The 221081-nt window shown below is 44.5% G+C and overlaps 1 protein-coding gene and 2 non-coding genes across 3 annotated transcripts; 1 reads left to right on the top strand and 2 right to left on the bottom strand.

The window, feature by feature from the left end:
- Window positions 1–43506: 43506 nt before the first annotated feature.
- Atxn10 (ataxin 10) lies at window positions 43507–180516 on the bottom strand. Its single transcript, XM_051160140.1, has 12 exons — window positions 180186–180516; window positions 160172–160363; window positions 153819–153901; window positions 143933–144029; window positions 141432–141590; window positions 134608–134688; window positions 130804–130969; window positions 126347–126455; window positions 124559–124728; window positions 78789–78852; window positions 44221–44408; window positions 43507–43737 (listed from the first exon to the last, which is right to left on the bottom strand). Exons 1-12 carry the CDS (start codon window positions 180299–180301, stop codon window positions 43735–43737), a joined length of 1428 nt encoding a protein of 475 aa, XP_051016097.1. The 5' UTR covers window positions 180302–180516; the 3' UTR covers window positions 43507–43734.
- On the bottom strand, window positions 146605–146723 carry LOC127201870 (5S ribosomal RNA). The gene has a single exon (XR_007832216.1). It is a non-coding gene; the product is annotated as a 5S ribosomal RNA (ribosomal RNA).
- On the top strand, window positions 169007–169195 carry LOC127201907 (U2 spliceosomal RNA). The gene has a single exon (XR_007832243.1). It is a non-coding gene; the product is annotated as a U2 spliceosomal RNA (small nuclear RNA).
- Window positions 180517–221081: the final 40565 nt, after the last annotated feature.

Raw genomic sequence — 221081 nt, 5'->3', positions numbered from 1 at the left:
GCCCGGGCGGCTGTGAACGACCAGGGCTTTGTCCGCCCTGAGAACAGTGGCGGCGGACAGGGCAGACAAAGCGGACGCTGACGAGGCCTTTTCCATGGTCGGCAGAGAAAGAAAGGCCTGGCACACAAAGCCGCGTCGGTGGGGCGGGCTCGGGGGGGGGGGGGGGCTCTGATTTAGTCATGGCCCACGAGAAGGCTGAGGGGCCCCACCAGAGCATCCGGTCAGGAGAGGGACAAACTGTGGAGGAACAAATAGCCAGAACATGGAAACAGCCTAAGTGTCCCTCAGTAGAAGAATGGATAAAGAAACTGTGGTACATATACACTATGGAATACTACTCAGCTATTAAAAACAAGGAATTCCCAAAATTTGTGGATAAATGGATTGAGCTAGAAATGATCATAATGAGTGAGTTAACCCAGAAGCAGAAAGAATCAAATGGTATATGCTCACTTATATCTGCATACTAGCCCAAGGAGCATGTCCCATGAAAGCCTTCACTTACCAGGAAACTGGGACAGAGGGGAGGACATCCTATTGGGACTCTAAATGAGAGAAGCATGGGAGAATAGCAAAGTAGAAGGATCCAGTGGGTCCTAGAAACGTACAAGTAGAACATTATGATAGGCAGATTTGGGCCCAGGGGTCCCGCTCAAACTAAGGCACCAGCCAAGGACAATACAGGCGGTAAAATTTAAGCCCCTACCTAGATCTAGCCAACGGTCAAAACATTCTCCACAGTTGAGTGGAGAGTGGGATATGACTTTCTCACGTACTCTGGTGCCTCACATTTGACCATGTTCCCTGGAGGGGGGGACCTGGTGGCACTCAGAGGAAGAACAGCAGGTTGCCAAGAAGAGACTTGATACCCTATGAGCATATACAGGGGGAGGTAATCCCCCTCAGGAACAGTCATAGGGGAGGGGAATAATGGGAAAATGGGGGGGGGAGGGAAGAATGGGAGGATACAAGGGATGGGATAAACATTGAGATGTAACAAGAATAAAGTAATTAAAAAAAAAACTGCAGAGGAACAGACGTGCCCATGGGCCCTCTGCCCTGGGGACACACACCTGTGAGTCCCACTTGTCCTAAAGATAACCATCCCCCAGAAGAGGCCTCAAAGGGATGGTCACCATCAGCATCAACTGGGCCTGCACATGGCTGCCACACAGCCTCCTATCTCTAGCTGGCATCACCATGCTGCGAGGCAAGACCTCCTTAGCCTGATGACCTGCCACACCCGTAAAGGACTCCAGATAGCAAGGGCTAACACTGAGTGTGTGTGTGTGCTCTCTCTCTCTCTCTCTCTCTCTCTCTCTCTCTCTCTCTCTCTCTCTCTCTCTCTCTCTCTCTCTCTCAGCCTCCTTCAGATTGCCCTTGCTCTAGCCAACCTGGGAGTCAGCCTGAGATGAGAAACAGGGAGGAATAGGGCTGATGGAGGGATAGGGGAACCCAAGGGTAGAAAAGGGCTTCTGAGCACAACCAGCTTGCCATCTGAGCTAGACCAGGCAGGAGGTCCAGTTGGCTCCTGGCTATTTCAAGCAATTCCATACCCTTTACCTCAGTAGATATGGCTGGGGAAAGGTCACCAGATTCGGGAAACCATAAAGGGCGTGGCTAAAACAGAAATAGTGGGAAGCTGTCAGGCTCAGTCTGTGTTCAGGCCTTATGAGAGTGAGATGGGTGTGGTGGTGGTGGGGTAGGTGGATTCTGTGGATATCCTAAAGTGGGTGTGATGGTAGCCACAGGTAGCCAGGGGTCCCAAGATGAACACGAAGGACGAGTGATACTGAGACTGGGGAAGGCGAAGGCCGTGCTGGAACCCATACCACACATCAGAAGAGCTGCTCATGGGGACAAGGGCTTGACCAACCAGGCTTGTGACAACTTGTTCACATACATAATTAACCTCTTGTATTCATAAAGTGACTTCTAGTGGATGCTGTGACAGTTACAGCCAGGGAAAATGAGGCATGGAGAGACTTCCCCTACCCAGAGAACCATACCAGGATGTGCCCTGCCCACAGTGCTAGTGAGCCATCCTGACAACTTGCTTACAACTGAGCCTTGCCTCTCCCCCTTTGCTCCAGCCAGGATACTCAACCTGGCCCTCAACACAGAGTTGCGTGGGGGACCTATGGCTCATACTGGAACTGGCACTTGACCACTGGGAGGTCCCTGGACAACAGCCAGGGTAGGCGTCATCTACCCTTGGTCAGAGCAGGACCCCCAAACCAGAAGGTGGAGCCCCCAGCCTCCCCAGGCCCTGCCCGCCCTCTCAGGCTGCCCCAGCTTCCATCTGGGTCCCATCAGCTTCGCCTTTGGCCAAGAGTATGCGGTGTCCGTGGGAGCAGGAAAAACAGCCGCAGGGGCCGGCAGCTGCCGACAGGCCTGGCTTCACCCCAGCAGGGAGGGCAATTCTGATGAGGAGGCAGCATGGCCGTCCAGCTCCCATCAGATGGTGCCAAGAAGGCTTGCCTGGGTCCCCACCGCCCTGCTCTGTCTAATATCAGGATATGACTAAAGGCCAGGCAAGGTCTGTGGGTTGCCTGGGGGTGGGGGGTGGCTGCCAGCCTGGGGGGTGCAAGGGCACCCAGAAGCTCAGGCGTTTGAGTGCGTGTATGTGTGTGTACAGGGGCTGGAGAGAAAAGGGTGACTCCTTGGCCAGAGGTCAGGTATCTGTTCTTTCTGAACTGCCCTCTCCCTGACTGCAGGGAGGTGATGATGCCTGTACTGCACAGAAGATCCTGCCGAGCCCTTAGGCCGTAACAGTTGCTCAACACACAGTAACTCACCCCACTCCCAGCAGCCAGGAACCTCCAGGGACCTGGCTGTGGAAGCCACAGACCACTGCCAGCCGCTACTGTGCCATCTACACCCAGAGAAATGGGCACAGAGCCCCAGGGTACGGGATCATGGGAAGTCACTCGAGCTGACCTCACCCACAGCTGACCCTGAGACCTCATTGCTCTCCTGGGATGCTCAGATGCTGTCTCTTGATGTAAAATTACATGTAGGTCTGAGGGCGTTTGTGCGTATGGTGCAAGTATGAGCCCATACCTGTGGAGGCCACAGTACAACTTTTTTTTTTTTTTTTTTTTTGAGACAGGCTCTTTCTCTGGCCTATAACTCTGTAGTTAGGCTGTCTGGCCCGTGAGCCCCAGAGATCTTCCTCCAGCTCCCCAGTACTGGAATTAAAAGGGCACATCATTACACCTAACTGCTGCCTTCTCTGTCTTCAAGAGAGGGTCTCACTAGGTAGCCCTAGCTAGTCTGGAACTTTCTATGCAGACTAGTCTTGCCAGGAACTCACAAAGATCTCCCTGCCTTTGCCTCCTGAGTACTTTTAAATTGTAATGTAATGTCTGTGGGTATTTTGCCTGCCTGCATGCCTATGCATGCAGCGTCCTTAGAGGTCAGAAAAGGGCATCAGATCCCCCTGGGACTAGAATTACAGATAGTTGCGAGTCACCATGTGGGTACTGCTGAGCCATGTCATAAGCCCTGTGAATGCTTATTTTTGTTTTCTTTTTAAAGATTGGATTTTAGTTCTGTCTGTGTGCACGTGCGTTGTGTTTGGGTGGGTGCCACTGGGGACCAGAAGAGGCCTTCATATCCCCTGAAGCTTGAGCCGCAGGCAGAGTCACAGGCAGTTACGAACTCTCCATGCCAGGTGTTGGGAGCAGAGTCCAGCAGGGACTCTGAGCCATCTGTCCAGCCTGGGTTCTGAGAACTGAACTCATGGCTTCTTGGTTGCAAGGCAAACGCTTTACCAATCAAGCCATCTCCTCAGCCCCAGGTTTCCATATTTTTCTTGTTGTTATCGTTCATTTTGTTTTAAAAAAAATATTTAGCAAGCATCTCCCATGGTCCCAATCCAAGCCTAGGTTCCCAAAATGACAAGAGAAATGTGCCTGTCCTTTGAGAGCACAAAATGTTCTCCTGTATGGCAGCTGGCCCTACCTTGAAGTCTGATGTGTCCCCAGGCTTGTTGAACTGGGGTTCAGTCGGGAAAGTCTTCTTGGAGGAGGAGATTCTTGAACTGAACATATGAACAAAACCTGTATTACTTAGCAGACAGAGGTAAGAGTGGCCTGGTGCAGGGCTGCCACATGCAAAGGCCTGAGGGGAACTGTTCACAGAGTCTGCGCCCAGTGGTATGGCCTGAACTAGGTGTGGCAAGGGGGTGGACACACACATCTGAATGGGCATCTGAGTCCTCTGTTTCCTCCCTTCTCAGGACCCAACACAGAAGTCCTACGCAGCTCTTGTCCCCATCAGCATCCCATGGTAGGTGGCATGGGCAGATACATTGGTCTCTTCCTGCTGGGGAGACTTTGGAAGCTGAGCTGTTAGGCTCAAAGAGGGGCCACTGGGCTGTTTCACTCACGTGTTGGGCGCTTTATGTCCTCCCAGACACATAGGGCAGCCCCCAAGGGCTGAGGGCCAGGCATGCCCAGGTGGTTGATATTCAAATAGAGCCTGGTGCCACCTGGGAATGTACTTATGTCATGCGTAATGAAGCCAGAGGGAGCCTCGGTCTCCAAAGCCCTCTAATGTGTTTGGAAAGAGCAGTTGAGCGGCCCACAATGCTCAGTCACTGATGGTTACCACTGCTCACAGCCTTTGTTCTTTCCTGGGCCTCTGGGCACTGGAGTCTGAGTGTCACGTGATGTCATCACAGTCAGCAGAATTAGATTCTGCTGCCATGGCAGGCCCCATTCAGGCTGGAGGGCATTATGCCCCGCCTCCCACCCCCCCCCCACCCCCCAGCACAGGAAGAGGTTGATCACTCACAGTCCCAGCTTGTTGTCTGGCTCATAGCAGACAGAGGGAGCCTCGTGGTAGTGGGGAGGGCAAGTGTCATGATGACTGTGGTCGCAAGGCAGGCTATGGGAACAGCCAGGGACTCGTGAATGGTGGAACATGTGAAACCCAGGAATGGGGTACAAGGAGGAAATGTTAACAGGGTGGAAGGCTGTAACAGCAGGATGGCTCTGTCCTGTCATGGTCTCCGTCTCTTGGACTATAAGTCCTCTTTTGGGAAGAGGTGCTGCCCTTGTGAGAAGGGAGTGCCATCCAGCAGCTAGCTTGGAGTTGCTCACCCCAAGCTGGGTGCCACATTTCACAGGAGCCTCCCATCATTGGCCTCTGGAGGCTCTTGTGTAGTCCCTTGGGTGATCCCAAGGACACAGGATCCTGGGTAAGGGAAGAGAATGGCCTAGAAAGAAGACAAGAGATGAGGTGGGGGTAGGCCAGGACACTGCATGGAGCATGGGTTGGGACAGAAGGAAAATGGAGGCAAAGAGAACTTCCTGGAAAGGGCAGCCTCATGCAAGATGGTGAGGAGGCATTGGGGCTTCTGTAGGCTCTCCCACTGCCTATATCTAGGGATGGTATGTGTTGGGTCCTTTTCAGGGGGCATGACTTTAAACAATCTTTCCAGAAATCACTGATATCTCTGTGGTTCAAGCACGTACCCATTACTCAGCCAGCCAGTTATCAGGGCGGCAGCTGCGCTTACATTCTAGGAGTCAGGACACTCCATCACCTCCCACTACCACCCCCACGGCATTCCAGTCCACCTCCCCCATGCACTGGGGAACGCAAGTGTCTTCTGTTCCATGGCCTCCTGCATAGGACACTCATTGTCCCTCTTTTGGTTCCCATAATTCCCATGGATGCCCTTTCCCAACTGACCTGTCATCAGCAGGTACCCCTGTTGTCACACTATACAGCAAACATAACTGAGACCCTCGAGGTTCCATGCCTGACCCTTATTCTGTGCCTGCAGCTGGATGGGCTGGGGGCACCTTGAAAGCACCAAATAATTTGTTTAGATATTATATATAACTGTCTATCTGTCTATATGTGTGTGTACACATGCGCACATGCGTGTGCATGTGTGCAGTCCAGAGGTTAACATCATACGTCTTTGTCTATCAATTTCAAACTTATCTTTTGAGGGAAAAGTTAAAATTTATGTCTGCGCATGTGTTCATGCATGAGAGTATGCATGTGTCTGTGGGTGCATGTGTGCCAGAGCATGCATGTGGAAGCCATAGGGCAGCCATTGGGAGTCTCTCCATGTAGGACTCAGGGATTGAACTCAGCTGATCAGGCTTGACAGCAAATGCCCCTACTTGCTAAGCCATTTTGCCAGCCCAATTTTAAATTTGAGGCAGGGTCTCACTTTGTAGCCCTAGATGGCTTAGAACTAGCTATGTAGACCAGAATGGTCTTGAACTCACAGAAATCAGCCTTCCTTTGCTTCTCCTACGTGCTGGGATTAAAGGCACGCAACACTGCACTTGGCTCCAGTTTTAAATCTTGGTGATATACTATACTTATTTATTTTATTTTGTACCATTTAGGAACTCTTTGCCAAATCTAACGCCACAAGTGGTTCTTCTAATTAAAACTTTCAACTCTTTTCTTTTGGCCAGAGATCCATTTTGAGTTAATTTTCGTCAATGTCTTCACACCATATGCATATGAATCTGGTTCAGTTGTTTTAAGATTCCTGGTGCTCCAGGTCAGTTTTCTGCTTTCTCTTCACCAACCCTCTAGCTCCACCTGTTTGTGAAGCTACGGCCTGTTTTAATCTCACATGGCTCCTAAGTCCACCAGCCTCTGACCTCTTTCTGCACATGTTGTGGAGACAAAGACTCACCTCCACGCTACTCCTCACACCCTTGGCGTTGAGCATGGGAAAAAAAAAAAACCAAAAAGCATTTCTCTGAGATCATCCCATTTTCTCTTTCTTTTCCTCCCCATCTTTCTCTTTTCCTACCACTCTCTCTGTACACACACACACACACACACACACACACACACACACACACACACACACACACGTGGGGGCCAGAGGTTAACACCATTATGACTTTGTCTATCAATTTCAACCTTACTCTCTTTAGGGCAGTCTCTCACTAAACTTGTAGCTTGCTGATTGGCTAGATTGGGTATCTGCGGAGCCACTGGGATCCTACTGTCTCTGCCATCCTAGCACTGGGATTACAGGCTGTGTAGCTACACTTGGTTTCTTACAGGGGCATTGGAAATCTCTCCCTCTCTATGTATGACCCAGGGATTGAAAACTGAGAGAACTTAGCTCCTCATATTTGCATAGCAAGCACTTTACCCATCAAGCCAACTGCCCCAGGCCATCTTTAAACATGTTCTGCTCCCCTCCCTCAAGGGTCTCCCATAGCTCCCCATTGGCTCCAGAATACAGTTCATTGGAGTCACTTCCCATACTGTCCCTGTACTTAATGTAGCTGCACTTTGCCTTTCTTGCAGGCTCACCAAGGATGACGACTGCGCCTCCCTTGAGTTCAACGTCTGGTGTCTAGCTCTATGACCACAGCTGTGGCCCTGTCTTGGGGTGGACACCAGGCACCTTAGGAATCTTTCCGTCCCCAGCTGTCAAGTGGCATGGGCAGGACGAGTGCCACAAACCCTAGTGTTGGTCCCAGGCGTTCACCTCCCAGCTGCATACTGTAAACCCCAAGCCAAGGAGGGACTGGTTCGCGGTCATGACGCCACACTCCCCATCCGCCTGAGGGAGGCCTCCAAGCTTGGAATTACAGTTCCCAAATACGTACTTACTTGGGTTTGCCTTAGAAAAGGTTACCATTTAAGTATCACCCGATAACACACACACATGCCCAGCTACATCGGAAATTACAGAGCACTGTCTCCAGCCTGGCCAGTGTCCACAGCTGGGCGAGGAAGTGTTGCGAGAGTCTGAGCCACTCAGCCCAGGAGGGGCTGATGTGCTATGATGCATGAGGAGGGGCTCATGTGCTTCCTTCTAAAGAAAGGTGTTTAGGGCCATCTGAGGGCCGGAGGTCTTTGTACCTTTTAGCATTTGTAAGATCAGGGTATGGCAGCGGCAACCAATAGCAAGGAAGTGTGAAACACACACCCGTCACTTGCACATGTGTGTGCAAGTGGGACCTGTGAGATGGAGAGTGTCTCTGAAGTAGAGGGTAGGTAGCAAGCCAAGGCCCTATGTCTTGTAGCCCAGAGGCAGGCCTGGGGATGACACCCCAAAAGGGTGTCAGTGACTATTGCGATGCCACTCTCGTGACTACAATAAGGGTGGTAGTGCTGCAGCGGTGTTTGGGATCTCAGTCACAGTGAGGACTGAGCCTTGGGGAGGAGCCCACTCACTAAGCACTGTGCTTGGCACATACAGAGAACATCTGGGTGCCCAAGTCAGGCTCACAAGGGCCACCCACATCTGTACTGGGAACCCAGAAGCAGCCCTCGGAAACCATCCCCATCCCTACACCATGCTCCTAGATCAGCAGACTCTCCGGGTACCTTACACCCCGTTCCTGAATGGCACCAGAGATATACAAACTGGGTGTTCGCTGCTAACTCACCAGTTATGAGGCTCCCTTCACATCCACTGCTTCCCCAATCCCACAGTCACTGAGTGTAGGTGGCTCATCTGAAGGGCAAGAGCACTGCAGAGCCCTGTGTCCATTCCACGCCCATCAGTTGGAAATTGGAGATAAGAGGAAGCCTCCATTTCCAGGAGCCAAGGACCAGTCCATGCCCAGTGATGCTCTGTAGGATGCTCTTCCCACACCTCACAAGGCTCCACCCCCTCCTTCGCATCTGGACTCTTGTAGCTAGCACTGGGTGTGTTGGCTCATGCCTTTAATCCCAGCACTCAGGAGGCAGAGGCAGGTAAATCTAGTTGAATGTGAATGGTCTAGAAAGTGAGGTCCAGCCCACCTAGGGCCATCAGCATCTAATTCTCATAGCTCTGGATAGTAGCCAGTTTTCCAAGGAGCAGACAAAATAGGTAGAGTGGAGGTGCCCTGGGGTGTGGGGAGAAGCAGGGCTAACCGATGCCCACTAACCCTGCCCATTCAAGGCTAGCAAAGGGAGCCTGGGCTTGGCCTCATGTGGGAGCTGCCTGGCTTCTGAGGCTGTCTTGCCCTCTGAGGGGCAGGAGTAGGTGAGTAGCAGAGTGAACTATTTGCAGTCATAGGTTCTCTCCACTGCCCACTCTCCTTGGGTCCACCTTGTGTGATTGGGAGGAAAGAAGGGGAAAGTAAGAAAGGTAGAGGAGGAAAGAAGGAAAGAAGGGAACCCCATGCAGGGACCATCCCATGGATTGTTTCTGGATGCAGAAAGATGCTGCTTTCTTACAGGGGTTTTTTCCATGCACTGTTCGACTGGGCTTGGTTTCTTCTTTCCTAATTGAATTCTATTTGTTGAGGAGAGAACAGAAAAAATACTGTTTGACTGGGCCAGCCCCTCCTCTGTGCAATCCAGAGGAGCGGGGAGAGGCCAGGGGCAGCCTTCCCCAAGGGCCTCCTTTCAGGCCTGTGTGAATAAGCTGCAGTAGTCATGACCCTGTATGCCTACAGGTGGCTAGCACAAGACAGGTGTCCCCAGGACAATTCCCAAGGCCTCTGGGGCAGTGGCAGGCACTGGAGATGGAGGGCTTGGGGACTATCCCATGGGGAAAGAATGCTGGAGGTAAGTAGGGGTCCTGGGGGTGGCGCCCAAAAGAAGCTGGCTGCGGGACCCCGATGAATGTGGGCGGCTGAGCATGAATACCTATTCAGAACATGGCTCTTGTTCTCGCTGCGTCCTCAGCCTGGGAGGCCACAGATGTCCCAGAGTGAGTCAGAAGATTCTACTGACAGAGGCCCTTGGTGGGAGGGGCTTCTTTTGGGGGCTTTTGTCACTGAAGCCAGTGAAGCAAGGAGGGGGGCCCTTTGCTTAAACTTGACCGCTGGTGGCTCCCAGCAGCCTGCCAGCAGGCAGCTTAGAGGTGGCTTTCAGTAAGCCACGGAGTGTCCAGGCCTTCGTGCTCTGGTGGCACCAGCCCTTCTGGTGAGCGGAGATTGCGGCGAGGACAGCAGCTCATGGGTGTCTTTCAATGTCTGTGGCATGGAGGTGGATACTGAGGTGAGAGGAGGTCTAGCCACCAGCTTCTATGCCTGCACAGCCTTACAGAGCCTTTCTGGAGCCTTAGACACCAGCCTTTGTGAAAGCACCCTTGGGTGAAGAGAGTGAGAACCCTAATGCTGAGCTTCGAGCCCATCTGATTTTCCAGGGCCCTCAGGCTGGTGGGGGGCCCTCTTCTGGAGTCACAAGCCCCTAGTGTCTGGTGTCCCTTATTGAGAATATGTCCTTTGAAGATTACACTGGCCAAGGCCACTCGGGACATGAGTGCGGTCCCATGTGGACAGTCCTTTGCTCACAAACTACCACATGGACTAGGGTGGTGACAGTGAGAAAACACATGCCTTGTGACTGGCTTCTTCTAAGCCTGTATGTAGCATCATGCCTTTCCTGGCCCTGGTAGCTCACGCTGTCCCCTGAAGCTGAACCAGCATGAGGAAGGATCATACACACCCTCCAGTCCTTGGGGCCTGTCCATCAGGGGCCATAGGAGAAAGGACCCTACGTTTGGGTGGCTTGCTATCTATTCACCTACAACCCTGTATCTAGCCTGGGTAATGAATCAGAAAACCCACCTCAAGGGGCTGCCTAGCACCAGTTCAACTAGTCTGGTCAACGCTGAGATAACTACCCGTGGAGTTACTTATTGCCACTGCCTTGGGAAGATGGCGTTGCTGTCACTGATGAATAGGCTGACCAGCTCCTACGGAGTCTCACAAAGCTAGCTGTAAGGGAAAGAATGAACTGGGCCCTGTGCTGTATAGTTTTATGTCAACTTGATTCAAGCTAAAGTCATCTGAGAAGAGGAAACCTCAATTAAAATAGTGCCTCCATAAGATCGAGTTGTAGGCAGACATGTAGGGTGTTTTCTTAATTAGTGATTGATGTGGGAGGGCCCAGGCCACTGTGGGTGGTGCCAAGGGGTCCTGGGTTCTATAAGAAAGCAGGCCAAGCAAACCATGGGGAGCAAGCCAGTAAGCAGCACCCCTCCGTGGCCTCTGCAGCAGCTCCTGCTTCCAGGTTCCTGCCCGGCTTGAGTTCCTGTCCTGACTTGGATGGTGAACGGTGCCGCAGAAGCATCAGCCAAATAAACCATTTCCTCCGCAAGTTGCCTTTCATCACAGCAACAGTAACTGTCAGTGGAAGCAACCTCATTCTGCTGGGCTCCTTGCTATAGAGCAATGATGGCTGACAGAAGCCCAAGGACAGCAGGCAGGGCTGAGGGACCAGAAGAGAAGGTTGTGAGCTGGACAGGGTGGCTGGCACTCCTGTGGGTAGACGCTGAGCACATGGACTTGAGAGCCATTTTTAGCTATGGCTTTTTTTTAAGACTGGGAGTCACCACAGGCGGTGGGTTCAAGGCAGGCAGCCCTTTTCCATTTGTTCCAAAGCCCCAAGAGCTGAGCTGTCACTCCTAAACAGGTACCACCAGCGCAGGCTGCAACTGGTGGCTGATGTAAAGGTGGCTGCCTTGCCCACCTTTGAAGGCAGCCCCTGTCCTGTTTCAGAGCAGCAATTGCCACCAATGGAAGCTTGGAGAGCCCTTCTTCCCTCCTCTTCCCCCTCCTCCCCCCACCCACCTCCTCCTCCTCCTCCTCCTCAGAGTCTCTTTTTGTAACTGTCCTGTCACATCTCTAAATGGCCCACAGTGTATAAAACCAGTAGAGCTTTCCAGACCCAGAGTGTCAGCAGAAGCCAGAAGAGACCAGAACAGCCCTCTGAACTTGGTCCTAGCCAGAAGCCACATGCCAGGATCACAAATTTGGGAGTTTGGGGCCACTCGGTGACATTCACGTAACTGTTTCCCATCTGGGAATTGGGCTGGTTGGGCCTAAGACCCTCAGCATCGGAGATTCAAACACCGTTGCACCTAAAGTGACTCCAATTGTCACCCTCCAAATGACACAAAGGAGGAGGGAATCAGTTGTTGGGAGACAATACCTCTCTATGTGCTGGTGGCAGTGAGGGACGGGTGGTCTGTTCAGGGCCTTGGCATGAGCTGTTTTCTCCTTGGGTGGGGCCACTGGCCAGTCTCCCCAGCCATCTTCCCAGCCCTCAGCCATCACAATCCTTTCCCTAGAAGTGCTGGGGGTTCTACCTGCAAGGGACCACTTTGTTTCTCCCATAGGCTCCAAGCTCCCAGGAGATGGCTCTCCCTCTGCGGGAAATCTCGCACAGGCTCCTGGCCCTTGTTCAAAACTGGCCAAGACAGGTGCTTACAGTAGCCTTATTGTCTTGCCTGATGGCAGGCATCTCACGGCAGAGACCAAACCTTTGCTCATGTGCTGGGGTTGCTTGTGTGCCCACGGAGAGACAATGTGCCCCTGAGCCAGCCTCTGGGTAAGGCAGGAAGGAGCACCACTTCATCCTCTCCGCCTCCTGTCGTTGTTCTACAAACAGAACTTTCCAGAGCACAGGCAGGAAGGGTGGAGGATGCACACAAAGGGCACTGCCTGGATTGCTTTCTGCAGAGGCTCATCTCTTCTCCCTTTGATGTTGTGATCCCACGGGAATCATTGACAGGAATCATTTCAGCTCCCAAGAAGGGGACTTGGCGACAGGTGACTTGTCTCACAGATCGCTGAGGCGCTAATGAGTGCTAATTATAATCCAGTCGCCTTGCCAAGGCAATCTGTCCTGCTGGGGCAGGCGGGGACCAGTCATGGAGTGAGTGGGTAGCTTTGGGGGATGAATGTCTCCGTGTCTTGGTGCTGGCTTGGAAGATGTCCCTGTTCAAACGTGTTCTTGTATTCTAAGGGGAGAAGAGATTTTTTTTTCACACCTTGGAAAGCCAGGTGAGGTGAGGAGGTGAGGTGACAAGGCCAAAAGCAGCTTCTTCCCTTGCTGCAGACACCTAAGAAGGAGCCATGCAGGCGGGAGAGGCCCAGCAGGGTTGCCATGGGAACACCTCCTGATTGGAAAGGGATTCTATTGGGGTGCGAAGGACAGAAGGAGCCACCCTGAATCCTTTATATCTCACCCATTCCCTCCCTCAGCCTGGGACCCACTCCAGGGCAGGCAGCCACAGGCCTGCCCAGGCTTCTGGAGAGCTGGAGAAGGAACTGGAATAACAGCGGTACATTGGAGCCTCATCTCTGTCCCATGGCAAACAGTAGTAGGTGAGGGCTTAGCTCAAATATGACTCCCCTAAAGGCCTGGCCCAAGTTTTCTGATCTCATAGCCCAAGCCACCAAGGTGGGAAATGAATCTACATGGGCTGGGCGATCCACCCGTACAGTCTGGCCCAAATGTAGCTGTGAGGTCTGGGAATCTGTGACCATATCTTGCCTGGTCAGATAGGGACACAGAAGCTTGGGGAGCTTAAGATCTGTGCTTGAGGCTACAAAGGGACCAAGAAGAGGCAGAGTTTGTGACAAGGTGAGGCAGGGATGGCAGTCGTGGCTGAAGACTACAAGCGACCTCCCACTGCAGTGAATGAGCAAGGGTGGGAAGCTGAGTCACACTGCACGAGGCAGATGAGGGTCTTTGGTGGCTTGGAGACCAACTCCAGAGAAGGGAACTGAGGGTCAACAAAGGAAAAGGACTCACCTTGGTCGAAAGGCAGAAGAAATGACCTGTTTCCAATAGGCAAGATGTGGCATCAGGTTCTCATCAACAGATATGTGGAAAGCCAGGTGTGGTGGCACAAGACCATATTCCTAGCACTGGGGAGGCAGAAGCAGGAGGATCCAGGAGATCAAAGCCATTCTTAGCTATGTAGTGATTTCAAATCTAGCTTGGATTACAAGAGACCCCTGTCTCAACATACCCACCGAACAGCTCAATGGAGAAAGAAAATGTGGTGCCTATACATAATGCATGAGGTTTTATTCATCCATGAAGAATAATTTAATGGTGTCACTTACAGGTAAATAGGTGGAAGTGGGGACCACATCAGTGACATAAGCCAGACTCAGAGAGATAAACACTACACTTCCTCCACCTCTTAATGCAGTGTGCTGGTTTGTTTTTGTCAGCCTTACACAAACTACAGTCACCCGGGAAGGAGGAACCTCAGTTGAGAAGTCGTGTCCTCATCAGCTGTGTCTGCCTATGGGGCATTTCTTTCTTTGAGAGGGGGGGAGAACATGATGTTTGGGGGCCATATTTTCTTGATTAATGGTTGAGGTGGATGAGCCCAGTCCACTCTAGATGGTGTCGCCCCTGGGCACGTGTCCTGGTGCTGTGTAAGAAAGGCCGCAGGCCAGGCTCCTACTTTTGAGTTCTGTGTCTAGGTTCCTGCCCTGATTTCCTGCTCTGGCTTCCCTCCGTGACAAACTGGAAAGTATGAGACAGAGATAAGTCTTTTCCTCTCCCAAGTTGGTTTTGGTCAGTATTTTATCACAGAATAAAAAGCAAAATAGGACACGCAAGATTTAGGTTCTCTCTCTCTCTCTCTCTCTCTCTCTCTCTCTCTCTCTCTCTCTCTCTCTCTCTCTCTCTCTCTCTCTCTCTCTCTCCCTGTCTCTCTCTCTGTCTCTCTGTCTCTCTTCCTCTCTCTCTCTCTCTCTGTGTGTGTGTGTGTGTGTGTGTGAGTGAGAGAGAGAGAGAGAGAGAGAGAGAGAGAAAACATTTGCAAGTGTGTGAGCACGTGTGTGCAAGTATGTACATAACATGAAAACAGAAAGGGGACTATCTGGAAGTGGAAATGGGGCCAGATGGAGCAGGAGAAGGCTGTAGGGGATGAATATGAGCAGACTATAATGACTTATTGATTACGAATATAGAAGTATATATGAAAATCATGATGAGACCCATAAATTTATTAAAATAATTATTTTAGACAAAAGCGGGGAACCATTCTCTTCCATGCTTGGCCAACTCTAGTCCTTTGCAACCAACCTTATGGCACGATCCTCAGGGAGAAAAGTACCCATATCTCTAAGGGCCTGAGACCTAGAGCAGCTAACTGCAAGAAGCCCTCACTACGCATGCTGCCATCTGCTACCTCTTGCCAGCCTGAAACCACAGGGTCAGCAGGTACAGGGACAGGTCAGAGCAGCTGGCCCTTTGGACTGTCCCATTTTTCTCCACTTTCTTTACTATTCTTTTTCAACCCATAAGCCATATAGGATCTCATCTGCCCCCACCCCCACCTCCACTCTGCGGGACCAGTTGGGTCCCTGAAGTGAACAGGAGCAAGGAAGGTCTGATGGGCCCAGTGAGACAATCACTCTGACCGCCTCTGTCCTGAGTGGACAGGACCCGGTCAGGCTTTGCGCGGAGCCAAACATCTTCTACGTGTCACTTAGAGCTTTGTCCTGCAGCTGCACTGTGACCCCTGCTCCAGCCTTGCTGCCAAAGGACACAGCCTGCTACCCACGCTCTGTCCCTCCCTTCAAATGCCTCTTTCTGGTTCAGATGAGGACCAGGGTAGCTAGCAGCCATGGCTTCTCTTCTTAACCTCAGCTCCTACTCTGTGTAGACCGTGCAGGTGTGAGAGGTGAGGCGCATCTGCTGTCTCCCATCATCCTATGTCACCTCTGTGAGGAGGTCCAAGCCAGTAGTCCTGGCCCATGCCTCACTGGCTTGTAGGTGCCTTTTTTTTCTAGGGAGGAACCAGAGCTGAGCATTGTTAGACTTGGGGAGCCTTGCAGGGGAGCCAGCTTCCTGGGGCCTTGCCGGGCTGAGACAGAGCCTCACATTTCAGGAATGCTCACAGAAAGGCCTTGTCTCCTGTCCATAGAGGAGCCCTTTAAGCATTAGAAACATACCACGGGACTAAGTAGCCACCAAGAAGCCACCTTGGCTGCCCAGCCTGCTGGATGGGACTCTGGTGTCCTTTCCCACCTGGAAGGTGTATGCCTGTTCTTCTCCACATAGCCATCACTTTCAGGGAATTGGTGGTGGTCCAGGGAATTGGTGACAATCCAGGGGCAGGCCTGGCTTCTCTGGTTTAATTTCTGGTGGGCTTAAAAATGTTTTTTTTTCTTTAAAACTGTACTGTAGGGTATCTGCTGGTGAAATGGTAAAGCCATGAAGAGTCTGGGGGGTGAAGAGGAGTTGGTTGTCAGCACAGTGGCTAAAGTGGACTGTCCATAGGAGCCACAGCCTCTGCTAATGGAGCCATAATGACACATCCCTCTCCCATCTGAGGGGGGTTGTGGTCATGTGTCCATCACCAACAGAAAAAGCACCTAGCACGTCCACACTGCAAGGGAGCGACCTGGCTATCTTGGGCTCCCTAGTCACCGAATAGTCAGCGTATCATCACATCCTCTCTCCTTGGGATCTGACCCTCTCTGAAGTCGTCCCACTTCTGGACCCCTGATACACTGGCCTTGTGTTTCCACCAGTGACATCAGTGTCTCCTCTCTCCCTCCCTTCCTGCAGCTGTTTCTAGGGGCTCAGCCCACGGTGTGCACTGTGCGTGTGTCACTAGAGACCTCAACGACCCTAATAGTAGGTGAAAGGGAGCCATCGCCCACTCAGGAAAGCCGGGGAGCTTGAGGGCAGCTATCCTAGTCCAGGCCATACCTCGCTCGTTACCACTGCCTTTCTTGCCTCATCTGTGAGGTCTTGGATATTAGTGGCCCATCATCAGGTGCCCAAGTGCCTGGGCCTGATCTATGGAGCTGCCCAGGACGGTGTCTATTCATCCAGACACAGTGGAGGGGTATGCTCTTCGGGTATCTGCCAGGCACCATGCCTGTGACCAGCTCAGGGTCCCCTTCCCATGAAATAGCCAGGTGTCTGCAGCACAGCTCCTAAGCACATCCCCAGGGCTCTACATGGCTTCTCCCCAGGCTCCACATGCTCCCACTGGGGCATCATCACTGGCTTAGGAGGACACCCTTAGCCCTCAGCCTGGGGCTCCTGGATTCCACTGACTCTGTAGACAGGGAAAATGGACCTGGAACAGCAATCATTTCTCCAGGATCATCCCTGTGTCCAGGCTGTGCAAAGCCTGTGCAGGAAAGTGGGGGTGGGGGTGGTCCTTACTTCGGGAACATTCCTCTTGCCTGCCTTTTAAAGCAGCTTAATTTAAGTACAATCACCAAGCAATTAGCCGTGCATACTTAAGGTGTACCGTTTGATAAGTTTTGACACGTATGCATCCGTGAAGCCACCACCACTAACTCAGGATAATGAGCAGCTCGTCTTCCCACAGGGGCCCTTTGTGACAAGCCCCGCTCCTGGACTCCTTCCTGCCCCTCGCTGTCACTAAGCAGCCATCTACCTACCTGCTTTGGGCCACACAAGAGTTTGTATGTGCCAGATTTTAGATAAATCCCAGTTTTCCCACCTAGTGCAATTATTTCTAGAGTACATCAGCAGTCTTTTTTTTTTTTTTTTTTTTTTTACCCTCTCCCCTCCTTCTTCTCCTAAGCTCCCACCCTCTTAGTGTGATGTATATAGACATATATGTGAGGGGCAGAGGAGGATGCTGGGTACTCTGCTTTATCACCCTCCACCCTTATTCCTTTGAGACAGGGTCTCTCACTGAACCTGGAGCCGGCCTGGTGCCCATCAAGCCCCAGGGATCCTCCTGTCCTTGGTTCCCCACAGCACTGGAGTTACAGGTCCGCGTGCAGCCAGGTCCAGCTTTTTTCTGCGGCGTCTTGGATCTGAACTCAGGTCCTCATGCTTGTGCAAACACTCCAGTGGAGCCTTCGTACCGGCCAGGGGACATGGCTGCAGCATGGTGTGCTTACTTCGTGATGACATCACACACAGCGTGTGTCTCGGGTTTGGACCACAGTGTCTGGTGTGGGCTACACTGTGGTGTGTCCCTTGCGTAGCTTTAGGACCATGTGCAATCCTAAAGCTGTGCCATGGCGTGTGTATCGGTGACTACACTGCACTTTACTTTCTCCCTTACATGGAATAGATAGACATTCAGGCTCTTGAACATTAAGGCTGTTTCGGTATTTGGTTACCCATAAAGCTGGTATGAATATTCATGTCCCAGTCTCTGTAGGGACAGCTGGTGCTGTTCCTCTTGGGTAAATATAAGGCTAGAATGCCTGCATCCTATGGCCAGTGTATGTTTAACTTTTAAAAACACCTTCCGAGCTGATTTCCACATGTCCTTACTACTTCGCATTTGTTCTCACCACCATCAGTGAGTTCCAGTCTGTCCACAGCACAGCAGCCCTTGGCATTGGTCAGCTTTCCTAAGCGGAGCTGTTAGGAAACAGGCAGGCACCACTGTGTTTTATTACTGTCACGACTAACGCTATTGAGTGTCTCTCCATGTGCTCATTGGCTCTTTGTGTATTTTCTCTTGTGAAATGTTACCCTATTCATTTTAAACATCGGATTTGGGGGAAATCCTTTATATGTTCTGCACACAGGTCCTTTATCTGACATCACTAGATGCACGCTTTCAAAACTAGTTTCTGCCACGGTGGTTCTATCTAGCTTTTCCTGCTCCGGACAATGTCTTTCAAGCAGCCGAAAGGTTTAGTTTTGATGAGGTCAAATTTGTTAGTTTACTCCTTCCTAAATCTTGCTTTTGGTGTCAAAACTAAGAAATCAGAAGCTGGAAAGGTGACTCAGTGGTTAAGTGGGCTTGCTGCTCTTGCAGAGGACCAGAGTTCAGTTTCCAACATCCAGTGTCTCCAGCTCCAGGGCATCCAACACCTTCTTCTGGCCTTTTTGGGCACACACACACACACACACACACACACACACACACACACACACACACACACACACCTTAAAACAAAGCAAGGCATAAACACCTAAGAAAACATTTAAACCACGGTTCGGTCATAAACCTCAACAATTTTAGGTTCTACATTGAGGCTGAGGCTCCACTGTGAGTTAATTTTTGGCCGTGGGGCCAGGTATAATTTGAAGTTTGCTCTTTAGTATTTTGCATGAAAATATTTGAATGCTCTAATACCATTTGTTAAGAAAGTCGCTACACTGTAGTTTAAATTGTCTTTGTAAAAACAAAAACAAACAAACAAACAAACAAAAAAAACAAGTTGACCACATTTGTGTGACTCTGTTTTGGGCCTGACTTTTTCAGCCATCTATCTTCAAACCAATACCGCAGCCTCTTGACCTTGTTGAAATTTGTTCAAGTCTGCTTGATTAGGCAAGCAAGACTATTTCACCACTTTTCTATCTGGATTCCTTTTACTTTTTATGCCTGCCTGGCTGGAAGCTCCGTGGTAAGTGTGGGTGTCCTTGTCTAGTTCTTGATCTTTGGGGAAATACATATCCAGCCTTTTCCATTAATTGTCATGTTAGCTATAGGGAATGGGCTTCTCAGGTTGGGGAAGCCCCCTGCCTCGCACTACCTCACAAGTCCTAGCATTTTTGTATTTTCTTTCATTTTCAACCAGTTTAAAAGTCTGGCTTTCTTTTGGTTTCTTATTTGACTGATGAAAACTCTGCATAGTTTTCAAACATTTGAGGATTATCCTGAGATTTGGGTTTCTTTATGGCAGAGAACACTTTTTAAACAACTCGGTTTATCTTGGTAAATTTTCAGAGTTTGCTCAAAAACGTTTTTTTTTTTTTTTTTTTTTTTTTTTTTTTTTTTTTTTTTTGAGTGGGGTGTTAAATGAATGATAGCTAAGTCAAATTGGCTGTTAATGTCCTTCAAATATTCTATATTCTGGCTGATTTTCTATTTGTTCTGTCAGTTACTGAGAAGGGGGCACTGATGTTTCTGTCATGGCTGGGGCATATTTCTCCCCTCGGTTCTGAGTTTTTATTTGGTGAACTTTGATGCTGTTACTACAGATATTTAAGATTTCATGGCTCCCTGATTGACAATTTCTCCTCTTCTTTCTTCTCAAGACAGGGGCTCTATGTAGCCCTGGTTGACCTGGAATTTTCTATGTAGACCAGGCTGGCCTTGAACTCACAGAGATCTGCCAGCCTCTGACTCCAGAGTGCTGCAGTTAGATTATTAGATTACTTCTTATTTTTTCCGATAATAAACCTTCCTTCATGGTCTCTTCTGCTGTATGTGACATGCATTTTATATTTTATAAACCGCTTACTTAGAAGGTTTTCTCTCTTTATCATTACAGAAATGTGACTGTGACGCTCCTGTGTGCTTTCTTCATGCTTGTCTTTGGAGTTCTCAGATCTGTGGGTTTTGTTTTCAGAAACATTTGGTCATCATTTTTTTCAAACTTTTTTTTTTTTTTTGTATCTGTGTGTTTGTGTATATGTGGAGGTCAGAGGTCAATTTCAGGTGTTTCTCCTCAGGCGCTGTCTACTTCATCTTGTTTGTGAGATGGGATCTCACTATGTAGCCCTGGCTGGCTTGGAACTCATTAAGTAGACCAGGCTGGCTGGCCTTGAACCCGTAGCAATCCATCTGTCTCTGAATGCTGGGAATAACAGTGTGGGCTACCATGCCTAGTGATGCTTTCTTCTTCTTCTTCTTCTTCTTCTTCTTCTTCTTCTTCTTCTTCTTCTTCTTCTTCTTCTTCTTCTTCTTCTTCTTGTTCTTGTTCTTCTTGTTCTTCTTCTCCTCCTCCTCCTCCTCCTTCTTCTTCTTGTTCTTCTTGTTCTTGTTCTTGTTCTTCTTCTTCTTCTTCTTCTTCTTGTTTTTTTGAGACAGGGTTTCTCTGTGTAGCCTTGATTATCAGGCTGGCCTCAAACTTACAGCGATCTGCTTGCCTCTGCCTCCCAAGTGCTGGGATTAAAGGCATGCACCACAACTGCCCAGCCTTCTTCTTCTTCTTCTTCTTCTTTTTCTTCTTCTTCTCTTCCTCCTCCTCCTCTTCCTCCCCTTCTCTCTCTCTCTTTCTCTCTCCCCTCCCTCTCTTTTATTTCCTTTTTGATTTTTTTTTTTGGTTTTCCGTGACAGGGTTTCTCTGTGTAGCCTTGCCTGTCCTGGACTCACTTTGCAAACCAGGCTGGCCTCAAACTCACAGAGATCCACCTGCCTCTGCCTCCCAAGTGCTGGGATTATGTGTGCCACCATGTCTGGCTCTCATTTCTTTTCTTTTCTTTCTTTTTTTTTTTTTTTTTTTTTTTTTTTTTTTTTTTTTTGAGATAGGGTCTCTCATTGGTTTAAGGCTAATCAAGTAAGCTTAGATTGGCCATGGAGCTTGGGTTACAGTGTAGCTGCTTTTATGTGTGTTCTGGGATTCTAGCTTGAGTTCTCATGCTTGTATGGCAAGCACTTTATAGACCAAGCTGCCTCCACAGCCCTCCTCTGTTGTTTAAGTTGTAGTGTTCCACCTTGTGGATTTTCTCCAGTTGGGTCTTTGTCACTTTTCTCCTCCAAGTCTAGTTTTCTGCTGACTCCACATAGTGCATGTAATGGCTCATGTGTCACAGTCTCCCTAGAGTTTGATAAACTTTAGTTCTCTACACTTCTATTATCGGAACTAGTGGGAATCAGTCGCCACAAACATTTTGAATATACTCATCGGTCAATTCTAACTTCAGTGTCAACTCAGTTTTGAAGATCACTTTCTCATTGTGGGGCAACCCTTTTTCTCCGCATGCCCCGTCATCTTTGGATATTTGACATCTGTGAGGTTTTTACCTCATTGCACACCGGGTATTTGTGTTTCCCAGTGTATGCTGAGCCTTGCTCTGTGACACCACTGTTACTTGGAATTGGTTTAATCCTTGTGGGTTTCGCTGTCATGATCTATTAGGCAGGTCTGCATACGGGTTCAATCTAGGGCCAACTGTTTGCATTACTGAGGCAATGTTTTTCTGTCTCAACCTGCCATCTCTCAAGGTCATCAAATGTCCTCACCAGAATTATGAAGCTTCCAGTCTGCCTAATGGGGACAGAAATTATTCTAGGGTGGCACTGATGAGTCCCTCTATACATCTCTCAGGTCATCTTTTCCTAGGCTTGTGGCTCCAGACACCCACTCAAGACAGACCTCTGGGACTGGGACTGTCGCTAATCTCACTGCCTACAGTGGTCTGGAACCTCCTACGGCAGGAGGAGGGCTCTTTTTTGTTGTCTCTCAATGGTCAGTGCACCTGCCTGATGCTTGATGTCTTGAAAACTACCATTCACCATCTATTGTCTGGTTCATGGGGCTGTGTCAGACAGAAGAACCAACAGCCTGATTCCATCTTGCCGGGGAGTAGAAGCACCTCCCCCCACACACACCTTTTTAAGTTGTCTTGTCTACCTTCTGCTTTCATGATGTGACTTCATGTAGAACCCCCTCCTGATGGCAGCTCTCCCACCAGGCTCACAAGAGCTTAAAAGTTGTTTGTGGTTGTGGCAGGGACAACTGGTCAGCAGTCTCCACAGAGAGACGTGATGTGACACAGGTTACTGGGTACCTTGGCTCCAGATAGAGCCAAGCCAACAAGCCATACATAGTCTGCAATATGAATTATGAGAAAAGACACCTGGTGCTCAGGGCTTAGTGATGGGGAGAAGAGCCTGGGGCCCCTGGCTATTGCTGACATCTCTACCCAGGGAAGTGTCGCTAAACTGGAGAAAAAGATGGAGGGACCACAAACACGATGGCATGACAGGTCATGAAGAACACTGAAGATGGCCTCACTTGGGTGAGTGAGCTATAGCAATGGGTCAAGGCCTTGACTGTCACATGAGCTTTGTCAAGTGGGACCTGGAATTACTTTCACAACAGCCACATCACCACCACCCACCCACCCAGGTCCCAGAGCCACTCACTTTGGCATTTCCTAGCTCTTACCTTATCTTGCTACACAATGGTCAGTAGGGGCACATTTGCCTTTCCTACCTAGGAGATGCAGTTTCTGAGGCTGAGGGATGTCCAGATGTCTGGCGCTCTCCCTCACCATGATCACACAGTCTGTATTGAAACCATGTCACTCAAGAAATTAGGAATAAGGCACCACAAACTAAGAGGCTTCTCTGGGTAGAGTCCACCTGTCTGTAAAATAGACTCAAAACAGTGATTTTATCAGGAAGGCCTTGCAGAGGTTCAGACTGATGTCAGCTATGGTCTGTCCTTAGAAACATGGAGGAACCTGGCTCCCTGACTGGCACAGCACCAATGGGTGTGTGGGAGTGTGTGAACATTAGATGTACAAGGTGCGAGAGGTTGCCACGAGTGTATCTGAGTCCAAGGCTGAGACTGCCAATCTTTCCAGTTTTACAACTGTCACAAGAATGTGGCAGCTGGGGTTAAGCAGGGGTGCTAATCTAGCTTTGATGCTGACCTTCTGTCAGCCCAGGGCGTGGGGTCAGGACCACCCGCTCTGGCCCTGGATTAAACACCATGAGTTAAAACTATATGATGGCTAAAGGGGACTCAGCCTGCCTGCGGACCTCCCTGGTAGTGTTTCTGGAAGGGGTACAGGGCTAGCACTGTGCCATCCCCACAGTAGTCATCTGTGGACACTTACCAGCACTAGGGCTATGTTATGCACCCATATATGTGCCTCTGTCTTAGGCTCTGAGGCAGCAGTTCTTGTCCTCCTCAGCCAGGTGGTACATGACCTAGATGCTGGAATGTTAGTGACAGTATCGACCACAAGTGGGACAGGAAGGGGCCAATTCCAGGGAGCGAGTTGCAGCTGCAATTTCCCTGAGGTGACACTTGGGTGAAATCAGGAAGCTGGTGAGGGAGTGAGCCAGAGTGCATAAGAGATGAGTGTTTAGGCAAAGGGGACACACAAGGTCCCAAGGCCCAGCAGAACCTAGATGTGGGGGGAGTAGCGGGGCACCTGTGACTGGGTTGCTACCATGAGGAAGTGAGAGCTGCTCAGGGCCTTCAGCAGCCCAGGCGTTTAGCAGGTGACCTGGGCTTTAAAAAGTAGAGATGTAGTGGCCATACTGGAGGCAGGGAGCCAGGACAGGCCCAGATCTGGCACAGTGTCCGAGAGCAAAGGCAGTGAGGTAGCCTCAGGGAGGTAAGGAGAAACAGAAACAGATCTAGAAGGTGGTGCCCCAAGACTTGCTGACAGATTCAGTAATGGGGAAGTGGGGCTGGGGCGGGGAGAGAAGAGGAAGAGGAGGGTAGGAGAGGTAGGAATAGCTGTGGGAATTCTGGGCCAATATCTGGCAGAGTGAGGGGGGCCCAGGTACTGAGTTTGGGAAGGCTGGTCCAGGTATAAGCCTGAGCCAGGAACTGTGTGGTACTTTTCCATGGGAGACACCATACCATAAGGGAGCTAGAGGTAGGAATCTGAGGCCAGGGCAGTGGTCAGCCAGTGACATTAGCATGCAGAGCCTGGTGACTGAAGAGATTTCTGAAGAGCCCCCAGAGACAAGAACAATCCAAGCTGCCTAGCCCGGGAGAAGGCCAGCTCTACTAAGAGTGGGGGAAGGCCAGGTGGTAGAGGAACCCCACAGGTCAGCCACTGGGGGCCAGCAGCAGTTGAGGTGGGAGTGGCTGAAGGACTCCAGTGCAGGGAGCAACCAGGCAGACATGTGGAGTAGTCAAAGGCTTAAGATGGGGGAAGGAATGGAGATGCAAACAGATACCACATGAAGGGCTGTCTTTCAAGGGAGCCAAGGACCAAGACACGGTGGCTGTAGGAGAGGTGTAGTCTAGAAAGGAGCTTCTAAGAAGGAAGGACTCCTTGTTTTTAATAGCTGAGTAGTATTCCATAGTGTAAATATACCACAGTTTCTTTATCCATTCTTCTACTGAGGGACACGTAGGCTGTTTCCATGTTCTGGCTATTATGAATAAGGCAGCTATGAACATGGGTGAGCATATGCCCCTGTTGTGTGATAGTGCATCTTCTGGGTATATTTCAAGGAGTGGAATAGCTGGGTCTTGAGGAAGCCCTATTCCCATTTTTCTGAGAAAGCGCCAGATAGATTTCCAAAGTGGTTGTACTAGTTTGCATTCCCACCAGCAATGAAGGAGTGTTCCTCTTTCTCCACATCCTCTCCAGCATATGGTGTCAGTTGAGTTATTGAACTTAGCCATTCTGATGGGTGTAAGATGGAATCTCAGTGTCGTTTTGATTTGCATTTCTCTGATGACTAAGGAGGTCGAGCATTTCTTTAAGTGTTTCTCAACCATTTGATATTCCTCTGTTGAGAATTCTCTGTTTAGTTCTGAGCCCCATTTCTCTATTTGGTTATTTGGTTTAGTGGTGTTTAATCTCTTGAGTTCTTTATATATTTTGGATATTAGACTTTTGTCAGATGAAGGGTTGGTGAAGATCTTTTCCCAGTCTGTAGGCTGTCGCTTTGTTCTCTTGACAGTGTCACCTGCCTTACAGAAGCTTCTCAGCCTCATGAGGTCCCATTTATTAATTGTCGACATTAAGGCCTGGGCTGTTGGTGTTCTGTTCAGGAAGTTGTCCCCTGTGCCTATGTGTTCCAGACTCTTCCCCACTTTTTCCTCTAACTGGATTAATGTCTCTGGTTTTAGGTTGAGGTCTTTAATCCACTTGGACTTGAGTTTTGTGCACGGTGACAAATAGGGGTCTAATTGCATTTTTCTACATGTAGACATCCAGTTAGACCAGCACTATTTGTTGAAGATGCTGTCGTTTTTCCATTGAATGGATTTGGCCTCTTTGTCAAAAATCAAGTGACCAAATGTGTGTGGATTCATCTCCGGGTCTTCAGTTCGATTCCATTGATCCACTAGCCTATTGCTGTGCCAGTACCATGCTGTTTTAACTACTGTTGCTCTATAGTACAGCTTGAGATCAGGTATGGAGATTCCTCCAGAGGATCTTTTATTGTATAGGATTGTTTTTGCTATTCTGGGCTTTTTGTTTCTCCATATGAAGTTGAGAATTTTTCTTTCAATATCTTCAAAATATTTTGTAGGTATTCTGATAGGGATTGCATTGAATCTGTAAATTGCTTTTGGTAAGATGGCCATTTTTACTATGTTAATTTTCCCGATTCATGAACAAGGTAGATCCCACCATCTTCTGATGTCATTTTTAATCTCTTTCTTCAGAGATTTAAAGTTTTTTTCAAATAGGTCCTTCACTTGCTTGGTTAGGGTTATTCCTAGATATTTTATATTGCTTGTGGCTATCGTGAAGGGAGTAATTTTCCTACTCAGCTATTAAAAACAAGGAATTTCCGAAATTTGTGGACAAATGGATTGAACTAGAAATTATCATAATGAGTGAGTTCACCCAGAAGCAAAAAGAGTTAAATGGTATATACTCACTTATATCGAGACACTAGTCCAAGGGGTATGTCCCCATGAAAAACTTTACCTACCAGGAAAGTGGGTCAGAGGGGAGGACATCCTATTGAGACTTTAGGTGTGAGAAGCCTGGGAGATTGAGGAAATAGAAGGATCCAGAGGGTCCTGGAAAACTACAGGCGGGTCTGGGCCCTGGGGTCCTCCTCAAACTATGGCACCAGCCACGGAAAATATAGGCGGTAAACTTCGAACCCCTACCCAGACTAGCCAATGGACAGGACATTCTCCACCATTAAGTGGAGAAGGAGATCTGACTTTCACACAAACTCTGGTGCCCCATATTTGACCATGTCCCTTGGATGGGGACGCCTGGTAGCACTCAGAGGAAGGATAATATGTCACCAAGAAGAAACTCAATACCCTATGAGCATATACAGGGGGAGAAGGTCCCCCTCAGTCACAGACATAGGGGAGGGGAATGGAGAGGAAGCGGGAGGGAGGGAGGAATGGGAGGATACAAGGGATGGGCTAACAACTGAGATGTAATTTGAATAAATTAATAATAATTTTAAAAAAGGAAAAAAAGAAGGAAGGACTCACAGGGACTGGGTGGTGAGTATTGGCCAGGGGTCTCCACTGTGCTAGAAACTGAGAGGGCCTGAGAGGGATGCTGGGGACTGAGTGGGCAGGGTGGGGGTTGGGGGAGGGAGTAAGTTTCTCTAGGTTGGTGTTTCTAGAAGCACAAAAGCCCTGAGCTGGCAGATAACAAGTGGTGAAGAGAATGGGCCGCACAGCTGCAGAGAGACGGAGGTGCTGGGATGTTTGAGGCTACAGTCACACCTGTGTCACCACACTGCACCACGGAATGGACAGGAGTTTGTATTAAACTGGTGTTGGGATTGTGCCAGATAAGAATTCCACATGGAGATGGGGTGTGGGTGCTAAGGGTGTGTGCATGGGGGTTGATGGAAAGTCATGTGTGATGGTGATGACACCCAGCCCTGAGGGGTGGGGCGGGGGCAGCAGAGGGAAAGCAGCAGAAGGCAGGTGGGTACCAGCAATGACATGTTCACAATGCGTCTCTGGCTGGGGTGTCCTAGCAAGGGTCTCTCTGTTGCCTTAGCTATCCCCATTGTGTGAGTGGCCCCGCCTCTCAGCCCTAGGTTGCTGAGGTTAAAAGTGCAGACAGACAAAGCCCTGGCACAAGCTGGGGGAGCTCAGCTGGGGTGGTGGATGTGCCAGGAGCTGAGGTGGCCAGGGGCTGTGAGCGTACCACCTCTAGGGTGAGAAGGCCTCCGAGAGAGATGGCAGTCGTCAGAAAGCAGGCAGAATGCGAGGGAAGCAAGTGATTGCTGCCTCCTCCTCCCTCCAGGCCATCCCGCAGAGGGCAGTGCAGCATTACCCCTGACCACACCGTTGCCCTGGCTGGGAGACCATAGGCTGCCAACCTGCCTAATCTGGGCCTTGCTCTGATGGCTTCCGGTTCTTGTCTTCCTAGTTCAGAGTACTGTGCAGGCCGGGATGTTCTGTGCTTGCCACCAGGGACCCTTCACAGCTCTGTAGCAGCATTGTCATTGGAGAGCCAGCACTTGTCCAGGCCACACAGCTAGGGGTGTGAATGTGTCCACTTCACTTTTCACTGCAGGGCACAGCACAGGGCCTGGCTCTTCCACTCTGATAGCACCCTCTTCCTTCACATCCCACTGTAGCCAGTGTTCTTACGTTTGTCCCTCCAGGAAAGCTGGGACCTTGCTTGTCAAGTCAGGGCCTGGCTCACACTGGGCTGGCAGTGACCACCTCTGGCCAGGCTGAGATTCAGGCCCAGGATCACCCGGCACACGAGAAGGAGGCAGAGGCCTGGTGTGGAGGGACCCTCCTGTGGGCAAGCACAGCTGCTCCCATCCTGTACCTGTCTCCTGTCTTGCCCTACCGATACCGTGTGCCTATCTACCTCAGTCAGAGGAAAGGGCAGTTCCTGACCCATGCAGCTACAAAACTCCCTGGAGCTCAAACCTTGAAAGACTTATAACTGCACCCTGTCTTAGGCAGTGGGTTGGGGAAGGCTCCTCTAGGACCCACCCATGTCCCTACCTCATTCCAATGCTGAGCTGGTCTGGTCTGTGGAGAGCAGGAGGTGGGTGTGCCTGGAGCACAAGCCAGGGAGAAAAAAAAAAAAAAAAGAGGACACGAAGGCAGAGGCCTCGGGAGAGGGGCACAGAGGGACAGGGGAGGGGTGGCGGGAGGAGGGGAAGAGTAGGGGACAGGAAGTTCAGAAGAGCAAAGAAGGACCCCGAGGGGAAGCAGAGCAAGGTGAGAGGCTAGAGGTCCAAGCCGGCCACTGAATAGGTTTATCATTTGCAGGCGATTAGTGGCTAGGAAGAAACTATAGCTGGAAACCCTCCCAGCGCCAGCTAAATGCCTCACAGAAAACCCCATCTGTGCAGGACTCTGGGAACAAAAGCTCCACGTAAACAACTGAGGTGTGGAGTCTCTGGGTAACTCAAGGACCTCACATTCAGACACCAGAGTTGTGAAACCTGAATACCTGACTAGGTTATTTAACCGTCTTCTGCGCTTGATGGCAGTGGAATGTGGACTTACCAAGCATGAGTCATCAGCAGCAGTACCTAGGAAAATACCCAAGTCACCCCAATTACACCATTATCAATGGCTGCATCGCCCTGCAACCCAATGCAATGAAACTGGAGAGAATGCCAGCTGGGGCGGGCCTGGAGGAATCCGGCTCTTGGCGAAGATTGCCTGCCTGGCAGCGGCCTCTGCAGTCATGCCAAGCCACAAGCCCTGTGTGGTCGCTGTGCAGAGGTGTCAGGCCCATTTTACAGTCATGGAAACTAAGGCTCACCAGAGCTCAGTCCACTTCTTTAGCTCTAACCATACAGGAGGGCCCAAGGGGAGAAAGGCTGTTTGAAGCTATGGCTGCAATCACTAAGGTGGGGAGAGTATTACTGGGGACTGCCATCTTGGCTGCTGAAATTTCTATCCAGGGAACATGTAGTTTGTGTTAGCACATGCCATGAGCTGTGCAGACAACACTTCATTAATAGGTGCAATTGCCTCGGCTTCATAGATGACAAGATGAAAAGAGTCCATCACCGGCCACAGTCATACAGTTGGTAGATGGCTAAGTCCAGGCCTATTTGACCAGGGGCTGTTGCTTCCCTTGACGATGGTTGTCTCTGTGTCTGTGACTAAAGATGAACGAATAAGTGGGCTGCAGGAACGTGTCTGCCATCACGCCCCTTGTGTGCACACAGCCGTGCCCACCTGCACAGACCACACGAGCCTCCAGCCTCTGACATTCTGCGGCAGTGAGCCTGGCCCGGTGGAACAAGGCGCCAGCTACAGCTGGCCCACCCACGAGCCAGTAGCACTCCTTGCTCTTAATCAGTAAGATATGTTTCTGGAATAAAAACCACATCAGCATTTTCATTTTCAAGTTCAGACAAGGTGTTTTTTTTTTCCCCCTTCCTAATTTTCCCTTCAGATGGGTGAGGCTAATCCTCCCTCTTGACAACTTCTCCTTCTCCTCCTCTTTCTTTTTAAGAAATGGGGGGAGGGGAGACAAATTCGGTGTAATAAATTCATTGGACATTTGTTCTGGAAGGTTCACAAGTGACGTCCCAAAGTGGAGTCAGAATTAGCAAGGTGAAAGACGGTTCAACGTAAAGCTAATGGCATGTCTAATTTTAGAGTTGAAACTAAGAAGAGTTCACTTGGGCAAAGTCTCCATGGCTTTATTGGCATTCTCGGCAGGGATGATTCCTCATCTCTTCCCAAGCATTGCTGGATGTTTGACACCTGGGCACTGACTACTAAATGCCAGGGACATTCCTTGATTTCAAGTGACAACTCAAACTCCTGTACATCTCCAAGTGCCCCCTGGTGGCGATTACCAAGTACTTCCACCTGGGAACCACTTGGGTACTTGGTGTGGCACAAGGTGGGGCAAGGCGATGGTTAGCAGTAACAGTAGCAAGTTGCAGGCACCAGCTGGATCATAAATGGCCCTAATTCTCTACTGTGGAGTAAGGCATTGCTCTTGGGTAAGAGGATGACAATTACAGATCTGCACTTGAGGGAGAGTAGATTGGAGGCAGAGAACTGGAAATTTCTTTGTGGCAAGATTAATCTCAAATTCAATTTCTTTAATACATAGAGTAATTTGGGCCTTCTATTCATTCACCCATTTTAATAATTACATATTTCATAGAAATCATTCGTTCTATGTTGTAACTTCTGGAGGGGCAAAAAGATGATAAAACTACTGTCTCGCTCTCTCTCTCTCTTTTTTTTTTTTTTTTGTGACTGTAGGATTTGTAGTGATGCCCCATCTTCCGCTGCTATCACATATTTGAAGTTTTCCTTGAGTATGCTAACTAGAGATTTATCAACCTCATGAATCTTTACAAGGACTTAGCTTTTGATTTAGTTTTTGCCATTGTCTGCATTTTCTTCCATTGGTTTCTGCCTTCGTTGGAAGTACTTTTTCCTTTTGTTTCATTTGCTCACATTTGTCTAGTTCCTTGTGGTGGAGACCATTGATTTTATATCTCTCTTCTAATGCAGAGTTTCAGAGTTCCAAATTTCTTCAACTGCTGTTTTGCTTGTATTTTCCTTATTCACATCAATCTGTTCCAACTATGCTTTTAACATCATTTTTTTTTTGTTTGCACAAGTATCTTTAATATTTTTTAACACATTCACTTTTTCAGGCATCATTATGTGATAGATTGTTTGTCAAATTTTATTCTGTATAATTAAGCATAAATATTATGAGTAAAGTGAAATGAGTATACAGACTATAGAAGAAAAATATTATTTCTGAATGTCAAGAGTATATTTATTTTCAAAATGGATTTGGGCAGAAACTACATGGTCTCTGCTCCACTTTTATTGAAATCACTTAAGGAGTGACATAATAGTTCCATTTTAAAGTATCTTCACAACGTGTTAAAAACTTATTTACTTGCAAGTGCAAAACACAAGATGCAAAAATTTAAGCACAATTTTAAAAGTGTTGATATAGATTTTTTCAATGTCCTTTTGGAGACATATGAGCAAAAAATATGATGACAAATAGGCTAACTAAGGAATCAAGTATCTGATAAAGGTACTTGGAATTGTTTTTAAGCATCAATGGATAATTTTATTAGCAGTATGCCATTGAAAGAAATGAGAACCCAACAGGCCACTAATAAGCAAGTTGAAAATTATTAATAAACAAAAAAAGCTAACTTTATGGCAAGATGGAGCATAGAACCATCCCAAAGGAGAGGGGAAAACTCAAAAAGACAAAAACCTCAACTACAAATAATTAAAGACACAAAATAAAATGTGCATTATGAAAAGAAAAAAAAAAAAAAAAAGAAAGAAACTCACATTGGAAAACCAACAACAACCAACAATCTCAACACTAGTTGGGCAGTCCGGCACCTGGGACTTGGAAGAGCCTTCAAATCCTAGGCCACAACTCAGTGTGGCTAGGGACATCTTTTTAAGACGGGTGAGGCTTTTTCCTGTTGGGAAGGAAGTAGGAGAGAGGCAGAGCTGCCTTGAACAAGGTACTGTAGAAGCAGAGCCACATGCAGAGGTACCAGTCCTGGAGAGCTCCTGCTCTCATAGGCCCTAAAGTAGATAGAAGTGGGCAGGGTTGGATATTCTGGGGATGACAGCCACTGTCTTGTTTTCCACTCCCAGAACCACCCATCTCTCCCTGGCACTTACCGTAGTCTAGTTGCACCTTTTATAGATTGGGTTGGAGAAGCACTCACTATCTATCTATCTTCCAGTGTTGGCCCACAGTCTGGCAGTTGGTATTTGCAAAAGGGATGAACAGCCCTGAGAATTCCTGGGAAAACCTAGGGAAGCCAAAGCACAGTGGTGGGGAAGGCACGCTGGACCGTCTTGACCATTTCTGAGACTGGAGTGACCTGTGGCTCACAAAGAGGTCAGCTCTGTCTCCAGTTCTGAATCCATCATCCTCACAAAGCAATTGGTAGCAGCCAGGGCACGTCACTAGGATGAGCAGAAGGCATTAGCCATCAGCTGGCACAAGTCCTTGATGGTTTCTTGAAAAGGAACATTGGGGAGGAGGCAGAGGCATGAACAGGCCCCTGAGAAGCAACAGTTTGAATAAAAACTGAGAGGAAGGCCTGACATGGATTCTGCTCATGGAAGGAGAGTGTGGCTAGAGCTGGTTCTGCCCTCAGCCAAGGCCAGGCTTTCTTTCTGGGTCCTACTCCCCCAGGCCCACAGCAAAAGCCACAGCAGAACCATCATTTGCTGGGCATCCCTAAGGGCACTCTACTGTAAAACAGTGGCGTTGATTTTACCTAGCAGCATGTATCTTTTTCTTGTGAGGTCCCTGTAGCCAGAGGCCTTTCTTAAATGTCTTCCGTGGGCCCCATGCATGTGGCTCACACTCCATGGTGGGTAGGAAGTGCCTCTTGATTTCTGCTTCAAGGCCCCTTTCTCATAGATGGCCCTTGGCACTAGCAAACCATGAAGCAGCTGCTGAAGGTGTGGCTCCTGGCCTGAGCCCATGTATCCTGGCTCCCTGCCTGGAATACCCTTCCTGCCCATACCATCATAAGGCTCTAAGTCTCCTCCATGAAGCCTTTCCTGGGCAGCCCCCTGCTTCCATTGTCACTCTGGGACCCACCAACTGCTTTCCTAGTGTACAGTCCTTGTGTTACACTGTGAGGTCGTCTAGAGCAAGGGACTAAACACCATGTACATGCCAGCTAGGGCGGACGTACCAAAATGCTGGTAGCTTACACAACACACACTGGCCTATACAGTTCTGGAGGCTGAAGTCCAAGATCAAGGAATCATCAAGATTGGTTTCCTTGGAGGCCTCTCCTTGGCTTGTACAAGGCTGCCCCTCCCCCTAGCTCCAGAATATCTAACTGGAATATACACAGACCACTAGCGCCTTGCAGATGCTCAAGTCTCCAATTAAAAATGAGTGGTATTTGCAAAGAATATGTGCATATCCATCCCATTCCTTTAAACAATCTCTAGATTACTTTAGATTAGTTAATGTACAAGCCATGGAAACAAAACAAAGTTATTTAGGAGCTTTTGACAAGGAAAAAAAATATCAGTGTACATTTATTAGACTTTTTTTTTTTTTTTTGAGACAGTGTCTCACTATGTAGCCCCAGCTTGCCTATTACTTGCAATATAGACCAGGCTGGCCTTGAACTCATAAAGATCCATTAGCCTCTGCCTTTTGAGTGCTGAGATTAAAGACATGCACCACTATATTCAGATGGCCACACCTCCCTCCCACCAACTAGGGATGTGAAACGCATAGATACACAGCCTGATTGCACCTTTACAGCCCTACCTAGGAGGTGAAACACAAACTAAAATAATGTTTAGTTACATCTGAATATCCTATGGTGTAGTGAGAATTTTGGTGTCTTTAAAACCCCAGTTATGGCCAGGTGTGGTGGCGCATGCAGAGGCAGGCAGATCACTGTGAGTTCAAGGCCAGCCTGCCTGGTCTACAGAGTCTAAGACAGCCAGGACTACACAAAGAAACCCTATCTTGGGGGGCAGGGAGAAAGAAAAAGAAAATAAAAAGCCAAACCAAAACAAAACCCACAGGCCAGTTATGTTATGCAAACATGGTTTTGTTTTAATCCCAGGTGTGAGATATGGGGCTGCTTCAGATTGGGGCAGCAGCAGACTATTTGCCTCATGCATACTCTAGCAGGGGTGTGATTCTGCCAGCTGAAGATAGTTTAATTCTGGGGACTCTAGAGAGGGTATAAAAAGACCAGAACTTAAAGAGAGGCCAGCTGTTCCTCCTGCTGGTTCCTGCTTTGTCAAGTGGTTGAGAGAAAAGAGACAAGAAGTTGAAGAGATCCTTCCAAGACGAAGACTGGACTTGTCCCAAGGAACTCAATGACCTTAATCAGCAGGAAGTAGTGAAAAAAATCTCAACACCCTCTGTCCCCACTAACCTCCTGTCTCTCCTACCTGGTCTTAGGGTATTAGAAGGGATTGGGGTGAAGAAGGGTGGTAGATATAAGAACCCAAATAAAATAGATAAAAAAGTACACCTACACAGTGACCTGTCACACACACACACACACACACACACACACACACACACTCTCTCTCTCTCTCTCTCTCTCTCTCTCTCTCTCTCTCTCTCTCTCTCTCTCTCTCTCTCCATGACAAGCTCACTCTTTGTCAGCCTGGCCCCCATACTTACCCTTCTAAGCCCCACTACTCTCCTAGCAAGACAGTAACATGGTCATCATTTTGCCTAGCATAATTCAACATGCTGAAAATGTACCCCTCACTGGAAGTGAAGTCCTTCAGTGATGTTCAGCAATTTGATCTCCTCTAACAAAGTACTAAGATGTGAAACTGACAGTGCCTAAGTAAGTATATTATCATGAGGCAGACACATTTTATGCTACATAGGGTGAATAAACAAGGAAAGAAAATGAGGATATTTACTATGCTACATATATATTATCTTCATAACGAAACAAGGAGACATTCATGAGTCATATTCTTTTCAGCACTTGGTCCTGTGGTTATAGACACTTGCAAATATCCTTTTTCATACTGCATGCAGACAAGGCAACTCTACACCCAGATTGCCTATTTTAGTGAAGAGACACGTGGGTCCTTCATGACCGAAGCAGTTCCGTGGTAACAAACTGGGATTAGAGCCATGTTGGCTTCTGTTTCTGGCTGACTGGGCGCTCAATGATGCTCCAGCTAAGAAGATGACCTTTGGGAGAAGTTCATGTTGCTGAGCTACTGTGTAACTTCAATTTCTGCCACATGGCCATAACCTTCTCTGGACCAGACCTGCTGAACTGCTTTCCGTTGTGGGTCCCACTCATAATTAGAAGCTTTGGGGGCTACTTGGAAAATGAGCCAAGTACACAACCAGATGATGTGTCCGATGCTAATTTTGATTTCAAAAGGAGCAGGATGTAGCAACGTACCCTTTGCTTTCACCATGATATCCTGATTCACCATACACTGGGGGACCTTGTTTGTTGAGGCAGGGGGCCCCTGAGTCTCATACAACGTAGAACAGTTCTGCACACAAGGTCCAGTCTGTATGATGTCATAACTATAATCATAGCATAGACTCTTGTAGGACCTGACACTTAAGATCTCTGCTGAGCATGTCCAGGACATAGGGCTGGAGGGTCTCTGCCTAGAGGCTTCCCTGAGACCTACACCAACTCTCTTACTTATCAGTCTTTGGGATTCAATGATTTTATATATATATATATATAATTTGGGATTCAATGATTATATATATATATTCTTGGGTTTCCTGGTATTCCCAAGCTTGGAAAACTCCATCTTAATTCTTGAGGGTGACAACGTGGGATAAAGTCTGTTTGGCTTTTATTGTCCAGTTAGGAAATCTAGAGCTAACTAGGTGTGGTGCTGCCCATCTTTAATCTGAGCACTCAGGAGGCAGAATCAGGAGGATCTCTGTGAGTTCCAGGCCAGACTGGTCCACATAGTTCCAAGGTAGCCAGAGCTTCATAATGAGATTCTGCCGCTAAACAAACAAGTAAAAGAGAGAAATCTAGAGCTAGGCTTGGTGGTTCGCAGGTGGATCCCAGCAGTAGGATCAACATGAGTTCAAGGCTAGCTTGGGCTTGGTGAGACCTTGTTCTAAGAGGGAGAGGTACGAATCTTAGGCTATATAAAGCTAGTGTTTTATCTTTGATAGTTCTACAGTTCGCCTAGCAAAGGTCAAAGTCCTAATACTCACATGATCTGTTAAGAAAAACTTCCTCCCATGTTCTGCAATATACATTAACAATACCAAATGTCCACATAGAAGGGACTTTTAAAGACTTTTCTGTGGCTTATTTACCCCCATTTGTGTGGGTTCTGGGGACTAGTCCGTCAGACCTGGTCAAGCCATCTTGCCAGCTGCAACTGACTTGAGAACAATGCTATACAACAGTCTTGTGTCCCTGGATACACAGGTTTAGTATTGTGCTGTTTTTTAATTTAGTTGATTCGTGAAATGGACCCTTTCCTTTCTTCTTTTATATTTTCATTTATTATTATCTTGACTATTGTCACTTCCTAAAATGTGAATTGTGAGATATTCTATTTCTGGGACAGTTTGTATGTAATCAAGATTTCTCAGAAATTTAGTAGCATCTGTTCCTATCCTGGTATTTCCTCTGTAGAAATTTTAGAAGATGAAATGTTTACTGTAATAAGCTAATTCTACATTTTAGTGTGTGTGTGTGTGTGTGTGTGTGTGTGTGTGTGTGTGCGCGCGCGCGTGCGTACCACAGTATGCATACTTACAGGAGTTACTTTTCTCCTTCCACCATATGGGTTACAGGGACTGAGCTCAGCTCATTAGTCTTGGTGGCAAGTGTCCCTGCCCTCTGAGCTATCTTGCCAGGCTATAAAACCAACCAAGTAAACAAACCAAAAACCAAAAACCTATTCTAATTCATTTTACCTGTTTGTTTTGAAAAGACTAGGTCTCAGTGCGGCGTAGGATGGCCTCAAAGTCACAGTGGTCCTCTTGCCTCAGCAGCTTGGGTACCGGGATTATAAGTGAGAATCATCTTTCATTGGTCGTGTGCTAATACAGAAGTTTCTTGCTTTTGTTTTGTAGGGGGGAAAAGCTGTCTATACCATCTAAAAGGTTATCACCACAAAATACAGCATTTTCTTATGGACTCTTGCTTTCCACAAGATATACAGACACAGTGCTTTCTCTGAGTGCACCTGTTCCTAGCAGCTTTACTGGCTTAACACATTCCCCAAAGAACCACTTCTTGGGCCTCATCAGTTTTGCCCTGTTTCATGTTTAACTATGTTGTGTTCTCAGCTTTATCCTTCAACTTTCCGGCTTCACTCTCATCCTTTCTACTCAACATGGATGCTCGTATGTGCATTTAAGATACTCATCTGTCCATTAACTCTTGCTATAGCTCACAAACTTGAGAGTAGAGCATTTTCTATCATCTTCCACCTCTTGCTATTTCTCTATTTAATGCCTACACGTAAGAGTACTTTTTAGGCACCTTCTTGGCTTTGATACGTAGCTTAGTTAAACTATGATGAGAGAATGTATTATTTGTGACTACAAGCCTCTGACTTTGCCAAGCTGTTTGGGGACACAGTGAGACATCAGGCATGGTAAACACCTCTGTGTATACTTCAACAGGATGTCTGCTGCAGTTCTAGATGCAGACTGTTGTTCCACCCGCCCAGCAGGGCCAGCCTCAGTCCCTGCACTCTTCACACTCTGATCGTATGCATTCCTTTAGTCCTACTTATCTCACCATTTCCTAAGGAAGGCCTTTGGTCAAAGTCTCAAAGTGAAAATTTCCCTAGAATTTGTTTTTCGTCTTTGCCAAGATACTTTACTCTCTTCTCGTTGTGGAAGAATTCTTCTTGTGGGGAGCATATAGGAATCTAGGTTGGTGGTGGTTTACTTTCAGCTCTTCAAAGAGAAGATTCTATTTTCTTCTGTCTTTCACCTTTCTGTTGGTAAGTTGGCCATTATTCTAACACCCGTTCTTGAGAGCAACCAGTGCTGTCTTTTGCCCTGGAATATTTATCACGTAGAATAAACCACCCTATGACATACTTGAAACACACACAGAAGCCGGTTTGTGTGGGTTAGCATGCAGCAGATGCAGCTCTGCTGCCTCTTTAGCTCTGGGTCTGTGAAAGTCACTGAAAGCTGAAACAGGAAGGGCCCGACCCCACACTTACCCAGAGAGCAGGGGCGTCTTTGCCAGGCCAAGTGCCGAGCAAGTGAAGTTCTCAGTCTCTGGGAACCCAGCCACACAAGTAACACTCGTTACTTTTGCTATATTGTTAGAAGAAGCAAGCAGCAGGTGAGATTCCAAGGTGCCAGCATCATGGTTTCTAGGAGGCAGAGTCCTGGGAGCCATATAAAGAGCTCAAGAGGTATCTACCCTCTGGTCAGGATGCTTTATAGTTGGTGTCTTTGTTGCATTCCAATAGTTTTATGATGCATTTTCCTTTGATTCATATTGTCCCAAGTACACTGACATCTTCCAACTCTGTGGCTTCGTGTCTATCTACCAACCTTGGAAAACTCTCAACTGGCACCCCTTCCAAACAACTTCCACTTCGCTGTAGTCTAGGAAGCAAACCTTTGAGGGATGCCTCTCTTCTAATAATCCGTGTGCTGCATATATGGCTGAATGGCACAACAATTGCCTGGCATGGGAGAGGCTCCATGCTCTCCCTCTCCCTCTCGTGTTTTGAAGAAATGAATGTGGGTGGGGAGGACATTCACCACTGACAGCAGGGATGGTTTCTCCCAGGCCTCTCTCTTTGCCTTATAAATGCCTGTCTTCTCTCTTAGTCTTAGTGAAGTATTTTCTCTGAAGCTATGCCCAAATTTCCTTTTTGTAAGGGTTTTACGACATTAGAGCCCACCAAAATATCAAGGGGCCCCTTTATATAACCTCAATTATCTCTTTAAAGATCTCTAAGTGAGTTCACACTCCAAAGCACTGGAGGTTAAGATTCTGCTGCATATATTTGATGGGAGGCATGGACACAACTCAGTCTATAATACCTGCCAAACTGTCCTCTTACTCACAAACATGCTTGTCTTGAGTTGCTCAAAATAATGTCTCCAAAAAAGGTAAAAACCATGCTTTTCCCCCCAAAGCCTGCCAAAGCTGTAAACACGCTGACCCTGTTGGGGTCAATGTGTTAAGTCCTGAAGGCTCTGTTTATACTTGGTGAGATAAAATACTGTCTCACGTGCTCTCCCTTCAGATTGTAAAGAATTCCCATGATGTAATGGGGAGAAAGCCATGGTGTAACTACACACAACCACACAGTGAGAGGGCACAGTGAGCCTGCTCAGCAGGGCAGTAACCCATCTGTAGGACCAAGCACTCACCACCCAGCTCTGTAGGGAATCGGGTAGGTTGTGTGCACAATGCATGCTGGCCCTATGGGACTCCAACCCTTACATGATGGGCAAGGATCTGCAAGCAAGAGTCACTAAACACCTGCCAGGAAGCTTGGTCAGAATTATCCAGGTGAATACTGCCTTACTTTCTTCAAGAGGCAAAGCAGCCACTGGAAGCCAACTCCAGTGCCTACTCTGTCTATATTTTGCTTTTCCTTTGTTTCTAATAGAAATACTTTTCTGAGAAAAACTTTAACCAGGTATTGGCCCTGGGCTCACATACAGCTAAAGTAAAATGCACAAAATGTCACGTATGATGATGAGGTCATTAAAATTCTCTTGATGAGGAACCTGTAACAGCAAATGATCTTACACATGGTATTCGGTGTCGGCTGATCTGAGATGTGGGCTATGTGTCAGGTCTCTCCCTAAGTTGTCTGCACAATCCTTAGAAGACTATTTACATCATCACTCGTATGGGAAGCTAGTGACTCCTATCATGTATTTCCAGTCCCATCCAGCCTTTGAATTCAAGTCTTGTACGTCCAGTAGGATGTCTCAAAAAATCTGATCAAAAGAGTACGTATTACTCCTTACACTGAGGGCTTCCGTTTGAGTGGATGCAAAGCTGTACATTGAGCCGTTCAAAAAAGAAAAAAAAGCCCGCAAGTTATTCTTGGCTACTCCATCTACTCTCACAAGCCCACAAGCAGACCTTATGGCTCTACTTCCAAAGTATGCCAACTCAGCTCTTCCCACCGACATCATGTTGGTCTAAGTCACCAGCACTGATCTAGATTACTGCTCAGCACCACCCGGCTTCACTCCTCTCCAACGTATTTCTCACACAGCAGCAAGGGAAGTCATTTATAACTGTAGACTCAGTCTTCTCATTTGCAAAAACAGACTCCACATTTTTACAATGCACATCAAGTAAAGTCAAATTCCTCCCAGGGCCTTTCAGACCAGGCATATCTAACTCTGTTCACTCCACCACCAGTCTCACTGCAGTCTTCTTTTGGAGCTGGGTCCAAGGACCACTCTTGGTGTTTGATCAAAGGCAGAGCCACCCAGTTCCTAGGCTTCAGCACTTGTTGCCCCATCATCCTACAGGGTCTCCTTGAGTTCTTTTGAGGTCGGCTCCTTTGCAGGCCCCTGGCCTCCGTGTGTAGATGACTAAACCCAGAAAGCATGCCCTATTGCCATCACCTTCACTTTCTTCCTGCAATTAGTATTGTTCTTGTTTCATGGTGTATTTACTTGCAAGAAGAATTCCAGTCAGCCTCGTGAGAATGTTGCTTCATGAGGAAAGGGACCATGACTGTCCTGTTCACTGCGCTATCTCTAGGACCTGGTATTCTGAGGGGAAACGCAGGCTCAGGTGGCTAAGCACTTTACTCAAGGATACCGAGCTAGCCAACAGGTGCAGCTGAGGACTGGACTTAGGTTTTGTAGTTGTGAAATCAACAGCCCTCATGGAGTTGCTTTTGTGCTGTGTCTTGGGCAATGTTGCAGCCCGTCCTGCCACAGCTAATTTCCATGCTTCCAGGAAAAGCAGCCACATGGTTTTCTCACTCATTCCTGTCCAATTAACTATACTGATTAGTTGCTAAACATCTGCTGCTGAGTGACCCTGGGGCTTTTTACTAGCTGTTCCGACTACTTATCACTGTAAGCAAGCACCTTATATAACCACCCACGCTTTCCAGTGAGGTGGGTGGCACTATGAACCAGGTACGTGGTGATGAGGAGGAAGCACAGAATCTGTTTTAGTGTCTGTTGACAACAAAGTGGGACCCTAGCGCCCAGTTCATGTGCTGCACCCATGTCCTGATAGGGGGCCCACACATGAGCAAACCAAGAATGCAAGTCATGTTTTAGTTAGAGTAAAAAATGCAACAATCTGGTTGGATGTGGCGGCACATGCCTTCAATGCCAGCACTCAAAAATGGATCTGTTGAGTTCAAGGCCAGTCTAGTCTACATAGTGAGCTCCAGGACAGCCAGAGTACACAGTGAGACCCTGTCTCAAAAAAAAAAAAAAATAAAAAAATAAAAAAAATCAGAAACTTAAAACAGTTTAGCCACGCTTGTGGATTTTCTCTGGTTATGAGAAAAGTGTGACAGCGAATACTGGAATCACTACTTGTACAGGAAAGGCTTGGCTTAAACATTCATACATGCTGCAGACAATAGATCAAATTTATGTTGTAAAACAGGATGTCGTAGTTGATCTAAGTGTGTAAAATGTGTCAGGGAGAGGAGAACAAGCACCGTGGCATAGGGAAAAGACCCTGTGACTTTGACAACAAGGATCTAGGCTGATGGAGCCAAAGTTATCAGAACCCTGGACAGCACCGAGAGGGCTCTGACTCCCTCAAAGGGCTCTAAGAGATGCTAAACGTAAAGATGGCTCCTCAGCTTTTAAACACCCGCCTTATGTTTAATGCTGTGCATAGAAAAGCTTATTATGTGCAAAACCCACTATGATGGGACAATTGCTAAGCAGGGTTTCCTCCTGCAAAAATGCCTGGATGACATCTTTCAGTTCTAGGGTACAGAGATTAAAAGACAGTTAAAAAAAAATAATAATAAATAACATTTATATAGAATTTAAATGCCAGGTGGTGTTACAAATCACTTCAAAGGAGAACCGAGTTAAGACACACAAGGCAGAAATCTGATCTGAAGCCTGCTAACCAGCAGTCCTTCTCACAGCCCAATCATTTTCTGTGTCTCCTTTTGCAAGAGTATGTTCTAGTGGTTCCTGAAGTGCTATGGCTGGATTCTGAGTTACTGAGCAAGATTTGTACCCTGACATTTGCTTTTAAACAATTCCCAAGCCACCATGAGACACATGGATGACTTCTGGCAGGATAGCCCTAAGATAGCGAAAAGTTTTGCCGCCTTCCCTGTTGTTAGGCAGGACAAAAGAACCACTCTGCAAACCCTTGGCCTTACCACCAAGCCAGGAAGCTTTTCTCTTCTATCCGTGAAATGAAGGAAGCCAAAAAGCTCTGTCAGTTTGCTCTTGAAATAAATATGGTTACAAAAAGCTCATGGTGACTATTCGGTATCTTTACAAATTTTGTGGGGCTGCCCTGCTTCTCACCCCCACAAAGGGCTGATTGAGGTGGCAAATTAATCCTCTACAGCGTGTAAAACAAGGTTCTGGGAAGCCCCAAGCCCACTGGTAGAGCACAGGGAAGCTGTTGTGCTCAATCCTTCATCTCCAGGGAATCAAAAGGAACCACAATGCAGTCATCAGCATGTTTTCACTCTGCAAGACCCACACTTCCTATTTAGAGCACACGGCCACATCCCATTCTGCATTCTCACAAGGCGCCTTTTATTTACTTGTGTTTGTTATTATACGGTGCATGCCGACATGTTTGTGTGACTCCACTGGTGTGTACACATCCATTGAGAGGAAAAAAGAATGTCCATTGTGAACTTGTTAAAAGGAGAAAGGGACCCCACTGTTTTCCCTTTGGCCAGACTTCTATGGAGAAGGGATTTTTAACTCTTGATGCCCCAGAAGGGAATGGCTTCTTTGTGTATTTTACATTTTGCAATGGCTGAACATGACAGATGCATGTGAACTACCAAAGGCCCAGAATCTGCTGTTTCTTCAGGTACACAGTTCCCATCAGTGAGTTATGTATGGGGAAACTGCTAGCTCATTAGTAGTGCAAGCTGCTCTTATGAAGCAAGGTAACTCTGGCCGTGCAGAAACTTACAAGGACTCAATTTTGGAATACTATTTTTATGAAGCTTTTGGTTGGGTCTTTACTAGTATTTTGGAAGTATAATATGAACTATGTGATGTCTCTGGATATTTTAGTTTTGAACATACTTGTTCAGGAAAATAATGCTAACTAAGCACCCCACCACATGACATGGTAATTTTATTTGTGATTCAGGTTGCTATACAGAGTCTAGTGTCTCCATAGTCCAGTTTTACCTGGTATAAAAATTTAACAAAAGCTAGCTAGATTTATTCTCCCAAATTAATTCTGTACTTATGACAACAAAGCTAAAACTGAGTCGTCTTTTGTGACAGCCACAGAGAAGATGATATGGACATTTCTTTCACATGAGGTACTGCACATCAAGCAGAAAATAAAATATTCCTTTCTGTGTCAGAGGCATGAATATTGGCAAGATGTGCGCATCTGCCTTTATATGGAGTTCTTAACTCCGAGTCAACCCGGGATGTAAAGAGTTAAGTGGCTACCCGGTCTTCCACCCATTCTCACTCCTTTCCAACTTCCAAAGGACCAGGCTCAGTGACAACACAGTGCATGAAATGAAGAGACAGGGTTCTCAAATTAATTAACTGGAAATGAGTCATGTCAATGTTTTGGAAAGGCAGAAGGAGAGAAAAGAGATTGGTAGAATTAATCACAGTGAGAAACTTACTTCAAGTGCCCGCCAGAGTTCAGAAATCCAATGAGAAGCAGAGAATCAAAGGAACGAAGCATACTTGCCATCTGAAAGGATGTAGAGAATCCAATCAAGGGTCCCAGTCTTTGCCAAGTAGGGGCTGTGCCCTCAAAAACGTTTATTATCCACTACAACGTTAAGCACAACGTACATGATGGGAAGCGCGTTCTACCCAGAGGGACAGAGGGGAGGCAGACATTACACTTACTGCAAAGACATAAAGAAAACCCCGACTTGGAGCTTATACACAGTGAACTGTAAGGACTGAGAGGCTCCTGCATCTGTGTGATACGCTTCCAGTATTTGTGATTTCATATACTGCAGAGGTGAGAGATCCATGATACGGAACATGAACGTGCTCACATGGAGAGGTCATTCACTAAGAAAAACAAAACAGAAACAGGGTCATAGATACAGCACATCTATTTACAAAAACCATCACACAGACAGTGCAGAGCTTTGCTTACGTCACGGTCATGGGGAACTGGGAAGATCCTTAAAGGACACATGTAAAATAGCACACACGTGTGTGCACACCTCCCCCCCCAAAAAACAAAACAACAAAGCAAAAATGCAGTGAACTCTGTCATTTAAAAGAAGAAAGCCTAGTTCTTGTTTATACCATGCCAATATGTTTTTGTATGTCATGCCCTGCACAAGTGGTTGGTTTAAGCAAATGGCATCATAAAGCCTGACCAAAAAGTTCTTTGTGGCACTGTTTAGTGCTGTTTGGTAACTGTGTCAGAGGGCAATGTCTCTTATCTTCCATGTTCCCCATAAAGACTTCTGGTTTCCAAGATAACAGAGATGCAGGAACAGCTTTCAAAGAGAGATTGAGGACAGGCCACATGAGGGTACTTACAGGTGGAGGGATGTCACTATTAGACTTCAGAATCAGTTTCTCTCCACTCTTTTCAACTTCAAAACCCATTTTCTTCAGCAGGGATGCATCTGCCAATCCCTGCTCCTCCATTTTTGCAATGAAATCTTGGTTTTGGCTGTTGTCTTCAGTGAGATTTCGCACAGCATACACCACCCACTGCATCATAACTGGTGCAGAGTAAAGGAATTTAACAGCATACTCCCCCATTTCTCTAACCCACATGACTTAGAGGTAAACAGTGCAGGAGCACAAGAATACCAATGGAGTTCTTCTAGAGAGTTAGAGAGAATATAAATACACATTCCAAGAGGAAACCATTTAAAAAGCTGTTAAGGTACATATGAGCTTGTGGGTCCAGCAGGTGATTCAGCGACCAGCCCCAGGCTGAGTGTCTGATCTCTCCCTCTCCCTTCTTCCCTCTCCCTCCCTCTCCCCCCCCCTCATACACACACACACACACACACACACACACACACACACACACACACACACACACACGAAGGGGGGGTGCAAAAGCCCAGAGCAGCTACTCTGAGGATTGTGGACATAGCAGTACACATATGCACACCCCTGGGCATTATGTCAGGCCACTAGAGAAGGACAAGAGGAGCTCTGCAGACAAGTCAGAGGCGCTGGGAAAAACATCAGACAGGAAACTAGTTCTGTTTAAAGTGCAGTTATCAGTAAGAATGGTTTCCTAGGAGTCACCATGGAATGTCTCTCATTCAGTATTTCAGGGACAAAGCCTCAGCTGTGAAGGATTTGCTAGGTCCAGTGTGAAACACTCATGCCCTGAAAGCACACGACCCTCACTGCCTCCCCATGCCCATGCCTGCAAATGAAATTCCCCACTTGGTGTCCCATCAGAATGAAGATGATAGAAGGTTGGGGTCACATCACTGAATTATTCATGATAGGCTTAGGTGCCAGGAGCTGTGCAACACTCAGGAAAACTGAAAGTTGCTACTATACAGCATCCTGTAAGACAGAGAGCACCAAGGACAGGCCTTTTGTTTGTGTTTTCACTCTAGTCCAAAGGGAACCACAGGAGCCTACGCTAATATAAATATATTTTCAGAGATGCAGGCCTATCTGCTCATGATCAGTAGAGGACCAGAATAATCAGATCTAGAGTGCTGGGGCTGTAGCACAGTAGTTCAGTGTGCTCACACAACATAGCATTCATTTGGGTCATAGTTCTGACCTCCACCACACACACAAAAGGAAGGAGCCTTTTCCTGATAGCCATTAGCTACACCCACCCAGGCAGTTCCAACAGCAGGGCCGAGTGCATGTGGCTCTAAAAGGCCCTAGGCTTCTCTGGTAAAAAGCCTGGTTCTGAGACATTTCTAGATTTCCAATCAGACGGGAAACCCAAGAGACACTGTCAGCAGCAATAAAGGTGGGTGCTCTCCTCATAGTACTTTAAAAAAATGAATTAAACTGTTTCTCTCTAGTTCAATAACCTTACAGGAAAGTAAAACTCAATCTGATGAACTACAAAGGATGCAAGCATTAAAGCAGGGCACTATATGATCAAAAGGTATTTGTGGAGGTTTTAAAAGGTTGTGCCACCCTCAGCTCTACCGCCCAACCCTGGTTCATAATCCCATCAAGCCCTTCCTTCTACACCACCTCAGAGCAGCCCCCTTCCTAACCATGACCCTTTTTCTGCATGGCCTCTCTCAGATCTTTATCACAGGGCTGGGCTCGTGTTTGTGGGACTATGGGACTATGAGGCCTGGACAGAACCTGGCACAGAGCGGACATTAGCAGTCTTGATGAATGAGTGGACAGTCTGTTTACCTTTAAAGGTTTATCACTGAAACCACTTGAGGGTATCAATGGCTATGTATTTCTGAAGGCACAGGACAGAAGCGGGCTTGCTGGCGGACGTTGAATCTGCACTTCTCTCTGCTTTGGTACAGACTATTTTCACCTGGCAATCTGTCTGCCATCCGTCATGACTAGGCTGAGCTCCTTTATAAGGTTCTACTTCTTTTCTGAAAACTGAATCTGCACAAATACTAAAATAAAGCCTGAATTTGTAATTCCTCTTTCCATGGTTGGTGAGTCTCCGGTCTGTGCCATCACAGAAAATAAAAATAACATTTGCAGGTGCCAGACACTTCCAACACAGAAGTAATTTCTGGACAAATTATTTGCTGTGACTCTTTCGACACCTAAGTTAACACTATCATTATACAAACTTATTCTTTCACTTTTTATAGAAAAGAGAAAGCAGCAATTATGATGAGAAGTGACTAAAGAAACAAACATTTGAGATGTAAACTCAAAAAGAAAATGTGTAAGACTGGAGGTGGGGCTGGTTCACAGGTATGACTACCTAGTTGTAAACAACAGAAGCCAAACACTTTCTCCTTTCTGGAATTTTCTGGCTATTAACTTAAAGATAAGTGAACTCAAACAGATTTGAGGTTGCTAAGACTTTGCTAAGAGCTACTGCAATCAAAGGGCTGGGTGGCTCAGTGATGACACTTACACTGTCACTACCAGTTACAAACACAGATTCTTTGGAGGAAAATATCAATGACCCAAACTTCAAGTTATCAAGTCCCTTGGGAAAAGCCAATGGTCCTGCACTTTTCTTGTCAAGCACTCCTTGCCTCTTAGACCTCAGCCACATCATACTTCCTGTGTTCTTATGCCCATGTGTTTGCTTGGCTGCACTTCCACCCTACCCCCACCCTCTGTCCCGCTTTTCTTTTTCAGCAGGCATTCTCAGCCTTCCAGGGACCCCACTACTCAGTTTATACTAAGGCTGTACAGGCACCCACTCTTACTAACACTTCTCATCCCACTGCACTGTATTTAGCCATGAGCACCCCAAGGGCAGGTACTATACCTAATTCATGCCTATGTCTCTAGTATCCAGCCTGGAGACATGGCTCGATGCTTATTTGTTGAAATTACACAAGCTCTCATTACTTGTGTGTATTTCTGTCTAACTGTGAGCTTTTCAAACATTGATTGGTATCTTATTCATCTGTCTTTGTTCTTTGTCCTAGCACAGTGCAAGGGAATACTAGTTGAATGTGTAAAGGCAAGTGCACCCTCTTGAGTACCACAGAGGCAGAGCCACGATGGCATTGAAGTGACCACCACACCAGAAGTGTTCTGCCCTCACATCCCAGTGGTTTCCTGAGTCATGGCTTTGTAGGTCTAAGATTCTGGGATAGCAACCCCAACACCAATACAAACCAGGCAAGGAAGCTGAACTGTGTAAACAAAAGAGCCAAGACAACCAATCACCAGCAGAATTCTATGGAAAGATGACTTCAAACACATTCATCTCAAGACAGGGTAGGAATACTGTGAGCATGATAATTTATCATGTCTGGAAGCTAATATGTGTAGAAAGCAAAACCAGCAACAACCTGGTGTGATGGCTACTGCTTGTAAGAGGACAAAGCAACTTTGCATTACAAGAGCCCTCCAGAAGATGAAGGGCTGCGGCTGGGCCTTCAGGCATTCTTTTCCAGAACAAAACATAATGGAACCAACAACCTAAGAACAGAAGCCATGAAGGCCATGCAGCAAAGGCATTCTGCTCTTTTCTAAATTTGATGGTGGGGGTGCCAAGATGTGGAAGTGAAGGCTGTGGGGGGCTGGAGAGAACTACAGTCCCAAGAAGATACCGGAACCAACACCTCTGCACCTGGGAGATCAGAAATAAATGATGAATTACTAACACCAGCACTTGTCCCTTAACTGTGCAGTTAATATTTTTTTCGTATTATCAGTGGCATCAATCAGCCTTCCTAGGATTCCATGAGGCTGACAGTCCTGCATATGTTCTCAGTGACAAAGAGAAAGGCCCCTCCTCGTGAGCACCAGCAGCTGACAGGTGCTGTCTATCTATCAACAGAACAGACACTGCCTGAAGGCCCCTGCACTGCTTCTGTTCAAATGAGAATACCAGGCACTGCTGCCCAGTGTTTCAGGTTACACTCAAACTTCTCATATACTGCATTGTTCAGATCAGGGCAAAAACGCCTATCTCATGCAATAATTTCTATTTTATTATCAGTTTACCTATTATCAGAGTGTATGCTTGTGCATGGTGCATGGCGCGTGCATGTCCTGCCATACGTGTAGAGGTCAGGGGTTAACTCTGGAGTCAGTTCTCTCCATACATCTTTACGTTGGCTCGGGAGCTTGAACTCAGGTTGACAGGCATGCAGAGCAAGTGCCTTTCCCCTGCATAAGCCACCCTGCTGGGTGTCTTTCCCCCTTCTATTCATGTGTGCACATGGGTACATAGGCATGATATGTATGTGGGTGGAACATGTGTGCCATAGTGCATGCACTATGGGGCTTTTTGACAGAACACTCTGGTGTTGTGACCTAGGCCACAGAGGCCACAGTGGCAGTTAGCACCAAAGCTGCTGCTGCCCCTGGAAGGGAGGAGGAGCTGAGAACCTGCGTAGCTGGATACCCTATGGGTCCATGCTCTCTGGAGCTGGTTTTCTCTTTAACTTCTATGTGGGTTCTGGGATCAAACTTAGGTTGTCATATTGCAAGCACCTTTACTCACTAAGTTATGTTGTTAGCACCAACATTACTTTTTTTGTTTTTTTTCGAGACAGGGTTTCTCTGTGTATCCTTGGCTGTCCTGGACCCGCTTTGTAGACCAGGCTGGCCTCGAACTCACAGCGATCCACCTGCCTCTGCCTCCCGAGTGCTGGGATTATAGGCGTGCGCCACCACGCCTGGGTAACGTTACTATTTCTTTATGGTGAAAAGGGTCAACATGTTTTTCCCAACTTCTTGAAATTTAACTAGTCACTTACTGTGCAACAGCACCCAAACTTTTTACTCTGACCTGACCATAACTTAGTACTCACAGATGACAAAAAAGAAAGCACTCTTTCAGAAGACTGGAAGAGCAAAAGAAACACTGGAAAACTCAATCTTGAGAGCCTGGGTCATGAATATGCACAGTCTCCTTGTTACTGTGCAGTGAATGGCTAGAGCCCAAGTAGTCAGTGCAGACTGAAACACTCTTAAGTGTCACAAGGGAGATTAAAACAAGTCCCAGTTAATATTCACATTGCCCTCTTGTTCCTGCTGTAAAGGGACAGGGAACAAGAAAGAATGGGGAGAAAATTCAACATCTTCTAAAGTCTCTAATCCTCCCCACACTTGAGGTCCTTTATTGTATGCTTAGCTCCAGAGAGAGCGCTTCTACCGTTTCCATAGCTACTACAAATAGAAGGCATGAGCCTGTTTGTCCCAAAACTGCCATGAAAGGGCCCGCAATCAGCAGTGGAGCTTTTCTGGAGAACTCTCTGGTGATGTGACCTGGGCCACAGGGACCACAGTGGTAGTTATCACCAGTGCACCAGGGAGGAGAGGAGCCATGGGTCCACACTGAGCCTGAAGCCGTGAAAAGGTCCGTTAGGAGGCTCAGCATTAGCAGGGCATTAAACTGTAGGGAAAACCTCACAAACAGCTTAATACCAACCAGCAGATTTATGTATACATCAACTTTAAAGTGCAATCAATGGAGTTAAAATGCTACCTGCTAAGATAGACTTCATCTAGTTATAGGCATCCTGTTTCTAGGAATCAAACCCGACACACTTCAGGTCTACGGACTGTTGTCAGGGCCTGAACTATGTTTAGAGCCTGCTGAGAATGAGGGCTGGCAAATAACTGGCAGGAACAATCAAGTCTTATGTCTATCATATATGTTAAGGAATCAATTTCAGGGTCTACAAATTCAGTTCTAACTTCCATATGGCCAGAACCAATCACATGTGAGTGACCTGTGGCTTCTCTGAGCTAAGCAGCTGTGAAGACAGTAGGCCAAGGAAGCACAGGCATTTATCATACTGCCCCTCAGAAGTTGACCTGTGGCCTCGGATTTGCAATGAATCAATAAACAAGGAACTATTAAAAGTATAGATTTGGAAAACTTGCACTTCATTGATAACGCTTTCAATATTAAAGGCTTTTTACTTGAATTTTAGGATGTATGCATACTTCATGTAATATCTGTATATGTAGATCATATAAGAGTTCATCTCTACCTATATAGTATGTTGAAAGTTATCTTAGACAGTGAGCCAGGGAAGAAATGGCATTTATGTGCATACAGCTTTGCAGGGACTACTGCTATAGGGCAGCCAGCATGCATGGAGTGCCTCCAATAAACAGTGCTGTGAGAATAGAGTCAATGACATGCAAGTCTCCTTCAAGGGCCTTTACAGACCACACCAAGAAAGGGTTTTCTGAGGATTAAGTGAATGATAAACAGCTGCATCACAACTGACAATCTTTGCAAAAACGGAAGCACTGGAGCGCAGCACACAGCCCTGTTATAAAACTGTTCTGGAAATGCTTTACATTATGAAAACCAAGTGTGCCTATTTTCATCATACAAAGCAGGCAAAACAAGGGGGTAGGAACCAGGAACAGTGTGCTCAGCACCCTCTGACCCTCTGGTAGGAGCTGGGCAGCCTCCCCCCAGAAGCAGGATTAACTCGTGGAAAGGAAGGTAAAACAACACTACTTGGGAAGCCCAGCTTCAGGCTCATGCTGCCAAAGGGTAGAATCGACGTCAGAGCAGAGGCTGGAAGGAGGGATCATGGAGACGACAGGCAGCAAGGGCAGGTAAGGGCCTCTATTCTTCCACAAAGCCATAGGTTTCTCTGCACAGGCCAACCATTCCTAGACACCCAGAGATATTTCTGTTGCTTTCACCATAAAGTTCCTTTACGTCACTGTTAACTTTTACCGCTGTCTTTGGTTATCAATACTCATTCACCACACACACTCTCATTCAGAAACTAAAGAGGACGGCTTAATGGGGGCGGATCCTCCGGAGTTCCTTCATGGTGCTGGAACCAGTGAAGGCCGTAACCACCGCGAACCACCCACACTGGCTCTTCCTACTGCTCTAAATTGTTGGACTATCTGGTATCTAATTTTATTCTGCTTTTATATTTTAATACAAGGGAACAACTGTGTTCCAAGTGTCTCAGTGAGTGCTGCATGTGCTATTTCATGCTTTTCAGCCTGTTGTCTTAACAGGGTCTAACAAATCACAGCTCCAGTCATGTGTGCATACCTGCCCACTTACTAATGAATGGCTAGCTGCCAACACTGAACAAGGTAAAAAAAAAAAAAAAAAAAAAAAAAGGAAAACAAATACAAGAGGGTGGGAAAGAAAAAAACTGCCACAGTTGTGAATTATAGGTCACAATGTGGAATACACGTTCTTAATACTTGCTTGGTAGCTGCTGCCTATACAAAGGGAGGGCACCTCAGAACCTATCCTCTTTAGAGGATAGGTGCTTTTCTTGTCCTCTCCAGCCACAAGGGAAACAGAAATTTCAGAGATGGTGTGACACTGCAGAGTTTTGAAGTGGCTCAACAGCACAGTCGCTGGAGACTTGCTCCTACGTGCACAGCCCACACTGGTACTTAAGAAAGGAAGGCCACATTCGCTCTCTTTACAACATACAACTTACTTTTCCTAGAGTGACCTTTAAATTTGAGGTGAGATACTGTTTCAAGGGCTCCTCCTTGAAGCCCACACATCTCTCCACTTTATGAAAGCTCCCACTTCCCGATAGCATCTGTGGTCAGGGTGGGGAACCATGCCACATACCGCCCTCTGTCTGGACCCTGGCTGGGTTCCGTGCTCTGTCCTTCAATCCCAGATGCACACCATCCAGCATCCAAGAAAGAAAACATACTGTGGGCCCATCCAGCTGGCAGTGAAGTCATGGGAAGACGGCATTCTCCCTGCCAGGCGGTCATCACACGCACTGCCCACTCCAAATGCTTCTGTGGCCAGCAAGGGCTGTGCTCGCAGGTATCTTGTCTTCACGGGGTTTTGGTGGTGAAGGATCTTAGAGCACTGAAACTAATTTTGTACATTGCATATTCTGGAATCCTTTTTACTGCCCACTTCAAAGCAGAGCGTGGTACAAAGCAGGCACAGTCTGGCATCCCTATCACACTACAGGTTTCAGGATCAGAAACAACCAATACCACTTCTAACCCAGACCACACCAAAGGGCTTTGGGGCCACAAGTGGTTCCATTTGTATTTGGGCAGCACTCTGACGTCACTTCTGAGCTGCTGCATGCACGCTGAGAAGTGTACAGCACATGCAGTCAACACAGAGTGCACAACAGTACTCTGCAGCCCACTGGGGTGCTTTCCTCCCTGTGCCCCAATTCTTCCAAAGGGTGTGTTGCTCACCAGCCAGACACCTACCTTAGCTAAGCCTTTGGTGTGCAGAGCTTAAGTGAGCTAACAAACCAGGGCCCGTCAGATCTGAGCTGTGAGATATTAAGGAACACATGCAGATGTACAGCAGAAGCACGGACACCATCACTCTTGTTGTTGGGGGAAGAGCGGGTAAGACTATTAGGCTTCTAAAGAAAACAATGCCCAGGCATCCAGTCATACCCAGGTCCCCACCAACAGTGCCATGGCTGAGCTTTACCACCTGAAAGAGGAACTCAGGACACGCAGAAACACAGCAAGGGCCCTCTTGCTGGGTGAAGAGACATTTATAAAATGCACAGAACTCTGGAATACAAAGACATCAGAAAAGTCGCTTCATCTGAATCCATTCAGAGAATGCTATCACTCTCGGTGCAGGCAGAGCTCTGTAAGAGGAGTTCTCCTCCTGCTTGCCAAGGCTGTGAGGAGAATGGCCAGTGTACCTGCACAGAACAGGAAAGGGAATAACAGAAAGAGCAGGAGCAGACTCACCTCCAAGGGTGTAGTGTGACAGTAGCTGTTTTAAGCACTTACTAATCTTATGGGTGGCCACATCCTACTGAAGAGGTTGAGTAATCTGTCCCACGTCCTGCAGTGAAGAGTGGTGAAGCCAGGGCACAGACACAGACAATATGGCTCTAGCCCCCACCTCCCATCTCAAGGCCAGATAACTTCCAAACATGCCCATGGGGACTGAAGCCCCAGAAGCAGAGCTCTTTCCCTGACACTCTCTCTAAAGTTTTATGCTCTGCCTAGACAATAAGGAAGGGTTTGAGGCTTGAAACAGGTTTCTTTCACTAAAAACAAAACAAAAAACAACAACCAAAAAAAAAAAAAAAAAAAAAAAAAAAACAACCCCACAGGACAACACCAACCTGCAGACAGCTTTCAGACCAACTCTGAAGCATCTCTGTAAAATATTTTAGAACTAGCTAATAAACTAATGTTCAAGGCAAAATGAAAAAGTGAAGTAGAAAAAGTAATCCCATCTAAATTATAGGAGATTAGTGTTGGTCTAGCATTAATGACATTTCAGAACTAATAAAGTATAGCCAAGGGTCAAAAACAGTTCTGAGCTAGGAAGGATTAAATGAAGACCACAAATAGCAGAGAGCTTCTGGTGGATTTGAGAGGAGACAAGACACAGCAGGCAGCGATGAGCCAGGAAAGTCCCATCCTGTAAATGCTGGGGGCCTGGGCATTTGGCACCCACCAAAATGATATTAGAGTCCCCCGGGGGAAGGGGGATTGGTCATGGTTCACATGGCCATGCTGATATGCTGCTCCTAGCTTTTCCCCTCTCAAGAGCCTCCGGGAAGTCAGCAGGCAGAAGTGGAGTGGGCCTAAAGACTTAAGTAGGATCAGACAGAAGGAGGTGTATGAATACATAATTAGGAGGAGGTGGCTGGAGGACTGCACTGATTCCTTCTCTGTGCATGCGAACCTATAAGCCCGCCTTCCTATCAGAGAGGCTCACTCTGCACCTCTTTACCCACCTAAGGGCAGCCTATGACAAATTTATGATATGAAAACAAGAGTCAATGAGCACCTTAGACTACTTTAAAGTTAAGTAAGTTGTTATGGTGACAATAAATTTCTAAAGTTTTTGATATGACTGTCTCTTAGTCCTAGATATTTGGGTGGGGGGAATTAATTACAGAAGTGTAATGGTTTTGTTGCTATTGCTGGGTTTGCCTGTCTGTAGTACTAGGGCCTTGGTGCATGTTAGGCAAACTCTACCACCTGCTGTACTCCCTTCTAGAAATGTAACACTTGAATGTTTTCCCATCATATACAGACAATATGACTTGCTATCTATACTAAAATTACAGGAATGAACTGAGATCCCAACAAAAACTCAAACTGTTAATCACACACTGGCCTATCTCTCCAGAACTTAACCATGACTGAAGCATTCATTTAATGCCCAACTCCAGCTCCAGCTCCAGCTTTGTAGTAGCAGTCGTTTCAAATGGGCATATTTCCACACCTCTTTGCCTCAGTTCCCTCATTCATAAAATAAGGATTACAGGTTTTCTTGTATTACATGAGTTGATAATGTCAGCTTCAAGGGCATAAAGACATTCAGTGGACTGCCATTCATGCTGCATATTAACCATCTAATAGCCCTGGCCACTCACAAAACCATTTCCCACAACTTTCTCTTTCTCTCTTTTTCTTTAAAGATATTTTATGGATGGTAATGAAAACTAAATAAAATCACAATGTATTATAAGAATTGTTTTGGATCTAAAGGATCAGGAACTAATTCTGTATGAGCCCTAATAAAGGTAGGGGTGCTGTATTCTGTTCTTCCAAGTCCTCACTATAGGGAAACACAACTCCCCATCTCTACAACCACTTCTCAGGGCAGCTCTGTGGTATTAAATACGACTGTTATACCCATCTCTACAGCACTCTCTCAGTGTGTGTGGTGTATCTGTGTGCACATGTGGAGGTCAAGAGACAGTGCTGGATGCTTATTGGCTTCTAATCTTTTTTTTTTTTTTTTTTTGAGACAGGACCTCTCTTTGAATATGAAGCGTATCATTTCTGCTAAGTTGGCTGGCCAAACCTTGCTTGTGCAGCAGGCACTTTGCCCATCTTTCCCACCCTTCTCATAACTTATGATGCTGTAAGACTGACAGTCTAAGCTCATTCAACAGCAATGCTCTTTTTTCTCAAGTTGCCAGCAAACACCTTCCACTTCTTTATTTTTATTTTATGTGCTCTAGTGTTTTACCTGCAGGTATGCCTATATGGGGGTCTTGGGTCCCTTGGAACTGGAATTACAGACAGTTGTGAGCTGCCACGTGGGAGCCGGGAATTGAACCCAGGGCCTCTGGAGGAGCAGCCAGTGCTCTCAACCACTAAGTCACCTCCAGCCTCCCCACTTCTACTTTCTATTTCTACGGTTAAGACTATTCTAAGTAACTCTCACAAGGAGGCAGAGACAGTGCATGTCTTTTTGTGACTGACTTATTTTGTGGCCTCAAGGTTCTTTGTCATAGGATATGACAACAGCTACTTTCTTTTTCCAGGCCAAGTAATATTCACAGAAACCATATTTTTCTTTCCTATTTATGCTCTGGATGGACACCTAGGCTCCAGCCAGACTTTAGCTACTGTAAATGATGCTAAGAATAGGGGTGTGAAAATATCTCTGAGGCCCTGCTCTCAGTTCTGAAGGAAGTACAGCCAAAAGTGGAATAGCTGATTGTTTAATAACCTTGTTCTTAGCTTTCTGAGGGATAGCAGCATTTCTAACAAATGATTTTGATAGTATATGTTTATTCCCAACAACAGTACACAAAGCTTTAACTCTTCCCAACTTTACCAAATTGGTTAACTTTCTGTATATTTGACAGATGTCCACTGTAGAGCGTGAAAAGGTATTTCATTATAGTTTTGCTGTGTATTTACCTAATGGCCCTTGGAACATATTTTTCTGTACTTATTGGTGCTTATACAGTCTAGGAAAGATCTCTTCAAATCCTTTGTTCATATCTAAATTGGCTTAGTCTGGTTGTCAATCTGTTACCAAACAGATGATCTCCAGGTATTTTCTCCCATTCCATAGTTACCCTTTTATGGTTGGTGGTGTCCTCTAATGCACAATTTTTAAAAATTTCATGCAGCCCAATTTGCATGCTAACTTTGCCTTTGGTATCAAAATCAAGAAACCATCCTAGGTCTAAAGACATTACACTTTCTCCCTTGTGTTTTACAGTTTTCATAAGACCTTTAAACCTTTGATATTTTGTTGTATATAGCATTGGAAAGGGTCCCTCCATATATTCAACTCCTGGGTCTCATGATGCTGTCCAGGATGAACTCCAAGTCCTGGGTCCAGGTGACCCTCCTGCCCCAGTTGCTCAACCCCCCACGTGTCAATTTTATTTACACTATCTGCTGAATATACGGCATATTCCCAATGGTACAGTCTTGGCATTCTTGTCAAAAATTATGTGACCACATATGCAAGGGTTTACCTCTGGGCCCAGATTCTATGAATTAGTTCCTATGTTAATAACTTAGGTTAAGCTAGACTTAACAAGCATGAGGACTGCAATACAGTTCACTCGATGTTTCCTGAGATCTATGAATTCCAGAACAGGTCTCTCCACCGAGCTGTACTAAATCTAAAGGTGTGGGACTCACTGACAGAAACAGTAAAACCTTCAGTTCATGAACGGGTGTATTTCCATTTCTTTACATGTTACTTTCAAGAACATCTTTATTGTATTGCCTTCTACTTGTTTAAACTAATTTCTCAGTACTTTATGCTGCTACTATAGGCTGAATAATGTTTTTCCCCACAAGGTTCACTAGTATACAGAAATGCATGGGTTCTATATTTTACTATTTTGTAGAATTCATTATTATAATATTGACTAGAACTCTTAGAGTTGTCTATATGTGCAGCTACTCACCTGAAGAGGCAGTTTCATTTCTTCCTTTCCACCTTCAGTGCCCTTCATTTTTTTCCTGCCTAATAGCTTTGGCTAGGACAACTACGTCAAATGAGTGGGAAGCCAGCCATACTTGCTTTGCTCTGCATCTTAGAGGAAAGATGCCCAGTCTTCTGCCACTGAATGGAATGCCTGCTGTGGACTTTTAATACAGCTTTTATATTGGAATAACTAGTCTATTTCTACTTTGCTTACTTTTTTAACATGAAAGGTGCTCAATTTTGTCAAATGCCTTCTCTGCATCAGTAGAACTGGTCACACAGTCTTTTCGCTTGTTCTGTTAAAGTGGTTTACTAGTATGACCAATTTAGGTTGAACTATCCCTGTATTCCAAGAACAAATCCTGCTGGACTGCTATGCATAATCCTTTTCTAATATGCAGTTGAATTTAGTTTGCCAGTATTTTCTATGTCAATATTCACAAGAAATATTGTACTTTTCTTGTAGGGTCTCTCTGGACTACTTTATAAGGCAATGCTTCTCTCTGTTTTGGAAAAGTCTGAGAATGGCCAGTCAGAGTTAGTTCTGTGAATGGGGAACTTGCAGGAAGGTGTTAAGTCTAGGGTTTCCAAGCTCCTTAGCAGACACAGGTATACTCAGACACCCCCCCCCCCCCCCCCGCTTCTTAGCACTTTAGATACAGTTCCAAATCTCCACATGATACCACAGCAGCTTTATATTCTTATTTCTAGAGAATCGATAGTATTGTCCTTATTTCATTTCTGGTTTTAGTAATTTGAATTTTTTCTCCCTTTTCATAGTCCATGTAGATGCAGATGGCCCAACTTAAAGAACCAATTTTACGTTTTTGTCACCTAACTTCATCTAGTTATGAAAGTTGTGTATGTTTAATTGTCTTTTAAAATCTACTGAAAGGTAATTTGTTACGACATAGGGTCTATCCTGGAAAATGTGTCAGGAAGCATTTGGGGAAAATAAAGTGTGTGTGGCGTACTGCACACGCTGCAAGTGCAGCTGGCGGAGCACGCCATTTACACTCTCTGTGCTTCCTCCTTTTCTTATAGGCTCTTCTACCTATCATTCAGAGTTGGGTGCTGAAACAGACAGCCACTAAAAAAAAACTTTGTCCCTTAGACTTGCCAGTTTTTGATTCAGAAACGCTAATGTGCATTTGGCATATAAATTTTACATTTCTTTGTAATATTTTTAATTTAAAAACCTTTTATATTTATTTTAGCACGTGTGTGGGGGTGGATGCATGCCGCCGTATGTATGTGTGGAGGTCAGAGGACAATTTGCTAGGTTGGGTCTCTCCATTTACCAAATGAGTTTCAGGGCATGAACTCAGGGCTTCAGGTTTGGTGGCAAGTGGCTTCACCTGTGGCGCCATCTCTCCTACCCACGAATATTTGTATTTCGTGTCCTTTTTTTTTTTTTTTTTTTTTTTTTTTTAACTGTGCATTATGCCCTTCTTGTCTTTTGTAATTCCTTGGCTTTTAATACATTTTGTCTGATGTAAGCCACCACGACAGTTCTCATTAGCTATCTGTTTACTCAATTTTTTTCTGCTTTTAACCTTTTCTGTCTCTGAATCTTTGTTTGTTTTTGTTTTTCAAGACAGGATTTCTCTGTGTAGATCCAGCTGGCCTTGAATTCAGAGATCCATTCACCTGCCTCTGCCTCCCACGTACTGGGATTAAAGGCATGCACCAGCACTGCTAAGTCTGTCTCTGAATCTAAACAGTTTTATAGATAACATGATTGAATCATATTTTACCTATGTTAAATACTCTTGACAAAAGAATCTATTCATATTTAAGTAATTATGAATAAAGATTCACATGTGACATTTTGCTATGTTTTCTGTAAGTTTATGACTTTCTTCGACATTATTCCTTTTGTGTGTAGTTCACTTTTTATGGTGAAAATGTTTTAATTCCTTTTTATTTCCTTTGTGTATATTTTATAGTTTTAGATTTGTGTCTATGATTTTTAACATTCTAAGGTTAAAAACACTGATTTATAATTTATAACAGTTTAACTTAAGTCACTTTTAAAAAGCTGCTCTTTACAACCGCAGATAACTCATTTTTATTATTATTTGGTGAATGCTAAAAAAAAAAATCCTTCCACACTGTAAGACGCCAATGCACTTGTAATTCTCTTAAGGGTATTAGTGTCTTAAATTACATAGAAAACACATGGAACTATAAACCACTCTCATGATGCTGGTTTTGATTTACCTTCATCAATTAATTTCTATGTAGGCACACTGGTTATTTATTTACCTATCTATTTATTTATTGTTGTCAACTCAACATAAACCAGGTTCATGTGGGCAGACAGCATTTCAACAGAGAAAATGCCCCCAATAAGACTGGCCTGTGGGCAAGCCTATGTGACATTTTCTTAACCGATGTGGGAGGGTCCAGACCACTGGCGGCAAGGCCATTCCTGGGCAGGTAGTCCAAGTTGGACAAGCAATGGGGAGCAAACCAGTACCTCTATGGCTTCTGCTTCAGTTCCTGCCATGGGCTTCCTTTAAAAAAGGACCATGACTAGAAGCTTAAACAAAATAAATTTTTTTCCTCCCAATGGTGCTTTTGGTCATATATTTTATCAAGCAATAGAAAACAAACCAGAACATTAGATTTCCAGGTTCTTGTTATTAAGCCTGGAAGTTCTCAACATTTAGAAACTGGGCAAACGATATTCCTACCTTGTTTAACCATTTCCCTAATTTTATTTGGGCCCCTACAAAGCTATTATTTGTCCCAAATGAGCTGGAAGAAACCCTAAGAGAATGACACCCATTTCCCTTAAGGGGAAGGTGGGCAGGTTTTTGGTTGCTTTCTTGGGCTTTGGATCTTTATTTTCATTGGGAGTTGGTTGTAAGTTACTATTGGTCTTATCCAGAGAGAAAACAAGATTGGACTCAAGAAGTCTCTCTTTTCCTTTATCTTTCTTTCTTAGGTTTGGAGATAGGAGCTGAAAAGAAAGAAGGGCATATAGAAATGTATAGGGATGACAGGACAAAAAGTAGATTATTGAGTTGACTCAACTAAGGCCTTAACTGTGCTCACAAGGTTATTTTTAATTCATTGGTATAGAAATTTGTATATTGATGCAAAATAAGCTTAATTTTGATACACTGACATAGAATTCAAATGTAAGATTATTCTTCACACACATTATATATATTTCTGCTCTAATATGAGGTACTGTTCCCATACCACTCAAGTAGAATACAAGGTTTTCCTCCAATTCTTTGAAAATCCTACTGCAGGCTGCTAAGGATAAATAAGTTAGATAAGTTAACTGTCAACTGATCAAATCGGGGTCATGTCAATTCCTAGTCTATTTATATCACAGGAATATGCATCCTAGATGTAACAGATAGATATGATTCTACCAACAGATAAGGTAAAGTAGTTAGAGAAGGTCTTCAAAACCCTCCAAGTCCTACAGAATACAGCATTTAAAGATGTTTATATAGCTTTAATGATTCTTTGATAGCAAGACAGGTTAACTCCTGGCAGCACCCGGCCTACTTCAAAGATGATGATGAGCATCAATGAACCTCCTTATGGAGATAGCTTCAAATATGGCAAACCCAGCCACTGGGCAAAATGGCCTCGGTTAGACCACTGATAGAATTCTGCTTAAAACTTGGTAAGCTTGGATGCAGACAGAGTTCATGGCCAAACTCTGCCAAGACAGGGAAATCATGTCTTCAATAGTTCCTGCCTCACAAATGTGTCGGTCAGATATACTGGGCCAGAAGGCCTAAGACAATGCTCCAATGTTTTTGAGAGTTATGGGTGACTCTCCAGACAGCAAACTGTCTCTGTCCTTTTTTTTTTTTTTTTTTTTTAATTTGGAAGCTGCTAACCTGCACTTCCTGTTTACTCAAGTAATTCATTTTACTCCTTCTCAAGTCTCTGATGGGATTGAAGACCAAATAGTTTAGTTTCACAATTAAGCTTGGTTGTTTATGGGTTAAGATATTTTTAGGTCTAGATAGATGTTTTAAGTCGATAGAGATCAGATATGATAGATACTGACTTACATTCAAAGTTTTAGACTCTCTCTCTCTTTTTTCTTTTGGAGACAGGGTTTCTCTGTATATCCTTGGCTGTCTTAAACTAACTTTGTAGACCAGGCTGGCCTTGAACTCACAGCAATCTGCCTGCCTCTGCCTCCCAAGTGATGGATTAAAGGTGTGCACCACCACTGCCCAGCCTACTCACCGAGATAAGAAAATGTTTTCCTCAAGGTTGCCAAGTACAAACAGCGAAACACTATGAATGTAACATGATTATAATTCCTGATTGTTCTGTGGTTCTTCTTGTTGTATGTAGTTTATTTTATATATGTGTAATAATATAAATGTATATGTGAAAAAAAGAAGTAAAATAGAAAAGATTTCCAGGTCTGTCCATACTATATATAGGTGTCCCTAGAACATTTTCTACAAGGCCAGGCAATGAGAAAAACAACTCCTTTAGCCCATTTCTCTGGGAATATTTTAATTTTTCCCATTTCTCATGCTTTGAAGATAGACATGGCACTTTTGGGTGGTAGGGCTTTAACTCCCCTCTGACACACACACACACACACACACACACACACACACACACTGGATATATCATCTTACAATCTATTTTGGAGGTTCTTGATGACACATTTCAAATAATCCTTGTTGACTACTCTTTAGGGGACAAGGCACTCTTCTTCGGCTACTTCTAAAACTCTCCTTTGCCTTTCAAAAATGTGATCATATTGTATGTAAGCATGAATCTATTGGAAATTGTTTTTGTATGCTTGGGTGAGGTCTGTGTTTGTACACATACATGCACACATGGAAGCCAGAGTTGACATTGGGCGCCTACCTCCAGTGCACTCCACCGTACTGAACCTGGAGTTGGCATATTCAACTAGAATGGCTGGCTAGCAAGCCCCAGGAATGCTCAGTCTGTCTTCCAGTAAAGTAATTATAGCTACTGGCTTTTGACATGGGTGCTAGGGCTCCGAGCTCAGGCCCTCAGACTTAAGCTGCAAGCACTTTATACTGAGAAGGTCACTGAACTTCTTAGAGGTTCACATCTTTTCATCAAACATGGAGGCTTTTCAGCCATTACTTCATTATTCTGTCAGTTTCCTCTCCTGTCCACACTCCACCATCTGTTGGTCAGCTTGTTCTATCTTCTACACCCTTTATGCCTTCTGGCTACCTTTCTTCCGCAATTCAGTAGTCTAAGGGCTTGGGTTCTGTAATTTGGCCACAAGGAATTATTGAATGCCTGCTCATTAAATCTAGGAGAATGAAAAACTCTTTACAGGACCTAACAATAGATTTTTCTCTTTTAATGCATTGGCCCTAGAAAAACAACTGTAAAGAGAATGCAACACTTCCTGTTAGGAATGATGGCCTTAAAAATAAAATAGCAGTGAGTTACTATTTAACAGTTTTGAATGGCTGTGTTTCCTCAATGTTTTCTCCAGAGCCCTCTGTTTCTCCTAAAGTCTATTTAGACAAAAAAAAAAAAAAAAAAAAAAAAATCCTAGCAATTACTCAGTGTTACCTAGAACACATTTCTCTATGGCAATCAGCTACCCAATCTCTGAAGTGTCTTACTAAATATATATTACTCATGGCAATGGTATTTGAGAATAGCAATTTTAATGTTATTAACTTTCTAAACATATCCAGTCACCTTTGTTTGAAATACAGGAAGCTAGTGCAAAAAGTGAACACAAATAGTAACTCTGCAGGAAAACCGATACCCAAGAGTTACTCCTGCTGATGAGGCAGAGCCTGTGCCAGGGACTTACTTCTCTGCACTATCTCCATCAGCAGCCCTACTCCTCTCCCTCTAGATGCTGCAGCTTGTCTGAAGGCAAATCTTCACTCTCTGGGATGACTATGAACCGGGAGTCTGGCCATGTTGCTTACATGGGATGACACTACCTTTGTGACACCATATGGAGAAAGGTGTAGCATACCATATCACACAGGGCTTCCTTGTGACTGGTGTTGTGATTTTGAAAAGGAGTACAATTCACTGTACAGACAGCTTCTGGAAGCCGGACAGCAGCTCTTCAGAGGCAGTGACTGAAGGCAGCCATTGCACAGGGCATTTAAGTCTTGTTACTTTTGATAAGTTGGATATATACAATCTAAAATACAAAGTTGAGACTTAAAAACTTGCTTTTCTATACATTGCTCTTTGTACTGTAGAGAAACTGGGAGATACACAAATTATTTGTGTCAGCATACTGACTATATAATTTAGAAAGTTTCTAAAAATAAAACAAAACATCTGTTAGTCAGGTGTGGTGACAGGAGCCTTTAGTCCCAGAACTTGAGAAGCAGAGGTACGCACATCCGTGTGTGAGTCTGAGGCCACTGTGCCCTATATTAAAGGTCCTGATCCCCAGGATGATGTAGTGAGAACCTGTCTCAAAAACAAAACAAACATTTATGTGTCTGTGTGTGTGTGCATGTGTGCACACAGAGGTCAGAGGACAACCTGTAGGTAGTTTTCTTCTACCATGTTGGTCCCAGGGATAAAATTCACATCACTGTACTTAGTGGCAAGCATCCTTATCCATCAGCCACCCTGAAGGCCTGAAAAAGCTTCTTCTTGTTGGTTATAAATATGAAATGCCCCAGCAGATAACTAAGGTGAAGTTACTTAGGCACGGGCTTCCAATTTTGTTGTTTAAAACAGACTTAGGTAATATGTCAGGGTAAAAGTAGGTGTCATATAGTGTCAATGCCAGACAGCTATGCACTTAGTGTATACAGGACACCCAGACAAGCCGCTTCTAGAGCACTCTCACCAACACTTCCTGCACAAACTGAACTGTGTCCTCAGATCATTACCATGCTTGGGCAGGTGAAAGGTGAGAAACATTCATCTACAGACAGAGCATGTTCCCTAACAACTAACACACTAGCACTTGACAGAAGTGGCCATCAGCCTGGGGACCCTTCAGTAAGGAGAAGCCAGAAAGAGCAAAGCTTGGTTCCCTCCTGCTTCCCAAAGAAAGGGTTAGCAGGCAAAGCAGGAATGCAACCACTGTGCCTTCTCTGCATAGCACTTACAGTCACTTCAAAGACAGGCCAGGATACACACAGTCTGTATATACGCAAAGCTTTGACTTGAGCAGTGTATGAAAATAAGGGCTCCACACAGAAAGATGAAGTCAGGGGTCAGGATGAACACAAGGTTGGAACACTACACTGACTGTATGGACTCATTTTAAATGGGGTTTGTCATTTGCTAAAACAACCGAGTAAGGAAAGGTGATCCACTTTTCTGAAAGAACACACACACATCAGCATGTCCATGTCCTCTGGATTCTAGGTTCCTGTTCTGAGTGCCATTGCGTGACCAACAGGAATACTACATAAGCAGATCTTCACATTCCATCTACATGACAGTAAACTGCAACCTTGTCAAGGGGGCTTGAAGGGAGAGGACACACACTGAGGGTCACCAGTGCTCATCACGTTCTGTGTGGGCACTCATTAGCTTTGACAGACAGAAGAATTTGGTTTACATATTATCTCTTCACAGTAGGCAAGAGAAAGAGAATTTGCACATTTGTTTGTTTGTTTTGTATTGTTTTTGAGACAGGGCTTCACTATGTGGCACTGGCTGGTCTGGAACTCACAGTATAGACCAAGTCAGCCTCAAACTCACAGATAACCCCTGCCTTTGTCACCATGCCCAGTGAGACTTTACACCTTTAGTAAAAACTGACTTGTGGAAAAAACATTTAGAGGTTTAAAGGAAAGCAGTAGTATTAAGATTCTGGTTTTTAATGTCACTCAGCATTAAGTGGAACAAGGACTGAGTGCCGGCTAGCTGCTTAATACTGACTGCAAACAAATACCCTTAAGAGCGCCTCTCCAGAGCAGGAAGCATGCACTCTAGCAACAAGATCCCTCGAGATGTCCTGAGGCTGGGTTCAGTGAAGTGTGGAAGTAGGAAGGCATGTGAGTTGATTCACTCACTGGTGAGCCTCAGTCCACAGCTCCTGCTGGAGGGGTCTGTGGATAGCACTTACAATCCCACTCTGTGGAACCTCCTTCAACAGCTTCTCTCTGATGCTGTTTGGTCACTGTCACTAGCTGGGTTCCTCAAAAAGAACCACAACAGAAGAAAAGCATTCCAATGCTGATTTGAATTCCAAATTCACCAAGAGATGCCTGCAGTGGTTGGGCTAACTATCATCTCAACAAAATTAGAATCACCTGGACACTGGCCCCGGGGCACGTCAGAAAGAGACTACCCTGATTATGTTAACTGGAGACGATGGCTTCAGTGCCTAGAGAGGATTCGAACTATGTTCAGAAGGAACCGAGCAGGGGCACACATACATGGCTTTCTGCTTTCTGATTGTGGATGCAATGTGACAGCTGTTTCAAGCTCCTGCTGCCTTAACAGTCCCTTGAACTGTGAGCTAAAAGACATACCGTCTCTCTTCAGGTGCTTTCGTCAGGGCATTTTATCAGAGCCCCAGGAAAGAAACTAAATAAATGGTACTACGGCTCCAGTTTCCCAAAGCAGGGTTCCAAAATGCACAAAAGACTAGTTAAAACACTGTGAAGTTCGGCAGAAGACCTGTTCACAGAGGACTTCTCACTCTTTAAGAGGCTTCTCTCACATATCAGTTAAGATAGTACAAAGAGAAAGGTGCCATGAAACACATTTTGGTCATAGTCCCTGGGGTCCATGGATCCCCAGATAAGGGATATATTTCAGGGTACAAGACTACAAAGACACCTGGGATGGGTTTTCTATCAGAAAAAGTCAACCAATGAAAGTGTTTTATGTGACCTGTGTAGGGACCATGGCAGAGCAAACTGAAGCACTTGACTTAACGAAGGGTGATCATGGAGCAATACTCTGAAAAGACATATACAACTCTAGTCTTAAAGGGTAAAGGAGCTGGAAATACATCCTAAGATGGCTCAGCTGCTGACCTCATTACTTTGGATCAGACAGGAGAACAAGTTTTATGAGGTGATTCCTATGGACTACACGCTTGTCACCAGGATTAACACATCACAGCTACATCCATCTCTTCCTCAAGAAAACACTGTTGAAAGAAGCACAGTCTTCAAGCAGAGAGAGGACTTGGGTGGGAATCTAGACTTTTTAATGAGGACCAAAGGTTTAGCCATGGAGTTAGACAGACCTGGGGTTGCCCTGGCCCCAACACATGTGAGCTGGGGGAAGAGCTGGCTGTAACTTCAACTCTGGAGCTTCAGTTCCCTGACCTGTAAAACTGAAACAACCATTCCCAACTCTTAAGAAAAGAGAGCAAGAATGCGGTTAGGAGGAGTAGCATACAGGAAGCACTCAGTGCATGATGAAAATGTTTTTGTGTGAGGTGTGGAATGTACACATCTACAATGTGTATACTGACCGCCTTTTCATATGTATGTATCTATACAATAAAATTCAGAACATGGCTAGTACCTCAGAAGAATGTTTCTAAGAACATTCATGGCCCCAGCTCCTGTGACCACTCTTCTGCCACAGAGGAGTCATGTAGCACAGGTGCTTCTTATGCCCAGTTTCAATTGCTTAGCATTATGCTAATGAAACTATCAATCTCTTGCACACAGCAGATCACTGTGTTCCACGACAGGCACAAGTACATTGTTTTTTGGTTTTTATTTAACTGTTGATAAACACAATATATTTCAACTTGAGAGTACTTAGGAATGCCACTGCTGTGATGATTCTGTACATTATCTGTTACCAGACACATGCACATATGGGAGATCCTCCACTCAGATGTGCACTGCAGGTTCACAGAGGTGGTGTATGTTCATCAGTGTTGGCCAACACTGAATTTACACCCCACAGCAATGCAGTACAGTTCAGGCTGCTGCATGCATGCCCCTGCTATCACGTGCTTTCCCAGCACTGGGATGGGGTGGCAGATAGAGGCTTCTTACTGTAGAGCTAGCTCTCTTTAACTACCACTGGTGCTGTCCTCCCCTCTCCTGTGTGTGTGTGTGTGTGTGTGTGTGTGTGTGTATGTGTAGTACATCCAAAGTCTTTTGCCTATTTTTGAAGACTGAATTACCTTTTCTTAACTGTTTTATAGAATGCTTGCCTATTATACAAATCCAAAGTTACATCTGTTGAAGGCAAGTAACATCTGTCTTTCTTTTATAGCTAGTGCTCCTAATTGGGAGTTTGGTGTCTTGTTAACAAAACTCTGTCTGCCTCAGGATAACAATTATGATTCCTTCTAGAAGCTCTATTGCTTTCCTACTCACAGGAATGGCTATAATTCCCCTGAATTAACACTGCTGAATGGTGCAAGCTAGAGTTCTAGGGAATTCTGCAGCCCCCACCCCTCACTCCCAAGAGATAGGTCTGGTGTAGCCCCATTAGCAGGAGACCCTTCTCTTTGAATGAGGGGCCTGTGGCAGTATTTCTGCACTCTCTACTTTGTTCTAGGTGTCCTTACTGGAGCATCAGCACTGACTCCCAGCAATCACAGATGACAATCTGCCTTTCTCATAAGGACTAAGAGCCACAATAAGATATGTGCACAAGAACACTTACTTGTTAAGGGACTATGTGGGATCATGCAGGGTGCTTTATAAACATGCTGATATTTCAGTCACTACAGCCCGGGAGCGGGGGGGCAGCAATAGACTCATAGAGTTAATGAGGTACCTGGGAGTGAAGAAGCAATAGAAAGCAAGCCCAGGTCTGCTTAGCCCTAGAGCAGACGCACCTGCCACTATGCCATGCTTAGTCCTAGAGCAGACACACCTGCCACTATGCCATGCTTAGTCCTAGAGCAGACACACCTGCCACTATGCCATGCTTAGCCCTAGAGCAGACGCACCTGCCACTATGCCATGCTTAGCCCTAGAGCAGACGCACCTGCCACTATGCCATGCTTAGCCCTAGAGCAGACGCACTTGCCACTATGCCATGCTTAGCCCTAGAGCAGACGCACCTGCCACTATGCCATGCTTAGCCCTAGAGCAGACGCACCTGCCACTATGCCATGCTTAGCCCTAGAGCAGACACACATGCCACTATGCCATGCTTAGTCCTAGAGCAGACACACCTGCCACTATGCCATGCTTAGCCCTAGAGCAGACACACCTGCCACTATGCCATGCTTAGCCCTAGAGCAGACGCACCTGCCACTATGCCATGCTTAGCCCTAGAGCAGACGCACCTGCCACTATGCCATGCTTAGCCCTAGAGCAGACGCACCTGCCACTATGCCATGCTTAGCCCTAGAGCAGACGCACCTGCCACTATGCCATGCTTAGCCCTAGAGCAGACGCACCTGCCACTATGCCATGCTTAGCCCTAGAGCAGACGCACCTGCCACTATGCCATGCTTAGCCCTAGAGCAGACGCACCTGCCACTATGCCATGCTTAGCCCTAGAGCAGACGCACCTGCCACTATGCCATGCTTAGCCCTAGAGCAGACACACATGCCACTATGCCATGCTTAGTCCTAGAGCAGACACACCTGCCACTATGCCATGCTTAGCCCTAGAGCAGACGCACCTGCCACTATGCCATGCTTAGCCCTAGAGCAGACGCACCTGCCACTATGCCATGCTTAGCCCTAGAGCAGACACACCTGCCACTATGCCATGCTTAGTCCTAGAGCAGACACACCTGCCACTATGCCATGCTTAGCCCTAGAGCAGACGCACCTGCCACTATGCCATGCTTAGCCCTAGAGCAGACGCACCTGCCACTATGCCATGCTTAGTCCTAGAGCAGACACACCTGCCACTATGCCATGCTTAGCCCTAGAGCAGACGCACCTGCCACTATGCCATGCTTAGTCCTAGAGCAGACACACATGCCACTATGCCATGCTTAGCCCTAGAGCAGACGCACCTGCCACTATGCCATGCTTAGCCCTAGAGCAGACGCACCTGCCACTATGCCATGCTTAGTCCTAGAGCAGACACACCTGCCACTATGCCATGCTTAGCCCTAGAGCAGACGCACCTGCCACTATGCCATGCTTAGTCCTAGAGCAGACACACATGCCACTATGCCATGCTTAGCCCTAGAGCAGACGCACCTGCCACTATGCCATGCTTAGCCCTAGAGCAGACGCACCTGCCACTATGCCATGCTTAGCCCTAGAGCAGACGCACCTGCCACTATGCCATGCTTAGCCCTAGAGCAGACGCACATGCCACTATGCCATGCTTAGTCCTAGAGCAGACGCACCTGCCACTATGCCATGCTTAGCCCTAGAGCAGACGCACCTGCCACTATGCCATGCTTAGCCCTAGAGCAGACGCACCTGCCACTATGCCATGCTTAGTCCTAGAGCAGACGCACCTGCCACTATGCCATGCTTAGCCCTAGAGCAGACGCACCTGCCACTATGCCATGCTTAGCCCTAGAGCAGACGCACCTGCCACTATGCCATGCTTAGTCCTAGAGCAGACACACATGCCACTATGCCATGCTTAGCCCTAGAGCAGACGCACCTGCCACTATGCCATGCTTAGCCCTAGAGCAGACACACCTGCCACTATGCCATGCTTAGCCCTAGAGCAGACGCACCTGCCACTATGCCATGCTTAGCCCTAGAGCAGACACACCTGCCACTATGCCATGCTTAGCCCTAGAGCAGACACACCTGCCACTATGCCATGCTTAGCCCTAGAGCAGACACACCTGCCACTATGCCATGCTTAGCCCTAGAGCAGACACACCTGCCACTATGCCATGCTTAGTCCTAGAGCAGACACACCTGCCACTATGCCATGCTTAGCCCTAGAGCAGACGCACTTGCCACTATGCCATGCTTAGTCCTAGAGCAGACACACCTGCCACCATGCCATGCTTAGCCCTAGAGCAGACGCACATGCCACTATGCCATGCTTAGCCCTAGAGCAGACGCACCTGCCACTATGCCATGCTTAGCCCTAGAGCAGACGCACCTGCCACTATGCCATGCTTAGTCCTAGAGCAGACACACCTGCCACTATGCCATGCTTAGCCCTAGAGCAGACGCACCTGCCACTATGCCATGCTTAGCCCTAGAGCAGACACACCTGCCACTATGCCATGCTTAGCCCTAGAGCAGACGCACCTGCCACTATGCCATGCTTAGTCCTAGAGCAGACGCACTTGCCACTATGCCATGCTTAGCCCTAGAGCAGACACACCTGCCACTATGCCATGCTTAGTCCTAGAGCAGACGCACCTGCCACTATGCCATGCTTAGCCCTAGAGCAGACGCACCTGCCACTATGCCATGCTTAGCCCTAGAGCAGACGCACCTGCCACTATGCCATGCTTAGCCCTAGAGCAGACACACCTGCCACTATGCCATGCTTAGCCCTAGAGCAGACACACCTGCCACTATGCCATGTTTCTTCAGCACAAGATTACACATTATTATTTCTACAAAGGCTTACATTTCTCCATGTAAGTGAATTCTATTTTTTAAAAATAAATACAGCCTTTTAACACAAGGGGGGCTGGATTTAGATATGGAGATAGATTAAAGAGGAAGGGGCGGTAAAATCATAAAAAACACGTAACAACCCAGCTTGGGCTCTCATTCTATCCCTGTCCCCACCCAATCCCCCCAATAAAAACAATATATGAAAAAAACCCACATCAAGGACTACCGATCAAAACATAGATCAAAAAAGAATGAAAAGAAAAACATTTCAAATAAAGTTCAGCTGTTTCTATTTGGGAACAACAACAACAAAAAAAATCCCACTTGCCACAATAAACTGACAAATAAGAAATTGACTCTGCGGTAGTGGAGCTGGAATTTTCCGATGGCACCAGCTACTCTGTCATTACTGTGGGTGACCCAAGAGTGAGTGGGGGCGACGAACAGCTGGGAGCTGGCTGGGCTCACATCCCTGACCCAGGAGTACCCCAGTGCAGGCCTGAAGGGTTAGGGCTCCCCTCTGAGCCATGGCTTTCCCCTGGCAGTGGAAATCCCTGTTGGTTGCATAAGCTGCTTCCAAATAGAACAGAAAAATCTTTCTGCCTCAGTCCTAACCCCAACCCAGCTCTGTTAGGCCAGCCTGATCTTCCCATCTGCAGGTGGCCAAGGAAGCAGAGGCCTTTTACAGTGATGTCTACAGATTTCTTGTGGGATAGAATGGACATCTACAAGAATCTCAGGCCTCACCCCAATACCTGAAAAATGTAGGCGCGCGGGCGCGCACACACACACACACCAGGGTTGGGGGTGGCATGTACAGAGGGAGAAGAAGGCAGAAGGAGAGAGGAGGAGGTGTTTAAAGCTTAACTAAAGGCTTGGTTAGGTTACATGATTAGAAGAATGGGTTAAACTAAACATTCAAAATATTGCCAAACCTAGGATAAAGATTCACTAAATAATTGAAGAACCCATGGGAAAGTATTTCTTGATCGATCTGTCTCCTGACTATTGGAAATGAATAAATCCAAGAATCAAGACATGGTAAGACTTTACATAGGGAGAATTAGAAAGGACACTCAGCCAGGTGGTGAAGGTACCTTTGATCCCGCACTCACAAGGTGGAGCTCTCTCTACAGAGTGAGTTTCAGAACAGCCAAGGCTACACAGAGAAATCCTGTTTCAAAAAACCAAAATAAATAAGTGAATAAATAAAGAAAAAGAAAAAGAAAGCTTATGAGTGACAGTGTCTTTTCACTGACTGGGGCAGAAAATATCAGTTTCAAATTTAATTTGGACCGCTAATTTAGAAATGTGGAAGGGGGAGTTAGTTGATGCCTAGCATAAAGTCTGCCCTGAAGTGTTCACAGCCTGAAACGGGAGCTAGGACAACACTCAGGACAACACTGATACCAGCCTGAGCCGTGCCACCTACCAGCTTTTGCCTAGATGGCACCAACAGCCTCCCTGGAGGTATCAGTCTTTGCTGAGGCCTGGACCAGTGTCAGATATGTAAAAGATATTCAGTAAACACTGCTACTGGCAAAAGAGAAGTGTTCTAGGCACCAGGAAGCCTAGGTGCTCCTCAACATCTAAAACATAGAAAAGGCAGCAACAAAGGAGACAAGGAAGAGCCAATCAAAGAAGGGAGTGGGTTGAGGGGGGAGGAGAAAAACAGATGCCAAGAAAGGCACTATGTTAAGGGCATGATTAATTCTGGTAAAATTTTAAATCATAGAGCTAAAAGGATGGCTTGGCAGGTAAGAAATCTCACTGTTCTTCCAGAGCACAAAAATTTGATTCCCAGAACTAATGTGCAGCTGACAACCACCTGTAATTCCAGCTCCAGAGGAATTCAAACATTGACTTCTGGCCTCTGTGGGCACCTGTACATACATGTATATGCCTCCCCAATCAATATGAATCGTAAAAATTATGAAATCACCAAAAAGCAAAATATCCATTGATTTTGGCAATATGTAAGAAATGTGGCCATTAACAAACCCTGAAATTTAGAAATATACTCCTCTATCTCTGACCCCTTTTGAAGTCCTACTAAAAAAGCTTTTTTAAAGCACAAATCCACACATGTAAAAAAAATTTCAGAAGCTAATGCTGAAGAGAGATATCGGCAACAGAGGACCTGAATTTGGCTCCAAGTACCCACACTGTGCAGCTCAGATCACCTGTGTCTTCAGTTCCAGGGGCTCCAACACCCTCTTCTGGCCTCTATGGACATATGTACACATGTAGTAACATGCTCCCTCCCATACATACCAGGGAGGGCAGCAGAGAGAAGAACAAAGAAGTAATTCAAATGCAAGGAAGGTCATATGCACACATTTAGTTCTCCATGCCTAGAAATGAAAAAACAAATCCCTAAAAACTAAAATAATAGCATTGCTTGCAAATTTAAGAAGTAGGTAAGCCTAGGGGTTAGGGAGATAGATAGCACAGTCCATAAAGTGCTTGCTATGCAAGGACAAGGAACCACGTTTAGATCCTCAAAATCCACAAAAAATGTCAGCACACAGTTGTAATCCCAGCACAGGGAGCTAGAGTCAGGATAATACTGGGGCTCACTGGCCAATTAGCCTAGCCTAACTGGCAAGCTCCAGGATCCAGTGAGACTTTGACTCAAACACAAGGCAGATGGCAACAGAGATACCTGTTGTTGATGCAGGAGCAAGCGCGCGCGCACACGCACACACACACATGCACACACACGCACGCACACATACACACACACAGTGGTGGAGGAGGTAGAACCTAGTGACCTCCTTCAACTCAAGAGAAGACTGGAATACCTGTTAACTCAACCAGAAGGGTAAAGAACATGGAGTATACACCAGAAACGGCCAGGAGTACGATAACCTTCATATTTTAACACAGCAATGGAAAAATTGGAGGCCGATGATAAAGAGTTTCTGGGGAAAAGAAAACATTTTAGAATTCCCAGCATTCAGGGAGGCAGAGGCAGGTGGATCTGAGTTCAAGGCCAACCTGGCCTCCAGAATGAATTCCAGGACAGCCACAGCTATACAGAGAAACCCTATCTCAACCCCCTCTCCCCCAAAAGAAAACTGTATGTGCATGCATGTGTAAGTGCGTGCATGCAGAGGTCAGAGGACAACTCTGTGAGTCAGTTCTCACCTTCCAGCTATATATGGGCTCTGGGGATCAAGCCCAGGAGGCTAGCCTTGCACAGAAGAGCCGCTATACTTCACAAGCCACCTCACCAGCACAAAACAAAAACAAAAACAAAAAACCCACACACATAAAAAAAACTCAGATTGTCCTCCAACAATGAAGACACATTAAAGAAAATTCTAACAGGAGTAGGAGAATGATTCCAGGTAGATGGGCAGAGATGTAAGTAATTAAGGACAGGGAATGCGACAAATGTGCACAGAGCTAAACAAATACTGACATTATACAAAAAGAAACAATTCTTTATTTACTTATTTATTGTGTGCACTTGTATATGTGCCAAGGTATGTGGGGAGGTCAGAGGACTAGTTGTGGGCATTGGTTCTCTCCCATAAAGTAGATTCCAGGGATCAAACTCAGATACCTGCTGATCCACTCTGTTGGCCCAGGAAACATATTTTAGGAGGTCCCAAATACAGAACTGAACACACCACAGCTAGAAAATGGGGCGGGGGCTGAGTGACCCTGTACTACCTAAGAGGAGGAGTAAGAGGCCAGAGACTGGAAGAGGCTGTCGTGTACCCAATTGTTTAGGAAATAATGCCAATAGTTAATAATCAAGAGCTCAGGAAAGTAAAAGCTTATGCTCAGCAATGCAAAGAATTCATCAAGTATAGAAAGGCCTATAAAATTTGAGAGGAATCTTTGCTAAGGAGATATATATATCATGACAGGTTTAATATCTAAACTATACAAAGAACTCTGAAAACTAAACACCAACTAACCCAGTTAAATGAGCTAATGAAGTGAGCAGACAATCCTCTATGATGAAGTATGAAAAGCCAATAAACATAGGAAAAATGTCTAACACTTGTGCCCATCAGAGAAACCAAGCCAACCAGCCAACCAACTGAGAGCCCATCTCACCCCAGTGAGAGCAGCACTAAGAGAACTACAGACATTGGTGAGTATGTAAGCAAAGGGAACACTCTTAATTGTGCTGGGGATTTAACCATCTAGCCGCTATGGAAATCAGAATGGGGTTCCTCAGAAAATGAAAAGCAAAGCGACCAGTTGACCAGCTCTGCCACTCCTGGATATTTACCTGAAGGACTTCAAGTCAATACATAACAGAGACAATTGCACATTAATGCTTAATGCAACACTGCTTACAATAGTTATATTATGAGGCCAACCTACACGTCCACTAAGAGAAAGCATAAAGAAATTGTGGTGAGCCGGGGTGGTGGTGCACACTTTTAATCCCAGCACTAGGGAGGCCAAGGCAGGCTGATCTCTGTGTTTGAGGCCAGCCTGGTCCACAAAATGAGTGGACAGCAGGGCTGCTATACAGAGACACCCTGTCTTGAAAAACCAACCCCCTAAAATATTAATTAATTAATTAAAAATTTAAAAAATTAAAGAATGAAATTTTGATATATAAGTGAAAATTTTCAGCCATAAGGAAATCAGGCTTTCTGCAAGAAAATAGATGTAAATGGAGACAGTCATATTAAACAAATTAAGTTCGTTTCAGAAAGACAAATATGGTATGTTTTCTCGCATGTGAGTCCTAGAATTTACAGAAACATATATGCATACAACACGCATGCATATAAAGAAGTGAAACTGTCTAGCAGACATGTCCAACCTGTTGTCCACATACTATGCATGTAATGAGGGAGATGAACACAGCTCAATACAAAACACCTGTAACCTCAGTATTAGGGAAGCAGGGGAGCAGTGACAGGCAGGTCCCTGAAGCTCAATGATCAGAAGGCCTAGCCAAATCTAGGCATCCCAGGTGGAGAGTAACTGAGAAAAACAGCAATGCAAAAGCTCTGGGCTCCACATACTTGTGCACATATGTACACTCATGTACATATACATACCCATGTACACATGCACTCCCTACAGGAACATATATATATCTCACACAGTAATAAGGTAGCCGAATGTAAAAATGTGCAGGTGGCTTCATTGAGCATATCATGTGTGTAAGTACAAATATAACAATTCAAACGGCAAGTGAGCACACTGTTTTATAAGGGTTTGGGCTTTGCTTGTCTCATGAAGCAGGATCTTGCAAGGTAGCTAGCTAGCTCTGTTTTCTGAGTGCTGGGTGTTCATGATCACTTCCTGGCCGAATAAACACTTTAAGAGATGCTCAGTCCCTTTAGTAATGTATAATAGGGAATGGGTCTGTAGCACTAAGTGCAGAGCTGGACCTCTAAGGGAAGTGAGATGGCAGGGTACAAGAGCTAATCGCTCAAATCATAAACAGGCTGTACCAAAAGTTACCTATTAATTACAGTAAGTGGGGCTGGACCAGAGAGATGGCTCAACAGTTAAGAGAGCTAGCTGCTCTTACAGGGGACCCAAGTTCAGCTCCCAGCACCCACAGAGCAGCTCATAACTGTCTGTAACCCAGTTCTGGGGGATCCAGTGCCACTTTCTGGCCTCTGTAAACACTGCATGCATGTGATGTGCATACATACATGTAGGCAAACACTTAAAACCATAAAATAAAAGAAATCTTAGTTGGGCGTGGTGGCGCACACCTTTAATCCCAGCATTCGTGAGGCAGAGGCAGCTGGATTGCTGATTGAGGCCAGCCTGGTCTACAAAGTGAGTCCAGGACAGCTAAGGCTACATAGAAAGACCCTGTCTCAAAAAAACAAAAACAAAAAATAAAAATAAATCTTTAAAAAAAAAAACCCACAGTATAACATTTCCATAGGGAAAATAAGCAACTACAAAGGCAAACAGTTAAAAGGGTGGAATAAAAAGAACGGAGAGCCTAGGCACAATGACAATGGCCCATTCCTCAGAACTGAAGGAGGATCATCAAATCTTTGAGACCAGACTACATAGCAAGGCCTTTTTCTCAAAATTAAAAATCCAAAGTGTAGGGAGTGGAGCCAGAGCTACAGTTCCCCCACATTAAATGCCTCTAACACTTTGAGAAAAAAAAAAAAGTCATTAAAAATGTATTTCTTCCTTCTTTTCGGGTCTTTAAGACAGGGTCTATGTTGCTTTGACTATTCTAGAACTCACTATGTAGACCAGGCTGGCCTTGAACTCATGGAAATCTACCTGCCTCTGCTTCCCTGGTGCCAGGATTAAAGGTATGTGCCACTATGCCTAGCATAAATACATTATTTTCAAAACATTTTTAACTGGCCTGTTTGTTTTTTTGAGACAGGGTTTTCCTGTGTAGCCCTGGATGTCCTGGAACTTGCTCTGTAGACCAGGCTGGCTTTGAACTCAAGAGATGTGCCTGCCTCTGTCTCTGCTGGGATTAAAGGTGTATGCCACCATGCCTGGCTTCAATGAACCATTTAAGAAAGAAAAGAAGCACTGAGAAAGAAGAAGAACAACTGGGAGGTGAGGAGGAACGGCAATGAGATAATTCTCAAGACCCATGCTGTGAACAAGGGCGGAGAAACGCAAGCGAAGCAGCTGTGCAGTTGCTCTTGTGGAAGAAGGAAGGCTCCATGGTGCATACGATCTCTCTATTTGCTTTGGTAAGCAGATTTTAATTTACCTCTTACAACTAAAATATGAATTACTGGAGTATAATGCCTTCTCATTTCTCACAATTCAACACCGCTTGCCTTTTGCGCTGATATTTTAGGACACATCTCATCTTATTGCAAACATATTTTATGACTTCACAATCTAATATGACTTATGAATAAAACTACAAAAAAATCAAACACACATTAAACACACTTATATTATCTTTCTTTAATGATTTAGAGAATAGTCGTGGATCTCACTATGCTGAATTATCACCACAAAGCCAGCTGTCTACACAGATATCCACGATAGGCTTCACAGGAAGTTTTCTATTGCACAAGCCTGTTCATATGACTTGGCTGCATATGCTCACCTCACTTCAGCAACTGGTATGGAGGCAATGCAAGAGAGCCAGCTACGTATGAGCCTAAGCTCTGGCTGACACTGAGGACAAGTGAGTAGGCCTCTTCGTTTATTTCCTCATCTATAAAATCATACTAGCACCTGCTTCATGTGTTGTCAGAATCATGCGTAGAAACACACAATAAGGATTAAACAAAGGTGAGCATCACGGCTCTCCATAGCACACTTGGGCACTCTGCTTTGGTCTTTGGTAAAAAGAAGCACCAATGCTAAAAACCCTTCTTTACTCTCAGTCAGCATGGAAGTAAACTGTGGGTAGACTCCTTGTCAGGATTAACTGGCTCTCTTACTGGGGAAGACAGCTTTAACTTCTACTGGCCCCACCAATGTGGACACACTTCTTTTATCTTTCCCTTTCTTTGAGCTAAAAAGCATCCACACTCTACACTGAACACTATGCAGTGACCGATGGCATTGCACACACTATGTCAAATCTGTCTGAAGAAGGGACTTCTGAGGCTCTTGATTTGCTTTTTCCTGATCTCATGAGATACTATGCTCTTTAAATATACTGTTATATTGTAAATTGGGCAAACGGCAGTATCTTTAGCACAAACATTAAGTATCTCTGCTTACATACTCTGAAGCCTCCTGGGCAGACTAGCTCTAGTCATCCTAGGCTGGGCTCCTCACTGTCTAACCAGGCCTTATTCTCTCCATTCTCAGCTTCATACAGATTCCTCTTCCAAACGCAAAGCACAAGTCATGCAGGGCCCAGAGCAAAGGGCAAGACAGAATTTGATTCACCATGCGAGTCCTTATAATTAACTAAGTTTCACTTCAAACCTAGAGAGGTTGTGTCTGCTCCCTGACTAATCATTGTACTAAACTGTTTTATTTGACATCATCACATTGGAGAAATTATCAAGGTCTAGCCAGGGAGGATGGAGAATCCCACCTAAGCAGCAGGGGCTGCAGGACAGGGCCTTTAACAAAAAAGAAACGGGCACAGAACGTTTCTTTTTTCTTTTTTCTTTTTTTTTACAGAACGTTTCTTATTGCTAGGGTGCAGGCTGTTCCCCGCGCTTCTGTGCAGTCAGACCTTTGGTGAAGCAGTGCTAACTGACAAGGAGTCTAAGATCTCAACCTTGAAAGCAAGTCAAACATTGGGTGCTTATTCCAAGGACTACACACTTACTTTGAAGATGATATACAGCACAGGGGTCTCTGCCATAAATTTTAGCTACATGCTGTTTTCAGATGTCCATGCTATCTTGAAAATAAGCTCATTATACTGTGAGCTAGCCATCTTATACACTGAACAAGCTAGGCTATAGCACCTGGTTGTGGGTCACATGCAAGGATACAGGGGTTGTTGTCATCAAGGTTGCTGCTGTCCAGGATCAGAGGAATGCCGTCCAGCTCATTCACCTAAAGAGAAAAAAGACGGACAACCAGGTCAGCATCATTGAATGCACGTATCTCCTCCCGAATTTTCTGATTATTATAATGTTGTCTCATCTATTACCAACTCAGAGACACATAAAAGCATATATATATATATATGGGTTGGATAGATGGCTCAGTTAGTAAAGTGCATGCTTTGCAACATGAAGACCTGAGTTTGAGCCCCAGAACTCATGTTTTTAAAAGACAAAACAAGAAAACTATGCACAGTGGTGCACACTTGTAATCCCAGCACAAGGGTGGTGAGGACACAAGAATGCAAGAGACTCACTGTCTTGTCAGTCTAGCCTAATTGGTGAGCTTCACATCAATGAGACTCTATCTCAAAAACAAGGTAGATGGGTACACCAAGGAAGAACAGTGGAAGTTGCCCTCTGGTCTCCACCTGCAGATGCACACTTACACATTACACACAAAGAAGAAAGCAGACATATGAGCAGAGATAACTTTATTCTTTCACCCTTCCTTATGACAGTTAGGGCATTTGGGGAAATTAGGAAGGCCATATCTTAAAAGGAGAGAAGTAGATTATACTTTAATGTTGCCTTTTAAGGATAAACATCGTATCTGAGCTTTAATTTAAGAACAAAGAAATTCTTCTAAAAGAGAGACCAGAACCCTTTTTTAGGATGAAAACAGGAAAAGGTTTTCTAACCATAATTCATGTCCAGAAACACGAGAGAAAAGGTTTTATCATTTGACATTAAAAAATGGAAACCGAGAAAAATATTTATAGCCTACTACAGATTTGTATTATAGTTGCAAGGGACTAGCATTCTAATACAAAAAGAATGTACAAACCCGAAACAGTCTCAGCTTCTTGCTCAGTGAGTAGCAAGCAAGGGCTGCAGGGTGTAAGCAGGGGAACAGGGGTGACACAAGCTAGAGCTAAGGGGCCTGAGCAGCAATCTCAGGGGTCAGGATGCAGGTGTGGCAGGGCTAGGAGCTGAAGTCTGGCCAGGACCTCATCCTTGAGCATGTTAAAGAGCCTTGAAGACTCAGTTTTCACATCAATAAAATGAGATGCGAAAGTCTGGTTCAAGAAAAATAGGGACCAAGGACTGGATTGTGGCTGAGGATTATGGTGCTAGCTGACTGCAGCAAGGAATGGGACGCCCAAGGAAGCAAGGATACTTTCAACAGAGCAAATGAGAGCTTTTACTCTGCATGAGGCTAAATTGCCACCTTCTTGTAACTTAGAGAAGAATAAAAACAATTCAAGATTTATTCAGTGCAAGGAAAACATTAAGGGGCTGGAAAGATGGCTCAGAGGTTAGGAGCACTGTCTGCTCTTCTGGAGGTCCGGTGAGCCATGTGATGGTTCACAATCATCTATAATAAGATCAAGTAACCGCTTCTGGCGGGCAGGCACACATGTAGGCAGAACATTGTATACATAATAAATAAATCTTTAAAAAAAGAAAGAAAACAAAGCAAGCTATACAGGTAAACTAAAGACATGGCTCCACTGAAGCTTGGGCCTCTAGTAAACACCTCACTCACAGGGCAGCATTACAAAAGGCTACAGGAATCTTTTTATAGAAACCCATTGACTGTTTTCAACGCACATGGACTATTCTAGACAGAGATGACAAATACATAATTACAGAGTTAAGAATGAACACAGAGTAAGGTCACTGGGAACAGAAGACATAACTGTAACACCTTCCCAAGGGGCCTGACAACAACATTTGTTATTACAGCGCTCAGGTTTATTGCTGCAGTTACACGTGTAAAGTGACTATCTGGGGCGAGGGAGAACAATTAGGAAATTAACGAGTTTTCTTCTGTTAGCACTCCATAAAATAAGGAAGTTGTTTGTTTCTTTACCTAACATGTTAGGAACTGACTGTAAACCCGTAATAAATGAGTCACAGGCTGTAGTTCTCTGGAGGAGCCAAGCTCAGTCAACACTTTCTTTTTACACGGTAGTGCTGCTCTATAAGACAGTAAGCCTGGCTTAAACAAACACTTGGGTCCTGGAAACTGCAGGCAGAGGATAGCTAACTGACTATCTGTTTCCTTTCTGTCCCACAGAGCAAGTGATGCTGGAGGAACACTGCAAAGTATATAAGCAAGCTCCTTTGCAAACACATTGAGCTGGCAAAAAACTGCCTCAATTATTGCTTTGACACTGAATGGTGAGTACAAAAGCCTGAAAAACTCAAGAGCATGCCCCATGACAAATGAAATCTCCAACACAGAGACTGATGCATAAAGAACTGAGCAAGCTTGAGCCACAGGGACAACACCAGCATGCCAGCATGCGCACAGCCAGAGGCTGAGAAGACTCAGAAACCAGGCAGAACACATTTTGAATTTATACTTCTTTATTTTTCACACACACGAACAAATGGTTTAACCTCTGGATTTTTGTGACTCCCTGGAAATTTCATAATGAGTTAGAATTAATATTCAAATATGGAGTGTCTCTTGTGGACATTTAATGATAATGAGCTTAGGCCTCTCACAGGAGTATCTCAGAATGGAATACATTATCTGCCTTGAGGCCAGTGTAATTTTGGAGCTAATGAGATACCTGTGCTGTTCTGACCCACTTAAGAGTCTCCTGGGGGCCACCCCTCACTAGTGGCTGCTGAGAAACAAAAGGAATAGCTCAGTGCTGGCAGAGCAGCCAGAGAAGTGAAGGCAGAGCACCCAGACACACTGACTTTCTTCCCAGAGGAAGATACTCCATGGCCAAAGGTACACACACCACACCAACAGACCACCACAGAAAATGCCAGCTGGCTTGAAAGGTTCTTGCTTTGCACTGATACAACTTCTCTAGGTTATAGCTACTGACTGCTAGAGGCTAACAAATTTCAAGTAAAGCAGAAAGCACAGAAATCACAAACATTTGCTACTTGCAGCTTTCAAAGATGATTATAAAGATGATTTTCATCTCCTCTTGTATCCTTCAGATGATGGTAGCTACTTGCTTTTTTTACAATGTGGGCAGAACAAATTTTGGGCTGGAGGTTTTATAGGTGGTTTAACCCTTCACTGGAAGTACTGCCTGGTTACAGGAGGTAGCCACTTCAGGTTCTATATCTCCTGCTACTGGAGTCTCGGCTAGGGTAACCCCCATAGACTTCCAGGGCCTCCCCTATGCCAGGTCTCTGGCAAATTCCAGAGATGCCCCCCTACCTCCAATTTCCCATCATCTTACCCGCCCTCTCTTCCCTGCTCTCCCTAACCCTAATCCCCACCCCAGCTCTTCTCCCCATCCCCTCTCCTACCCAGTTACTTGACAAGATATGGAGGGACAAAAATTGAGCAAAGATTGAGGGAATGGCTAATCAAAGACTAGCTCTTCTTGAGACCCATCCCATGAGAGAGAACCAACCCCTGACACTAGTAATGTTACTTTGCTATGCTTACAGACAGGAGCCAAGCATAACTCCTCTGAGAGGCTTCACCCAGCAACTGATGGAAACAGATGCAGAGACCCACAGCTAAACATTAGACAGATCTTGAGGGGTCTTATAAGAGCTGGGGAATGATTGAGGGAGCCAGATGGGTCAAGGACTCCACAAGAAGACCTACCGAGTCAACTAACCTGGGCCCATGGGGGAGAGACTGAAGCACCAATCAAGAGCATGAATGGCCTGGTCCTAAGTCCCCTGCACAGATATAATAGATGTGTAGCTTGGCCTTCATGTGAATCCCTCAACTGGACTGGGGGCACTCTCTGACTCTGATGCCTCCCTTGGGATCCCATTGCCCTAACTGGGCTGCCTTGTCTGGTTTCAGTGGAAGAGGATGAGCCTACTGTGCAACAACTTAATGTACCAGGGCAGGTTGGGACCCATGGGGGACTTCTGCCTTCTCTGAGGAAGAGAGGGGAGAATGTAGGAGGAATGTGTGGGTGGAGGACTGGGAGGAGAGGAGGTGGGCTGCATCAGGATGTAAAGTGAATGAATGGATGAATTAATGAATAAATAAAAATTTAAAATGTATGCAAACTAGTTTGTATTCCCACCAGCAATGAAGGAGTGCTCCCCTCTCTCCACATCCTCGCCAGCATGTGGTGTCGTTTGAATTTTTGATCTTAGCCATTCTGATGGGTGTAAGATGAAATCTCAAAGTTGTTTTGATTTGCATTTCCCTGATGACTAAGGAGGTTGAGCATTTCTTTAAGTGTTTCTCAGCCATTTGATATTCCTCTGTTGAGAATTCTCTGTTTAGTTCTGAGCCCCATTTCTCAATTGAGTTATTTGGTTTGGTGGTGTTTAATTTCTTGAGTTCTTTATATATTTTGGATACTAGACCTTTGTCAGATGTAGGGTTGGTGAAGATCTTTTCCCAGTCTGTAGGCTGTCGCTTTGTTCTGCCTTATAGAAGCTTCTCAGCCTCATGAGGTCCCATTTATTAATTGTTGACCTTAAGGCCTGGGCTGTTAGAGTTCTGTTCAGGAAGTTGTCTCCTGTACCAATGTGTTCCAGGCTCTTCCCCACTTTTTCTTCTAACTGATTTAGTGTCTCTAGTTTTATGTTGAGGTCTTTTATCCACTTGGACTCGAGTTTTGTGCATGGTGACAAATACAGATCCAATTGCATTTTTATCTGGCGCTATCTCAGAAAACTGGGAATAAGGCTTCCTTAAGACCCAGCTATTCCACTCCTTGGAATATACCCAGAAGATGCTCCAGCACACAACAAGATCATTTGCTCAACCATGTTCATAGAAGCCTTATTCATAATAGCCAGAACACGGAAACAGCCTAAGTGTCCCTCAATAAAAGAATGGATAAAGAAACTGTGGTACATTTACTCTATGGAATACTACTCAGCTATTAAAAACAAGGAATTCCCAAAATTTGTGGACAAATGGATTGAACTAGAAATGATCATAATGAGTGAGTTCACCCAGAAGCAGAAAGAGTCAAATGGTATATACTCACTTATATCTGGACATGTCCCATAAAAGTCTTCACTTACCAGGAAAGTGGGACAGAGGGGAAGACTTCCTATTGGGACTCTAGATGAGAGAAGCAAGGGAGAATGAGGAAATAGAAGGATCCAGAGGGTTCTAGAAACCTACAAGAAGAACATTATGATGGGCAGATCTGGGCCCAGGGGTCCTCCTCAAACTATGGCACCAGCCAAGGACAATACGTGCAGTAAACTTCGAACCCCTTCCTAGATCTAGCCAATGGATAGGACATTCTTCACAGTTGAGTGGAGAGAGGGGACTGACTTTCACACAAACTCTGGTGCCCCATATTTGCCATGTCCCCTAGATGGGGAGGCCTGGTGGCACTCAGAGGAAGGATAGCAGGCTACCAAGAAGAGACTTGATACCCTATGAGCATATAAAGGGGGAAGAGGTCCCCCTCATTCACTGTCATAGGGGAGGGGAGTAAGGGGAAAATGGGAGGGAGGGAAGAATGGGAGGATACAAGGGATGGGATAACAATTGAAATGTAATATGAATAAATTAATAAAATATATTTTTAAAAAATAAAGTGTATGTGAAGACAAAACATCTTTTGTAACTGATTCCAACTGTACCTATCGCACCTTTACACTTACACCAATTTCCAACTAAGTCCTCATCAAAAGCATACAGAGAATGAGAAAGGGGAGGAATAAAATTACAGTATATGGTAATGCCTATGAAAGAAATAAACAGATGATCTACTAGAGTGATTGCCAAGGTATTATTTTAGATGGTTTCTAGAGAGACCTTCTTATAAAATGATGATGACTATGCTGAGACCTCATCTATGGGAGTGATCGTAGCCATGAAGTTGGGCCAGCTACCAACCCATCTACACCAGTAAAGAGCTTTTAGAGAGTGCAACCAGAAGCAGAGAGAGAGGCATAGAGAAAGGGCTGAGCAAACCTGAACTGACAACCCACATCAGTGGGGTCATGCAGAAAGCTACTAGCAATAGGGAAGGACTTGGAGAACAAAGAAGCCAAACCCTATGATGGTGTGTTCTATGGACCAGCAGCACAATCTTCAACCCAACTTGTTCCGATGGCCAACACCTGGACCCACCCTATTCAGAAGCTCTAGGCTTAGGACCTAGCCATGTCTAAAATGCATGCAATTCCGTATCATGTGGGAAGTTTTCAAAAGTACTGAGATCTCCACTCATATCCTAGCAACTAAATCTGAATCTGGAGGAGGTATGTAAGAAACTAGTAAGTCACTGAAGATTTTATGGAGATGAATGGAATAACCTAATTTAAGGTAGTTTTTATTTACTGAAGCAGGATCTCCTTTATGTAGCCCAGTCTAGCCTCAAACCCACGTCCCAGTTTCCCCAGTGTTGGACTGGATTTGTGAGCCACTATACTCAGTCTCAATTTAGATTTAACTACATAAAGAACCGAATAGAAAGCAGAAAGCACAGCACCCAGAATATCTGTCAGAAAGCTCCTGCAGGGGCAAAATAGTACAAAGAGGTTTGGGCTTGGATCACAGCTGGAAAGGAAAAGGAAGAAGAATCTTAGGCTGGCACTCAGGAATTGCTTTCAATGGTAGTGGGGGGTAAGAGCAAGGAGAAAACACAAGAGTGGCTAAATGGCACTGGCATCTCACTTCCTGAGACTGGGAAGAAAGTACAGGGCTGAGCTGGAGTACTACGAATCATCTTTATAGTGGGAGAGACAGGGAAAGGAGGGATATGGGGAGAGACAACTAACACAGAAAGGTATCTGGAAAAAAAAAAATCACATATTATGAAAGTAAGGTGCTGGAAAACCCTACCTCTAAGCCCACTTTCAGTAACCTAACAACAGCAGGCCACATCATCAGGCACCAAAATGTGTCACATTTCCACTGTCACCCCAAGTGACTTGTACTATAAAAAACAAAAAACAGTACCTTTCCTCCTGCTCTCTTTCTCTTTCTACTCTCCCTCAGAGGCAGCTTCTGCATACCCCTTGCCCCAATTAACCACTTCGTGCCATTTGCTGCATAGTGTGACTTTGTGGCATCTGCTGCTTATATCCTAACAAAAGGAAGGTAAATGGAGTCATCCAATAAGAGTGGAGACAGTGCCTCAAGTGCACATCTTGTGCCACTAAGTACAACATCCATCAGCAGGATGAGTTAGATCTTACTGAGTAGTTGGCCAAAGTCTCATGGGAGCAGATGGCATAGGCTACTACCAAGGCCCTGCACAACCTGATGATAATGCTGAAAACATTCACTTTGTCATGGAACATGGAGAAATGAAGGTGACGCCTAAATAGAGGCTTCACCCCCTAACAACTAGAACTCATGGTACTGGATAGTACTCTGCATACTACTGAAGAGAAAGATAATTATCAGTATCACCCAGCTACAACCCTGTGACCCATCCACAAGATATGTTGGTGTAATAGTAGCTTAAGTGTTACGGGAGTAACCAAGTGATTTTTGCTTGGAACTGAGGCACACTCCATGACCGGGAACCCATACCTGATACTGCTAAAGTGGACAAGACCCTGAGACTAGCTAAGTCATGGGCCTATGGGGAAACAATACTTTATTCCTGCTAAAGGAATACAGCAATAAAATGATTCCTAAAGACATACTGCTAAACCCATAATTAATTTATAGTGAAAACTTCACCGAGAAGGGGATTACTTGGTCTTGTATTATTAGAAAGACTGAACACTTTCTCACCAGCTTAGGTTTTCTGAACTAAGGTCTTAGGAAGTAAGTTAAAGCTCTGGCCAACTGATATGTGTGCTGGGGTCATCCTGAGAGGTTGTTGAGTCAAGAGGGCATCAACTATGTAGACAGGGAAGATGGACAAGTACATACCCAACATGTCATGAAGACTGGACAGTGGCACACGAGGCTCCTAAAGAACAGTGCAGGCACACTGCTAGAACACAGAGGCCCTTGAGACCTCACCCCTAAGTAACCCTCCCCACCCAGGAAACTGCCAGGAAGGAAAAGCATGTGAGAACAAAATATAAGAAGCAATTCACTGTAGCACATGGTCTCAACAAGGAGAGGAACAGAGAAAGGAGGAGACACTAAGATTCCCACAGTGAGTACAATCGAGCAGAGTCAGTTTTTGTGCAAAACACAGCAGCATTCCAAGAATATAGCTAGGCTCTTAGCCATCTAGGACGGTGGTTCTCAACCTGTGGGTGGAGATCCCTGAGCAGGGGTGTCAAGCAACCTTTTCACAGGTACATACCAAATATCCTACATATCAGATATTTATATTACAATTTAGAACAGTAGCAAAATTACAGTTAAAGTAGTAACAAAAATAATTTTATGGCTGGGGGTCACCACAACATGAGGAACTGTATTAAAGGGTCACAGCATTAGAAAAATTGAGAACCACTGATCTAGAAGGACAATGAGCAACACAATTAATGAGAAATATTTTCTAGGTTCAGCTACCAAATTCCAAGATTGCTGCATACCACACAGAGACAGTAAGATACAAACATCTTTATATTTGTGATACCCATTGGTAAACTACTTACTTTTTTTTTTAAACAGGTGAACATGAATTTAGAGAATTTTCTCACAAAACCTCCCACCTAACTGGTAAGTTTTACTTAAATGATGAATGAAGGCAGCTATTTTTAAAGAAGCTAGCTATCTCTAAACTCGAGAGTTAAACATAATCAAACACACACAGAAAACTACAACTCAACTGTTCTTAAATTAGGAGAAAGTGTAGCCAGGAGTGTTGATGCACTCAGGGAGGCAGACGCAGGTGGATTTCTGTGAGTTCAAGGCCAGCCTGGTCTACAAAGTGAGTCCAGGACAGCAAAGGCTACACAAAAACAAGCAAAAATCAGGAGAAACTGCACAGGCAGGAACTGGGTGAATGAAACTCACTCACTGCATTCCTACAAAAGGTATCTGCTGCCGCTCTTCCCAACTACAAATCAAGCAAACATCTTAGGACTAAATGTCAGAGGGCATCTGCCAGGGATCTAGAGTGCAGAGCACAGCCCTCCATGGGAGGGGCTCTGGCTTACCCTTTCACCTCCTGGACCTTCTCTCAATCAAGGAGCAATGGCAGGAAACCCATGGGGCACATGAGCAGGGAGGGAAGACTGGTACTGTCACCTGTACAGCTTCGAGGAGAGGCGACTCACCTCATATGAAAGTCAAGGGAACCAAATCAAACAAACAAAAATGCTCCATTACAACCAGAGGGTGTCACTTTGTCACTTGTGTTAAATAAGGCTAGAAGAATACCACAACACCCAGCTTCTAAAAAATGTCATGAATGGTAGATAGTAATATAATCAATTGAATTTGTACTTTTATTTACAGCATTTGTTGCATTTTTTGTAGAAAACTTTAAGCCTGCCGATTCATTATGTTAGCTTTCCATGACTGTCATTTCTTAGACAGTTTAATAAAGTAAAATGCCAAAGATGGCCAGTGACATGTTTAAAGAGCTTTACATGAAAGACCTCTGTTTTGAAGTAAAAGAAAATATGAATCAAGAAAAGCACTTCGTACTTGAGTACACACTACTTAAAACTCCACTCCACCTAGACGCCGCCTCACAGCCACAAGATACGACTTGAGAAAATGCAACACAAAAAGGGATGGGAAACCATGGCAGTGGCTGAGAAAGCATGCAGCTCTGAGTTGTTTTGGCATAACTGTGCTAACAGGCACAGCTACATTTAGAAGAAAAACAACCTATACAGCAAACCTGTAAAAATATGCACTCCACCTTGGCTACTTAAGGTGCAATTCCCACCCACAATGCCTCATCTATAATGCCACACTTCAGTGCCTGGACAAACAGAATTCTGTCCTGAACGTGTTTGGTCTTTAATTTTTAACTCATGGACAGAATCTCAATTTTCTGCTGCAATATCTTCTGAGCTTCTAGCCCTTAATAAATGAGTCTTAGAACCCGGTGACCAACCTGCTTGTGGCATTAATACCCACTCTGGGTCGCCTGGCTATCTGCTACACTGAATAAGAATGGCAGGACACCTGTTTGGGTACTGTTCTACACTGAGTGTTCTCTGTTCTCTGGACATGGCAAGGGATAAGGATAATGGGAAATCAAATGCATGTCTGTCCTTCCCTTATCTCCATTCACACAGCTTGGCAAGTTGGAAGAGCCTTCTGGGGGAGTCATGTGGCAGCCAGCACCAAATGGGATGTCCTTGAGATGCCTGCCTGTTACTGAGATTAGGTCCATGCACCAAGCAGATGTAGTTCAGAAGCTACTAGTTCTGCTACAAAATGGGAAATATAAGACTGAAATATATGCCAAGATCTGATTCTTATGCAGGTTTGCAAGGCAGCAGTTAGCATTCCTACCTGGTAGATAAAGATCGGGACACTTGTAGCAGTTAACTAGTTCAAAGCCACATAGCACTAGTGACCAGCAAAGTTCAAGTCTGTTTAATTAAAAATTATGCACTCCATCTTTTTCTAATTCCATGAAAATATTTCTCATCTTCACAAATAAAGAATGACAGGGTATGACAGGTGTGGTAATAATGTGATGCCTATAACCCTAGCAATTTGAAAAACTGGCACAGTGTGAACACACAAAGCTAGTGTGGATTTTATAACAAAACTCTGTCTCAAACATTAAAAAAAAATTGAGGGAGAGAGGTGAAGAAGGTAGCTAAAACAATATAAAATACACTGAAACTGTCCAAAGTAGAGAAAGCAAAAGGCCTTAGCTACTGTGGGGAGGCATCTGCATGGGAGGCATCTGCATGGGAGGGCAGAGCAGCTGTCCTAGTGGACCAAAGAAAAGATCTAAAGTTCTGAGCGTTCCAGTCCTGACCAGTAAGAAGGCCCACAGGAGGAACTTGTGCATCTCAGAACACCAACTGCTGTTTTATAAAGAGACTTTCTCCCAGTCTGATTTTGCTGCTGACATCTGAAAGCCAGAAATCTTTCCTCTCCCCCTTTTTAAAAAACATTTTAAAATTTAAAACAAAATTCATACAATAGATTTTGATCATGATTTCCCCTTCCTCAATTCCTCCCACATCCTTCCCACTTCAGTTCTCTTTAGAAAGAAAGAAAGAAAGAAAGAAAGAAAGAAAGAAAGAAAAAGAAAAACAGACAGACAGACTTGCAAAACCAAAACTCAAAATAAACAAGCAAATGACAGATAAGACTAAAAATGCCCAAAGCAAACGGAGACACACCACCACCCCAACTATCTAGTCATATGACAAACATTTAAAGCTACTTCGCAAAAGACCTTATATCAAAACTAAAGGACACATTAGCCACGTAGATTACATTGACCAAAGTCACGATGTATGCACTGTGGGGTGGGGGGTGAGGGATAGAAGGGTAAGGACTTAGTTAAGACATGAAGACAAGAACACACACACACAAAACCCCTAACCCACCTATGGAAGCTCAATCATAGATATTATCTTGAAGGTCAGACCCACAATTTTTTCAGTATGTCCTATCCAGACTGTACACACTGGTTTATGTTAAACAAAAACAAATATACTCTGTCATTTAAGTTTCAGTTTGCTTACATGCACTCAAGTATGCAGCAGGTATGAATTGCTCTCTGTGTGTTTGTTCCATCTACTCACAGCACCACAGAAAACACTGCAGCATCCAAAGGTCCTGGAGCCCCTCCTAGCTGATAAAGCAGTAACCACTACTCAAACTTCTATCACCTTGGCTTACCTCAGCCTCTGACTTTCTCTGTGTCTGGTTTCTTGCAGGACACCCTGCCACCATCCTAGTAACTCCCTCTGTCACTATGACTCTTGGGAGGCTATAAGGACTAATTTCAGTAGAGAGAAAAATGCATGTGCTTTAGCAAGACACCATCACTAGAGATTAGATCAATAACTCCGAAGTCCCACTTGTTAAAGGGGTTGCTTGTCAGCCTGGTAGGACTGGAAGTGGAACCTTTAAAAGGTGGGGCCCAGGGACAGGTTTCAGATCATGGGGATTTGTTCTGCAAGTAGTCTCTTCTCTTTGATTGCTGGCCACCATCATCACAAGCATAAAGTGACAGAGTCAATATACCAGGGGCTAAAACTGCCAAAAGTGTGCGTCAAGACAATCTTTTTCTGTTCGTAAGGGGATTATCTCTAGTATTTGTTTCAGTAAGGAAAATCTGACTATCATAACCAGGCTTACTGAAAGCATCATCTTTCTATACTTTCATTGGAAACACTAGTTGAGGCAACCTGGACTGAGATCAGGGAGCAGGTCCTAGTCACACAGACTAAAAGACTTACAGCAAATCCTTTCTTGTTTTCACAGGATGGTGTGACATTAGTCTCAGAAATTTCAGGGCGGAGTCATTTACTAATCTATAGCTATTGCCAAGGAATCGTACCCAGTCCTTCCCTCCTCCATGTGTAGTTGTGTATTTGTTACCAAGTTGAAATGCACTCTCTGAATTACCTTTCAGCCCCACTTTGCCTCTCTCAGTGGGAATCTGAAAATGAATGTCAAATACCAGAGTCCCGTGTGTTCTGGGGGTTTGTTAGTATTTTTCATAATCTACTTTTCACTGTCTAGTTTTCATACTGAGCAATGTTATTCTATCCTCAAGTTCACTGGCTATTTGTTCTGTTGTTTCCATGGATTATTAATGAGCTATGGCCTGGAATTTTTATTTTTAATCTCATTGTTTCTTTGTTTGGGTCCTAAAGTTGCCTTTCAACTTAAAATGTGTATCTTCTACTCTGCTGAGAGTTCCTTCAGTTCTTTCAACTGTGTCCATACTGCTCCCTGGAGCATCACTATGATGGCCACTTCACAATCTCCACCAGTAATGTCAACATTTACATCACCTTAGTTTAGTTTTCTGAATTGTAATAAATGCTTGATTCTTTCATATGTTTGCAGATGTGTGCATGTATCCCCCCAAGAAAATGTTCTCAAATACGCTACAGGTAGTTTTCTCTTGTGCTTTCAAAAGGTGCCTATGGATTCTATCCTATCTCTACTCACAGACCCAGCCATAGATTTCAACCACTAGTTTTTATATCAGTAACTTAGGGTTAGTGTTTTACATAGGATGTGCTTTGGGTAAACCATTTCTTCTGGTGCTTTTTTTGCCAAGGGAATACATCATTTAAATGAATGCATGAACAAACCAACAAATAGGGTACTGTGGAACCACCACAGAAAAATAGCAGAAGTGCCCTCTGAAGACCTGAAATCAGCTGCTCACTGCCAAGATGGTCCTTCAATCTGACACACCAAGTCAGTCTTGCTCCCAGCTGTGGAGGTTTCGCTCTTTAAAAAACAAAGACCACCACCACACAGCCTCCATCCTTCTACTCCATCTTCTGTCTGAATTATATTCTGAATTATAAGTAAACCTGAAAAGCACCTAGGTAAATGTGTAGCTTAACAAAATTACATTTCTACTCACAGCTCAGCAGGCAAGAACACCTGTAGAAAAGCCTGAGCTCTGGTCCTATCAGGCACTGAGAGCAACCTGTGACTTCAGTTTCAGAAGACCCAACGCCTTCTTTTGACTGCTGCAGACACCCAAGCAGAAACACACACACATGAACCCATGTGACCACTGGACCTTAAAAAAGAAAAGCAGCAGTTGCTCATGGGTCTCAAGAATGGGCCTTGTTGGGGGCTGGAGAGATGGCTCAGAGGTTAAGAGCACTGGCTGCTCTTCCAATGGTCCCAAGTTCAATTCCCAGCAACTACATGGTGGCTCATAACCATCTATAACAAAATCTTGTGCCCTCTTCTGGCCTGCAGGCAGAACATTGTGTGCATAATAAACAAACAAACAAACAAGCAAACAAACAAACAAATAAAAGAAATATTTTTAAAAAAAGAAAAAAGAAAGAAAGAAAGAGCCTTGTCCCTCCAGGTGTTGTGGCACATGCCTTTAATCCCAGCACCTTGGAAGCAGAGGCAGGTGGATTGGTGTGAGTACCTAGACACATGGAGAGCCATGGGTGCTGGCATAGAAGCAGTCCCTCCTACAGGACAGAGCAACAATACCAAGGTTCCTGAGGGATCTGGCCAAGTGAAAAAACTAACCAGTACAAGCAAGCCTTCAAGCTTTACACTCACACTCACACACACTCACACACACACATATAGACACACACACACACACACACAGACACACACACACACAGTGCTTTAAAAACACTAACTTGGTCTCCTCTTAGGAAAGATACTTTCCCTGGGCCAGCAAAATAGCTGAGTGGATAAAAGTGCTTGCCACAGAATCCTGACACCTGGAATTTGATCCCCAGAACGTATACAAAGCTAGATGTAGTGACTTACATGTGTAATCCAGAAAAATGGGAAGCGGGGACAAGAGAAAAGCCCCACCAGCCTAAAATGTCCAGAAACAAGAGACCATGCTTCAACAATATGAGAAAGAGAACTGACTCCTGAAAGTTGTCCTCTTACCTTTACACATTCCCTGTGGCACATACATGCCTGCCTGCATACAGACACATCACACACAGTAATAGTAAATACAATTAGAAATCTGAAGTTTTTAAAAAGAGCATTTCCCTCGGTCACCTTTTTGGTCCTGGGACCCTCTAGTTCATTACATTCACCAAAGTGCTTCCTTACTGTCATCCTGGACCTGAGTGGGCCCCAAAATACAATAAAACACTCAGGTCCTTACACCTTCTGTACAAAGATCAATTTTTTTAAAATTTTTTATTATTAATTTATTCTTGTTACATCTCAATGGTTATCCCATCCCTTGTGTCCTCCCATTCTTCCCTCCCTCCCCTTTTCCCCTTTTCCCCTCCACTATGACTGTTCCTGAGGGGGATTACCTCCCCCTGTATCTGCTCATAGGGTGTCAAGTCTCTTCTTGGTAATCTGCTGTCCTTCCTCTGAGTGCCACCAGGTCTTCCCCTTCAGGGAACATGGTCAAATGTGAGGCACCAGAGTACGTGAGAAAGTCATATCCCACTCTCCACTCAACTGTGGAGACTGTTCTGACCATTGGCTAGATCTGGGTAGGGGTTTAAAGTTTACCGCCTGTATTGTCCTTGGCTGATGCCTTAGTTTGAGCGGGACCCCTGGGCCCAAATCTGCCTATCATATTGTTCTACTTGTAGGTTTCTAGGACCCACTGGATCCTTCTACTTTGCCATTCTCCCATGCTTCTCTCATCTAGAGTCCCAATAGGATGTCCTCCCCTCTGTCCCAATTTCCTGGTAAGTGAAGGCTTTCGTGGGACATGCCCCTTGGGCTAGTATGCAGATGTAAGTGAGTATATACCATTTAAGTCTTTCTGCTTCTGGGTTAACTCACTCATTATGATAATTTCTAGCTCAATCCATTTATCCACAAATTTTGGGAATTCCTTGTTTTTAATAGCTGAGTAGTATTCCATAGTGTATATGTACCACAGTTTCTTTATCCAACAAAGATCAATTTATTTATTTATTTATTTTTACAAAGATCAATTTAACTAGACTATCACACTTATTGATACTTGCCCATCTCAAAAACAGGCCTTATAACTCCATGAGTTACAAGAATTTGTCCCATAATTTCTTTCTCTTTTTGTTTTTGTTTTGTTTTGTTTTGTTTTTTGAGACAGGGTTTCTCTGTGTAGCGCTGGTTGTCCTGGAACTCACTATGTAGACCAGGCTGGCCGCAAATTCAGAAATCCACCTGCCTCTGCCTACTGAGTGCTGGGATTAAAGGTGTGCACTGGCCTGACTAGTTACATAATTTCAAATGTGAACTTTCGATCCTAAAACACAATTGCTCCTTCAAATAGGAACCTAATGTGATCCTTATATTCCCACATAGTATGCCCTTCCTTGATGCACAGATTCAGACAGCCTCTAAAGTAGACAGGATTTTGAATCTAGCCTATTGTCTAATGAAATAAATAAATTTAAAAAAAAAAAAAAAAAAAGGAGTGAGCATGAAACAGGAATTAGCTCATGTTCCCAAGAAGTATTAGCTACTGAAAGCATCACTTTCACTCTCTCCACTGGAACCCTCTTCTGCCAGGACAATCTGTTTGCTTGTACCTGAGACTGCAGTGACACGGATGCATTACTCACTCAGTGGTGAAACAGAATTTCATGTAGGCTCTTCTCTGTGTTATGCTAATTGGCCAGACATATTCCCTGTTGTTTCTAGCTACTCTTCACAGTGAAAACTCCTGAGAGCAAATGTGGATTTACATTAACATTGTTCAGAATATATTTGATATCATTGTCTGTGCCAAAGAATGTTCTAAATATTACTTTTCTAAATATCAGTTTCCCTATTCTTCCATATGAATGCTGTGTGATTACTAACCTCACAGAATGTAAGTCCTCAAGTTCCATGAGGACAGGCATTATGTCTACTGTGTTCAGTGTTCTACTTCCTGAACCTGGAAAATAGCATGACACACAATAAACATGTAATGTGTATTCATACACACCCCCAAATAAAAACGATTCACAGAAGGTCAAGTGCCTATAGGTATTTGTGTGGTCGAGCAGGGATTCAAATAACTGTTTTGTTTGTTTGTTTGTTTGTTTAATCAAATTATCAAGGGTTACCAACTTTTTTCTAGAAAGAGCTAGAAAATAATTTAGCTTTTGTAAGCCACACAATCTCTGTCACGGCCACTTAACTGTGCTAGGTAGTGTGTCCCAGGAAATCTTTATTTATAGAAACAGGCCCACACTCCATAGTGTACAGCCCCTGTGTGCCATTCTCACATTGCTCAAGCTCTTTCACCAGACCCTTTGCTCTACAGAAGCAAGAGCTGCAGGTGACGTTGCACTCGGCCTGACTCCACACTTTTATTAAAAAGCAAAATCTAAATTCTTCCTTGCATCTTGAAATCAGAACATGACTCCAGCTTAAGTGAACAGGCAGGTGTGCAGGGGTGTGTGCAAGTGCACAGACATAGCTAATCCACAATCTGTTTTCACAAGAGAATCTGACCTTACGTTAAGCACCGTGATCTGGAAACAATGCAAAGACTCCACCTGGAAGACAGGCAGGGCACAGGATTGGCTGGTCCTGTACTCATAAGGAAAACAGCCTAACCAAAACTAAACACTAACCTGGTTAAACGTGAGGTGAGCATAACTGAGAGCATTAATCATCAGACAGGATAATAAAGGAAAATATGCAAACCCTCTCCCAACTGTTTACCAGTTATATTTTTCTTGGAACAGAAATGCATTTTATATATTATATGAACCTGTAAAAAACCACATACCTGGTGAAATATTTGAGCACACATTCTATACTGGGTATTAAAACATGAAATATTCCATCATCATAAAAGAATCTTGAGTTCAAAAGGGTTTAAACACCCACCCGACTCCAGCTATGGTAACAACTGAATAACAAACACTACACAGCACTTTATACTAGCTGGATAATCTCAGTAATTATAGGGTATCTGGTACATAGTAACCCTGACAAACTTGTCCTTGAGGCTGGCCCACATCTTGTTAGTCTAAAGCAGCACTCAGGAATGACAGTGAAATTTGGTCAGGAAAACCCAAGTCGCCATTTTCCAAAACATGAAAGTAGCTTTCTGGGTTTTATGGCATTATTGTGTGCACATGTGCACAGACACATATAAAATCATTCAAACTCAATGTTGTTAATCATTCAAATGATTAATATATATGTATATATATATTATTTAGGAGTTGCTATACTTAACAGAAAAATTTTATACAGAATGATACATGGAAATAAAACGCTGAGAATACAGCTTCTCCCAACGTACGTTTTTAAAACTTGGTTCAGAATTACCAGTAAAAGTCTAATGTAATTAGAATATAGGTACAGCTCAGTGTGTCCTACGCTTTGGACTGGATCCCTGGCACAGGGAAATTAATGGTAGCAGAAGTTAAGTATTTTTGGTTGTCATACATGAAATAGCACTTAATGGAACAGACACACACATGCATACACGCACAGCCTTTGCTCACAGCAATACTTTGAGACAAAATATTTTCTTAAATGATAAGACTGGGGCTCAATTATTTATGTTTCAGCCCAGTAAGCACCTGAGGCAAAAAGGGTTTAGAACCAGGTCTGTCAAGACGTCTGGCCATGACTTTTCTTTATTATCATGGTTCCTTCAAAGCAGGGTCCAGCTCCAAAATAGGTCAGAGAGTTTCTGAACATGTGAATTATATGAAGAGCTTCCCATGGCTAAGAGCATACAAGCTTTCTTGGGGAAAATATTTTTAAGTTATAACATTGTTTCATTAAGAACTACCTGCAGCTGGTTGATCGTATTTCCCCCCTCCCCTATTTCTTCCCAGACTCATGCCCTTCCCTTTCCACACAACTCTGAGCCCTTACTCTCCACCCGACCCCATATCAAGGGCAAGTTGAGCTATCCAAATATTCTGGGATGTGTGATCTTCTATGGAGTGTGGCCGACTTGTCAGGAGCTACTTTTACAGAAAACTGATCCTTCCTCTCTACACAACTAAAAAATCCCCAACACCCCTCAGCTAAAGGTGGAACTCTGGGTGAAAAATGTTTTAAGGGAGAGAGAAATGATGGTTGTTCACATGAAATACAAGTCATTCATGTACACATATGAAAGTGCTTTATAAAATGCAAAGTGATCAGGCCAGATAGCTCTTTCTGTCTACTAGAGTGTAGTGCTAATAAAATATAAAGAGGCATAAAAAAAATCAAATCAATGAATGATTTAAGATTGAGGTAAACGTGGTCCATAACAAATTTCTGATGGAAAAAAATGATATAGTACTGCAACCTTTATAACCTTGTTGTACAGCAATTCTCAGAATCGAGACATTTCATTCAGACCCAGGTTCTTTAAGACTCAGGTAGTAAACAACTCACAAGTCTCAGAAGTCCTTGAGACTTATAAGATTCACAAGTTACCTCCCTTCCAAAGCTATGGGGCAGAAAAGAGAAGAGTCCAACCTATCAGCATGCCATGAAAAGAGCTCCAGAAATGTAACTTTCATGAGTGGTCATCATGCTAAGGTGACTTTTTGGTAGCCTAGCTCCCTTTGAGGTATTCATGCTCCCATTACGTAGCTCCTCATCCATATTCCTGTAAGTAACCCAAATACTGCCTGGCTCACCAAGTTGAACTTTACTGGAACCATTACTACTTTGTTCTGTGGTTCACAGCTACCAGAAAATAGTGAACATCATACAACCAGCCACCTTCTATCTGCATACCCTCTACTAAAAATACTGCTTCAGGTTTTACAAAATGGACTACCACCTTTCATCTTGAAAGACACAAAAGCTACAAGTCAGAATAATCATGTGGCATGTTCGGGGACATCACGGTGAGCCCTAGGGTCTGTGAATGAGGCCGTCTCTCAAGTAGACAGGATGCTGTAAGCAGAGGGAGAAGCTAGTAAGCTATGGCAAGGCAGGGAATCTGTGACCTCAGGAGTTCCACATCATCTCTCAGTGCTGCAGGACTCTAATCAACAGAGAGATGTTAAGTCTCAGCTCACAAGCCTGCTTAGAGGACTTAGTGATGAGATAGGCTAAAAACTCTACAAGTACGATCTGCTAGTATGCTAAAGTAACTGACACTCCAGGACACAAAATCTTCACGTATGTAGACTACTCATAATGATACTGCAAATTGTGTTTCTCGAATAGCCACACTTCGGAGAGAAGGTGTTACTCCATAGACTAAATTAGAACACAGCCATACAGGCAATTTCTCAATTCAAATCATATCTTCCAACATTCACAATTTTAATAAAATAAAAATACTTTAGAACAATTATTTTTGAGTGATTCAAGAAACAATCAAGTAAATATCTGAACATAGTAAGACAAAAGGGGGGGGGTAAATATAAACTGTCAGCAAGTTCACAATCTGCTACAAAATTTCAGTATTTCTGCTTTCCAGCTTCAGCCTTAATTTCTTAAAAATTCACCATAAAGCTGAGCCTGATGGTGCATGCCTTTAATCCAAGCACTCAAGAGGCAGATCTCTGTGAATTCAAGGCCAGCCTGGTCTACATAGCAGGTAGGTAACCAGGGCTACATAGAAAAAACTCTGTGTAAAACAAACCTGACAAAGGAGCACCCCCACGCCCAGGCCTTCTGCTGAGGTATAGATTTGAGGTGGACAGGCAGGCACAGCTCTAGGTCAGGGCCAGTGAGTTAGGTTTTGTTGCCAGGTCTGAGTCCAGAGGCCCCTAGTATGCTGCCAACTCTACATCCTTTGTGGGTGTAAGCCATTCAGTTCCCCAACTCACTGCAGCCCCACCTTTCCCAAGGACAGGAAAACACATCCAAGGCCAGCATATTTCAATCATGCTCCAGATCAGACCCTCCATCCACTTTGGAAATGGGTGTACTCTATGGGTCAGTAATTGCTTCTGGAAGTCTACACCATAAGTGGGAAAAAAGAAAAGAGAAAGGAGGTTGACTTTGCATGCTTCCTGTACAAATTTAGTCAGGATTAATCAGGCAAAAGTATGTCAGGGAGGTTCTCAGAATTTCACAGCGCTGATCGTCTCTTTCAGAGAATAAGTTTCCTTTTCCTGTAAATCAAGTCTAGTTTCCACAGTAACAGGCAAGCACTGAGCCTTCTCTTACTGAAGGGCATGTGTGCTCTCAGAAACATTATTTGCACATTGATTTATTCCAATTATAATATTCTACGAGAGACAGGCAGACATTTCACATGAGCACATGAAGTCCCACACCCTCCATGGGTCACTGTCACAGGAGCTCCCAGAATGCTATGTTCAAATATCCACTGGAATGTAAGGTTTCTCACCACTGTTTTTGTTTTGTTTTGTTTTGTTTTTCAAGACAGGGTCCCTCTGTGCAGCCTTGACTGCCCTGGACTCACTTTGTAAACCAGGCTGGCCTTGAACTCACAAGGATCGGCCTGCCTCTGCCTCCCAACTGCTGAGATTAAAGGTGTGTGCCACCACTGACCGGCTTTATCACACTCTTTTATCTAGCATCCTAGTGATGCTCTACTTTTCTGTTGCTGTGTTTCCTATGATTCAACTAATCATTCTTTCCACCCAAAGGATTGGAATGAGGGGCTGTAGACATGCCTGGGTGGGGAAAGCATTTGCCATGCGACTCTGAGGACCTGAGTTAGGATTCTGGAACCCATACAAAGACAGATATGGTAGTATATATCCAACCTCAGCTTTCCTATGGTGAGATAAGAGGCACAGACAGGAAAACCCCTGAAAGCTAGCCCAGCATACAAAAGTAGCAAAGAGACCCTGTCTCAGCCCAGACAGACGGTGACATTGACACCTGAGATTGTCCTCTATCTCTACATGAGCCCCAACCATCATAAAAAGCAGTGGGTGATGGGAGAATGAGAGGTTTACATAGCCAGTTTTTAAGATCTCTTCAATTTTAGTTATTCTTTGCTTTTTAAATATTTTAATTATATTTTATTTTATGTGTGTATCTACTTGTGTATGTTTGCACACTGTGTTCATGCCTGGTACCTTTGGAGGCCAGCAGAGAGCACTGGATGCCTTGAAACAGTAATTACAGGAAGTTATGAGTTGCCACGTGCAAACTAAATCCAGGTCCTCTGCATGAGCAGGAAATGCTCTTAATCACTGAGCCATCTCTCCAGCTCTAGTTTTAGTAATTATTTGATACAAAGCAAGTTCTAGTCTCATTCTGCCCCCCAAAAGGTACATGACAGCATAATTTAAAAAAAAAAAAAAAAAGCTTAGCACGCCATAAGACAAGAAATAGCAATAAAAGCATACAGAGTAGAAACTAAGAAAAATAGTTCATCATTATTCATAGAATATGTTTGTCTCTGTAAAAAAAAAAAAAAAAAAAAAAAAAATCTAGGGAATCTACTTTGTAAACCTCTAGAACAAATGCACTAAGGCCACAGGATATCAGGTGAAAACACAAAAACCCAGCTTATTTTCCTACCTACACACACTGCCCAGCAATGAACCAAAGACTGTTTTAAAAAGAACATTTATAGTAGTTCCCCATTTATACTTAGATATAAATCTATCAAGGTACACACAGGCTGAAATCAAAGCGCCGATGGAAGTTATCAGAGATCTTAATGACAAAACTGTCCCTGCTCATGGCCTGGGAGGCTCCACAAGGAAATGCCATCGGGTCTCCCTCAAAGAAAGCTGCTGAGTGAACACAACTCCAATCACAATGGTAGGCAGTGAGCAGTTACCAGCAAGTTACTCTAAAATGCACACATCATCAGGTGGAACCCATTCTCCCTCGTCAGAGACTGCGCCAAGCCTGGAAGGTGTGGGCAGCTGAGGCTGGCTCTCAGCTCTCCTTCCTTGAGAAGTCTGCTCTGATGTGGGCTGTGCCTGGAAACAAAGGCCTATCCTGGCCAGTCGTAGCCTGCTACCCCAGGACAGCCAACCTTCCTCAAGGGCAGCTTTCCTACAGTAGACATGCTTTTGTAGAAAGTTCTATTTGGGCCGGGTGTCTGCCAATCCACCAGCTCACCCAGAGACCCCAACACAAAGTTACCTAAACTTTCTTTAAACTTATTCCATAGAGATGCATACACCATCTGTACGAGTGGGTCCATAGGTCACTTTATAATACATACACGTCTTTTCCAATACTCATGCCATGCACAAACACTTTTTCTATTCCATTTTACCCTGTCATGCTCTAAAACATCTTTTTTTTTTTTTTAAACAATGGCATTCATTGCACTAATGGACCCCAGTCACCATTTTCTAAAGCCTCTGCTCAAGGTAAGTTTCAATCATGTTTGCATTGAAGGCTGGAACAAGGTGACCTCCATGACCTGCTTCCTCATCTGTGAGATAGGAGCTACAAATCTACTTAGTGAAAAGACACACATTGCCTTGGTCCCACATTGTGGCGAGGAAGCCATAGACATCCTTTTTCTAGAAGTGCAAAGCTCTGTTCACGAGTTCCTAGTCTCATCATGTAGGTCACAGGCTGCTTTGTGAAATATTAAGTGGCTATTTTTATTTTTATTTTACTTTACTTATTTATTATTTGTTTGTTTGTTTAGGATTTTCAAGACAGGGTTTTTCTGTGTACCCTTGGCTGTCCTGGTCTCACTTTGTAGACCAGGCTGGCCTCGAACTCACAGCGATCCACCTGCCTCTGCATCTCAGAATCCTGGGATTACAAGTGTGTGGTATGGCTATTCTTCTTTTTATTTGATTAATTTTTGTTTTTTCAAGACACAGTCTCATTATGTAGCTCTGGTTGTCCTGGAACTCACGATGTAGACCAGGCTGGACTCAAACTCACAAGATCTGTCTGCCTCTGCCTCCCTAGTGCTGGGATTAAAGACGTGCACCACCACTGCCACCACCCAGCTTTTATTTTCAATTGTACATTTACTGTGGCAAATGTTATTATTCAGCTAATATATGTATCCCCCCCCCATCAATTTCATCAAGAAATATCTATTTCTGAACTCCCAGTGCTGTTGCTGCATAGTCACATCATGTACTTTTTAGCAGCCAATAGGCTGTAGAGGCTGCTCAGGCAGATGACAGGCTGGACTGTGGCCTTGGCACACCGTCCTTGCCCAAGTCTTCTCAAGCAAGAGTTTCTGCCTGCCTGTGGCCAGACTCAACTTTCCCTGCTCCCCAGTGCCTCTGCCAGCAGCTGCTGTTCCTGAACACTCCTCCATCGCATCCCTCCACGTTTCCCACAGGAAGTCCAGGTGGATGCTCTCTGGGCCATCTGTCCTTTACCAACATCATGCTTCTGCCGTGACCTTCTGCCCACTAATGGGCAGTGCCCTGACCATTTTCTCCTTGATTGAATTATTCCTATGCCAAGGAAAGGCTGTGGAAATAGCCATTGTTTCTGTGATTATAACAATAAAACATACCTGTATTTACAGAGTGAGGGGGAGCAGGCACCCATCCATAATAGACATTACTGTTGATGAAACTTTCTGATCTTATGTGTTAAATAACTATCAATTTAATAGTTCTAACAGCACTTGAACAAAAATAAACCTTGTCATTATACTGCCTATCAGATCGATTACAATTCCTTAATATTTGCCTAGCATTCAGTTCATGTTCAATTATCCAAAGACACCCAAAAGGCCTTTCACAAATGGCTTGTTTGCATTGGCACTCAAAGCCAACAGAGCACATGTGGTCAGTATGCTTCTTCCACCTTTGTAAATCTTTACTGGCTCTTCTCTCCCCTTCCCAACCACACACTAGTCACTGTTTCCTCCACGGTGAAGCATGACCTGGCCACATAGCCCAGTTAACTTCCTGCCTTACTGCTTTTAATTTCAATGCTGTGCAAAGCTTCTTCCAAGGGGAGATTACATTTATAAATTTTTCTTTTTAAAATTACACTTGTAAAAAAGGTTGTGGGGGCTAGAGATGGCTCAGGTGCTAAGAACACTGACCGATCTCCCAGAAAACCCACATTTGATTCCTAGCACCCACATGGCAGCTTGCAACTGTGTGTAACTCCAGTCCCAAGTAATCCAATGCCCTCTTCTGGCCTTCTTGGGAACCAGGCACACACAGTGCACAGACATACATGCAGGCGAAAACATCTATACATATTAAACAAACAAACAAATATAAATAGCTCTTTTTTTTTTTTTTTCTTTTTTTGAGACAGGGTTTGTGTAGTCCCAGCTGTCCTGCAACTTGCTCTGTAGATCAGGCTGGCCTCAAACTCACAGAACTCTGTTTGCCTCTGCCTCCCAAGGGCTGGGATTAATTACAGTTGTGCACCACTACTGCCTGGCTTAGATAAGCATTTTTAAAGGTATGCTGTGTGGGTGTATATGTGTGTGAGATCACTTGTATGTGGTATTCAGAGGATAACTTAGAGGAATTGGTTCTCTGATTCTATTCTGTGAACCCCAGACACTGAACTTAAGAACCTTTACCTATTTAGCCATCTCTTTGGCCTTTTAAACATAGATAATGCCCACTGCAAGGGAAGCTGGGGAAAAAATCCATCACAATGACATTCTCAGTCACAATTAGTATTTAGCTTGGAAATGTTAAAACACTGCACAAATCTTGAGAGATATGGTGGGTAATGGTGATTTATCTCTTTCTCCATGGCTCCTGACAGAGTTTGAATCTGCTGAAAATCTAAATGGCCAGGTTTCCATGGCCCATGGGCTTTCAGACAGGCCTTCTGTCCATATATCACCATGAAGGTCTGCTGCCACTGCTGCTTCTTTAGCACCCCATACTAGGGCAAGCATCCCCTTTGCCACCACTCTGAGGAGAAATGTGTTCCAGGGGTGACCTGTGAGGAGAAGGTAATCTCCCTAGAGCCCACTGATGTTCAGTGTTTCCTCAAGAGCATACTTTACATTGCTTTCCTACTAGCATGTCTCTTTAAACACCTCCATGAGAATTCTTAAAACCGTTTTTTGGTTTGTTTGTTTTTTTTTTTTTTTAAATCATGTACAAAACAGAAGCAGGGGGACATACAGTCAGATAATGAACTCTACCATAGCTTGAATCTACCCACAAATATGGATGGGGAAGTCAACAAAACTGCCTTCAGTAAAGACCAAGGGTCTTGAGTTGACCACCAAGGGCCGAGGAGACAAGGCCAAGCAAGTCTGGATTACAAGAAGCAAATCAGGGTCTCCTCAACCTCGAAGTAACAGAGGAGACCAAAGGTGGATAAAATAATTATCATCACTGAGAGAAACCCTTCTGCAAGTTCTAACTGCCATCCTGAATGGTGAGGCACAGGTGAGGAGGGGAGCAATGAGGAGAAGATAAGCATCTGAGCAGACAGCAGTGTATGCTAAGTGAGAGGATCAGGGCCTGACATCAGGCTCCTGGTGGTTCAACATCAGAGCCTGGACTTGGGGAGGTGGGAACAACTTAAAGCCAGGATTAGGTGACAATTTGTGCCCTGCAGGAAAAAAGGGTTTGAGATCAGAATGTGTACCTGGACACTCAAGTTCTACAGGATTAAAAATAAAAATGATTGCTGGAAAAGACTAGAAAACACTGGCTGATAAAAATTGGGAATAGGATTCCCATGCCATGTTTTACAATCATCCTAATAGCAGTCAGCACCCTGAGTTAAGAAATGGAGTAAGAGGGCCCACAGCACTAGAATCTGTATCACTTAGAAACCTCCCAAAATATACAGGGACCTGCTACCCTTAAGGCTTACAGTCAACTTCCAGTGGATTAGTCTAGAGGACCAACACATGCCAATCACAAACAGGTGTTTATAACACCCAGTAGGCTGATGGCAATTACAGAGTACCTAGAAAAAGGAGATGGTGCAGGCAAAGGCAGGAGCATGTGCACAAACAAGAAGAGCTTTGCAGAGATGAGCAAAAGCCTGAAGGGGAGAAAAAAGACAAGAGTTGCACAGTTCTGAAGATAGGTATCTATACCTTTTGGCATCAGTCAACAGGGGTAAAGGCCACAGGCCTCAACTGCAAACTGGAGTCCTTCCATCCTCTAGACCAAGTCTGTGTCTCCCTTTACCTCCTAGGAAGCCTCCAAACACATCAGCTTCTTCAGCTACTTGCCTTTTTCACTCATTTATCAGGCCCACTCTCACCATCACACTGCCCAGTGACAACTGGCTCTTGCTGCACTTTCCCATCCCTATGGTTCTGTGCCAGTACCCAACTTCTAGCTAAGAGCTTATCAGGGTGCAGGAGTGAAGAGACAGGCACAGGGAAGGCCCTTTTCTAGGTGCCTCTAGATTAAATAGCCACAACCTGTCTAAGGAAAGGGGAATTGACCATAGCAAACAAAGTGCTTCTTCAACTTCTCCATACACTCCAAGCCAGTGGAAAAGCCACTGGGTTATCACGTATAGCAGAGAATTTATCATAGCAGAGGTCTAAGGACCATGTCTGAGGAGGGGCTTATACTAAGGATGGAAATAGACCCAGGTAAAACCATGGAGTTATTTTCATTCTGGATCTGGAGTCATGAAAAGAACAGTATTTATCTGTTAGCAGAAGGCTACACGGCTAGGGGTAACCACACAGAAACTAGAGGGGCAGGCAGGAGGCAGAGTCCAAGGCTGGGGCCCTTGTAGGCAACATAGGGAGAATCTCTCAGATTTTCTTACTATAGCCTTAAAATACAGCTCTGGCCCAGTCTTTCTTGGGCCAGATTGAAAACAAGGAAGAACCTTGGCCTGAAAGACAGCAGGAGTTACCCAGTAAGGATCAACAAGTTCAAGGTGCACTCTGATTCTGGCTCAGTTGATCGATATTAAGCAAAGAACACACAATAGTCCAATGGATTCTCTGCATTTGCTTCTGACTGAAAAAAAAAAATGCTTTATCTGTTACCTATCACAGCAAAGATAAGTAAGAACGTTACTCCTTCTGGTAGCACAGGGAGATATTCATTAAACACTGGGAGCCACCCTGGGTCAGGGCCCTCTGTTAGGAGAAAAAAAGCTGAGGTACTGGCCCCTAAAGAAAGAAACCCAGGCTTATCTGGGGAGACAAGGGAAAAGAATTACAAGACCAGCTTCAAAAACGCTATGAAAAAAGGCAGCGTGAGCCAGAAGAAGCCAGTTCTCTTTTTACCTGTATCTTTAAGATGGTTTCCTTTTAACTGTCGTAAGTAAACTGTTACCTTTCACAACTGAATTCTGGTGTTCAGCTTATTTAAACCACAAAATGAAGTAAAATGCATGCATCTAAATAGGAAATGCTACAAAACTCAGAAAAACTCAGGAGTCAGAAAACTAACATGCTTGTTGGGTCCACTCACCAGCTTAAGGTGGACAAAATACTGACAACATCTGCATAGACACGGTTTTTAAAAGCCAGATTAGACTCCAATCCACTTAAGTACAGTTTCAACCTGATCAAATGTAAATCAGCCTCTTCTGTTTCAATAAACACTGCAATAATCTCTCATCGCCAAAGCCTAATCTTTTCCAAGTAATTAAAGGCTATTTACGTTGAGCAACCGACTTTTGCTATTCCCTGAGGTATGGCTTTAAACATTTTTATGTAATTATTAATAATGACTAGGCAAAGCAGGAAAAGATTCATGATTTAAAAGGAATACCAAACGCTTATATAAAACATCCTAGTTACTAGTGTCAGAAGGAAAACTATGAAATATTTCCTACAACAAACTGATTTTGCTACATTTACCTTTTGGTCTTTTTAAAGACACTTCTGTGTCTTAATATGCCACTACAATTTAATCAGTCACCACTTTCACACCTAGTTTTCCAATAAAGAATACAGAGAAATAAAAAATAAAATAAAATAAGAGAAGTGTCACATATAATATTGGAAAGTTTTAACACAAAACGGTGGTAAAGATATTCACTTGCCCATGGTTAGAGAGAACTTACTACTGTTCTGCTAATTGGGCACAGCAGGAAATTGCCTCCCAAGAACTCAGCATTATACTCAGAGATAAGTGCTCCTCTCAACCTTCATGAAAAGCAGGGGAGTTTTTCTGGGGGGTGAAGGGGTGATGAAACAGTAGATGATGATTAAAACAGAGACTCACAACAGGTAAATGTGTATAGCACAGACTGTGGCGTGCTCAGCCCTAAAGGGGACATCTATATGACACCCCTATATCACAAGATTCGCAGATCACTGATGAAGGGGAAGGGGCTATTAAGAGGCAGAGGCAAAGGATAACTACAGCAAAAATGTGTTTTCCAGACATGACTGGGCTCTTGCCCAGATGAATTAACAGCAACTGTGACAGTATGCACAAGATATGATCAGGACAGACAAAATTCACGCATGGACTGAGAAAGGGGTCACGAAGTCCACCCCTATGTGAGATGTCAACTGATGGCTTCTGCTAGGGGAAACAGTTTTTCTTCTGGGATGCAGCCTCTGAGGGGCTACCCATGCTGCAGCAGGTAAGTTTATACCATGAACACTCAGGCAGTTTAAAAAATGAACACATGAAATTGAGAGGCACACTGAGGAAAGGAAAATATGGGAGGAGTTGGAGGGGAGGGAATAATGAGTGCATTTAATCATTATTTGCACTATGAAATTCTCAAACAAAGAAACAAAAAGACAGCGCTCACCTCAGGCAGGCACTGTGTTGAAGCTCAGGGTGGGGGTGGAGGACAAACAGACTTACAATCCTTAAAAGCCAGGTGCTCAGATCTTAGACTTCAAAATCACAGAGTTAAAAGCTTACAATACAGAGCAGCCACAGAAAGGCAACTGCTTCCCCCAAGGCCAGCTATTTCTTTGGCTACTGCAGACTATGATCCTCTGAGCAAAACAGCTGCCATCTTTATCAGACCAGCTGTGCCTGCTTGCAATGCCTCCACAGAAGGAAGGGGTGGGGAGGTTCTCTGGATCCTCACCTGAGACGCCAGCCATTCCTTCGAGTGATTTGTATGCCACAGTCTTGGTGTTCAAGCATATGGAGGAGCTATCATCCAGATGGGGTTAAGACTTCCTCTTGCCAGTTGTAGAGCTGGTGAAGATCTTTTCCCAGTCTGTGGGCTGTCACTTTGTTCTGTTGACAGTATCTCCTGCCTTACAGAAGCTTCTCAGCCTCATGAGGTCCCATTTATTAATTGTTGACCTTAAGGCCTGGGCTGTTGGTGTTCTGTTCAGGAAGTTGTCTCCTGTGCCAATGTGTTCCAGGCTCTTCCCCACTTTTTCTTCTAACTGATTTAGTGTCTCTAGTTTTATGTTGAGGTCTTTTATCCACTTGGACTTGAGTTTTGTGCATGGTGACAAATATGGGTCCAATTGCATTTTTATCTGGTGCTATCTCAGAAAACTGGGAATAAGGCTTCCTCAAGACCCAGCTATTCCACTCCTTGGAATATACCCAGAAGATGCTCCAGCACACAAGCTCATTTGCTCAACCAAGTTCATAGCAGCCTTATTCATAATAGCCGGAACCTGCAAACAGCCTAAATGTCCCTCAGCTGAAGAATGGATAAAGAAACTGTGGTACATTTACACTATGGAATACTACAAATTCTAGTAACTGTTGTATATCCCCATTGGTCTCATGCTCAGGAACATGAACCCCTCCCAAAGGAGGAACTCTCAGGAGAGAACAAGAAACTGGGTAGGACTTGTGGACATCTGGAGAACCTGGCCTGAGGACAGCATTCTTCAATACTACGAATGAATCCGGAAGCTTGCATGGCATCCGCTGCCTAGAGGAGCCTGCCCATCCCTAGTGCCTCCCAGGCTCGGTGGGTGGGGAGGTCGCTGCAGTCACAGAGATCTAGGATCTTTAGCTGCTCATGTCTTCCTCTAGGCTGTGCGTGGTTTACAGGCAATTACCTGTTTTATTTCCTTCCTCCAGACTTTGCACAAAGTTTAGTGTTGACTATGCTCTTAAATATTTGTTTCTCTGGAAATGTGTTTTTCAAGTAGCTATCAAAGACATGCTGTCTTTAAATAAGAATGTAACTTCTGAAGAAGAGTAAGGCCTAAGTTACATTAAATCTTAGAAACTCTGTGAAGATTTAAATCTCTTCTTTTTGGATATGAGTCCTACTGTCATGATTTATAAGTCCACAAGAGCCATATATTTACGGAGCAGGATAGACAGTAAGCCTGGAATGCAAAACATAGCGCTAGAATTCTTGCTATAAAGATTACAGATGCCTCAGGCTTTTAAAAAACGAGATGTCACATGAAGCTGTACATCAGGCTCTTGCCCGGAAGATAAAAACATTACATACTCCTCTGCCTGCTCACCTTTAAATTACAGCTTCTGGCACTGTCTGGGGTGTGCGCATGCACACACAAGCACCCCACCAGTATGTTTAAATGAACACCTGCAGCCTAACTAAAAGCAACCCCTTAGAAATAGCTGTCAGAGCAGGAAACCTGGCACTCACCACAAATTCTGAAAGTTGTAGATTAGCACAGCAAATACCACAAAAGGAACCTTGAAATAAACAAGCTACGGTGTTCCTTAGGGAAGTTCAGTCTTTGCACATCAATAATCTGAATGTGACATTTTGAATTTTAAGTAGAAGTGCATTTGCTCTAAGCACATCACTAGGGTGGGTGAACATCTCATACCGCAAGTATGTAATTTCCTAAACACAATACTCTCTTGAGTCTCTGTCCTAATGGCTGCACCTCTGCTACAGACGGGGAAGCAATGTTCCAGGCAGGTGCCGTTACTGTGCACAAATGACCTGAGCTAGCTAGATAGGGAACTGTGACCTTTCTCAGAGGCAAGGAAGGTGAGAAGGTGAGCCACAGGCCAGACAGGAACATGGCTGACTCACATCAGGCTACAGGTAGCACAAGGGTCCCTGGCTGCAGCCCAGGCTTACTGAGCCACTGTTCCTGCCAACAATGTGTTGCTATGTCAGTCACTGTTATATAGATTGGGTGGTGTCAACTTAAATTTGTGTATCCTATCACAAAGGCAAAACTTTTGTTCCTCTTTTACAAATTTCAACAAAATTAATAAACACTATACACAGTAGAAATCCCAAAATGCAGCATCATTGTAGGCTAAAACAACGAGATTGTTTGAAGATGTAGAGCTAGAGCTTATTTTTCTAGTAAATATAAGCTGACTCATATTTATATAATTACTAGCAGAAAATAATTCTAAAAAGAGAGCAAAACATCAAGCATCTTACAAGAATTCTGTATTTGCCAGTGCTGCACTGCCCTAGTTTGCTTTCTGTTGCTGTGATAAATACCATGACCAAAAGCAACTTGGGGAGAAAAGGGTTAATTTCACCTTACAAGTTACTGTCCATTATCTAAATAAGCCAGGCAGTGCTCAAAAAGACAGAAACTGCAGGAAGGACCACAGAACAATGCCACTCACTGGCCAGTTCTCCAGGCTCATTGTTCTTACATACACGTATGTATGTATGTATGTATGTATGTATGTATGTATGTATGTATTCATTCATTCATTCTGTTAACATCCTAATCATAGCCCCCTCCCTCCTCTCCTCCTGGTTCTACCCTCCCTCCCTCTTTCCCCTATCCCCTTCCCCCACCCCTCAGAAAAGGGGACCTGCCCCACCACTGCCAACCCACTCCAGCACATCAAGTCACGTCAGAATTGAGCACATCCTTTTCCTCGGTGGCCTGGGAAGGCAGCCCAGCCAGGGGAAGTGAGCAAAAAGCAGGCAACAGAGCTGGGCGTGGTGGCGCACACCTTTAATCCCTGCACTCGGGAGGCAGAGGCAGGCGGATCGCTGTGAGTTCGAGGCCAGCCTGGTCTACAAAGTGAGTCCAGGATGGCCAAGGCTACACAGAGAAACCCTGTCTTGAAAAACCAAAAAAAAAAAAAAAAAAAAAAAAAAAAGCAGGCGACAGAGTCCTTGTCAGAGACAGCCCCTGCTCCCTTATTAGGGAAGCCACCTGAAGACCACTGGGTATATATGTGTAGGAGATCTTTTTATTTAGCCCAGGCCCTCCTGCCTAGAGATGGTCCTGCCAAGGGTGCTCGACCTTTCTACATCAATCAGTAGTCAAGAAAATAACTCAAAGAAATGCCAATCTGATAGAGACAACTCCACATTCAGGGTGCCTCTACCCAAGAGTACAGAGATGACAACCAAGATTAGCCATTACATGCACTAATATTCTCTTTTTTTAAATGTATTTTATGATGTGTATGTGTGTATATGCTTGCCAGAGTCCAGTCCCAACTCCACATCAGGTGGGTTCTGAGGAGTGAACTCGGGCCATCAGGCTTGTGTAACAAGTGCCTTATCCACTGAACCATTTTGCCGGATTGATTATTTTATCTTCTAAAATGGCTGGAGATAATTTCTCAATATTAAAAACAACTATATTTTTAAAAAGGCAAAAGGGATCCCCCCCCCTCACTCTCTTCAAGTTCTCTACAAATCATCCCCTACTCCCCACTTAGGCGTACCCTTTCCAGGAGTCCCAAGGGGCAAAAGCAGAATTTGAATTCAGGCCAGGATGCCCAATAATTCCTGCTACTACAGGAACCAGCTGTTCCACAGGGCAAGGGAACAACTCTGGGGAGGAGGGGGGTAACAACGTGGCTGGGCATAACACTGGCCACTCATAGTTTAAAATCAACTAGTACCAAAGCTTCTATTTATTTCCTCTGAGGATGAGGGAGAGCAGAGGGTACTAGTCAAGGTTTCCAGAGCTGAAATCACAGCAGGTGAAGAGCACGCCTTCCCCTTCCCTCCCCTCCCCAATCCTGTGGCCTACCAGTCAGACTTTTCCTGTCAACACCCTTCAACCACAGCCCAACTCAGCCTTCCCCAGCCTTCCCTCCTCCACAGTCCCTCTGGCTGGCTGTCCCAAGCTGCAGCTGCAAAGGACAGTCACTCACAACCATGTGGAAGAGGCCCGGTTGTCCTGGTGGACACTGGAAACTCACTCTGCTCCCATTTCTCAGGTGAATCCCTCCTCCTGCCCTCTGAGGCACAGACAATATGGGATTAAAGATAATGAATCTCAGCTCAGATCCTCCTCTCCCCCCAGTTCTGTAGGCTAGTGACTTAATTTAAGCATTTCCTCTTGGATTTTTCCAGCAGGTAAATTTGACGCTGTCACTAGTTATAATACTAAGCAAACAGTGATGAATCATTCCCGGAAATTAGTCTCACATTAAAGCAATTATTCAAATGTCCAAGAGTAACATGAGCTAAGTGGAGCTTGTGGAAGGATTTGTAATGTAAAATGTGCAGTAGTACAAGAAATACAAACAACTCAACAACAACAGAAGGACAGCCACCACCACCACCACCACCACCCCCACACACACAAACACACAGATAAACTGTGAGAGGCTCCATCCACACAGTGCTGGCCACAACTCTCAGAGGGGCCTGAAACGCTGCCTGAGTCAGAAAATTGCAAACAAAACCTGGAAAGAGCCTTAAGAAGTTCCTATCATTCCTTAGCCCTTTTCTTTTTGTGTTCACCTTAGTTTCTTTTCCTTAAGTGATTAAAAACAAGTATCTGCTCTGCTTGTGTGAAGATGTGTGGATACATTAAATTTCTTTTAATCAACGTTTCTTTTTGGAAAGGGCAGTATTTCAAGACTACATTCAACAATACTTCATTAAAAATAGTCTGGAAGGCCAAGGGAATCTATAATTTACAAAATCCATTGTAACTCCTACACCTGAAAGATATGGGTTATCGTATATGCATCTGCAGATATAAATCAAATCCGTGACCACACCATAGACTACAAAACAGCAGACGATTCCTAAGCTGTGGCCGTTCCAAGGACAGGCAGATAGGAAACTGAGAACAGGTGTCAAAAGCCAGTCTGCCTGGATTCTTGTGCGCACTACCACTGACTGTATGAGACCCCAGGCAGCTTATTTAATGTCCACACACCCGAGTTTGCCAATCAAAATGGGATCATAATGCTCACTCCCAAAAAATGTTATGAAGATAAATACACTAAGGGAGGGAGGCTCAAAGGGGAGACAGGTACATAGTAAGCATCACAGTGCCCACGGTGCTGTTGGGTTAGTGCTACTGATTTCAGTTTAGAAGGGATTAACCTTTGCAAGATCTTGAATAAGGCTCAGCTTTTATTTTTTCTAATCTCAGTAAGTATCTAAGTTAATAATAATACTGAAAACATATAGAACTTCCAAATACATATGAATTATTCCTCTTAGTGAGATAAGGAGTTGCAGGGTATTTGGTTACTATGGCAATGATAGCTCCCTACACCCTCATTTAGGAATAACTGGAGAGGTGAAGGCAGCCTCTGTGAAGACAGTGAGCAAGTAGAAGGGACAGAGAGCATAGCATTGAGTCCTGCTCCTCCATTCCCTTTTGCTCTCCTAACCACCTGGATCAGAGTTTATTGTCCAAAAAAAGAGAATGATTTCTCAACCAAGGTGTGTCGGCATTTTTATACAAATCTGGTCTAATGGAAAGAAGACCCTAACAATGGAATATATAACATGATGAGAACACTGAGAAGATGGTGGAACGCCACCAGGCCCTTACGTGAATGAGCAGCTCTGGCCCGGGTTATAGCAGCACTGTGTGTGCAGGTACACTAAGGAGGACAGGAGATTTGCTTTGAGCGCTACAATACAGCAGCAGGCGAGCACTTTTCTTTATAAAGCCCGGCATCAAGCATTCCTGGGTGCCAGGAACTCGCCTATGTGAGAAAGCTAGTCACTTCACACTGTGCGGGAAGGGTATGGAAGCTCCTAAGTGGAGAAGAAACTGGCACAGACCCCAACCTCTGCACTACTGGTATCCCTCACAGGTGCAACCTGCTCAAGAGCAGGTGACAATGTTGCACAAAGCACTGAGGGAAGAAAATCACCAACCACCAAGAAGGTACTAAGAAGACAGTCCCCATATGTTGACTTGAAAAAGGCCAAATGGCATAGCAGAACTCAGGCTTATGAGGAGCACAGGCTAAAGAAAGCAGTGCTATAAACACTGGAATACACACTGAGGTGCTTATACAAGGTAGTTACTGGTGTTATTGAATTAATCATATTTAGCCCCCACAGCAAACATGAGATCAGGAAAATCACCTCTAATTTCTAGGTGAAGTATGACTCAAAAATTTAAAAATGTGAAGGGTTATCTTGTGAGCGAGCGAGCAAGCAAGCAAGCAAAAAAAGAAAGGGAGGTTGGGTGGACAGAGACAGGGAGAGAGTAAGGAAAACAAAACAAAACAAACAAACAAACAAAACCACTGGGATTTAAACTGTTTTTTCTCTCGAAAAGCGAGTTTCTGTACTAAAGGGACGACTATGATACAAGAAGCAGGCAGTCAAGGGAAGGTTCAGAGAAAGCACTGCAGGCCCCTGGCTCACGGCTACTCTACTTAGCTCCTGGGAGACTAGCGAGATATGCTTTTCTGCTTAACCCTTGGAAGGGCATTTGTATCATCCTCAGAAACCAGAAATGAAAATCCAGAGTAGGAAGTGAGAAGAGGTGCCCAGGATTCCAGCTGGGATGCGGTCTGCAGAAGAAGCTCAGCACCGCTGAGGAAGGAGCTCAAAGGTAGGACCATGACAAGAAAAGAGTAAACTCTAGAGCTCACAGGCTGCCATTTCATGAAAAACTCTCAACCGCGCATTCAACATGGCTATCATTTGCAAGCAGAACAAAAGAGGACAACTGCCACAGACAAAAGTAGGTAATGGTTCCAAATTTAACTGTTAACATAGTATTAAAATCCTTACTAATGTTAAAATTGGCAAGAGGTGTAAGGACTCTCTCTGACCTCAGGAGATGGAGACAAAAGCAAAGTGTGGGTTGAGGACAAGCTTACAAGACAGGAGCCATGGGTCCTCCATATTTAAAGAGGCCAATCCCACAGAGCAGGAACAAGTCACTAGGAGAAAGTCCACTGGAGAAATGGAGGAGAAAAGGATGGTGAAAGGGCTGAGAACAGAGACATAGAAAAAATTGAGAAAAAAATTGTATACAAAGGGCTAGGAAAAACATCAATCTTCAAGAGCAAATAAATTATCTTAAATAACTAATAAGCAGGCAGCACAAGAAGGTGCAGAAATGAAATCACTGCTAGTCTCCAAATACTACAACTGTCCTCAGCTGAATGGAGAGGCCAACCTCACACACATCCTCACTCCTCTTCTCAGGGAGGCCAGCCCACCCCAGGCTGCCTCTCCCCTGCCTCTCTCATTTCTGTTCACACAGACACAGGGCTCTTCTTTCTTGAACTCAGTGGAGCCTCTCCATCTCCCTGGTACACAGTGCAGCCACTCCTCAGTCTCAGGCTAGCCTTACAAACTCACTCAATGGCAAAGTTTTACAGCTGTCTCCCCTGTGCACACAAATTCCTCAAGAGGGCACTATGCCAAATCCATTTCTACATTCTCACTGTCCAGAACACCAGCTGGTGCACAGCAGATGGCAAATACATACTTGAACTAAACTTCAAGTTTCTACCATGATGACAGGCCAGCATGGCAGCTCCTATCTGGAGAACAGAACAGCAATGGCCTTATTCCAACTGCTACATAGCAGTATTACAGATCTGAGTTAAATAAACACCACAGCACGGGAGACTCAATGCCACTCTTCTACTAGAATCTGATGGGTATGAAATTAAATTCTACCAAAATAAGATAAGCAATAGGCTTTTAAAGAAAGGGGTGTCAGATAATTACTTCAAGACTGATTTTTTAATATATATTTATAAGAATGTAATTGTGATCCTTTGCTGTGAGGAAAAGCAAACAACTAGCCATGCCAAAGACTGACAATGTTTTAGATGTGTGACAAGCAGTTCCATCTTTTTTATTCCCTCAGAAATAGAAGGAGCTAGTTTAACACTTGAAATAAAAACTTGCTCATTTGTCCAAACTAATGAAGGCTACAGAGACAGAAAGAAAATGTATAGTGTCAAAAGTGCTTGGGTTCTCATTAGATTCTGACATGTAATAGCAATGTGAAAGGCTCACTCATTCACCAAAAGCTAACATGCCCAAACCAGATCCCCTGCCAACAGAAGGTAAATACAAATCCTATTCCTTTGCAGTACAAAAAAAGAAATTCAACACACTGCAGGAACAATCCTATTTTTGTCTGTTTGCCTCTGCCTCTTTCACACTGACGAATTGATTTGCACTCAAGAATGTCCCCAGTCACTTTGATATGAGCTTTTAATTATTTTTGCTAGTAAAATTCTCCAGATCATATGCTAATGTTTTACTCCTAATTTTTTTTTTTCTATACAAGATGAACTGAAATTCTGTTAAACCCCAGATACTGGCTGAGAAACGGAATGACATGTGCACAGACTATGAAAGTGGAACAAAGAAGGAGTGGCTAAGGTCACCAAGAACTACCATTTTCTTCCTGTCAGGGATAAAAAGGACCTCTAGATCCATGCCCCTTTCTTTGTGTTTATATACATGCATGTTGAGTAACTTGTGTCCTCAGGTGCTGCAAGACACACCTAAAAGTGCTAAAAATGAACACTGCTGCATGTGCTCAATGTGGAGGCTGGAAGTTAGCATTGGGTGTGCTCCTCAACACTCTCCCACCTTGTTTTCTCACACAGGTTTTCTCACTGAACCTGAAGCTCAGCAGTGTGACTCACCTGGCAGGAGGGCTATTGTGAAGAAACACAAAACATGGACCCTGGCATGCAGCAGCAATAGCAACAGAGAGTCCTGCAGTTGGTATAAATCTCCCTTTTAGATAATGCCATCCCCCTCCCACGGAAGGATAGGCTGATCACTCCTACAACAAAACAGAAAAGAGGGAGTTCTCAAGTCAAACAATACACCACTCTCAGTGCTTTAACTCTGGAGCAGCACTAGAGACTGAATTTAGGGCCTTGTACAGGCTAGGCAGATGCTCTACCATTGAGCTACAACTGCACCCTCCTCTATGCCTTTAAAAAGAAAAAAAAAAGCACAGCTGCAACAAACTAAATCTCTATATGTATCCTCAAGATAGGAATTTTAATTTCACTTTCTGTAGCAGGAACTGTAAGTTCAAGAAACTAATGGTGACAGCTTGATTTATGAATTTTGACATATTTCTTGAACTCGGATTACATTACAGAGAAGTGGAATTCTAAGCAAGCCAGATCTTGTCTATATACTCAATCATCAAATCAATAAGCAGTGATTCTGTGCAACTTGTTTCTGACCAAGGAGAAGCACACAGTGCAAGCAGGAGGACACAGAGTTAAAAGCTCCACGGTCGGTTGCTCAGTAAGGGGGGGGGGGGGTCATTGCTTATGCCTGATGAGCTGAATTTGAAAAACTCACATGGGTAAGGACAGACCTGACTCCCGCAGCTGTTCTCTGACCACCATGGCACCCAGGCACACATGAAATAAATGAATTGTGTTTGTGTGTGTATGTGTTGGGGGGGGGGGGGTCCTTCTATACTCTGAGCTGTCCTAGAACACATTTTGAAATAGATATAGAAAATACTTTACCTCTTTAGTGGATAATGCCAAGAGAAAAAAAATCAACTAAGAAAGCATTTATGGTAGACTTGACAAGAAAAAAAAAAGTATTCTTGTGCTAAAGAAAGTTCTCTTACATGCTTTCACTATTTCCTTAAACAATCCCCACCTAGAAAGACAAGGGTTTACTTTACTTTACACTTAGTAAATTCCTATGACATGTTATCTACAAACTTCTATTTAAATAAATGTATTTAGGGGTCATCAACATGGCTCAGTGGGTAAAAGAACTTACCACCAAACCTAGGAACCTAAGTTTGAAACCCAGAACCCATATAGTGGAAGGAAAGAACCAACTCCTACCAGTTGTCCAGCGTCCACACTCATGTCATAACATGCATACACACACACACACACCGCCCACTCCCACCCAGAAATAAATGTCCTGCTTGAAGTCATGTTGCACAGGGAATCGTGAATGACTGGCCTGAAGCCTGCTCTAGTTGGGAGAAACCAAAAGGCTTGCCACACTGCATACAAAAAGACACTAAACTAAACAATATAAAAAGGCATACAAAGGGAGGATGCAAGGGATGGGATAACAATTGAGATGTAATATGAATAAATTAATAAAATATATTTTTAAGAGGACATACATTAAGCCAGGATGTATTAAAATATCTCGAATAGGGCTGATAAGATGGCTGAGTGGGTAAATTTGTTTGCCACCAAGGCTGACAACCTGTATTCAATCCTCAGGACCTATTCTGTGGAAGGACAGAATCTCCATACATAGACAGTGACACATGTGCCCACAAACACATACACACTAAGTAAACAAATGTATCTCAAACATAAAAGACTTTGAAAAATTATCCCAGAATTCAGAATTTAAATGAATTTTAATTTTTATGCGCAAAGTTGGTTTTTCTCTAGTCTTTGTTTACAAATGACTCCTGGAGCTAGGAAATAGTGTTTTACTTTGTATCTTCATGACCTAAAACCACACACTCCATATTGTTTTAGTGAGCATACAACAACTTTTTAAAGATTTGTTTTATTTGTAATTATGTGTGTGTGTGTGTGTGTGTGTGTGTAGGCATATGCATGTGAGTGAAGGTGCTGAGGAGGCCTGAAGATGTCAAATACCCCTAGAGCTGGAATTGCAAGCAGATGTGAGCCACCTGAGGTGAGTGCTGGGAACAGAACTGAGCTCCTCTACAGGAGCAGTGCACTCTTAACTGCCAAGCCACTTCTACTGCCCAGCCCCTTCAACAAAAATTTTAAGATAAACTGTTACAGGTCAACTGACACTATACTGCTCAGGAGTATAGGGTTCGTGTACCACATACAAGGCTCTGTGTTGCATGAGCAACAACAAAAAAGAAAATGTAATGGGGGAGGGCACACTTTTTTAATGTACATCAGTGTTTTCACTTGTATGTACGTCTATGTGAGGGTGTTGATCCCCTGGAACTGGAGTCACAGACAGTTGTGAGCTGCCATGTGGGTGCTGGAAATTGAACCCAGGTCCTCTGGAAGAGCAGCCAGTGTTTTTAACCGCTGAGCCATGTCTCCAAGACACACTTTAAGAGAATCATTGTGGGGAAGAAGGGGATCAGCAAAAGGAATACAGGAGATAGAAGAGGACAATGGGTAAGGGGGATGAATAAGAACAAAGTAATATAACATGTATGTATGAAAACACTATGAAACCTATCACATTGAATAGTGACTTAAATTTTTAATTAAAAAATTAAAAATCACAAAAGATAAACTTTGACTTAAGAATTACCAGGCACAGTAAGATGACAAACATGTTTTTATGGTCACAGACTTAGAAGAACCACTTTCTAACAGATAGCTCTGAACAGAAGGGAAGGGCCATGAGCTGCACCTTCCTCACACACTGAACCTCACACAGGAGGGCTGCTGGACACCGCATGCCAATGAAGGAAGCTCTATGACAAGCAGAATATGGAGGGCTCAAAAGGCTTCTGCGCAGACTTCTGAGGAAATCCAAAGTTCCTGCTGTGAGGAGCTCAGTGGGTCAGAGACAAGTTCCCAGATGTCCCATAAAGAGCACAGTCCTCTAAGCAAAAAAACTGCATTTTTCACAAGCTATGCCTGCTTGCCAAGAGTCCTCACAGAGGTCACTAGAGGAAAGATGACTCTCCCACCCTCAAAGGAGATTCCTCTCCCTCCTGTGTCTCCCAGCCCTCTGCATGAAATTCTGCCCTAACTGCAAGTAGCTTCTGGAGGTGCTAGAGCACACAGGCTGGAAAAGCTCAACTGAGGGGAACTCCATCTATATGAGGCTATGGGGAAGCCATTATCCACACTAGGTTAATATTTTCAAGTGCTATTTTTTTTGGAGTCCTCTACTCTTTTTTTTTTTTTTTTTTTTTTTTGGTTTTTGGAGACAGGGTTTCTCTGTATAGCCTTGGCCATCCTGGACTCACTTTGTAGACCAGGCTGGCCTTGAACTCACAGCGATCCGCCTGCCTTTGCCTCCCGAGTGCTGGGATTAAAGGCGTGCGCCACCACGCCCGGCTCGAGTCCTCTACTCTTATTAGTAGTCTCTTACCCAAAGTAAACACCCCCCCCCCCAAAAGTCACATAGTGAGTTTTGGTAGAACCACACTTTTTTTTGAGTGTGTGTGTTGTGTTGTGTTGTGTTTTCTTGGGAATTTGCAGGAAGGGAATAGCTATTTCCCCAAGAGAGGAATTTTCACAGCATTCCGAGAAGGGAACCTTCCCAGGAGGCAACATTTTATCAACCAAAGAAAGGCCCTGGAGGTTAAGACTATTCACAGCTGATGGAGGAATAAAGAAGGAGCAGAGATGAAAGCACCACTGGAGGTTCCTAAGGGAACCCAGAAGGAGTTGAAAGGGTCTAGTTTGATGGACTATCGGCTAATGATCTTCGAGAAGTCTACTTTAAACCTTTCCCTCCAAAATTAAGGAGAATTCCCAAATGAGAAGCATTAGAGTGCAGGGGACCAGGCACAGACCAGGGATTCACAGAAAAACAAATCTAAATTCTACTCTGGGTTCTGCACTGGAGAGCCTCTCTTCCATGTCCCTAGTAAAACCTGCTCTGCAAGGCTGCTGCAAAGGCTAAAGCTGACAATGCCTGTAAGAAGGCTTGATGCAGCAACACAGACACTAAACAAATAAATCATCCATTCCTTTTCTCTTCTCGTGAGATGAGACAACCCCCCCCCCACCCTGGATCTTTATTTAGCCTTGGAAATATAAAGCCAAACTTATCTGTAGGCTCCAATCTGCACAGAAGCCAAACAAACCACCTAAACACCACACTGGGAATCAGTGACTCACATATAAAGAACTATTCCCCAAACATCCACTTCCCCAGAACTGTAACAAACACTTGTGAAAGCTACTGAACTTTTTTATCCCTTGCAGGAACAATAAGCAAGGAATATACATTTTTACCATCCAACTGGAGTCAGGATTGAGCTATAATAAAGAATCGTCTAGAACATAGAAAAAGAAAGGGGAGGGAGGGTGTGTTCCCCAGGGGTAATACTTTCAGGTTTGAGCCTTTTGTTAGTACAGGAAAGACACTAAGGCACTCACTCACTCTCACACTAAAAGAGTGAATCCTTCACACTCTCTAGAGTGTTTGCTCTATTAGAGAACACACCAGCAACTTCTCCCAGAGCCCTCTGCACAGCACTGAGTACACCTCACATTCACTTAGCTCTTGTGAGCTATTTCATAAACCTAAGGGTTACTACATCATGTTCCTGTAAGAGGCCACTCTAAATTAGCAACAAAACAATCACTTAACACAAAGAACCTACCTCTGATATGCTCCTAAAGAAAGGTAGTTTGGGTTATTAAAAAAGTAAAGTACTTTTATTCTCTATCAACTTTCTTTTACAAAAATCAGTCCAGTACATTTCCAAGAGGAAATCAGTCAGTAGTCTTAGCTAGATGCCTGCTCAATGAAGAGGAATGTCCAAATTGTACACACACTGGACAAAACAGCAGGTCTTACTCTCCCCATAATTGACCACCATATAACAAATTCCGCTCAATTATGACAGTATAAGGGCCTACTGTATTTTCATTCTTTGTTCCTATTTTTTCCAGAATAGATCACTGCTACTATAGAATCAAGCATACACACTTCCCGACTATCTCTGTGATATTGCTAAAATTTTATAACCTAAAATTTCTACTTAGTTCTTTCTTTTGTTCCTATTTCTATTCCATTTTTTTCATTCATATAATGCACATTGTCCATTCACTGTTACAACTGTTCCTTTAAATCCTTGCCAGCATCTTTGTGGTTGCAGTCAGTTTCTTGGGTTAACAGTTCTTTTAACAATGTAGTACATTTTCCTGTAGGTCAGGTGACTTTGTTTTGGATCCTAGACACTGTATAAACTATGCTGTAGAGACTCTTAATTTCATTACACCCCTCTAAAGAGGGCTATTTTTGTTTGTTTGTTTGTTTGTCTTAGTGGACACTTGTTTTAGTTGCCTTCAATGAAAACTCTGCAGAGTGACAACTCAGATAGTGATTTTGTCCATAGCTTACCTGCTTAGAGCCTGACCGGTTTGTACATGATTCAAACATGAGCAAAGGCTTAGGGAACTGGTGCACTGGACCTGGGGCTTGCTCATGCCTCTCCTCACTTCCAATAATATTTGTCCCCAAACTATTCTTCAGGTTTTTAAAATTACATTTATTGAGAGAAAAAGGAGGAGGAGGAGAGAGGGAGCGAGAGAGAGGGAAAAGTCATGGGCTAGAATATGTCACAGCACCTGTACAGAGGCCAGAGGACAACTTCCTTCTACCATGCGGATCCCTAAGGATTGACCTTGGGTCATCAGGCTTGGTGGCAAGTGACTTTCCCCACTGAGACACTTTGCCAGCCTTGCTCTTTGTTATTGTTGCTTCCATCAAGCTAGAAAACATGGCAGATTTTCTGTATGTCACATTCTGTCTTATTCCCTTCTTTTAGTATCAACCTTACTCCAGAGTCTATGAATTTGTGGCATAATTTGAGTGTCTTCCCAAGACTGCCTTCATCCACAGTCTGTAACTGTTAAAGGCACTAGCAGCACCCTACACTATTGACAGGAGGAAAACGTACCAAAACATTTCATAAGTTCACTTTTCCTCCCAATGTTGCAATCCATAACTGAGAAGACTTTGCCTGGATCATCAGTCACATGAAGAAGCAAGGCTACACATACTTCCAAGATGGCTTTTCCCAGTGTCTGTTACCACGGTGCTTCTTGACTACTCCTACTCTTTGCCTTTCCACATGGTCTCACCAAGGAACAGCAGGGTGGTCTCAGAGAATCAAGACTTCTTAGACCATAACTAGTTTAAGAAGCATATAAACTAAGGACCATACCATAAATGATACAGCACACTCCTATCACGCGTTACTGTTCAAAGCAGCCATGTGGGCTGCAGAGATTCAACAGGATGGAGAAATAGATGTGTTAACAGGAGCATGGTAAAATGACAGAGTATACATACAATAACAAGAACTTCTACAGGTGTCTTAGAAAATACAACCTATAATAGATTTAATATTTAAATAATCAAAATAAACACTGCTCAAAGTAAATCCCAATAAGAAAAAGAACTTCTAGTTCCATCTAGGCATGGTAGCACATGTCTTTAATCTCAGTGCTCAGGAGGCAGAGACTGGCAGGTCTCTGTGAGTTCAAGGCAAGCCTGGTTTAAATAGCAAGTTCCAGGACAGACAGAGGCCCTATCTGGGGGATGGTATGTGTGCGCATTCATTGTGAAGCATGCAATGTAACCAGCATGGAACTCCTTTATCAATATCAGCCTTATGTTTTCAGTATCATCAGTTCTACAATGTCCAGGACAAAAGAAGGGATGAAAGAGGTTCTGAAGGTGGCCCCTCAGTATGTACTAAGTACATATCCACTCCCAACACCTAGTTTAAAAGGCTCAGGTCAAAGCACTATTCACCCATAAATGCACAATGCACAAGTCATGGATTTTTCTAACAGTATCACCAGGTTTTTTGTTTCATTCATTCGTTCACTGAGACAGGATCTTACTCTATGTCCTACGCTGGGATAACAGGTATGTGTCACCATGCCTGGCACTATGTTTATGAAATGCCTATTACTAGAAATTTTTCCAAACTTGTTAAAATAAGTTTTTGTTGTTATTCTTTTATTTGTTTTTGAAACGAGATCTCACTATGCAGCTTAGCTGGCCTGGAACTTGCTATGTAGACTAGGCCAACCTTCATAGAGATACACTTGCCTTCAAGCCTGGCTTGCTTTTGCTGTTATTTTATTGGCTATTTCATACACCATAATAGAATGCTTAAATAAACATACTTCAGACGAACACTGCTAATTTATAAGAAAGGAGAATGCCTCAAATATATTCAGGACAAAGACAATGCAAGGACTATAAAAATACAGACTTTAAAGGAAAAGAATGTGACATACAGGGCTGGCCAGATGGCTCAGCAGATAAAAAGCACTTGTGGCACAGCCTCTCAACCTTAGCTTGATTTCCAGAATGGACAGTGAAAGGGGAAAAGGAGAGAACCAGCTTCACATGCATGCACTGGTAAACATGAGTCTCCACTGTTCCACACGCACACATCTAACACACATATACCAACCACCATCACCACCACCACCACCAAAATAAAAAGTAAAAAATTTCAAGTATATTGTGCTTATTTGTAGGAAAAAAAAAAAAAAAAAGGATGTAACATACTATTTTATGTTACATATTAACCTATAGATATTCTTTTCAATCAATTTTCTAAGAACTCACATAAGATTTCACTCCCCTAAACACATCAGAGAGAAGATATTATAAACTCTAAACAGCATATTCTAAACAAACTTATATGTGGCACATCAAGTAATAATCTTACTTTGTCTTGATTTTCTTTATTCTTGTAACACAGATTTCCAATCAGACGGATGAGATGAGACTTAAAGCCTTCAGTCATGTGTTCAACGTCACCCTCAGCTTTTAGAGAGCCAGAAGGACTGAAGATGTTCGTGTTATCTTTTCCAACTACATGAATCACTCGTAAAACATCTAGAGCAAAAGAGGAGAGATTCATTTTCCCTATGAAACTAGCAGTGTCTACGTTTTCCATAAACAAACCCAATGGGTTAAAATAAAAGAGATAAGCACCAAACCATCCTTCAATATTGACTTGTGTGCAGGCACAGCTCGGCAGCAAAGCCTTTGCCTAACATGTATCAGTTCATCCTCAGCACCACCAGAAACACAACAGCAGTGACCATAACTACAGAGCTTCTTTGCTTTTACATTAGTTTTCTTAAGCCCCAGTCTGAAGGAGTCTGATCATAACAATTAGCTTCACTTGGGCTTTCTATTTATTTACAAAAGAAAATTAGCTAAAATTTTGCTTTTTTTTCCTTACAAAGTGATTTTCAATCTCAACTGACTTATGCAAATGCTAATATGATAGCTAGTCGGGTAAGTGTAAAGCGTTGAGAGGTTTCGTTAACTACTTACAGCTTTCTCAGTGGCCAGCTAAGCCAATTCGGCCATAAACTGACCTTAGCTACAATCACAAGACAAAATATTGCTATATTCTCTTAATGTCCCCAAGCATACAGTCTTCCAGCAGTTGCACACTCTTCCATCTTATTTCATTTACCCTCTAAACAGCCCTATTAATGCAGACATCACTTTCACAATTTTATGTGATACAATCAGCCTCAGAGCAGCAGTAATTTAGCAGAGATGGGATGGCAATGCACATTTGTCCTAGCTTCATGATGATTCCTTGTTTGGTAACTTATTCTCATTATCGTTAAAAGTGCTGCATTCAAAATAGAACTCTATTTGTCAGGTGGTGGTAGCGCAGGCCTTTAATCCTAGCACTCAAGAGGCAGAGGCAGGCAGATCTCTGAGTTCTATACAAGCCTGGTCTACAGAGTTTTCCAGGACAGCCAGGGCTAGAGAAACCCTGTCTCTAAAAACTGAAAGCACAGAACACTGATATACCTCTATGTGACTTCTGCAGACCACTGCTAGCTCAACTACACTTGCAGATAGAGCAACACCTTTCGACATTCAGAAAAAGCACCTTTAAAAAAAAAGGAAAACACTGAACATTGACAAGCAAAGCTTGGGGCTGGGTATCCACACCAACCAAGGCTCTATTAAACTTAATTTGCAAACATTTTTTGAGTAAAGATAGTATTGCTTCAAATAACGGCTTCCTAATTATTAAGCACTTCTTGTTACAAGATTAAATCTATAATGTGAGTGAAACACTATTCTTTGTTCTTGGGAGTATAATTGGAGAAAATCTATTATCAGATTTTATAAATAAAACTTCTGTATAATAAAACTTACGAAATCACCCTTATCATTTGCAAATCCCCATCATCAGTTTCATCAAAAACATTCCTATGAGGTGACACAGGGGGTGTTTGCAGAGGGCCTGATGAGTCATCATGCAACAGAGCAGGACCCAACTCCACAGAAGGGAAGGAGCAACAATGTGGCCTCAGCTTGAGCAACCGAGCTGTTAGCATTACACCATAATTTCATTCAAGGAAAATTTTCAAAGAATCTCAAATGAAAACACCAAATATAAGGGCTTGTTTTGAATCTATATTGTAGAGCATGGCAAAGATTTTGTAACTAAAAGTAATGTGTGTGCTATTACACTCACCAATCACTCGTTCCATCAGGCCAGGAAAAACTTGTAGGTAGCCGAGAAGCTCAGTGTTAGATGTCATTTCACACAAGACGTCCAGGAGCCGAATGGTAGCCAGGGCTTCCTAAAAAGACAAGGAAACCTCTTTAGCAGCAATCATACTTGTAACTTTGACTGTTACAAATAATGACGAGAGGGTGAAGTGCTATGTTGAACATCTGCAGAGAGGAACAAGTGTTTAAATGTTCTTGACTGATCACTAAAGCTGTGTCAAACAGGGAAGACTGCATGGCATATGTCTTCTTGGAGCAAAGAGTCAGCAAAGCTCTTATTGAAGCAGAAATACCTTCCAACAGCGGGATAAGTGCTCAAAATTACAAGCTACACCCAACACTTATGCAAATTCTTTCTTTTTAAAGCATTCTCAGTATGAAAGTTCCACTTTAGAGATGCAAACATCCTGCAAAACACATTAATTTCTTGTCCACAAAAATCCCATGAAGTCCTATGATCTAAAAAAACACTAACTTGAAGAGCTTACATTATTTCTGGGTAAAATTAAGACTGTATGCAATGTGTTGGTAGGATAGAAAACGTAAAATTATTTGAAAATGCTAGCTCAAAGCTACCAAATAATATAAATCATATGAAACAGAAAGCACCACCAGGAAGCCACCAAGTGTCAATATCCTAATACATTTTTTCAGAAATCTAATCTATATATAGATTTGAAAGCATATTTTTTCCAAGTATACTTTATTTGACAAAACATATTAGCACTTACAAATTTAGGTCATGAAAATAAAATTCTTCAACAAAGAAAACTTTTTTTTGATAATACTATTCTTTATATTATTTAGAAAAATTTAAGATAAGTCTTTAATATAGCTTCCTACAAATCTCAAATAATATCAAGAAATAACAAATTTTAATGCCTTGAGTCTTCAAAGCTTTCACTTGCTGGTAAGGAGATAGGAGGGATATAAAAAGATTAGATTCAAAGTCAGAAGTCAGCATCAAGGGTAACCCACTAACTCAGCCATGCTTCAGCTTCTTCTGCTGAGTGGGTGACAGTCCAGGCTATCTCCTCTGGACAACAAGTCCACCAGAGACACAGCAGGCTGATTCTGCATAGTGCATGATGATTTTTGTTTTGAATTTGTTTTCTGTAGACATAAAATTTTGTTGTTTGGTTTTTGTTTTTTTATTTATAAGACAAGGTTTTTCTCTGTGTAGTCCTCCTTGTCCTGGACTTGCTTTGTAAGCCAGGCTAGCCTCAAATTCAAAGAGCTCCACCTGCCTCTGCCTCCCAGAGTGCTGAGTTACAGGCCTGAGCCACCATACCCAGCCATAAAGCTTATTAAAACCCTTTATAATAATGTTGTATCGAACGTTCTTGTACAAGTGTCTGCAGTTTTGAACAAGTAAATGTAGGTTTAAAAATTCTTAGAAACCAACAGTTGGGTAAAAATTATGTACATTAAAATTACTTTAGCAGTACTTTGAATGGTACACCAACCACCTAAAGGCTGTTTTATAACGTTTTTTAAGATGTATTTTATTTTTAATTATATACATGTGTTTGAGTATGGGTTTGTGCACATGACAGTGAATTCCTAGGGAGGCCAGAAGAGGTCTCTTTCTCACTAGCCTAGAGCTCACTAATCAGTGTAGCCTTTAGGGGTCATGAGCTCCAGGGCTCTGCCTCCTCAGTGCTGGGATTACAAGAGAACACCACCACACCTGGATCTTTCACATGAGTCCTAGGGATTCAGAATCAGGTCCCAAAGCTTATACGCTAAACACTTCACTGCCTCAGTTATCTCCACAGCCCTATCTTTACTCTTAAGTTTTAAATTTTTAATTATGTGTTATATATGTGTGTATCTGTGTGGGTATTTGTGCAAGTGCCCACAGAGGCCAGAAACACTGAGTTAGAGGCAGTTGTGGTGCTGGCAACTAAACTTAGGTCCTCTGAAAAAAATAGCATAGGCTGTAACCATTGAACCATCTCCCCAGCCCTTAAGAGAATAATTTTTAATTGATATACCAAAATAATATTGGCTTCATTAATACAAGAAATTTAACGACTAATATGGGGAATACGTTAGGTGGAATTAAGCTGACTTCTTTTCTGTCAGTATCGTAATAGAGTCTACGAGGGAAAAAAACCTATGTCTAAATAGTAAACTTTATTCATATTCAACTTTTAAAAAACATCCAGTAGGGCCAGTGAGAGGACAGGCAAAGGTGCTTGCTCCCAAGGCTCACAGCCTAAGCTCAGTCCCTGAAGTCAACATGTTGGAAGGAGAAAACCAATTCCCCCAAGTTGTCCTGTAACCTCCACACTCCTGCAGGCGTATCCACATACCACACCTCACAGCACCAAGTAAATGAGTAAAGGATTGCAAAATTTTTAAAAGGCTAAATTTCTCTAAAACACACAAGGCGGGGGGGGGGGGGGGGTGAGAATCTACCTGTATTCAAATGAAAGGAGATGCAAGGCACATATGTGGAGAGTCAAGCTAAAGAACAGTACATACAGCATGATGAAAAGGAGACAAAACAACTTAAGGTGCAAATACACCATGAAGGCCTCAGTACACAACAAAAACTGACACACAAATGGCTCTGCAGAAAAGAGGTGGGACTAGACAAACCAGGAACCTCTTAACTTTGTTTCATTGACATCAGCTAAAGAACTGTTTACAGAAAAGTGAAATATGAGCAAAGTACACAAATATCATCCTTATCAGTCTGTACAATCAAAGACATCATTCTTACTCGTTCCATGAGCTCATATGAATCGCTACTGCAAAAAGTTGCTTAGTTTGGGGCTGCAAGTTCTAAATGAATACAACCCCCCTCCATTTAAGGGCAATTCTCAAAGTGCACCGGAATCAGGAAATATAAACCTTTCAAAGGAAAGGCAAGGCTCAGGACAAATACCTATGATTCAGTAAACTCAACCTTAATCTATGCCAAAACAGACTAAATATGCATCAAAACCTGGAAATAAGTGCACCAAAAGATGAGCGTGAACATCTGAACACACAACTACTTCTACAAAGAAGCATATGAAGAAAGCCTCAGTATTTGCAAACAACACAGGCCAAAACACTCTCGATAAACACACCTGTAACGGTTAGCCATAGTCTTCTGAAAACGTTATTAGTTGTAGCAAATATCTTGTCTGCCTAAGAAATCACTGATGGCTTGCTGGTCAATGATTGGTTGAGGGTAACCAAGGCAGAGCTCTGATGTGCACTCACCGACTTCCATGATGACCCTGGCAACCAGCCAACAGACAGGCCATAAACGTTTAGACATGAATAGCACTCTCAGAAGTTAGCATCTCAGGCTCCAGTATAGGACTTGAGAACATGGCATGCTGGAATGTTGGTTCAACCATGTTCTTCAAGCCTTCGCTAGCTTTCTATCCCCACTTCTATCTCAAAGTATAGTATATGCAAATTAGCATATTTCCTTACAGAAACTATTTCAAGGAAAAATATAAAATTTTCTACATAAACAGATTAGAGACTGAGGAGATGGCTCAATGCGTGAGAGCACATGCAGTGCAAGCATGAACCAGAGTTTGAATCCTTGGTACCATGTTTGTTTGTGTGTTTGTTTGTTTGTTTGTTTGTTTAATTGATGTGCCTGGAATCTCAGCACTGGAGGGCAAACAGGCAGATCCAGAGAGATCTGTGGCTGGTCAGCCTAGCCAAAAAGGCAAGCTACTAGTTCAATAAGAGACCCTGTTTCAAAACAGTTAAGGTGGAGAGCAATAAAAGACAACACCTGACATCCTGCACTGGCTTCTTACACACACAGACACACACGCAGACACACACACCAGAGAGCACGCGAGAGTGCAGTTACATCTCACTATGATACTAAAATTACTTAAACACAAGTCTTGTGAACAATTTAAAGTCAGCTGTGATTTAACAAATATTGAAGTTTTTTTTTAAAGTGTTTCCTAACAATTTAATTTTTAAAGCACACCTCACTGCTCCCCCTACTGGGAACAGAAGCAACTGTCTCCAGAAGGGTAAGTCTAAGCTGAGACTTCCTCCCCTCTCTCACAGGAAGAGAACTGTTTGCCTACATGAGGGCAAGAAAGGCAGCAGCCAAGTGGCCATGACTCCAAGCACAAAGAGGGCAGTCACTCTCAGGCCACACTATCACAAACATAGCATCAATCACGCCAGAAGTGAGGAAGCTCCCAGGACTCCAGGGCACACGATGGTCTTTTGTCTGCTTCTCTGCACAGCTTCTAACGTTGAATGAGTATCCAAGCTCACCCACCTTGTCTTCAGCTACTGCCAACTCCAGTATAGGACTTGAGAACATGGCATGCTGGAATGTTGGTTCAACCTTTTTAAGAAAGAAACTTCACAAGGGACTTGACTGAACTAGAGAGCATGTCTGTTCTCCCCCTCCAGGCCTGCGATCTGTCTCCTTACCTTATCCTCGGTGTGAGGTTCCGAGACCAACTTTAGCACATTCCTACATTGATCCACAAATGAGTTTGCAATCAACTCGGCATGGCGCAAGAATATAGAGATGTCATCCTTTGTCAGCTGCTCATCACCCACTATCTTGGCTATCATAATGTCTAACAGTGTAACCCTGTAAAACAAGAGCACTGCATGAGTACGTAACACACTGTGCATTACCAAGAATGCCTTCCAGAGGACATTTTAAGAGTTACTTTCACTTTAAATTTTTTAAAAACTTTAATATCTAGCCAGGAAACACTTTATTAATAGAACTAATTGTTAGCTGGGCACAGTAGCACACACCTGTAATCCCAGCACTCAGGCAGGCAGAGGCAGGTGGATCTCTCTGAGTTCAAGGCCAGCCTGGTCTACATAGAGAAACTATCTCAAAAAAAAAATCCAAAATAAATAAATGAATGAATGAATGAACGAACAAATAAATAAAGCTAATTGCCAATTGTCTGTTTTCTTCTATGTGACTTAATAGCAGCAAGAACTGTACAATATACTTTTTTATTCTGTTTTGTTTTATCATTTTTTGAGACAAGGTTTCTCTGTGTAGCCCTGGCTGTCCTGGACTCACTCAATAGACCAGGCTGGCCTCGAATTCACAGAAATACACCTGCCTCCGCACCCAAGTACTGGGATTAAAGATGTGCATCATCACTCCCAGACTTATACAATATACTTTTTATATCCATTACTTTTAACATTAAAATAATTCAACATTTCAGAAAGGTTGGCAATTTAAATTTTACAAATACATTCACAATACAATAGTAGCAAAGTGAAGTGAGCAAACACTTAAGTCACTACGTGACACCGACCTACATGCTACACACATTATCTCATTTAATCCTCACAAACCTTCACAGGACAAGCAATATAATTAGTTTACATTAAAGATGTCAGTCTAAAAAATAGCAAACATCTGTAATCCAGCAGGTACCCACACTCCCATATACAAACATCATACACTGTGTAATGTATACACACACACAAATCATCATCATCAGCAGCAAGAAAAAAGGAAATGATACAGATGAGTTGCGGCCAGCTTAACTCAGCACGTTGATTTACTCTAATATAAAGCAATTAACTATATGCTAAACACAAACTACTCTTGACTCTCAAGTTCTGTGCACTATAGATAACTGTATGTGCTGTACTTTTTGGCAACTGGGAGAAACTAGGTTTGCACTAGCATCGGCACAAACACGTAGGTAAAGCATTGTATAATGGCTACAGCTGTCCCACACCTATGACATCATGAGTATTTTTAAACTCTTATAATCTCTTTTTTTTTAGAGGTATTTATTATTTATGCCCACACATGTGCCTGCCCACCACAAGAAGGCACCAGATCTCATTACAGGTGGTTGTGAGCCACCACGTGGGTGCTGGGAGTTGAACTCAGGACCTTCGGAAGAGCAGACAGTGCTCTTAACCTCTGAGCCATCTCTCCAGCCCAAACTCTTATAATCTTACAGGATGGCTGGCACACAAGTTCTCTGCAGACCACAATGTTCGTAGCACGTGACTGTGCCTCCTTGAAAACAAGCACATGGCCTAACAAATGCTATTTATTACTTGATTTACTCAGGCACAAGGATGGGAAGCCACTAGGCCTAGCTCAGAATCATTATACATCAGATTCAAAGACTTGCTTCCCTCCCCTAACCCACAAACTATCCCTTAGGCCTCTTGAGGCTCCCTGGGCACACTCTCATTTCCAAGCCAACTTCCCATGATTCTGTCTAAGGCACTAAGCTGAGATGACCATTCTACTTCTAATTCACTTGTGACCAAATGGGCAGATACATTCATTCATTCATTCATTCATTCATTCATTCATTGTCTGTCCGACTGCTGTCTCTCAAAATTGTGACATCCAGGCCTTTTTAAACAATGAGTATGTGAAAGACTTTGGGAAATTTTCTATAGCAAAAACAAAACAAAACAAACCAATTTTACAGTTAAAGAGAAATAGGCTATAGTTGTTAAAGTCACAAAAATGCAATCCTGAGAAGGTTTTGGCGAGAACCAAGAGTGAGGGTAAGAGGGAGAAAGAATGTTTTATGAACATTCTAGAGCAATAAATACTTTATCTGTAATTCAAATTCAAGGACTGGCATCTCCAGCAAATTTTCAACTTAGATTTGAACTTCTCCAAAAGTGCAATTTGTTGAACTCTATATGCTACAAGGCCAGAAGTCGTATTAACCCAGAAAAGCAAGCTCACCACACCAAGGCAATGAGAGCTGCTGACAAACCTCCTCTGTACCTAGAGATGCACAGATGCACAGAAGGCAGGGTCAGAAGGCTGGAGAACCACCTCCCTCTGTAACCTCAGTAAGCATTCCTCTACAGAGTCTCAGCAGCAATGCCCGCATCACAGTGACTGTGCAGATCCGAGGACAGTGGCGCTGCTGCAGCTTGAGTATGAAATGTCTCTGTACAGCTCACATAGTAACACCTTAGTGCCAGGGCTGAGGAGCACTTGCTATGAGAATGAGGAGCTGAACTTAATTCCTAGCACCTATATAAAACCCAGCCATGACTTTGTATCCCTATAACCCCAGTGCTGGGGGCAGAGACAAGCAGATCTTGGGAGCCTACTGGCCAGCCAGCCTAGCCAAAACCATGAACTTACTTCAAGTTTGGTGAAAGACTCCGCCTGTGAATGAATGAATGAATGAATGAATGAATTGAAAGGAGCTGGAAAATAATAGAGGAAGATACTCAACACCATCCCTAGCCACCAAGTGCACAGGCAATGAAAAAATGAGCACATGAGGAGAGCATGCTCACACGTGCACAGAATAATGCAGTTATTGCCCACACCACACTGGGCGGGAGTGTGCTCACTGTTCACCAACATGATGCTTAGTATAGTACCTGTTTTACTAACCAATCCACAAACATATTTTAAAATGTGGGCTGCCCCTGACCCAATCAGATGTTCTAATGCAAGGGCATGGAGACAGAGTCCGACACTGCAAAGACTCTTCCTTCCCATGCTCTCAAGTGGGCTTCCTCATCTGACTCACAGTCTGGGAACATTCTGAGTAACACTTTGCCCCCTTGATTCTCCCAAGGATTTGAGAAAATTTTACTTGTCGCTGAAACCCACTGAGAAAAACTCTTTATTTGTTTCAGTCCTACTGATCTGCCAAAAGGACACTTGTGAACAAAGATTACATTCAATCTTCCTCAGAAGGAGGGAAAGGGTACCAAGCTCCCACTTCACCCAGAGCCCTAGACCCTACAGCCCCTCCTCCCCAGCATGGGCCTCTCCACATCAGCATGGACACACAGCAGCCCTTCATTCGTTTGATGGCTGAAGTCAGTCACCATAAAGGGCTCACTCAGCACTCCCGTGGTAGAAGGAACACGTTTGGATTCCGCTCTGCTCCCTATCAGCTTGAGTGTGAACAGGCCTCATAAATGTCCTTCCTCTGTAACAAAAAGTACACTATTGGGTGTGAATTACCATAATCAAACTAGTGATATGGATAAGCACATCCAAATATACTGGTTTTATTTTGATTTCTTTAGCATACTTTTACTAAATAATAGTGTCAATCTGAATCCTATGATCCTATATAACTCATTGCTTCCTATGGCTATGCTGTGATGTTCACCAAGCAATGTAAAGTCAGCACCACACAGACACACATACAATGAGAAACCACAGCACTCAGTCCAGGCTACAGGACACTATATGGACTGCAAAAGAGTCAAAACCACACTGTTGTAGGGAGTTACCTTTCCTGATTGCTGAGTTTGGCATACATGGCTTCCACCAATTCTGGGCTTTTCAGGAAGTGGTCTGTAATAATCAAGAAGCTACAGGGAAAAGGAAGGGAATTTTGGTTACTACAAACAACATAAAATGCCTGTCCTCACCTACTTTATAGACACATCTTACACAAAAGACAAACCTTTCATTTTATTAAACATTTTTAAATACAATCTTTTTTAAATATTTAATTTTTATGTATACGTTGCTTTGCCTGTGTGTATGTACACATGCATATAGTGTGAATGTAGTATATATATGCACTACATGTATGCATAACCACAGAAAACAGAAGAGAGTGACAGATCCTCTGGAACTGGAGTTGCAGACCACAGTGAGTCACTCTGTGGGTCCTGGAGATCGAATCCGGGCCCTCTATAAGAGCAACAAATGCTCTTAACCCCTGAGACATCTCTCCAGTCCCAAGTTTACTGTGATCTTTTATGTTTTAGAGGGTTCATGAATCGGTGGTGGAGGTGTGGTGGTGGTGGTGGTCTTCTTCTTTTTCTTCCTCTTCCTCTTCCTCCTCCTCCTCTCCTTCTCCTTCTTCTTCGCATTAGCAAGGGGGGAATCTTTGAAATACTCTTTTCTCCAATTTTCCATGTAAAAATAACTCAACTTGTTCAATTAGAAAAGCAAGTTTACTTTTGAAAGTAAAAATCTACAGCTTTTCTGTGAGCTTTTTGCTGTGAGTGGGTACATGAAATTTAGTTACAATGTCAGATCTAGACAGGAAACATAACACACTGTTTTATTCAGAAGCTTACTGCTGTAAGATGAGGCAGAAAAACGGACATGTCATATTGTTATTTAAAGATATGCCAACAATGCAGTGATGAATCCTGGCTTGACTTTTCACTCTTGAAGAGTACTCAAGTTACCAAGAAAACATCCACACTGTCAAGCACTATGCTCATCTGGACTAGCGAGGTGACTATGGAAGCCTGAGGCAAAGATTATAAGCATATTTCTTCAAAGTACCTCTGTGGCATCTAAAAGGACTGAACAGCATTAATAGTTCTCGATTGTATACAACAAAAGGTATCGGTAAGATTTAAGAACCAAGAAAAATGATGTTTATAAATACTGTTACAGTAATGAAAGCTGACTATAAAGTAATAAATACACTAACAATTTACTCTCTCATTAACAAATAAAATGCCACACTAAGTGCGATAGTCAAATGGCACACATCAATGACCACCACGCTGCCCTCTATGTAAGCATAAGATCCCACACTGGAGATGGAGCTCAGTGGCTACTACCTACGTAAAGCTCCATGGCCCCACGCCACCGCCTCTGAAAAAAAAAATCTAAACAAGTATTCTATCTCTTCTACAGATTCTTTAAAATTATCAATCACTACTCAAATTTAAATAGTTCTAACAATAATGAATGTCAATAGTATTCATATTAATTTAGGCAGGTTATCAAATGGAGTAAGAGGAATTCATGCATTCCAAACTAGGTTCACAAATAAAATTGGAATCCTAAAGCCTGTTCATATATAATTTAGCTACTTGGAAATCAAAAATTTTCTCATGAGAAAATTTGTTAAAAACACAGCATTCAGTCAAGTATGGTAGTGTGTCCCTACGATCCTACACAAGGGACGCATATGCAGAGAGACTGCCAAGTTCAAGGCTAGCCTAGAAAACACAGCAAGACTATCCTCCCTTCTACCCCAAATCACAATATTACAAGTACTGTACCAGCAACTAGAAATTTTACTTCCAAAATTACTCCTCCAACAGCAGAGAAAGAGCCACCACTACCATATGACCCAGCTATTTCACTCCTGGGCATAGAGCCAGCAAACTCCAATCCCTGCCACAGAGATATTTGTGTGTTTTGTTTTGTTTTGTCTTGTCTGTACCAAAGAACTGGAAATCAACTAGTTGTCCACTGATAAATGGATAATGAATATTAGACACACACACAAACACACACACACAAATACTATTCAACTCTAAAGAAAATATAATAAAAAAATTGCAGGAAAATGGATGGACTTAAAATATATTATACTACTTGAGGTCACACAATCTCAGAAAGGAAGACATTCTCTCTCAGATGCAGAATCTTGCCAATAATACACATGTAAACAAATGTATATGTAGGTACAATAAATACAGAATAAATACTAGGAAATAAAGAAGGAGTGAATGTAGGTGATGGGTATGCGTTACAAAAGTATTTTAAAAAGCTAAGTGTTTTTCTAAGTCTAACTCTGTTATGGATAGTTTGCGTTTGGGGTTGGGGCTAAGTGGGTAAAAATATACCCAAAGGTGATTGTGGAGAATTCAATGTGAAGCTCCACAGCTTAAGAATGGCTGTCCTAAATATAAAGAAAGTCACTGAGATTTATATATTGGGGAGTGGAGTGGGTCTGGTTAATTTTGGTGTGTGATGGTTTTTATTTGCATCATTTTTATACTATGAAAAATTAGAAACAAAAGTAGAGGGAAAAAAAAAAACATTATCCAACTACTCAAGCCAAATGCAATGCCAAAGACTTTCTCGCTACTCCAGTCTACCCAAACAGAAAGATCTGGAGCTATTATTATAGCCTTACATCTTTCCCCTTTTGTGAATGGAAAAACATTGAGACAATGACAAATCTTCATGTAGCTGGTACTCTTTATCAGCCATGTGAATGCCCAAGCAAGAGAAACAGGGTAGAAAAGGGATCTTCAGATTTAACAGTAAAACAGTTTCTGGAAGCCGCTGGACAGTTCCCAGCCGAATGCAGCCTGTGAACTGCACACATTATCAGTTGAGGACTACTTCCCCTCCTGTTCCTGCTAAGGCTCACTGCCTGGTGACCACTGGCAGCCTCTGAGGCACACTGAAGTAGATTTTGTATTTGCCCATTATGAGCTTGGTTCTTTATTCCAAGCTGACAAGATACAGACTCCAGCTACCTATCTAGTACCTACCAAATAAAACAGAACCCCACTACAAGGTGGCTCAAAATAAGCAGACGCTGGGGACTCATCCTTAATGATTGCAAATGCTATGTGTACATATTGAGGGGTGTTTTCCCAGTTTATTAAATGAGTAAGGTTTTCGTGTAACAGTAGCTGTTTACTCGCATATGGTAATTCAAATACAAATGATATTCAAAAGAGTAAATACTTTTAAACTTAGCTAGAACTTCAACATAATAACATTTAAGAGGCTCAAATACCAGAAGGCTACGTGGGCCCTGACCACACTGCCCCTTGTGAGGAATAAATCCACAAAGACACTTATTTTGATAGAAAACATTACTAAAATGTGAAAAACAAAAAATAAAATGTAAACAACAAACTTTTTGATGAGTTTTACAATGAAAAATAGATCAATCTGTTAGGACATAATGAAGTAACTGTAAATATACACACTATGTAATCACAAAACAACTGTACACATAGACTCTACATGATTATGTAATGACCACAGACATAGACACTATGTGTATATACTTAACAGAGCCTGAAAATAAATACAGAAACCTTAAAGAACTACAAGGCCTAGGTGGCACACTTGTAACCTCAGCACCTGAGAGGCTGAGGCAAAAGAGTTATTAGTTCAAGGGCAGCTAGGGACACATGACAAGACCCTCTTTCAAAAGAAAGAAATTGGATTGCTGGAACATTCTAGCAAACCCAGCAGAGCACACTTACCTAAGGGCATTCACAACATTCCCCATGATGGTACAGTGGGCCATAAACAACGTCAATACTTTTCAAAAGAATGAAATCATACATAGGGTGTTCACCCACAGTGGAATAAAAATCATCAAGAAGGAATTTAGGGAATACACAAATACATAGAAATCGAACTAAGCAATCAATGGACTCAATTTGGATGAAATTGAAAGCACAGCACAGCAAGATTCAGACCTCTAAAACAGTTCTTACAAGGAACCTGATGGATGGGAATGTTTAGACCCCACGTCAGTAATCCAACTGCCTTTCCAGCTTAAGAAATAACAAGAAGCCAAAACCCAAATCAAGATGCAGGAATGCTACAGCAAAGGTTACAACAGAAAGGGAACAAGACCTACAAGTGAAACTGCAGGGTCAGGGAGGTGGCTCCGCAGGTAAAGGCTCTTCCTAAAAAAGCCTGACAACCTGAGTCCAACCCCTGGAACCTACATAAAGGTAGGAGAAACCCAATCCACAACAGAAAGACCTACAAATTCATGGAAAGATCTGCCTGTTTTAAAGCTGCAATGATGGTCCTAATATCAACACAGAAATGGAAGAGACCTAAAGCAGCCTCCTCTCCCTAACACACACATAAATTTTGATAAAGAACATAGGCGGCCTCTCATTTTTAGATTTCAACATTTATGTTCATCAAAAGCATGGTATTAAAAATAACACTGGCATTAAACCAACGCTGGAATTAAAAGAGAACTTTGTAAAGACAACCTCTTATGCACTGTACAGAAGCATCACTGGTCAATAAAAAGATGACGGCAGGAAATAGGAGGTGGGAGTTCTGGCAGAGAGAGATGAACTCTGGGATACAGTCAGAAGGGAGATTTGCCCAGACTGAGGAAGACGGATGTGTGAAACTAAGGAGAAGTAACTAGTCATGTGGCACACATAGAATAGAATAAATGATTAATTTAAGTTATGAGCTAGCTGGGGAATGAGCCAAAGCTTATGGCCTAGGCATCTATTCATAAATAATAAAGTATTTGAGTCATTATTTTGACAACTGGGGTGTGGGTGGAAAAGCCTGCAGTTACAAGATTTAAACTGATAAAAGAATTAAAAACAAAACAACACTGACCAGAAGCTCAGACCCGTGGAACAAGAAAACATCAGCATGTGTATCCTCAGAGCACAGGAAAACTGGCTGAGATCTTCAGTTAGTAAAGCACTTGCAGCCCAAATTCAACTGAGTTCAACCCCTAGCAGCCAGGAAAAGATGTGTGGTTGTGTGTACACTTGTAATCCCAGCACTGAAAAGGCAAAATCAAGGTAGATTCCCTGGGCTTGTGGGCCAGCCCACCTATTCTAATTGAGGAGCCCCCATATCCCAATGAGGAACTCTCCAGCAGCAAGGTGACATATCCTGAGAACACCAATCAAGGCTGCTACTGAACGCACACACATTCTGTATAAGAAGACTGTTCCACCATAGTACCTGGACCATCTGCATCCTCCTACGTAGGCCACACATGCCAATGCTTTGAACAGCAGCTCATCTTGAGTCTTGCTGATGCCTTGTGAGGGTTCTAGAATAAGAGAAGCTGGGGCTGGAGAGATGGCTCAGAGGCTAAGAGCACTGGCTGCTCTTCCAAAGGTCCTGAGTTCAATTCCCAGCAACCACATGGTGGCTCATAACCATCTATAATGAGATTTGGTGCCCTCTTCTGGCCTGCAGGCATACACGCAAGCAGAATATTGTATACATAATAAATAAATAAATCTTTACTAAAAAAGATGAGAGGCTCTCTCCTAAGGCAGGCTACTGTGAGACAGATTCGAAAGGGGTATTTTCTAGGGTCCTTTCTGCACAGCTCTCTCACAATATAAAAGCAGCGTGTACCTCTAAGTAACAAACTATCAAAGCTACAAGTGGCTGTTCTATTTCTTTACTAAGCAGAAAAAACAAGCTACCACCTTGACCTGTGTATTTCTGACATTAGTCCTAAAAGACAGGTCAAAGAACATGGGATTAAAAAAATATTCCTGCAGATACTTCTGAAAACTTAACAGAACTTCAAGAAAGACAAACATTCATTGTTTTCTTTCTGGTACAGTGATAGAATTCTAACCAAAAGCAAGTTGGAGCTGGAAGGGTTTTATGCAGCTCACAGGCATAGTCCATCAACAGAGGAAGTCGGCTCATGGCTGGAAATGGAACAGAGACCATGGAGGAACACTGCTTGCTGGCTTGCTTCCCCTAGCTTGCTCAGCTACCTTTTTATACAGCCTAGGCCCACCTGTCTAGGGATAGTTCCACCAACTAGGCCCTTGTCTTCATCAATTAGCAATTAAGAAAACCCCCTAAAGACACAGAGGCATTCCTTAGGTGAGAGTTCCTTTTTCTAAGTGTGTCTGTGTTTGTTGTCAATCAAGCTCACAAAAACAAACCAGTACACTTACAGACTCAAGAACTTGAGAGGATCCCAAAGAGAACAAGTGCCAAGAAATCTATGCCAATATAACATTAACTCCTAAAAACAAAGGAAAAAAAAAAAATCTCAAAAGAAACCAAAGAGAAATCAGACATTCTGTTTGAAGGGATCGTGTGAACAGCATAAATGTCTCATCTATACAATGCCCACAAGAAACACACCAACTTCTGATCTTTAATGAGCCATCTGCTGAGGTCACAGCAGTCTCCAAACAGGCTGCGACATTTGTACTGTGTTCACTCACACACAAACACTGGCCTCCCAAGTTACACCTTAAGGAATCCCCTATACTACTCTCAAGGCCAAGCCCAGGCTTTCCCTCTTCCACAACCTCAAAACAACTATCACACCTCAACTTTTTACTAAAACTTCTACAAAGGGGATGAGATTGTAGCTCAGTGGGAGAGCACCTGTCTACATGAACTCAATTCCTCTGAACCACCCCAAACTAAATAAGTAAGTTGTAGTTGGACTGAGCCAGATGTGGAGGTGATAACCTCAGCTATGAGAGACTGAGGTGGAGGAAGGAACCTCCAAGGTCAGCCTAGAAACACAACAAGCTCTAGCTCCATAAAGTACTAAGGCCTCATAAGGAAAATGATCTGTAAGGATGTCCTCGAGCAGTGAAATTTCTATCAAGATACTCACGGCCATTCTGACTCTGGGTGCTTTTGGTGAGCTTCTATGACATTAATCGCAATATTGAGGTTTTCTTCCAGGTCTTTCATTCTTTCATGATTAAGAGATGTGAACAAAATCATTGAACAGTAGGCAACGATCTTTTTGTCTGGATGATTTAAGCAAGACCTGCCAAACAAAGAAATAAGACTCTTAGTCCAATTATCAACATGATAAGATATGATTGTAACATTAATAATAACAACCCTTAGCAAATTTAATATATATTAGTATTTTGAGGATATAGTAAACATTTATACGCTGTGAAACAAAGCATATCTTTGACTGTAAAAACTGTAAATATAACGGTAAGATACAACAAAACGGGACTGGAGAGATGGTGCAGTGACTAAAAGCACAAATAATTCTTGCAAAATTTCCAAGGTTCCTAGTACCTACCCCTGGAGGGTCACAACTGTCTGTAACTCTGACTCCAGGGAACCCAAAACTCTAAGAGCAATTTTGATCGTAAACACGCCCACACACAGACATGTATGCACACGTTTTTATATACACACACACACACACACAAAATAAATCCAAAAAAAGACAATAAAAAATTGCATGACTTAGGACTCAGAACTGAAGAAAACATAACATTTGAAGAGAGAAAAAAATTAAAATGATGACATATATAAAGCATTAAAGGTGTTTATTCTTGTTAGAAAGAACAAACAGGTTAAAAAAAAAAACTAAACTAAAAGTATCCCCTATCAAAGTCATAAGGGACAGATATTGAAACAGAAGAACTTGGGGTCAAAAGCCTTAACACAATTCCTAAGTCCTATCAGCTATAAGAACTTAGTGAGGTCATTTACTGATTGTCAGTTATGTCATGGCTCATCTCAGACTTTGTTTTTTGTCCCCACTTAAACTTCACAGCTTAGGCATGGTGGTGCACATATTAAAGGCAGTACTCAAGAGGCAGAGGCAGGAGGATCTCTTATGAGTTACAAGGCCTAGCCTGGTCAACATATCAAGTTCAAGGCAGGGCAATCAGAGCTACAATGTGAGACCTTGTCTTTAAAAAAAAAATGGAACAAAAAACAAACAAGCAAACAAAAAAAGTAATGTGAGCCAATGAGATCACTCAGCCAGTAAGGGTGCTTTCACCAAGTCTGATGATCTGAGTTCAACCTCCAGAACCATGTAGAAGCTGAAAGAGAGAGAACTGACTCCTTCAAGTTGTCTCTGGCCTCTACATAACTGGCACAGCACAAACACATACACATAAACACAATAGATAGTACATGTTTAAAAAAACTTTAATTAATGTGTATTTATGTAGCTTGAGTTGCATTCTTTCCCTTCATCTACAATCAATTTTATTAAATGTAAAGATAATAGATATATAACTATAAACACACACTTCAGGCATTTGAGAAATGTACTCTGAGCTAGAACTAAGAGTCCATCCAATAACCGTAACCTAATACAAGCCCAGAAAACAAACACAACCAGAGAGGGCAGCACAGACCTTACAGATCACAGACCTTACAGCACACACAGATCAGAGAGCAGCATTGCCTCACTCTACAGCTTACCCTTTACCATTGAATCTGCAGGTCCCTCACCTGTCCAAACAGGGTCAGCTCCACTTCTCTGCAGGACTTGTAAGAACAGAGATTACATGCCCAACTCAAGGCACTTCAGTAACAGCTGTTGTTCTGCTGCCCACACTGGTACAGTCTCAGCTAAGCTTGGCCTCCATGACCAATACACAGTGTCTACTGCCTATCCACTTCTGTCAACAACTTACATTGGTTTTTAAAAAGTAATACATAACATGAACCAATTCAACATTCAATATAAATAATCAGACAGGTTACAGACTTCTGTCAGTGGCCATCAGGCTGGCCAACCACATCTACATTAATAAAAAAGCCTAGTACCCACCACCTAGCACTGGCAAAGGGACTGAATTACCCTCTTCTCACAGCAACAGACAGATGCCACATTTCTCAGAACGAACAACAGAATAGCTATGCCCACTTCTCACTGTAATATGCATGTCTGTTATCCGGGTTGTACAGTTCTCCATTATCTGCCAAGAATAGCGCTGGGCCATGCATGCATCAGTAAAAAATAAAGCATGTTTTAATATTTATGGGGGGTTTTCCTTATAAATTTCAGGGTCCTTACTTGAAGATACTGTTTTCCCCCATGACTTTTATTTCTTAAAAATAAGCCCGCATGTTCCCAAGGGTCACAAATCTTTGTACGATCTCAGTGAACATCAGATATGCATATCATGGAACCACTGTACAAACCAAGATACTGGCAAGATCCAGGGGTATCCTTCATACCTTCTCCTAGCTAATACCTACCTACTAATACCCACAAAGACTACATACTGTCCTCAATTCTATAACTACAGTCTTGTTTTTCCTGCTTTCAAACTTCATATAAATGGAATTATAACCACAATATTTTTAGGAGACAAAAAAAAAAAATCTTAACATTAGACTCACATGAAGAGTTCTGGGAAGGCATGGACCCAAACGATGGACTGAGAATCTTCATTCCGTGAGGCAATGTTGCCTAAAAACTGCAGGCCACAACGAAAAGCTAGGAATATAAAAAAAATTAAAACTGAAGATAACAGATTCAACACAGTGAATAAATACATCTTAGTAAGAAATATCTCCCATTTAAATTAAACAGGGGAGGAGAATAAGAGGAGAGGAGATGGAGGGAAAGAGGGACTGAGGAAGAAGAGGGGGGGAAAAAGGAAGGAGGAAAGAAAGAAATAGGAAAGGGGAAGAGAAACTGATTGATTGATTGATTATCCAAGAGTTACACTCCATAATGAAATTCCAAGCATGATATGAATATGCCTCATCAAAACACTAAATAAAATTAACTTCTGAAAGATTATAAACTCAAATATAATTACATGAAATATCATTGGAATACATGCGCCAATTAAAAGACGACTACTAGTTAGGCATGTCTGCACATGTTTTGTAATCAAGGCACTCCAGATGCTGAGACAGGAGGATTGTGCTAACAAAAGTCATGCCGAAACCAGTCCAATAAAACCTGTCACAAAACAAAACACACCTATTCTTAAGAGTGAATTGTTAAGTCAGATACAGTGGCACAGGCCTGTAATCCCAGCATTCAGGAGGCGGAAGCAGGCAGATCTCTGTGAGTTCTAGGCCAGCCTGGTCTACAGGCAGGACAGCCAAGACTACACAGAGAAACCCTGTCTCGGGAGGAGGGTCAAAGGGCAAGAATGAATTGTTAAAATGCTACAAGTTGTTTAAAACAAACATACCTAAAACATAAGGTTATAGAAATATCACTCAAAAAAAAGAAAGGAGAAATAGGCCACTTAAAATTACATATAATAAGTATTAATGCAAAAATATTGCTGGAAATATGTTAAATAATCATTACAGACTAACTTATTAAAAAGATGTAGAATTTTTCATTGGAATTCATCTAGTAATATACTCTCAAATATAAAGAAAAACTGACTGTAGTGAGAACTATTGATAATAAGTTGGATAGTTTTAAGATATCGTTTATCAACAAATTCTAGAAGAAGCAGGTGAAAAAAAAAACCAATATACCTCAAAGATCTGAGTAAGATTTAAAATGGAAAAAAAACAAAAAACAAAAGAAAACTAATTAACATTTAGAATATAAAATAGCAAACTAATGGCCAAAAGTTCAGAAAAGCGATAGCACCAAATGCCGATACAGGACCTTGGAAAACAGTTTGCCATCTTCTTACACACAAAACACAAAAAGTCAAGACATCAAAACATAGATGAAAGTGAGGTGTATACAACTAAGGCAGGAACTGCAAACTACCAAGTGTCTCCTCCATTCCGGGCTGCTTTGGCCTAAAACTAGGTATAAACAAAAAGTCTGCAGCGCACATTAGAAGTAATGGCCAGGCACAGTGACAAATATTCCTTTTGAAAAATAAGTCTAAGTATTTGCGATCCCATTTATAATTAACAGAGTACAAAAATAACCACTGCCAGAAAGACAAAAGATCAAGGGCTGAAAACAAACAAATCAAATGACCATATCCCACAATACCGGTGAAATGCTAATGTAGACTACTTTAAATGTGTAAATTGTCTGCATTATTGAGAAAGCTTACTTATTTACTTACAAGGTGTTGGTTTTGTTTTGTTTTGTTTTGTTTTTTTAATAATAAAGCTTACAGATTTTTGAAAAGGGGTTACAAGAGTTGCTTCACCAAAGTCGGTGTTTTTGTAAAAATCTGTATTTGTACATGATGCAGGAGGCAATCAAGCATAAGGACACTGGGCTAAGGGACACAGTGACACACTTGCCTAACTGTAGAAGGCCCTGAGCTCAGGCCTCCATCTGCAGTAGGATGGGGAGGATGACATGGAAATGGGACAAGGATGCCGTTTATAAAAGGGCTGGTGAGAGGGCTCAGCAGTTGTGAGCACCCACACGGCAGCTCACAGCCCTCTGTAACTCTAGTTCCAGGGGCTTGGGCATCCTCTTGCAACCTCCACATGGTACTGTGATGGAAGTTTTGGTTTCTTTGTAAACTCAGTTATGTAAATATGTTTTTGTTTTAATCTCACATGTGGGATTTTAGTTTGGGTTTTAGTTTGTCCACAGCTGGTAACTGTCTCATGCGAGGCATAGTCTTTGCCACCTGGAGCTAGTTGACCATTCATGTGTCATTCCACAAACTGGAGGACACACAGACTAGTTGGAAACTTAATGAAACCATTCCAAAACTTATATGAAGATACACAGGGCCGTTAATAGCTGTGACACTGTTGGGGGGGGGGGGGGGGGAAGACAGAATTAGTGCTCACAGACTACCAGCTACTTCAGTTAACTGTAGGTACAACAGAGTCGAACCAAGATGGGGATAAACAGAAGCAGAGTAGAACAGACTTGACTGGAACCTAAACTGACAAATAGTTAATGACAGAAGGATCAGCAGCAAATTATTAAATATACATGGTCTATATAAGAGTGGGCAGTGGGGTGCCTGGGTATCAGAATAAAAAAAAACTGACAATGTTGTACTTCCTCACACAAACAGAAAATCCCATTCCAATTACTGACCTGAACATGAAGCACCAAAATCAAAAAATTTTAAAACCCTAGAGAGCTTTTAATTTTTTTTTTTTAAAGCCTACAGCACCCAGTATTCCCAGGCGGTTTCCCATCCAAGTACTAACCAGGCCCGACCCTGCTTAGCTTCCAAGATCAGACGAGATCGGGCACATTCAGGGTGGTATGGCCGGAGACTAAATTTTTTTTTTTTAAGATTTATTTATTATTATGTATACATTGCTCTGCCCGCATGCCAGAAGAGAGCATCATATCACATTATAGATGGTTGTGAGCCACCATGCAGTTGCTGGGAATTGAACTCAGGACCTATGGAAGAACAATCAGTGCTCTTACCCTCTGAGCCATCTCTCCAGCCCTGAGCTTTTAAATATTAATAAACGATAAACCTAGTAACACTTTTTCTCAGATGATACCATGAGATAAAAACAGAAATGCTGCCACAGAATAAAAAGATATATAAAATACACAACCACCTTTAGACTTACAGCATATTCAAAGAGCTCTTATAAACCACTGCATTTCTTTCTTTTCAAGGCAGGGTCTCACTATGTAGATCTGGTCGTCCTGGAACTCACTAAGTAGACCAGGCTGGACTCAAACTCACAGAGATCTGCCTGCCTCTGCATCCCAAGTGCTGAGTTTAAAGCCTGGCTATAGGCCATTTTTAAAACAGATAAGCCAACACAAAAATAGATGGAAAAAAAAGTTTTGTGAAAAGAAAATGTGTAAGATCCAAAATGGATAGGCAGGGATGAAAAAGTGCTGGATATTGTAAGAAAACCAGGCGAAGATACTCTACACCCACTGGACTGGCACAAAGTGCACAGCTAGAAAACAACAGCAGATGGTGAGGGTACAGTAGCCAAAGGCTCTAGAGTCTTGAGCTATTAACAACAGAACACTGTTATAACAGACTTGAGTGGGTACCAGGTCTTGATTTTTGCCTCCCAGCTCCAGACAAAACTTCAGTGTCTGCTCTGTAAAAATAAGGGGGGACTCGCAAGACATTTCTGCTGCCAGCACAGTCACCACAATTTACTCCTCTTAGAGGACACCATCCTCTGCTCTGCTCTAGGCAACTGTTTTTCCAGGCTCGGCTCCCACAAAGCATGGCATCAGCAGTGCTAGCAGCCAGAACCCCAAAACTAAAGACATTAATATAATTTAAAGAGACAGAACATAAAACCCATGTTTATACCAACAGACACAAATACTGAAAAAAAGAAAAAAATTAAAAGTCAAGTGCTTCTCACAGCCTGTACATAGAATTATATTATTTTCTTCTGTCTACTTCTGAGTCCTTAAAAATTAGTCTATAATAAATGCCTATTGAATGGTTATAATATAAAAGTACCAATCTTTTCCAGATAAGCGATGATTTTAAAAGATACTAATAGTTCTATAAATACTTCCTTAGCAAGCTTCATGGCGAAGTCCCCTGGCAGCAGGGGTGGGCTCTATCATCCCTACCCACAGCACCTCTCAGCACCTGCCAAGAGTGTAGCCTCTCCAAGGATCTCAGCCTGGAGATGAGTTAGGGAGGCTGACCTCAACCCTGGGGTTAGAGACCACATGTATCCAACAACTCCTGCCTCAGCGTCCTCCTTACTTCTTCCTAGTCAATGCCATTAACTTAAACCACAATGACACCAACTCTTTCCATTGAATCTTACTACCCAGCTGGGGATGGCGGTGTAGGCCTGCAACCCCTGCACACAGCAGTGGAGGCCAGGGACTAGCAAGATCAGCTTCAGTTCAGGCTGCACAGAAAAACCTAGTTCATGCACAGACGCACAAAACCCATTTCTATCCAAATTATGCAGTGGCTGCTGTCTCCTCTTGTACCCTTACTAGTGGAATGAGTGGATGGAAGGGACAAAGAAAGGAAGAGAACCAGTAGGGCGGAACAAGACAGGTGGCATCAGAGAGCAGTAGACAGAAAGCAAGCCAGTGATTTTAAGCAGGAAAATGTACTATAAGGAATTAAAGAGAAGCAACATTGAGGCAGCATACACGGCACACCCCACAACTAGAGAAGCACAGGGAAGAGGATGGGGTGTCAGAACCCAGGAGCCCAACAGCTTCCTGTAAAACTGTAGCCAAGGCACAAACATACATGATTATTCTTTTGTTTTGTTTTTTAAGACAGGTTTTCTCTGTGTAGAATTGCCTGTTCTAGACTCACTTTGTAGACCAGGCTGACCTTGAACTCTCAATGATCCTTCTGCCTCTGCTTCCTGAGTGTTGGGTTAGCCACACCTGGCTAAACATGCCTTTTTTTTTTTTTTTTTTTTTTTTTTTTTTTTTTTTTTTTTTTTTTTGGTTTTGGTTTTGGTTTTTTGTTTTTGTTTTTTTCCAGACAGAGTTTCTCTGTGTAGCCTTGGCAATCCTGGACTTGCTTTGTAGACCAGGCTGGCCTCAAACTCACAGCAATCCACCTGCCTCTGCCTCCCTGAGTGCTGGGATTAAAGGCGTGCACCACCACGCCCGGCTCTAAACATGCCATTCTTAAAGGTATGCAAACAAAATGATGCACCAAGAACCCCAAAACTAACATTCAAGTGTTTCACACAGCCTGCTCATAAAATTGTATTTTCTGTCTACTTTTCTGAGTTTTTAAAATATTAGTCCAAGGCTGGGTGTGGTGGTACAAGCCTTTAATCACAGCATTTGGGAGACAGAGGCAGGTGGATTGCTGTGAGTTCGAGGCCAACCTGGTCTACAAAGTGAGTCTAGGACAGCCAAGGCTACACAGAGAAACCCTGTCTCAAAAAAACCAACAACAACCAAAACAACAAAAAAAAAGTCTATTATAAATGCTTATTGAATGGTTATAATATAAAACTACCAACCTTTTTCAAGATAAGCCATAATTTTAAAAGATACTAGCAATTCTACTAAGTATTCAGAATTCAGAATAATTCTACTAAATCTTCAGAATACTAACACTCAAATTTAACATGTGAAAGACTCTGGCCTGACAGCCAAGTGGCCCAACAGTTCCTCAGGGAAGGAAAAAAAAAAAAAAAAGCAAAAACCTCTGAAAATCCAAAATATAATTCTGGGAAAGCAAAGACTTAGAGATGGGCTAGGCACAAGCAAGAAGGCTGCAGGCAAGTAAAATAACAGCTTACTTTAGCAAACAGCTTATCAACTGATCTTTATGTAAACACTAAGAATACTGCAAAGCTCCTTAAAAATGCCAGCATTATTTTTACAGATTAGGAAAGAATATATGCCAAAAACAACATCAATAGCTCAATTAAAATAACTCATACTTGTGTTTACATAAAATTTGATGACCATAATATATTTGTCAGACCACTGCAATTATTGCCTGAAAATAATACTCTAAATATTATTTTGACAATATAATTACAGTTCTTACCTCAGAAGCAGTAACAAAAACTGGCACAGTTGCCCTGACAACAATGTCCCTGAATTAAGGTTCTAGAGACAGCATTAACGGACAGTGAGATCAAAATACTTTCATGGTCTATGCACTGGGTTTGAACTAGGGTACTATGAAAATAACTTCTAGGTTTCTTATTAAATGCAAATGTCACTGCTGAATTCCAAAGAAAAGCTATCAGCCCCTTCCTAGAAGGTAGTGAGAAACACAGCTAACTTTCCTTTTCCTCCTTGCTTTCTTCCAATTCTGCCATCAAATACAGGTCAACTACTTAAGACACTGCTGAAATTTCTTAAAGAAAACGCTTATATTTCACAGACTAGAAGACCACATATTGTCAAGATGGCCGCTCTTTCCAAACTCATCTGCAGAGTTAACATTATCCCGAGGATGTACAGTACAGAAGGAACTTCTATAAGTCAATAATACAACACAACCATGATAAATAAAAAGGAACTGAACAAAGGATTCAAACGAATATTTCCCCAAAATTTTATAAATGCCCAATATACACATGAGAAAATGCTCACCATTATTAGTCATTTGGGAAATGTAGATAAAACTCAATACTTCACACCCCCTGAATAACTAAAACCCAAAAGAGGAAAGTGTTATGTAAAGGAATTGGAGCACACATTGTTGAGTGAATGTAAATGGCCCCACTGTGCTGGAAAACAGTTTAGTGGCTCCTCAAAACAAGGGAGATAGAAAGAAGGCTCAGCCAAGGATTGGCAGCAGAGTCAGTTCCCAGGGCCATGTCAGGGAGCAGGGAAGGGACAGAAACTGCTCTCCTTACACTTTTGAGTGTAAAAGAATATTTTTAGTTGTGTACAGGTTTTGGTTCTGTTCTAAATATCATTCAACTGTTCACTTTAAAATGGATGCATTTATGCTAAGTGAATGGGCTGGGAGACATAACTAAGTGATAAAATGCTTGTCTAGCATGGCCAAGGCACTAAATTTACCCCACACAACCAGGAAAAAAAATCAATTAGTTAAACGGATAGCATTGACACTATCTAAATTATAACCAACTCTTAATGTATCCTTTATAAAACAAGCGCAAGGCTAGGAATATAGCTGAGTGGTAGAGGTTTTCCTACCATACTAAAACCCAAGGTTCAATTCCCAATGCCACCAAAAATTTTTTAAAGAGGAGGAGGAAGAGGAAAGAAAGGAAAAAAAAAAAAAAGAGAGAGAGAGAGAGAGAGAGACTTACAGGGATCTGTTCTGACATCAGTCAACGTATTTCTTTACCACATAACTATGTTATAAAAGCATTTTTAAGTATCTTCCCCTTTCTATTTTTTAAAAGGTTATATCCATCTCAATGAAGAAAGGATGAAACAATCAATTATCATATATTGCAAAAACAAAATAAATCTTGCACAGGAGATTTGGAATAGCACAAGAAAGATAGAGGGGAATGTAGAACCAAGGGAAGAAATTTTGTCACGGGAAGAAGGAGAATGTGCTACCTGATGATAAAGTCGCTGGAGGGCAGGGGAGCCATGTGCTGCTGAGAACAAAGGAGATAAACTCAGGAGAAAAACCTTCCATGTGAGGGGAGCGGTGGGGGATGGTGCCCAAGGTTTAACAGCTCCACACGCGCAGCATTTGCCAGCACTGCTGCCGTGATTATTTAGGAAAACACCATCAGAAGAAAACCCTGCTTCTGCTGGCAGCCGACACTCTATGGCTGTCTTCTGGCAATTACAAGATGGAGTGCACCTGAACAGCGGCTGAATCACAGAGACTCCACAAACACAGATTTTTCCATGCAGCACAATGAAAACTGTCACATTATCATTGGTTTTTAACTTGTTATAAAGTAGAGTTATGGCCTGGAGAGATGGCTCAGGGGTTAAGAGCACTGGCTCCTCTTCCAAAGGTCCTGAGTTCAATTCCCAGCAACCACATGGTGGCTCACAGACATCTGTAATGAGAGCTGGGTCCCTCTTCTGGTGTGCAGGTGTACATGCAGGCAGAACATTGTATACATAATAAATAAATCATTTTTTAAAAATAAAATAAAGCAGAGTTACAAAAATACCTTTAATACTTAATATCTTTAAAATATTACAACTAAAGTCTACATCCTACTAACCTTAAAAAACTGCCACTCAGAAAAGTTTAGAGCAAAGATGTTGTTTATAAAATCCTAGATGATATAGTTAACTTTAAGAAACCACCACTTTCTGTCGCACCAGGTAACTGACTTACTGAATAGAGTTAAAAGATGATTTCTAAATCAAATATAAGACCCCAAAACTGAAGTAAAATGAATCTGAAATGAAAACACTAAGAAATCACAAAAAGAGTGAAAATTAAATGACCTCAGGCAGTGCGGACAGCACACTAACACACTGACTTAGTCTGTGTCACCCCTAGATTCCTTTTGGTGTTTGTTAGAAGAGAGCCTTGCCTCTAGCTCTTACCTATCCCCCAAGCACAGGGTGTAAGGTAGCATCAATAAAAGCACCCCTCGCTGAGCATGGTGGCGCATGCCTTTAATCTCAGCACTTGGGAGGCAGAGGGAGGCAGATTGATATGAGTTCAAGGCCAGCCTGGTCTACAAAGTGACCAGGCTACACAGAGAAACCCTGTCTCAAAATACCAAAAAAAAAAAAAAAAAAAGCAAAGAAAAGTATCTTTTATGCTCTATAAGAACAGGGGTTAGGAAATATTTACAAACTAAACCTGTTCTTTATTATAACAATTACTTTAATCTAATAAACATGAATACTTACATTAAGATTGTATCAAATAATTTATATTTACCCATAATATCTCAATTCCTCAGACAAGAAGATCATATATAAAAACTCTTATTATTTACTGCAATGTGTTAAGATAATCTTTGTAAAAAGGAGAAGCATTAATGCTACTAATACAAAAGCTAAATGCTTTCAAAATCGTCTAAGAACCCTCCAGCTTTTCTAGCTAAGAAGCTGAGTGCTGCTCTTAATCCCACATCAACAACAAGAGCAAACTTCCTTTTCTGTCACACAAGGTACCTGATTTTTTTTGTCTGTTTTTGGATTTTGGTTGTTTTTCTAGACAGGGCTTCTCTGTGTAGCCTTGGCTGTCCTGCACTTTGTAGAGCAGTATGGCCTCAAACTCGCAGAGATCTGCCTGCCTCTGTGCTGGAATTAAAGGTATGTGTCACCACGCCCAGTACCTGACTGACTTAATAGTTTTAACATCTGGCTGTCCTCACTGGAATGTGAACTCCTTGGGGGCAGAGACTGTTGCCCAGTCTTTAGCTGTGTCCTTTTCTCAAGAAGACACCACACATCTTCACTGTACCTTAATTACCTCTTTTAAAATATTATCTCCAAATATAGTCACTTTCTGGGTACTGGAGGTTAGGATTCTGCTATGGTCTGAATGTTTGTGTCCTGCTGATAGCAATTCTCCAAAGTGTTGGCAGCAAGCAGTAAGGGCTTTGAGGGGAAACTGCATCTAGTAGTTAGTGCCCTTAGAAGAGATCTTTGCCTCCTCTGGCCTTCTACGAAAGACACAGCAGGAAGGCACCTTCATTGAGCCGGAGAGCAAGCTCCTACCACATAATAACTTCCACCCTCTCATGTGATGAATGTCTGCTTTCATTAATTACTTACACTAAGTATTTTGCTACAGCAGCCCAGACTAAGAGAAGCCTCAGCAGAAGAAACTGGGAAGAAACAAGCCAGCATACACAGGATGAGAAAGAAATCACAGCAAGTTCTCCTCACAGTAACTCTTTATCATTTCTTGAAATATAAAACATGTGTTTCAGAGAATGATTGGACACTCAGAGCATTCGTTTTAAACAGTTTTCAAGGTAATAACCCATTACTTATACTGCACATTACCTGTCAACAAAGAGTCTTGTTCCACTCGAAGTTCACGAAAGAGAAGAACCAAATCAACAGCAACGCCAATTGTATCCAGGTTCCTGTATTAAATTTTAAGACAGAGTTAAACTAAATACATGCTCTTCCCTAATACTGAATTTCAAGTGCTGATTGCTACAGTGAACAGAATAACCGCTTCCAGAGACGTGCATATTCTGACTACCAAAATCTATAACTATTACCTTATCTGGTAAAGAGAACTTTTCAGACAAGCTCAAATCCATAATCTTGCGATGGAAGGATTGTCCTGAGTTCTGTGGCACTCCAATGCACCACAGGCTCCTTGCAGAAGGAACACAAGAAAGTTGGAAGCAAGAGAAAGGAGGCTGTGTGTCAAGAAACATGGAAGGACTGAAAGCTGGCAAGGCAAAGAAACGGATTCTGTCCCAGAGCCTCCAGAAGGAAGCACCATCTATGCCAATCCCTCAAGGGCTGCCAAACTCCAAAGTTGTAAGATAATAAATGTGTGCTGTTTAAGGTTTTGGTAATATGTCACTGCAACAAAAAGTAAAGGGTCACAATTCTGATTAATGGGCTGCTGCTATAACAAGTACCTGAAAAAGGCTTTGGTCAGTGGGCAGAGGCTAGAAGAACCCTAAGGAGCATGACAGAAAAAAATCATAGTGTCTAAGGCAGACTGCTGGTAGAAGCACACACATGAAGGCGCAGCTGGCATCATCTGGAAGGAAATGAGAACATGCTATTAGGGACTGCAGGAATGGTGATCTTTGCTGTGCAGGGCCAAGAGTCCTTGGACAGCATCCTACAGCTGTGCAGAGGAGCGAGAAAAGAAATGCCGAAAACTGCCATGTACTGTGATCTTCTGCCTACTGTATTTGAGAAAAGATACTTGTTTTCTAGTTTTACAGGTCCCAGAGAAAGTGGAACTTTGTCCCAAGACGGCTCACCATCCAGAGTTTCATACAACTTAGGTAATTCAGAGGATTAGATGGGGGACTTCTAGCTAATGAGACTTAGAGGGCATTCTGAACATGAGCTGATGTTATATTGGGTTTAGAATGTGAAGCCCTTGGGATAGCACAAGAATGTAATTTGAATCTGATAGATATGAATGTTTAAGAGTGATGAGTGAGGCAGAGGGCGGTGGCACAGGCCTTTAATCCAAGCGCTTGGGAGGCAGAAACAGGCAGATCTCTGTGAGTTTGAGGCCAGCCTGGTCTACAAAGTGAGTCTAGGACAGCCAGGATAGCCAAGGCTGTTATATAGAGAAATTATGTGTTGAAAGACTGATGGGTGAACTAGGATAGGCAAAAACAAACAAACAAAAAGCCCTAAATTCTTTATCTGTCTGTTTGGTTTTGTTCAGTTTTTTAAGTTACCTTACATGAGCAAGACACAGCAATAGATGTGACTGCAGTTGGTCTTTGTCCTGAGCACCTAGCAGAGTCCCTGACACCCTTCTCTGTTCCTGAATCCTTTCTGATCACATCTGAGTTCCTGCTATAAAGTAGCTTAGGCTCAGCTTCAGAATGGTGTCCGGCTGCCACGGGACCCAACCTGTAAACTTTCAGCCTCAGAGAGGGAAGGGAGGTGAAAACCATTCCTGACAACCACAACCAACGGCTTAATAACCATGTCCGTATACTGACAACCCCTTGAAAAACTAGCACTGCAGTACGGGGAGCCTGCAGGTTGGTAAACACATCAAAGTGACAGGAGGATGGCATATCTCAGAGGCCATGAAAACACCACCCCTCCCCATGCCATGTCCTCTGCATAGCCACCTACCTGGATGATCCCAGCCTACCTCCTTTAAAGTGAACCAGAAACCTACTTTTTTGAATTCTGTGAATTAATAAGACTGAGGGAACCCTATCATGGAACCCTCAACTCCTATTCAGCCATACAGAAGTTGGGTTTGCCTGGGTGTCTAATTTCTAGACAGTATCCCAAGGAGCAACTCCTAGGCCACAAGGAGCAACTCCTAGGCCACAAAGAAGTGGGCCCCCAAAGTGGGAGTGCTACTGGCAATGACTCAACCCCCACCTGAGTTTGGTTTTACTAGAAAACAAAAACCAAAGGTGTTTCTCAGAAGCCTTTAACAGCTAGCTGTACCCCAATACTTCTTACCAATCCAACACCACCTCCTCTATCTGGGCTGCTCCTCCATGTCCCCTTATATAACTCAGAGCTTTTATAGCTGGCTGTGTTCTCTACCATCTCAGGCAGCCAGGAAGACGTCTTTTTATTAAAACTGTTCTTTCTCTCCACTAAGAATGGCTGTGTTCAATGGTTTCTTACTGTTCCTACTTATTTTTGGTGCCAAAGCTGGGGGGAGAGGAGAGAGGGACTATGCTCAGTAGTTTCTTGCTGTGCCTACTTATAGCAACAGCCATCTAGAAGTGAGCCTTTTAAGTTATGACTAATTCCCATAGACAGTCTCAGAACAGATGTGAATAATTAAACATCAAGTTAGTATCAGAGATTCAGAATTGGTGTCAGCAAATACATGAAACTATTTAGATGTAGTTAAATTAATGACCAATTCTGAGGTGGGAAGATCATCCTAGGCAATCTATTACAGGTCTTCATGAGACAGAAGTCAAAGTCAGAAAGAGAATCTGTTAGTTACTACACTGTAGGCTTTGACCTTTTCCAAACCTACTTTATTGGGGTTCTTGAATGCTTACACCTCCCCCTTCCTACCCATCTACCCTAGATGGGAGAGAAAAGAGGCTAATGGGAACAGGAGAAGTAGACCTTTTCGGACTCAGTTCCTGGAAGCGATTCCCTTGGCGTGGTCGGCAAGATTTTAGCAGACTAGCAATTCAATCAATGTTGAGGCAGGGACCTGGAACAGCAACCAGAACCCCAAGCCCGGAAGTGTTCTCTGGAACAGTCTCTACAGCCAAACAATACCAAGACCCAAAAAGCCTCACCTCCTGTTTTGGGCTCACATATATATCTCCTCTCAGAGTCTGTACTAAGATGTGTTTCATCTAGCAAACCCCCCCCCCCACAAGGTGGTTTGTATTCTGTGGATAAATATTACCTGTTCTCTTACAAGTACATTCCTCATCCCACACTTGGGATCAAAACAAAAACATGTGTTCATCCACTACACTGCAGTTACCTTGATGATGAAGGAAGGCATTGTGAACCAAGGAAAGCAGCTGACAGAAGCAAGGTGAGACAAAGAATTCCCCCTCCCAATCAGAACCTCAACCAGAGCCGTAAAGATACAACTGCTGTTCTCAGTCCTCTATGTGTGCTAATGTGTGACAGCAACAGAAAACTAATACAACCCCAGCTTAGTCTCTTCTCAAGGTGAATCAGAATTAAGACCAAATTACTAAAGAGAAGACCCTGATTTGTCTGGATCAAATTTCAGAACCAGATGTTAAGCCTATTTTATAGTCAACATAATGTGGCAAAGGTGCTGTCTGCCTGGGGCCCCAGGCTACCACACCAGGCTTCTACTCATTTCTACATTGGCAATTGCTCCCAGGATAACAGGACACTGTGCTTTGTTACAAGGGGAGCTGAAAGGGAGGAATCAAAATACAATTTCATGATATCAATTTTACTTGATGAAATTCAAATTTCAGGGTTTAAAAATGTAATGCAAAAATGTCCATGTTTTTCACATACTGTTTGGTTGATGGCACACTACAATGGAGGAGTCGAGAAATTTGATAGAGACCCCAAAGCTTAACTATGAGCTGGCCCTATACAGGAACAGTACAGTGAGCCCAGCAGCAGTGGTTATAGTTATAAGCAAAGCGAAAACCTTGAACAGTTGCCGGACGTGGTGGCCCACGCCATTAATCCCAGCACTCAGGAGGCAGAGGCAGGTGGATCTCTGTGAGTTCAAGGCCAGCCTGGTCTACAAAGCAAGTCTAGGACAGCCAAGACTACACACAGAAACCCTGTCTCAAAAAACAAAAACAAAACAAAACAAAAAAATCAAACCCTTCAAGAGTTTTCTTGGGTACTTCCTGAAATGTTACATGACTCGGGTCTCAGATTCTTGGCTTTGCTGTATTACATCTGTGTCATATGGAGGAGATCTGGGTCTTAACGGGCATCATGTCTCCTGAACTCTGAGTAACAAAGGAAGACACACACACACACACACACACACACACACACACACACACACACACACACACACACACACACGGGTGTTTTGATCTGAATTCTGACTAGCCTAGAAATATTGGCTTTAATTAAACTGTCTCCAAAGTTCCCACTGGAATCGTTGCTATATTTCTAATTAAAAGTGTTTTTCCGGGAACTAATGCCTCAAATGATTGAAATTTACCTTTGGCAATCAACAATAAATAATAATACAATACTAGAAACCAAACCAAAAGATAGAAAATTTGGTGCCCTTACCTTTTTTATTTTCATGTGTGTGGACAAAAGCTGCACACAGTAAGAATTAATCATAGCTACATGCACTGCTCTTGCTTAGATGGCCATGCCATATGGCTGAATACTTCACTTCCCATAGTATTTATTTTTATAATGTTGCAATTTTTATAGTAGCCATGTATTGCTCAGAAGATCAAACAAAAACATCTGAAGGCAGGTGACAGCATTCCCAGCAGAGGCAGAAGCACTGCACACTTGCTGTCCCAATGATGCCACAGCTGAAGAATCTCACTCACCCACCAGTCACTACCCTATTACCATGTGAAAAGGGGAAAGAGACATTCAGTGCCCGTGTCCAAGGATAGGTGACTGACTACAGAGAGTGGCACGATCACAGACAACAGAATCGTTGTGGGCTCAGCAATGGCAATGACAGGCTTTTCAGCATAGAGTACTGCTAGCTCCCTATGTATGGTGAATGACTTCAGAACAAGTTGTTCCAAACCAGTTTCTTTCTTGAACTACTGAAGGAAACCGTGGCACACTATCCCTCAGTTTATCCCAAGGATTAAAACAAGATACTGCAAGCAAAGCACCTAGGCCCAATCCTAGCTTCTTTCCTTCCTGCTGAGGACAGCCCAGCAAAGATGCTCGCCTGCAGGCTCTGTCCCCATCCCTCCCACCGGGGAAAGTACAAAAGAAACTGGCATTCTGGCCCATGTTTCCAGAACACGCCAATATGCTTTAAATGCTGATACTGGAGCTGGAGAATGGCTCAGCAGGGCAGAGCTCTTGCTGCTCTTTTAGAGGATGCAAGTTCAGTTCTCCACACCCACCACCTCTAGCTGCAGAGGATCCCACAGCCCCATCTGAATTCCAAGAGCATCCCATAATATACATGTGGCAAACACATGGACACATAAAAATAAATCCTTAAAAAAGTTTTTTAAAATGAATTGGCAGGAAAAGAAGCATAATAATAACTATTAATAGGAAGACTTCTATCCATTTTCTAAAAAGAGATGGCAGGTATGTTTTAGCATTGATGTTAAACAACTCAGTTTTGTTTTTTTTCCTTTCCTTTCATCTTAAAAATCTCATTAATCATATTAAAGCCTCAGGTGTAAGACTGTCTAAGTAGCCAAGAGAATCAAATGTCTTCTGGACCAGCTCAATTTCACCCATCACATCAGTGATGGAGAGGCCTTGAGGCCCTTTCTACATGTGAACCCAAGGAAGAAGGGTGAGCATCCTGCTTGTGGCATCTGATTTCACTAAGCAAAAATATTCTTTAAAGTTTTTTTTTTTTTTAAATGAGAAGTTGGTTTCATAAAAGCAAGAAGAAAAGCCAGGCATGGGGGTGCACACCTTTAATCCTAGCACTCAGGAGGCAGAAGCAGTTGGACCTCTGCATTCAAGGCCAGCCTGGTCTACAGAGTGAGTTCCAGGACCACCAGGGCTACACAAAGAAACCCTGTCTGGGGTGAGGGTAAGAGGTAGGCCAGAGGAAAACAGCTCAGCTCTAGCTGTGAGAGCTGTACAAGGGCATCATCTGCATGGCCTTTAACACCTCTCAAAACCAGGCACAGCTTAAGACAGACAGAAAGTGCTTGGAAGTTTAGTCTTATGATAGATAAAATTTACATTTGCTCAATGTAAATACAGGGTAACTAAAACATCTGTAATTAAAAGGAGGTCAAGAACTACATGTGAACTTGAACAGGCAGAACCTAGAAATATGGAACCAATGTCAAATTCAAATCACTGTTCTATGAAGAATAAAGTATCTCAAAACACGTTACAAATACAAACAGGAAAGCAAAATAATCTCTCTTGTTAACAAGAGACTACAAGAAATAGTAGATGCTTCCCATCTGGAGGTAAAGGGCAGTTCTGTAAAAACACTGTGCAATACTATAAAGCTAAAACATTAACCAGCACATAAGAAACACTCAGAAGAATGTGTGTTCTACCTGATGGAATTCTGGTTCACAGAGCACTCTATGCAAGCATTCCGAAGACACCTGAAGCATTCAGTGATTAGCTGGAGACTGGAGGCCAGGTGCTCCACCTGGGAGGGGTCCCTGCAGGCCAGCTCGACAGCATGAGTAGATTTCTTTAAGATGTCCAGGACTCTCTGGAAGATTGTTCTGGGTGCTGTTTCCCTGGAAGAAGATAAAATTGTTATAAGCTGCGGGGGATGGGTACAGAGGGAGGGACAGAGGGAGAGAGAGAAAAACACTGACTTAAAAAAGCTGGATGGCCTGTTACAGCTCCTTCATTAGGAACCAGACGTTGTGGGCTGCAGTGTAGACTGTACCTACTGTGAGGGGCACTGCTGATGTTGGTCCTTCCGTGTTCTCTCCCTCTGCCTCTGAAATAATCTTAGGATCAACACTGTCCTCTCTATTTTGTAGACAATGTAAGAGAAGGAGCTGCTTGCCCACATCACTTGGCCAATAAATACCAGAGTCACAATTCCAATTAGAGTTCTCTGATCACAGGACTTACATCCCAGGACAATCCAAACCCCGCCCAGATGAACTAACTCTCCTGCCTTGCTTATGGATCTCCCACTCCCTAATAGGGACTTTTATTGTTTTTAAATTATCTGTATTACCTGCAGGCCCGGCTGGCGATTAATTAAGACACAGACACTTGTTATATTTTAAGATAGCCTTAGTTAACCTGGGGCAGGGCAGATATCAGTCCTCTAAACTACCTCCCATAGTGGGGCAGGCACAGGATCCCTGCCTCAATCCCATGCCATCTGCTTCTAATAACTTTTATCAAGTTACCTCCCATCCATAATCCCCTATACTTGCTAATGTTCTTCATCTAGGCCAGATTCTCCATCCACACCGGCCATGTGCTTTTCCTCCATCTAACCCATGATGGCCTTCCTCTCTTCCCTTCAGGTCTCTCTCCTTTTCCTCTTGGCAGTTCTTCTTCTTTCCAGAATTCCTCTCTCTCTCCTAGCCCCACCTAGCTCTTTTGCCCTGCCCAGGTGGGACGGCTTTTTATTAAGCAAAAGGTAAATCACAGAGCCAGTAAGCAGTAATTAGCATCAAAATCCATCATATTATCCCAACAGACTTTGCACTCAGTTATAGGAAACAATATCCTGTAAGGACTACTGAGAGGACAAGCAAGTACTCTTCAGTTCCCAGGCGGCCAGCAGCAACCATGTTAAACTTTCCATGTGCATCTCTACACATGGGGGGACAGCACGCCAGCTCCCCTATGAGGATGAGTGTGCACTCACAGACACCCTGTCTTCGCATGCCTCTCTCACGCCAGAAGTATAGTCTACTATCATTCCAAAGATCTGAGGATGACAATTTTTTTTTGGGGGGGGTGTAATTTGGTACCTAAATAGAAGCTAATTTCCATTGGTAACTCCCATGAAGAAACAGCAATCTGCTTTTAAAGCTGGACGAAAACTGCCAAGTTGGGAATTTAGATACTCTTAAAAGACAGTCCTGACCATCTGAGTGCTCTACTCTACTCTCAGAGTAGAATCACAGGACTAAGCCAGACCACAGAAACTCCCACCAGGAATCAACGACCCTGTGCTGCCGGACATCGTCATAAGAGACACCCCAGAGTGTGCCTTTCCTTCCAGGACCAGGGCACATTTCCTCTAAGAACTTCAGCACATGTGTATTATGTAGGTACTCTTCTTGGATATTACGTGGTAGCTCAGTCTTATAGAGACAGACAGACAGATAGACAATGCCTTCCTATGGCTGGGCCTTTGATAAACCTAGAGGCAGATATATAGCTCATGTTTTACAACAGGAAGAACACCACTTTATCTGGAATTTCTCTCCTCTCCAGTTTCCTCACTTATCTCTCAGACATCAATAGGGCGCCAAACTCAGGACCTCCCACATGTTAGGCAACTGCCTCAGACCTAAACTCCACCCTCTTCCCTTGTCTTTATTTTGTTTGTTTGTTTTTTTAAGGTATCTAAAATGTGTTTCAGGAGAGAGGCAGGGTATTAATTAATTTTAAAAAACAGAGAAACAGCCAGGTGGTCATAGCACACACCTGTAATCACAGCATTTGGGAGGCAGAGGCAGGTGGACCTCTGTGAGTTTGAGGCCAGCCTGGTCTACAGAGTGAGTTCTAGGACAGCCAAGGCTACACAGAGAACCCCTGCCAGGGGCAGGGGTGGGGAGGTGGCGGGGTGGAGGTGGGGCAGAGGCTGAGAAACACACACAAAAATATCTGTGCTCCACCCCATCAGTCAGTACTGTTTCCAAATACAGGTCATAAAACTTTGTGTTTCAGTGACTGCGTGACCAAACAAAAAAGTGAAATCCACCTGCCTCAGCAACCATATCAATTACATATGTAAAACATTTTTGCTGACAATATTGTCATTAAAAAAAGAAGAGGAAAAAATAAATAAGAAAGAAAGGAAGAAAGGAAGGAAGGAAGGAAAGAAAGAAAGAAGAGGAACATTTACTAGCACTCCCATTGAGAACTACTGAATATACTGGAGAAAATACCCAAGAGTTTGAAACATATTGAAAAGTGACAAGAGGATTGCAATTTCTATAACCAAGTTAAATCTAATTACCTGTATGTGTTCAGAACATAGTTTCAACAACACTTATTATTGGTCTTACAAATAAAAACAGAGGGCTGCAGTAGCTCCATGGCACCGCATTTGACTAGTATGTACAAGACTCAAGGTTCAAATTTTGATAGAGCAAGACTAATAAGAAAACAGCTGTACAACTAGAACAATCTACAACAGTTTCTCTGTTTTCCTCGATGGCTAAGAGATGTGGATTCACACAGCTGATGCCGGAGCCAGTCTTGATTCCTTCAGCTGGTCCTTCATGTTCTTCACAGGTGCCACTGCCCGCAGTCAGCAGCTGCCCTTCAACAACAGGCCGTTCCTTATCTCTTACCACTCATTTTACTAAAAGCTGACACAGCCGAAGCAGCACGAGCTTGGAACAAAACTGCAGGCTACAGGACAGTTAGTCTTAAGAATAATGGTGGTCAGGTAAGGTCATTAGCTAACCTACAAATATAATTCCCAGTGTTGTATGTTCATTTGTCATGGATGCACTTGGCCCTTATGGAACTGAACTTAAGATCCATCAAAAGACTCGTGAAATCCAAGTAACTTTAAATAGCTTCTACACAGTAAGCTGGTATTACACATCCACCAGATACAAAGTAATTTGTGTTTATGAAACAAAGAAAATAATTTGGGAGAACGGTTGTTGTTACCCGCTCTCCCAGGCTCCATATCCATGGACTCCTAAAAGCACCATAAACTTCCAAGCTCCTGTACCTCTGCTCAGCTGTGCTCCTCCCTCCAGCAGAATACGCTTGTCACACTGTCCCCACCCAGGTCTTTGCCTATGAGAACTTGGCATGTGATTCTGATTTTAAGGAAAATATTCTACCACTGAGCTACACCCTCCGCCTGAGCATCTCCTTTTTCAGCAATCCTTTGAAGCCATGTCCCTGGTGAAACTCACCCAGCTTCTATGCCCTGCAACTGCACACTTCTGCAAACTAGAGCCTAGTTTTGTCTTCCCTGTGTGTCTAGTCCAAGGGGCCCTACTAGCAGAGTCTTCCCTTTCTGCCTTGAACAGCAACGAGGCATATGAGTCCAAGACTGCACTGCCACCCAGGACCACTGCACTCCGAGGCAGTAACTTAGAGACATTAGCTTACTTCTTTCTTCCCACCAAGGGATCCGCACAGCCTGGATGAAGAAACCTGAAAAGTAGTCGTCTTGCCTTGTAAGGTGTGGCTCTACCGCAGATGTCCGCTGTGATTCCTACTTAGCGTATTTAATTTCTCCTTCCTCATTAATTACTAAAACAGATTAACTTGTAAGGAGGATCTATAACCCAAATTAACTTTTTTAAAAACTTTTTAAACTTCCTGAAGACGGAGAATACCTTAAATGTGTGTTTCCCTCTATAAAATCTGAGAAAGAAAAAAAATAAAAACATTCCTCCAGTGTCATAGGGCAAGTAGCTATTGACTCTATTACCCCTGTCTGAAATACTACAACATGAACACTGTATTAGACGAGGACAAAGACGTTCTTCTCAACAGTGAAAGCATTCTTCTCTCCCCACCTCTCTCCCTTCTCTGCAGCCCTGGAAGAAAACTACTTGGCATTACAGCTCTGCAAAGCCTGTGTCCACAGTCAAGACAATGTAATGCATCTAAATACGTAATGATTAACGACAATGAAATAGCTGGTAAAGATCAGTCAGTCGTTCCCGTATTACAAACGTTATTAATAATAATCGCTGTCAGTCCTACTTTAACCAAACTAACAAAAATATTCACAAAGGCTTTAAGAAGCTTAGCTACTTCATTCGCAGAAGGCAGAGTGCTTATGAAGACAATTAAACTTCAGCCGTTAGATGTTCCTGTTAGATAGGAATGCATACCCTGAAGACAATGTACAAATGAAATGTATTAGAGGACAAAAAAATTCCTTTGAGTTACACAAAAGGTAGAATTTCATTTCCTTCAAGTTTCAACACATTTGTTGGTCTTGGCAAGTCCTGTTTGAGTAAAATTAAAGAAAACTACCTGTGATTATATGTCACAGGTTGGACAGGCCTAATATACCATTTACAGTTAATTTATCAGTGGACCTCCTACTGAAAAGGAACTGCTAGACTAACAACAACTAAGACTACCACACCTTAAAAAAATTATTCTAATAAAATATATTTTTAAAAAAGAAAAAAAAATTATTCTAATACCACTGCATTAAAAAAAAAAAAAAAAAAAAAAAAAAACCTGGCTTGGGCTGGAAAGATGGCTCAGAGGTTGAGAGCACCATCTGTTCTTCCAAAGGTCCTGAGTTCAATTCCCAGCAACCACACAGTGGTTCACAACCATCTACAATGAGATCTGGTGCCCTCTTCTGTTGTGCAGGAGTATATGCAGTCAAAAATTACATAATAAATATTTTAAACATTTTTAACAAAGCCAGCTTATGTATTTACAGTATTTTAACCACTGTTGCTGAGAAAAATAATTAATAGTTCATAGATATTTTCTCTAATCGCTGGTTGTTGCATAAAACATAAACTTTGCCTATTGATTTGATCTGATTGATCAAAAGCAGAAAAAAATTAAATATAAAAAACATTTATTAACTGCCACAAAGAGCCTACAACAAAATAATCCACCTTCACCAAGACCAAGCCTCTCCTCTGTGCACTCTACAACGACCCTCCCACCCAGGCTTAGGTGGTCCCTGACAGCTACAACCAATCCGTTCTGCTAGGTCACACAACAGCTTTGTGTAAAGAGCACCTCAGCAAATATTTTAGGCTGACACCCAGAAATTCCCCAAAACAACGTCTCAACCCCTTTATCAGAAAAGCAGCCTTAGATGACAACATAGCCGGATTCGAATACAACTCTACTGTGTTAAGGATGGAGGGGCACTCACTGGTTTACAGTGACTACCGCCCTTGCAGAGGACTGGAGTTCATTCCAGGCACCCACACCAGGCTGCTTACAACTACCTGGAACTTCAAACCCAACAGGTCCAACACCTTCTGCCTCTGAGGGCATGGGCACTCATGGACACAGACACACAGACACACACACACACACACCATCAAACTCATACACACACAAAGACATAAAACAAGCCCGGCGTGGTGGCGCGCACCTTTAATCCTTAGCACTCCAGGGGGAGAGGCAAGCAGATCTCTGTGAATTTGAGGCCAGCCTGGTCCACAAGGTGAGTCTAGGAAAGGCTACACAGAGAAAAACCTGTCTCGAAAATCCAAAAAAATAAAATAAAATAAAATAAAATGAAAAAACAAATAACAAATCTTAAGCCAAGTGGTGGTGGCACATGCATTTAAGCCCAGCAATTTAGAGGCAGAAACAGGTAGAACTCTGAGTTTGAAGATAGTCTAGTCTACAGAACAAGTTTCAGGACAGCCAGGGCTATAAAGGAAACTCTGTCTTGGAAAACTAAAAACAAACAGGCAAAAAACTTCTATTACGAAAAAAACTATGCTGTAATCACAGCATGTGGGAAGCAGAGTAAAGGGCATAACAAACTCAAAGCCACCCAGGCTTACACAGAAAGATCTTGTAAAAGAATATTCTATCTTAAATATCACAATTTCAAGTTCATATAACTTTCTAGTGTGAGCTTCTTAACCATTAAAACACCTTTCCCTCATATGCCATAATGAAACAGTCTGGCAACTCCTGTCTTACTAAGATTCCTAACGTGTCATAGTCCTCTCCCAATCTCTCAAAATCATGGTTCCCGTTCTCACTATGCTCATCACACTCAGTTAAGTTCTGCATCGTGCTAAATGAAAGAAGAAAAGACAAAGTAGCCTGGAGATGGAAAGCAAACTCTAGACCAGATACAAGAGCCAAAAAAGAAGTGTGCTGGCACGAAAGGTATGAAGGAGAGGGCTGGCCTACCCCACAATCAGCGGGTAGTGCTTCCTGTGACAAGTGTGATCTACAAGGCATGCCTAAAATGTAGTTTCAGATAGACATAGGAAAGGGGGGGGGGGGAGACTAAACCATCAAACTTTGGGAAATTTCAGTCTCACATAGAAAAAGAATATATGTAAGAAGCCAGATGTAGTGGCGCACGCCTTTAATCCCAGCACTTAGGGAGGCGGAGGCAGGTGGATCTCTGTGAGTTCAAGGACAGCCTGGTCTACAAATTGAGTCCAAGACAATCAGGGCTACACAAAGAAACCCTGTCTCGGGGGAAAAAAAAACAAAGCAAAACAAGAATATATGTAAGGTCTGGAGACGTAGCTCAGCAGTAAGTACTTGCTGCCCTTGCAGAGGACCTGAGTTCAATTCCCAGCATCCATATGGTAGCTCACAATTATCCCTAACTCCAGCTCCAAGAGATCGGATACCTTCTGACTTCCACTGGCATCAGGCACACACGTGAGGCACATACACACATAAAGGGAAAACACTCATATACATAAAAATAAATAAACCTTAAAAATTAGACTGTACATAAAATATTACTAATAATTTTTTTAAAGTTAAAAAGCAATGTTTGAAAGGCTGAAGAGATGGTTCAGTGGTTAAGAGCACTTGCTGTTCCTGCAGAAAAAACAAGTTCAGTTCCCTACATCCATATTACAGCTCATAACCATTAGTAACTCCCTTCCCCCCACCTCCTCCGGCCTCCTTAGGCACCAAGCACATATGTGATACACATACACATATGCAGGCAAACACTAATACACCTATAAATAAATAAATAAATAAATAAATCTCTCTTTTAAAAAAAGCAGTATATGAGATAGACCAAGAGACTCTAGGGTGGAGAGGGCTATCCCCACCACCTGGGGCCATGGTGAGGTCCCCACCACCTGGGGCCACTAAGAGCCACGTCTGGGTCTGTGACTACTCAGCAACAGAGGCCAGTGTCAATGTCCATGTCCATATTACCACTAGAGAACATGGGGAGGTCCCTAATGGGGTAGCCACCACAAGGATGTCCAGGGGCCATGCAGGACTGATTCTGCACCTCAGTGGCTGCGGCATTCCGAAGAGCTAGCCCCATCTCTCAACGGCAGCAGCACTCAGGAAAGGCGGTCCTGGGCCTCACCCAGGCAACAATGGAGCTGGGCCTGATGGTAGGTGCACCAGTGAGCAGCCCAAGAGCATGAGTGAGGGACAGTCTGCCAAGAGGTGGTTTTGGGGTGATGCCCTCTACCTTCCCCCCTTGGCACCTGTGGTAGTTAGAAAAGCTGGCCCCCAAGGGCAGGAGAGCAGAAGAACTGACTCTGCCCCTTACTGGCATTAATACTCCATAGAATGGGCCCTTCACCTCACCTGAGCAACACAGTGGAGCTGGCCTTGATGGTGAAGGCACAGGTGAGCCAGCTCTGAGGGTGTGGAGAATGGGAGAGCTGTCCCAGCCCCTCACAGGCTGCAGCACTTGGGAGAATGACCCTGACTGGGCAGCACAGTGCAGCTGGCTCTGGAGGCATGGGTGCAGGTGAGGCACCTGCCTCTGAGAGCATGAGAACAAGGGAGCTGACCCTGCCTCCTGATGATGGAGGTATTGGGTGGCCTAGCTGGAGCAGCACTGGAGAGCTTGCCCTGGTGATGAGGATAAGGAAGAGTAGGGCTCTGAGTTGGCACACCCCAAAATCTCTATCATCTATCAATGTTGGGATACATGAAAGGGCCAGTCCTCCTGATCCACAGCTGCAGGATGTCAATGACACAGGGCAACAACCGGATAACCGGGAGGAGTCCCAGTAAGGATCCAATATTGATGGTGTCACAGAAGCCAGATCTCAAACCAGACAGTGACTCACTGCAAAGAACATATTCCAAGTGAAGATGTGTGGACAGAGGGATGATGTACTGTGGGACACACTGTGACACACTACGTCTACAATGAGATATTTTTTATGGTATGTGTGTGTGAGTGAGTTTGTGTGTGTGTGTGTGTGTGTGTGTGTGTGTGTGTGTGTGTGTGTGTGTGTGTTTTATTTTGGGGAAAGATTGCAAGGGCAAAGATAGATATGAGGGGACAGGGAGATAAGCAGAACTAGGGTGCATGATGTGAAACTCAAAAAAAAAAATCCAATTAAAGTAAAAAGAAAAGTTGAAGATAGCACTACCACATATCCCAGTTACATTGTTCCTGAACATACATTAGAAAAACCCCATGCCCCACCAGAGACACTTGCACATCAACGTTTACTATGGCTCTATTCATAATAGTAAGTCCATCAATATGTATATAATACAATTCAGCAGTAAAGAAAAATAAAATTATTTTTTCTTGACCTTTTGGCTAAGGTCCAGTATAGTCTCTGTATCAGTTTAATAACTGATATGTCCTCTAAATGAGGACATATATTACATGGATTTTTGGAAGAGAAAGTTAAGTAGAAGCTTTCTCCATCCACTGCACATACCAACCTGGTATTGTATGCACTACCTCTGAGAATGGGGTACCCACTTCAGGAAGCATTAAAATTCTTGAACTAGAAGCTGAAGAGATGACTCAGTGGTTAAGAGCACTGGCCTCTCAAGAGGACCTTGGTTCAATTCCCAGCATCCATATGGCCACTCATAACTGTCTGTACCTCCAGTTTCAAGGGATCTGACACACACAGACATGCATGCAGTCAAAACACCAATGCACATAAAATAATTTTTTAAAAAAAATCAGAGTGGTGGGAAGGTAGAACTACCCGGAGGGGACAGGAGCTCCACAAGAAGGCCAACAGTCCCAACTAACCTGGGCCCAGAGGGGCTTCTGGAGACTGAGACACCAAGTAAGGACCAGGCATGGAACAGACCTAGACCCTCTACACATATTTACCCAATGGGCAGCTCAGCCTTCACGTGAGTCCCCCAGAAGGGGGTGGGGCTGTCTCTGATATGGTCTCAGTTACAATGCCTTTTGATCACCTTGCCCTGGGGTGGCTGCCTTGCCAGGGCACTGTGAAAGAAGTACACAGAGACTCGAAGTAGGGTGGGTTTGCAGGGGGTGGAAGGTGTTTCCCCTTTTCTGAGGGGCAGGGGAGTGGGGGGACACAGTGAAGGGACTGGGAGGAGAGAAGGGAAAGAAAAAAAAATATTGAACTAAAAACAGCGGGTTTGAGAGCTGGGTGGCACATGCCTTTAATCCCAGCAATTGAGAGGCAGATGCAAGTGATCTCTGTGAGTTCAAGGCTAGCCTGGTCTACAAACTGAGTTACAGGACAGCCAGGGCTACAAGGAGAAACCCCGTCTTGAAATACAAAACAAAACAAAAACTAGGTTTGCAACTTGTAGCTAATATTCTCTACTTATTATGTTAGAAAAAACACGCCTGAATATAATTTTTTTTAAAAGGGGGGGGAAGAAAAATTAAATCTAAAAGAAAATTAATGACTCATAAGTAGTAATATTTAATGAGGTGGCCCTAACTCAAAAAAAGAAAAAAAAAAAACATGTTCTCCCTCGAAAGCCAACCCTAGCCTATAATGTACATATGTAAGATATGCAAACCAGGTTAAATGTGAGGAAAGCCCGAGAATTTAGGAGAGCTAGAGAAGGGAATATTAGGTGGAGAAGGATGGTGAATAGAGGACAGCACTTGTGGTGCACACGCCTTTACTCCCAGCACTCAGGAGGCAAAGGCTGATCTATCAGATCATAACGGGTCCCAGGCCAGCCAGGGCTACAGAATCTCCAAAATACAAAGACATGAAAGAGAATATACCGCTAATATTTTTGAGTTTCAACTCCAACACAATTGTGGTAGATAATGTGAATTTAACTTTCTGTGTACTGAAGTAGCAAGAACCATCTTTGCATTCCAAAAGAATGCATCGAGTGTTAGTCCTCTGAGACAGTGACTGTGAAAAATGGGCTTTCTTTTCTTGAATTGACCCATTCAGAAAAAGTGGTATTTTTTTTTCTTTTGAGACAAGGTTTCTCTGTGTAACCTTGGCTGTCCTGGACTCGCTTTGTGGACAAGGCTGGCCTCGAACTCACAGAGATCCACCTGCCTCTGCCTCCCTCCCGAGTGCTGGAATTAAAAGTATGCACCACCACGCCCAGCTTTTTTATTTAACTTATAATGAGGAAAGAGGTTTAGTTTTGGTTTTGGTGGGTCTTTTTTTCCTTTTCCTGATGCCTTATGTTTGTTTCTTGTTTAAAACTATACCAAATCCTTCTGTTATAATTATTTAATATGTAAGTTATATTGCTATAATTAAAGAACAGTTTTGTTTTTTAAAAAAAGTAGGTCTGAGAGTGTTTATGTCAATAAATTTTATTTAGTCATTTCACATTACATGGACACCAAAGCATCACAGCAGATAATTATGACTTGTCAAAAATTTAAGGCCAATCAGCATGGCTACATAGCAATCATCAATTTAAAGAGACCAGTGAGCTAAGCATGACTGTTTTTCTCTAGCCTCACTCAGTTACTTGGGTGATGCCACAAACAAGTGGAATTTAGTTGGAGCTGGATGCGTGGAAATGTTTAGATCCAACCTGAACTAAAAAGGAAATGTGAAATTAAGAAGGGAATGAAAAACAAAAAGTTAGGGATAGGAAACACAATCAATAGGCTCCAGGTTATGCTAAAGACATGTTAGAGTAAGGATCCTAAAGAAAAGACAAAAAGGTAGCCAGAAGTGGGGCTACTGAAACTGATCATGATTAAAGCAACTATATTAAAATAAGTTTAGGTGGCAATGTGAAAGTAAGAATGATTGGAAGTCAAACTCATTGACAGTCAAGAAAACAAGACAAGGCAATGAAAGGGTTACCTATGCAAACACTGAAATGATCACGATTTAAGACAATTAAAGCAATACAGTTTATAATAAGCTAAAGTAAACTTTTCAAAGAATAAGATGGAGTGGCCCACAGATATTTAAACTGCAAGAGTGATTCAATAGGAAGTATACTGCCATAGCATGGCAAGAGGTTGGCGGGAACCAGGCAAGACAGTGCAAGTCTGCAATCCCAGTACTTAGGAGCAAAGGCAGAAGGGCTGAGTTAAAGGGCAGCATGGACTACACAGCAAGATAGCATCTCAAATGAACAAACAAAACAAACAAAAGGGCTGGAGAGGTGGCTCAGCAGGTAGCAGTGCTGGCTGGTCTTACAGAGGATGGGATTAGGCTTCAATGTCCACTATAGGCAGCTCACAACTGCATGTAAACCCCACTCCTCTTTTGGCCTCCGTGGGGACCACACTTATAAGTATACACATATGTATACATAACTAAAAATAAAAAATATTTAAAAAACAAAAGAAAAATGAAGAGTCAGGGTGTGTATGGTGGAGAGAAGTTGGACACCACCAGTGACAGTCAAGGGAGTACCTAGCCCACCTTGAGCTACAAATGCAGAGAAAACGGAAAACGCCTCCCACTGTTGAAAGCCTCTGGGAAAGGCTTGTCCTCAATAGGTAGCACTTCTAACAAAATGTTTACTGAAATGTTATTTTGAGTGGCACTGAATCTACAGGTCAGCCTGGGGAAATGTCTTTGTTGTTGGGGTTTCAATAATATACTGATATATTTTATCATGTAAGTCTTCTTTGTGTCTTTTGATACAGTTTCTAGTCTCTATGGTGATCATGATCATGGTAACAGTGACCAGGACAAGACAGTCTCTAGGGGTTGGTTAGAGGTAAAGACACTGTTCTTCCAAAGGTCCTGATTCAATTCCCAGCAACCACGTGGTGGCTCATAACCATCTATAATGAGATCTGGTGCCCTCTTCTGGAGTGCAGACGTTATGTGCAGGCAGTACACTATATATATAAAATAAATAAATAAATCTTAAAAAAAAAAAAAAAAAGACAGCATCTAATATTTAAATAGTACTCACCATATGCTAGCCACTAATTTAGGTGCTGTGCACATAAACTCATCAGTAACAATAATAAGGAGGGATCACTCACACATCACTATAGCCTTTCTAGTCTTGTGGCATCAGAGAATCTGGCTCAGCCGAATAACAATCCCAGGGGTCCTTTCCTTTTCAGTGTCCTTACTCACAGACCACTGACCAAGCCCTTGAGTGCAGTGACCACTACAAAAGACCGGAAGAATGGAAGGACTAAAATGGCCTTCGCAGGGTTCTGGTAGTTACAAGCATACTCTTATTTGTTTTGATTTGCTGGCTCAAATTCCTTCCTGACCACTTCATCCACTTAAGATAACTGCATGTGAGGTGGTCTCACATTGAGCACTTCTGTATTTTGAAGCTGAGTCAGACACCTTACCAAATACCAACAGCCATGTGGCATTCCAGCTCATGGCATAGGTAAAAATAAAGGAGACTGCCATCGCACAGTTCTTTTTATAGAGGAACTTGATGTTCTCTCAAACAATAAAGTGAATCATGGCTGAGTCAAATGCCATATGGCTTCTTGAACCCAGCTGATGACTTGTCTGGGTTTTTTGTTTGGGGGGCAAGTTGTTTTGTTCTTTGGGGGCACTCAAAAGACTTGCCGGCCACAGGCTCAGTAATGTTTAGGGAAAACCCATGTGTATGAGTGTACGCAGATAGACATTTATTTTTTTACTCTTGTGGTATCCTGACCTCTGAAGGGCTTAATCTATCTGGTTTCTTCATGAAAGCTACTCAACATAATTATGAAAGCAACTCAGTATCCCAAGTCATTTCCATCCCTTGAAACCAGCCATTTGTGACAGTGATATTTCCTATGTATCACTAACTACAGTCTCTCTTCTGTGTTTTTATTTTATATTCAAGGGCTCAAGAAAATCATAAAAGTACCATCAAATGCTCATTATAAAGAATCCTGCCTCTGAGGGACTGGCAGATAACTACATGCTTTTAATACTCTGTGATGGTCTTAAAAATACAGGACACAGGCCTAGAGATTGAAAAGACTTTCAAAATTATTCATTCTTTCTGTGCCACTATAACCAAATCCCTAGCAAAGCAACATCTAAGTGCAGGATTGATTTTGTTTTTTGTTTTTGTCTTGTTTTGAGACAAGGTTTCTCTGTGTAGCCTTGGCCATCCTGGACTCACTTTGTAGGCCAGCCTGGCCTCAAACTCACAGCAATCCGCCTGCCTCTGCCTCCCGAGTGCTGAGATTAAAGGCGTGCGCCACCACGCCCGGCTAGGATTGATTTTTGGCTCACAGCTTCAAAGGGTATTCTCAGCCACGGCTACCTGCTCTGGATCCTTGGGTGGAGCATCCTGTTGGTGGAAGCTTGCAGCAGAGAAGACACCTCATGGCAGACCGAGGCAATGAAAAGGGAACACATGAGAGGGCCAGAGCATGATAGCGCCTCAACGGCATCAGTTCTCAGCTTGTGGGCGGCAGCCTCTCTGGCAAGCCTCCATCTTCAAAAAGATTTCCATTACGATTCATGACAGTAGCAAAAGTACAGTTGTGAGGTAACAATGAAAACAATGTGATAGCTGGCGGCCACCACAGCGTGAGGAGCTGCATAACGAGTCACAGCGTTGGGAAGGTTGGGAACCGCTGCTCTAGGGTCAGATCCTCAGGGACCTACTCCTCCAGCCTTTCAATAATGCAACCATACGATGAATTCATCAAGGGAATACTCCATCGATCAAAGCAATCAAGAGGCAATCAATTCCCAAGAACCCATCAGCTGACAACCAAGTCCTCAATACATGAACTAGTTAGTGGTAGTCACTTCATGCTCAAACCAGAACTAAATGAGAAGTGAATGGTAAATAAATTATGAAGGAAAATTACAAGTGTGTATGTACCAAGAGATAAAGAAGGCTTGAGACTCTTATAAATTGGATGTTACGACACTTGGGCTATTTCTTTGTTAGTAATTGGGAACAAGCCAAATATAGCTTGTTTTGCTGTATGAATTATAATTGCCCAAAAAAACTTGGCGGCTACCTTAATCTTCATTGTCAAATTGACTGCAGCCAGAATCACCTCGGAGACACACCTCTACACATGTCTATGAAAGTATCTCTGGAGAGGTTTAACTGAGGGAAGACCTGATGCCCAAACTGTAGACAGGGAAAAGAAGAAGAGACAAGACTCGCTGAGCGCCAGCATTTCTCCACCACCACCCGTTCCTCACTACAGACAGTGCTCACAGGTCCTACCACTACGCCTTCATGAAATGACCAGCTATATTCAGTGAGCCAAATCTTATGTTGCTTTTTGTCCTTGAAGAACTTTTTAGTGTTAAAAATAAATTGTCTAGCACTGTTAAGAAATGATTTTTTTGCCAGGCATAGTGGTGCATGCCTGTAATCCCAGCACTTGGGAGTCAGAGGCAAGTGGACCTCTGTGCATTCAAGTTCCTGGTCTACAAAGTGAGTCCAGGACAGCCAGGGCTACACAGAGAAACCTGTTTTGAAATGCCAAAAGAAGTGATTTTTTTTCTCAATAGAACCAATTGGCTCATCCTCAATGCTCTATTTAATTCACTGAGCATGAAAGCAGTCTAGGCGCCCTTCCAGGAGATGCCTCAAAAACAATGGTTCCTACCCTCAAAAAGAGGGCTATCCAACAGGAAAAGACTGGCAGGGTTAGGGTATTCTACTGTAATGAGCTAGTGAGGTGGCCTGGTGGATAGGGTAACAAACTGGAAAACCTGAATTCAATCTCCAGAATCCCCATGGTGGAAAGAAATCAAATGCATCCCCTCTCCTCCCCCCTCCCTTCTCCCTCCCTATGTCCCTCCCAAACCTCAATAAAAGTGTAACAAGTAAGGAAGGCATGCCATTATGAAGTGAAGAGACAGTGAGAGGCGCTCACACTGTAACACCTCCCTCTTTCTGAGCAATTCCGTATGTTTGGTTATAAAAATTAAAAAGGTATATAGCCTAACTTATAAACAAGAAATACACCTTCACACGCAGGAACTGATTGGGAACATGCACAAGTCTCAACCTAAAGAGCCAGCATCTCTGCTAAGCAGCATCCTGTAGCTGAATCCTGACTGGGTGACAAGGGCTAAATGTCCCCTGCCCACTGTGGTGATTAGAAACACAATGTGGTTCACAAAGCCAGGACAGGACTCTTCTGCATGTGTGGACAGAAGAGGCCTGGAAACACTGTCACCCACACACAGGCTACATGGAGCACTGTGCCTAGGACGCACAGAGAGCTTCACAAAAAGGACAGTGGAAGATGGCTGCTCAGTAACTCTGTACACAGGCCTCCAATACTGTCCAAATCACCAAGAAAATACTTACTTTTAAGCCACCATCACTGGGATTGGTACAGAAAAATGTAAAACTTCCAAAGGGAGGAGTGAGCACAGAAAGGAGACATGGAAAAAAGTCCTTGCTCAAAGAAGGGTATTGAGGTAAAGGTTCAGAGAAAAACAGCAACAAGGAAAACTGATCGCTGCCTCATGACTCCCAGTGACAGCCTGTGTCCTGATACTGTGACCCTAGGCTATGTTGAGAGCCCAAATGAACACTTCAATCAGGGAAGATGGCTCCGAGGGTTGATAACACCTGCTGCTGAAAGCCTGACCATCTCCTGAGGTAGGGAGGGAGAATGTAGGCCATATGGTTTACTTACATACACACACACACACACACACACACACACACACACCCCAAACAAATAAAAATATAACTTCAAAAAAGAAGGCTTCCATCAAGCAGTGCAAAAAGGGATCTCTGCAACTCTGTCTACAGAAAACTACTGTGGGTTCACAAGCAGATCAAAGGGCAAAGACCAACACCAAGACCATCAGCCCGGGCACCCTGAGAAGCCAGTTTCCTCATCAAGATGAAGAGAGGAGGCTCTAGAAGACTGGGGCCCACTGGGATGCCTCAGTACTTCCGTGCCTAGTGATCCCGTGAAAAAGCAACCACAAAGCCCCTGGAGTAATGAGGGGAAGGCAGCCAAGGGCTCAGACCGCTTAGCGGCAGTGCACATCCACACTGCAGGCTGAGCCCAGGAAAAGGCCAGTATGGTGAGTAGAACCTTAGCCTGTGAGGGCCTCGGCAGCAGAACTACACCCAATTCCAACAGTGCTCCTGGGGAAGCCTCAACCCCTCACAGCAGTTAGCAGCCCCACAAGGCATTGGTTGTCTTCTCTTTTATTCCCCTAGGATCTCACTCACTCGCACATCAGTTAGTTGGCCCCGCTCAGCCTCTGGAAACAATGCAAGCACTGTCTAAAACGTTCATGAAGCAAAACCCACACGTACTATCAGATCACTAACAAGTTTAATGAAGAAAATACCCAATCCTTCTACTTTTCTTACAGCAACTCTTCCTTTTTTTTTTTTTTTTTTTTTTTTTAAGAATGTTTGTATGGGGGCTGGAGAGATGGCCCAGTGGTTAAGAGTATCACCTGCTCTTCCGGAGGTCCTGAGTTCAATTCCCAGCAACCACATGGTGGCTCACAACATCTATAATGTGATCTCTTCTGACCTGCAGGTGCACATGCAGATAGAGCAATGTATACATTAAATAAATAAATAAATCTTTAAAAAAAAAAAAAGAATGTTTGTAGGGGAGGCACAAACTAATGGGCAAGTGGGTGCATGTGTGCCATGGTGCCTATGTGGATATCTACACTGGCTACTTTTTATGTCAACTTGACACAGGCTAGTCATTTTAGAAGAGATAGAATCTCAATTGAGAAAATGCCCCCACCAGACTGGCCTGTGGGCAAGCCTGTGGTGGATTTTGTTGACTGATGATTAGTGTGGGTGGGCTATCCCACAGAGGGTGGTGTCACCCAGGGGTAGGTAGTCCTAAATAGTGTAAGAAAGCACATACACAAGATTAAAAACTAATAATAGAAAGTTATCAGGAGCTGGGCGGTGGTGACGCACACCTTTGATCCCAGCACTCGAGAGACAGAGGCAGGTGAATCTCTGTGAGTTCGAGGCCAGCCTGGTCTACAGAGTGAGTTCCAGGATAGCCATGGCTACACAGAGAAACCCTGTCTGGGAAAAAGAAAAAAAGAAAAAAGAAAGAAAGTTATCAGGGGCCAGGTACTGGGGCACACACCAGTAATCCTAGCACTTGAGGAGGCAGATGTAGGCAGAGGCAGATCTCTGTGAGTTCCAGACCAGCCTGGTTTACAAAGTGAGTCTAGAATAGCGAGGGCTATTACGGAAAAACCCTGTCTCAAAAAAAAAAAAAGGGGGGGGGGGAACAAAGCAGAACTGGAATCAAGAACTCTGTACCACCACACAATTGCATCTCTCCATCCAAACATGTAACCACCAGTTCATCTTTTCTGATTTCCAAACTACCTGCAACAGCTGGAACCAAACCCCAGAAGCATTCTCATCTTCACCCCAGCACAACAATCCAGTTGGCCCCTGAGGCCTACCCATTCAATCTGATAAATTCCTCAACACCCACCCTATCCTTCCCCACAGTGCCCTCATCCGGGTACTTTTTCCCTGGGACTTCTGCAACAGCTGCTGAAATATCCCTCCAGCTTCATGCCCCTGCCTCCAGCTTCATCCCTCTGCCCCTAGCTTCTCTGTTCTCTTTCATCCACAACAACAGCAATCAGAAAGGCTTGCCTCACCAACAGATTTCATCAAACCACTTCTTCTGACAAAACCATCAGTGGTTTCCTATAATTCCTCTCACAACAAACCAAGTCAAGAAAGCCATAGGCCTTAATCTTCTCAACAAGTTACACAGGGGAAAGCAATGTCTGGATGTCTCTTCTGGTCCAGACATAGTATCTATTTTATTTCTCTGCAACTCTACAGAATCAGTATATGACCCTTTCACAGATGCCATCTTGTGTAGGTTGCCAGAGAATCTCTAGTCAATTTACAGGTATGGGTGCTTTGCCCTCGTGTATGCCTGATACCCAGAGACCAGCAGGGGGCATCAAATCCCCTCATACTGGAGTTACCGATGGCTGCGAACTATCATATGGGTTCTAGGACTCGAACCCTGGTCCTCTGGAAAAGCAGGAACTGCTCTTAACCACTAGAACCATCTTCCCGGGCTCTCTCAGGTCATCTGTCTTTCCTGGCTCTGGAAGGCAGCACCACTACTGTGTAGCTCTCTACCACGATGTTTACACAGCAATCCCCTAATATGTTTGATGAAAGGAATTGCATCATATTTGTTTTTGTAGCCTCAGCCCCCTGCAAAGACCGTTTCATAGTGCCCAATATATAGTTACTGGTTAAGGTATAGGTCCTGAGTGGTATAGACAGATCCAAGCATCAAATCAACCAGCATTACTTACTGGAAGTCTCACACTGATTAGCACTCTACCCACAAACCCAAGCGGCAGTACACTTTTAGAGGTACACTCTTCCACTGTGTCTGCGAGAGGAAAGTGCTCAGACCAACATGTTCTGTTGTTGTCGTTGGGTTTGTTTATTTGCTTTTGAGATAGGACGGCTGCCACAATGCTGACCAGTCTGGCCTGGAACTCAGAGATCCACCTGCCTCTGCCTCCTGAATGCTAGGAGTGAGGGTCTATGCCACCATGCCTAATTCCGTTATCTGTTTTGTTGTTGCTGCTCTGTACTGGTCTGTTTTTAGAGACAGGGTTTCTCTGTGTAGCCTTGGCTGCCTTGGACTCACTTTGTGGACCAGGGAGGCCTCGAACTCTGAAATAGCTGCCTGCCTCTGCAACTGCATTATAGGCACTACCACACCCAGCTTTTTTTTTTTTTTTAAGGGAAAGTTCTAGTAACCTAGAGCCTGTGTGTTCTTTTGCACTATGCTCTGTGCTGTGTCCACACACTAGGATTGTTTGTTATCTCCCTACAGAAGAGAACAAGGGCTCCAAGTCCTCTCACCCACTTACTAAGCACAAGGGAGACCATTACTGTTAGGAGAAAATAACCCTTGTTTAATTAATACTAGGTGTCAGACACATCCTAAGGATGCGACACGCATAATCTCATTAAATCCTCGCTACCACTCAACTAGGGAGGGTCCACCCCACACCGTTCCCACTAAGCCGAAAGGGAAACTGCGACACAAACTATCCTACAAACCGCAACCAGAACCGACAGCCTCGCGCACTTCTGTTTCCACGTGTTTTATTTCCTGTCAGCGCCGAACACATGCACCACGTCTCCCACTTTTTAAGGCTGGAAACAGAAAGGTTGGAGGCAACGCGGAAGCAGGTGTCAAGTAGCCAGTCCGGATCTGCACGCAGGCTCCCCTTTAACCCAGTGATGGGAGCATGCCTGAACACGCCTCCGCTGGCCACCGCCCTCAGGGCCCTCGCCTTAGGAACCGACGCGACAGCTCCCTCCCAGCCAGCTCAGGGACCAGCGTCGCCATCGCCTGCCCCGCACCCACTCACCCCCACTCCCCCACCCCCCACCCTCTCTCCCCGCCCCGAGCCTGAGCAAAACCAGATCCAGAACAGGCCGAGATGTGCGCCACAGAACCACAGCCCGCGAGTGGGCCGAGCCTGCCGAGGCCGGCGCCCAGCCCGGAGCCCCCACCACGGATCCTCTCCCTCTTAGGCAGCAAACCCCCCGCGCAGTTACCGGTTACGCTGCTCCTTGAAGAGCGCCGTGAGCGCGCGCAGGGCCTCCAGGTCCTGGATGGGCGCTGGCACCATGACGCCTGACAGCCGGGAGGGTGGCATCCTGGGCGCCGCCATCTTGCCACTCGCTCTTGGGCCGAGCCTGACGAGGCGGAGAGAAGAGCGAGAGAAGAAGGGGGAGACCGACGACCGGAGACGAGACAGAGGACGCGGTCCGCACAGCTCTGGCTTCCGCAGCTCGCGTCACCCAGATCCCGTGCTGCTGCAAGGCAGAGAGCGCGAGACTAGCTGTTTTGCCTCAGGCGCAGAGGACAGGGCGGCGCGGCGGGGGGGCGCGGGGGGGCGATGGGGGAGGGATGTGGGAGGGGGCGAGGGCGGAAGTCCCGCCTGAGGGGAGGGGGTCCAGCGGAAGTCCTGCTCCGTCGTGGGGGCTGGAAGTGGGTGTTCTCGGGTCCTCGGTGGGGCCTCGGAAGCAAAGACGCCCCCAGAGGACAGAATATTGGGCTGAAAGAGGCAGGGGTAGGGTTGGGTGGAGTGAGGTGGGCTGTAGAGTGTCCTAGGGAATGGGCGCCTGTCAGGGACAGATACCTTGAAGAAGGGCCTCCATTAACCTAGTAGTTTCCCTCTGGGGAAGGAATACCAGCCCCTCCCCCCTCCTGCCTCCTTCCTCCCATCCCCCATGCCCCCCCCCCCACTCCGGGCTAATGAATGCTGTCCCTTGATGGGACCTAGGAAGGAGGCTCCTTCTGAGGGGGAGGGGAGGAGATACTGACCAGAAACGTCGTCATGGGAGGGGACCTGCTGAGAAGACTTACCCTCAGGGGATGTGTTGCTAGGCCAACAAGTCCTTATTGCAAGGGAACCTGGAATAGAAACTCCCTCTAGGGAAGGTATGCTAGGTTAAAGTGCTCAGTGGAGGGAGACCTAAAATGGAGGTTTCTCCCATGGGGAAAGGACGCTGGATACAAAGAGCCCATGGGAAGAAAAAAAGAAACGTAGACAAAAGCCCCTCTCAAGGGAAAAGGGCTCTGAACAGAAAGTGCCCACACATGGGGCTGTTGTATCCTCATGAGAGGTGTAAAAAGAATGGTTTTATTTGGGCTCACAGGTTGAGGGTACAGGCCAACCTGGTGAGAACTCATAGCACAAGTGCTTGAGGCATCTGGTCATATTCGTAGACGGCCAGAAAGCAGACATGGATGCATGGTTGTGCTCTACTGGCTCTCTCTTTTTTTTATGCAGACCGTGGAATGGTGCCACCCTAATTTAGGGCACGTTTCTCAGACAGTTAACCTAATCCTTCATAAATATACCCAGAGGCTTGTCTCTTTGGTGATTCTAGACCTTGTCAACTTGACCATTAATAATATAGGGGATCTCTGGGAAGGGGGCACCCTCCAGGGGAGAGGATGTTTATCTGAAGAGCTCGGTCAGACATTAAAAACATTTTCTATCTTCCAGAAGACCTTGAGTGTGTTTCCCTGGCATGTTCGCCCTGGGTGGAGTTCACAACTACCTGTAATTCCAGCTCCTGGAGATCTGCAGGCACCCTCAGTGGCATACACTCACACGGATACAGATTAAAACTAGTTTTTGTTTTGTTTTGTTAAAAAACCTATCTGAGGCAACCTGGGACAGAAAGTAAAGAGATATAAAGAAGGTTTACCTAGGAAGAGATACTGGCTAGGGTCTGGGAGGAGAGGTTCCAGGCAAACGGTCCCCTAAGAATTTTTTTTGAGGGGTGGGGAGTTTCAAGACAGGGTTTCTCGAATTAAATGTTTTAATCTGGGCCACTCCCTCAAGTGCAACAGCCTGTCACCTGTTGCCAAGTTTGAGACCCTGAAAGCTGGTGTCCTCGTCTTTTTTTTTTTTTTTTTTTTTTTTTTTTTTTGTCCTTGTCTTTTCTTACCATCTACTGCTAATATTGTCACTTGTCAAGCACTTCGAATAGCTCATAAAGGTCTTTCGAGCACAGTGAAAGGGTGAGCAAAGTAGCTCACATTCCCAAGCCTGATGACCCTGTGTAGAAGAGAAAACTAACTCCAATACATTGATTGTCCTTTGACCTCCAGTCCTGTACCCACATGCGCATGCTCACACACACACAATTTAGAAAAAAAAGAAAAAACTCATACAATTAGAAGTTGTCTTAGTCACTGATCGGTTGCTATGAAGAGAAGCCATGGCCAAAGAAACGCTTATAAGAGAAACTTTAATTAGGGGCTTGCTTATAGTTTCAGAGGATTAGTCCATCATCACGGCAGGGAGCATGGCAGCAGGTAGGTGTTTACTTGGAGAAGTACCTGAGAGCTACACCCTCATCCACAGGCAGAGAGAGACAGAGACTGAGTCTGACATGGGCTTTTGAAACCTCCAAGCCACCCCCAAGTGACTTACTTCTTCCAATGGCCACACCTCCTAATCCTTCTTAATCATTGCAGATTGTGCTACTCCCAGGTGACTAAGCATTGAAATACATGAGCCTACCGGCGGCGTTCTTATTTAAACTACACAGAAGAAAAAGGCTCAGTTTGCCAGCAGTAAGGCATTAATGTGTTTTTCTAAAGGAAATTAGTATATTTCACTGGAATTAGGCGATGTTGATAACCCATATATTTTCTTTCCATCCCTCTTTGCTCCCTTGTACTGTATATACAAGAATTGTCAAACTCTGTACTGAGAACTAGACATACAAAGATTGGCAAAAGATGTTACAAGCTCGAAGGAACTCACAGACTAGAGGAAGAGAGACAGAGAGGCAAATGTACTAGAGTCCAGTAGATTGCTGTGATAGACAGTGCTAACAACCACTGGTGTCACTTAATATACGTAACTATGACAACACTAAGGACCGAGTACCAACAGACTTTTCCATAGCACTGACTGCACATTCATCTACTCTGCAATGATCTGTTTGTAACTGCTAGGTGCCAGAGTGAGATTGCCTGGCATGTAGGCTCGTGACAATTCTGAGTGTTATTCCCAGGCTAGCAAGGCAAACCTGACACCTTTTGTCTTGAGGAGCCGTAAATAGTTAAGTATATTTCTCATATGTGAAGGTTTTCATTCCATGTTTCCCGTCTTCTACTGTGAAACAAAAACTGCACTGAATCTTCCCAAAATGTCCCCCTCTTCATTATAAAGTTACTATTACAGTAATAAAAACACCATACCCAAAAGTAAGTTGAGAAGGAGATGATTTATTGGCCTATGTTTCCATATCACTGTTCACTGAAGGAAATCAGGACAGGAACTCAAAACATGGCAGGAACCTGGAGGCAGGAGCTGATGCAGGGGCCATGGAGAGGTGCTGCTTACTGGCTTGCTCCTCATGGCTTGCTCAGCCTGCTTTCTTATAGAACCCAGGACCATCTGCCCAGCAATGGCACCACCTACAATAGTCTGGGCCCTCCCCCATCAATCACCAATGTTAAAAATGCCCTGGCAGCTTGCCTACAGCCCAATCTTATGGAGGCATTTTCTTTATTGAGATTCTCTCCTCTCTGATGACTTTATCTAATGATAAAACTATCCCACACACCCTCTCTCTATTTGAATTTCTTTTCTGGAATATTGCTATGGGCTTTTTATTTATCTTTTAGCTACATTATAAGTCTTTTTTAAAAACCTCAAGATTTCACTCTGTTCTAAATGTCTGCTGGAGTTCAATTACATTCAGATTTCTTTTTTTTTTTTTTTTTTTTTTTTTTTTTTTTTTGGTTTTTTCGAGACAGGGTTTCTCTGCGTAGCCTTGGCTGTCCTGGACTCACTTTGTAGACCAGGCTGGCCTCGAACTCACAGCGATCCGCCTGCCTCTGCCTCCCGAGTGCTGGGATTAAAGGCGTGCGCCACCACGCCCAGCATTCAGATTTCTTTTTAAGATTTATATATTTAGGGGGCTGGAGAGATGGGTCAGAGGTTAAGAGCACTGGCTGTTCTTCCAAAAAGGTCCTGAGTTCAATTCCCAGCAACCACATGGTGGCTCACAGCCACCTGTAATTAGATCTAGTGTGTAGGCACATGCAGGTAGAATAGTGTATAACAAATAAATAAATATTTTTTTAAAAGATTTATATATTTAGTTTTATGTATATGAGTGCTCTATCTGCATGCTAGAAGAGGGCATCAGATCCCAGTATAGATGGTTTTGAGCCACCTTGTGCTTGTTGGGAATGCAACTCAGGACCTCTGGAAGAGCAGACAGCACTCTCAACTGCTCAGCCATCTGTCTAGCCCTACACTCAGATTATTTTTTTAAATTGAAATTCCCTAAATAGTTAGCTAGCTTCTTCTCCACGACCCACTGTTACCCCATCTTCTTAGTTCTTCCTCCTCTGTTTTGCTTCAGCCAACTGGCCTCAGGAAAGTTGCCCTCTGCCACAGAACTTTGCACACTTTGTGCCTTTTGCATAGGATACCTCCTCACAAATACATGTATACAAATATGTTTTCTTCAACCCTCTGCTCAGCTATCTTCTTCTTTCCCTTCTCCCCCCACCAGACTACCACTATCTTCCTTCTGTTTTTTATTTATGTGTATGTGTGTGAGTCACTGTGAGCATATATATATATATATATATATATATATATATATATATATATATATATATATATTATGCCATATATGTACCAGAGCCTGAAGAGGGCATTAGATGCCCTGGAACTGGAGTTGAAGAGGTTTATGACCCACCATGTGGGTGCTGGGAACATGCGCTCTTAACCACTGAACCATCTTTCCAGTCCCAAACAATAGATTGTCACTTCCTGTGTGTCTGTGTTACGGGCATTTAAACCTAGGGCCTGGTACTTCCTAGGTAAGTGCTCTACTACTTAATTACATGCCCAACACCATCTCTGATTTTGTTGAAGAACTTCTAGCTCCCATGTTTTACACCTAGTCTTAAACTAGGTGCTCAAGTGATTTACCTCTGCCTCCCAAGTAGCTGGCTGTGCGGGCCCTGCCAGAACACGCAACGCAAGTGATTAAATGGGCTTCCCAGTCAGTTTGCTAAGAGCTGTAATACTTCACCCAACCCAGGCCCAAGGAATCTTCTCTGCACACTTATTCTAGTTTGCTTCCTGTTGCTGTGACAAACACCGTGGCTAAACACAACTTTAGGAGGGAAGGGTTTATTTGGCCTACAAGTTAGAGTTCGTCGTCAAGGAAACCTGAGGCAGGAACTAAAGCAAAGACAGCAGAGGAATGTTGCTTACTGGCTTGCATTTTATGGCTTTCTTCTACAAGCCAGGCTCACCTGCTCTGAGACAGCACCACTCACAGAGGACTGGACCCTTCCACACTAATCATTAATCAAGAAAATGCCCCCACAGACTTACTGCCAGGCCAGTCCAATGAGGGCAGTCCCTCAGATAGGGTTCCCTCTTGTCAGGTGACTCTAACTTGTGTCAAGCACAACAAAATAAAACAAAACCCTAATCAGTATAGCACCTAACACATTCTGAGGTTACATACCAGTTTTGTTCATTGTTGCTCATCTATTATGTTTCCTTCTAGAAAACAAGATACAAAAGAGTAGAGCTGCCTATTTCTAACATCTTCATCTCCAGCCAAGTACCTAGAAGAAGGTCCAGTGTGTAGTGGCAGGTCAATAAATATTAATGAATGAAAAATATTTTATAACATATAATATTTTCAGAAATGATAAAGGAAATGTTACACACTCCAAAGGAATACAGTCACTGAAAGGGTTCAGGAATGAGAGGAGAGGGGGAAAAAGAGGAAGTAAAGGAAAAAAAAAACATTTTTTAAAAGGCAAAATGACAGACCAAAAAAAAAAAAAAAAAAAAAAAAAAAAAAAAAAAAAAAACCAACAACAAAAAAAAGACGTATGGATAAAAAAAGAAAAAAGAAAGTTCAATTTGTCAAGTGGCATGTGGTATCGACTCCCCAGAATCGATGGAGGATCTCAACCTTGACTGAGCGGATCTGAGCAAGTTAATATTTCACTTGGTTCAATGGCAGCTTTTACTGTTTGTTATGTAACTTGCTCGCCTTAGATAAACCACATGGGCAAGCCACCGCATTGAGGTGCTACACAAGGATGCAACCTTAGGTGTAACTTGTGACACATATTTGTATTGTGGGCCCACTACACACAAAAAAAAGAAGAATCAGGAGCTTGAGGAATCAATAAAAAAAAATAAGGGTCGGACTGTTAAAGGAGACAAAGGAAAACCAGAGATGAGAGTGAACGAAGTATAAGGCAAACAGACTCAGACCAAATGCACATGGTTTTAGGGAAGGAAAGAAAGAGAATGGAAGATGAGCAGGGGGAAAAAACAAAATACCAAACTCTTGACTCCTGTATTTGACACTCCTCCTTGCTCCTACTTTTTTGTTGTTGTTGTTGCGAGGAATAAAGGCAACCTGGGGAGAAAGGGTTTCATCTAACACTTAAGAGTCCATCCTGCGAGAAGTCAAGGAAGAAGCCTGGAGGCAGGAACTGAACAGAGACCTTAACAGAATGATGCTTACTGGCTTGCTTTCTTTGCCTTGCTCAGCTAGCTTTCCTATAGAGCCCAGGTCCACATGCCTAGATGAATGGTACCACCCACAGGTACTGAGGCCTCCTATATCAATCAACAGTCAAGAAAGTGCCCCATGGATATCCCACAGGCCACTCTGATGGAGGCAACTCTTCCATAGAGGTTCCCTCTTCCTTCCCCTGTGTGTCAGGTTGACAAACCTAGTTGTGACATCTTTAGTTCCTCTTCTGTCTTCTCGCTAGAGTGTTCCTTGTGTGTCAACTTCTACATGAGACCCATGTACCATCAGGAAATCCTCTAGCCATACCTATCAGCTAGCTCTTTCTGTCCTAGTTGGCTTTGTCAACATGAGACAGTCTAGAGCCATCTGAGGGAAAAGCCTTGATGGAGGAATTGCCCAGGTCAGGTGGGCCTATGCACACACCTGGGAGACAGTTCTTGATTGTTGATGTGAGAGGGCACAGCCTACTGTGGCCAGGTGAGCCAGAGCTATGTAAGATCCCTAAGCACAGACGTGCAAGCAAGCCAGCCAACAGTGTTCCAAGTAGTATTGCAAGGCCTGGCTCCAAGATATGTGTATGGGATTCTTAATTTAGCTTTTCTGCACTTTTAATAGTTTTGTTTCTTCTTGCTGGATAGAGTTTGTTTGGGTTTATCAACCAACTAGTTTATTCTAGGCACATTTTTTTCTTTTGAAGAGAAATAGAGGCATTGGAAATATGGCTCAGCAGTTAAGAGAACCAGATCCTCTTCCAATGGACCCTGATTCCGCTCCCAGCACCCACAGCCCCAGGGGAACTGATGCCCTCTTCTGTCCTCTGGAGGTACTGCATACACATGGTGCACAGACATGCACGCAGGCAAAACACACATAAATACAATTAAATTAAAATCTACTAGAAGAAGAAGATGATGATGAAGGAGGAGGAGGGAAGAGGGGGAGGAGGAGGAGGGGGAGGACGGGGGAGGAGGAGGAGGAGGGAAGAAAGACCTCTAAAGAAAACTAAAAACAAGACTGATAAAGACAGAAGGCTAGAAAGCCTGCCTAGAGCAGTTCTTAGATCTAAACCACAGCTTCAGTGAGTGCAAATATATTTATAGACACATCAAAATGAAACTGCAGAGAATGACAAAGACAACTTGATAAGCCACAGGAAACACACAGTTTCTTTTTAAGGGAGTGACAATTCGAGTAGGCTGCATTTAAGACAGACACACTAGAAACCAAAATATTGCACTGAGACCTTCCATGTGCTGTAAACTATAAATAGCCACCCACAGACCCACACGACAGGAAAGACAGAGGCGTGAAGACAACCCCAGGTGGAGGAGGAAGGGGCAGAGTCAAGACTTATGAGGATGGCAAACAGTTAGCATCACAGAAAGGGACCAAGGGATGGATGGACAAGCAAATCATGGTATGTCCATACAGTAGAAAGAAACAAAATATCAACACAACAGTGTGAGCAATCTCAAAATCGGTTATGCTGAACAAAATGCCTCAAACGGGAAGGACTGTGTTCTGTGCAGTTTCGCTGTATGAAAATACATTTGGTAAACTCCAACACAATTCAGCTCATTATATGAATTTATAAAGAAATTATAGAATAAGGATGGACCAGGGGAGAGACTAGACTGTGAAGATCAAAGCCAGGCATTGTACTGCAATCTGTAATCCAGCACTTGGGAGGCCAAGGTAGGAGGGCACTGTGAGTTCAAGGCCAGCCTAGACTATATAGCAAGATTGTCCCAAAACAATAGGAAGGGCAGTGTTTTAGGGTCATGAAACTATTCTGCGGTGACTCTGACAGTCATCAGTGATTGTGCACTAACTGGAAACTTCACCAAACAACGCACTTTAAAAATGTGAATCTGATTTTGCATAAATAATAGATAGTGAAAAAAATTTGACAACAAAAAGTGTAGCTGGCCCTGATGTGTAATAGATCTGTGTTCTTGCTATGGACAGCTTCCAGGCATTGGCTAACAGGCACCCTGGGATCTCCAAGTAAGCAGAGCTATGAGGGGCAGATCTATACTCACCTGGCCTTTCTGTCTGGACTCACTTCCTAATTCATAGGAAAGCTGTTAGCAAGGACAGCGAGACAAACTGGGTGAGTCAAAGAGCCAGGGTCACAGATGGCAAACCCATGTGGCTGGAACTTCCAAAGGTTAAGAGCTAGGCTGCTGGGAGATTCAAGTCCAGCAAAAGGCTGTGTGAGTCTTGGTCTGAGTGTTGGACTGTGTGTGTATGGAGAATCCACTGGGCCAGACAAAGAAACCGAGGAGGAGCAGGAACCCTGAGCAGCCCTGGAGAGTACACAGAACCAGAAGTCAGATTTCTAAAGTTAGAATATGTACAATGTAGGTGGACCTCAAAAACATTGTGGTAAGGAAAAGAAAGCATACCAAAGACTGTATTTCTATGAAATCTCTTTAAAAAAAAAAAAGGAAAAACTATACAGATAAAAAAATAATACATATGTATTTGTCTAAAGTTGGGAGCAGAAACAAGAATTGAACAAAAAGACAAAATCGGCAAAAATGAACCAAAAAAAAATCACAAATGTGTTTTTGTTTTTTGTTTCTCCAGACAGGGTCTCATGGAGCCCAGGGTGGCCCTGAACTCCTAACTCTTGCTACCTTCACCTTCTAAGTGAGGCACCGTGTCCATCTTAAAAGTCATCAAACTTGTCAAGTATGGCGGTGCACATCTTTACAATCCCAATGCCTCGCAAGCTGGGCTTTGTGAATTTAAGGTTAGCCTGGTCTATACATTGAGCTCTAAGTTAGCCAAGGCTGCATAGTGAGAGCCTGTTTAAAAATCAACACACATACACACAATCAACGATTCATCAAACTTCTAAAGAAAACAGGACCTCCTAGCTTATTACTGGCCCTTGTACAGACAGAGCCCCTGACCAGGACCTCAAAGGTCTGCATGGCCGTTAGACCTATTGTCACAAAAGTGTTCATTTTAGGATGAAAGAGCTTCTACTGGGGTGGAGCACCAGGAAGCTCTCAGAGCAAAAACACATAGCACAGGTCAGTGGCTCAAACTCTTCTGGCCTCTGGGGACTCCAGACATACCCACGTATCACAGATAAACATACAGTCAAAGCACCCATGCACATAACCCATAATATAAATACCAAAAAAAAAAAAAAAAAAAAGATATCTTATCCTTCTGGAATTTAGAAGATTAAAATAAGTTTCATTGAGCTTAAGTCAAAGTATTTACAAAGCTGCTTCCTTGTGGGGTCTCCATGAAAGAATGTGTTTCTTTGCTTTTTCCAGCTCAGAGCTCACTCACATTCCTTGGCTCCTGGCCCCTTCTTGTATCTCCAAGGCCAGAAATGCAGGGCTGAAGATTCACCTTCTCACACTGCAGTCCTCCTCTGTCTCGGTTTCCATGGTTACATCTCCTTCCCTGACCCGAACACTCTCCTGTTACCCACTTTCAATTAGGAAGACCCTGTGATTAATTCTGTGCCCATCAGGGTGATTCAGGGCCAGCTCCCATCTCAAGACCAGCTGGAAAGACCCTCAGTTTCCATCTGCAATCTTTTTTCTTTTTCTTTCTTTTTTTCTTGTTTTTGTTTTTGTTTTTCGAGACAGTTTTTCTCTGTGTAGCCTTGGCTGTCCTAGACTTGCTTTGTAGACCAGGCTGGCCTCGAACTCACAGAGATCCACCTGCCTCTGCCTCCCGAGTGCTGGGCTTAAAGGCGTGCGCCACTACGCCAGGCTTCCATCTGCAATCTTAACTCCTCTGCCTCCTCATGAAATCCGACATATTCACAGATGCCAGGGTCTAGAGTGAGGAACACTTGGGTGACGTTACTCCACCCTCCACGCTGGGCAGGTGAGCGGAAGTCAGTGTAGAATGTTTCACCGAAGCCTCACTCTGGAGTTGCTTTGAAAGACAATGGCAATGAGCTGGACTCCTCAGGGAGTAGCAATGGTGAGTGTTCCCGATGAGTGCTCCTACACCACATTTGTGTAAAGAGGAGCATCCCAAGATTGGATGTATATGGACTAAGGAGCAGTGGCAAATGGCCCCGTTAGAAGGTAGAAATAGAAAACATTGGTTGACTGGGGTCTGACTAGGGAGGAAGATACAAATAAAGCTAAAAGAACAAACACTTAAAAAAAAAAAAAAAGAAAGAAAGAAAAGAAAAAAAAAAAAAAGATCCAGGGCTAGAAAGATGCTGAGCAGTTAAGAACACTTACTGCTCTTGCTGAGGACTGGGGTTCAGTTCCCAGCATACACATACACAGTGGGTCACAAACGTCTGTAACTCCACTTCTGGAAACAGTGCCACCGTCTGGACTCCATGGGTAACTGTACTCACATACACAGACACATACACACATAATTAAACATGAAATACTCTTTTTGAAAAGAGAGAGAAGGTCTTGGAATCACATGTTAGTGCTATTAGAGAGGCCTCTACCACAGCCAGGGACAGCAGACGACCTTAGCCACTTGCCTTTGTCATCAGCCATACTGGAAGTGATAGTAGTCCCACAAAATCAGTGGCCATGTGGTAGAAATCGAGTCCTGCCTGGGCCCCACAGCACAGATGACCACACACCACTGAGGAATATTCAGTGCTCCCCCTCAGACCATTCCTGCTTCCTCACTCTCCACAGTGATCTACACAGAACTGCCCGTTATAGATGCTCTGCACCCAAGTCTCTACCTACACATCCTAGGGAACTTAATCCAAGACACGATATTCAGTGACCACCGAGTAAAATTTATTCTATTCTAAATATGTGTTTACTTTTATTTTATGTGTATTGGTGGTTTGCGTGCATGTATATCTGTGTGAGGATATCAGATCTTGGAGTTACAGACAGTTGTGAGCTGCTATGTGGGTGCTGGGAATTGAACCCAGGTCCTCTGGAAGAGGAGTCAGTTCTCTTAGCCACTGAGCCATCCCTCCAGCCCCCCTGAGTAGAATCTAACTACCCATTTTCACTGTGCACAGGACAATCTTCTTGGAAGAAGGCAAGCCACACACCCAGAGCTACCATGTAAGTCTTGGCTGCCTTTCGGCACACCCGTCCCTCACCTCCGTCACAATTTCCCTTTAAGGCATCACCTAACCCTGAGACCCTCACTTATCATTCGGACACAATGGCTCCTAGAACATGGGCAAATGGGTGGCCCTGGAATAGGTGGCAATATCTCCTCTGCAGCAGATGGGAGACCGGAACAGGCAGAGTACTCTTCCTACTGAGGTCCCTGCTGACAACATTACCGGGGCCACTCTGCTCCAAAGTCTCCATCACTGGGCACAAAGTGCCACTGGGTGGCATGTACACCACCTGCAGCTATTTATGTGGTCACTCACAAACTTGTTTATCGTCTGTCTTTCTAATACATAACCTTCAAGACAGCAGACACGGTTTCCATCTGATGACTATACACTGTGCTCTGAGATCTGACTGTGGAGGATGATGAGAGTGAAGCTGAAAACAAAAACAAAAACAAAAACAAAAACAAAAAACAAGAAAAATATCTGGGGCTGGAGAGATGCTACGTAGTTAACACGTGGCACTCTTGCAGAGCACGGTCGATCATCACTGTCAACTTGATACATTTAGAATCACCATGTGCGCTGGCTAATTTTATGTCAACCTGACGCAAGCTATAGTCATCTGAGAGAGGGGAACCTCAATTTAAAAACCATCTCCCTAAGATCAAGCTGTAGGCAGACAAGCCTGTAGGGCATTTTCTTAATTAGTGATTAGTCAGGGAAGGCCGGGCCTGGCCCATTGTGAGTGGTGCCATAACAGTGGCCCTGGGTTCAATAACAAAGCAGGACATAAGAACAAAGCCAGTGAGCCACACTCTTCTTGGCCTCTTCATCAGCTCCTGCCTCCAGGTTTATGTCCTGTTTGAGTTCCTGTCCTGACTTCCTTTAATGATGAACAGCGATACTGAAGTGTAAACCCAAGAAACAAACCCTTTCATCCACAACTTGCTTTTGGTCCTAGCATTCCATCACAGCAATAGTGACCCTAACAAAGACACTATGAAAACATACCTCTGGGTATTTCTGAGAGAATGTTTCCAGAGGGGTTTAGCTGAGAAAGGGAGACCCACCCTGAATGTGGTTGGAAACATTTATCTCATTGGCCCTAGACTGTTTAAAAAGGAGGTCAGCTGAGCACCAATTCAGTTCTCTCAGGGTCCAGACTGCAAATGTAATGTGATTAGTGACCAGCTGCCTCTGTCTCCTACTGTCCTGCCTTCCCCACCATGGTGGACTGTATCCCCTCAAACTGTAAGCCAAAGCAAACCCTTCCTCCATGAACTTGCCTTTTTTTTTTTTTTCCAGATATTCTGTCACAGCAATGAGAAAAGTAACTAATACCCTGTCATAGTCATGACATCCAGCATGGTGCCTGCCTCTGAAGGTCAAGGGCACACTTAAAACACAGTGGTCATTAGGCAGTGGTGGCTCACACATTTAATGCCAGCAAAGGCAGAGACAGGCAGATCTCTATGAGTTCCAGGTCAGACAAGGATACACAGAGAAACCCTGTCTCAAAAAACAAAACAAAACAAAAAAATAAACAAAAACTCAAAAGACCAAAATCAACAAAACCCACAGCGATCTGTGGATCTCAAGAAGGTCCCTCCATCTCACAGAACCTCAGCCTCAGACATGTCATCTACAAAGTGAGAACGGGGGTATATGGCCCCTAATGATGGGCTACTTCTAGGGGTGTGTACACAGAGTATGTATTTCTAGGTGAAAACATAGTCAGTGAATCTACTACCCCTGTACAACCAGAGTTCCCCCACCACGAACTAGAAGACGGAGCCACTTGGGAGGAGAGGTTGCAGGTTTGGGAAAAGTTCTGGGAGAGGAGGCCACAGACAGTGTGGAGCCAGCAGCTGATTTTGGGGGCTGTCATGTGCGGGGGCTGTCTCCCATGGGTGCATGGAGGCTGGTGAGAAGGTGGAGGAGACAGGTGCCCTGAAATCCCTGGCTCAGCCCGATGAGCAGAGCAGGAAGCACAAGGGCCAAGCCCTTGGGGGCGCTGGCCAGAGAAGGCTGATATGATGCCCTGGTTAGGAGGCCTGGAGGTGGGGAGCCAAGGGAGCCCTGCCATGGGGGAAAACACAAGGAGCTGGGATCAGGATGAGGTCAGGGGGCCTGGCCAGCTGGAGGCGTGAGAGGCCTGGCAGGCTCAGAAGAAGCTGTGGTCAGGGAGTGGGATCGTGGAGAGCAGTTGGAAATGTTTGGTGATGACAGGGCCCAGCAGAGGGCAGCGGGCAGCCGCAGTGCGGTGGAGGTGAAGGTCGGGCAGGGAGGTGTGGGAAGGGTGCGCAGATCTGGCAGCCCCCTCTGCAGGCCCTAGGGCATCTGGGTGACTCACATATGGCTTCTCTGCTCGCACCCCTCACCCCCCTTCTCCTCTTTGATGTCTTTCTGTTTGTCTGACATGTGAACTGTGTTCCTCACAGCAAGACCTTTCCCAAACACAACTTTATTTTCTTTTATACGGGACCCATGCCTCTCTAACCTCTGCTATCATCACCTCCCCAAGCCCCAGTTTTTATGTCGCTCGTTTCTCCCCTTCCTTGCTGGCCTTGCCCCCACCGTCTTGAATCTTCGTGAATGAATTTGTCCATAGCATTGTTTCCTTTTTCTCCCCACCCACCCCACCCTCAGTGCTTATACACACTGGGTGAGTGCTGACCACTGAAACTGGCTCCAGCCTGTGTCCACACCATTCCTAAGCATTGGGGGGGGGGGGGGAGACCTGCCTCCAGGAACTGACATCACACACCTAAACAGAGAAGGTGGAGAAACAAGTGATTGACAGAAGTCACCAAAGCAGGCTGGCAGAAGCCCCCGAGATTTAACAGAAGCACACAATTCTGTAGTCACACACACACACAAATGTTTTGCAGCCTGGCTCTGCCAATCGTAGGGTGTGGGGAGCTTGGGCAAGTCTCATCTCTTCGCATCAATTAAGCAGAACAAACAAACAAACAAACAACAACAACAGTGCCTAATGAGATAATTGGAATACTGATTGAAATTAGCCATTGCTATGCAGGGTACCCAGCAGATGCTGTATTCTTCCTTCTTTGCAAAGGATGTGCCATGCCCCCTATCACATGCTTGAAGACATGGTCAGTACTAAGCACCCCCCCCTCTCTGTGTGTGTGTGTGTGTGTGTGTGTGTGTATGTGTGTGTGTAATGTACCTTCGATAAAGCTTGGTATAAATTAATACAGTAAGAAACTACCAACAATAACAAATCAGAAAGCCAAGTATTATGGCACATTCCTGGAAACTCCAGCACTCAGGATGCAGAGGAGGGAGGATTGCCACAGTGAGGCCAGTGTGTCTACATAGTGAGTTCCACACTAGCCAGACAGAGAGTAAGGCCCTGTCTCAACAAAACAGAATAAAAAAAAATTAGAAGAAATCACAGGCATTTACTATAATAAAACCATGTGACTATGGTCTTTCTCTCAAGATGTCTTACTGTACCACATCCACCGGTCTTGTTTCTGTGCTGCGAGACGATACAATGCTGGCAGGATGAGACGACTGAGGCATTGCTGTATGGTGCTGGACCATGGGTCAAGGCTATACTTAAACCTAGGTATCATGGTAAGCAGGGAGCTGATAGGATAATGGAGAAGCCTGCTGGGCGCCTAAGGAGAGGGTAGCACACATACAACATGGTGTACACTGCACACCAGGATGATAACTTGTCAGGCTGCCCTGAGTTGAGTGGCAGCACTGTTGGGCTGCTCCTGAAATGCTTTGTAATCTAAAACTTAGTCATCGTTTGTTTCTGGAATTCTCCATTTAATGTTTTCAGGCTGTAGTTGAAACCTCAGAAAAGCAAAAACCGAGCACCCCGATTGTGCTACTGTAGTCAAAATGTGTCCCCACGGAGCCTTCCCTAAAGTGCAGTGGGCAGTGGAAGAGGCTCTGAGCTGGAGCCAAACACTCTTGAGATGTTTCTGGGACTCAGTTTCTCATGTGTAAAATGAATTACTGATATCTGCTTTGCCTGCTGCAAGGGCTGATGGGAGAATGAAAATATTTTATTTATTTATTTTTTTTAATTTTTTATTTTTTATTTTTTTGAGACAGGGTTTCTCTGTTATCGTTGCTGTCCTTGCCTCGCTTTATAGATCAGGCTGGCCTTGAACTCACAGAGTCCTACCTGCCTCTGCTGGGATTACAGGAGTGCACCACCACACCCAGCTGAAAATACTTCTTAAGATGCTCCACAGATGAGAACATTTACTCTTGGGTAAATTAACCAACACCGTTTCTTCTTGCTCCCTGTGATCTCGGCACCATCCAGTATGATTTCCTCCCATTGCCCCCTCCTCCTCCTTGCTCCTCTCCTTCCTCCCTCCCTTCTCCTGCTCCTCCTCCTCTCCCTCCTTCATACAGTTTCTCATTTGAGCCTGGACCTTGGGGTCCTCTGCCTCTGGGATTACAGATATGCAGCACAGGCACCGTGTCTGCTTGTCCCAGCTTCTTACAAACAAATACCTGCCAACGGGAACCTCAAGGCTGGGCTTGAGGAGCAAACTCTCCTTCAAAGGCTGCTTCGTTCCTGTCCCTCACCTCATCCAAGTGGCCGAGAGGAGCTCCACCATCAAACGGTTACATGTTTGCGGGGAGCACTGCTCAATCCTGTGACCCAGGCATGTCTGCCTCTAAGTGGTGCAGGTAGACAGTGGTCAGAGCAGACAGTGGACAGTCATAGCAAGTGTCTGCCGTGAGGCCAGCGTTTCATATGTTAACTATTGTCATCACCACAGTCATCACCCCCCCACCCTTCCATCCCGCCACCCCCCACCCCTACCCTGCAGGCGGTCTACACAGTCATCTCTGTCCTCTGCCCCCTCAGGATAGTGACATGACTCAGTGGCTTTGTCTAGACTCCACTGAGGATGAACACGCACCCAGAATGACTGGTCCCATCCTCAGGCGCTTTCCAACTTGGTTTTTTGTTATTTTTATGCTTGTACTCAAACCCAACGCCACACAGACAGCACCCCAGATAAACAATGTTAAGTAATTGATGGTTTGCCCCTCCCCCTTCCCCCCTTGAGACTTCTGGGAGAGATGTTTGTACACGACCTGGGATGAGAGGAAGCAAACTGGATTGGGAGGGGATTGGAATCCTTAGCTATTCACTCCCCTAGAGCCAAGAAGCCTTTGCTCCACACTGGTGTCTCTCGTCTCTGCCTCCAAGCAACAGCAGACACCTTTCTTTGCCTGCACCACAGTGTCCTGTGTCCTTCCCCTAGGCCCCGCCAAAGCATGAGCCCCAGCCTCTCCTGACAGCTCCTGTACCCAGCCTAACTTTATCCTCTACTTAGGCATATGGTACCTTGTGCCCTTTTTATGATTACGGCTATAATCGTTTTTGAATATTTCCTTCTTTCCATCATCCATTTCATTGTGTTGCCTTCGATGACATTCAATCAAAACAGTCTACATTACTATCTTCAGGGAATAAATGTGGAGGTGAGAGAAGACAGGGCAAACCAAGGCAGGAGGTCAGAGGTGGCTGGCCGGAGCTCAGGAGCTGAGACACTCCTTCCTGTGGAGGGGACACACGGAGGCCACAGAGCAGCCGCAGGCCCCATCTTCTCTCTCAGGGGTTCAGAGTGGGTCATGTCCAAGGAAAATCTAGGTGTTTTCAACCCTGGCGGTGGCATCACTGTGTAGTGAACACATTATAGGGAAAGGGGGCCCCAAATCGGGCGGGGGGCGCGGGGGGGAACAGACGGAAGCGTGACTGTCTGTAATGGAGAATTCTGAAATATGCTAGAAGCAGGGCAAGATAAACTATCGTCTGGAGAAAGCTACATACTGCCTGGGGCGCAAGCAGCAGCCATGAGAGGCCACAGAGTGCCACCTGGTGGCCACCAGGGGAAATGCTTTGTGTGGGTCTGGTTCAGTCCTCAACTGCTGAGGGCTCTCTGGGTTCACACTCAGGTTGGAAGTCTCTAGTGTCCATCAAGAAGTGGAGAGAGAGAGAGGTCTGTCTTGGAATTATCTCTGATCCTTCACTTCCTGCCTTCCCCCAAACCACTACACACACCCCTTCCTCTGTTCCTAGCAGAGATTAAACGCCATCCTGAGGCCCAGCTCTCAGCTCCGGATTTTGCTGGCAGGAGTGCTCAAAGAGCCATCTGTCAGAGAAAAGATTCTAGTTTGAACTAACTAAAAAAGTGGGGACTAGACGCCTGCCACAGCTGTCCTTCCAGGAATGGCTCCCTGCTCCTCATCGACGTTGGCGTCTCTTCAGCGGGACCCTATTTTTGTTGTTGTTGATGATGACGCTCAGACTTTTGTCTTTCATGCGACTCCTAAGAACAGAGTCCTTTGCAAACACAACTAAGTGGCCCCCCGCTTTATCATCCTTTAGGGTGGGATTCCTAACACAGGCCAGTTTTACCCCCTTGGTGACAGCTGGAGGCCTTCTGGACTGTCACACGGGAGGAGGGAAGCTGCTGCTGACCCCTTGTGAGATTAAGCTGACAGTGCACAGGATGACATTATGCAAACACCAGCAATGCTAACAGGTCACCATGGAGAGACTCCAGCCATCTCAGGAACCTTCTAGAGCTCTGTTTCTGTGAACATGTGGTAGCCCATCTGTCCGCCAGGGATTCTAACTGTTGTCTTGGCTCAGCAGCTACCTGCTATTCTTTGTTGTGGTTGTTATTGTTGTTGGTTTTCCGAGACAGGGTTTCTGTGTAGCCTTGGCTGTCCTGGATTTGCTTTGTAGAGCAGGCTGGCCTCGAACTCACAGAGGGCTGGAAGGACAGACATGAACCAACAGAGCCCAGCTAGTCTTGGTCCTTATGGCCAGTCCATTCTCCCTCAGTGTTTCTGAACAAAGAACTTGGGTGATGTAACAGTTAAGGAAGAGACACACATCACTCTGCAAAACCAGTATTATCCTTTATATGCACACATTTGTATTGGGTGAACTTGATTTTAAATAATGATTGGTGTATAACTTTTCCCCCAGCTAACCTTTTAACAAAGAAATGGTGGAGGCCTGCTAAAGCCAGGAGTAGCAGGCAGAACAAAGGAAAAAGACTCTTGTCAAGTCAAATATGAAAGGCCTAGCGCCCCTAATTATATCTTGGAAGAGAAGCTTTGTCCTAGTGACACTCGGGCTGGCTTTGGGCCAGCTCAGGTTTCCCCCTTGAAGATTTTTTAGGAAGTTTCATGATATGGAGACATTGTTGAAAAACCAACCGCTTAACTTCTGCTGAGCAATCAGCTGCGGAGATCAAACCCGCTCCTGCCACTTAGGCGGCTTAGAGTGCAGCTGGTTATCTCAGGCAAAACGAGCTTGCAATTTTAACCCGGCCTTCCCAGAGAAGTCGGGCCACTCTGCCTGCCTGCTCCCCACCTGCTTTTTGTGTGTGGGTTTCACAAAGGATCCCTGAGGAAGCTTGCTTTGAGAGGTGCGGACTGATTTCTGATACCCATCATTTTTCATTCACATTTATTATTAAAGCCGCAACAAATACTGTTTTTCTTTTTTAAACTAAAACAAAACAAAACAAAACAAAACAAAAAAACCCAAAGCCATATTAAGAAAAGCAGCTAAAAAAAAAAAAAAAAAGGAACTTCTCTCTTGCCCTCATCTCTCTCTTATGCTGGGGACCAAACACAGCCAGAGCCTTGCACCATGCACTCTACCACCAAGTTATACCCCACCCCCAATTCAGTCCCCTTTAAACACACAATTCTCATGGGCCACTCTTGTCCCATCATAATTCAAAGATTTTTAGCTTTTTTGGTTTTGTTTTGTTTTTTTTTAAGTCTGGGTCTTACTCAGCCCAGGCGGGCCTTGAAACTCCCTTTACAGCAGAGAACAGCATTGAATCTCCTTACCGGTCTTGTTTCTGCCTCTTAAGCTCTGGGATAACAGTGAGCATTATCCTGTGTTTTGCAGTGATGGGATGGGGCCCAGAGTTCCCTATAGGCACTAAACCGGCTACATCCACAGCCCAAGTGTTTGATGACTTAAAACATTAAGTTGGGGTGTCACGCTGCACTCCAGTCCCTGTGTTTGTATGTGGGGGTCAAGACATGGAGTCGACTGCCTGTTTCTGAGTAAAGCATTCATTCCTGGGGAAGGAGTGTCTGGTGACTAGGAATATATTATAAATCACATTTTTAGTGAGAATGACAAAGCTCAAGCACCCTTGCCTTAGGGAACCTGTTCAATTTGTCAGTTAGAATTCAGTCTGCTGAAATAGAACGAGCCCATTCTTGTCGTGGGAGGCCTAGTTCTAGAGGAAAGGACCTTCCGGGGAGCCATCAGGGTAGACGCTGGGGTGACGCTGGGCAACATGCAGACCCCTCTATGCACAGAGTTTTGGAGCAGGCCACTGCTTCAGCAACTCTCACACCTTTGCTGTTGAACCCCCACCTTTTGGTCCCACCTTGGGCCTTTCCAGTTGCAGCCTCTGGGATATGAGGCTGGCTTCCATATCCAGCTGTTTTCTCCAGTGACCTGAGAAGCACAGAGCAATCAGTAGCAGGAGGGACTTCCAGAAGGTGTCTCCCTCTCCAGAAGCACCTTCCGGCATGTAAGGAGTGTGAGCTTTGTCACCCCACACCGGTTTCCTGCCTTCCTTCCCTGATGGCTATGTGCTGGGCAAGCTTCACCCAGGCATCCCTCACCTCGCCCTGAGGGGAAACACAGTGGTTTCAATAATTTGCCCTGCTTGACCAGCTGAGGGCCTAGAGCCCTTCCTCATGTAAATGTCTATGGAGGCTCAGAAAACATGCACCCCCAAAAAGGGTGGGTGTGTTGCCAACTGCACTACAGTCTCACTGGCTTCTGCGTCGCTTGCTGCGGTGACACTATGTGTGCAACAATTCTCAAGCAGCCGGTCAGGTGGGTGATAGAGGAGGAAGCCAGGGCACAGTGGGGTGAACCAACTGGCTCAGGCCACACAGCAAGGTGGGCAGAGCTCCAGGGAGTTCCATAATGTGGTGTTTTGCCTAGCTTTCTGCTACCCCAAGTTACTCCTCACCAGAGAAAAATCTAGGTGCGCGGCACTCATGGATATGTTTTGGGTTTGATGGAAGCAGACAGTGGTGAGAAACAAGGCACAGGAGGGTGCTCTGGATCCAAGAGAGCTAGAGGGGAAGAGAGAAGTGCCAACTGGCCCAGACTGCTTCTTCACCACTGCTGCTCTCTGCTGTAACCACCAGAGGAGAAAATGCCAACTCCTTGTAGCTTCCTGGGGCCGGAAAATAACAGAAAGCCAGTCACTTCCGGCTATCACAACAGTTGCCTCCTGGGAATAGGCGCTAGGCTCATGTCATACTGTCTGTCGCATGTAGAGACTCATAGGTGCATGGTGGCTGGCAGCCCTTCCAGCCACCTCTGCACCCCAATAGCACCTGAAGCTGGCACCTCTTACCAGCTCCTCCTAACCCTACTACGCTGTTGTTATGAAATATAAGCACGGGAAAAGACTCTTTTGAAACAGACATGCTCATGGGCCAGGCCATGTGCTTTGCCTCCTATTCAAGCCTGTTTGTCCAACGTGAAGGGGCTTTCTGTTTAAGTCAAACTGTCCCTAATGCATTTTCTATTCTCTAAAAAAAAAAAAAAAAAAAAAAAAAAAAAAAAAACCCACAGCCATCAATTAAAAAAAGAAAGAAAAAGAAAAAAGAAAAAGAGCAGCAAGAAAGCCGTGAAGCACACTTCTCTGGCCTGACTTACCATCTTCTTTGATCCATTAAGATCCGAAAGTGAGCCCCTCTTCGTCTCTGGAGTATGAGGCAAAGAGGGAATAATTATCCATAAAGTGGCCATCCAAGTGTTTGTTTTGCGATGAAAGGAAAACGGTTAAGAGCTTGGAAGAAAGAAGGAATATGTAAGTCTCTCCAGACGCCATCAGTAATAATATTAATGAATTAATGATTTACCTGAGTCTTATATGTCTGTTTGCTTTGCTGCTCATAAGCATACACCGTTTCCATAGTAACCTTGACATCAGACCAAACTCCATGGCTCTGGGAACCAAAGGGCAGCTCTCAAGGAAAAGCATACAGTCTCGCTTGCTCTTTTCAGTGTTTGCCAATGGGAAAATGATAAATTGATATGTTCTAAAGGAGCCGTTTGTCTTTTTTCCCTTCCTTCCCATTACCACCGAGGCGTGACATTTGAAACGCCTACTGTATCAACACCTAATTCCACCACCTTCCTTCTCAATGTGCCTTTAGTCTTAGCCAAACACCGCCGCTCTCACCGCCGCTTTTCATTTATTTACATACGTGTGTACATGTGCACGCGCGTGCACACACACACACACCATCAACTTCTTACCAACAAACAAAGATGTTGATTTATTAAGCTGCTTTAAAAACTTCAGTAATCCCTTTGCTCCTGTACAAGGCTGCACTACGGACTTCATAATCGCTCACGGAGTGCGGGTTGATGAACATGGAAAGTTCTGGATTTTACAGAGGTTTAAAAGCCCACGTGTTCACAATAGCTTAAATGTCAGCAAGTCAAATTTCCTTAGTACAGATGGTCAGCTGGATGAATACAGGTATCTAAGAAAGGAATCATTTCTTTGAGTTGCTGTAGCTTGTGGAAATATTCTTGTAGGCTGGAGAGATAGCTCGGCGGTTAAAAGCATATTTTTCTTTTCTGCCTTTGCGGATGACCTAGGTTCAGTTCCCAGTGCCCACATGGCTGCTCACAGCTGTCTGATACTCCAGTTCCAGAAGATCCAATGCTGTCTTGTGGCTCCTGTGGGCACCAAACATATACCTGGTACACTTCCATACATGCAGGCAAAACGCTCATTCACACGACATGAAAAGAAATCTTTGGGGCTGGCTGCTCTTCCAGAGGACCAGAGTCAGGTTCCCAGTGCCCACCCACATCAGGTAGCTCACAACCATCTGTAACTCCATTGCAGAGGACCTGACACCTCTGACCCTCACGGACACCTGTACTCATGGGTGTGTGTACCTACACACGGACACCCACATAATTAAACATAGTATAGACAAATCTCTTATTAGAAAAGAATATTTCTCGCTTGGTGTAGTGGCGCATGCCTTTAATCCCAGCACTCGGGAGGCAGAGGCAGGCGGATCGCTGTGAGTTCAAGGCCAGCCTGGTCTACAAAGTGAGTCCAGGATGGCCAAGGCTACACAGAGAAATCCTGTCTCGAAAAACCAAAAAAAAAAAAGAAAAGAAAAGAAAAAAGAAAAAAAAAGAATATTTCTCGGGATGTGGTGGCACATGCCTTTAATCCCAGCATTTGGGAGGCAGAGGCAGACAGATCTCTGCAAGTTCGAGGCCAGCCTGGTCTCCAGAGTAAATGCAGGACAGCCAGGGCTCTATTACACAGAGAAACCCTGCCTCAAAACAAAACAAAAAACCAAAAACAAACAAAACAAAAAAATACCGACAACAACAAAAGAAAATATCCTTGCAAGAGGACTTGGTGATTTTCAACTAGTGGATGGGGAGCCAAAAAATAGGGGGCCCAGGAAGGAATCCATATTTGCTGAGAAGACTCTAACCTGTTACCTAACAATCAGAGAACCAAGGGCTCACCCTTCTCAATTAGCAAATTCAAATTCTTAGATCCTTGCTAGCCATGGGAAAAGCAGCCACATGGTCAAGGTGAGGCTTGGTACTGAGGGTGACAAAGTAGGAGGGTATCCTAGGAGGGTACGACACAGCCTGTGGCCTTACTGAGTCCTTTGGTGTGGGTGGATGGAGACGTCTAGGCAGGGATAAGACGGGGCTCTGTAAAAGAGAGTAGCACAGAGGCTTTGCTCAGCCTGGAGCAAACAGGAAAGTGTCGCTTCCTGGAGCTGGGAGGCTCTAGGTGCAGTGACTGCTGTGGCCATGTCGTTTCCAGAAGACAATTTTTTAAAAAAGATTTTCTTTTTATTTTGGGTGTAGAATTCTCTCTCTCTCTCTCTCTCTCTCTCTCTCTCTCTCTCTCTCTCTCTCTTTCTCTCTCTCTCTCTGTCTCTTCTCTCTCTCTGTCTCTCTCTCTCTCTGTCTCTGTCTCTCTGTCTCTCTCTCTGTCTCTCTGTGTGTTGCATGTGCCATGGGCATGGCTGGTACCTATGAAAGCTACAAGGGGACACAGGATCCCCTGGAACTGGAGGTACAAGTGGTTGTGAGGGGCAATGTGGGTACTAAGAACCAAACCCAGGCCTTCTATAAAAGCAAAGCATCTAAGCATCTCTCCACCCCATAGAAGATGCCCTTTTTGCAACAGGACTCCCCATCTGGCTCTTTGGTCCCTTTTACTCACTCCCTGATGTCCCTTGAGCCCTAGAGAGGGAGCTATAGATGACTTATTTAGGGCCCAACACTCTACTGCTTCCCTCTTCTCAGGACTTCAATCTGTTAGGAGTCTCTCTGCAATACCTTTGTCTGTCAAAGGCTCAGAGCAACACTAGTCTGTAGTTATAAACGTGACTCCTTAAAAGACAGTTGGACCACATGTCCACTTAATAAAATAATAACAGTGAGTTCCCCCTAGGGCCTAGGATCTTCCCAGCTGCCAGGACTTATCCAGGTTTATAGTGCCAGACATGTTCCTTCCTGTAGAGGGGACCTCAAATCCAATCAGAAAGCAGTTAGTTACCCCCCACAACATACATGTACCTACTCCACCAATAGTTACATCTAGCCAGGCCAGTCATTATTGTAGTTTAAAGGGTTGTAGCTGGGTAAGGCCGTTGATTTTTTTTTTTTTCTTCCAGTTCAGTTCCAGCTTGATTTCTCCACATCCTATCAACGAAGGGCCTGGTGTCTTCGGCAACAAGAGACCAACGTAGCTGGCTGTAGAGGGACAGCGTGGCAGGAACACGGCTGTCTGTTTCTCACATAACTTAACCAGACCTCCTGGCCACTCAAGCAGATAAGGAGGCCCACAGACTCTAGGGATGAACCCTGCCTCTGCTTCTGAACCACACCTCCATCTTCCTGGAATGGAAACGAGATCTGTGTCGTCCAGGTATCTGAGGCAGAAATGAGAATGCCTGAAGTGACTGGAGAAATGCAATGCTCGGCTGCTCGGCCTCTGGCTTGGTGAAACCCAGAGAAGGCACACCACATTCCCATAGCCCCGTCATGACACAGGTGGACGGGAACCCAGTCCTCTACCACCAGCAAAGGCTATTTAGGCCGTCTTGGCTTGCTACTAATTGCTGAGGCCTAGCTGCAGAGCCTTCAAAACAAAAGCAATTCCAGGCCAGCCAGAGCTACACAGTGAGACCCTGTCTCGAAAAACAAAACAAACAAAGAAACAAAACAAAAGAAGGTCTTACCACATAGCCCTGGCTGTTCTGGAGCTTGCTGTGTAGACCAGGCTAGCTTTGAACTAAAAAAAGATCTGTCTGCGTCTATTTCCTGGGTGCTGCACCACCACATCTGACTCCTACAGGGTTTTCCCAGGCATGATGGGACCCTGGCCAAGGTTCCTGCCACTCAGAAGGAATCCCAAAGTTGCTTGTTGTAGGTTGTTCTTCTTTTTTGGTGGGGGGAGGGGTGGTCTTTTTTTTTTTTTTTTAGTTTTTTGAGACAGGGTTTCTCTGTGTTGCTTTGGCTGTCCTGGACTCACTTTGTAGACCAGACTGGCCTCGAACTCACAGTGATCCGCCTGCCTCTGCCTCCCGAGTGCTGGGATTAAAGGCGTGCGCCACCACGCCCAGCTTAAATTTTTTGTTACATAAACTTCCAGTGGGTTTTTTGAGAAAGAAAGGCTCTAATCCCATAAACAAAGCAGGTGGGATTCAAGTTTCAGATCTCGATAGAAATCCATCTGAGATTTCTCTTTAAAAGCACAGTCTTGAGTTAATGACAGGTACGTATATGAGGAATAGCTTTGCTGGGGGATGATCTCATTGCTGTGTGAACACCGCACAGTACACACCTGGTGTAACGTCTCCCACATATCCAGGAGTTATGGACCTCCATGGTGTCTGCAGTCCCTCATTGGCTGAGCCTGAACACCATCCTGCAGGGACTAACTGCTGTATTTAAAGGTCCAAGAATCCATGCGTGTAAAGGGGGCCTGGCTGTGGACTTCGCTTCTAGCTTACTCTGGTGCTGCTGCTATGTGACCTAGACTTCATGATGCAACCTCCAGTGCCTCAGTTTCCTCACTAGCACCAAGGGTGATTTGAAGGAGACTGCTAACTCAGAGGAGGCCACAGGAGCACATCTGCCTGTGGCACACACTGCATGTAGGGGGCAGCAGGCTGCCTTGGTTACTTTTCTATTGGTGAGACAGAATGCCCTGTCTCACAACTTTGAGGGAGTGTGGTGGGGGGGGGGGGAAGGATTTATTTTGGTTTATAGCTCCTGAGAGGACTTCCTTGTGCTGGGGAAATCACAGCAGCAGGAACAGGAAGCTGGCTGACCACATGCCATCTGAACACAGGAAGCAGAGAGGGAGAACAGGAAGTGGGGTCAGGCTCCCAAACTTCAAAGCCTGCTCAGGTGATGAGCTTCTTCCAGCAAGGCTCTACCTCCTAAAGGTTCCACAACGTTCACAAAAAGTGCCACCAAATGGGGACCCCAGTTCAATTACAGGAGCCCATGAGGGACAGTTCTCTCACTCAAACCACAGCACAGCCACCTGGTCCGGGCTGCTTGTGGTTGGCTTGGAAGGTACTGCTGTGTGGGAAAGGAGCTCTTCTTTTAGGTGCCTGGGATGTGTGTGTGTGTGTGTGTGTGTGTGTGTGTGTGTGTGTGTGTGTGTGTGAGAGAGAGAGAGAGAGAGAGAGAGAGAGAGAGAGAGAGAGAGAGAGAGAGAGAAGAGACTCCAAGTTCCTTGGCTTTGTGGGTAAAAATCATCCCCCTATTTGTATACAAGGAAATACAAGAGATCAGAAAGTCCCACTGACATCTCAAGTCAACTCAGGCCTCTGTGACTTCATAATTTTTATGGTTTTGTGCCTTCCCAGGTCGATGCTTCATTGTTCAAACACAGTGAGTGTGGTGCACGGCCAAACATGCAGTCTTCCCCAAGGATAAGTGACCCTAGCTACTCAGATCCTCTGAGATGTAGGCTCCCTTCCTACATCAGGGTCACAGTCGGCCTGTGTTGTAGGACTCTCTGTCCAGCTCTGCTCATTTGGGGCCCTGTGCTGGCCGTGCTGGCCGTGCTGGCAGCCCTCTTCCTGCTTAGACTGGTTTAGGGAATCAGGGCTGGCGCGCAACTGTGGCTGGGATCTGTTCTCTCTGGGCGAGAACGTATCCAATGTGTCCCAGTCTCCAGGCAGTTTTTACGAATTCTATTTTCCAGGGCCAGCCCCACCCTCTCCGCTAAAGGTAGCTGCCTAAGACAGAACACTGAAACCTGGCTCTCACCTGGGTGTTCTGAATTTAGGTCATAATCACAGACGATCAATCAAGACTTCAGACACTGGCATCCGCCCCTCCCCCGCCCTCATGGAAGAGGCTGTGAGTCAGAACACAATGCCTTTCCTTTTTTTTTTTTTTTAAACCGTTGCCCGCTCTGGTGAATAAGGAGTCACTTTCAAGGTGGGGTCAGCCAGAGGAAAAGGAGACAATCTGCACCCTGACCCATGGGGAAGGGCACGTTAGGTGCTCCTCTGGAGGGTGGGTAGGTGCATGCAAGCTTCTGTGGCAGGGCAGGCTCAAAACTGTGGCTCCTGCTCTGTCTTCAGCTTGGTCCATCCTTTTTCTTTCTTATTTGTTCATGCTCACTTCCTCCACTTCAATAATTTCCTTGCTCCTTTGTTCTGGCCTCTGTCCCCTTACTGTAGGCACCCACCCCCACACCGCTGTGTGTGTGTGTGTGTGTGTGTGTGTGTGTGTGTGTGTGTGTGTGTGTTTGTAAGCTCCTTTCTTAGCGCATTCTGTTCTTGTTTGATAAATGCCTACTTTCTTCAGTGTGGGTGTGTTTACGTTCCTTTCTCATAGCAATTTGTTCTCGTTTGGCAAATGCTTGTTTTCTTCGGTCTGAGAGGTTCATTTTTTGGGAGAAGAGTCCTGTGCTTTAGGTATGGGGGGGGCGTCACCTGTTGGGGTTGCACTGGATCATTCAGGGTTTTCAGTGAGCTGCCTGCTCTGCAGAGAGACCTAACTATTATGGACCTTATTACTGAGACAGGCTCTCACTCTGTCGTTCAGCCTGGCCTGGTACTTGCTATATAGAGCAGGCTGATCTCAAACTCTTTCTGTTTGCTTGTTTTCGAGACAGGGTTTCTCTGTGTAGCCTTGGCTGTCCTGGACTCACTTTGTAGACCAGGCTGGCCTGGAACTCACAGCGATCCACCCGCCTCTGCCTTCCCAAGTGCTAGGATCACAAGCATGAGCTAACTAACGCATCTGGCTTGATCTCAAACTCTTGATCCTCCTGCCTCCTGAGGACTGAATTATACACGTGACCACCCCCACCCCCCCCCCCGTGCTTGGAAAGTGACTTTTTGCTTTATCTCAGAGAGACCAGTTATCAAATCTGCCTCTACCATAGACAGCTGTGTGAGCTTGGATGCAGTGTAAAAGCTTCCTGCTGGGTTGCCTCACCTGCATGATGACTTTAGTGAGTGCAGAGCACCTGGCCTGCTCCTTCAGCTCTGGAGTTGGGTTCCATAGCTATGACCACCACTGTTCATATCACCACACCCCAGTTAGGGGCAGTAGGACCCCTGAGCACACCACATATTGTCATGGAGGGTCTCTGTCATGTGTCCACAGAGGTTGGAAGAGGGCACTGGATCCTCTGGAACTGGAGTTATAGATGTTTGTGAGATGCCATGTGCCATGTTGGCACTGAGAATACAACCTGGGTCCTCTGCAAGAGAAGCCAGTGCTTTGTTTGCTTGTTTGTTTGTTTTTGGCTTTTTGTTTTTGGTTTTTTGAGACAGGGTTTCTCTGTGTAGCCTTGGCTGTCCTAGACTCACTTTGTAGATCAGGCTGGCCTCGAACTCACAGAGATCCGTTTGCCTCTGCCTCCTGAGTGCTGGGATTACAGGTGTGCGTCACCACATCCGGCCTGAAGCCAGTGCTCTTAACCACTGAGCTTTGTCTCCAGGTCTGGGAGCTATCTTTCTCAACAGTGTTGTGTATATTATATTTTCCTAGATATGTTGTGAATGTTACTCAGCAGGTCTCTAATATTGCATCACTAAAATGGCAAAACACTTCAGAGGTGCTCTTTGTTTCTTTTCTTTCTTTCTTTCTTTCTTTCTTTTTCAAGACAAGGTTTCTCTGTGTATCCTTGGCTGTCCTGGACTCACTTTGTAGATCAGGCTGGCCTCGAACTCACATCGATCTGTCTACTTCTGCCTCCCAAGTGCTGGGATCAAAGGTGTGTGCCACCACGCCTGGTGGGCAGGGGTGCTCTTTGAAGGATACAAAGAACCGACTTTAGACACTGTCCCTGCAGAATGTCGATGGACAGTTAAAGTCACTTGCCATCACGTTATGTTTATTTATTTATTTTTGCAAACTCCAGCCTTGAAGTATGATGACTTTGCTGCTTTCCTGTTGTTAGTTTCTTGTCATGGGATCTGTCCCCCGTGATTCTGGAGTCACCTGGAGGTCAGGCCAGGCCAGGCAAAGCAAGTCATCTAGCCACAAAGGTGTCCTAACCACTGTAAGGGGCGCAGTACCAGCTTTCTGGAAGTTTGTGCCCTGTGGCAGTGCTTCTGATTCATTGTGTGGCATTTTTGTGGCATTTGGAGGTTTATTTTCTTTTATAGTACCAGGCAAGGAATTTGAGGGTGGGACCAGGTCTGAGTGTCTGTGTGAGCAGAGCTTCCAATGCCATCTCCTTGAGAGGAGGTGCTATGGCAGCTGTACTGCGTGGAATGAGCTGTGTCAAGAACCACTCTCTCTCACACACACACACACACAAAAAGAACCACTCTCATCACTCCATCAGCCCAACCCCAACATCCTCATCCTTACCCCCATCACCTCCACCAACCCCACCCTCACCCCTGGCAGTGGAAAAATACAACCTTGGCCTTACCCCTTAGCAAACTTCCAGGGCAAATACTGTCTTCTTAAATTTTGATGCCTTAAAAAACATATATATATATATGTATATTACATATCCAAGCATGTGAAAAGATAGCTCCCTGCTCACAGTGCCTTAGGTCCCTAAGCCTTTTCATGGCTCTTTAAATGTTCCAAAACCTGTCTGGCTTCTAATTGCTGTTCCCTTGACCAATAAATATCCTTGACCAAAAAATATATAATAATATATATGGATTCCATATATGGTTTCTCTGTGTAGCCTTGGCTGTCCTGGAATCTCTTTGTAGACCAGGCTGGCCTCGAACTCACTGAGATCCATCTGCCTCTGCCTCCTTGAGTGCCAGCATTATAGACAGGTGTGCGCCACTGTGACCCATTTTTATGCTTCCTCTTTTAGTCATAAGGTCTGAGCAGGAGGAACTCAGGGCTGCAGATGCTGCAAGGCTTGGGACCTCAGCTGCGTCATTTGTCAAGTAAAACTTTAAACAGCGATAACCGCCAGAAAGATGAGAGAGACATATGATGTCTTCAGAAACCAGCCCATAGCGGGTTTATGGATTACTCTAAAGCCAGGTAGAGGCAGGAGAATCACTTTCAATTCAGAAGTTTGAGGCCAGCCTGGGCAACATAAAAAGATCTTGCCTCATGACAAAAATCTAAATAAAGATTACCGGGCTAGGGGGAGGTCAGTGGTAGGAGCCAGCTTATTTCGACCCCAAGCTCTCTGGGAAATACACACACAACACACAACACACACACACACACACACACACACACACACACACACACACACACACACAAAGTTCCAAACAACAACAAAAGCTCAGATCACTTGGGAGGGGCCTGCTTGACCACGCAGGTCCCTGGGATTTAGAACTCTCAGTCAGGGGCCTCAGAAGGAGCTGGGGAGATGGTTCAGCCTGCAAAGCACTTGCCAAGCAAGCATGAGGACCTGAATTTGATCCTCGACATCCATGGGGGAAAGCTAGGTGTGGCAGCCCACCCTTGTAATCCCACTGTAGGGGAGGCAGAGACAGGAGGGACCCGGTGAGCGAGCTCCAGCTTCACAGAGAAATCCTGTCTCAGCAAGTTATGCTGGAGAGAGATAGAGGAGGACACCCGACACGATCGCTCGCCTCCACCTGCAATGCACACATACACAGGAACATACATACACACATACACAGACAGCTAGGAAGACACATGTGCATGACCGTACAAAACTACAAACGAACTGTGGCACAGGCATCATAACACACAGGGTTTCTCAGGGTGTGGAAATGAGCTTCCTCCCAGCTGTTTTAGCACATGAACTTAATGCCAACCACCGGGACTCCGTTACCTGGCGGGATAAGGGTATGTTGAGGAGGAGGAGGAGGAGATTCTCACATGCGTGTTCCATCCCAGCCCGGTCACCCTTGCCAAAGATGACTCAGGTGAATGTGTTATTCCTACAATTGCCAGGCGCCTGCTGTGATCCAACCAGTACAGTCATGCCAGGCACCTAGGCCACTCACCTGTGTGGCTCGCAGAAAATTCCCTGGCTTGTCTCCACTAGAATCAAGATGGAGAAACTGGCTGCTCCAGGGGATGGGAAAGGTGTGAAAAGGAAGGGCACAACCAAATGTGAACATACCAAAGTGCCAGGAACCCACAGGGCAGGTTCAATATGGAGGAGCCCTTGCTTCCAGGGAGCTTAAACATACGGGTCAGGATAATGTCACACACCCATTACTACAAAGTATGGCAAGTTCCAGAAGGGAAAAACTCAAAGTCAATGACACAAGGTTACACAGGGGCCCTGATTTAAATAGGAGGAGGAGCAAGAGGCACAGTTTTAACAAGGAATGTGTAAATTAAGACCTGTGGGGACAATGTGGACAAGGATATTTATTAGTCAAGGGAACAGCAAGTAGAAGCCAGACAGGTTTTGGAATGTTTGAAGAGCTATGAAAAGGCTTAGGGAGGTAAGGTACTGTGAGCAGGGAGCTATCTTTTCACATGCTTGGATATGTAATATATACCGTTCTGCTCAATGAACCTCGCCAGGCTGGGGCTGGGGATTCCCATGTATTCTTAAAGCCTTGTTCCGAAGATGCCAGCTCAGATTTGAATCCCACCCCCCGCTGCTTCAAGTGTGGAAAGGGAAGGTACACACCCTCAAAACACTGCATCACTGAGCTCTTCACAGCTGCCTCTGAAGCTGGGCTGCACCGAGGAAATGTCTGGAATGCCCTCGGTGTGGCTTTGGGTGTGTAGTAGGCTCCTGTCCTCGGTCCAAACAAACATCTACCCTGCCTTCGACTGGGGAGTGAAGGGGATTTAATTCTGTCGCTGCCCTGCCTTGCCTCTTAGAAGAACTTGGAAGAGAGAAGGACAAAGCTTTCTAGGGATCTGCGTGGGGACCCACAGCAAGAAAACACCCAGAGGACGTGTGGGCATCTCCCCCATTTAGCGGAAGGAGCTAACAGGGAAGCCAGGTGGGAGATGGAGGTAGTGGTGTGGCACGGATTTTTAAAACTCCACTGCAAGCTTGTTGGGGCAGCACATGGACGAAAATCGGAATGGCGTGTGGAAGATGGCACAGCCCCTAAGGGTGGCACGCAAGTTGGTGAAGCATTTCATAGTTCTGGAACCTCGGAGACAATGGGCACTTGCTGACAAAGCAAACAGAGCCTGCTCACCTCTTTGAAGGAGAGATTCTTGAGAAACGAAGGCTAAGCAGAAATGTCTTCAAGATTTGCTGAGGAAAGCTGGAACTTGCAGAGCCACACTCGAGGAATGCCCCCCTCTCCCCGACCCCAAATTCTCCAAAGTGAAGGCGGCATTCCCAAGAGAAGTACGGATTGTCTGCATGAGGGTGCGGAAAAAGGCACCCGCTGGGTGAATATCCAAAATATTAGGTCTGTGGAGCAATAAAGAGGGAATGTACCCTACAAGCTACAGGGCCAACGGTGCCAGCCCGGGGAGAGGACTGATAAAACAGGGCACCAAAACAGACCCCATGCTGGGCCCTCAAGCAAGTCTCAGCAGATCTCAAAGGATTGAACTCCCACAACGGTGTGTTCTGACCACAGTGCAATTAAAGAGGAAAGTAATAACAGAAAGCTCATCAGAGAGTCCCCACGCATTTGGGAACACATTTCTGAGTAATAGGAGGAGAAATCACAGTGGGAATTAGAAAATTCTTTGCATTGAAGGATGAAGAAAAAAACCTTATCTGGCCGGGCAGCGGTGGCGCACGCCTTTAATCCCAGCACTCGGGAGGCAGAGGCAGGTGGATCCCTGTGAGTTCCAGGCCAGCCTGGTCTACAATGTGAGTCCAGGCTACACATCATCATCCCCATCATCCCACCACCACTACACTTTGTCTGAAATGTACATTTAGTGTTGCCAGGGTAACTGCATCTCCACAGTGCTTCAAGCTGGCCATTCTTTTCCAGTTCAGGCCACAGGATTCTGACCAGGGCCCTACAGGGCTTACTGTCTGCCTGGCTTCTATATACTGCTGAGTGCTGTCCTCAGCCCCTGGCATCCCCAAAGATGACAATGATTGCAGCAAGTATCCGTAACGTCCTGTTACCAAGCACTGTCACCAGGATCACGGCCTCCCGTCTTCCTCTTCACCAGAAAGAGATTGCTCCTGTTTGCCATTGCTCAGTGGCTCTTGTTCTAATGGCACTTTCCTTTTCTCCCCCACAGCCAACAGGTAAAACCATAGGTGATGACTTCATATAAGTAATAACTGCAAAGCGGTGTGAATAGCTCAAGGCCAGGGATAAACCAGTGGTGACAGTTACTGCTGAGCACCCCCTTATGTTGCTGTCTCTGCTGAGGCCTATACTGGCCTTGAGGAACTGCTTTCAGCTGCCCAGTGTCCTGCTGTTGCACACATGACCTCTGCTCTGGGGCCAGGGGTTTGCTCACTCATCAAATTCCAGTGGCAGTGAGCAAGCTGTAGTTAAAAGCAAAGTCAGCGTTGGTACAGTGGATGTGTCCTCAGAGAGGCCTGGAACAATGAGCTCTGGCAGCAGGACAGATGAATCCAAACAGTGGCATCTCTCTACTAAGAAAAAAAGTGATGGAGATGAGGTCCCTGGCAACATTCTGCAAGACAAGGCCTTCACAGTGACCCGCAGCCTTTAAGTACTTTCTTTAAGACATTTAAAAAAACATTAATTGTGCCGGGTGGTGGTGGCACACGCTTTTAATCCCAGCACTCAGGAAGCAGAGACAGGCGGATCACTGTGAGTTCAAGGCCAGCCTGATCTACAGAGTGAGTCCAGGACAGCCAAGGCTACACAGAGAAACCCTATCTCAGGAAAAAAAAAAGTGTGTGTGTGTGTGTGTGTGTGTGTGTGTGTGTGTACATGTGCACATGCCACACATGCACATGGAGATCACAGGACAACATGTGGGAGTAGGTTCTCTTGGGAGCAGGTACCTTTACCAGCTGAGCCATTTGCCTGGCTCCTTTCCTTTTGGTCTCTTATTCGCCATTAAATCTTTGGTAAAACATGCATGGCATAGAGCTCACGGCTTTAATCATTTCTATGAAAATGTGCAGTTGCGTGGCATGGAGCCTGCTCACAATATTGGCCACCATCAGTCCCACTGTCCAGAACTGTCACTTTTCCCCTAACTGATACTCCAACCCCTCTAAACAGCTCTTCAGCCCCCAACAACCCCCATTTTATCCTTCTGTCTCTGCGAATTTGACTAATTTAAGTGCCTCATATAGGTGGAATCACACAGGATTTGTCCTGTGTGCCTGTGTCACATGCACAGTCTTCATAGTTCATCCCTGTGACAGCATGTATTAAAATTCCCTTTGCTATTTATGATGATGGTGATGATGTTTTTGGTTTTTGATTTTGTTTTTTGTTTTTGAGAGAGAGTTTCTCTGTGTATCCCTGGCTGTCCTGTACTCACTTTGTGGATCACAAACTCACAGAGATCTGTCTCCCCAGGTGCTGGGATTACAGGGGTGCGCCAGCATGCCCAGCTGGCTATTTTATGTGTATGGGTGCTTTGTCTGAATGTGGGCTGGGCAACACTTATATGCAGTGCCCACAGAGGCCAGAAGAGGGCATCAGACACCCTGGAACTAGAACTAACATTCTGTTGTGAGCAGTCATTGGGTGCTGGGAACCAAACCCAGGTCCTCTACAAGAACAGCCAAGGATCTTAACCATTGAGCCATCTTTCAAGCCTTTCTCTCTGCTTTTTTTTTTTTTTTTTTTTTTTAGGATTTGTTTTTATTTATGTGTTTGTATGAGTGTATGCCACATGTGTACAGGTGCCCAAGGTGGCCAGAAGAGAGTCTGGTGCCCTCTTCCATTCTCTCTGAGGTAAGGTAAGATCTCTTTAAGGTAAAGTCTTGTCCTAAACCTGGGCTCAGGTTTTCTTAGCTAGGCTAGAAGCTAGCAAATCCCAGGGGGGCCTCCTGTCTCTGTCCCCCCTGGGAACTGGGGTTACAGGTGTGTGGTGGATGCTCAGCATATTATATAGATGCTGGGCTCCAAACTTCAGTGTTCATGATTGCACAGCAAACGCTCTTTAACTGCTAAGCCACATTACCAGCACCCACGGCTTCGGGTTTTGAGATATGGTCTTGATATGTAGCGCTGGCTGGCTATGCAAATCAGATTAACTTGGATTCACCGTGCTGATACTGCCCCAGAAGATGCTGATATTACAGGCGTGAGTTAGCACTCCCATCTGAGGCAGGTGATTTCAATTATGATAATCCTTTTATCTTTCACAGAAATTATTTCTAATTCATGCCTCATTTTGCAAGAAACTATGAGATGTCTGTCCTTTACGTGTATGCTTTACTCATAAGGTAGCTCATGTTCATGATCCCAGTATTTGGGAGGCGCAGGCAGCACAACTGTAATTTTAAGGCTAACTTGGGCTAGGTAGTGAGTTCCAGGCCAGCCTGGGATACAAGAGTAAAGACCTTATCTGAGAAATAAAAGTTAAAGCCAGGTGTAGTGGCACATGTCTTTAATCCCAGCACTCACGAGGCAGAGGCAGGTGGATGGATCTCTGAGTTCAAAGCCAGCCTGGTCTACAGAGAAAGCTGCAGGATAGCCAAGGCTACACACAGAAACCCTATTTCAAAAAAACAAAACAGAAAGAAAGGAGAAAAGGAAGGAAGGAAAGAAGAAAGGAAGGAAAAAAAATGTGCTTTAGGACCTGGCATGTAACTCAGTGATAGAACAATTCTCTAGCATGTGTAAGACCCTGGGTTTTTTTTTTATTATTTGCTTGTTTGTAAGAGCTTTTGAAAGCTGGAGAGGTGGCTCAGTGGTTAAGAGCACTGGTTGCTCTTCCAAGGACCCTAGGTTCAATTCCCAGCAACCGCATGGTGGCTCACAACCCCCTCTAGGCCCAGTTCCAGGGGATCTGACGCCCAGCTCTGACTTCTGTGCTCGTTCACGGTGCTCTGCACACACGCACACTCAGGCAAATGCCCATTCACATAAAAATCTAGTGGGATACTATTTTCAGGCAAGAACAGATGGCCTGTGTGTAGGAAGTGGCGCAGGGACGCTGCTCTAGAGGCAGCTCCGGGTTTCTGAGGCTCGTCAGTGCCCTCGGCCACATGGCAAGAGTTGACATTGATCTGAAAGTTTGTGTTGTGGAAGCACATGCCAAGTGCTGAGGTTTCTCTAGGCAGGTTACCCTTGTGCTATGTGCATTGTCTGTCTGTCTGTCTTTCTTTCTTTTTTTTTTTTAAGACAGGGTTTCTCTGTCCTGGACTCACTTTGTAGACCAGGCTGGTCTTGAACTCACAGTGATCTGCCTGTCTCTGCCTCCCATGTGCTGGGATTAAAGGCGTGTGCCACCACTGCCTGGCTGCATTGTCTTTCTTTCCAGCCTCTACTAGAAATAGACTCTGGAGTCTTGAGTACCAGTCTCTGAGCTTCTGGATGCTAAGCTCTCTTCCTATGCTCATTCCACCGTGATTATCCCAGAACACTGGAGAACCCTTCCCTAAATCACTGACCTCCCAGCCAGGCCACACTCCAGCTGCACAGATTACCCAGAGTCCTCTGCCACCCCAGCACTGTGATCAACAGAAAGGTTGGCAGGAAGGCACACATTTACCTTAAAACAAACAAACAAACTCCTTGTATTTTCCTAAGTGAGCAAACTCTGCTGAATTGTACAGCACAGAAGTCTGAAATTTAAAAACACCCAAGACTCAAAATCCCAGCCGGATAACAGGCTGAGGGCTTCTCTTCGCTCAGCAGAGATACCAACCTAGCCCAGTGTGCCCATCAATGCAGGCAGGCACCAGAACACTTGAGTTGCCTCTGTTGTGATCTGGGAACAGTGTGCTTGAATGTCCAAAACAAGGCTTCTGGAAGGTTCCAGTAGCTCCTGCTGGGGGTGGGAGGCTGAGGAGAAACAGTTTCAAGCAAAGTCCCTAATTTGGAGGTGACGTAGAGGAAATAACATAGGGATAATTCCTTTGAGCCAAACCACTTGGTGGGGATGGTGTGTGTGTGTGTGTGCGCGTGCGCGTGCGCACGTGCGCATGCACGCGCGCATGCCCCACTCAATGCCCTGCTGGCATGAAGTGACTTTATACAGAGAAGTGCAGAATGGGTGTTGAGCCAGGATCACCACAGGCTCCATACACAGGAGTGGTAGTTAGGCGAAGCAGCTGGGTGTGGTCTTGGTGCAGCTGGTGAGGGCCTCATGGCATGACAAAGGTTCTTTTTTTTTTTTTTTTTTAGTTTTTCGAGACCGGGTTTCTCTGTGTAGCCTTGGCTGTCCTGGACTCACTTTTTAGCCCCGAACTCACAGCGATCTGCCTGCCTCTGCCTCCCTAGTGCTGGGATTAAAGGCGTGCGCCACCACTGCCCAGCTTATGACAAAGGTTCTTAAGAGTTGCTTGTGGACCCTACCTTGTGTCTGGCTCCCATGACCACTTAGACTTCCCATCTATGATGTGGGAATTTGATCCCATAGAATCAATTGGCAAACACTTTGGATGGCCTTAGAGAATCATTTCTTAACCTGTGGGTTGCTACTCTCTTTGGGGGTCGACAACTGCCAATGGGGCACCTAAAACCCATCAGAAAACACAGATATTTACATTATTATTCATAACAGCAGCAAAACTACAGTTATGAAATAGCAACGAATATAATTTTATGGTGGTGGAGTTAGGGGGTCATTACAACATGAGGAACTGTATTAAAGGGAGGCAGCATTAGGAAGGTTGAGAACCACTGTGTTAGTGGATCCTGGGTTCTGCTTGCCCCCACCCCCACGCCCCCAGTGGCTCCTCCTTCCTTGGTTCAGTCCCATGTTCCATATTCCTTCCACTCTAGCCCACCTTGACTCCTCTCCCTACCTCACTCTCTGCCTGTCTCTCTCCGGAGCAGGCTGCGGATGCACTGGTTGGGTTGCTGAGTGATGGAGAGGGGCTCTGGCCTTCTTTGCACTAGAGCATCCCCACTTCCACTGAGGTCCCAAGGTGACAGGCCATAAGCTTCCATACACCTGTGCATTGTCCCCGAGCTTTATGCACAGGAAGAAAGAGTATAACAGGGAGGGAAACTGAGGTTGGCAGACTGTTGATGGATAGAGAGCAGACAGCAACCCTGGCCTGACCCCGTCTGCCCTTACCCCCTCCCAGCATCCACAGCTGCACCAGATTGGAGCCAATAGAGAGAAAGCAAGGCAGGGGAAAATTAAAAGACTCAAGGCTGTCTGGGACCATATCCCTGACTCCAATACTTTGCCCACTGGGACCCAGTCCTTTGAAGATTGACTTCCTGGGACCCCTGAGCCAATGTGTAGCTTTATAGACAGCGAGGAGGTGTGTGGCATGGAGTGTATGTGGGAGTAAAAGTTATGGACAGTGCTTTCCAGAAGCATCCAGAAAATGGACTGGCCGAAGTCCACTCCTTCCAACCTTGAGCCGAGAGGCCTTCTCACCCCAACCGCCCTGCAGGGGCCTCTGCTTTGAGCAGCAGCCTCTGACTTAAGCTTGTAGTGTAAACAGGAAGTGACAAGGTCACCAGGTTCCAGCAGAACTGTCCCCTAGAAGTCTCATGAGCATGCCAAGGGCCCCCAAGCACACTGGCAGGCATGCCCATGATAGGGTCTGCATACAGGCTGCCTGGCGCCTTTCCAGGGCAGTGGAAAGCTGGGCCCCCACTCCTTGTTACCTCCTCCCCTGGGTGAATTACCTGCACGCAATTAATTATGCAATTATCTCGATGGGGCTGTGAAGAGCAACCATCAAATTGCCAAGATGGGCTGTGGGATAAGATGCTTCTGCTTTGCCAAGTGGCAAACAGGCCTCACTCGCTTCTGAGACTCCAGTGGCTGCCATAGCTAGGGCCACAGTGCGGTCTTGGTGAGAACTTGGCTCAGCATGTCCTCCACCGGCTTCAAAGCCCAGCATGTTACCCCGGGGCACTGTCACAGCAACTGTCCTTGACCAGTAGCTCCACCCCTCCACCCTCTGCAACAGCCTGGCTCTTCTTATGTCGTGGAGAGGGTGCTATCTGGAAAGCTGCTTTTCTGGGAACATGGTTCTGGGTTTGGGGTCCAAGATCAAGGCCAAAGAGAATAGACCCATTGTCTACTGTACAGTTTTGAAAGAATAGGTGGGCAAAGTGGGCATAAAGTTGGGAGTCATTCTGTCCTACCCTAGTGCCATATTTTCAAAATGCAACGAAACCCTTAGCACCCCAAGAGCAGAATCTAGGCGCTAGATGCTCTGGCATTCTTAGTAAAATCCTTCCAACCTTGCTGTATCATTGTAGGAATTTTCTCTCTACGCGATACCAAGAAAGCAACTAAGCCCCTCCTTCTAAGGTCCCAAAGACAAACTGAAGTTTTTCCTGGGAGGTAATGAACTAGTGGGTTTATTAGGGTTTAGCTACAGAGCATGGGTGAGGTGTCACAGGCAGAAGTGTGGCTGACTCTCAAGGAGCCACACTGGAAGGTCTACAACCAGCATGGATGATGGTTCCCACACAGCTGCACAGACGTGGCCTTCCCTTTGTCCTCCCCACGCTGTATACTATACCTCCTCCCTAAGACCTCAAGGTTGCACTCAATTAGAGCAGAGGGACTGCATACAAGTGATTGAGAGGAAGGGCTGGATACCCAGGTGAGGGGCCCATGGCTCTCTGATCCCTCCTCTCCACTGAAGGAATGCCAACACTCAACAAGCCCAGCTGTGATGATCTTTTACAAGCAGGCCCCCCTGAGCTCATGAAGACAGCAGCTGTTTGGCTCTGAGGGCTGGTGCTAGGCAACATGTATATCTGAACTTCCAAATAAAATATTAAAAAGCGCCCCCTCCCCCCCCAAAAAAAACCCATACAATTGATTTCAGGTGGTTACTTGCTAGAGCAGACCCAAGAACCTTGTTGGGTCTTGGGAGGCAGGCTCTCCATCTTTGGTTCTGTCAGCCGGGAGCGTGGGGGGTTGTGGGAGTGCTCTGCTGCCCTTTCCTGGTTCCCTTGCATGCTATTAGCTGATCTCTCAAGAACGCAGGCTGTCCCAAGCATCTCTTTGCAGATGAGAGCTCTAGCCTTGAAAAACCAAGGTAGAAAGTGCCTGAGGAGTGATGCTTAAGTTTGTTCCTTGGCCTCATGTACATATACACACACAAGCAAACACATATATACAGGTGCCCAGAGAGAGAGAGAGAGAGAGAGAGAGAGGGAGGGAGGGAGGGAGAGAGAGGGAGGGAGGGAGGGAGAGAGAAAGAGAGAGAGAGAGAGAGAGAGGAGAGGGAGGGGGGCGGGAGGGAGGGGAGGGAGGGGAGGGGGGAGAGGGAGGAGAGAGGGGAGGGAGGGGGAGAGAGAGAGGAGATGAGGGAGAGAGAGGAGGGGGGAGGGCGGAGGGGGGAGGGAGAGAGAGAGGAGAGAGCGAGAGGGAGAGGAGAGAGAGAGAGAGAGAGAGAGGAGAGAGAGAGAGAGAGAAATGGATGGAGGAAACAGATACAGAGACAAGTCCCCTTCTCTGAAACAGCCAGTGATTCGGTCCTCTCAGGCCAGACCCACCACTGAGCCATTGAGAAGGAAGGAAGAAAACCCCTTTGTTGAGTCTGGGAAGGCAGATTAAGTCTTTAGGCTTTAGGGGAGATTTAAAATTCCCTGGAAGACCTCTGAGCTAGCAGGAGCCCATGCGCAGAGTGGGTAATGGACTCTCAGGAAGGTCATAAAAGCTATTTACCCTTGTGAGGAAAAATGGCTGCAGGGTAAAAAGAAAGCCAGCCACCCCCATTGGACACACCAGCCTATGGACACACTGGGACACATCAGCCACCCCTACGGCCACCCTGGATACA

Source organism: Acomys russatus, chromosome 17 (assembly GCF_903995435.1).
Source record: "Acomys russatus chromosome 17, mAcoRus1.1, whole genome shotgun sequence".
Taxonomy (NCBI): Eukaryota; Metazoa; Chordata; class Mammalia; order Rodentia; family Muridae; genus Acomys; species Acomys russatus.
The sequence above is the reverse complement of the archived record's forward strand: the minus strand, read 5'-3'. Positions and strand labels throughout refer to the sequence as shown.

Coding starts and splice junctions, on each gene's coding strand:
- Atxn10 (XM_051160140.1), bottom strand. CDS start 180,301: ATGGCGGCGCCCAGGATGCCACCCTCCCGGCTGTCAGGCGTCATGGTG. Junction 153,902..160,171: donor GTGAACCAGAATTCCATCAG/GTAGAACACACA, acceptor AATTTAATACAG/GAACCTGGATACAATTGGCG. Junction 124,729..126,346: donor CCTGATGGAACGAGTGATTG/GTGAGTGTAATA, acceptor CTTTTGCTCTAG/ATGTTTTACGAGTGATTCAT.